Consider the following 288358-nt stretch of genomic DNA (forward strand, 5'->3'; position numbering starts at 1 on the left):
GGAGGGGACCGCGAGGGGGCAACGTCACGCAGAAAATCCACAGCTACTTTTCCGTATTTAAAGGTTAAGCTGTGGAATACACCATAAGTGCCGCTCTGCTTGCTTTGAATTTTTATGAGGTCTCAAACAACGTGACATTAGAATATAACAGTGTGTATCTAATGTAACATGCTTACATCATGGAAGGAGGAGGGTGGAAAGAATCCTAGTGGCCCAATTCACACAAGAGGAGTTAAACAGAGGCTTTAATTGAGAACAATTAGAATGAGAAGATGAAGAGCCAAGAAAAGACTCATTGCAAATAACAGCTGGCAGGCCAGAGCACTTGAGCACAAGATTACACTCTGCGTTTGCACAAGGCCAGCTAACAACAGCAGTCACAAAGGTACAGTGCATAGATCCTTTGTCAAACAGCAGTCAAAAGGAAAATGAGATTCTCGCTCTCACAATGATGCAGCTTGCAAACCAGTCAGCCCTAGCAAGTTAAAGATGTCTATCTGCATTTTTTTTTTTTTTTTTTTTTTTGTATTAAACCATGTTAAGCGAATGCTCTTTTTATTTTTTATATTATTATTATTTAAAAGCCTGTTATTCAGACCAACCATGGCGACAACCCAATGTAAAAACACTCCCTGGTTTCCTTCCCTGGAGAGGCGAGGAGACAGACACAGGCAGAAGGATTGGTAACAGATCCCCCAATTATCTTCCATACCTTCCGGGGGCGGGTATCTTGAAAATGAAAACCTTGTTTAAGCTTTTTCTTTCTTTTGTGATGTGCACTTCCGTTGAGCAATCGCTGGTACCACCCTGGCACAATATCTAGCAGACAGCTGTTCTTTCAGGCTGGCTTGGAAATGTAACAATACTGGAAGAGACTGCCAGGTTAGGTCTTTCACAGGCTCCGATTGCACAGACCAATACTAGGGGTTGACTGAACAGACTTAGAAGAACTGGAGAGGCTGAATGCTGTGACTTCTAAAGCACAGGGATTACTTATCCAAATCAAGAACAGCAGTAATAAATGTAGTGGCTGCAAACTACAATACAATGCAACTGCAATAGCATGGCTTCATCACACAGCAAAGCAGCACACCTGGAGAGCATGCCGAGGGGAGCCCACTAGCACGGCTTCATCACACAGTAAAGCAGCACACCTGGAGAGCATGCCGAGGGGAGCCCACTAGCACCAGAAAAGAGGGATGGGAACCAGAAACATGCGTTTCAAATCTATAAAACAAAAGAGAACATGAAGATGCGCCCCTCAAAACACCACTGAAAAATTAATGTATGCTAATTAAACACTTGCTCCAGGCAAAACTGGGAAACTTTAGCTGGGGAGTAACGAGCACTTAACATATTACCAATGCTATTACGCTGCCAGCACTATACATTTATAAAATGATTGGATCTTTTTCTCTTTAAACAGGGCATTTGATTCACTTCATTCATCCCGCTGGTAACTGTTTAAAATAGGGCACCAATCCATGTGAATTCCTAAAGCACTGCACGGGACAAATCACCCCAAACACCTGAGCGTTTCTGTTCATCTCCTAACGAATACTCTTCTCGTACCCATCTTATGACGACACACGTCACATCTGAAAATACAACCAATATTCAAAAGCAGTTCAGTGCAATACCACATGAATAACCGCTCTGTTCTATTAAAATGAATATGGATTTTGCAGGGTCCATTAAATAATAATTTTCACAACCCATTTATCACAACACACACACCTTTTAATTGATTGTGATTAGGATTTCTTTAACGAACTCCCAGTTTTCAGTTGCTATTGATTAGATGATCAGAAGGATGACGTCAGATATACAAGCTCCATACAATATACTGGGTTTGCAGCTAAAGCAGCCTCTCCACTGATCAATGTTAAACAGGTCAGTAATCTATACGCCTGATTCTTCTGCTCACTGAACAAGAGCCTTGTCTTTGTGGCCTGATCCATACTGATGATTAGAATTGACTAAAGCAGTATAAATAGACGGATAGATGCACTAGTGGGCTGCTCTCCACCAGACATGAGATACGTACTGCGGACAACTTAAACCAAAAAAAAACAACGCTTCTTTGTCACTTATTAACACCTCACAATGGTGTCTGTTCAACTGATCGTTATTTTGTCAGTTCTAAGATCATTTGTAAACCCCCACCAAGGCCATGGAACAACAACTAACAGCTTAATAGTGCAGTGGAGGGCTTAAAAAACAGTCAGTGTTGAGATCTGTGCAACCGAATTGTGTGTTAGTCGCTTACTGCGAAATGATTGCATTTCCACATATTCGTTATTAGGAGGAGGAGAAGGTGACTTTTAAAAACACTGGCCTCATTTTCATCCTGGGTGGCTAGGGAGGAGTGCCCACCTCGGGGATTAATTTGCAATTATGACAATAGCTCTTACACAGACAGAGTCTGTACTAACTGCAGGCTGCTGCTGCTGCTGCTTTTGCTTTTAAAAAAATCGCGCAAAAGGCAAAGGGAGAGATGGCCAGCGAAAAGCTGCATCTGTCGTTTTCAAGACTGCATAGCGGGGGAAGGCGCGGTTAGCGTCCAGGAGCTATGACACAGCGGCACATCCGTCAGTTTCAATGAGACGGACTCTCTTACCAAAACATGATAGTTAAGAGACGAGCCCACAGACAGCTCTGCATGTACTGATGACAAGACCCGAGCTTCTTACCTATGCGTTGTGGCTAATTAAGCTGATACAGCAAATCTGTGAATAGGTGAAACTGCTGTGCTGTGGGCTGAATTCTGTTGCATAATGTATGCTGAGCCTATGGAAGTGCGTGTCATGTTTAAATTTTTTTTTAAAGTCCTGCATTGTTCTGTCACATAGCGCTTCCTACACTGTACAGAGATTCATGCTCCCTGTCCGCGTCTCATGATAAATCTGAAAACTGATTAAATTCCGTCATTTTTGTTTTATGACTTAAGCCGCGCGCTCATTTGCAGCTAGACCATGGCACTTAATTACGCTTCAACCGCCAAGCCGCAGCCCAATAATTACCCTCTGTTCATTTTAAGATGATCAAATTACACCCATTACAAGATCAAATGTAATCAAAAAGAAAGATGAAGCAAAAAAAACCAAAAAAACACAAGCATACATAAAAACAACGGAAAACAAAAGGGCAACAAGTCCAAGGTTGGGTTACGCTATTTCAATGTGTCTCTCCCTCATTCAAATCAAATGATATCTCTCCCTCTCTCTCTTTAGCCTGTTCCCATCTCTCTCTAGGACAGCTTCCTGCCAGGACCTGTAACAACACTGTGAGAGTGCTGCAATCGGCACGGCGATATACTGTTCTAGAACATTCAATACAATGTAAGAGAACACTGAAACACCCCCCCACCCCAGTCTTCTATAGAAGTGAATAAAAGCCGCTGCTCTGCCAAACAGGATCTATCAGATAGAGGTTCTTCTGTTCACTCGCCTTTGAGATTGCACAGTACTTGTGGCTACCAAGACCTCAACCGGGCAAATACAAGAGGAGAGAAAGAAAGAAAGCATGCAAGCAAGCTCTAGGAGTACTTCAGAAGGAGGCATTTCATAGGCATGATTTTAAAAATCAAATAAAAACACATTTTAGTTTTCTAGAAAACGTACCATCCTGTCTCCCTCAGCCAATCAAAACACCATTCCTGCAAACGCAGCTGCAATTCTCAAAATGAGGGACGGCAACAAAAAAATTCAACCCACAGCTTTTCAATTATTAGGCAGCCCATAAATGCTTAGTTGTGGTTCTGCGGTAAAGAATGTTTTGTTCTCAATAAACTGGTCTAAAACCACACAGCCTGTATTTACCGCCCACCAATCCAAAAATGTTTTTAAAAATATTTAAAACGACATTCAACTAGTGACCACGTTTGCCTTGAGGTCCCAGAAGCCAGTGGCCATTCCAGTATTACACAATGCCATCCCCTCAACAAACACAAACACATTTCATGAAGGCTGGTGGTCAAGAGGTTTATTGTGTGTGTGCGCAGGACTTGCTAACACAAACACCCCTCTGTGTCATTGTGTGGGGAGTGCTGTATATATAAAACTCACCCCCCCACCCCCCCCCAAACGTCATTTTGCTGCTCTCAGACCAGCCTTCAACAAACACACATTTCATGACCGCCATCCGAGGTAAACAAGCACTGTGTGTTCAGCCCTTGTTTATTTAATTTTATCCATCTAATTTCATTTCTCATTAAATGGTTTTTGGGAATCCACAAGGGATGCCCTCACAGGCCTCTGAGCTCAGTCTGCCACGGCCCAGACACGGAGTCTGGAGGCTCATAGGGCAGAGACTGAAGCTCTCTGGAAAAAGTGACACACAGAAACGAGGGGGAGAGAGAGAGAGAGAGAGAGAGAGAGGAGAGAGAGAGAGATGCTCTGACATATCACTGGACCAGAGGGCATTTCACCCTATTAAAATCAGCAGGATGATTCCCATCCAATCATGAAGCGCAACGGGGGGCAAGGGGGGGGGCGTCACATTGCCTCTGACAGTCCCAGGGTGGGGGATGCTTCTCCTCATCACGCAACAGCGAACCCTGCTGGCCAGACAGAGAGCACATTCTGAGTGGATAAGAGGCAGGGCTGGTCTCTGTTCTCCGGGATCGGTAGCCCGCCCGCCTCTGCTCTGGGCTGCTCGGTGTAAAAGCGATTCTGGCTTCAAGCTCATGAGATCGGAGGACGCTCACACGCCCTCAGAACGTCCGTGCTGTGTGAGGACTCGCTGCGGTGAGGAGAAAAAAAAAATGATTGGACGTTCCTAACTGGGGGGGAAAACACCAAACAACCCAGGTTCTACATTCTAGTTGATACGGCTTGTCCTATCTGGGGAGGACACCTTTTTTGTTCAGCATAAACACCAATGCCCTTATTCTCTCTAGCGTACGAATCAGGTGAAAGGGAGGGCTCCTGGGATCTAAACCATGTTCCACACAGCACAGTTTCGATGGAGACCAGAAGCCTTTGGGACATTTCCCCTAGCAAGCACACACAAACAAAGGTAGAAATCAGAGGAGTACCTTGTATTGCCTTTAGCCTAAAATACATGCATCATTCCAGACGGGCAAACAGGAACAACAAAAAAACTTCCTGAATCTGCCACGTCTGCAACCCACAGCAGGTTCTGTGCCGATTATTTACAGTGTGGAGCTAATTGTTAGTTACGAGGGTCGCACGAATCACAACAACACCTACAGTGCTACTGCAATATCCAGAATCCAAATATAAAGAGAGAGATAACGTAAACACACACACGGCAGGTGAAAGTGATTGAAAGACTGTGGTGCAGGTCTGCACAGAAACGGTGCTCTCAGAGCAAGATGAAGAGTTCTGCAAGGGGTCGTGTTACAGGTGCAGCCTAACGGGAGAGGAAGCTTGATTAAACCACAACACCGTGCGATGGGTTCATTAACCTACCAAGGAGAGGCCTGCCGGAACCTCTTAGCTTTCTCCAGTTGTTTTTCCATTTAAGAAAAAAAAAAAAAAAGTGGTTTTCTGGCTTTGCAGTAAACCTGTTTTTAAAAGAATCTACCACAAAAGATAAACAAATGTTTTCAAAATGAGCTGACGTTACAGACCAGAAATAAAACTTGCCTTATGTACCGTATATACAGTAGCTACACATTATATATATATATATATATATATATATATATATATATATATATATATATATATATATATATATATATATATCTGGTCAAATTAAAAACAGTAGTGAAAAATGCATGAGGATGCAATGAGCACAGCCTATATTTATTTGCTTCCACCAGCATTCCTGTCTAAACTTGCAGGATACTTCCTTTCGGCAGCTGAAGAATTTCAAGACACTCAGAGTCACCTAAGCCAGCAGGCATCACTTCCAACCATTTTTGACAGTTTGGCTATTTTCATGAGAAGTTATTGGAAAAACACAGACTCTTGCCTGACTTTAATCCTCAGACCCATGCTCCTGCGTATTCAGTGACATTTTCAAACTACTTCTCTAGTAGCAGCTTTTTTTTTTGTTATTAAGGTAACAGTATATTTAGTTTGGAGAACTTTGGAGTGTTGGACAAAGCTGGGATTGGATTGCAGTTCGAGGAATTCCATGGAAAGTTCAGGAGGTGTGCGCACTCAGCCTGCAACAGCTCCAAAACAAACTGCTGTGCAAAACGCAGCAGCACAGCCTGCCCACCCCCGGACAGCTCCCCGCTGCACGCTGTCTTTAGTAATAAAGAAAGGCATTCTATGAATGGCCCCTGATGTCACCAGAGAAACCACTCGGTAATTAAAGAGATGTTTTCCTAGCTGCTAACCCGCCCCCAATTAAAAGACGTCCGTGGGCTCCGGAGTTCACCCTGGCTTCCTGGGCAGCTTTGCAAGTGCAAAGCAATCCGTCAGCTCTGGAGGTGTTGCCTCAGCTTGTTCAAGCAGCGGAGTTGAAGGGGCAGGAGTTGAATGCGCTTCAGTTACACATTGAGAAGTGGGATGCACAGAGTTTGAGATTTATTTCTTAATGTAGCGTTCATGAAAAGGTGATAGACAGTGGCACTCCTACAGTCAGGCTAGCTAGCTAGCTAGCTAGCTAGGGCCACTCAACCCCCCCTGCTATTCCTGCCTGGGTCACTCAAACAGAGATTGACAATCGTGCTGAAACCATGAGATGCCGTTCAGCTTCACACACACAGAAGTGCAACGTATATCTATAACTTCCACCATACCTTTAGATCAGCTATAGAACGTGTGTGTTATGACTTGTCAGCAGTACACACATTTTACACTCTCAATGATCGGTTCCTTTGAAAAATGGTTTGGGCCCATCAGAAAATGTGTCAGTTGATCATTTTTCGGACCCTGAAGGCAAAATCATTTAAAAAAACAGAAACGTCCTTGAAAGAACAGAGAGTTTTGATTGGCTAAGAGGGACAGCATGACTTACAATGATATTAACAAGACTAATACACACACATGCACACACTTATTAGGACGCTGAGTGATCTGAACAGCGGACCTAAGGCAACATGTAAAACACTTTATCATCAAGCATTTCAACAGAATATGTGTCTAACAGCTTCCACTGGCCAGGCTGAAAGGTCATCCCATTGTCATTTAGTACTATTGACGTTATCTTAATTTCTCATCGAGTGACTGCAGCCTGCATTAGCGTTTAAAAGGTTTGCAATGAGCGATCTGATCGAGATTTAAAATGTCAGTGACAAAAACGGCCGCACTGATAAACGTCTTCATGCAAAAAAAATAAAAAATAAAAAAGAAGAATAAGGTGTGAGCAAGCAAGGAAATCTGCTGTGTCAAACCAGCCAATTCATTTCCTTTTCAAACCCAATGATAACAAGATCCCTTCTGCAACGTCAACCTGGCCCAGTTGGCTCGCAACAGCACATCTGCGTCTATATTAGCGATCCGAACAACTGGAGAGCTTATCCCTCCAAAACGTCTAACCCTGAGCTCACGTCGTCGTGTTTGTAGTGTGTGGAGTTAATGTGTGGGTCTACAAAATCACCCCTGGGGAAATCCCAAATGAGTTAATAAGAGTCAAAACAGCAGCGGTACTTCGATCCTCCAGTCATGTGTTCCACCGGGGCAAAAATGATTTTGGATTACTATTTGTTTATTTAGCAGGATTGCTTTGCAAATAATCACATTCAGGATATAGACGTCTGTGGAGTTTCTACAGCGTTTGCTCCAGATCATCAAGGGGTCGAATAAGAAGAGAACCCTAAGTGAGTTAGAACAGGGTGCTTGGCTAATCGGCCTGCGTTCAGGTTAAGAATGCTGCTTCAGTGAGCCGTATCCCTTTCCCTGCCTTGTTTTTAGCAGTCAGGCCAGACTGAGACAGCCTGGTAGGATGCCAAGAGGCTGTGTCAGTCAGAGCAAATGCATCTGTACCACGTGACACTGAACAAACGATTCAGGAAGATCACATGAACGAGGGCCAGAGGGAAGCTGTTCAAAAATCAGGACATGTTAGAAAACATTTCTTCCTGTTACCTGGGATTATCTACTGGGAAGAAAAAAAAGGTTTACTGGAACCAGTTCAGCACAGATCATGCATGGTGTGACTGCTGTTGCTGGGATACTGACTGAGGAATCTATGCCAAACTGATCATTCAACTGGATTTCAACTGTAGCCGCTTTACCCAGTTTAAAGTATCCCAACACAGAAAACAAAGCAATTTGCAAGTCAGGCTCCCATGGGGAAGTATTTATCCCCACTCCAGCTTGAAGCATGCGAGAGACTGGTAGTGTGAGAGTTCTCCAAGCCTCGACAAACCCAGACAGCTCCATTACTGCAGCATGACCCCAGAACTGTGGACCTGTGCCTCCAGGACAGACATTTATCACAACAAACAACAAACCAGTGAGCTCCCACTAGATCCTGCATACTGAGCAACGCGACTGCAGGAGAGGACAGAAAAAAAAACTCACGCTGCTGGCAACTCCAATATAAATGTTAATTGAGTTCAACGAAAAAAAAACAAAAAACACAGTCACACTTTTGGAATCTTGTATGGCGTTGGGTCCAAGACAACATGCTCCTTATAAATACGGAGCAGGAGTTGTGAAGTGAATGAATCCCCAATAGTTTCTCCTATAAAGTAATGCAAACAAAGAGGCTTTGACGGCCTTATTGAGTTTCTATCACATTCAGTTTTGTGCGCCTGGGGGAAGGTGGAGGAAGGGTCAGGCTGCAGCAGCAGCAGCAGCAGCATCCCCCTCCCAGGACTGCACTGCAAAGACAGCCCTGAGCTTGCTAAAGTAAAGAGCCTTTCTTATCAGATAAACACATAAATACATTAGAAAGACCAACAAAAACTGCTTGAATTATAGGGAGGTGCAGTCAATTTAATTTATTTTTTTTTTAATCTTCTGCGTTGACCCTGTCGATGATGACGCTAGTACTAAAGTCCCGTTTTCGTTCTGTTTGTGTTTTTGGTTTTTTTTTTGTAGTCTGTACAATTGTATATAGTCAATAAGAAAGTGCGTATTTCATAGTTCAAAGAGTGAAAAACCACAGAACGCGCTATTGACCGCTATTACCGCACGTCACAGATCAGGTAATACTATGAAAAAGACAGAGGTCTCAAGTTTACATGTTGCACGCAGACTGACTGCAACCACCGCCTCGTCCTTTCAGCTTGCAATAGGTTCCTTCCTGTGGTGCATTGTTTAGGAATTGCCCTGAACTTTGGGACACACCCTAGTGCGGTTCTCCTGCGACAATGCAAGGTATTTTATATCCTTAAACCATCTTTGCAAAGCACAGTGTGAGCGTGCACGATTTCAACTCTCTTTGTACCAACACAGCAGCTGCAGCTCAGTTCTAACTTGTTCAAAAGGAAGTAACAAACCTTTGAACAAATAACACAGCACGGGGCAGCAGATCTGTTCTCTTACTTCGTTTGCTGCTTCCGTTTAAATACTTACAGTACACCCATGCATTTTTAACAAGGCATCATTAAAGGATTTAAATAAACAACTTCTTAAGCAGCTTCCGGAATCCAGCGAGACGGGAGCATTTCTTAAACGCTGTCTGGCTTGCTGTACCGCCATTCAACGAGGCACAGTATCCTCCTCAAATCTAAAGCTGGTGCCCTTTGCTTCAGGTCTCCGATGCTCCAGCCAGATTCCAGGTACAGCACCGAATGCCTCGTGCATGCCTGGTTTAATTCTAGCAAGGCCAGGTGCATTGCCAGCGTGCTTACCTCTGTGTTCAGGTTAGAACAGCTGTCGGCTCTTTACTATCACACCCTGACAACCAGCGCACTCCTTGCCCTACACCCACAGCACCGTGACAATATGAATTAAGAACTGCATTCACCTCCCTTCAACCTTATTCAAGTGTTCTTAATGGTCGGGGGAACAAACCCACAAGCGTTCCCCCAGGACACCCACCCACTCGTTATTAATAGATCTATGAGCACGATGATTTGGGAGCACTTCTGCCTACGGGTATGGAATGGGGGTGGGGGTGCTAACACCATTGGAATGCACAGACCAGATCTACACCGTTCAATCTATAAAACACATGTAGGTTTATATGGTGACAGGCAACAGCATTCAGCCTCAGTAGTTCTTTATATTTCCTCTTTCGGCTGCTGGGCGCTCTTCACAGACGTTTCATTTACAGGCTGGCTGGCAACGTGTCTGTTTGAAGTAAGCACTGTAGTCCACACGGTTTGCCTCATCTTAAAAACTGTCCTTCTCTCAGCCAAAAAAACAAATAAGCAAAAGCTATGTACAAAAAAAAATGAATGAATAGATGAATAAATGAACGATACATATTTTTTTTCAGGTTTTCTTTAGGGTTTAATTTCCTCGTTATGGGATCCACAATTCAGTGCTTGTACAGAAATATTTGTAATGAAATCTTTTACGTCTCTACTGTAACGAGAACTAAATAAACACACAGCGTTGTGTATCCTGCAGTAGACTGAGATTACGATCTGCAGTTGAGTGGCATGGTCCCTCCCAAACCTCTACGCGAGGTCTGCAGTGTTAAGGGGTTCAATAACTCAGATACACCTTGTCAAAAGAGATTGGGGCTGTAGATGCATGCAAAACCTGCAGTGCCAACTTGGATTTCAGGCGTGTCAATGTATGAACACAACTAATGCCGGCACAGACACGCAGTGAGATCTAAATTTAGAACACTTTCCATGCTGTGCAAATGGGGCCGGACAGTGAGCTGGCAGAGGAACTCCGACCTGCTTCACCAGACCTTCCCACGATCCTTGCTTTTCATCGTCCTCCTCCAGCTCTTGTCTCTTTGTTTCCAGACTTGTACAGCATGCAGGAACACCCGGCCCAGTGTAGCAGAGTATTTTAATTGCAAAGGCATTCCTTTATCTATTGTCCTTCATATTATCATCCTGACCTGCAACTCTAATAACATGCAGCCTCACAGGTTAATACAAGTCAGGAACAAATACCAGAGGGGGAAAAATTAATGAAAAAAAAAACACGGAAAATGTGTCAGATTCCAGTTGTGCATGCAATTAGCATTAATATTATTATATTTCGAGCTAAAGGTTCTGGTTAAGGGAGTTTAAATATTGCAAAGATGTACGCTACAGCATTCAGGAGTACGGAATCAATTCTGAGAATTTTTTTTTTTTTGCAATTAAATATCTTTCATTTCCTCATGTTTTTCATCTAAAATGTAAAGGGTACGAAACCAATTATGCACATGGAATAATTCATTAATTACTCTTCCGTTGGAATTTATATTTCTCTTTTTTTTTTTTTTACCTGTGAAATGCAGCAAATGTGAAACACCTGACAAAACTGACAACATTACTAATAATCTGATAGAAGCTACACAGAATCATTACAACCCTTAATTATGCTGGATCAACACACAGCTTTTCCTTTTTATCATTTTTTTTCCCCTCCCTGTTTGCAGTTCTGAACTTTGCATTTTGTTTACACGGTACAGTTTCTGATTCCACTTTTGAAGTTCTGCCCAAAAAAACCACACACACACACACACACACACACACACACACACACACACGAGTCTTGCTTAGAATGTAGGAGTTAAGCTAAAGACATGAACCCACCCTGAGTGGAATTGCATATTAGATAAATCTGTGCACCTGGGAAGCTGCACTCGGGATCCGTCAAGGAGCTTGCCGATCACTGCTAACTACAAGGAAACAGTTAACAGCGGTTAGAGGTGGAAGGTTTTAAAAAAAAAAAACAGAATGAAAAGTGTTTCCTAAAATAGCAAGGATTGCCCTGCCTACATACTGTAGTGTATATAATGATCCCCCTCGCACACCAAAACAGCTCATTATTAACGTCATTACAAAGATTACAGCGAGCACCTTCCCTGCAATCTCTCAGCCTCGCATGGCTTTAAAAACCAGTGGTCTCCTACCTTCTGCATTTCCGTTTGCTTTCTAAATGTTTCGATTACCACATCTCTCGTCTGCGACACACGGATATTGTGACAGCGATAATTTGCATTTGAATATCAAAAGCAGAGGTACGATCGGAATGTTTCTAATCTGTTTATTATCAGACTATGCTATAACAGAGGTGTTTTAGACACACACACACTTTATATATCTCCTTTCGGTCACTGCGGGTAGAATTGTACCATGCTGAGTTTCCTATCTATGTATCCATTTTATAATGCATGTACATATATATATATATATAGATAACAATGTATATTTATACTACAGGTGAGCAGCCTGCACTTCACCACACATCCACTGCTCAAAGGAGGTCGCAGGTCACCAGCTGATCAATGCAAACAATGATAATGCTGCCAGGTCTTGTAAGGACACCTAAAATCTCTGGAATTCTGAAAAAGGGCGCTCAGAAATTTCAAACACAACTAGATTATCGAGACCTGGTTTGTACCACCAGCCAAAAAAAAAAAAAAAAAACACAGTTTGACCAAGCTCCTGGAAGTATTTGTAGGACTTAAACAACCATTTTAAAATGTGCATCTGCAGAAGAGTATTTATGCCGGCTCTGAGACTTGATACGATTTTCACCACGAAAACACAGGACTGCTTCTTGGTTGTCCCCACGGAACCAGGGCTGTGTCCCACTAAAATAAAAAGCAGGAGAGCGAAGGGACAAAGGTCTTTGTAAAAGCTGAACTGAAGACGCACTCCAAGGTCCGCTGAGAGACACACACACACACACACACACACACACACACACACACACACAGAAGAAGAGCAAGGAAAGGTCAACACAAACATCATCCAGCAAGGAAATACCCAGGAGGTTACAGTGCACTTACACAGCACTCTGCATGGTGCTGTGAGGCAGGGGCAGGGGGGTGTCATATCTACTCCTGAACTCATTGCGCATAGTGCCACCTGGTGGAATTGTCTGTCAGTATAAAGGTTACCCTTCCTGCGTTTACAGTAGTACAGTGCAAGGCTAAGAAGATGTTTCATATACAGTACAGATCAATGCTGTGCTCATTTATTCAACATTAAAATCAGGAGGGTTTCCAGATCCATGCCAACAAAACAAATTGGTAAGACATTTTGTAGTAAGAAATTTCACTGAATCTAAAACCCCTGCCTCAACATAATTCAAAAGTTTTAAAAAATAAATAAATAAATAAATACCACCACCACACACACACAGCCCTTGTCAGAAAGCACTAGTCTTTTTTTTTTTTTTTTTTTTTTATTTTCCTTCCCATCAAACACAACAAGCCAGATTGTTGATTTGCCCAGCTGGAGTGGAGAGGACCGCGCTGGGCTAATCAAGACTTATTAAACTCAGCCCCCTTTAATCTCCCTGGTCCTTGTCTGATTAAAGAGAAAGGTACGCCGGGCCTCTCTTTGAAGTGGGCTGCACTGTTGGGTTTTATTGCCGTGAATGAACCAGCAGAAAGGCAAGGCACTCACAGCAAGGTGCAATTTCCACAGACAACAAACACAGCAGTTTATACTGCCCCACACTTCAAGGGAAAAGAACGCACTTTGATACAATACAAATAACAGCTTTTCAAAAGCCAGCACCGAAGCCGAAAAAGTACAACAACTCAAAATCTCTCATCTTTCCAGCTGGCTCTGTACGTCAGACAGGCATCTGTAAGTAAGATGCCATGCTAAAGGGGTCAAATCGCATTGTACCCAATATCACAATCACTCCTTTAAGATTCTGATGCTAGAGCTGACCGAATCCCTAACTTCAGTTTGAATCATGATAAGCACACTGAATGTGCAGGGATGGAAACAAGACTCCAATTGCATAGTAGTGTCACCCATTCCAGGTTTTAATAGGAGCTTGATTAGCCACACTTTATAGGCAACAAGCTCAGGTGTGTCTTATTAAACTCGGAGTAAAACCAGGAATGGATCAAACTGCTATGCAGTGGGAGCCTTATTTCCATTCTTGATATTTATTACAGTAAAAAGAAATGTTACTGAGCTGTAAGAAAATGTTCTGGTTACCACACATTTAATCCAGCCCTTTCTAGAATGTCGTTAGCCAATCAGAGTGCTCCCTCTGCATGACGCTCATTATTCCAAATGCAATTTGAAGTGTTGCCTGGGGCAGGCAGATAAGTGTTTCTCCAGAAACAAGACCTGAGCCCTTTCTCATTACCGGAGCCTCTCTGTGTACAGGCGAGATAAACAGACAAAACAAACAAACAAACAAACAAACAAACAGGAGCCACTTTCCGGGAGTCACTCTCCCATTCCGGAACACGGTTTTCATTTAAATTTTACAGCAGCACATTCGTGGAGGAGACGGCTGAATCAAATCGTCAAGCTGCTGCTGACAAAGCCTGATATGCAAAGATGCATGAAAGAAAGAAAGGCACTTACCTCCCAACATAATAGCCTTTTAGTATCGGCAGCATTTTTTATTTGTTATGATATACAGAAGCACTGGCGCCGACAGGAATCCTGAGATAATGTACCAACCTGGGAGAGAGTAAGAGAGTTTGTTCCTCGCAGGTCGTTTATTATTACTTCATTCTTTGCAGAAGGCTGCAAGGAGTTTTCTTAATGTTCCTTTTTTTAAAGGAATGAGAAAATGGTACGCGGAGAGCTGTTGTTTAATATCGGAGAACGCGGAGAAGCTGAAAGCAAATAAATGCTGGTAATTTGCATTTTTACACCTCGGTACCCTAGGAAGAGATATTTCCCTGCAGCCTGTCCAACTTTCTTTAAATAAAAACTCAATAAGTGAAAGCTGCTCTCAATTCTTTTCATGGCACATTTCCTGCAAAGTGTCCGCAGGAGGTTGACGGTGAAGCAATGTTAAAAGACTCCCAAGTCAAACAGCTTCCGGATTCCTTGGAACGGGTTCCTGTGGGACAGGCCAGTTAATTGATCAGGCAAGTCAGGGTCCGCTGGAATGCTGTCACTTCAAATGAAGAGCAACGAAAACAAACCCACGTCACACGGGCCTGCCTGCTTTGACCAGAAAATGACAAACAAACACAACAAGAGACCCGCGACAAAGAGATGGCAAGTACTGTAAACCTGTGGCACAGGTTCCAGCAGACAGGGCTGCACGCACAGACACAGGGTGCCAGGACTTTTACACAACCTTTAAAAGGAGACATCTATACAGCCGCATGACAGTCCTTTCATATTGTTTGCTGAGGCCTCACAATTAATACATTTAAATTCAGTTCTTCAAGGAGACTTGCTTCACAGCGCAGTAACACTAGCTTAAAAGTAGAAAACACAGTTTCACGGATCCCAAGAAGCACTGATCTAGAATGCAGGGATCTTTAGTTAGTCCAAGGTTAGTGCTACCCAAGGTCTGTGAAGCCACCCGAAACTGTTAACACAAAAAGAAAGAAAGAAAGAAAGAAAGAAAGAAAGAAAGAAAGAAAACCAGCCTGAAAATTCATGGCTGGAGCACTTCAGCGAGTGCAAATTTTAAAAACTATTTAAAAAACATCTGCAAACTGTTTGCAGCTGGTTGCTGTATCACCTCAGATTAAACATTAGCAGAGAGTCTGACCCGGAACGAAGCCCTTCGCTAGTGTACACAGCGCTCTTAAGCTCTGTTAAAACTGCGAGGTGTCTCGCCTCCATCTGCCCTTTACAGAGGCAAGTTTGTTTGCTTGCTCCCTTCTTTCAAAGCCATAACCAGAGAGCAAATCCCTGAGTTCATGCAATTTCAAACTTCAGCGTCAACACCAGTGCCCTGCGAGAGTGAGAGTGTGTGAGTGAGTGTGTGAGTGAGTGAGTGTGTGAGTGTGTGAGTGAGTGGCGGCAGACACCTCTTTGGATAAGTGAGCTCCTAGGAGCTAAGCAAGGCTGTCCATGGAAGACATCCAAGGAACTTCACAAGTACACAAGTATGGGTGTTAGAATCGGTTTAAAAACCTAAACTTCACGGTTTTTGTCGAGCCGAAGACTAAAACTCCTTTACTGAGTATACATGAGTACAGAACACAAATCATTGTATTTATTTATTTATTTTTACAGATATTTCTACATGGCTGGGACCTAGGAGTCCCGTGAGGTTCCAACGGGATTTCAGACGGCACATGTTGACACACAGCGTTAAGGTGAGGGTCCTTGGAGTTCCTGCCAAGACTGAATGGGTTAAACTTTGACATGGGGAATATTTGTGACCAATCACAAAAAAAATGACAATAAAAAAACCATGAAAATTCCTCTGTTGGAGTATTTTGTATGACGCACTACAACATCAATGTGTATGCGTACAGCTTTGGTAGTTTGCAAACCTCCACTCACAGAGGTCTTCACCCTCCCTACCCAGAATGGGACAGTACACAGCAAGCTGCTGAACCTGCTAGAACTGCACAGAGCGGTGACACACCTGGGCTCAAACAACAGGACTCCGCTCTCACGAAGTCAACACAAAGCATTTCCATGAAAAACAGAAGGTTTCCCTGATTCTTTGTATTGTTTTCCAGGACCCCCTTGTAAACAAGGCCTCTGTCTCAATGGGGAAATCTCCTGGTTAAATACACAAAATACATACAATAGTCTAGAAACTAACACACACACACACACACTAATTTAAATGAAGCTTTTTGTCTGTAAACACACATTGGAGATTGCCCTAAAGAGAGTAATTATTGATCTATTTTTGTAATAAAGCCATTTAAATCATCAAAGCCGTGCACTTTAATAACTGTGTCTGGGGGTTCATTTCTGTCACACTAAATAAATACTTCACAATACTGACCTGTAGTGAGAGAGCAATATGGACTAATATTCCACCAAGACGACAATCATTTCGCTGTTTTCCCGTGACCGACACACTGGCCAACTGCAATCACTTTGTATTTAAGGAAATCAATTCACGTTTTTCTGAATGCAAAAAATAAATAAATAAATACGCTGTTTGCTTACAGCCTTTCTATAAAAGCGACATCAAAAACAAAAACACTGTATCTAATTGACTTCTGTAAAATAACAACTTTGTTCCAAAAAAACAGTGCTTTTCTTCCGTTCTGCCTGCCTAACTCGGCACTTTACTTGATCGCCCTCGACGGCTCAATAAATAAACAGGCAAGAATTTACCAACCTGCATGTTTTTTACTCTCTTAATTACTTTGTCGAATTCCTGTTAAAATGTAATATTCGTCAGCTGCCTCCCTTGACAGACGGAACGGCATTGAAGGCTTTGTATTTAATTCCACGGGCTGCACCGGCGTGTAGATTATACCAGCAATAAATCAACTTTCATTTACTGCCTTTGCACGGCTATTAATCTTCCCTGGTTTATTCATTGCTCAGTGCGAGGAGAACAGAAGCTCTCTCTGTCTGTCACAGAGCACACATACATGCAATGGAATGGATTACTTTAGTTTTGGGGTTGAAATTAAAACCACTGCCAGTTACCATGTTTAAAATGATTCTTCCCTGATAAACACATTCCATCCAATGCTAGTACAAGCATCGTGAACTGCACGGTAAGGGGGTTGAACCGTTACTCAGCAAAACTAAGATTGGATTATTTTAAAAATCTATATATCTATATATAGATACAGTCAATGCTGCTTATTAACAACCTCTCGGTTGCCTGCAAAAAGTTGTCATTAACCGAAAGTTATGTGTGTAAGCCCCCCAGCCCTCCCTCCACAGGGTCCAACGATAAACTTTTGGAAAGCTCCCCTCCTACCCTAATTTAGACTCCTTCCCAGCTCATTAAAACACTAACAGCCTTTAAATCAGGCTGTCTGGTCCAAGGTTTAAAATATGACCTTCATTATGATCTTCTGGATCAAGCCAACCTTTACATGCAAGGCCAGCGCTGACAGCATTTACAGGAAGTGTCGGGATACGGCATTCAGAAAACACACACACTCCTCTCCATCTGAACTGAACTTTATAAGCAGCAGCAGCAGTATCTGCATCTTAAAAGGATTTGAAATCACTCAAAATGAGCATGCCAAAAACAAACAGCACGGAACACCACCACAGGATAAAGGTCACGTGAAGGTCACAGCTCAAAATAGACAACAAGAGTGGAGCGGCACGCGCTCCCGCTTCGGTACGTTCGGAGAAGGGGGATGCGGGGTGCACTTTTCAGAATGGAACCCCTTAAGGACTGCTAACACAGCCTTTTAAAAACTCAGCACAACAGCACAGCTCACTGCCGTTCACAGAACAGCCCCTCAATGAGGAAGGAGGACTGTGTTTTAAACAAAAAATGGCCAACTGTTAAATGATCACTTGATCTTACTTTGCATCTTCTAAGGAGCCCAGCAAGAGCATTCGATAGGAAAAAAAAATATTTGTTGTACAACCTCAGGATTTTAATGCCAATAAAGGATTACTTCTTCAAGGTTCATACAGTAGCGTCTGTTCCTCGCTGACACAGGGAAGGGTAAACTGTGTCTGATCTGTGCTGACGTGGCACTGCCGTGCTGGGCCTGATTACCAACAATCAGCGAGTGGATGAGTCCCTGATAGCCTGATTGACAGCAGCAACGCTGTTGGAGGCGAGAGCTCAAGGAAACTGCAAGGACACAGACTGAGGAGAAGAGAACCAGGCCTCACTGAGCAGGGTGCTGGCACAGCGCTGGCTGGACAAGGAATCAGCTGCTTACTGCACAGCTCCTGTCGTGATTAGTCACAGATTGGTGGACTGCCTATATATTGGATTTTATAAAAAAAGTGTGACATCACAATCCCCTCCATAGGACAGCAGTACTGGGTCTGCTTTGCTTTTTTTTTAAGCTTTTTTTGGAACTTAAAATAATATTTCAACTGCCTTTTTCCAAGCATTTTGACACCAGTCCGCCCTCATAATCCTCCAATCCATGAAACTAATAAAAGTGCCCTGGTGTATAAACAGAATACACTGACTGATCCAGCCTTCCCTCCTCTGCTAAATAAGGGGGCCTGTATGCCTGACTCGTGATCTCCATTGTGGGGGAGAAAACCTGATACATCACGAAGGACCAGCATGTCCTCAATTTACACAAATGAGCACCTTTAACCCTTCCAGACACCCGGCTTCACAACACACTCCACCACAAACAACCACTTTCAGTCTCCAGTTTCATTCGCTTACTTATGTTTTTCAGTTGCGGACAGAAATCCTCAAACTGTATTAAAAATGCTTGGAGCTGCATAAACAGGGCTGTGGTCGACGGGTGCAGAATCAAACAACACAAGAACAACACGAATGTCCAAAGCGAGAGGAGGCCAGTCGGCCCGTCTAAGCTCTTCCGTATCCTAGTAGCTGCTTGATCTTGAACTTTGTCAAGCCGGCTCTTAAAAGGCTCCCAGTGATTCTGCCTCAACATCATGACTAGGTAGCCTATTCCATCCCCTCAACGCTCTCTGTGTGAAGAAGTGTCTCCACCCCTCTGTCATAACGACAAATCCCCCTGCAACGACCAGATACCCCCCCCCCCTCGCTCTTTAGAGACACTAGGAATGCATCACCCAGAAGGAAGGAAGGAAGGTGAGCCCGAATGCAGCTGGTATGGAGCGCAATGCCATTCCTCCGACACCCTACGATTCCCTCTCTGTGGTTACACTTTTTAAACCCAGGGAAGTGCCTCTCGCTCTTCTGGAGTGTGTGATCCAGTGCCACACCGCGATGTCTGTCAATTAAACGATCTGTCATTAACATGCGCTCTGTGATTTACTAGCCCGTAAAACTCGTATTGACCGGCTTTATATAAAAAAAATAAATAAATAAAAAAAAAAACGTAATGATGAGTGGTACTTGAATTTTCGATTTAAAAAGAAACCCTCCCAATTTCACTCCAACACAACACAGTGCAGCAATGCATGCTGTATGCTGCAGGCAGCATGGCACAGTAGCTGAAGAATTCAAACTCCAATTCCGGGCTTGCTTTCCGGTGAAACTACCCAAGAGACTCAAGCAAGCCAAGTCTTTGAGTTCCACGAGGGAAACGGAAAGTTGTTAAACTGCCCACTGCCTAGAAAAACTAAACTTGGCCCGCTTTCAAAAGGCACAGCACAATGGAGGGGAGCACAACATTAAATGCCATAAACGGCATCATCCACCCAACACAGAGTCATGTTGTCAACCGTGTTAGACAAACCAGGTTAGCATTTAGCACTTACACAGGGCACTGGGAGCCACAATGCCAGGCTTATATAAAAACCACGTCTGCCCCAAGCAGTTTTTTGCATGGCTTAATACTGGCGTGGTTGGTTTTTCAGTTATGGTTCTGCAATGAGGTGTTATTGTCACTTCAGCTCCATGCCAGTCCCTCAGCATTACTGTAATAGACAGTATTTGTGAAAGGCACATTTGCACCTCCGGCCCCCGTCTCCAAACGTGTTATAATTCATTTCATTGCCTGGGAAATCACCTGAGTCGGCCAATCAGAGTGGGGAAATAGATCAGGGATGGAAATAAGATTCCTATTGCAGAGCAGCTTCATGCATTCCTGGTTTTACTAGGAGTTTAATGAGACACGCCTGAGCTTGCTACCAGCACACTGTGGCTAATGCCAGCTGCACAGCATGGAAGGAATCTACAGTGTTGTGCAGTTTCCTGTTTAAGGTCGCACAGGGGTATGAATATACAGGAGTGCTTGCAGGTGCACCCGAGCAAAAGTGAAACAAATAATCAAATATGGAAATAATGATACAGAAAAAAAAAATTATATATATATATATATAAGATAGATAGATAGATAGATAAATAGAGAGAGATAAGATATATATTTCATTATTTTTTATTTAAAGCCTTGCCGATTATCCCTTTGAAAACAGCAAACGGTTTTAATTGACAAGCAACAAAACCGCAAAGTACTAACCACAGATAATTATTTAAAGCTGGGAAAGATATGAGTGCTGAATGCTGACTACTGTGCAAAATTACCCAGTACATTTGTTTCTCATGTTATATGATGCAATGTTAAACTACATACCCTGTGGTTTTAGCTTGCTGTTTATTAACAGGGAATCTATACTAAAAAATGAGGATCATTTTGTTTGTTTGTTACTTGTTGTTTTTTTCTACACAGCTGAAGAAGGATTTTTAAAATCGTTTAAATCTCTTGTGTACATCACAAACAACGTTCAGTTTCTGTACACTCCTTTCAGACACACACGTCAGTGAATGACCCAGAAAGCTGTTTACTGCTACACAAACACACAGATGACTCTGACCTGGGAAAGTAAAAACAGTTCCTCTCAATACATGGACAATGGCACCTTGTACAACAGAGACACTCTCATATTACATTGCCAGAAACCCGTACGCATTTCAATTGCTTGTCCTAGTTCACAGCTGGCTATGCCGTTACAGAGTTATGTTGCTTATGCTGGTTCAAGACAAAGACGCTGAAGTCTTTATTTAAAAGTAATTTATGTCCGCAGTCTTAAATGAATATAGCTGTTTTGAGTGGGGATACTGTATCTTTCCTATACTACTTGAGCTCTCTGCAGTATCTAGCGTCATCATTTCTGTTGGCAGAATTAAATACCATGGTACCCATTAGGAAACCAGTAAAGGCGTGGCCACGTTTGTTTGTTTTGCTCGTGACTGTGTGCCGGTAGTCTTGCTGGCTCTAATTTTAGCATCAGATTTCTCATGCTGCAGGCAGCGGGAGGGGAGGGGAAGTCGTTTAGGGCTGTCCATCATTAGCCACGTTCAGTCCCAATAAACAGTTCAGCTGGGCTCCCAACAGCACTCCGCTCTCCAGCCTAGCAAACACAAACCTGGCAGAAGTGTGCCCTGGAGCAAAACAAATCTAAATAAATAAACTGACTGGAGGAATGGAAAGCAAAATCGAGTCACTCAGCAAACCAAAAAACAACAAAACAGATATATATTCAAATGTACTTTGCAAAGCAGAGCAAAGCAATCACTTCAAAGGGCAACGAGAAAGCAAGGGTACCAAGCAAGCCTACAGCGCTGTGCAGCACAGCCTGGACAAACTGTGCAACTAGTGTGGAGTTTCGACAGTACTCAACGCCTCAGGGGGAATGAAAAAGGCAAGGCGAGCTTAGGACAGGACTCGAAAAAAACAAAGTGTTCCCTGCTACAGCACGGAGCCGAGAACCAACAGGAGCGACTGACCCGGGAATACAAAGGGGCTGCGTTTCAGAAGCACAAGAACATGCCCAATTCTACTCCATGTGATCAGCTTCATTTGTTACAAAGGTAACTAAATCCACTTGAATTAACAGGGCTCAATTCTAAATGAATGACTTCAGAAGCGAGAGGAAGTGCAGAAGACTTTCAGGTGTTATTCCTGTGGCATTCAGCTGGAATTCATTATGGATTCTTTTTAAAGCGTTACCTATTTAACAAACAGTGTAATTTCCACACAGAGCCCAGGCTTCCAGCCCCCAAAAACACAAACTCTTCTGCTTATGTTTTAAAACAGGTCACCCTTGTTTTACATTTTTTTTTTTAATAAAATAAAAAGCACATTAAGTAATTGTTTACTGGTACTCTGAAAACAGGAAATGGCACCAATTTACCAAACAAATGTACTTTTGAAATAACAGCGACAGAAGCAATCAATTCATTTTGTTTGTTTCATTACAATCCGAGCCCTTCTCGGGAAGGTGTTTTCTAGTTACTACTTTGCTTTGAGCGCACGAAAAAAATAAATAAATAAATAAATAAATAAATAAATAAATAAATAAATAAATAAAGTACTGCCTATCTGAAGAACTTCAATCAATCTTGAAGGTAAGTGTACCAGAACATTGATAATGACTTCCTACACAGCTGCACAGTCTTCAGGTGTGACCAATAATAAATAAGAAAAAAAAACAAACAGATCAACTGACAAGCTGTTCTCAAGAACTTGTGTAACACACCAACACTGTTCTGAGCACCGGGGTTGAATAAAGTACACATTTGGTAACCACAGCCTTCCTACCGCGAAAAAAAACCCTTCAACTAACTAACCAGTATCTGTGTGAACAGCTCTGCAGAGGGCTGTGTGCAGTTAACAGACACCAGACTCTTCCACAGTCCTGCTCTACAGGAATGCCTCGGCTAGCAGCCTGCGGAAGAGGCACAATGGCACCGAGATTTTTAAATTGCTGGCCAAAGTAAAACACTGCGGCTAACAAAAAAAAAAAACAGTGTTTTTTTTCCCCATCCTGGGTGATTTCTAAACCTCTCGATTAAAGCTACTGAAACATACGATAAATAGAGGGGTAGGAAGGAGGTTTAAGAGGTTCAGAGCAGCGGAGCATGCAAGGAAGAAGGCAAATCTAACCCAACAAAGCAATAAACAATTCCTTTATTTAGGCAAGAAATAATATCCATCAAGAACACACACAGGTGCTCTTTTACAGTGGCGACCTGAACAGCATTGGTATATTACAATGCAATCTTACAAGACTAGAAGGGGGTGACTGCAGGCTGCTGATCACTGAGGAGGCTGGGCAGGGACTGCATCCTCTCCATAGGAGTGGCGTGTTAGAGATCTGGTTGTGCCGCGACCTTGCTGGGCAGGGACTGCATCGCCTCCATGGGAGTGGTGTGTTAGAGATCTGGTTGTGCCGAGACCTTGCTTTCCCTCTGCCCGCCTAGTCGCCTCATTAATGTCACTCGACATCAGTTTGTGCTGCGATAGCTGCTGCAGCCGTCTCCCTCTCCCTCTCTATTCCTGAACACGGCCGGTGCCATTGTTAACAGCAAGACCAAGTCGAAGAAAAGATAAGAAAGATCAAACATGATTCCGTATGGAAACACCACACGCACACACACGCACACGCAGACGCACACGCACACACACACACACACACAGTGAAATGCATTAATGATTACTTAATTACCTCAGTTTAACTTTTCTTTAAATAATAACCAGGCTTCCGGAACAAGCTGCAAATCTGTAGAGATCAATAATTAGACCGGCTTTGCAACGGCACAAAGACAACATAGAGGTTATTACAGGACTCTACTTGAATGGTAAAATGAAACTTCATGAATCTGTAATGAGCAAGCAGCTGAAGCAGACCGGTCAAGCAATGCAACTGTGCTTCCCCGGTAATAAAAAAAAAAAAACATTAGCTGCTCATCATCTTTCAATAATGACCCTTTATTCCTGATCGCCGTGCAAAGCGAGGGGGTTGCTGCAGCTAATTAAAAACATGTTAAGACACGATAAGGTTTGCAAAAAAAGAAAGTACAGCTGAGCTCGGAAACATGAAGTGTCAGCAATAAGTGGGTACACTACGGAGAAGAGCAGGACGAGAGACAGCCCACATGTGGATTATATATCAATATATTTATCTGATTAAACCCCTTCAGGTACACAAGGAACCGAGCGCTTCTTGTTCTTGTTTTTAAAATACATCTGAGAGCGACTCGAGCATCACGAGGAGGAAGCTGACCATTTGGATGACCCACCAGATCTGACCTGTCGGTGCATTTGAAACCCTGTTCCGCGCCCCTCATTGTAAAAACAGTTTTTTTTGTTTGTGGGACACGTATATGTCCCTTGTGCCTCAAAAGGGTTAATTTACAGTCAAACCTGCTTCTAAACGAGTCACACGAGAGCATACACAGCGCTCTCTCTTCCAGTCTTTAACCATTTCTAATGAATACAGAAGGGATTCACAGGAGAGGCAGATGTTCGTTTATTTCTATTTCACGCCAGTTGGTTACGAATCACCTCTTAAAAAGAAGGTTGTCCAAAAAAAAGGAAATGTGCAATAAATACACTCAACAGATTTCGAACGCAAGCAGTCTGGGACTGGATGTTAGGAAGTAAAATGAAACGCGCACAAAGCGAAGCCCCTGCAACACTAATCTAGCTGCCATAATCCTATTGCTTGAAGATCCTGTGAAAGCCACATTGTCTGCGTAACACTAAAACAAATAAAAAACCCTTTCTTTGCTAATGAGCTTGAACTTAAGCTTATGGTGCTGCCAAGAGGACTCAAGACATGGCTTAACCTACGTGTCGTGATTCCTTATAATAATAATAATAATAATAATAATAATAATAATAATAATAATAATAGGTACGCTTAAGAAACCAAATGAAAATGCCTCATGATTTCTCCATTTTAAGAAACCCTAAGGAAATAGTTAAAATCACAAAACTAAGAAAGCCAGTTTCACACAAAAGGAGATCTCCTGTGGTTACACAGCCATATGCGGACTCCCCTAATACACCATGTGCTGGAGCTTTGAGAAACTCCACTGCCAATTCCCAGTTTGAAACCTGAACTGGCTCTTAACAATACCTCTCTCTGTGCTGCCACAGAAAAAACACCCTTACCGATCACGTCCACTGGGTTATTTCCAAGGTGTTTAAAAGTCTGCTCCCCGGGATAAACCTGGATCACCTTTTTCCAAGGTGTCCCGGGTGACTGTAGGGAACACCCACCATTATGTAAAAATAAAACACTCTATACATTTATTTATTTATTTTTTACGGCTAAACAGGTGTCCAACGTTGCCGTAATAACTTGCTAAGAGGCCTCCAACATGCACAGAAGAAATGAAACACATTCTGCAGGATGGAAGACTTACCTTGGGTTGGGCTCTTCTGGGAAAGGCAACTTTAGGGTCAATCTGTCAAAGAAGAAGAGAGAGGAGGAGGAGGAGGGAGAAAAGAGAGAGATATTAATAATCACAACACTCAAAATAATAAGGTTCAATCTGGTTTCTCCCCCGTACCACCACCATCCAAGTGTTAAAATAAACACATGATCATCCAGTACTAAATCTGACATGTGCTGAAATAGCTCGTAGTAAAGGATGCGAGGCGTTCTGTAAATGATTCCTGCCAGCACCCAATTAGAATTTCATTCATATCTGTAAGCCTGCCAGCTTACACTTCGTGAGCCCTAATCAATAACACATGAAGAGGAGCGATACGTTTTCATGCACGGTGCGAAGGAGAAAAAAATAAAATAAATAAACCTTTGCGATTACTTCCAAACCATTTCAGCAACGCTGACTGGCTGAATAAATAAGATACAAAAATGACCCTCCTGACAAGGACAGCCGGTAATTCAGATATTAAAAAAAGCACAATCACCTAGTATTTAAACACTTGATCAATGCCTGACTGTTTTACTAGGAGTAGAGTAAGTGAGGGAAGTAAGGGTGCTGTCTGATTTGAAACCATATGAATACATTTTAAGTTGTCTTAGTAACACAGGCCTACATAGTTGTTGCCACAGCAGGGAATAACTATAGAATTAAAAATAACAATAAAATAAAAACAGGTTTCTCCAGGGCGCCAAAGACGTGCACCCCCTGCAGATAATAAAATTCAGACTTGAAAAAAGCAAACCGTGGAAAGAGGGTTGTTTTTAAACAAGGGTTCCCAATGATATTCACACTATGTAAATGTATTCAAACAGCGATACCTTCCAACTCGTGGGAGTTTGCAAGTTCATTACCCTTCTAATCCGACAGGAAATGTTGAATAAAAATAAATATAAATAAATAAACAGCGCATACAGTTTGCAACCAGGTCATTAGCAGGGCTCTCCATCCATTTCAGCATTTAGCCCCGAGGCATAACCTAGAGAAACACAATCGCCGTGGGCAGAGAATGCGCTTAAAAAGCAGCAGACGATATGCCTATAATAGGTGAGGGCAGGTCCCTGGCATTCCCTCTATTCATTTTCCTCTGCAGAACCATCGCAACCCACACACCTGGACCTGAAACAAGCTCCCTTTTGTCCACCAACAAATGAAACAAAATGAAGCTCCCTACATCACACGGTGCTTGTGTTTGCATCACACACACACTCCGTGCGGCGTCATCAAAGCCTGGGCCCACTCCAGCTCTTTGTCTTCCTACATAACCTTCAACAGATTGCATGCAGGTGTTACTGGATTAGAAATGCCAGCAATGCCATTTTTAGGAGTTTGAGTTTCGGGATTTATATCTTTGAGGTGAATTAAAACCATCAGCATATGCTGGACCTCAGTTCACTGCTCAACAGTTCCAGTTCACTTTGCGTGCACCTGGCCTGAATGAAACAAGGTATTGTCTTTAAGCCTGGGTCGCTGTATCTGATCTACCTGCAGGGAATGTGAACAACCCAAAACTAATGAAGAACACAAACACTAATCCTACTACTAATAATAATACCAATACTAATACAAATAAATAACAGCAATGCCTGCTTTCTGATTAAATCAGAATGGACATATAAAAGGAGTAAACAGAAAGCAGAAATACTAATAATAATAATAATAATAATAATAATAATAATAATAATAATATTTCACTTAATTACTGTAAAACAGAACATTCTAGTGAGGCATTTTAATAACATGTGCATTACAGTGGGGTGAATAACTTCTTACAGCATTAGCCAGCAGTGGTTGCCTTTACATACATTGTAAAAGCTGTAGTTCACAATTAAAACATTAAATAACATAAAATAAAACTAGATCCTGGCTGAAACTAAAACCTGGAGTGTGCAGCAGTCCCATGAGGACCGGAGTTGAGAGGCACAGCCTCTGAGGATGGATTTTCTGCTGCGCAGGTGTAACTCCATGTGCAACTACCTGTCAGCTTTAACACAGTCTCAATATTAGCCTTAGATAAGAAATGGCTTTGAATGGAAGAGGTGACACTCTGCAGCAGCTACTCAGGGAGACCCTTTAATCTTATGAGAACACGAGCCATGAGCTCAAGCTATCACCGCACTGGCTACAGGATGCAATTGCCTTGTGAGGTTAACGACACAAACGGGGGGACAGCGAGAGGTCACTGTGTTTTTAAATGTATTCTCCAAAAAAGAGTGCGGGTGACTTACATCAAATATGTTTTAAAAAAAAAATGTATTTATACATTTTAAAAGATATTTATTAGTGCATATATTTTTCTTAAACAATAAATAAATCCGCAGGCAATTTCACATACAGATGTGTGACAAACAAACACTGAGATTTATTTGCAAACCCACAAGGAAGGGGACATCAAACCCCAGAGAAGCACATTCTTTTTTTTTTCTCTCTCCTCTCATGACAGCATGGTTGTGCACAAACAGTGTGGTCTTTCTCCCGTACCGTTTGCGTGATTGTTTGAGGTCAAAATCTCATTTCACCAAACAAAAAAATAAATAAATTAAAAAAATTAAAAAAATTAAAAAAAATATCCCCCCTTAAAAATATTTAAAAACCCACACACCACAAGAGGCGTTTCAGATTCGCAAATTACACTTTAGACTGAACAGTCTAAATAAATGAAGTCCCAACAAAAGCCACAATACGCATTAAGATGGGTGCAGGGGCGCAAGGAGGTAACCCGTCTGAGCGTATAAAGCAGTGCAGTGTCTTTAACATGACAAATCATTAAGTAACGAGTACGTTATGCTGCTATTAGGGAAGTAGATATAGATTGTAAATAAGTCAGTGGGATTGCAAGCCTCACATCAGCAGCGCACTGCACTCCCATTCTATTCACAGACACTCCAGTCTGGAATACGGGACACAGTGCCATTCACAGACGATGGAAAAGGTCCAGAGAAATACTATAGAAAAGGACACTGGGTTAATGGCACTGATTTTTATCGCAGTATTTATAGTCCAATTAAATATCTTCAAACTTTCCACACCCCATGCACAGGTTTGTTTGTTTTTTTTTAAAACTGCTGAATGAGATGTGTCTGGTTTAAGTTTTATTTTATTTTATTAAAAGTAGGGGTTAACTTCACAAACTACAAAATAGCACAGAAAAATAATTATTTGTTTTGCAATTCTTAAATGCGATGATTTCGCTCATAAATACAATTGTATATTTGTAAACACCTATTTTTTATTATTATTTTTTATTTTATTTTTTTGTTATTGAAAACACACTCCATGGTACTGAGCGGTCTGGGCTTGGCTACACCTGTGTGGGGGAACAAGCTGAACCGCAAGGTGTCCAATCGGAACACCGTGTAACACAACCTCTCATCAGCATTCACGCAACGGCGAGCACAGGGAGATCCGTAGATCGCTTTAAAAAAAAACTACTGTATTACATTTCTGTCCTATTTTTGTCAATGTCGCGGTGCAGGTAAACGTTTTACGCATCTAGCAGTGATTCATACATTTTGTAATCTAAATAATAATAATAAAAACAACACGCCATCAAATTATGAAACAAATTAAGTGCAGGATTAAGAGACAAACGCAGATAGACGTTATACACTATTTTAAAGGGGTGTCTTATATTAAGAATGGTAAAATGTCTGTGTGGCTTAAATAGTTCTCACCTAGTGTCAATTTCACGTTGCTGCTGTGCACAGTACAGTATTTTGACCCGTTCGGATATCTTAGTTTAGGATGAACAGTCAAAATGCGGATTTTGATCTGTTCAATTAAAAATAAAAAGGATAACCCGGCAGCGAACGGGTTAAAAAGATTACACGTTTCGGTCTCTGGTAATACACACAGTGTTTCATATTATTACAGGACGGCCATAACGGGTACGCTGGCCCTTTAAATGAGTTAATGACACAGTCACACGCACACAAGTTCACTGCACATCACTGCAAAAGGGGACACGCCAATAACAACGCCGCACCGTCAAAAAAACATGCACACATACCGTCTTGGAGTCCAGTTCGTGATGGGGCTGCGCTAACACTTTATCGACGCCGGCTGCGTCGGCAAACGTGACAAACCCAAAACCTCTGGAATGAAACAAAGAAACAGAAAGTGATGACAAATATAAACACACATTAAGAGACACGTAAACAGTGCTGGACACCAAGGTTTCCAGACAGACGCCCTTTTCCACCTGCCAGACTCGCGTTATTGTTCTGGTCTATCGTGTTGTCATAAGACAATTACCTTCTTTTTTAATATAATAACATACTGAGAACGTTTATAATATATATGCATGTTCAAGTCTTGCCTGTATTTTAAGAAAGAAAAAAATGCGATTTGTTTTATCCGCTGTAGTTTCGAGGAATGGTTATCGAACCTGCCGAGTCAATGTCAAACAGTGCGAGTGCTTGCCCTGGCACATAAATAAACAAGCCATTTTTTAGGTTCTTGTTGTTGTTGTTTTCCTAAACCTAATATTTTGCCATAGCGCTAACTTTAACCTTTAAAAAAAGTACAAAACTAAGCCCATCTTCTTACCTGGAGCGTTTTGTTGTAGGATCTCGCATTACCATGCATTCCCTAATTTCCCCAAATTTGTTAAAATAGTCTCTAAGGCTATCTGCGGGGGAAAAAAACACAGAAGAGAAGCAATATTAAGAAAATTCAGTAAAAGGGTATGTCTTTATTTTTTAAGCAGCCCGCGATGGAAACAGAGGACAAATAGAGGACTTTAATGCTGGCAATCAACATAACCTTGCGCGCAGTCAGGCACACTCTCTGTCTCACACACACACACACACACACACATTGCATTAGGCTAGTAATACTAGACACACACATGCATACACACACACAGATACACAGACATGCATACACGCAAGATCGCTGGAGAGGCGAGAGACAACAAGGTCCGATCGCTTGCAAAATCAAACTCAACAAACAGGTACTCATAATAAGCCAGGGGAAAAAAAAAGTCTCTCACCTGGAGAAGTCTGCCAGCTCAAGCCGCCGATAAACATTTTACTGGAACAAGAAAACACACCAGAAGTGAGCCCAGATGTCAGATCGGCCATTTTGACGTGTAACTACTTACAAAAGCTAGCTAAGGAAAACGAGAGAGGAGCGAGAGAGAGAGAGAAAGAGAGAGAGAGCGCGGTGTATGTGCATTGCCAGTCTGGCAGTACAGTACAGCAAAGGACAGGCCCTTTTTACTAATAAAATCAAACAAAGGGGTAACTTAACTGAATCCGGAAGAAAACAAACCATGCATGATAACACTGGGACTGATTTTTGTCATTTAATTATTGTCAATGTTATTATTATTATTATAAAGTGCCATTGCCTGCTTACCCCGGGTCGTGTTGCGAGTCATTTGGACTTCCAGAGGTTACTTGGCTCCCGTCTCCCTCCATATTCTAACCCAACTATATAGGCAGTAACTAACAAACACACACACAGACAGAGCAGAAGCTAAGCGAAGCCCCGCTAAGAGAATATTACTGAGCCGGGAATGCGATCGTCACACGTGGGATCAGCTCAGCCTCGCTCCCTCCCCCCCGACCCGCTCGGGGCGGAGCTGGGGCTCGTCATGTAACCAATCCCATTGACGTCAACGCTTAAAACCCGCCCCCAAGGGGTTCTGACCACGCCTCCTAACGGCCATAACAGTGCTGGCATTGACGAACACGTACGCAGAGTAGTGGCTGCAGACTCGTGTTGCATGGGCAGTTTAAAGTAGCTACAACAGAGTGGATGTTAACCTTTTTTCCAGTTTAACCTCGCTTTTCTCGTGAAAATAACACTTTGAATGAATTGCGGTGAGGCCAGTTTGTTCTAGGGCGTGCTTTCCCAGATTCATTAAATTCCGAATTCACGATGTTCTACAGAAAGGGGTTTGAAGGTCAAAGCGTTTTAATCATATGATGTAAAAACTGAAAAAAATCCAAAATAAATACATGCATTGAAAAATGTGTATGCTGCATTTGACCCGGGAGAGGATATGTCATTCCCTGTGATATTTTATATGCTGTCCAGTTGAATAAATTGCATAATTCGTTTTTCTTAATTATTTGTTTGTTTTTGATTTTGTTTGTTTGTTTTGTTTTGTTTTGTTTTTAATCTATATATATATATATATATATATATATATATATATATATATATATATATATATATATATATTGATTAAAAAATCATTTTATTTCAGGACGTTTCAGACAAAAGCTGTTCTTAAGCTGTGTAAAAATACATATATATTATAACTGTTTTTATTTTCTGTTAAGTGGAATCTCTCCCATTCAATGTTACTGGGCTTCAGATTCTTGATTAGAATGTCAGACGTCACAAAGGTTCCCATTCGCATTCCGCCCTGTCTATGAATGACGATTCCGCTGCCTCAGTGCAGAAGCAGCACATAACTGACTTGTTTGTCATTATAATGAAATAACTATAACCTGAGGACACATCAAGTGAACTCAGAGACATCCGCCACCTTCGCAGGTGTAAAAACCTAGACTGCATCTCAGAAGAGCTCCCAGTACACCCTCCAGGCATCCCTTAACTACGACAGGATCTACATGTTCCAGTGATACACAATAACACCTAACAGGTATTTAAGAAAGAATCAACTGCATAGATATATAAACTGCACAGGTGAGATTCATTGTTTCGGGATCCAGGGAGACACAAAAGCAAATCTAATGGTTTCATCAGCTTGCTGCCAGGGTAGATATATGGCTTTTAACCAACGCTGTAACTAAATGTCCTCTTTGGTAAAATACCCTTATTAAGCTGTCTAAGGATTCAAGCGCCAAAGCTGTTCCTGCTTCAGTGAGCCCCCCTGACACTGCGCCTGCCCCTCGTTTATTCTACAGAGTGCCACTCATTTAAAGGTCATCTGTGCAGCCACCTGAAACCCCAGCCCTTTGCAGTCTGTTTCGCTCACTTGCACCAGGTTTTCAGAGGCTGGATTTAACTTCCTGCATGCAGAGTTACTTCAGCGAGCTGGGAAGACAGTTAGGCACATGAGCCCATGCACTGCCGAATCTGCTTTCAGCAAACATTTAACTTCGCTCTCTGCTGTTTAAGAATCTTACTGCAGTGTTTTACTATTGTTGTATAATAATAATAATAATAATAATAATAATAATAATAATAATAATAATAATAATAATAATGTCACCTGTAAGTTGGAGTTCTCTTTTTATGACGGGGTTAATAGTGTACTCCAGTAAGCATTTCTACATATTGAATTAATCACATAACTTCCTCCTATCCACATGTTCAATAGCCACCACCTACAGTGACTTTAGTGGCACTTAACTCAATATAAATAGACACAACTTACTAGCAACAAATTACTGTATAATTATCATGCTTTCATTTACTGTGCTCTGTGTGGGAATAGGTCAGTACATCTGCAATGCAAAGCGGCTTCGACTCCTCGATGCAAGGTCAGGGATGAAGATTCACACTAAGTTTTAATGGTATAATAGTTCACATTTTCAGAACTAAAAAAGGCAACAAACTTGTCTGTAATGCTTTACTGCACTGATTTTTTCTAACGTGAAAAAAGAGGCCCCAGAGAGAGTACCGGTAGAAAGACTACGCGTTTGACCGGGTCGGGTGCTTATGAAATAGTTGACTAGGTCACCTGGCCACACCTTAAAAATCTATCTATCTATCAATGAATCCTGTATTTGTTATCGTCTGGAGCTCTATCTGTGCAGGTTCTGTAGGCTGCTGTTCGTAACACCGTTTGTATTTGTTAATGTGACATTTCTATGTTCACGGTTTTGAACCGAAACCAAACGCTTCACAAAGCATTCACAGTCACGTGACGTGCGGTCAGTCCACTAGGAGATCGACGGTCACTAGTCGACTCTTCAGTGCTACCATAGAGGCGGTCAGCTAAGGCATGTAGCTACAGAACTGAATGCATGTTGATACATCTGACTGACCCATAGCACCCGAACCACCAAGGTCATCTGGAGTTCCATCCCCCTAACTAACCACCCACCCGTCCCCATGACCCTGAGCCTCCTACAGCACATCAACATGCCTGCTTAAGTTTTGCACAGATTTTGAATGCAATTTGCATACATTAGCCGCTTCGTTCACTGGACAGCAAGACAGAAGCTTTGCTCGTGATGCAGACCCTGCTACAAACAATCACATTAGCAAATGATTAGCCGGATAGCTCAGAGCTGCATTCCACACAATAACCGTCTATGTGTTGATTAATGCGTATCATACAGCCAGGAGCTATAGTTCCACTGTCTTCAAAAAAACAAACTCTGAAATACCATGACGTGCAATTTAGTGCTATAATCATAGATTGTGGTGTACAGAGTCTCTTATAAAAGTTTATCCTTGTAAAAGCACAGCAACTTGTAAATAAAGGCCAGTTAAAGCATACGTGAAGCACTGTTAAAGCACAGAGAGGTATGGCGACCCATATTAAACAGAAACACGTTATAATAAAGTAAAAAAATAAATAAACATGAAATAAATTCACTGAAAACAAACAAACACATCAGCAAACAAACAAGAGAATATTTTTGTGGGTATTAATAATATACTATAAAATATTGGGTTATTTTACATGTAACACATAAACGCACATAAATAAATACGTGAGGAAGAACGCGCTTGGCTCCTTATATAAAAACCTACAGGGAAACTCCGTTCATAATTAGATAACTACAATAGGCCAACTAGTTCGACAGAAAGGAGTTCTGTTCGTATTTACCGTCTTTTGTATTTTTACTTGGTAAGTTTGCTCGACGGTTTTTCTCCGTTTCTGAGAACTAACCATACCGCAGTCTGTAAATATCGACCCTTGAAAGGCCTACTGTTTGTTTTGTTTTTTTTATTAGGGGAAGGGGGTGTTTTTGGTAAAACCCGAAGCTATATAATTATCTTATTAATTATTTAAAGATGTATACTTTACATAACATACGATTAGTGAGTGTTTAATACAGGAGTGGAAATAAACACTGATATCGCACAGCAGTTTCATCCAGTCCAGGTTTTACTACGAGCTTGATTAGGTCTGCAACAAGCTCAGTCGTGTCTTATTAAACGCGTAGTGAAACCAAGCATGGATCACACTGCTATGCAATGGGAGTCTTATTTCCATCCCTGTAAAATCCACTGGTACTAAACTGTACTACACTCTTATTTTATTTATTTATCCTGAATAAAGATTAACTATCGTAGTATTTCTTTTTAATACAGGAACGAGTGCAGAATTATTAAAAATGCTCACAAACCGGGTCCCTTGCTTTTATTCAAAGCGCTGGGATCTTTCTGCTGGATTTTCAGTTACTACACAACGTATCTTTAAGAATATGTAATGTTTATTTTTATGATAGTTGATGTTTAAATTGGAAGTATTGCCCATCGCACTTCGGTTCGGTATGGTTTTATGGTTTTTAATAACAGTAAAAAATAAGATTTATTGTAAATTCTTCAGTATTGCAAAACAGATATTTCTATTGCAGAGGAAATGTTCTAGAACACGTGCAACACGTCTTCCTTGATGAGACCCGATAATACGGGCAAGTTTAAAGGCTAGGACTTGTATTTGATACAAATGCATGAACACTTGTCTTTCTTTCTTATTTTTTTGTTTGTTTTTTTAATTGGCACTGGAACAACACATCAGTAAATCTGGCAAGAAGGAAAAGTGCTCCAGGGCAGGCTTGCGGCAGACTGACCGGGGAAGACCGGGGCTGCAGAGGACTGTCATTCCTGGACAGGCTATTCATTTAACCCATACAGGACTGGTGATAATGCCCAGGCTAGCAGGGAAATGCTGCTTTAAAGCGGAGGAGAACATGATTGCTTTTGAGATTTCCTTTTACGATCTTACTGATCTCTTTCTTAGTAAATCAAAAGCATATCTAAACAATTGCCTTTGTCGATTGCTTTTTTTTTTTTTTTTACTCAATGCAGAGTTTGCTCTTCCAGGCTGCAAAGAGAGACCTTCAATAGGCTGGTAAATACTTTACACTCAGCGGCAATGGGTTCTCTTTACAGCCTGACTTGAAAAGTACCTGGCTTGAAATGGTACGATACAAACCCGCTAGCACTGCTAAAGCAGCGGGGTGCGCAGTGAGTGAGTGGGCTTCTTCAGAGACCGGACTGCGGTCTCCCTCAACTGCAACAGTATTTATTTAACCCGGATAGAACCCGTGTGATATTCCGTCTCGTTTTCAAAGGGTGGTCCTGGCAAGAGAAAACGGCAAGAAATGACATCATACAAATCAATGACAAAAAAGAGAGACGTCATTAAAACAAGACACAATAAAAGCCTACTTGTGCATGACCCTGCAGTCATAGTCACTATGTATGGGATTTGCAACCCTGGTCAGATTTAAAATAATTTTCATTAAAAAAAAGGTATTGTGAAGAGTCTCCATCAAATTCAGCACAAGGACACAAAGACCACACAGTGCTTTCAGTGCTCAGGAATCACATGTCGGTCCCCGATAAGTTATAATGAGATACCGCGCTTCTACAAGAGAAATAACATCACGATGGATAAATCATCGTAACTGTGACAGCGGCTCTGTTTATTTAAATGAAAACATTCAAAGACATCGGCTTACGGAGTGCTTGTACATTTCGCTTTAATACACTCCGCTATCAGTGTTAAGTGAGTGTCAGAAACGAAGCCTTCATGAGAGAGAGAGAGAGAGAGAGAGGAGAGAGAGAGAGAGAGAGAGAGAGGAGAGAGAGGGAGAGAGAGAGAGAGAGAGAGGGAGGGAGGGAGGGATTCTGTTTAATATAGAAAGAGGGAGGGAGGGAGGGAGGGGGTATTGTATAATTGAGGGAGGGGGGATTCTGTTTAATATAGAGAGAGGGAGGGAGGGAGGGGGTATTGTTTAATTGAGGGAGGGGGGATTCTGTTTAATAGAGGGAGGGAGGGGGATTCTGTTTAATATAGAGGGGGGAAGGGGGTACTGTTTGATATAGAGGGGAAGGGAGGGATTCTGTTCACTGTATTAATATAGAGGGAGGAGGGATACTGTTAGTATTAAGAAAAATTCTTTGTCTGTATATTTGAGTTGGTTATGCCATGTATGTGCTTTGGCAACACAATTATTTTTATTGTCATGCCAATAAAGCCAATTTGAATTTGAATTTGAATTTGAGAGCCGCGCTTAAAGCAAGTGCTGCGGTCCCGTATTAACGGCATTTAAACACACGCATTAATAACAGCGACGTTTATTTGCCAAGATTAAGCGTGATAAGAACACGCGGCGCTTCTTAAAAATGCAGATGAGCCGAATTGAAAAAGCAGCTACAGTAATGCAATACACCGAGCAGGAGCCGAGTCCACGTGACTGCTATGCGTTTGCAAAGGATGCCTGGAGACACCAAGGCATCGGCGCTGATTAATGAAGGGAGTGAGCCATTAAACACAAGGGGTTCGGTTTTTTAATGCCTTGCATCTATTAAATGCTCTAAACTGATCAATAAAAGGTCTATTCACTTAGGCAAATGGATGCGATTAGTGCGCTGCTAATACGGGTACCCATTCGTCTTGCATTCACAAACACTGGGGCAGGCGCTGGAGACAGTTACCCGAGCCCGCGGTCAGCATGGTACAACCGCGACCCTTAGCACACCCTCTACCGCCTTCTGAAATGAATTCGTATCGGAGACTTTGTAGCAAATAGGAATGACGTTACGTTTAGACTGCTACCCTGTTTCATTGATCTTATTTAACTAGACGTTATAATGCTTTTCATAACATGAACAATTAACATCCCTTGTGTTATCACCCTTGTGAAGAGCCTGCGCCCTACTCGTCATATTCACAACAAGCATTTAATTCCAAGCATGTGGAGCAGACATTCCTGAAGCAAAGTCGCATTTCAGTGTGATATGGGTTGTAGGGAGTCTGTCTCTCTCTCTCTCTCTCTCTCTCTCTCTCTCTCTCTCTCTCTCTCTCTCTCTCTCTCTCTCTCTCTCTCTCTCTCATTCTATAGATGTACAAAATTGTTGAGGAGTGAGAAAAAAAAAAAACCAGGAGAAAAACACGAAACGATAGAAATGGTCAATAACCTGGTGAGGTGAAGCATTCAGTATCACTTCACACGAAACACTGCGATCAAAACCAGTTTGAGGAAGAGCCTGACGGGGGACAGAATCGTAATAATACACAAGAAATAAGGGGAAGCCTCGATTCAAGCCCCACAGTTCAAAAACAGCTTAGAAACTCTAATATCACAGTTAACTTACAAGGGAGTCGGCAGAAATAACACTGCAGAGGCGGGGGGGGGGGGGAGAGAGAGAGAGAGAGAGAGAGGAGAGAGAGAGAGAGAGAGAGAGAGAGAGAGAGAGAGAGAGAGAGAGAGAGAGAGAGAGAGATAGGAGGGGGAGAGAGGAGAGGAGAGAGAGAGCGGAGAAAGAGAATGAGAGGGATGGGGGAGATTGAGAGAGGGCTGGGGAGGGAGAGAGGGAGAAGAAGACAGAGAGAGGGAGGGAGTCCACTGGCTAGCACATGTCTGTCTGCGGAGTGCAAATGGATACATAGATTGATCAGCTCGACTCCTGTGCGTTAATGCGTTTGATTGTTTATCCTGGCAGCTCCTGTGCGATTCTTCCCTCTCTATCTCCTTCTCCCTCTGTCTCTCTCCCCTCTGCTCTCCTGTAACCGGGGCTGGTGACTCAGTGGAGCACATTCAAATCCCGAGGTGAGGCAGGCGGATGCAGGTTACGTCCAGTAAAGAAACTCAGCCTGGATCTGTATCACACCCTTAACCAGATCAGAGCAGCGGCCTTGGCCGTATATTGTATCCTGAGAGTCTGCAGAGAAAATGATTCCCTTTATGACTGATCTTACCCTACAGCCAACAGACAATCTTCAGAGAGAGGGAGAGAGATGTGTGTGTGTGTGTGGCAGCAGACATGGCCACACTCTGTTTTGTTCTCGAAAATAATTGCCTCCAAACTCCCCCCCCGGAGATGGCAGGTGTATAAAGAAGAGTTCATGATCGTGGAAGTCCTGGGGAGGCATGGTGTCTGAAGCTAATCAAGTCAGCTGACCTGAAACACCGGCAGGGTCAGTATCTGGAGGGCTGGAATGGTGAAAGAAATAGATCCAGCCTCTCAGAGTGCAGGCAGACTTGCCTTGTTTTGGAAACCGTTAGTTTCATTAGCTTGTGTCTGATTGCAAGTGTCAGGAGCCGAGACATCTCCCCTTAAACGAAAAAAAAACAACAAAAAAAAACAAACTCTAGCCCTTGATATGAGGGGGCGGGACTAACACACATACAGCATCTGTTACGTGTTTATAAACGGCCTGCCCTTCTCCTAGGATGTCTTGTATTATACAATGAAAGCTCCCTATGTTTCCCTGCCAGGACTGGCAAGGACGCGGCTCATTAGGAGTTCAATTGGAAGGTGCTTCCTTGTCCGTAAGACCGAACGAATTACTGAGCTTTTATCTCGAATGCTGAATTGGAAAACTGTCCCCTCCTGGTGATGCTGCTCTTAGGTGTTGATGGTGTCTGTGGCTGACACAGCCTGGTTAGCAGACTCTGTTCTTGCGTCTGAAAATCGATTTTTAACAATCGATCGACGGCTTTGAGAGTCCTCGCAACTACCCCGCGCTGAACTTTTCAGTTGTGCAGTTTATATATATATATATATATATATATATATATATATATATATATATATATATATATATATATATATATATATATATATATATATATTTGTAACAGCGACTTCTTCAAACGCAACACTGCGATGTATGCACGGTGCTGTACCATGAGACCACGGGTTACCTAGCCACGTTGTTGATCCTTTGAGATCTGAACCAGACGACCACTGATGAGCCGAACGGCCTCTTCTCGTTCGTAAATCTTCGTTATGTTCCCAATCCATGTATGGTAAAGCACGGTAAGGAACAGCGAATTAGCATGACTGGTACACATGCAAAGCAGACTGTGCAAATATAGCAATCTATTTTCCGTCAAGAAAACGCTTTGTCGTTTTGGAAACCGAGATGCAAATGCTGACAAAGAAGGAAATGACCCCGTATTACTCTTTCACGAGGGTTCCCTTCGATGTCTCCTGACAGCCGCACTGGAATATGTAAACACTGCTGGAAAAAAGGTTCTATTGCAGCTCCGATGAGACGAACACGCTGCTATTCATGGAGCTCCACGCGTGCACTTAAAAACACAGGCACTTTAAGAGCGCGGGACAAAGACCCAGCCGTTCCTCGGCAGAAACTTTGTCTTTGCAACTTTGTCTCCCTGTAAACTTGTATTGTAATAAACTCCCGGCAAATTCGCGGTGTCACGTTCTGCAGTGATACCGTGGCGTGAATCCCTTTTTAATGCACTCGCGCTCCCCCACGCCTCAGCTAGCTCTCTCCCAAAAGAGCCATCTGCATGAGTTCTTCAATGGAGCAGCTTCATTTGCATTTACCATGCAGTGTGTCGTTTTAATGTTTTGTTTGAATTTATTTGGTCTGTGGCTGCAACGGATGAACCCCTCTCGCTATGCATTATTAAATGCAACAATAAACTGATAAGCATTGTTATGAAACGACAAACTAATATTACTTTATAATTGTAATGCTGATGTTAAGACATTGATGCTGCCTTCAGCGATCAGCTGTTTGCTCACAGAGCTGGAATTGTGCGGGACACACAAAGCAAGCAGGCTAATGCAGCCTTAGCCGTGGGTGACATCTAGCGGCTTCTTACAGTAACTGCGTCAAAGGGGCTGATACAGCGCTGGGACGAATACATTTTCCTGATGTGCGCTTTAGACATATACAGACACTCTGGACTGTTTGAAAGTTAGTAATCTAGCATGGAAATTACACCGTACGTTTAATAGAAGAGTAACAATGACCAAGTAGGCATTGTGTCCTTCTTTATCTATCTTGTATTTCACCATTAGCACAGTATTGTGGCTCAACAAAGCTCACAGAGCCCTCTAGTGGCGTTACGAGGTAACATCATCCAACCTCCTTCGAATCTTTAGTACCCTTGTTTTTAAGAAAAGTTATCAAAGCCATCATTTTTAATAGTTGCTTTTTTTATTATTATTTTATATATCTGTACAACCAGGAAGTTTTATTACAATTCAAACCATACATGAGTTTAAAAAAAAAAAAAAGAAAGCAGCAGCTCTGGGTACATTTTATTATTTAATTTTCATTTAAAATACAGATGAAATTCAGTTATTTTATTTACCTATCAGATGCAAGTGAAACACGTCAAACCGTTCCTACCTACAGAGTACATGGGCTGGATTTTAAAAAACAAAACAAAAAAAAAAAAAGAGTCAGTCCCTTGTTTGTTTACTCCCCCAAAAATGTTTTACAAAAATTAGTTAAATATATTATATTTACACAGATAGATCTGCACAGGGTTGTAGTTGGCAATTAGGCTTGGCAGGGATTAAATGAGAATAATAATTTAAAAAACACACAAATGTACAGTAGATTTGTATATCAAGATGAGTAAAAAGGGACAGCGAGGAGTTTAAATGATTATAATAAGCAGAAAGGCAAGGAAAAAAAAGGGCCAGATATATAAAAACATTTACATTTGTAATACGTGTATTGCAGCATCAGCTTTGTCCTGTGCACTGCTGCAAGTTTAATATATTTATAGAGAAACACACACACACAGAATAAACCTTTGATCTCCTTTAAACGGAACACGTTCCATTGTTACACGCGTGAGTTCTAACGTTTCCTGGCAACCCACTGGCCTGCTCACAGAACCGGAATTCCCTTCTGTAACAGAGCAGGACCTTGCTTGGGCCGACTTGACTTTCAGCCCCAGGTGAGCTTGGTAAACAAATTGATGGGCTTGGAAAGGGTTGGGTGAATTGTAAAGAGCTAGCAAGGAAAAGGGTTACTGTATACACAAGTCAGAGTTTCTCTGTGTAAAAGCATGAAACACACCCCACAGAAACCCAACGTACAGAGAGATAGAGGCCCCGGACAGCTCTAGCACAAAACTGAAGAGATACGAAAGACAAGCTGCAGTGTGTCCACAGTGCACAGGTACAGTATTTATTAATTTACAAACAGTCATAAAAACAAGAAAAAAGGTACATTTCAGAGCAAACCGTTTTTACCACACTGATATTACATGAGAACCCAGAAGACTTCTGCACAGACCCGGGTTATCTTTCAGCCAAGACCTAGTTTTTATTAATTTCGACTGTGGCTTTGTGCATCAAACCACAAGAGCCGCTCTCAAACCCCCAATGCTGTTTGCCGAGACAACCGCTGAGGAGTTTCAAATCTTATTGCAGGACCCCAGCATCTCTATGGGCAGGTATTGCTGCACAATGTGGACAGTTCTGCAGGTGTTACAGTTACTTGAGGGTCGGAAAAAACAAAAACACAAAAAAATAAAAGTACTCTGAAGACACTTCCCTGAAACATACTGTACAGCTATTCAACAGCTGAGTTTGCATCGTAAGTCAGTATTTTATTACTACAATAGTGTAGACTTCGCTTCAGAAACAAACAGCATCACCCTAATAAAACAGGACAGTCAACACAACGGTATGTGTTGATAGTCTCTCTACCCATAGTGTTTTTATTTCCAAATTGCATACTGTAGTGTTGCACAACTGCCTGCTCTGGTGCCTGCTCCAGTTACCAAGCAGAGCACTTGATGGGCTGTGATGCCAACTGTCTGACCCAGAATCAAGACATCAAGCAGCCGTATTAGGAGGGCTCGTTAAACTGATCATGCGCGCACTGAACATATCGGAAACTCTCCCAATCTCTCACACTTGCATTAGCTGCAGTTCAGAAGGACAAGCAATCCCTGATGAAAAGTATACTGGCTGGACTTATCCGAGATAACCGGTCAGAGCTGAAGTGACCGGCTGCTCTAAACGTACCAGAGCAGACGTTTTCTATTTGAAAAGGCCACAGTTTAACAACAAAACAAAAAAAAGAAAAAGAAAAGACAAAACACCCTCGAGACCGGGCCAGGTCAGACAACAAGCTGCCAAAAATACAACATGTTCTCAAACAGCTGCCTTTCTTGCATGATATTGAGCAGAACACACCGGCTAGAGACAAGCTCAGTTTTTGTCGCCTGTGCAGCTATGACTGAATGGATTACTTAAATGCATGTCTCCCAAAACACAGAATGATCCACAAGTTAACCCAAAAAGCAAGACATGTAGATTTTTTTTTTTTTTTTTTTTTTTACAGGTTTGTACATTGTTGTATTATAAAAAGAAAAAAAAAAGAAATCCAAACCCGAGTGAAGTGTCTTTGGGAATGCAGTTCCCAGATCTCCCCCATGCCATGATGCCCCCCTGATGGCAAACTCCTTAACGGACAAGGGCCTGCTCAATCTTGATTTTATTTATTTATTTATTTTACACAAGAGTAATAGAAGTGCTTATCCTGGGCTTGACGCAAAGTGGTGATCTTCACCAAACCCACCCACCCGCTACCCCACATGATGTATTGTGTCTGCAGAGCCTGCATACAAACTATCAAAGGAATCAAATAGGGCTGTATGCAGAATACAATGCAAGAGGAAATAAAACAAAAAAAAAAAACCACTTCAAAAAAAGTACCACATATAAATATTTATATAGAAATGGACATCATCTTATATTCCCAAGGACAGTTTATTTATGACTTTGTTAGATCCGTCTTTACTGCCAAGCCTAACCCCAGTGTGCAGTGCAAAAAGAGAATGGTGTTGGGAGTGGGTGGGGGGGTGGGGAGGGGTCCCAGGACTGGTTAGAAGCTGTCGACCCACGAGCCAAACCCTCTCTCCACAAGAACCCGGTTTACCGACACCAGCTGAAAAAAAAAAAAAAAAAAAAACTTCAGGGTTTTCGAAACAATTTTCATTTATTAAATATATTTAGGATTTCTGCAAATCAGTCAGTCACACACAGACAGAGACACAGACAGACAAACACACACTGTAACAAACTTGACTTGCCTCGTCTCCAGCCATGTTCCACAGCTGTATTAAAGGCAGGCCACTGTTGCTGTCGTAGTTTGTAACCTGCGCAGGAAAACAGAATCAATGCACCTTGCTTTGCAGTCACTGAACGAATGCACTGTGAACGTTGGTCACACAACAGAACTATACTGTGTGTGTGCTGGATCTACAACACCATAAAAAATAAATAAATCCTAGAGTAGAGATGCAAAGCAAAGAGAGTGCATGCATGTAATCATCTTGATGGAAAGAGGGGTATGGATGCATTCAAACCTTAACCATTCAAACCTGGAGATAGGGAGGACCCAACAATCAGGGCAAGACTGTCCAGCAAAGAATCTCAGAGCCAAGCAGCTAAACCCAGAGATCATTCGGGACAGCCGGATCAAACAGGGATTCAAGAAACGCTGCCAAGCAAACCATCAACCTGGAGATGACTGAACTCACAGGCTCATCAAACCCCTTTACACATTACAGAACTTGCTAAAATAAAACGAGGCCATCAAATTGCAACAAAACCATAGTACGTTTTTGGAAGGAGGATCTGCAGCAGTTCAGCGCGGGGAGGAGGAGTCCATGTTAAATATACCAGCTGTGTTTACCTGCGCAAGGAGAGCGGCTCCACGGGTCATCTCTTCAAGAGCGGAGTCACCTTCGCTGGGAAACCGGTCCTCGCCTTAAAACAAAAAAATATAGACTTTACATTTAAGGCATAAAGTGAAAAAATAACATTGTATCCGACTACAGCTATGGACAAAACGTTCTGCATCGCCTATAATTTTAGGATTAAGACAGTATTCTACATATAATGAAGTACATGACGCTCCTGGGAGAGCCTGCCTGCTGTGTGGGATTGCCAGGTGTGGAATCTAAATCAGCAGGTAGGTGTGTTCCAGCGGGGAGTCGGGTATAAAATGATTCCATTTATTTATTTATCCAAAAAACAGCCAATTTGGCTAAAAGCAGCTCAGATTTGCCTGTGTGTGTATAATTGTGTGAATATAGTAATTGTTACAACTTTGTATAATGGTATTTAAAACAGGATTCATTTCTGTGACTTCTTACACATCAGCCCTTACTCTTTGAAATGTCATGAATTACACGTGAAAACTACAAAGCAGTATGTAATTCAGTATGTTAACGTAACATTAATTACAGGGACACGAAACAGCTCCTGTTGAATCACTGCTGAAATGACGGTGGATTAATGTCTCAGATTCGACACTTCTAGCTGTTCATCCTTCAGACAGATTACAGGGTGCAGGCGACTGTAGCCCGAAGCAAGCAGTTACCTGGAAGGGGCACCACGTTATCCAACAGGACTTCGGCTCCTTGGAACGGTAGTGTTACAAAATCAGATCTATTGGGGAGTGGGGAGAATAGAAAATGATAAATGCAAAAATTAAAACAGCAATCGTTTAAAATGAGCAGCTCGTAACGTGCACCAGTGCTGGGATGAAACGATGCACCATAAACACACTCTGGAAGCGACACAGCAAAGAATTCGTCAAGGAGATGATCATTTCATAGAGACCCGGCGACCAAGAGAGGCAATTTCACAAGCAGCCTGCAGGGAATGCCTGATGTTTAAATCGGAGGACACTGCGGCACAGCGTGGGGTCATCACTGGAAGACTGGTTTTGAAAGGGGCTCCAGGTCACAAGTGCAAAGAGTTTGAAGGTTTTTAAGAGATGGCTGGCCAATCAACGTCACGACAAACCCCAGAGGAAGTCGATAAATTCGCTACGTTAACTGCTCTGGATGGATCGTCCTGGAAGATCAGGGTTGTCATTATCGGTCAGCTGAATGCCCGGCTTACCTGATTTGGCGGAGCGCATCGATCTTCACCCTTTCGTAGCCCCCGTAGTCCACGTATCTGATCTCCACCTCGCTGGAGTCTTTGTAAAAGTTAATAACCTGAGCTCGCCACCAGGCTCCTTCGACGGCAGGCGCAGCACAGATCACTCCGACTGGTACCAGGGGGAACAAAACACCGATTGGCTGAGAAGGGGGCTTCAGGATGCATAATAGTCGATAACCTTCCCAGTATGTTATTGAGTATGAAAAGTCATGCAGTGGAGGTGTTGCAAACAGGATATGATTGGATTTGGAGAGCTCAGCCCATCCCCACAGCAACAGAGGTGCTGGAGGAGGGGATGAGGGACAGAGGCAGCCTGTCTGGAGACCCTGGGGGCAGGGGGTGTGGGTGTGGGGTCAGGAGCACGTAGGTCCCGGAGCAGCCGAGGGGAAACCCCACATTCTAGCACCCACCCCCCCAAAGGAGAAACTGCAAGCACAGGGCAGCCGGGGAGAAAAACGACTCATTATTCACACCCTGCAATTCTCTTAAAGCCTCTATTGTAAGAATGCAGACTGCCCCCCCCCCCCCCCCACAGTTTTATAATTTGCCAAACTGATCTCTAATCCGGGCCGTTGGGTCGCCACCATTCTCTAGCATCAGCAGTACTCTAAATAAGAGACGCCATGAATTATAAAAATTCAAACAGAAGCGGTTAGTTTAGTGAAAGGCTTTTGCTTCGTGGGTCACTGCACTGTGCTGGAGAGGCAGGCAGTCTCCGCATTGCTTTACCTTCAGCCGGCGAGGGCAGAGTGGGCACGCCGGGCCGCGAGTAGCACAGTAACATCTGCTGGTCGAGGCTGCGCAGGGCGTGGTACGTGGGGTGCGTGCTCTGCTGCACGAACATGTGACCCGCCGTCACGATATTCACCACGACCACCTCCACGGTGACTCCGTCCGGGAGCAGGAGCTACGAGAGCGAGAGAGAGAGTTCAGAAGAGACACACAGCATGCTACACTGTTACACGAGAAGCAGATCCTCTGTCATTCTCTCTCTGTTACATCAGAACACAGTCCCAATACAGTTTGAATAAGCAAGGTTCTCACTCACAGCACAGGACTGCTTCCATTTGAAGACTTGAAGCAAAATTAGTAGTACATAAAACTAACCTTTTTTTTTTATATAAAAAATAAATTTAAGAAAGAATCCTACGCAGTTAAAAAAAACCAAAAAAAACCCAGGTCTGAGTTTCCGTCGAGACAATTGTCTCCAAAGACCTTTCCAGAAAATTTTTGTTAACACTACATTTCACCTAGAACCAGGAACACAGCGTCCCGCAAGCCGCAGCGCTCCAACATGCATCCGTCCTCTTACCCAGGAAGTCATCGGCAGAGACGGCAGTGCGAGGGGGAGAGGCGGAGGGGCGTAGAGGTTTGCGAGGTCCAGTTCTTTAAACTTCTTCCCTATGAGCCCCAGTGCTTTATCCACCTGCGGCTGTGACCCTGCCCAGCGAAGGGGGAGGGGACAAAAAAAACAAAGACAGGTTTTATTAATATTGTAGATCTCGCACTTAGAACCTCAAATTCCACAAACCCTTTAAACCACAACAGGTTAATATAAACACACACAGCAGCTTTTCAAATTCCGATTCAATGACTTGTGTTTAAATGTTCGGTGGTTCCCTCTACTCAAATGGAGTGTACTTTCTCTTGCACTTTGTATGAGACACGCCAAAGAGTGTGCAAGAAAAACGCACCCTGAATAGAGGGGTAGCCACCGAAACGCATCAGAAACACGCGCGACATGAAGACAAGGCATGACTCACCCTCTATGTGACAGATCTGAAACTCCTGTGTGTAAGGCAGTGTTGAAATGTAGATCTTGGCACCAGAGTTTTGCTTCAGGAAGCTCACGTACCTTCCCTGTTTCCCAATTAATCGCCCGACAAGATGCTGCAAAACATTTTAAAAACGTTAGTCAAGGACAGCTGCTTCTGAAACAAGGCAGGCAGTGTTAAGAATAACGCACTCAGGATTCTGTTCATTCGGCTGTTCTGAGGATTATCTTCTGCACATCAACTCCAAGACGTGTTACCGTTTCCATCACAGTGTGAAAATGGAATCTGATAATCTCTCCTTCCCTGGGTTTAAAGATCGTATCGGGGAATGCTTCTCCTTCAGGCCACATTAACAAAGAGGTGACCGTCTTATTCATTCTGTTCCTTAGTCTCTGCAGGCTGCCGATCAAGTCTGAACCACATGAGTTTTTATTGGGTTGTCTGTACATTGTAATTGTTTTCTATACAGTGCCATTGTGTTTTTTTTATTGTTTTCCAGGACCCCCTCTTGTAAAAGAGACTTAGTCTCAATGGGTAAACCTCCTGGTTAAACAAGCCAAATAAAAATAATGTGCGCTTAAATTCTCATCTCCACCTGTTAGCAAGAGTCACTGGGATGTGATGAACAAAAAGCGATTTACTGACCGTTCTCACACGACTTCTTACAACCTGGGCCTAGAGTTCCACATTTATTTTATGAATTATGGATGGGGCCCAGTGACGCACAAGCACGAAAACTGTCCCGATTAAAATTTCAGCCGTCTGAGACAATGGCAAGGTTTCCTTACACACGTCTCACCCTGCTCCCAGAGTAAGAAAACTGTCCTGATTAACATTTGAGCCGTCTGGGACAATGGCAGGGTTTCCTTACACACGTCTCATCCTGCTCCGAGTCATGTGTCAGCGTTAACCTTGGGGTGGAATCCACACACACAGAGAACCGAACAGCGAGTAGTCGAAGAACAGGAGAAAAAGCCATTCTTACCAATCAGTCACAAAGATGTTTAAGGAACCCGTGTAAGAAAGTGGAGGGTATATTTTTCAAAGAGAACCCTGTGTTCAATGAACCAACCGGACAGTGCTTTAGAGACACGCATTGCATTACTAAGAAGGTGTTGCTCTTTTTAATCTAATCCTTTAAAAGACTGTTAAAACTCAAAAGCAAGATGGAAAGTCCCACCCTGTTTCCAGTTAAACCCGAGGTCTAGGAGAGAGCTCTTTAAAGTCTTCCCATTGTTATATACAGGTTGAGCTACTGAGGAGTAAATTGCTAACTATTAACCCTTTGCGGTCCATCGTCGGACCTGGTCTGACATTGCAATTATTCCTATCAGACCCTGTCCGACATCAAAAAAACACAAAAAAATGGGTTTCTAGTCGTTTTTTCTCCGGAAAAAGCCGAGAAACCCATTCAATGGCCGAGTGGGAGCAACAGGAGCAGAGACAAGCCGATAGGCCCTTTTTCTTATCTCATGAATAGTCGTACATGCCCCTGGCATTACATAGGGGCGGTCATAAGGAAACAAGCTGAATGGTACTGAATCAGCGCACAGAGACTATCACGGACATTTGCAGAGCTTTTTTGAGATGTTATAGTAATAAAATAATGACTTGGATCGCATTATTGAGGAGTTTGGTGATAAAACGAGTGATCAGGAGATGATCGATCGGTATGTACGACTTATTTATTTCTTAGCATATGTGAAAGCGATAGCGAACGAAAGGGTGGGGCGGGGCTGGAGATGCCTAGTGAGTGCTTTGTTGATATGCAGGGCCATTTAAACCCGATTGACTGTGGGAAAAAAATTTTTAGACGCGCTGTTTAAAAGTAACTGCACGTGTGAAAATAAATTGGACCCGACGCGCACTTAATAAATGGACTGCAAAGGGTTAAAACACGCAATAGTGCCAAACATTGAAATACTCGCAGAAACCAGTAATGACAAATGTTGACTAAAAAAGACACCAAGAAAGACTCCCAGTCGAACCGTTACATCACTACTTTGTTAGTTTCTGTGAGTATTTCTAAATCCATCGCATCATCCTATGTATGTAAAGCCATCATAATTTGTATTACTGGCATGTTTCTACTGTAGGGAGGGAAAGACGACTCCCATTGCATAGCAGTCTGATCCGCAGTGAATCCCTGGGGTAGCTGGACTAGCCCGTTCCCTTTACACACTGGGGCTAATGAAGCTCTTAGTAAAACCTGGAATGGAATCCTCTGCACCGGGAGTCTTCTTTTCATCCCTGTGCTGCACGCTGCCTTACCTTTGGCACCTCAATCTCCCAGATGGTGAGCTCGGATTTGAGCAGCTGCAGCGACGGCTGGCTGTTGGTTCGAGGGGTCTCTCCGACCCCCAGCGTACACCCGCTGTCTACAGAGTCCATGCTGTTCACATCAGAACCTGCAGCACAAACACAGCGTCTCAGAAAACACACAGACACGAGATAGTGCTGGCCTGCGTACTGTCAGTGAAGCACAGTACCCCACTTTCCTATCACCACCACTCGCAGGCAGGCTAAGTCAGTAACAATTAGACACACTTATTGAAAGTTCTCTAGAAGCAGGAAGCTATTCAGAGTAGGTGAGTGTTTTAGCAGCCACATCTGTAGCAGTATTACAAGAAACTTGGTAAACTTTTGACAGATTTCTAGTCTTAAAAAAAGCCAAAGCATTAAGCGCTTTAGAGGAGTGTTTGCCTTGTCATGTCATGTCTGAGCAGCATCACACGCTGTTTGGGAAACGGAGCAGCTGAAAGAACTGGCTGAGGTTTGAGCCTGTAAATCATCAACAAGCATTAACCTTCCGAGCTGCACCGAACACGCATGCAATCGGCACCATCGCAACGCTTACACACAGTGCTGCGTGACACCACTGGAGAATGCAGTCTCACTGGACCGGAGGGAGCAAGGCCATTATATATAACTACATAAATCAAATCACACGCAGTACTAGTCAGCATTCTCAGCTGTCAAATAGACGATCATTTTTTTTCTTCTCTCAAATACTGTGAAATTTTGGCACAGATTCTCTCCCCCACCCATCCATTTATTATTTCTCATCTGTAAGTTTTTTGCATACACAATTATTCAGTTCTCTTACGTGTGTGTGTTGGCTGTGAATGCCAACAAGTAATATGTGCAGGCAAAAAAAAAAAAAAAAAGTTAAATCCGAAACGACACCCAAACACGGATCTGTCATTTAACTGTGTGGTAGAACTGACACTCCTGAGAGTCTTTGGCACGCAGTATGAGACTGCACTGCCCATCAGAAGGGCACATTTAAAACAGGAATTGCATTTGTTTTAAACAACCACTTAAACAAGATATCTGTAAAGCCTGCCGTATTACCCATGCATATTACACAGGGCAGTGCATTAACCCTAGGCCCTCTATGTTCTAACAAATACAAGAGGAGTCGTTCACACGAGAGATCCTACAGTAAATTAACAAAACTGGCCCTACGTGGAGCGACAACAGTGCAGACAACGTTCCTGAAGCTTTGAGAACGTGAGTAGTGATGACATCGCAGTACTGTACATTGCATGCACGGACACTCCAATCAACACAATGGTTTTCTACAGTGTTCAGAAATTAGAGTAAAGATATCAACATGGTTTGAATAACCCCATGCAATGCAGGCACCCACACATGCACAGCTGTGTCCACACGTCAGGAGTTATTTATCCTGATAGCTAGCAGTAAACCGAGTCATGGTACAAAAAACGACAATCCTACAGAGTGACCTCGAGCAGCAGGGACAGCTCAATATAGTGACTTGCCTCCAGAATGATCTGCTTCCGGGTCAGTTGCCCAGCGGCTCTCGTTCCTCAAGCTGGCAGCGCTGCCGTTGAGTCCCCCATTCCCACACTCCCTACTCTCCGTTGCCGGAGCCACTTCTGGGGCGGACTCTCCCGACCCAGACACTCCCTCGATCGTCGAGACGCCCAGCACGTCCGCCTTGCGCTCGGGCAGCGTGCAGGACAGCCCCGTGCTCTGCAGCAGGTCCTCGCTGCTGACGCCGTCCTCAGACTGGCAAGTGCTGCACCCAGAATCCTCTGCTCCCGCGACAGCCTCCGCCACGTGACCCACGAGGACCTCTGTGAGGCTGTGCGCCGCCTCCAGCGATACGCTCTGCTCGCTCGCTCTTCTGCGTCCACTCTCCTGCCTCTTCTCCCACGTGGTCGGCAGACATCCGTTCAACACCAGGCAGGTCTGCACTTGGACTTCGGCCGTGTGTTGCTTCTCCGCAGCGTTCGCTTTGGCTTGGCCGTCTCCGGCGCCTTTCGCCTGGGTTGCCGCCATCGTCGCGCTGGTCTGAACCATCGCCTTCTTTGACGTCTCTCTGCTTTCCGTCTTCTCTTGGTCTCGTACCGCACATGCTCTCCCATTTGAGAGGCTGCTGCCATTTCCTCTGTGTTCCGCTGCCACATTTCCTCTCTGCTCCACAGTTACTTTTTCTCCTTCATACTGACTGACGTTAAGCACCTCCTGCTTCGCTGCCATTATGACCTCCGAAATTAAACCGGAGGCCAGACTCTCAATTTCTTCCAAGTTTCCCGCTACGCCTTCCGGCAGGCCGTTCTCCAGCGGTTTCCCTATCCTGTGATTGGAGGGCTCCTCCTGTGGGGGTGGGGGTGTTAGTGCAGGTGTAGCTGTGAGGTGGCGGGAGGAGGAGGGTGTTTCTAAGCAGAGGGGCTCCCGACTGCCTGATTTCGTTGTGCAGTTTTCTGCTGCTGCTGCTGCTTCTGTTGCTGTAGCTGCTGTAGACGTTTCAACTTTGGAGAGACGGCGGCTGTGGCAGCTTTCTTTTGCTTTTCCGGCTGCTTCTTGTTTCTTCTCCGTAAAAGGCACTGAGATTTTGTCCGCCGCTACTTCTCCTTCTGGCTCTGGCCTTACCGCTTCAGTTAGCCGGGCGTCAGAGGAGACTGCCTTGGTTTCTAGAACGTCAAATGTTGTCGCCGCTACCACCAACTGCATCACCTCCTCAATTTCCTTCGGTTTCTTTTCACTGGCCTCCACTGAGAAGATCACGTTAGCCGTGGTGGTGGTGGTGGTGGCGGCAGCGGCGGCAGGCACCACTATAGACTCATCCAACAGCGGAGCGTCAGAACATTGCAGCGCCTCAGTCAAGCTGAACGCTTCTGCAGCTCCCACTGGTCTCAGCGACGCGGCTGCGTCCTCCTCAGTATTCGGTGGATGGAGGACGGAAGGCTCTTCTGCACATGATGTCACAATGCACTCCTCTTTGGAAGTCAGCATCTCCGCCAGCGCTAATTCTGGAGCTGCGGTGTCAAGTTCAGCAAGCGAGCTGCTGCAGGTTGTGGTTGCGTCCGTTCTTCCGAGCGTTTCTATTGGCAAGGTCTGAGCCAGCCTTTCCATGGCGGCCGCAGACCCTGGTATGTGAATTTCTACTACTTCTTGTTCGGCTACTTTTTCTCCTTGTTTTACTTTGTCCTGTTTTAGTTTTTTTCTTTCGAAGTCTGTGTTGGCTTCAGCAGCAGCAGCCGTCGGAGTTAAGTTTCTTTCCTCTAGGATTCTGTTGCTGTCTTCAGCGGAAGCTGTCGCTCCGGTCGCGACGGCGCTCTGCTCCTGCAGCGCAATGCTGACCCCATCCTTCGTGTCGTGACTGCTGATTCGCCCTTTCTTGCGAGAGACGTACCACCACCAGCCAATCAGGGCCAGCACGCCAGGCAACGTGTAGGGGATAAGCGATCGAAATCTCAGTGCCATCTGCGCTGCACCCTTGAAGCTTTACCTGCTGATAAAGAAACCAAAAAGAAAGAAATTAATTCAGGAGCAAAATCACACATCACTAAAGTACCCAGCTCGCTTCCACATAAAAATGACCTAACTCATCCCTACGTATAATACAAAGTGTCTTCGCTGGCAAAGAAACTTGCCCCACACACGCAGTCCTGCTTTTTCAAAATGATCTTTCACATTCGCTATGAAATCCTTCAGTAGCCACCTTTCTGTGAACTCAATCCTGCTCCAGTATGGTTGCAATGTAGTTTGAGGGCATGCAATATTAACAAGGGTTACTGACTAATGCCTGCACTTGGCTTGCATCTTAAAAACACAATCTGAGGAGTTTAGAAAGCATTCGAGGGAGTATTTAACACTATTTACTAAAGTATTTAACAATAGCGTTTCCTGCAAGGAGGCCGAGGTGTTTGAATTAAATTATTTCAACAAGTCAGTGTCCTTTTGTGTCGTGCACAGAATGAAGATAGTGTTTTTTTAATTTTTTTAAACAATTCACTGCTGCTCTACTGTGTAACTGAAACCTCTGTAGCGGCACGACTACAAAAACGCAATAACAGCTGGTCTTGTTCGCGTTTCATTCCAGCAAAGCGTAGGCTTCAATAGAGCGATTGAGAAGAACAGGACGAACAACAACTTGGGAGTCAGGGATTTCCTTTGTAGCAACACCACAGATCACACTGGCAGCCTAAACACTGCATTAAAACAGGTTTGCTGTACAGACACAGAGCCGAGAGACTGCACGGCTCACGGTACAAACCTGCAAGTGTCTCAGAGCACTTTGCAACGGGAGTCTTGTTTTCATTCCTGGTGTACGAGGCACGAGGTTTTGCCTGTGCAATTACAGCTCTTGCACAGCAGCAGTCTACGCTTTTAACACTAGCTGGTTCCAGACTTCCCTGCGCTACACCACTTTATCACCGTCTGTCACAACGTTTCATTAGACTTTTTAGACATTTGAAAAAGTTTGTGGAGTTAGAGAAATTGCCCAACCCAAAAAATAAATAAAAAAACAAAAACATATGCATTTTAAAATGGATACATACAGATAGGAAATTTTTGGTGGTACATGCAGTGACTGAAGGGGTTATACAAATGATCTACAACACAGTTCATTCCAGTTAGATAAGAGAAATGACACCAGTGCTGGCTCATACAGCACAACACACAGAGGCAGGCCAGGAGAGAGGGAATGGAATCCATGCAGTGATCAAACACCCACACGTACAGCACTCACTAAAAACAGCTTTAGTTCATTGTGTGATCTTGCTTCTTATAAAACAATTAAACATATACACACTAAGTGTAATGTTAAATGAGGTCTGTGAACTATCCCGCTAATTATTTGACGTGGGTCATTAACACACTGCAGATTTCAAATAAATTTAAAACAAACCTGCATGTCCTTTTTCCTTATTTGTATTTCTAACGTCTACTGTGGCAGCACCACGTACGGTACAGCAGGGTCACGAAGTTAATGCAGAACTCTAAACAAGCTGCCTGGGACGAATGCCAAACTCTGCTTCGCTTCTCATTGGCCAGGGAACGTGCACAGTCCAAGTTATAAAAGAACGCGACGGCATGCCTTTCCTTAAGCATCAGAACGCACAAACCAGCCACTGGTATGTAAAGACTGGTGACACACAGGACTGTTACAACACAACACCAGCACTAATGCAGAAGACCTGCTTGCTAGCCAGCCTACTTGATTACAGCACTGCGCAGCTTGTACACTTATCACAAAGACCCATTTCAACAAGCAAGCTGCTACAGCACGAACACTATACAGACTTCGACCCAGAGATCACAGAAACAAAGTCAGACCGCTGGTAACTCTCGCTAAAACAGCCTATTTCTCACCGCATGTGTGGTTCATTCGCGTCGGGTTTTACTACAGTACTAACCAGTAGTTTACCCTGGCAAGGACTTTGAAAGCTGGATAGCAAGCATGCCCAGACTGGTGTCCCATTTGCATAACCGTTTCACTTTACTCGAGACGTGGAGACCTGCGTCATGACCACAGCTCTCCTGCCTCTCCTCTCCCAACATAACACTCTCCCCGCTTGCGGCAACAAACTTTCTATACATTGGCACCGTACTGGGGAGAAAAAATGCAGGACCTGGGGGCTTGGATAAAATCAGGCTAGGAAGTGCAGATCATTTCCAGTATCTGGAGAATCTTCTCTTTCAGCTTCTCTCTCGCACCGTTTCTCATTGTCTTTACACAAGGTCTCACTGGAGTAAGAGTCTCTGCGTTGATGACCACGCCTTCTTTATAGTAAAGCATTCTCTACTGTACACACCTCGCAGCACCCACGCAATCTCTCCTGCTTGCACTTTGATCCACGCGGCAACAAACCCAGGCATAAAGCTTTCACCCTGCCTTTCAAGAAGCCCAAACCCAACCTGACTTTTTTTAAACTTCGGGCATATTAATAACCAGAGGGTCCTGCAGAGCTAGATGAAGACTAAGCTTTTCCATTTCGAGTGGCTTTGAGCAACACAACCCAATTAAAAGGTGATCTTCCAAAAACGCATGTAGACCACTTTAGTTCGACACACAGCCACTTCTCATGGACAGACGCTCAACTACTCAGCAGTAGTAAGGCCGGTTTTAGCCGTGGCCCAGTAAACCCGTTTCTCAATAACCGCGCCGAGGGCTACCCTGCACAGCAGACACTGGGCTTTAAAAGAAGGGATCAAAACGTAATCTCCCCACCATATCTATTTATGAATCGGGTGGACATGTGGCCAACGCGCTGCCATCTGCAGGGCTCTCACAGGAAGAATCAGTTACTGGTGTCCACTTTCAGAGCGAGTCCCGGCCCTGGCTATGAAAAGAAACAGCCTGCCCCAATCAGATGCCTCACTGCCAAGGCAGCAATGAGGGAGTTTCAACAGGTAGAGGTTAGCAGAGTTATGCAGATCTACCTCACACTGAAACACCCCCAAAAATAGAACCACCTGCCCGGGTTCCTGCCTCCAGACAGAGGTAGGGTTACCATGTGACTCCACGTACACTAGGACAGGCCGGGCTTTTAAACTCACACCCCAGTGCAGTCTGGTAGGCGTAGACCTGCTGCGACAGGTACCCAGGAGATGTGTAAAACGGTACCAGAATGCACTGCGATGAGAGAGTTGAAAAGAAATAAATAAATCAAAGGGACTTCCTTCTCAATAATTGAAATTGCACAACTGCAAATACGCCGGTTTGCAAGCGAATGGAATGAGCCGTCAGTGGTCAAGTCATGTTTGATTGCTACTGTATCCGGATCTTAAGTAACCACAGTGTGCACAAATCTATTTTCACTATTCGTTTAGGGAATGGTTCCTGTATGAACATTCAATCTTGTTGAATTAGAGACAAAACACAACTAAACTGTTCCTAGAAGTCCCTGGTTTGCACCCTTTATAAAACAGGAAACAATAAAAAATAACACACACCACGCACAGGCAACGTTCTTAATTTAAAAAACACACTGTAAATACTTTAATTACAGAGTAACCAGCATGCATCCTGAGCCTGCCTGCCTGCTTTACACTCTCCCTGAACGAGAGGCTGTCATTTAAACAGTGCAATAAAACAACACCACAGCGACTGTACAGCATGTGGTAGCTGAGGATACAGACGTTTTAGACAGAGATGCAGAACGGATTAAATAACAGACTGCGACTCCAGTAACCCTCCGGCAACAGTTTCTATTACAGTCCGAGATAGTCACTGCGCGAGCAGTGATACCCTACACAGCCCTGAGCACCTGCTGCACGAACCCGCACTGGACAGACGCGTCACCTTTCAGGGTTACACTCTGCATTCCGCTAACACTTGAATACACCTTGCAAGGACATGCATGCGTCTTTCAATTTGGGCAAGGAATAGACTTGGTGCTTTTGCATTGCTTATCTCCAAGACAATTATAAAGGAATATGCCAAGGCTTGGTCTTCAGATCTGTCCGTTGCGAAGCAGCTGGCACCAGTATACCACACACACCTAGGAAAGCAATGCAAAGCATGTCAAGCTACTAAAAAAATAAAAAAAAGGATAAACTTGTTTAACTACAATACAGCCTCTACACCACTCCACCCATAAACTGCAAATAAGATAGAGGTGGAAAGCATGATATCTGTTTACAAAACAGCTCCTCTAACAGGAGCACTGCAGCTCCACGCAGAGAACGAACCTGCTCCAAAGATGCTTCTAACAGACTGCTTACTGGGAAGCCAGGCAGGTCACAGCCAGATACAAATGGTTTACATGGTGTTAACTTTGCCCTAAAGGAATGGTTTCAAAGCATGCTGTACACTAGTAGAAGCAATTAAGAGAATGTTACCTGAAGACATCAACTCTGTCCCTGACTGAAGGACATGTATGCATATTTGAGGTTTTACACAAACTTTTTTTTTTTTTTTTTTAAACTTCAATGTGCACCTAATCATAAAGCCGCGTTCACGCGTCGTGCAGCAGGAAGGAGGGTTTATTTGCACTGAGCCACCGCCCATTTAACAACGAGTCAGGAAGTACAAATAAGCTGTATTGGGACGATACTGGGCAGAATGCATTTAAGGAATTAACCATCATCAAGGTACAAAAGGGTTAATAGTGAAGCTAGACCTCCTGTGGAAGAGACTGCTCAAGAACTTCGTAACACTACGAGTTACTGCATTTCAAACAGATCCAACAGAGTGAATCGCAGGACCTCCGACACACTACATCTGTGCTGCTGCAGTATACACAGCATCAACCTGGATCACGTTTTGCACCTGAAGGTGAATGTTTTATTAAAGTGAGCAAGTTTAAAATCAGTGTCAGAGAGTCAACGCTCTGGACTTCAGTGGGACGTTGGTCACTAAAGACAAACAGTGCAGGTCGAACCACAAGGCATCTCTTTCTAAAGCCTTGTCAGTTCTGTACTGCTGAATAAACCCTACAACACTCATCAGAGCATTCTGCCAGCGACTCAGCTTTAGTGTCTACAGCCAATCTAGGCAACGTTTAGATAAGTCAGCATAGTCCATAATTTAAAAAAAAAAAAAAAAAAAAAAATCACGTGCTTTCAGCATCCACATCAGTCAGGATTACCTGAGCTTGTAATGTTTTGTACGATTTTGCATTTAAACAAATAATTCACCAACCACGGTTTTCATGTTCTGCAACTACAATTTATGGTTTGAAACAACAAAGCAAGGTCACTTTAACTCAAAACCTGGGTGTCGATTATGCAGAGATGCTGTAGCGTTGAACGCAGCACGTTTCAGGTTAAACAAGGTGATCAGAGTCGACATGTTCACCACATCAGAGCCCTTCAGCACTGAAACTGAGCTAGAGCCCAGCTTTAAAACTGTGTTCTGTTTTTTCCCTCTCTCAACAGGTGCTCAAAATACTAGGATCTAAAATTCACCAACATGCCAGCTGTTTGAGTACACCCCCCACAAAGACCAAGCTAAACTTTCACAACGCACTGCAGAGCGCCTCAAATCCAAAAGGAGACTTAATTTAATCATTCTCTCTTGTGCATGACGTGTATTTGACCCATACATTTGCGCAGCTTAACTATTAGAAAGCCTAAACTGGAAAGGACACACACAGCATGCTCTGCCACTACAGAAACACAGCACTCCCAGGACCTTGCGCTAACAAGACTGCAGTGTTGTGCACAGAATCTAACTAGCAGTTACACAGCGAGTTAGCACGCTCGCTATTCCCTTACAGCGACAGCTTCATTCTGCATACAGATCGATAGGGCAGAAACTTATTTTTAAAACTACAGCACAAGCGATCATTTCACTCGTGAAAGCATGTCATATTACTGCAACATGATAACGCACACTCTCTTTAAAACCCTGTATGTTTAAGGTTTGAAGCTGCATTTTGTCTGGTTGGGGTAAGTATACCTGAAACAGCCAGACCAGGCGACACGTGGGTGATACTTCTAAAATTACAACCGGGCAACGAGCAGCGGTGCGAGACTTCAAAATGCACCACGTCTTGTGTGACCTACAACGATTACTAAAGGTCTCCTTCACACGCATAGCTGTAGTCCACCGGGCCTAACTGCTACACCTCACCCAGTCAGCAAACTGGGATTTTCCGTTCCCAGTAAACGCGACATAGCGTTAAGAGTTTTAATAAAGCGAAAACGCTAAATGGTTAACAAAAAAAAAAAATTAAAAAACGTCATTATTCTCGCTGCGCGGGCATACGACCTTGGGTGTTGAATAACGCGAGGGTCAATCCATCCCTCAGTAAAGCTCAAAACACCGGCATATAAACTGCTCGGTACCGTCAAAACCAACATAAAAGCTACAAGCTCAGCTGCTTACGGGACGGCTAATTACAAAAGACGGACAAAACGGCACCACCAAAAGCCTGACTTGTTAAAACGAGACAGCAAACTGCAAAGGCGCTGGTGTTAGGTTTACTCCGGCATGCAAGTACTGCAGATATTAGCATTCGCTTACAGCAAAATAAACGACTTATTACAACAAAGGGCTCGTATAACTACCGTTGATTATTTATACCAGCGCATACTACACGTTTTCGGGAGATGTATATGCGTTTAATATAAAAGATAGCGCCGTTACACACGACACAAGGGATCCAGTCCCGCTACAGACAGTCTACGCAAACTGCAAAAGCACACCGCGAAATCGAGAACATATTTTAAATCTCTCAATTGCATGTCACCAAACATATTTACCAACATCAGATTCAAGTGCAAGTGGTAAAAAGGAAGAAGAAAAAAAAAAAAAGGACAGACAGCTTGGGCAAGGCGCAAGCTAGGCCGCACCAGCGGTGCACGCATCCCTCCATCACTTCACTATTATTACTACCACTAGACCTGTGAAAAACAGCTTGGGTAGCACTACTGGGAAAACACGACCTTTCTAGTTAAATCCACCGATATCGAGAATCCGCTGAGGGCCCAGCGAAACGGCTTCAGACGCCACCAAATGTGCGGTTCCCAATTCGTATCCATAGAGGCATTGTACGCTAGCTGAATCCTCACCTGTGCTTTCCTTTGTGGTGGTGGTGACTCTGTCTCATGCAAGTTTCACACTGTCACTGCACTAACATAAGAACAGCACTCAAAAAGCTGCGTGATATTATTGCCATTTCAGTCTTGCAAATTCTCAAACCCAACCTCCAGCGTGCTCGTGTTTATATAAAACAATGGAAATAACGAATTCGGCTTTCCTGCCACACGCCACAACAGAGAGACGTAATGCGCACGCCAGCAGTCGTAGTGGAGTCTGAGTGCACGTATTTTTGAAAGCCAGTTTCGTTTTCCTTGTTCAGTTCCCTGCATGGCTCTACTAATAATGCCAGGCTTTGCCATGCATGTGGAATTACTCGTCCCGGCGCTGCTATGAACACAGCCCCGCCGCTAAACAACTGCCCCCCGGACTCCAGTACAGCTTGCACGCCTTTCTAGTGCAGCAATTGCAGCTTGACGTTAATGGTACTTACTATATTATTTGCAACTCCACTGTAAAATTGTGCACAATGTTATAATTCAGCTGCACCCCTCACAACCAGAACAGCTCTCACTCCCCACGTGCTGCAGCCCGAACACTGAGACTAAAAACAGATACAACAGCTGATCAAAACTCGCGAGAGCGCCCGGGGCAAGCGGGTGAGTAACGGGGTGACGTCAACGCGCAAGGCTTTCATCGAGCGGAACGGAACGCTGTGAAGCCGCACGCCTTCGCTCACCATGTTGGATCATTACATGCGGTGTAATGCGACGGACGGGGAGCTCTCCGTTTGAGCCACAATGGCGTTAGTTTCCGGCAGAAGAATCCATGCTGTCGCGTTGCTGAGAGCGCTTGAAGTGTTTATCTTCTTTGACACAGAGATAGGGACCGTTCCACCCCAAATCTTTGTTACAGACCCTGACTGTACTAAATTATTAGAGAGAGGGGCAGGGAGGGATCTTTCCAAATATGGGGAACTCAGACCTGAACTGTCAAACTGCACACAATCATATACACATATTTCATTGTGCAGAGGTCAATAAGGACAAATGCCTTACCACCCTGCTCACTAGATGCTATGTCTGTCACATTTGGTGCAGAACAGCAGGCTTTGGATTCTTGACCGGAGGGTCGTAGGTTCAATCCCAGGTGGGGGACACTGCTGCTGTACCCTTGAGCAAGGTACTTTACCTAGATTACTCCAGTAAAAACCCAACTGTATAAATGGGTAACTGTATGTAAAAAAGAATGTGTAAAAAATAATGTGATATCTTGTAACAATTGTAAGTCGCCCTGGATAAGGGCGTCTGCTAAGAAATAAATAAATACACAGCAGAACTGAAATCCACATGTCTGTCCCGTGGTTTGATTAACTTAATGACACTACACTGGGAAGAGTTCCAGTACTGGAGACATTGTTTACTTTCACACACACTACCCAAAAAGTCTTAATCCCACATCCTTATATAACTAAACACACGACGCTTGTTAAAAACTAAAGTCAAAACACTCTTTAGCAAAGTGCTGGCCCTGGTTCTGTTTTCACTCCGGGAAGCCTGGTAGCTACACAAGAACTCTGTTATGATTCAGAGGGGGGATTAGGTAGAGAAACATTTACAGGATATTAATTCAGATTCCTGCAACTCTCCCCCCTCCCCATGTCATCTCAATCTCCAGATTCTCTCCTAACTGGAGATACTGCAGGAGGGCTATGGAGCCCGACAGACACTTCACTGTTGCTGTGGAAAGACTCATTCACAGCAGAGCAACGAAAATCAGCTCTTATTATGGATATCCAGTGGCACACGTGTGCAAATCAGACAAGGGAGTGAGTGTGTGAGTGTGTGTGTGTGTGTGTGTGTGTGTGTGCGTGCTCCCACCTCATGCCACTGTACTGTACTGTGATTTTCAACATGTACAGAACCACACACACGTATCGCTTGATAACGGGTTCAATTTACATTTTACTTCCAAAAAAAGGAATACATCCATAAAAGGGGGGGTGGGGACGATGAGAACACCACATTTCTTGAACAATGATTTCTACAATGGTACCTACGATTAACAATTCAATTGAGATTTAAACAGCAGTTTCCTTTCTCCTGCTCACAGACACCTGTCTTACAGTATTAACAGGATTGGATGGTGGGGGTGTTTTTTTTTTTTTTTGAAGGTAACATTTCTCAAGGTTAGGCCCAAAATGGGAACAGTAAGTTTATCATACACAGTGTGAGTTTATAATACACAGCAATTTTATATTCTACTGTCTGTTCTTTCTTGTTTTAATGACATAGTATAATGCAATGGATGGAAGGGGGAGAGAGAGAGAGAGAGAGAGAGAGAGAGAGAGAGAGAGAGAGAGAGAGAGAGAGAGAACATTACTAACACTAGAATAATTACATTTGTATGTTATACATGTACAGCAAACTAACTGCTTTACAAAAAAAAGCTAAATAATACAATTTATCATCACATGTATTTACAGTGTAGTAAATATACCTGTCAAATTTTACACAAAAAATATTTACAAAAGGTGAACGTACTGCATTAAAAAAAAAGAAAAAAAAAAGTGTGGTCAGCGCTCAAAAGGTGACTGCTTGCGGCAAAGTCTTGTTTTGCATAACCTCAGGCAAGACGTGCCGAATTTGAGTTCATTAAAACCTAGAAACTAAGTCTGTGACTGCAGTTACGAGTAGTGCAATACTAGGCCCTACACCAAGATGCGGGATGGATTTGCCTGTCCTGATACTGAAAGCAGGGGGGGTGGTCTTATTAAACCACATGAAGGGGCGAGCGAGTAAAGCATTCTCCTTCCCAAGATGACATCGAGGTGACAGAACTCACCTCGGAGACAGAACACGACACCGAATAATGGAGAAACGCATTGATCAGGAGTTCTCAAGAAGAAGTGAGAAAAAAGTTTTGTTTTTTTTGTTTTTTAATTGGTTCATTCTAGTTTGGGGTCACATAAAGTTTAAAATAAGTTGTGTCTACAAAACACACCGCTTCAGGTGAATTGCTAATTATTTCCACGCTGAAATTGAACAGGTCTGTTAACAGATCTGCTTCAACGCTTACTCGGAATCAGTCACTCCTCACCTGGGCCCCACATGTTAGACCTGCTTCGGCCTCTTTTAAATACTATACAGACGAGAAGACGCTTACATGAATAACACTAGATTTGCTTAACACTAATATAATACTTTGCCCAATTGTCCTATATTTATTTATTTTACAATTCAAATACAAGGTAAAATCTCTGTAAACAAAACTAACTCTTTTGTTGAACATTATATTAAACACTGGTCCATTCCCATTTTGTTTTACCCTGTGGGCTAATGATTTATTTATTTTAATTAACACCACGGCACCAAATATAGAAATAACACAACCCCTTTTTGTACATTTATGACAGCACTAAGCCGGTCTGCCATTAAACCGGGCACCAGTGTTACACTCTGGCTAACTGCAGTCATAATATCCAAAATCAATTCAGAAAGTTGCGTCTTTTTAATTCATGTGTTATAATAAACCCATCACTTGTGCCCGGTATTGTTTTAAAACAGAACTGTGACTGCCGGATATTTGTTAAGCTGCAGTTCCGTACAGGCAGCCGTGTCTGACGCAGGGTTTCTTTTGCGGCAGAATTCGCCGAGTTTCGCATCGTTTCAGTCACACCATACCGCCTCTGAACAGCCAGGCGGAAACCTCAGCAAAACCAGAATCGGTTCTGGCTGATGCAGTCTGATGTCGAACTACACTTGCAAGTAGATTGCGTTTCAATGAAGTAAGGAGTTTCTATAAACAAACAAACAAACAAAAAACAAAAGTCCACAATACCCTGTTACTCTATTACTCTACACCGGCCATGTTTAAATAGGGTCTCTAATTTCGCTAACCTGAACGCTACCCTTACAATGATCCTCAGGGAAACCTTCATGCTACTCAATACTAATACAGAGGATCCTGAAATCTGTACTTTTTTTGTGTGAAATTCTACATTATTTTGGCAAATTGTTTGCATATTATGATTGTATCCATTGTTTTCGTACTGGACGACTGTAAACAAATTAAACGTTTTTTTTAATGTTTTTTTTTTTTTTTTAATCAATAAAATAAAGGCATTTTAATATTTACAAGTTCACGTTATTATTCCTAGTGTCTTGTCATAAGTCGATCTTTGCGAAATAATGCTAACGAAAAAAAGAAGTTCTTCAACCTGACTATTCTACTATACCGGGAAATTGCAATCTAGCTGTAGAATATTGGTTATTGTATAGTTCTTTATATTTTTTATTTTAATACCATTATAGGATGCATTTCATTCCGTGGAACACAAGTCACTCTACAAACCCTACCTGTCCTGACTATCCAAAGCAAGGCTTACTTATCTACAAATTACACACATTTCAAAATTCGCATTTTGAAAACCCTGATGAAGCCACACAATGGGCAGAAGAACCTATATTTATCTTATTATAATTTTTTTTTAATATATAAAAGGTTTTCTTCTGATTTAACTAGTATAAAGTGAATGCACAAGGGGTCATTTTGCGCTACACTTTGAAACGATTTAAATATGTGATATAACTTCTAACAACCAGAAAAGCCCTCGCATATCTCTTCTCCTGCAACCAGGCTCGGGGTCAACTCCTGCTGTTCAATTCCAATGCCTTTATAAAATCAATTCCCAATTCCTTCACCGTGCGAAGCTCATTTTAACAGAATGCTGCGGATTGCAATTTCCATCAGCGATCTGTTGGAACTGATTAAATGTGACTAGGAATTGGATCTGAAAAAGGAACTGGAAATGGAATTGACCCCGCTTACAACGTGTAGGACCTTAGTGTTCCTAAATCAACAGAGATCTGCCACGCCCACAACTTGTGATATTGTCTTCTGCTTTGTACGGCAGAACCCTTAACTTTGCAGCAAGTTCCACAAAACATACACCACCAGCTATTTTAATTTAATGCTGAAGGCCTGCCATATATATATATATATATATATATATCTTTTTTCTTGATTTTCACTTAAAGTTCAATCTCCAAACCGTACCTGTGGTTAACCTGCTTATCTTACAGTCCAAAACATTAAACAAAACGTGTGTTCATGAGGCTACTTCTTGCCGATCTCTTAGCTCTCCTCCTCCTCATTGTATTTTCACTTCAGCAAGGAGAATGCACACCCCAGGAGGGTCAGGCCTTCTCCTGTTACTCCACTGTGTCCCACCATAAAGAAAGCCACTTTGCCGTTTTAAAAAAAGGGTGCAAATATTTTCAATTTTCTTTTCCTTTTTTTCTTAACACTTTTTTCGTTATTATAAAAAGGCAAAAATGATAGAAGCAACAAAAAAAGAACTAACGAATGGCTTCCTTTTTTTTTTTTTTTTTAAAGACATCTGCTGCAGTGCTAAGAATTTCAGTGTTTTCTTCCAGCTTAAAAAAAAAAGTGACATTTTATTACCTAAATTGATATACTTTAACTAAAACCTTCTTTTTCTTCTAGAATGCTTCGGAAACACTGGCTGTCTTTAAAAAAAAAAAATACAAATAATAATATTAACAACAACAATAATAATAATAATAATAATAATAATAATAATAATAATAATAATAAAAAAACGGCTTTAAATTCAGGCAGTTCTTCAATAATGTTGATCGTCAGGCAACTTGGCTGACTTGACGGGAGAAATAATAAAATAAAAAACAACCCACGAACGAACAAAAACCGAAAGTGCATCTGGAGGTGTAATAACACTTGTTCACACAATCTTCTTAACGCTGGGGCGCTTGAAACTCCCGGCGCTACGTTGCTTCTGGACTTGGCTTGCGGACCCGTGCCTCGTCCGCCCGCTGTTCGTGTGCCCGGTAGATGGAGAAAGCTCCACGTTTTCCTTGTCGATTCCTGTTGACGGGAAACACATGTTACACATACATCTCTATGCAATAGCGCCCCCCTCTTGCACATAGCTGTATTAAGCTGAGTTAAAGAGTAACTGTGAACTGGACTACATGGTTTTGGAATCCCAGCTCCCTTTTTGGAAATCGATAGTTTTCTATGAATGAATCCTTTGCAGTTTTGTTTAATTTGTGCTGTTCCTCAAACGAGGCTGACTCAGCCTGACCTAAACCAGCTTTACCTGGAATTTGAATAAATCCCCTTTAACATCTTCAAAACGGATGGGGTATTAGAAATTGGATTTAAACACAATTCTTAGTATTCTCACAAATCCATTAGCATCTTGAGAAAGTATCGGGGGAAGACCAATTCACTTCCTGTGCATCAGGTATTAGGACCCCCGTCTGAACCTCACACTCAGCCAATGAGGACCCAATGGGGTCTGTTTCACAGGAAGTCACCTTATTGTGTGGAGGCGGGATGAACAGGCTTCACTGCACTCAAAGTGAAATCAAATGTCTGATAAACTAAATCTACAACAATATCACAAAGGCCTTTATGTGAGAAGGGATTGGTTATTCCCCTCTTAATTTACGATGGCTCCTGTGCAGTAAATATGGTTCGAAAAACTACATTAAAAAACACCACCCAGTCACAACAAATCACAATAAAAAGCCATACAAACAAACGCCACCAGATGGCACTGCAGACACATGCGGATGGCTAGCAGAGGCTGACCTCCCAATGCTGCATAATAAACCTGGAACTAGCATCTCCCCTCAGATAAACATCAATAAACAGTGCTGTAAAACATCAAGAATCTCACTGAGCCCCACTCGTCAGCACTGCTCGGATGGAACAGCTAGACACAAACACTTGGTGTGGTTTGCTAGAGGTAAAAAGGTTAAATCAAAGGAGTTTCTCTCAATTTAACACCATTCACTGTTATTTTCTGGAATCAGAAAATAAAGCACGCCTTTTGCTGCATTAATAGTATTGCACTCGTTGCAACGTGGAGAACAATGGAAGCTGCAAACCAATACTACTGGAGTACTGATGGAACGGGAGAGAAACCAGCAATCAACAAACTGACACGGAAAGACAAACACGCTACAGCAGGGTTCAGAAGTGAAAGCGACTCGACCATTGTCTTCTCTGTGCACACGTACGCACCCAACACCTGTTAATACCACGGTTAAGAAAGTGGAATTAGCCACGGGGCTGCAGAGGGGAGCCCCTCCCGGGTGCAAAGATTTTTCTTTTGCATTTGCAAACTGAAGAGGAAACAGACTCACTCAGTGAACCACAAAAGGGAAAAAATACATTATTTTCTTCTGAACTGAACAGGAAGCCATGTCTCTGATTCTATTTGCATGCAGGCTCATCATGAAGCAGCAATATCTAACACAATTACCCCTAAACTAAATGCAGTTTGCATTCATGCTCATCTCCACTCCCCCAATCATAACATTTAATTAACAAGCACCAATCTTGGGACAAGGGAAGCCAAAATTATCTGGCTTTTTAGGGAACAGTACTCCCCATCTAAGCATCCAAGCATACAGGAATGGAAATAACAATAATAATAACTCCTATTGCATTAGCAGTTTCACCCATTCCAGGTTTTACCACCACCTTGGATTAGTGTATATATAGGTAACAAGCTCAGGTGTGTCTTACTAAACTTGTTGTAATAACAGGAATGGATCAAACTGCTGTGCAATGGGAGTCTTATTCCCATCCTCGGCATATGACATTTCTTACACATACATTATATATATATATATAAATTACTGTACCTGTATTTAAAAATGCATTATTCAAATTTCCCAGACATTTATCCCTCAAAAATATTTATGACTATGTTAAGTACAGTGCAGTGATTACAACTAACATAAAAGACCCTCTCTTAGACCCTTTTCATAGAGCACCGAGTGTCTTTCTATTTGCACCCAGCGCCCACAGATGCTGTTCACAGACATGAAAACGGTCAGGTCTGGGCTATTTCTAGGCATCCTGCATTTAGTAAAACCCTTCAAAGTGTCAGCAGCTTGTAGTTTCGGTTCATGCAAAGCACTTTTAAAGACGCAACATGCTTTTTAAAAGTCATGTGCAGGAACGTTATCTACGCCACACACAAAGAAAACAGGTACCAAAAAAAAAAAAAAAAAGAAAAATGATGGATCGCGCTGGACAATGTAACAAACTGTCCAATACTTTACTAGCTCAGTATTCTCTGTATTGTACACTCGTTAATATGTGCATGCAATGCTGCTGGCCCAGGTTTCATAAACTAGCAAAGCCGATTCATTTTATAATTCTCCCTATGTAGAGATTTCTTAAACTTTCACTGCTCTTTTCATGCACGTCAAGGCGTTTTGCAAAGCAAATCCATGTGGAAGCAGCGAGCAGAGACTGTAGAAGGCACACACTTCAGCCAGTATAAGCACAGCCACTGCAGAGTAATGTTTAGTTCCTCAGTTTCAATCAGTGCAAGTCTGGAACCACAGGCCAAACCGAAAAACACTCAGTCCAGAAGCCACAAGGTAAGAGTGCAGGGATGGAAATAAGACTCCTGTTGCATAGCAGTTTCACTCTTTCCAGGTTTTACTACGAGCTTGATTAGCCACAGTGTATCGGTAACACGCCCAGGTGTGTCTTATTAAACTCCTAGCAAAACCAGGAACGGATCAAGCTGCAATGGGAGCCTTATTCCCCCCCTGGAGCGAGTAAAAAACATGCTTTCAACACATCTTAGACAACAGATTTTCAACACATCTTTACATTAATATACATAACACTGTGTGTTTACAGCTTTTACTTCTGAAGTCTTTTTTATTTTTTTTACCAACAGTCAATGCAAACACAAGGAAGTGTTTTAAAATGGGTTGCATAAGATGGTGCTTGTCCAGCCAGGTGTGTGTCAGTACTGTCCCTGGGGGTCCAGACTTCTTAAATCATCAATTACTGTACGGAGAGCTTAACAAGCCATGACCTCGTGCAACTATGAAGAAAATAAAGAGAGTACCTGGATGGGGGGGTGGCTGCATGAAAACGGCAGATTTAGAGCAAGGCAGAGAAGCTTCACAGACAGAGTGAAAGAGGAAACAAAGTGAATGACCATGAGGAACAAAACAGAAAAACAAAGAGATGAGAAAAAGGGCAACATGGTTTAAAAAAAAAAGAAAAGTAACAAAAAACAATGTCATTGTTCATGAAAGCTAGAATCATTTCTTGTTGTGATAACATATATTTTAAATGTGCACGATGTTGTTGTACAAGTGTGTTGAAATAATTTTGCATCGATTTGGAGTATAGTGCGTTTGATTTTTTTGCTCATTCACACTGTTGATGCGGCCAGTGAAATGAAATTAGTACAGTGTTATCATTAACACTGCACTGCCACATGACAATTCATTTAAAAAATATTAATCCTGAACAAGAAATGATGCTAATAAACCAAGCTTGCATGTTCCATTTTTGTTCAACATTAGCAATATTATATATATATATATATATATATATATATATATATATATATATATATATATATATATATTAAACATTTAAAAAACAATATTTGGAAATTGTAGATTTCACTTTGATTTTTTTTTTAAATCCATTTTAAAAGGGAACTGTTTCCTTTTTATTAAATTAAATTAAATTTATTACTGTTATTAAATTTTGAGCTTTCGTAATATACAGTCTAGTTTAAAATAAAAAGAAGTAAAAATAAAAAGCAAATTAGAACAAATATCAAACCTATTACTATGCAACATAAAGAAAACATGAAAAACGTAAAAAAAAGTTACCACTAAAAACAGACTATAGGCTACTCAGGGCTCAATGGCCACTATAGCGCTATAGTTGTCATTTATACCAGGCATTTTCAGGGACACCACATCAGATGACCTCAACTGGGGGAATGTTGGGGATCGTCTATAAACTATACAGCTCAACCACAGCAGCACCAGCCCAGACGAGAGAGAGAGAGACCACAGACAAAAAAAAAACAACACAAAAACAGAAATTAAGAACAAAACGAAATGTTCAGGTCATACACAAACAAAATAAAAGATAAATAAAAGGTAGCAGGAGGACACAAAGAAAGAAATTTAAAAGTAGAAAAAAAACCAAAAAAAAAGCACGTACTGTACTTTTAATCAATCGCATTATCTAGAACACGGGTAGACAAATCCAGTCCTTGTGTGTGGCACACAGTCCGGGTTTAAGTCCCAGCCAGACCCTAAAAAAGTATTCAATGGATACAAATAAAAAAAAAAAACGAAGAGAGATTTACATATGTCAAACTTGACATGCATGCACAGTACAGACCAGTTATGTGCAGTACAACAGAAAAAGATTTATTCAGGATCTGGTTGGAACAAAAACCTGTGCTGTCTACAACACCCGAGGACCGGAGTTTGCTCAAACAGCGACCTGACTGAGATAAATGTTCCTTTAGCAGCCATGCACCGGATCTTTGTTCTTCCAGTTTAACATCATAAGTGTGTTTAGCGCCAAAGGGTAAAGGAAACAAGCCTGTTGGCATTCCCATCAAGTATAGCAGTAACCCTCACTCATGTGCGAGTGTGTGTTAATGACCAGGCACCTGGTGTTTGGTACGGTATGATAATGTGATGGCAAAACTCTCCATACAAAGTCATGTATAATTTTGCACGCTTGATGAATCCTCTGTGCCTGCCGTGAAACAGATGCAAGTCTAACTAATGTGCTTTAATTTTACAGTCTGTTAATGATTAGAGATTAAAGTCTCTCAGGGGGACGAGTGAAACAACAAGAAACAACAAGTTCTGATTGCAGATTTGGGGATGATAAAGAAAACACAGTTACTAGTAATATAGTCCAAGTTTATCCCTCAGCAAAATAAAAATGAAAAGTCATAATAATAATAATAATAATAATAATAATAATAATAATAATAATAATAATAATAATAATAATAATAATAATAATAATAAGCATTTTCCTTAATAGCACTGTCCTTTAAAAGAATGAGAGGCATCCGCAGTAACTGATTCCTGTGCTGTAGGTCACACAGTTTGAGTTACGACTGCTGGAGTGAATCTGGCCTACAGCACAGGAAGTGGATGTATATCAGGAAGCAACTTTTAACCCCTCATAAAAAACTTACAAAAATAGTCTCTGCCTTAATACGCCTCCATCAATGTATCCTGACATTGACACCAGCGCAACCTGCTTGCTTTGACTTTCTTCCCAGCTGTAAGCCGGCTGATTAAAACGAGTTACTAGAAGAACTAGCGCAGAGTGTGTGAACGAGCCCTCGCCCTCCTGACCTGGGGAATGCTGGGAAGTAGCGAGTGAGGTCATGGAATTGGAGAGGTTGAGGTTGGCCGTGATGCTGAGCTGGCTCTGCACAGGGGGGGGGTAGGGGGAGGTGGGCGTCCGCAGAGACTCCTCGCTCGTCTCCTCGTCGATGCCTGGCAGGTAGGTGTCGATCAACGCGTCCAGGAACTTCACGATGAGCTCCGCGTAGTCTGGAATCTGCGTTTGCTGATAAATCACAGAAAAAGAAACGGCTTTGAACAACTAACAGCGTTTGAAAAAAAATGTCATGCTGTAGAGATGTTATCATGAAACAAGACTGCTCAAACTTAACAGTACTATTAAGAAGCTGAATGAAAGGCTTGTTACTGTATATAGGATGTTAAACACGCAAGTCAATATTAAACAAATGTAAGTCATACCTTAGAGAAAGGACCAGCAAACCGCCATAACCCATTGAAACCAAAACCTGAAATTGAAATAAAAAATAACATAAATGGGGCACATTAACAAGCACACCTTCAAAGAGCACACCAGGATGAGCAATGTGAGAAGGCTACAGTGTGCTTGGACTGCACATTCATACCAGAGCATGTGAGCAAAAAAAAAAAATTACAAAACTACATCCAGAATATGATCTTGCGTGTCCACCGCAACAAGAGAAATTTAGGTTATTAATAAACCTTTTCAAAAATCAACAGAAAACAGCACTTAATACCAAACCTTACAAAACGATCTTCAGAACAAACAGGAAAACAGACAGGAAGGACGGCCACTGTGCTCATTCAATTCTATATTTGAACCCAATGCTCAGAGACTCTGGATCCATGAAATACAAAACCCTGCTGCCCGAGCTCTTACTTCATCAGCTTTGCAGCCACAGAATCATGATGGCTGTATGTTTTGCTCAGTAGCGTGCTGCATGCATACATCGTGCATTGAACAGATAGTTACTTTGTAGGTACGATGGCTGGTACTGTGGTGGGGACTCCTCATGGTACACTACGCTTTGCACAATTCCGTGGATGGGATTCAGGAGATTGGGGTCTTGGCACAGTGACAAGAGGGTATTTATCTTCGAGTCCAGCAGGTTGTGGCTGAAAAAACAAAACAAAAGAACACATACATAAAAAATGGTTTTAGAGTGGCTGCATTGAAAACACTGAATTGTACAACAAAAAAAACCCACAGCACTTTTTTTTTGGTTTTGTTTTCAATAGCCACAAGAGGTTCTAGTTTTATAAATAAATATGAATGTGTTGCTCATGTCTCATAGGGTTATTTATAGGATGGCAAACCTGCTTTAAGAGGGTGGCTCACAAATGATCATTACTGCACAGCACACCTACGGTTCATTTACACTTCTCTCTTCTGATCAACGCTGATAAACGCACTGGATTTTACCAGCGATTGACTGCAAATTCTTTTCAAACAGGCAGTTACCTCCCCCCCCCCCCCCCCCCCCCGGAGAGACAAAGCCGTTTCACTCCATCCTTTATGAACCAGATCGAGCTAAATCAGACACTTTAATCTTAAAATGACATCACTGTACGGGTGATGCCACCATCTGCAAACTGCAGATGCATTTTAGCTCCAAACCACTGCAACATATTGAAAGACAACATGAGCTCGTGTATGAGAGTATGGTATGGAACTACTGAGTGGTCCTTATGCCAAACATTTCACAACGGTCTGTTTAATATTCTATCATTTTTTTTTGTCTGACTTGCATGTTGCTTAATTAATCGTCACATGCGGTTCACGTTTATTTCCGTGCGTGTGCACGCAAGTGTATTTATACTCATGCTGAAATTACTTTGGTCGCTTCTCGAACATACACATTTAGAAAGTTCCCCTTCTATCTATGCATGGGTAATGATTACCAGATACATTTCGGTTATCTTGCTGGCCTTTCTGGGTCACGGTGCTCCAATACAACAGGCACTTACACAACTGGAAAGACTTTTGGGAAGACAACACTAGCTTCAGCTAAATATTCATAGAGGATCCTCTGGTCAAACTCGTCTGTAGTGTATTTTACCAATGTGGCCTGAAAGAGACAGAAAGAGAAAATGATTAAAGCCTGGATAGGGGGCACACGATCTCATGATGCACAGAGAAGCACTGCCACATGCTTGAACAATGTAGCTGGGAAGGAACTCAAGCATGTCTTGTAAACTACATGCATTGAGAAAAAGCATCCTATTCTTACAAGGACAGTGAGCAGCAGAGCCTGAGTTTTGGGGTCAGTCAGGACCTCCTCATCCAGAAGCACGTTGGACTCCGACACAGACACCTTCCGCAGGTGAGGATGCTGCTGAGAGGCGGCTATTCTTTGGGTCTCTGTGATGGGGAAAAGAACATGCAAGACAAGCACACTGTCAATGTGGCTCGTATTTAATAATCTGTAACACTGATTCTACTGCACTGCAATTAGGATGCCTGCACAGACAGAACCCTCTTAGCTTGTACATCATCTGCTCTTCACTCCAGAGTGCTCAGTCTCCATACATGCAGCACAGACCACCAGTAAAAAGAACCGCCCGTTTTATTTCTACAAGCCAGCAATATTCCTGAACCACTGCACCTAACCTTTATAGCTTTGGAATCAGAGGCACGACAGGCTGAGGCTGGGGTTTTTGAAACACAAAAAGCAGTTGTTTAATAGACGATGAAACGCTCACCTATTTCATAATCGTTTTCTGCTACTCTCCTCATTTTGGGAGGTGTGGTGATGCCAGATTCGATCTCTGGTCTCTTTGGTGCTTTAGTGTCTGAAATCAAGTGGTCAAAGCTCTTCCTAGTGCCTATAAAAAAAAAAAAAAGATGGGTTGTTTATTTTCAACGGACCACACAAAACATAGTAAAATGAAAACAGCATTTTTTTAAAACTTGAAATCTGCTTGCTTATATAAGTAAATATAACGGTTCTTACCGAGTAGCTTTTTAGTGTTTGCTTGGGACGGCTGGCCCATGTCCAGGCTCATGGACTTGCGGGTTCTGGGGCTGATCTGCCCCACGGTGGGATAGTTTGCAACCAGGTACCGGTCCGAGACTTTGGGAGAAGCCCAGGGCTGGCTCTCCCTTAGTGTCCTGGAAACACAGCACGGGCAAATCAGAAACACTGCATTCTTTATACTGTACCCCATTTCCATTTACACAACTGGAAGAACTTTATAAATACGTATAAACCCTGTGCAGTGTCTCCCAATTAAATCACGTTTTCTAAAGTACTCCCATAAAACATCCCGCAATACTTCCATTATGAAGCCTCTTCAGCCGTCTACTTTACCATGATGAAACCTGTGTGGGACACAGGCATGTTTCTGCCACTGCTAGCAGCAATATCAGGCGCTACTCACAACATTCCCAGGTATTCAGAGATACATTTTTCAGTCTGTTGTTACGTTTTAGACTGTAGTGCTTGGCAGGCCGGAACCATGTTTTCAGGTGCTGGAAAACATACGAACCTACAGCTGGGATCAGTGTGATGCAAAGAGTACGTATCCATGGAAATGTTCTCCATGGAAATGTCCGATAACAACAAGGACTTCCTGTGCTTGAGGCTGCAGCGGCTCCGTACTTCCTCCGACACAGTCAGCAGGGCTAAAAACAAACAAAAAAAAAAACGAGAAGCGGGCATTCGTTATTGGCGAGAGGCGGCATCAGTCAAGCTTAGAGAAACTGCTTTCTATCAACCAGGCACCAAGACACGAGAGACAGTGCATGCACTCGGCAGGACGTCCTGTGTGAGCAGAGCAAAGCGCCGTCACTTAAAATAAGTTTGCACCTGCTTATGGACTTGCATCAGATTATGATTATTATTTGTTTATTTAGCAGACGCCTTTATCCAAGGCGACTTACAGAGACTAGGGTGTGTGAACTATGCATCAGCTGCAGAGTCACTTACAACAGCGTCTCACCCGAAAGACGGAGCACAAGGAGGTTAAGTGACTTGCTCAGGGTCACACACAGTGAGTCAGTGAGTGAGCCGGGATATGAACCGGCGACCTCCTGGTTATAAACCCTTTTCTTTAACCACTGGACCACACCGCCTCCCCATAGATGTCAATTAACGTCAGTTAGTTTCATCCGACAAGGTCACAACATTTAACCAGTTATATCTGAGCTAATCTTTAATGAAGTCCTCTACCCCTGTTCCTGATGTTGCAAAAAAAGTTTTTTTCACAATCAAGAGCAAAAAGAAAAAAACATTAACTGAAGAATTACAGCGCTAAGGCAGACGCGTCCTCCGACATCCACGAGTTTGAACAGAGACTAAAAGAAACTGAATAAATGAACGTTTCCCATTGAGTTTATCAAGTGTATAAAAACAAACCAGACACAACCCTGCTCTGACCTCACTCACCCGCAAGGTAGGCCACGCTCTGCGTGTTCACCTCGAACTTGTCACAGTTCAGGTGCTTTCCCACGAGTGCAAGCAGAGTGTGGAGAATCCTCACCGTCCGGGCTACTGTGGTGGGGGAGGGATGTCGGTACCCTGGGAGCACACACAAGTAACATATGTAAAGCTCCGTCTCTTTATACTGCTCTTTGATTCACACATCAATAAAACAGTGAGATACTAAACACAATGAATTAGTGAAGGGTTCCTGATACAGGAAAGTATACTTGTTACTGTCAACGTAACCTTCCAATTGTGAAACATCAAGAGAGTCCTGTGCTTATATGAGACTGGATTTAAAAACATTAATGAACACATTTCAGGGAGGGGAATAAGACTCCTGTTGCAGAACAATTTCACCCATTCCAGGTTTAAATACAAGCGTTTCTTATTAAACTCATAGTAAAACCAGGAATGGATCAAACCACCATGCGAAATCGGGAGCTGTGATCAGTTGTGCGCTGCCACTCGGGGAATCTTTCCAGCTCTCTCACCTTTCAGCAGGTGTCCCACTAGTGCAAAATTGAAGTTAGAGTTAAAATTGAGGCCGACGAAATGATCCATCTGTTTGCAGTGCCATTCCAAAGGCTTCCTGATTTCCATGAACACCTCCTCTGGACTCTGGAATAAATCGGACAAGAGACAGGTAAACAAATGTGTCTTATAACTCCATAACCTCCTTAAATACCACACAGTGTCAAGCATCAGGCATCAACATACACATAGCATTGGGACTGCAGCCTGCTGTGCATCACTTGCAATGCTTTTTAATATACAGGGACCGGTGTGGGCAGTATTGGAAATGACAGAGGTTTCAGAACCAAGACGATTCCAGCAGTAAAGAGTTAATGACAAAAGTGGGCTTCAGCAGAATCTATATTCATAATGAACATACAACGCTTTCTTCCATTTTGTCATGCATTAGTCAAAACTGTATTAATAAACTACTTTGTATATCTGCACGTGTAGAAATTAACCACATCTTCAATACTTACCAAAAGCACAGGAAGCACACAGGACCAGTGCTCAGTGCACACAGCAGGAGATTAAAACGCACAGGCAGTGAATAGACACAAGAGGACAGGTACCTTGTCGTTGAACACTCGGAGGCTGTCCAATGTGTGCAGGTTCTGTTCCAGCAGGGCTGTCCCGGCAGAGTACAGGTTCACTTCGTCAAGCTGCAGGACTGCAATGGCCACCCAGAACAGGGCTTTGTGCATGGGGGAGTCCTGCAAGCGATAAAGGACAGACATCAGCGATTCAAAAACATGCATCCTGCCACACTGCAGTCAAGCTAATCATGCAACAGACGCTATACAGAAGCACTGGGTCCCCGGGGGTAATAAACTGGGGTTAACGGCAAGGGTTATTAATTCATTTATTAATGACGCATCAAATGACATTCTGGAGCTACAATAGGAAAATCAAGTTGTTTTCTATTCAATTTTACCCACCCACTATCGCTACGCCACACAGCACACTACGCCATACAATTCAAGCAACTGGACAACACACAAGGAGAAGGAATATTAAAATTTGACCTGCAGGGGTTGGGTGCACTTCTGTCTCCGTACCTTGTTGAGAAGTGGCTGCAGTTTAGTCAGTGCGATTACGGTGGCCTCAATTAAAACCTGGCTGTTGTAGTTGTCAGGACCCTTTAAGCAACTCTCCAGCCCCTGAGAGACCGAGAAGAAGACCGAGAAGATTAGCTTCCTTACACAAATCAATACGTACAGTCGTATCTTATGGTAGAAGAGTGTCTTCTCCTGAGCAAGAGATCCCACTAGAGGTTCTGTCATCAACCAGGCATGCTGGGATGCTAGACATGTTTCTGAGCTGGACTCCGGCCACCAGGGGGGTTTCAAACTGCGGAGGTTTTCAAAGTAAGCCAGGTTGTGATGACTGACACAGAAAACGATATAAAGGGAATCTGAACAGCCAGGAGAATACATTAGTTAAGGTAATCTCATTTCCATACCAAGTTGGTCTTTAAGAGCCCATGGGCTGGAGACTTAATGCCCTGTAACATTTTTCAGAATAAAACATGAAGTTTTATCCAATTACAGTCCATGTGTTTCTCATGAATACGCAATGACTGGGAGGCAGTCCATTTATCCAGCCACAATGCTATGGGTTTAAAAACAACTCAGTTACAGGAAGGAGCAGTTCTGAGTAGTTTCTTGCTTGTGGTATACACTTAAAGTGATTTTATTTTCTCTGAACATTTGCCGAAAGCCCACTTCCTATGTAGCAGGTACTAGGAGCCCTCTGTGCAAGATACAGACAGAGTGGGAAGTTCAAGTGGGGTCACCGATAGCAGCACCTGCACTGCAGGAAATGGGCTTGTTCCGCTGGGGCCTGAGTGAAAGTGTAAATGAAAAACAGACTTTTCAGGCCATTCCGCTAGTGAGAAAGTGAGAGAGGTAAGAACTTGTTTAAAATTTAAGGATTTCTCAAAACCGGCCCGTGGCACACCCTTTTCTCCAGCACATCTTGTCCTGCGTACAGATGTCTTTCACTGAGCATAGGGCACAATTCTAAAGCAATGCAAAAACAAGCAACACTTTTTTTTTGATAGTACAGGTATACTATAGTACTGTAAGTTCCATGTTTTTGTGTGATTTCCAATAAGCTGATATGTGGTGTGAAGGGCATCAGTTATTATAAGAGCCAGTATCAGCTCTCATCCAAACTGCCCTTTTACACAATAATAGACATCCTACCCTCAACGCACTGACTTCATTGATTTCATATGTTCAATTGAGTGAGTGCACACTCAGGGGTGGAGTGCGCACTCAGGGGTGGAGTGCCCGCTCACCTTGCTGAGAATGCGGATGATCTGTTTGATCTGCCCATGGGACACCCTCTTGCTGATACAGCCGAAGACCACCAGGGCTCTAGGCTGCAGGGATGGGTTGTACTGGAATGCAAATCTGTTCACAGAGAGAAGCACGTCCACAAGGTTAACAGACTGGAGCATTGCGCTTGACAGAATTAAACGCAGGTGGGTGGAAATCTTTCACTTCATGCTCATAGTCAGATGTTATATGAACATTCAGGCGTGGAGCAAGTTCGTCACAATAAAAGGGATCTGTTTAGATAGAGCTGAAGAAATTATTTATTGTAGTTCCAAAAAGACAAAATACAACTGCAGCATATTAAACCAAACATGGATTTAAAAAGATCACACGACTGATATATATATACAGTATATATATATATATATATATATATATATATATACACACACACACACACGCACACACACATAGGAAATTTATACATACTTTTGTGCTAACTCTGTCCACTGGTCCAACCATTTGCACGTCGGAATGTCCCTCATACAAGCCTGAGCAAAGAAAAAACGACAATGTTAATTCCTTAATGTCGTGCATTGGCTTTGTAGAGATCCCCACCCCCCACCCCCCCCCCGTGGGTTTCCAGTGCCCCCCCCTCACCTCCATGATCTCCAGCAGGGCCTCAGTGACAGTCTCCAGCGAGGTCAGAGCGAAGGTCTCCCTCTCGTAGGACCCCGGAGAGAACGAGCGGTCCCGATAGCTCGAGCGGAAAGCGATGACAGCAGCCGACTTCACTTTACTGATCCCGAAAAGCAGGTAGAACTTGGGAAGAGAAAACTCAGTCAGGCTGAGCCTCAGGACTTGCTTGGTCTCCTCTGGAAGATAAAACACACAAAAAGAAGCGATCAGTTGTTTAAAAGAAGAAAAAAAAAAAAAAACACTTACATTTTAGATGAAACTTTTTTAACCCTGGCACTGTGCTGTCCGGTACGGCTACAATCAGGGCTGGGGTCCTTTTTTTTCAATTCCAATTCCATTTCAAATGCCTTTTTAAAATCAATTTCCATTTTAATCATTGGAATTGAAAAAAAAAAGTTCACCCTATCCCTGATTGTAGCTATACCAACAGCACAGTACCAATCGCTTCAAATAAAGCTCAACTAGCCAGCGGATTCCTCTTGGCGAGCGAGCGAGCGAGGGAGGCTCACCGCTGAAGTTGAGCTGTGAACAGGTGCAGAGGGAGTGGATGATGTTGATGACCAGGCCGTGCGTGGAAGCGCGGAGAGACAGCGGGCCGGTGGCCACGAGCAGGGTGACCACGTGAAAGAGGTAGGGCAGGTGGGCAGCCACGTCCAGGGAGTTGTTGAAGGACAGCATGAGCATGTAGCGGGCGAGGATGGCAATGTCGTCCCACATGAGGTGCTGCTCCAGCGTGGGTGTGGGGGACAGGCAGGTCTTATCGATGATCTTGCACATGCGCCCGATCACCTGTGGGGGGGAAAACAGCAAGAGGACAGATGAACTCCGGGGCAATCCTCTCCTTCCAGTTTCTATATTCATAGATTTTTTTAATGTCCATTCGCTGCATCGGAGTAAAGCCTTTCAGTGCGATTCTCGTTTTGATTTAGCATTCTCTTAGCTTTAATCCCCTTTGTCCTCCGTCGATTATCTGTCTGATCAAGATTTTTACGGCTTGTGTGACAGTACATGTATTTGCTCCAGTGCCTGTGTGCAGCTATATAAATGAAATCATTCTTGCTGTGGTAGCTCAGGTTTCAAGACAACTCTGATGAATCCCATTTTACATAGATGTCCCCACGTTAAGAATCTCCTGGTTTGGCTCACAGTAGTAAAAGACCACTTTTAGAACTGGTTTCACTACTGTATGTATTTCCTAAACTCAATCTCCTGAATACAAACACCAGCACTCTATAAGAGCCCTTTTCATATAGCGGCTTTCGGACCAGTTCCTCCAAAGCGCTGGAGTTATACTAGCAGGTTTGACTGTAAAAAAAGGACAGGAAACAAAGAAACTCTGTCACTAGACACAACCACAGCTGGTATGACCTCAGCAGCTTACACAGACAGCCGGACGCAAACCAAACGATAACCAAGTTGCTACAAGGATGGAACACCAGAATTCAAATAGAACGCTAGGGTAAGAACAGATAAAAGACCTCACGTCTTTAGTGCCTGCTTCAGGGTTAAAAACATCCAGCTCTCACCTTGCTAGAAACCAGCTTTACATTTCCTGAAGCCAAAGCCACAGCTGTGTCAGCCATCACTTCTGCTTTGATGGATCCCAGCCCTCCTGTCGCACTGGTCTTGATGAAGCTGTCCAGCACCACATCCAGCAAGTCTGTGATCTGTGGAAGGAAGGAAGACAGCAATATCCAGACTGTGTAGCACATCAGCCTTTCACATGCATATCTCATTGTTAAAACAGCTTTCCACCCACCCCCAACAAAAAACAAAACATTTTTATACAAAAGAAATTACAAGCTGCAGTCAAAGTCTTTGGTAAGGTGGTTTTGTTCACAGGACACATTTTTGACTTAGAAATGCGGTTTCTTTGGTTCTCACCAACCTGTATATGTCCTCCTATCAGATGTGTGGTTAAAACAGTTTTAAAAAAAAGTTCAGTCAAAGTGCTCTAAAAATGATAAGCGCACCACTATCCTGTAGATAAAAAAAAAAGCACACTATTAACGATGCCAGTAAACGGACAAAGAGTGTCAAGGAACAGCCCCCCCCCCCACTCAAAACAATCTTCAGTCTTAAAATCTGCACTGCAACCCTGGTTCTTGTACCTGTCCAAGGCTGCCCCAGATCTTGGCCTGAATGGAAGGGTACATCTGCTTCTCGTTGATGGTCATTGTGATCAGCTTGTCCAGAATGGCAGTGACTCTCTGACGCTTGGCGTCATCGTTGTGCTTACAGAACCGCACAAGGTTTAAGAGCCAGGGCGTCATGTACTCCAGACAGAGATGCTTCAGTTCAATACCTAAACCAAGACACAACCGATGCATCAAGCCAGCATCCTCAGCTACCCGGGACAAAGCAATAGCCAGGATATTCCTAGAGCCCCTTTGCTTTGAAACAGTCAGGAGACACTAAATCACATTCACAGTGCTTGCTGTTTGCTCTGCTGTGCACTACATACTGTTGCAAATGTATTTTCAAACTGCTGTCTGCTTTTGTGTAAATGCAAGTCCCTCTCAATCCTCGTGATTGTTTAAACAGAGATAACTAATCAAGGCGAACCGATTCATAGTGAGAATGCTTTTACACTGAAGGAGTGTTTTGCTAAACAGGAAGGACCTGAACTTCAATGAGGAACTACCGAAAGAGATTAACAAAAGATAACGGCCTGGTAAACTATGAACAGCACCCAGTGCAGGATGCAATGAAAACAGAGCAATCCTGTTCATTTGAGAGCGGCACCACAGCAATATCCAGGGGACAACTCATGCAAACCGAAACAAATGAACATGGAAAAACAGCATGCAATACATTTAACAAACCACAAATAAACAAAGTCAGACATTTCATTAAGGGCTTGTAAGCTTTCCTGAGCTGTTTTTTATTTTTTACTTTAGAATTGTAATTCCTTGTAATGTGTTAAAAGCAATTTGGAGTGAACAGCTCAGGTAATCTAGCCAACAGAGTTGAATGCTTTCAGTCAGAAACAGCAAAGACTGACCATATTGGAGGATATACCAGGGATAGAAATCAGACTCCTATTGCATAGCAGTTTCACCCATTCCAGATTTTACTACCAGCTGGATTCGTCCCAGTGTATAGGTAACAAGCTCAGGTGCGTCTTACTAAACTCATAGTAAGACCAGGAATGGATCAGACTGCTATGTAATGGGTCTGATCTCCAGCCCTGTACATGACGATGCTGAGTGTGGCCTGGTGGCACACAGCTACTCACTGGACTTGCTGAAGCCCGAGATGCACTCCTCCAGGAACTCCAGGGTCAGGTGGGGCTCGTTGGCAGCCAAGGTCTTGCTGATGGATACGATGAACAGGGTGTTGTTGGCAGGGATACACAGACCTGACGTCTCCAGCAGCTGCCCCTCAATCTTCAGGTTGAAGGTGCAGGTTAAGGCACACAGGAGGTTATAGGCAGCAGACCTGGGGCGTAACAACATCATTTTTAACAGGGTGGATGACACAGCATCAAGGTACTCTGATTTGCACTAATCTACCTGGCTTACAAAGTGAGAAACCAGTCTTCAAATCACAAAAGCAGAACTAGAGAAACATTTGTGGCTGTTTTTCCAGAGCCACATATCTTGGACCACTTGATGTTGTTTGAGGTAAATCCAAGATTAGTTCTAAATCAGGGTCCGTGGTGGTGTCATTTTTTTATTTGCTTTAGCAGGGCCTGCATATGCTGCGTTCAATCAAAGTAGCTGGTGAAAAAGTAACAAGTGCTGCCGGATATTAATTGAGAAACAAACACGTACCGTAAACTTGGGTCTGAACTGCCCAGGTTGAGCAGTGCAATGTTGAGCAGAGTTCCCGGGACGTCCTTGGGCCGGATTTTGGTGTGCTGCGGGATGGAGTCGGGCTGAGACAGCTCCCAGCGCGTGCGGATGTGGATGATGGACTGGACGATGGCCTCACACTCCTGGTGCATGAACGTCAGAGGGGTGCCTTGGTTGGCGATGGTCAGGGTGAACTGGTTCTCGTCCACCAGGCAGATCTCCTCTATCTCTGAGGCGTAGTAGATATCATTCAGGAACACCGACTGCCCCAGGACACGGGTGCGCTCTGCGGAGGTCACCTGCACTGCTGTGGAGCCAACCTGGGAAAAGAAAAATCGAATGAAAATCACAGGGAGGTCAGGAAACGGGGCCTAGATCCAACCAAAGAATCAGGAAACTTCTCTTTTATCAAGAGCACACAGTCAAAGATGCACATGGCTAATTTAAATAGCACACACCACCCCCCCCGAATGGAGCCACGTACCTTGATGGAGACCTTGGTGTCCTTGTGGGCGAGCTTGAGGGCATTGTGGAACACCTTGAGGTCCTCTTCCAGCGCCAGTGTGGCGGCGGGCAGCTTCTGCTGCTCGGGCTCTACGTGCTCCGCCAGCTTGCCTGGGGAGTCGATGAAGTTGAGCTTCTTGCTGCCCTTGAGCCCCGTGAGAAGCCTCTCGTGGTACTTGGTGTACTCCCGCACCCACGAGTTGCAGTTGTAGATGTAGACGGCGGCCACGTTCTCGTAGGCGAAGCCCGGGAACACCACAAACCACTTGGAGAGGAAGTCGGTCTTGAAGCGGTTGCTGGGCCCCGCATGGGTCAGGTCCACCACGATCTCGTACGGCTTGGCGTAGTACGGCTTCAGGGTGAGCAGGACGTGGTAAATGAGCAGGTCCCCGTTGATCTGGCCCGTCTTAAACCTGCAGGAGGGAAGAGAGAGCGTGCACGGGAATGAAACCATCACCATCACCATCATCATCATCATCATCATCATCTCGCCTGATTTTTAAATACAGAAACAAAGACAACTTATATGTATTTATTATTTACTTTACTAATTAAAGAATTGCTTTAATTCCTTTTCATAAAAATCATCATATTCATTTGTACAATACAATACACAATGCAATTCACATTTCTATAGCGAAGATAAAAGCTAGTTCGTAAAAATAAATCAGTAGTCCGAAGCTTTGATCATCTTGAAATCACTTTGTCTTAGATTTAGGCTCACTACTGCAATCCGTTTTTTTTCTTCTGCAAATCATTTTTAATCTAGTTTTTTAGTTAGGAAAAAAAAACAAAAAAAACATTTGAGAGATTGCAATTGGTCTCCTCTCCAGATGAATGGGGAGTGGTAACCCATATAAAAGGGAGTCGTGTGGACAAGAGGGAAGCACAGAGAACAAACTGCCTTGGAAAGGCTTGGGAAAGAAGTCACCAATTCTACGACTTCTCCAATCATTCAGCCAATAGGGTCATTTATCCCGGTGCAAAGCTTAGATCTGTGTCAAGCATCTCAATACAATGGGAAGTGGCAACCCATATAAAATAACCAAACCTGAACAGGTACTGCACATCGGACCAGCAAGCATTGCTCACATGCAGTTATGGGCTACAAAAACAAAACTACTGGAATGCTGACGCCAGAAGTTACATTCCAGATGCTTAAAAAAAAAAAAAAAAGATTTCTTTCTAACTATCTCTTGGTGCTTTCTTCGAGAAAGCACAGACCATCTCGTACGTTAAAAATACCCAAAACACAACAAGCAGAAGCTAGAACGGAAGTGTGTCATCTCTGTGGTTATTAAGGAAGCTAGCATCTGCACATGAATACAGATGTCCTTATAAAAAGAGTCGACCCCTGCAATCACTCTCCATTCTTCTGTCACCCCAGATACACAGCTGCACAGCATTCTCGATCAGATTGACCAGACCAGGCTGCAATCAAGGTAAGTGGCAGGTGGGCAGCTGCCTTGCTTCCTGGGTCATATTCATTTCACACACAGAGGACCACATTGACTAAACTTTTCTTCCACTTCAAAGTTGGCAATATTTTTCTTTCAATGTTGAAAGTGTAGGTGGACACAGAGACTCTTAAAAAACGACCACACCTTTATTTTTGTCTTTTGTTTTATTAAATTGCAATTTATTAGTTCTTGCTAGATCAAAACGTGAATCTGAGGTGCAGTGTGGAAAGTAGAAGAGCATGGATTCACAAATAGAATTAGATAATACAGAACCTAATACAAGGCAAATGATCTGACATGGCTGTGAAACCGGGTCACCACAACTAAACTTTGTTAAATATTTTTGGTTTTATTCACCGTCAATTTCTATACGTCCGTAAGAAACTCAGTTTTTTTTTAGTTGGCAAACCATTTCTATATATATAGGGCTTGACATTTTCGGGTTTTATTTCTGATCACATGACATCCTTATATATATTGTATTTGTAAGCTAACAACCAAAAGCAAATGACCTTTGTCATTTTTTACTATTATTGAATATCGTAAGATATTCAGTAGTAGTAAAGAAAAACACGGTTCGAAAATTAGACCGATGTTTCTGTGAATGTCCCTCGCTTCACACAAAACTGAGCACGTTTTGTTGGTACGTTTCTTGTTAGTATTTTTCTTCAAGAAGTGCTACTGTTATAAACCCCAATCGCTTCCAGTGGTTTGTTATTTGCAGCGTGCATGGTGCGAATCAAACCAGGTCTTTATTGTGGGGTTTGAGTCAAGTCCAGGTGATCTTAGTGTGGTCTGTATTATAAATTACACCAGTCTGTATCCAGCGAGGTCTAAACAGAGTCATTTAAGAACCATTTTAGTGCAGAAGTCCTCAAATGTTTTATTTGGGTGACAACTTTTTAAAAACTATTCTGAATAGGCATTGAAAACTGTTGTAGAAATCCTGTGGTGCCCGCACCCCACTTTGAGAACCCCAGATTTAGGGTTCATTAAACTTTTACAAGGTGCATTCCACGTTCTTTTCACACTAGCTGACAAACAAAACAAACAAACAAACCAAAAAAAAAAATATATATATATATATATAAACGTGCATCTGTAAAATCTTGTGGAGAAACATTAGCCCTCATCTCGAGTCCTGAAATGAGTAACGTCATGATTAAAAATACACACCAGCACCATATGCAGATGGCATACACTGAGATGCTATATACTGCGCTGCACGTCATTGGCTGTTAAACAGGAACCAGGAGAACTTTACCAAGAATTTGCATGAAAATAAAGAAGTGCTTTTAACACTTTTTGAAATGGTTTCCCCCCCCCCCCATTGCTTTATATGGGGGTGGAAATGGCATCTGACTCATGAGGTTATCATGCATTTGCATTTCCCTATATAAAGACTAGAATTTTTTTTTTTTTTTTTTTAATCCATCCCCATATGAGATCGCCATGCATGAAAGAGTTAAAGTTGAAATTATTATAATTTAACATCATCATCATCATCAATATACCTGTCAAAGGAATTATATGATTTATTTTAAAAAGTCAAAAGATCTTAGAAGGATCTTTTCAAATCAACCTAGTAAACCCAGGCGAGATAATGCCATTTCAGTTATGAGCAGAATAAAGCTACTCTCACAGGGTTTCTCAGAACAGCCCTAGGACTAATGCTGGCTATTAAAAAACCTATACAGATAGAGGTATACAAATTGTATAAGAATCAAAACATTATCACTGCCGATCGACTAGCAGTAACATTTCCTGTTTTATCGTTTAACAGGTAAATCAAGCTTCAGCAATGGCAGGATCAAAGGTGCACCAAGTTTTGGTTTTGGCATTGGCTTTTATCCTTGGATCGGTCCTTGGCGAATCAAGCCCTAATCCTTCAACTGCCAATCCTTCCACCACTGGTAAATCATCCACAGTTCAAATTACTGCAGTTTCTTCCAGCATGATAACTTCTACACCTGTCACACCCTCAGCAAGTCCCCCACCCTCGACAGTCTCCACCACCTCCTCGACAGTCTCCACCACCTCCTCGTCCTCCCCATGGCAATTATTTGAACCCAAGATTAGCTTGTTGGTAATGGGTGGGCTGGTTCTGCTGTGCACCATCCTGTTCATTACGACCTGCATCCTGGCAAACGTAGTGTGCTCCCTGAGAAGGAGCTACCGGATGACGCCACGGCCGACCAACAGCAACGCGAACCTGCTGAGCAGCTCCAATTTCGGGGCCTCCGGAGGTGCCAGTCCCAACGGCAAAGAGACGGTGTTGTCAGAGACGAGCATCATGATGGAGGAGGTGAAAACCGAGACGGCCCAGGAAAACAGGGAGCAGGAGAAACAAACAGGAACGGTCGCAAGCGCAGGAGCAAAGGAAGACGAGTCCCTGGAAGCAGCAGTTACTGCAGGAACCCCTCCAGAGGAACGCATGGGAAGCGATGAGGAGGAGGGCGATCTCCCTCCTCCACCAGACAATTCAACAGCAGATTTTATCCTGGTGGTCTAATACAGTGGGTTCTTGAACCCGGTCCTTTTGAGAGCTCCAAATTTTAAAAGCAGCGCTGCTTTCCAGTGTACATAAAACAGCACCCACGACCTTGAAGAAAAACAACATGCCTGGTCTGTTACTGGCCCCAAGGACCCGGATTAGACATTCTAATACCACCGCTTAAACCCTGCAATGTGTAAAACGAATGGCCTGCAATATAAACGAACTCTGTTCAGTATGAATAGACCTACGAAACCAGAAGACTGCCCCACCTTTGAGCCCAGTTTATTAGCAGCCCCCTGCTGTAAATGAACCTGCTTCGATTTGCCATGCTGAAGTTTCATCCCTTATAACTCAAACTCCTCTTGTGGTTGTAGTTCACTTTAATGCTGTTTTTAAAGCTATTGTGTTTTGTGAAGAATGAAGGAAATTTGTAAGAAATTAATTCTTATGCAGAAAAGCCAACTCTTTTTTTGATCATAATTACTAACGCTTTTTAAATGTATGATGTAAACACATTGCAAACAACTTGAACGAACGCAGACAAGCACGTCACTGACTGCTATTTACTTTGGATTCAATGCTTATTACCTTTTCTTGGAATAAATGTATGTACTTGATTTTTTAATTACAAATAAAGTGTTCAGTCATTTTAAAAAAGTGTTCAGTCATTTTAATAACAATATGGTTTAAGGATTTTTCACACTACAGATTATCACATAACTTGACATTCTAAAATGGGCAGACTGTAACGCCAGTCCACTTCAATACATGTCTTTATAGTACGCCAGGTAAGCCCCTGCATAGGTCCTAAAGTACTTCATCTTTTTAAACATACCAATAAACCTGCAACAGTCTTGCACAAAAACAATACGACTCAGAGGCATTAAATACAGACCTAGCTGATCAAGGGTTCCATAGGCTTGCATGAGGAGGCTGAAAAAATCCTGAATTTCAGGAAGAGTTCACAAGGTTGATCAGAACCACCAAAGTGTCATTTCTGGTGCCGAGACAGATTTCCTTCACAGAGGCACAGCCTGTTCTTTCTCCAGCCACACTTTTAAACAACCGGACCTTTCAAACTATAGGTCAGTGCACGAGGCAGTGAACAGCACCAATGGAAAACAACAACTCCCCCTTACTTCCACAGCCAGGTACTGTAATGCTGACTCTGTGTGTGTGTGTTTGTGTGTGTGTGTGTGTGTGGGGGGGGGGGGGGGGGGGGGATGTGAGTGTATATGTGTGTGGGGGGTGTGGGGGGGCGGCAAATTGTGTCAATCCTGAATTTTTACCGGGCTTACAATATTATTATTATTATTATTTATTTCTTAGCAGACGACCTTATCCAGGGCGACTTACAATTGTTACAAGATATCACATTATTTTTACATACAATTACCCATTTATACAGTTGGGTTTTTACTGGAGCAATCTAGGTAAAGTACCTTGCTCAAGGGTACAGCAGCAGTGTCCCCTACCAGGGATTGAACCCACGACCCTCCGGTCAAGAGTCCAGAGCCCTAACCACTACTCCACACTGCTGCCCATGTATTGTATGCTACAGCACCTTTGGAGGGACCATACCCAACTAGAGTCTTGAGGAGATGAGGAAAGCGAGGGGTGGTATTGCATGAATCCACACAGTCTCAGGTGTAGCCGACTAAGCCACTGTTAACCCCTGTGCAATGTGAGACCTCTGAAGGAGGGGTGGGTCTGCATGCACAATGTGTACTCCAGGTGCTGTAGCTGGAGAGATAGAAGGGCAAAGAGCAAAGCAGCAACAGCTCAGAGAGAAATATTTCAACCAGGGCACAAATGTACACAGAAAAACAAACTTTAAAAAAAAAAAAAAAAGAATTTTAAAAAGACTTCTGTCGCCTTCCCAAAACTCCTGAAGCCGTTTCCTCCAACTGCCGCTGTGTACCTAACAGGCCAATCAGCACAGAGTCATAAAAACAAGTGGATGTTTTGTTGAAACACAAATACATGTGTACCAGCTAATGCAAAGGGATGCAGTGTTCACGACCCCCGTTTTCTGAAGAAACTGCTGATTGGAATTAAAGTGAATTTAGCATTTTTTTTTTTTAAACTGCGACTATAGATATATGCTTCCTTTTACCACTTCTCGTCAATATATTACTGTAGCAGCCCCCACAAAAGAAGAAGAGCAAATCACAACCAGCAAATGGAAGGTAACCCCCTGCAGACTAAGCTACAAAATAAGATCAAATTACACAGAACTGCAGTTCTGTCTATTTATTTTCTGAAACCGCAGTGGATGACAAGTGGCAGGATCTCTCAGTTTACTGTTTTCTCAATCTAAAAATCTGTGGATGTTTAAAATCACAAATGTTTTAACGCAACGCTGTACGCAGTCAAAGTAAATGTGAACAATGATTACATTTAATGACTAACTTGTTAAGGTATGCTTCCATTTAAAAAAAAAAAAAATTGTTTATTGGGGAAAATGTTTTAAGAATTTAAGAACTTAAAGCATACTCAATTCCGTGTCGTGTCTTCAATACTATTTTTGCTTCTGTTATATGTACTCACTTCCTGAAGTTGAGTGTCGCAAGTTCTCAGTTTCGTCTCTCTCTCTCACACAAACGATGAAACTACACCTCTGACAGACCACGACAAATAAAACACGGGGAAAGAAACATATTTTGACCAAAAAGAGATTCAACATCAGTGAAAAACTGGATGTAGGCAGAAACAGAGAATTATTAACTTGATGTGGTAAGTAAAGCACACTTGATATCATTGAGTGAGAGGAAGCTCTTTGAGCAACAAACTGCAATACCTACGTACGGTGCAAAAAAAGGAAAAAAAACAACAACTTATTTTAGGCGACTAAGGTTGTTTTCACTCAAGTACAGCCTACACTGTACTTATAGAAGCTACTTTGGTATGGAGTGTGTGTGTGTGTGTGTGTGTGTGTATTTTTATTTTTATACCAGAATCAGTACATTTGAAGGAATGTTTTGCACTTTGGGGAGGTGGTTATGTATACAGTATGTTAGCGGATAACTCTACAAATCAAAAAGTTGTTTGCTAAATTGCTTCAATCACCCTAAAAAAAACGGAAGTTCTTTATTTTATTGGTTAGTAATACATATCCAAGTACAGTGCTTGAAGTCCAAAGAGTTCAATTCAAATAAGCAAGGCAACATTTTTCTCTTCCCTTTGAAAATCAATTCCCAGTGCCATACTAATTGGAGGAAGTTCAGCTTACTAGAACTAAGACACCCTTAACAATGAAATCTACTTGTCCCCTCTCTCCCCTCGATGTGTTGTCTTTAACTTGATTTCAGGAGGTAAATGTTTTTACATGAACAAACACTGCATGCATTTTGTGGTCAAATGTGCTGGTTCACAAATAGCATTTAAAATAATGTGCAGAGTATAAACTTAACTTGAACTGAATGTTTGCTTCATTCAATTCTAGAATATGTAGATTTGTGATTATTTTTACAAACAGTGGCTCTGACCTACCTTCTACAGATCTCAATAGTCAATAATATATGACCTGTATAGTATTTGGCAAATGCTCTTCAGCTCTGTGTCGTTACTATTATGCATTATTCAATGTATCTTGAGATTTGCTTCATGTTGTGTTTCTCTAAAGGCTTTACGAAGAATGGAAAAATCTTTCAAAGCTGCAAAACCTGCAAACAAAATGGAGTATATGTACATAGCTGCTGCCTTCACGTCCCTCTGTGTGCTTCTGGCAGGGTGTGAAGGTAGCGTTACCACACTGTCAAACCCTCTCACTGCAAAGGCTGAAAATGAATCAGGGGTGACTAAGGCCAATGGAAATTCTACTTTACTGAGTCCAGCTCCTAGTGTCAGTGCGTCTGCACAGACAACCCCTTCACTGGACCCTGCAGCAGAACAAGCAGTGCAGACACCTCTCACAGCCGAGGGGCCGAGGGAAAAGCAAGAACTCCAAACCACAATTCATTCCACTCCAGGAAACGCAGCAACGCAAGCTCAAACACCCATCAGTGATGGGAGTGTAATCGGGGCCTCGGAGGAGAAGAAATCATACGAAACCTCCCTGATTCCAAACACAAATACCATTAAACCAGTTTCTCCAAGTCCAAGCCACACTGAAACTGAACAGCAACCTCCAGAGAATGCAAGTTCTCTTTCTACGAATCCACAGCCAAATCCCGGGACAAAGCACGGAGTTACCCCTTCTGCGGAGTCTACTGCCAAAAAACAAGACCCAAAGGATACAACTTTGAAACCAGCAGCCAACACACCGGCAGTGAATAACACACCAACCCCCGATTTAACCAGCCCTGAGCAGGCCTCACAAGAGACAACAAATGCACTTTCTACAAAGCAAAGTGCAAATGGGATTACCACTCACCCCATGACAGCTTCTACTCAACTTGCACCAACAGCTCGAACGTCTAAAACAATTACAACGTTGAGTCTAGTCGAGCCTGAAAAGACCACAACAGCAAGCGACCACACTACCTCTCCAAAACCAACACGGACATCTCAGGGAGCTGCAGTTACCACTTCTTTCATCCAGACAACCCCAAAAATATCAGAACCAAAACCTGCAGCCTCCACTGAAGAGAAAAAGACAACAACAACAAAAGTTCTGCCAAAAAACCCTGCCCTCCAATCAGCCGACAGCACAAAGGCCGGCACGATCGTAGCGGTCATCATCGGGGGAGCCTTGGTCTTGATGATGTTAGCCATCGTAGGCATCATGATACGAAAGCGGCGCCTACAACAGAAAAGAGCAGCGGACTCTAACTGGGCAGGACCAAGCCCGTTTTTGGACGGCCAGATCCTGTCTCCTTCTGTGGAAGATGAAGGGAATTACAGCCACCGACTTTCCAAGCGGATTTCCCTGGGGACCTTCCTCCCTCAGCGGTTATCCAAGAGGTTCTCGTTGCTGGAGGAAACCGAACTGGAGGGATGTGATCCGAGCGGCACTTTCGGTAAAGCCGCTCCTGTGCAAACCAAGAACGGCAAAACTGAAGAGAGCGAAAAGCAAAACAGCAGCAGTGGCGGAAAAGGAGGAGGAGGAGGACCAGAGGACGCCACTCAATCATCATTCTTACCCATGACTTCACTGCAAACTGCAGTCAGCAGCAACACTGGAAACCAACTCCCTTCCCCACTGCCATCCACACAACCACCACTGGAAACAGTCAGTCTTGACCCACCTGCTAAGCCAGCCAACAGCCCTGTTAATGATGATGTTCAAATGCTCCCACCCCCGTTCCTGGCAGCCAATGAGATGCCTCCATCACCCCCAATAGGCAACACGATCCCACCTCCACCTAGTGATCAACTGGTCCTCCCACCTGCACCCTTATTGTATGAGCAGTCGATCCTTCCTCCGCCTTCTCCACCACCGCCAACAGATGCTCAGGCCATCCCCCAAGCAGACTCATCCAGCGATTCAGATGTACCCTTGCCATCTGGAGAGATCACCAGTCCACTGATCAGCTCCAATCACGCTGCACCAGATAGCAGCCGCCAACTGCTGCCCCCTTCTGCTACCTAAGGCTCCTCAAACCCAGCGTCAAGGTGATCGTAACGCAACCCAGATTTGCATCCTTTTGTTTTTCTTCTTTTTATCTTCTTCTGCAGAATATCAGAATCATTCTCAGCTGTGAAGTTTCGTGGCCAGGGTGAGAGAAAAAAAAGGCCCCTTTCACTTATGGGACTATGACACACACTTTCCAGTGAAAGACTTCATTCCTAAAATGTTCCTGATCCTGGCTCCCAATTTTGTGGATGGGAATGAAGTTACTTTTTTTTTTTTTTTTTTTAATTACAGGTCCTGGTTAGAAAGAGACACAAGTGAGTGGTTTCTTTAAGCCGATGGCAAAAACCACTTCCGAAAAATATGAAGATAACTCAGAGGGAAGTAGCAGCCCATCACACTGTACCCAGAACTCCTGGGCTGTTGCACAGAACTGTGATGACTAAGATAAGGCACAACGCCACACTCACGTCAACAATTTCAAATTGTATTCCTTCAACTTTCTATATTCTATACAGAGAATATAGGCTTTGCTTTAGTGTGGGAATCTCTGTAATGTCTTTAGTAAACACCCAGCATGGTAAACTTCACATGAAGGTATAAATGGAAGGTAGGCTACATTATTTTTTTTATTTAATAAACCGTAACTTTTAACACTCTATACATTAAGATATATAGCAGTACTACACAGAAACAAAGTATTTAGAAACACATTTCTGCAAGAAGTCTGTATAAAAGTCTTTGTATTTCATAATGCTTTAAACTTGAGAAACTGGCATTCAAAAACAATGCAATCTAAGTATTAGCAAGACACTGGAGTTCCAGATCTTTGAAATGTTTTGGTTTTTTTTGCTGCCATTATAAAAATGTATTCTGAAATATGATGCTTTTGATGCAACCGTTGCTATTACAATGTATAAATAATAAAAAAGTAAATGTTTCCATTGTATAATTTTTTTGTCAGCTATTTTAAATACACAATATCCATAAAATGTGTGTACATAAAGTAGGAAACACACTACGGAAACACATTAGACTAATGCATTGTTCAGACACAAATGTAACTAGACATCCCCCCTACACATTAAAATTGACTGATATTAATATCTTATTAACTAAAGAAAACTGTGAAGGAAGGTAGTAGGGTATTTTTTAGCACGTGTTCATGAGACATGCAGAAAACTCTACATTTCGATTAAGCAGGTTAATAAAGTATTTGGAAATGAATGGTGTTGGGCTGGTGGTGGAGTTGTGTGGGTATTTGATCGAGCTTCATCACTCAATGTCAGGCATTTAGCCACACACCAAGCTGGTTTGTCTTCCAAAACCCATACATGCAATCTCACAAGAGATGCGTCGACTCTGCAAAAAATGTCCCCACTATGCATAGAATCGATGCACCTGAATTGCAAATATGTTGACTCAAGCAATTTGAAGTAAAAAAAAAAAAAAACACTTCTCTATTGAATTTCCAAAGGCCACTGGCTCCCTTTCCAACCCCATAAGTGAAAGCATGTGAATGGAGTGTGCTTGCTGGAAGCGAGCCAGCGTTTGAATGCAGTGTGTGGTACGAGCTGCAGCTGAAAAGACTGCAGCTGAGACAGAGAGACGGTACTATCAGGTCAGACCTCTATTAATAGGCAGAGGGTGTCACATCACTAGGGATCCAGCTGGGGGAGAGCAAGAATGTCTTCCTTTGGGACTTGAAAGAAGTCTCCCAGCAGCAAAGTCAGTCCAAAAAGGGGCCATTTTAATCCATAATTCTATTTGTTGGCAATTGTTTTATATACTTAATTTTTAAAGCACAGCAGCCTATGATTAATGACAATACCACTTCCAAAGCAGGGGACAGCAACAACCAAACTTCACGGGGCCCCCCAGGGCCCGATCCCAGTAACCTTTACCTGGGGAAACTTGTTTTAACAATAATTCATGTGTTAAACGGAATGCTTTAATAAACAGTATATTCCTATGTGACTCCTTTTCCAGCCCGGCTCAAGGTTAATTGAATTGGGATGCTTGTCCTCAAGGTATATGAAGTGTTCTGTTTTATGCAGCCAGGATGTTTGGATTGTGACGGGACAGGGAAACGACTCAGCAGGGACAGGGGTGACCTGATTCACATTGCATTCCATTTCATACTGCTGCTGGAGGAAACGTTATGTATTACTGTATGTAGGACAGCTCAGAACAAGGTTTCAAAAGACAAGTGCCATAAAAATCTAGACCAGGTGAAAGGAAAAATCAGCTGTGATCACGAGGAAAGATCTAGCACAGCTGCAGATTTACCAGAATTGCGTGGGTTTTTTTTGTGGTTTTTTCATGATCTGATGGTTAATACTTATTTTTTGTTTTGTTTGGCTAGCAGTTTTAGTTTTGCAATTTAGTAAAAAAAAAAGTTTTTAAAAATCACTAAGTTAAAACTATGGAACGTTCAGAAATATGGAAGCAATTCAATCAAAGCTCTAGAACACCTGAGATTCAAATGATTGAATGACGACATGGAGGTACAGTCATCTCCGGCTAAGAGAACACCCCTCAGGAAGCAAGCAAAGTGTTCTCTAAGACAGAGTCCACCACCAGACACAATATGAATCAATAAATAAATATATATGTGTTGCTTGTCATGATGCACGTGCATCAGCATATGAAATGAACAAAATAAAGTAAGAGAAAATAGGCAAGTGATGTTAATAAACTATAATAATAATAATAATAATAATAATAATAATAATAATAATAATAATAATAAAGTAAGAGACAAACTAACGTTAATAAACTAACTCAAACTAAAATTAACACAGCACCCCTACGCACGTTAAATGCAGCAGCAGCTCTAGATTAATTATGAATACACGTACAGGAGTAATATTCAAGACATGCACAAAATCATTTAACAGTATGGAGAAGCAACTTACCAGAAAGAGAAACACCAAATTGCTCGCTGACTTGCGGCTGATTCAGGTGTTTTTCAGGAGCTCGAACAATTTCCAACTTTTTGTAGCAAGAGAAACAGCATCGCGTTTCACTGTTTGTTTGCCTGCCATTGTGTAGCGATGAGGTGCAGTCATCAGAATACACAACGAGGCAATGATAAATAACGACGGCTCTGTTATGACTGAATAAACCAATCACTGCTCCTCAAGACACTCTCGCGATGACAAGTCAGTTATGAAAAGATTGAATCAACCATTTGAATTTAAGTTTGACCTTGATGAGTTGTCAGGTTATAAAACAGTACTGTATCAGTTGTGAACAAATCGCTAACCGTGCCAAAGAGGTGTTCTTTTAAGAGAAGTTCCTGTTCCTTTAGGCGGAGCATTTACAATGGGAACAATCAGTTTCACCACAAGGGTGTTCCCTTAGGAGGTGTTCCTATACGCAGAGACTACTGTGCCCCAATGTCACAGCAGTGGATTTCCTTTATCCTGCTCTAAATTAAGCAACACTTTGGAGGAGGTAACATCCCAGCTAAGGGTAGGATGCAAACTATTCTGATTAACGACAGAAGAAAGAAAAGGGCCATTGAGCAGCGCTAAGGTCACTTACAGAAAAAGGTTTTAAGAAAGCAATTTTCTGCAATGCATAAGAAAGTGCATTTAGTTTGTTTATTTATCTGGATGAAAAAAGGAAATAAATGTAACAGATGCATTCTAATTTTCACCAGATCAATAAAAGTTAAGAGCTTACACATAGTATTGATGAAATGTATTCAGATAATGGTATGGGGGGAGGGAGGGGGGGTGTTTCGTCGAGTGCAATCCTGATTTGATAAAAGGCTGGAGTCAGCAGCACAGCAGCAGTAGCGTTGCTGGAACTCACTGCTGCAGTGATCCCGCTCCACAGACAAGTGCTGGAAATGCAGATCAGGAGTCTGCAGCAGCAACAGCAGCAAGAGCAGAAGCAGCCCCTCCATTAACACACACACACACACACACACCGCCATGCAGCTGGAAAAGCACAGAGACACAGCCAGGAACACCAACACCGAATGCTAACAAGCAGGAGAGAAGGGAAAAACGACAGAGGATTCAAGACGGAGGATTCTTAACAGATTGAGAAGAGAATAATACACTATCCCTGTTGCTGCAGAGAGAGAGAGAGAGAGAGGATTGTGAACTGATGGAGAAGCGAAGGTAAGTGATTGACCACAGGAAAACACACATCAGGAAATAGAAACACACGCACGGTCTTGTCTGCTGCTCTGCAGTCACCTTTGCTGATTTTTTTTTTTTTTCTTTTTATGCAGCTCTGCCACATTTCAGAAGTGGTCTTTCTCTAGAAGTTTGCAGTGTTACAGTTTCACTTCACCTCTGCAGTGCTGTATGCAGCACAGTCGCCTTTTTAGAACTAGAATATTTCTGCGCTACAGAAATATAGATTTGAAAACTTTCACAAACATTAACAAATATTTCTCATATTTAACTAGTGGAAGAAGGGGCTCACGGTAAAATGAAAACTGTCTAACATCAAATACATGAATACAAATACAGAACTGAAGTGATTCTTACCAGGCTCGTATAGGCAGCACTGCCACTGCAGCACAAGCAGACATAAGATCTGGCATAACTTCAAGTTACATTCCAGCCGGTATAAGAGAATAAACACCTTGTCTGGAAGAAAAGAGCTGCCAGCTGGATCTTATAATAGTAATTTAAATTTGGGGATTGCTGTAAGATCAAACAACAGAGACATTCAAGAAAATGTTCAACTGCATATATATATATATATATATATATATATATATATATATATATATATATATATATATATATATATATATATACATATACATATACATACATACATACATACATACATACATACACACACACACACACACCAGTATTCGGTGTGCATATATTTATATATAGACAGCTATAGATGCTTGAATGTTTAAAATTGATGTTGCATGCTTTGAACACTGGTTAGTTCACTTTTTTCTTCTTGTTTTACAGTACAATGCTGAGGTCCCCTGTGCTGGAGCTCGCCTGCTTGCTGGTCCTGCTGCTCATGGGGGAGGTCCTGTCCATCTGCCCCCAGACCTGCTTGTGCAGCAGAAGCCACCGGGAGGTGGACTGCTCCGGGAGGAACCTGAGTGAACTCCCCGATGGGCTCCAACACAACATCCACACCTTGAACCTCTCCTACAACAGCCTGGTGGAGCTGCACTACCTGCTGACCCGCTTCGCCCACCTGCGCACCCTGGACATCTCCTACAACCTGCTCACAGACTTCCCAGCCAGCCTGCCCAGAGCCCTCTGGGAGATCTACGCCTCGGGCAACGGCATAAGGCTCTTGGACAAGAACGACACGGCTTACCACTGGAACCTCAAAGCCCTGGACCTGTCCGGGAACCAGCTGGAGAGGGTGGTGTTCATCAACAACACCCTGCCCAACCTGAGATCGCTCAACCTGAGTGGCAACAAGTTCTGGACGGTGCCCACCAACATGCCGTCCAACCTGCAAACCGTGGATTTATCCAACAACTACCTGGTGCAAATCCTTCCGGCTACACTGGACAGGCTGCCAGACCTCGCCTATTTCTACTTGCATAACAACAGGTTCAGCTCTGTGAGCGATCGGGCTTTCAGCAAACTGAGCGGCCTGAAGCTGATCACTCTGAACGACAACCCCTGGGTGTGCGAGGAGGAGCAGAACATCTCGTACCTGCTGAGCTGGGTGAAGCAGACTCCCGCCCGCGTCATCGGCTGCCCGTGCTATACCAGGCACGTGTGCGGCCGAGCACAGGGCGACAAGCCGCCGGCCCGGCTGACCACAAACGGAGGCTGGCACTTCGCTTCGTACACGCAGTCCAGCGTGACTGCCGGCAGCGGCAGGGTTTACGGGAGGCCAATGCCAGCTGTGACAGAGAGTTACGCTTCCAAGTCTGCGGCGGTGCTGCTGAACCCACCGTCCAACAGGACCTCCTGGCACGGCTCGGCCGCCGATCCTCCCGTATTTAAAATCCGCTTCCCCTTGACTTCCACCGCGCTCTCGACCGTTAAAACATCAGATCTACCAACGAGCACAACTCCCAGCTCCACCACAAGCACTGTCAGGAAAACGGCGAGCGTTATCCGAAGCACAAGCACCAGCACGGGCTCCACAGCCAACGCCCTCAGGGCTGCTGCCGTTAACCTTTTACTTTCAACGCTGGCGATGATGACAGGCATCTGAAAACAACTCCTTTTAAAATAACACACAACATAAGAGAAAACATTTTGTTACGTTTCCAACGTTTTTAAATACTGATTGCATTCTCGTGTTCTCTAGTGAATGTGTACTCGCAAACCAGATCAAAATGCTTAAAAAAAAGTGCTTTCCTGCCTTCTGCAATATACAGTACTACTATTGTATGGCTATATTGTGCACACATTTTAACATGCGCACTAAAATGCTATTTTCTCTCGCTCTGTACTTTGCTTGTTCCTTAATGGATACTGCATTTTATGACTTCTTAAATGTGAAACGAATGAAGAAATATGTTTGCAATGTTTTTGGCTTACAGGCGTCATCAGGATGTATATTGAGCATTTTTTTTTTAAAACTTTAGCATTTTAAACAATTTCAATTTAATCAACTGTTTACTACTGGTTGGCAATACAAGAAGTTGAAAAATGGCTTTTTTTTTGGTTTGGAAGTTTCTAGCAAAGACATTAATAAAGAAATGACAGCTCAAGTTTAAAGTAATGTTATTAAAAGGTTTTAAATCTGTCTGCATGCAGCACCCACATAACCTTGCTCTCCTCTGAAATGTTGACTCCCTGAATTTAAAAAAAAAAAAGTTATTTTATTCCACACAATATCTTGAGATTCTTCTTTAAACACAATTACTTACAAAACATGATTTATAATAATAAGTCATTATGGCTCTAGATTTAATAAAAATAAAACAGTAACCTAAAAAAAAGTTAAGAAACACAAACTTTTACAGTATTGATGTTCTGTGACCAAAGTTAGAAATTCCAATCGTATTTGTCGCAATATTAATAAGGGCTGCAGTTATGGCAGTAGTTGTTATACACGCCTCCACAAGGGGGCGCAAAGCCTGACTGCATCATGCTTTCAAAAGCAACACCTTTCTGTCCAATTTAGCTGCAAACCACAGTGATTAAAAATACATTTTAAACCAATACGATATAACATTTTGTTTGAAAACAAACACTATGATAAATCTACGGTATATACCACATACTACCTTACAATACATTCTTAAACAGTGTTTTTCAATCCATTCCAAACCATGATCTGCTCCCAACCATGTCTTTAACAAGTGAATGGAGCTGCGTTCCAAACACGTCTACTTGTTTAATCAGGTAATCGAGGACCGGGTTGGAACAAAATCCTGGACTGGAATGGATTGAAAGAGCCACAAGTGAGGGACTCTAAAAATCGAGGAATACCCCAGACACCGAAAACAAAGATTACAAGACTGAGTTACTGACACCGTGCATATTCGAGGGCCTGAGTGCGATCACAAGATTCTCACAACACAGCCCTGGGCTTTTCTTCTGAAGCATAGACAAAAGCACTAACTTATTTCCTCATGTACTCTCAGCTTTACTCAGCTTCTCTGAACCAGCACACAGCGTCCATTCTTGTGATCTCGAACAGCGCTGGACTGTACTCATGTGCCTTTGCCTGCTGTCATTTGGAAAACGAGATTTCCAACCAATAAATAACATTTTCCAAGACAGCTCTCCTATATTAGCCTACTAGCGCTCAGCGCAACCTGCTCCCCACATGCCCAGCTTAGTCAAATCCGTGGTTTCAGGTATCCCATGTCAGCTGTGAGGTCACCAGCTCAGACAGCAATAAAGAAGAGAACTTCTGCATTGGCCCCAGCACTTCCAACCAGACACCTGTACAGGTAGCGCAACTCACCACCCACCTGCATCAGGTATGTGCACAGCTTTTAACAGAGATCACTGTTCTATCAATGTTATAATATGGGCATCAGAACACACAAACTCAGATTTGTTTTCTTTGCATTATTATTATTATTATTATTATTATTATTATTATTATTATTATTATTATTATTATTATTATTATTATTCCAGAGGATTGATGCTCAACATATTTGTTAAAAGATGAAGGGCCATACTTACAAAAAAGTGTTTACTCCAGTCTTTAAATTAACTCTTATTTATTTGAATGAAGAGAATTCAACAGTACCAAGAAGCAGATAATTTGAGAGTACTTGACGTAAATGTTTGATACTAGTTTTGTAAGAAGTCAGGTGTTTTCCTCCTTTCTAAAAGTTTCGAATACAACTGGACCGCGCTGATTTTGATTCTCTTTTTTAGTGCTAAAGTTGGTCGAGAACATATCTCTATATATAGCCTCTGGTATATGCCGTTTCAGAGCACCAACAGGAAGTACCAGGCACTGTTCTGATGACGACTGAAATCTGTCTGAATCTGTACTCGTAACAAAAAGATCTGTGTGCTGTGCAGTTTACCCCCATGTTGCAGTCCATGATGAGACTGCACCACGCAGGGAAGAACAAAACACCACCGTTCACTTGTTCTACCAGAAAATAATTCCCTTGCCTACGTGACCCGGTGTAGCCAAGCTCCAGTCACACACCTCAGCAAGGTTAATACGTAATAAAAAAACCAGCACACGTGCCTTCCTCTTAGGTGGACCATTAAGAGATCCTTCACACTTTACCACTTGGGCGTGGAGCCCACATCACCCAGTCATACAAGTATGCGTTTCAAATCTCATTTGAAGATACTGAAAAAAAGACTTTAAAATTGAAGTCTGTAAATTGAATTTTTAAAGGGTTGTTGTCTTTCTTAACCCGGAAGCCAGCAAAAGCAAGACAGTGCCACTCATCACAGGAATAAAATATTTTCTTATTTCAGCTGCATTTCTGTTCTTTCACATTAAAGGCTTACAAACATCCCCCGCGAGGAACGGCTTTGCTTTTGCTGCATCCCATGAGCAGGTAAATGAAAGCCGACGTGTATAAACACAGAACCGCGACACACAGAGGAATAAGAAACGGGCGTACCTCCGAGCAACGTAATAAAACACGGGATTCCCAGATCTGGAGGTCCCGGCTTGATAGAAAATGTTGAGTGTTTTCAGAGCCTTGAACTCGTCTTTTTCATGCACTTGGTGCCTATTAAAAAAAAAAACAGAACACAGATATTAAACAAGAACATCAGAAACATTGACAAACTTGGAGGTCATTCGGCCCATCAGTGCTCGCCTGGTTCCTAGCAGCTGACTGATCTCAAAACGCTGTGACGTCGAGTCTTAAAGGATCCCAGTGATTCAGCATCAACAGCACGGCCAGGCAGTCAATTCCTTCACCACTCTCTGTCTTAAGAACCGTCTCCTATCCACTGTCCTAACACTTCGTTTACAACTGTGTCCTCTGGTCCTGGTTTCAGTGCTGCGCTTAAAGTATTGGCTAACTCTTTAAAAGATACAAGGGACATACGTGTCCCGCAAATAAAAATGATGCTATTTTTGCAAGGAGGTGCACGAAACAGGGTTTAAACTGACAGGCTGGATCTGGTCATGTTGTAGAGAAAGTTGTGCATGTAAATAACACCGGACTGCAGGAACGTTGACATCAGGAGGGACTGTGCTTTGGTCAGAGGAAACGCAGCGTGCAGTGGAGTTACCTCGTCATGAACTCCTCAAATTTGGAGCTGGTGAGGTTGAGGCTGGACCAGTGCGTGTCGGCCACGGGCTTGTGCTCGGGGGGGCCCAGGTATGCCAGCAGAGTCGCCATCTTGTCAAAGGGCCTCCTTCCCACGGCCTTGTGATCCCTATGAACAGCAGCAGCACACTGGTGAGCCAATGCAGTGCCCCTTAGAAAAGTGTACTCTAGCAAAAGCATGATAACCACAGTAAAGCATAGGCAAGCACTGTACAACCCAGAGAGGTATGGTAAAGCATAGGCAAGCACTGTACAACCCAGAGAGGTATGGTAAAGCATAGGCAAGCACTGTACAACCCAGAGAGGTATGGTAAAGAGTATAAAAACAAAAACCCCATGACACACTGTTGTAAACTGTAGTAAAAGCACATTATAAGCATGGGAAAACTGCATAATTACAGGGCAAATTTACTGTGGTAAACGTTTGCAAGGGAAACAATACAGCAACACAGCTTTAAGTAATGCTATGCAAAAACAAAGGAGGTCTGGAAACTGTGTCAACTCTATGCATTTGCTTTTATTGACACGCAAACTGCGTGCTTTCATTCTAGCTATGTGAATGCTTTGTTTCATAGTTGTTTAAATAGTTTTCAAGGAGGTTTGCCTCGTTTCTATGAATGCTTGTGACTCTAATAACTTGTAGACAGACATATCTGATTCATTTGAAATTGGTATTTGTCATCATAATAAGGTACAGGGATGAAAATAAGACTCCTATTGCACAGCAGTTTCGCCCATTCCAGGTTTTAATACAAGCTTGATTAGCCACAGTTTTTACTGCAGGTGTTAAAGCACACTCCTACCTGTTACTGGAGAGATACTGCCCGATCTTCTCCTGATTGTTCCACAGCAGACGGTGCAGAGCCAGCACGTTGCCATCGCTGATGAAGGACAGGCTGTGATTGACAGCGTCGCTGGCTGGGCAGTCGGACGCGATGTCCAGAAAGAATCTAAGGGGTACAGGAGGGATACAGGGGCTCAGGAGGGGCAAATACTACAGTGGCCTGTGTTAGGTTAGCAGGACGGTTTTAAAACGTCCCTTAATACCATGAATGACACAATTTGATGTTAGATTTGCTAGTACAGCAAAGAAGGGTTTTTTTCTATCTTTGTGGGGGGTTTTTTTCCCCACTGATTTCCCTGAAATTTTAACAAAAAAAAACCCGTCTGGCTTTACTGCCTGAAAACGGCCACCTTTATATTTGCATTCGCAGAATCAGAGCGTCACTGAAATTCACGGCAGGGGCAAGAATCACATCAGCTGTTACTTGTGGGGGTTAGAAAGTCACCGTACACGTACCTTCTTGCTGCATCAAAATTGCTTTTGACAAAATCATTGAACGGCCTCATGTGCTCTTCCTTTGTAAACAAAACGTGGTTGGCAATACTCTGAAGTATCTGAAAAAGACAAATACAACACGACTGGAGTAAAACTGTTAAAAATAAAAAAAGTACACAGGTTGTCAGGAGAAGGCTGGGCTTTCATTATTAATATTATTATTGTTGTTGTTATTCTGCTGCTATTTGGGTACCTTGGACATTAGCTTCAGCCCGCGTTCGATCCTGGGTGGAGGCTTCTTGTCCAGGATCCCTGCTTCGTAGGGGGAGACGATGGCAGGGTTGATGAACCTTAAGAACATGGCACTCCCGACAGCGCCCATGCTGTTCTGGGGGAAGCGCTGGCTGACCACCTGGAGGAAACAAAGAACGAAACAGGACAGAGGGGAAGAGTTAAGCACATGGAGGGGCACGCATCAAAACAGAGGCATGGAGGATGCAGGCCATTGCAACCTCCTCTAGCAGCCTGCAGAGCAAATGCAGAATGAATTACACAGAGAGAGAGAGAGAGGCACACCGGCAGGGTACGCCTTCACCTCCACACCATGCCAGCGATCAGGAAGAGAAGAGCAACGCTACATCACCGCGGCTTACAAACGCTGCACTGGAAAAGACGATTAATAGCAGAAGAAGGGAGCATGATCCGGACCGCAGGGGGGCTTGGGGGGGATAACATCCAAAGTCATCCCTAAAACATTTTTTAAAAAATCACCTCATCTTGAATGTACTGTAGTGTACTGTTTGAAGAGCGCACAGACTAGAGTCACAATTCACTCGCCTTGCTTTGGGCAGACTGGGGTTCTGCATCGAAACATCAGGAAACTTTTGAACTGTGCATTGCGATACTTAATGCAATAACGGGAGAAGATATAGGAAAGATAATGGATGTTAAAAGATCTTCAGCTTCAAATGCAAGCCACACCTATTCTCTCTATGTAATAAACAATACCATGTCAAATAAGGAAGGGCCTAGGGTGCTTTATGCTCAACCTGACTGCGGCTAACTACAAAGAAAGGTCACTGTGGTCTGCAAGCCACCCACGCTCCGTACATTCAGACTGGAATAATAACCTGAAGCTACTGCACCGAGTAGAGCTCTCAATGACGTTTCAGTGTGTGGCAGAGTGGAGCCATACAGAGCTCTGTGCGCCCCCTCAAAACCACACAGCGAAAATCAAAGAGCCCTGCGCATGCCGCAGTGTCAGTGACTCCAGGGTCCTTCAGGACAGAAAGGCAGGAAAATAAAAAAATCAAGGAGATTCCCAACCAAGGTTTGAAACAAAAAGTGTAAAGCAGGGATATGCTGTACAGGAGCTGGACAAACACTCAGAAACACCTGCAATACGTAACACACCCTCGTGCGAGGGACTCCTTCACCACATGCATTCTTGTGTACTTCTGGAGCTGTACCGTTCCAAAAACTGCCATTTCCTCCCATATGCAAATGTATAACAATAACACCCGTTTCTTTAAATCTCCCCTTGCACTTAAAGACTTTTGAGGTCCTAAAAAGCTAGAGTATGTATATCAAAGTTACTCGAATAATTAAAATCGCAGTAACGGTCTCGTATCCCCTCCCTGGAGGTCCAGTTGACAGTAGTATGGCAGGTAAGGGAGTCTATTTTTTTGTCCAACCCCTGTAACAGTATTTTGAAACCTTAAGGGGAAAAAAAACCTGTTAACTGAACCAAACGCTCATGTTTTAAAAACACAAAATCAGAACACATAAAAAAATAAAAATAAATTTAAAAAAAAAACAACGAGGACCAAATACCAAGCAGCACAAGTCTGAGAAACCCCTTCAATTAAAACCCTTGAAAAAATTACTGGAAAGAAGTGGTTTTTAAATAGAAAATGCCACTGGTTTAAAAATATTTAGCGTTAATTGAAATGAAGGCTACATTGTGCCAGAATTAGTAGAATGATTTCAGAGGTGAAATTCGAATGCAGGCTGAAGTGGGAAGATGTTTTGGACAAATAAAAAAGCAAAAAAAAAAAAAAAAAAGGCTTTTGCTTCGGAAAAAAGAATAATTGCCAATAAAAAGTTCTCCGAACTTACTGATTTTTTGTTTTCCTTTTTTTCTTTAACGGTAGCTTTATTCAGTAGAGAGTGGCAAGTTGCCTATAGAACAGAGATGAGTACACACAAGTCACAGCACCAGCTACACACAGAGAATACAAACCAACGCTGACTTGCACAACAAACAAAAAAACACTACACAGTAATGTGACACAAACACAATGAAGCACTTTTTAGATTTAAAAAAAAAAAAAAAAAATCATAATTTTGTTACATTTTTATATTTCGGAGATTAACTTGGGAGAACATTTACAAAAGCAATGTTGATCTCTTTTGAAGGATCCCACAGCACAAAGTTTCAATTGCTTAGCACTGCGCACTGCTACACCAGTAAGTGAGAGAGAGGAGTGACTGAATGAAACTCATTCACTGGAGACATGAATATCAAAAAAAATCTATCAAAAATATACATATACACCTTTCTTAATCCATGTACTTTGGACAATAAAGAAAGTGTAAGTAGATATTATTATAATGTTATTAAATTAGATATCATGTGTACAGTGCTGAATTAAAAAACGATATCTATATAAAAACATATTTATTTATTCATGGAGATTAACAGCTTAATTAAACATGGTTATAAAATAAAACAAAATAAGAACCAGACAACCAAACAACTCTGAAGTTTTATTTAAGAGTGCAATTAATAACTTGTTTGTTTTTTCTGGTCCACACAATAAATGCTGAGACTTGCCACAGTAAAAAAAATAAAATAAATAAAAACCTAGTAGAACCCCCTTTATCCAAACTGGATGCACGAGCCTGCAGTGTTTATTAGCAGCGTCTCCTTTCAGCCACACACTCACACACTCTGCACGGGGATGAAAGAACTCTGAGCGATCCATGACCGCACACCACTCCCACATCCCCGGAGCAGTTCAGATAAAAGGGACTCCACTGTAAAACTGAAACACGTCTCAGGGTTCGCAACATGCGCTAACGCTACTGCTGCTGCTTCTGCTTATTGGTTTCGTAGCATGAACAGCTTTACGTGGTGCAAACAGAGAAGCGATAGAACGGTCAATGCCATGAAACTGGCAGCAAATGACTCTGGCACGCTTGCGTGTCCTTCGGTTGCCCTTCTGCCTGGTTGCACTTCATAGCGAGCTCTTGGGCATACCTGGTACAAGCAGTGGCACACGCTGCGCAGCTGGGGAGGGAAGTCGCAGGAGGAGCTGAGGATTGCGTGGAAGAATTGCTCCGTCATCTGCAGCAAGTTGCGCTGGTTCTCCTCCAGACTCTCCGTGGGTTCAAGCCTGAACAACGCGAGGAGAGGAGACACACACACACACCTTGCGTTATTATGATTCCCTATGCAATGATTCCGCTCATGCATGCTCATTTACCAGGCTTAACAAGTGATTTATAGCAGCAAAACAAACAGCACGGACAAGTCTACGGTACAGTCGAAATACAACAAAATCTAGGTGTTTAAACATGCAACAATTTTACTGACTGCAAAACTGTTTCCTTTTTTATTTCTTTGCTTATGTATTTATTTATTCAGAGCTAGTATACTGCACATGAAGGAGTACAAAGGGATTTGTTCTGTTTTGAAAATACAACCTGGTGGGGTCGACCTCGAAGCTGACATGCTGCCACTCCGGAGTGGTGATCACTGCTCTTAGCAAAGGCTCCAGCAGCTTCTGCAGGTAGGTAGCACCATAAACCTGGAGACAAGAGTCACAGCGAGCCTCGTCACTGTACAGGGCCGAGTAGCGTTCTCTCCAAAGCATTGCAGAGGAGCACGCAAGCAAGCAAGAGCTCACTTCGATTCCCTATTCAGAGAACTTGCAAATGTAAAGTGACACCTGTTCCTTTTAATGTCTTTAAATTCACAATTATGCATGATTCAAATATTTTCTCTAATTTCCCCACCACATCATACCACCAGCAGAGAGGGATAAACCATGAGGCATGATTTTAGACAGATCATTTAGTTTATGTCACATTCACCTCCAGTCTCACAATTTAACGCAATATTCAAAAAGGGTATTTCAATAACAGTGCCGCCTCCTGACGACACCTTTCCTTACCTTAAAACAAAAGGTCATTATTTTACTTGCTAGGCTGTTTCCTCTGAACAGCGTCTGCATAGAGTCTGCCAGCTCCACCTCTTTGGAAAACATGTTCCACAGCAGCTGATACAGGAGGTGCCGGGAATCGAAGAGAGTCACCAGCACCCGGGCCAGTTCATCCTGATTGGGAACAAGAACAGCAGCACACAGCAGTATTTACTATGGAATTCGCTTCACCTGTAACAGAACTACTGAAACTTGAATCTTTGCAGAAATGCACAGTCTACCTACCCACTGTGAACAAGGCACCACATTGGCCAAAGCCATGGCAATGGGCAGCTCCCCCTGATCTCCCATCATGGTGACCAGCTCGACCAGCCTCTCGAAGCGGTCAGCCAGCACCGTCTCTGCCAGTGTGTCGAACTCCGTGCCCTGCTGCAGGATCTTGGTCAGCACCTCCATGAAGGTGGCTCGAGTCTGCAGGTCTTTATGGTAGCCCAACCCTGGCAACAAAGAAGAGAGTCCTGGTAAGCAGTCTGTTTACCTCTACAGGGCTGGAATGTTGAATCCAATCCTGGTTTAATAAGGCACACCTGAGCGTGTTACTTATACACTGGGGCTAATGAAGCTCGTAATAAAACCTGGAATGGGTGAAACTGCTACGCAATAGGAGTCTTATTACTGTCCCTGCTCTACAGTGGCAAAGAGGCTTAATGCCAAGAAAATAGTACTTTATAAAACTACTGTTAGGTCCTACAAAAAAATCCCAAATCGGCTTAATTCTGCATGGTTTTGCTGCTATTGCTAGAGTTAGGAAACAGTGCCGACGTGACTGCTGCAGTGGCTGCTTCCCCACGCTCACCTATGGAGTGCATCAGGCCGCTGTCCACGTTGGCGTTGAGGAGGTTGGACATGGCCAGGACAGTGCAGTGCCGCAGCGAGGCCAGCCTCCGGGACATCCCACGCTTCCGCCCCCCTGTCTGCTGCCCGTCATCCTCCACCTCGCTGCAGTCATTCAGCAGATTCATGAACAGAGTGAAGTACCTGAGAGAGACACAGAGCCCATCAACACACTCAAGAGCAGGGGTGCAACGATACACTAACCTCCCCGCATCGCGAGACATGAGAATGACCTGACTGGAGACTTGCAGGATGCACTATAAGATCAAATGATCATTTCATGATGGGACCATTGACAAAAATGAAATGGGACAGGGAGAGTATGTATCCGTACCAACTATAAAACACACTTCCTCTTCATTCAAGAACCATCGAGATCTGCAGTGAGCGCTGGCTGTGCTTGTTTTCTTGTGTTATCACGATACACACTTCCACTACGATACGTTACGACATGTAAAGAAAGGGTCCATCGATACACAATGAATCACTACTCTTACTTTAGGAAGAGCTGCGACTTGGCCTCCATCAGTTCCACACCGTCGCCCTCTTCTGGCTGGAGGGGTAATCCTGCAAGAAGAGACACGACCGCCTCCATGCTGGCCTGATCCAGGTCTCTGTGGGCGAAACAGGAAACACACAGACACACAAACACGGAGAGACACACAGACACACACAGGTGTTTTACTGAAATATTTCACCACAAAAACAAACAATTAAATGGGGCTATTAAATGTACAATACCATCGGGGCAGTTTATTACGGATTAAGAAACACAACAGACAATGAGGCACGATACAGTGATTAGTTAAAATGGGAACTACACTGTGACACACGTGGGAGTCTGCTCCAGTGGATTACAAGATAAAAAACAAATAATCCGGACAAACAGAAATTCATCAAGCAACACCGAGTTTGCACAACAAATGACTGGACGGAGAACAGGAGTCTTGTCTTGCGTACCTTGTCAAACACTTCACGTCGTCATCCGCTGCCTGGTTGGAGATTCCCATAACCCAATCCGTCAGGTACTCCACCATTTTGTTCCTAAAAGCGACACACTGTTTAAAAGCAAAGCAATATCACTTGACCTCACTCCACGTCACGTGACATCCCCGAGACTCCATCTGAAATCTGAAAGCCCCCCCTCCTCGGACCGAGACACCCCTGGGCAGCCCTGAAACGAAGCGCTTACCTGAATTTCATCTCCTGACAAAACGAAAGGTCGTCCCGTCTCTCCATCATCACTTCAACCAGTTGGCACAGCCTGGTTTTGATCTGGATTGCGTGCACCATGTTTCCCAAAATGCGGACATACCTGAGAGCACCGAGAAATCTGTTACACTTTCAGCACAGGGAGGTCCCTTGCTCAGTATAGAGGTGCTGAAATGGGTTTTTTCTTTTGTAGAAATGTTTTCATAACAACGTTTGTACTTGCAACATTAATTTTAAAATTCAATTAACGCCTATGGTGAATACGTTTTTAAGACTAATTAGCTATTAACATTTAAAATATTCAGTACTTTGATGTATGTTTCAATATTAACTAAATCAAGTTATTAATCAAATTGATAAATCTTGCTACATACCGGTAATTGATTTATTAAAATGTTTGGAAATACTGCTATTTTATTGATTACTGGCTCGTTCACAGTCGTCTTAAAATAACGCAAGAATATGCTTTGTTGGAAAATAATAAGAATAAAAAAAAACATTTTTTGACTGATTTATTTTCAGAAGTTTTCTTTTGGTTAAGTGGTGCAGCTGCGCTCCGATTTTATTAACTTTATTTTGGGGGGGGTGTTGCAAGATAACTGAGTGTGATTTTGCAAGTTGTATTTGGTTGTACAGAGTAGTTGCGAAAAAAGTAACTTTTGCAAGGCTCTCGTTTCCTTCTGTATTGTGAGCATGGCAGTTCAGTGTGAGAGGTAACGGCTGCACGATTTAGTCACACAGTGTTCACAAATTAGGATTTAAGAGTTATGTTTTTGTGCTCGTTGCACTGGTTTTACTCAAGTGATTCCTGTGCAGGTGTTTATGAATGGGAATAATAAGAGACATGCACTTCTTTCTTGTATGATGACCAAGAAAAATAAACTGCATTTCTAAAATGTTCAGTTATCCAGAAGTACTTCAATTTACTAAAAACGTCTGTTTAGTTTTTGAAATTTATTTTATTTACTAAAATTAAAGTGTTAAAAAAAAAAAATAATTCACTCAGTGCATATTCTATGTGATTTCCATCGTTCACAATATTTATTCAAATGAATAAAGGACAGTTTAGATTTAGGTTTATTTATAATGTTACAGTTTTAAACATATAAAATGTTTTAATTTGACAATTTTCCCAAGGAGTGCTAATAGTGGGCCGCAGTGCCTCATGCAGCTGAACAGGTGGGCCTCAGGTAGAAAGGTTTGGGAAGCCCTGCCTTACATCATCCAACATCAAACAAGGTGTACTAGAAAGACACATCCACAACACTCCTGCATGCACTGGGACAGCCTTGGAAGGCAGTGGATCCCTACCAAGAATTTCCGACTGTCCACCTGCTCTTGCAAGTTTAGTTTTAGCCCATCAGCATGGGCGTTACCTATCCAGTGAGAGACAGCGTGTGCTATTAAACTCACCTGACTAGGTTGAGCATCATGGTCTCAATACTGGCCTGGCCCAAGTGCTCGGAGCTTCCTTCAGTGTGGTTATCCAGCAGGTTCTTCATTATAGCAATCGTCTGCTCCACAAACTGCGTATTAGTGTCATTGATGGGAACCTGACGAGAAAACAGGGAGTGACGGCATGTTTATCTTTGCAAAAGAAACGTGCATGGATATCTTATTTAGAAAACTGGAGCGTAAACCTTGAGAAAACGCATTGCAAACTGCCAACCTAGAACTACTATACTCTGAGTTCATCTTTACATATGACGTGTTTCCTTCAGCCTGAAAAAAGCCCATTAAAATCAGACATGCTTTCGTTACAGTTTCATTGAGGGGTTGTCTTGCGCATTACAGCAGTTCCCCGTTAAAGATTTTTTTAAATAAATTTCAAATGATATAAAAAGCGACAGGGTTTAATACTGGCCCCCTACCGATATAATACATCAAATAATTTATCGAGGGCTGTAAAACAGTGGCGCACACACACACACACAAAGAGAGAGAGACAGGAGTCACACCTACCGGCCCTTGCGCATCAAAGAAGCGGCTGATGCTGTTCTTCAGCTTGTTGAACAGCATGGGGTAGAGCGCTGGGCTCAGCTCCAGCCCCACTAGGTCTTTGATACTGGTCCTGATCTGCAGGCCCACTTTCTCCAGGTTGCACACCATGAGGGAGAGCAGGCGGTCCAGAAACTTGCTGAGGGGCGTCTCCGTGCTGCCCTCAGTGGAGATCATGGAGATCATGGAGCCTTTGCGTTCATTGACAGGGCCCATAGGAGGGCTGTAAGTGGCTGGCCCGGGGTTGCTGCGGTGCTGAAGGCACACGCCCCCGAGGGCGCACAGGAATCCCGTCATGTTGAGCCATTCCTGCAAGGAGTCCGTGTCAGACAAGTCTATAGAGCCACCCCCACTTACATGTGACATTCGCCGCTTAACAATTGTCTTATGGAGACTTTCTGTAACCTAAACGTGGACATAATTTGTTTTTACTTGACCTTCATAAAGATAATAATAGTTAATAACAATAATAATGATGATTTTTTTTTTTTTTTTGGAAATGCAGAATACACTACTACAGATTGTACAGGGTGTATATTAAGTCACAGGACAGACGGCACTGTTAGCTGCTATTTGTCAAGCTGGGGAGGGAGTACTGTGTGTTCAGGTGGTACTGCAGCAGAATTATATTCGTAGATTCTGTGCAATGAGTTGCCGGTGCCCTGTGATTTCACATACACCCGCTATGCACAGAAACAAACGCACAAATGGATTGATGGATGTATCACAGACTGGTGATTTACAGTAAATACAGTTCAAAATACAACGGAGGCTAGTTATTTAACACAGGAGAGATTTACTTTAACATCAGTCTTGGTAAATATAAAAAACAAAACACCAGTCTTCTAAATAAGTAACAAAACTCTGGAATAAGTCTGTTAAGAAGGACAGGTACAAAACTATTGGTTCAGGATTTTTCACAATAAAACACTGAACTATGACATTTATTTCAGTTTAACTGAGGGTACACCTTGCCAAAAACAAAAAGTAAATGGTATTTTAAAAGTAGAAGGGCCTTATAAATGTAAATACTAGTGCATGTGTGATTATTAAAACTACTGGATTTAAAAACATATATCTTCTTTAACTGTTCACAAAGCAAGACGACAAAACTGAGAAATAAACAAGGAAGTGTTCTTACCTGTCCGTCCTCAATTCTAGTTTTTGGATAGTTAAGAATTAATTTGGTGGCCTGGTCCCATTTTGCATATGTATCTTCCCAAGCCTGAAAGATTAATAACAAACAGATAACAATCTCAGTGTAAGGTTTATGAATTAAGATATACACGGAATTAACTACTTTGTTACGCTAGAAGGATGAGACCAGACCATGTCTGCCATTTATTAGTTCCAAATACCTACGTTTCATTCTACATGGAACGTTATTGTTCTGATCCAATACATGCCACTAGTATTAACAGAGAGAGGCAATGGATCAGATTCCCTGAACCTCTGGAGAGCCAGCCTCAGATGCCACACCGACGTTGCACAATGACTCTGGAGGTACTGGGAGCTTCTCTATGTGTGTATGTCTCTGTGCCTGGTATTTCTGTTCTTCTTTTCCCATACACTCTAGCAAAGGCTTTGTCACTTCAATCATTCTAAACCCAAGTCAACCTAGCAGCTCAGTTTATGCCAGTCACCTCCAGCAAACTGGTATAACATTAGGAAGCCCGTTTTCTTCCACATGATTACCGACATATTCTTACACTCTACATCAGGACTCATTCTGCATGGTTTCATTTAAGATTGTAAATGTCCAGACCTCAGTATTTCCTGCAGTGGGGTGCTCTATTCTCCTGAGCAGTGCCATGACTCTCTTCTGCAAAGCTGCCCGACCTGCAGGCAAAACAAACTGTGTGAGACTGAGAGAGAGAGAGACTCCTCTCAAGAGTACCGCTTTTCCATTCAGGTAAGGTGTTTGAATCCAAGCAAAGGAGACAAAATACCAGTGATCTGCAAAAGCTTGTACAGAATAACAGTTGTGGGAAGAGCATGTGTGTGTGTGTGATTATTGCACGACATCTTTTTGATACGGTCCTTTATAAATTCTGTCTCATGGTCATTTCAGTCAGCGAATGCAGTGTATACTGAATATTCGATTACAGCGCTACGGAGTCCTGATTGCATGCACTACTTACAAGCGCGCAGGATAAGCAACACAGGGCTCCTGATGCAAAGGGAATCCAAACTTATTCCAAAGGCAATGCATAATGCACACTTGCTTATTCTGAATGATACCGTTATTTCACATTACAGTAGTGAAGAACATCATCACCACCACAGCAGACTGTCCCATTGTTACGACTTGCCTGTTGACATCATGTTGCTGACTGATGCAAACTCTATGAAGGTGTTGTAATTGGGGAGGATGTTTTGGACGGACACTTCATCCACCCCACACCTGATATCCGCCTCTTCACAGAGGTGCCTGAAACAGGACATGGCCACCAGGACGGCCTCAATGTCCGGGCTCCACAGGAACGCGTAGAGAGACACCTCCAGCTTGGTCTGAGCCTGGCGACAGATAGGGATCCCACTGCCCAGGGTAGCGTTTTCCTGGGAAACACAGCCGGGGAAATGCATCAGTCCTCTAGCACTCAGCAAACAAAAAAAATGAAGTTTGGGGGATTGTTTTAAAATAAATAAAAACTTGAATTGTCTGTGACGTTTCCTGTACTGTTATTTCCGATTCGTCATTGTATGCGTCAAAATCGCTGCTGACATCATCAGATTCTTAGGAAGTTGTTTCTTTCCAATATAATTACTGCTTTCACATCCTCAAAAGAGGAATTATAGTCAAATCCCATTTGATTATTTTTTACATTTTTTTTTATTTGTAATTTGTTACATTACAATAACACATTGACAACAAGCAAAGACTTGCAAGCCCGGGACTTTATTAAAACTCAATGCCTAGCGAGTGAGACACTCTCCTACCTTGTTCTTGAGCAGAAACGCATTCCTACAGATCAGTATCTCTCTCAGCCACTTCAGAATCTCTGTGCTGTTCAACATCTGGTGACCGATTAGTTTCTTGCAGATAAAAAAGAGAACCTGGGAGCTGTGGAGAGGAAGATCACAACAGGTAAAACAGGGTGTTTTATACCAGGCAGGGATGGAAATAAGACTCCTAAGATTCAAATGCAAAGTTTTAATTAGGAAAACAAAAAATCAGATTCATACCTTATATCCCAAAAGGTTTCTATTGGTGCATCTGGATTCCACAGTTCAATGTTTTCTGGTTGATGCAGAACCAATAAAGCCTAAAACACAAGGAGAATTTTAAAAGAAGCTACTGTACTGTAGCAAACACACTTGGGTGTGGGCTGTTCTTTGCAAATTCACCTTCCAAGCAGAGATGGGAATAAGACTCCCATTGCACAGCACTTTCACCCGTTCCAATGTTTAGGTAACAAGCTCAGGTGTGTCTTATTAAACTCATAGTGAAACCAGGAATGGATCACACTCCTTTGCAATTCCGACCCTGTAGTGCAGTGGTTTTCAACCCCGGTCCTCGGGGACCCCCTGTGTCTTCTGGTTTTCATTCCAACTGAGTTCTCAATTACTCATCTAAACAATTAAATGAACTAATACTTAGCTTAATTGGGCCTTTTTTAATTGCTTAAACAGTTGAAGATGTCAACTTAACTATCAAATGTTATAAATAACCTGAAATATGCAGCTTTTTTGGAGCCGAGAACAATTAGTTCAATGAAGGGTTCAGAGAAGTAATTGAGAGCTCAGCTGGAATGAAAACCAGCACACAGGGGTTCCCCGAGGAACGGGGTTGAAAACCACTGCTGTAGTGGAATGACGCTGTAAACAGACACAAAGGGATTAGATTGGAGTGTAAACAAGGAGCTCGATTGTGTCACACTGCCCTAGACGCTGCTGAACCCTGATCACAGCCCTGTATATAAAGCTCACTTGCCTCCATTGCTTCCTGGGCAACCTCAGACATGTTGGGCAAGGGGACCAGCTGTACCAGCCCTGTGATTAACTCTGCAGTGCTGCTCTGGATTTCATGGCCTGGCTTTCCGGGATTCTGCAGAGAAGACGAGACACGTGGACGTGGTTCACCTTCCAGTATATTCAATTTCAATGTATTTCATTTATATTAGCACCTTTCAGAGCACGGTATCTCAAAGCGCTTTTCATGTCGGTTTTAAACAGAAAGAAGTATGCAATATTCCTCGCTGTAGCATGACATAGGATTACTGACAAACCCCAGCAAAATCATTGTTTACATGGTGTGTCCACTACACGTGACACAAACGTGGATCAATAATGTAGTGAAAAACAAACTGGATATTCAAATCCCTTTTTCTGTTGTAAGAGCTGTAACCATGCCCATCATACAGGATGCAAAGCAACGAGGGATGGATCTATTCTCAGACTATACTGTGTATGTTCACAGCTCTCCCGATATTAAACAGCTTTTCATCTTTGCGTGACACAGGCATCCCCCTGGTGGCGAGAATCTGCACTACACTGTATCTGCCTCTGAAAGCGAGTAACTTCTGGTGAAGAAACACAGATGTTTTCACATGTTTTGCACATGTTGAAGTTTAGAGATAAAATGAACAATACATCTTTGCATACAATACTTACGTGCAGCAGCAGTTTTGGGTCTGCATGGATTAATTTCACAACGGCCAACAGCAAATACTTATAACTCTTGGTATCCAAATCTGTCGTTTTTTCTTTAAATTTAAGGCTGGTAATTTTAAATGTGAGACTCTGGGTGAAGGAAACAAACAAAGACAATAGAAAATGATTAAGAAAAGCAGGCATGTAAAATGAATTGCTACTGTCGACTAATCATTGTGCTCTCCTAGGGCTAAATACATTTAAAAATAAGACAGCAGACAACACAATACCGATCTTCTAAAGATACACCGTTATAAAGCCACAGGGTATACTCCAAACACATTGCTGTTTCATGATGAAATCAGGGGGTATCATGAAACAGACAAGCCAGGGAAACCAAGTGCTTCTTCGCCCCGATGGGAGGTAAAACGCCCCAGTTTGGTTCCTTACGGAGCACACATTGAAACAACTATTAAGGCGACCTCACCACGGAATTAAAAGGCTGTTAAGATGACTATGGTTTTGTTCTTACAAGGAAAGGGATTTGACAACAGAAACACACAGCGTTACTAAGGACCGAGGGGGGCACCTACAAAGACAGGCCTGACTGACATCACACCATCAATCCCCAGCCTTCTGATTCAGAGACAGCGACTAAAATAACCCAACCACATTCACACTGCCCGCGTGTTTTAAATAAAACGTTATACTAAAAGGTTTTGTACCATTTTAAAAGGCGGAAGCAAGCGAGCTACAGATTCAAGAAGTAATCGAATGACACAAAGGGGCGTGACGACTGTAACTAGGCACAGAAAAGCCAAGTGTCCGGTCTCTCTTTTCTGCGGTAGTTACGATGGATCATACTTACAGCGACAGAAGCCCACTGCCATGCAAAACAGTGACTGCTTGGCATCTGATCATGTGAGCGGCAGCAGCCAATAACAGAAAACAAAAAAAATAAAGCAAAGAAAAGACAAGAGCACCAGCGATCAATGTGAGAGTAGCCAGGCACAGACCCTGCTCCTATCCACACGGGGGACTTTACAGAAACACACTACACAGCCACGAATGAGACACAGAGAGAGAGAGGATAGGGAACAGACGACTGAACTAGAATCCTGCCTTCTTTATTGCTGCAGTGTAGTTTGTACTGTGTCTGGCTTTCTACTTGGTGGAAGGTTGTCTTGTTTTAATGTTGCGTTGTTTGTTGGGATATTAGGAAGTTTAAAGTTAAGGTCAGGATTTATATTTAAAAATCCAAAAGGGGAACTCTATATTTATCTGTAGTGGATCCGAACTTTAGCTTTCTTCTTAGAACGATTTTTTACTGCAGATTATGTATTCGCTGATGACAAAAAAAAAACACACTGACAGTCCTGCAAAATACTGTGCTGCAGCTACTGTACCAGAACACTGTTTCATACACTCAAGACAGTGATACAAATTGTACTTTTTACAAATTGTACATCTGCTTGCAACACTTCTATTAAAATAACCAGTCATAACTACTGTATGAGCTGGTTGGGCTTAAAATAATCTTCTACCTGGAATATTACATGGGAAACTGCCCACCCCTCAAGTAGTAACTAAGACCTGTGATTAAAGCTTGTTATTCTTCTAACAAGATCAAGGAATCCTTATGCATTCAGAATGCATAAATGGGAAGCCTATTTCATTCCCAGGAAGGATGCGCTGACCAGTGTGTAACTAACCTCCAGAAGGGGGCTCCACCAACACTAATCACACAGAAACGCACCTGCGGTGGTGGTCCGCTCGGATGAGGACGCAACGCTGCAAAGCTCCCGTTTCTTCAAAAGCAGAAAGGTTGTGACGTGGTGTGAGAGAGCAGAGAGCGGCAGGAGCACACCGATACGAAGCAGGGGAATGAAGGGGGGCTTGCAGACACACTTACCGGCGTCATGCGTAAGGGAGCGTGCGCACTGAAGCCTTGCATCACTCGGCTCAGAGTCTCCGAGAACATGCCCCGCAGCTCCCCCGAGTAGCAGTACACCGCGTCAATCTTGGGCCACCAATCCAGAGCCGACTGAGCCATGGAAAACAGAAAAAAAAAGAGAGAGCACTTATATATTCAGCGTGCAGGAACTGGAAGCCTTTTTCATACTCCTAACCACTTTTTATATTACCTGCATGTGTCTTACTGCTCTGAAATGACTTGATGAACAAAACACTGCAAATGCATGCATTAAGTCAGCTTCTGATTGCGCACATAATGCAAGAATGAGGCTCTGTACTTAACCTTGCTGTGGTACCAAATCAAAGTTACAGTACTTCACTTCAAAAGGATTGTAGCTTCGATGTGCACTTACATTGGTAATGATTCTGTGGAGAGAGTTCACCAGCACAAAATGGAAGGTGGGCGGGGAGGATGGTGCCAAACAGACCTGGGAAAAGAAAGAGAGGCAATGACAATGCAAACAGGCAAGGCACTTACAGCTGTATTCATAAAGCATTAGTATGCCAGGTATAGCACTGCAGTTTCACACATTTACTGGCACGATAATGCTTTCTCAATTTTCATCTTTATGTATGCAGAAATTGGAGAGATACAAACAAACAAACAAACAATCAAACAAAAAAAAGACATCCTTGATCTTGAATTGCTTTGTGGTGGTTTGCTGCTTGAATTGATACTTCTCCAGCTAAAAATAAAAACAAATTGGGCCACATGTCTTCTTTGAAACTACAGTGCATTTGAAAGACTAATTAAATGACATGCAAACTAGGAACAGTTAACGGAGGTTTAGCTGTTTATTTACCAAGCTTACACAGAAAAAACACAATCCATCCTTTATACTCTTACAGCCCTGGAACAAAAGCTAAGAGTCCCCCAGCCCTGTCCTGTGTTAACTGGCAGCTCACCTTGAAATGCTGGTTGTTGTGCGGGTTTATTCGGAAGCAGGACACGAAGCAGTCAATCATGAGGTCCATGTCCGCACTCTGACTGCCGGTTCCTCTGGAGAACGTCTTGGCGGGGTTGAAGAGTAAAGCCTGAATCAAATCCCACAGAGAGACAGCATGAAGAAACCAGGCAAACACCCCCTTCCCCGAACACACTCAAAACACATGCTGCAGTGACAAGTGCAGCTCACTGTAGTCTGCACAGAATGCAAGGCAAGCATTTCAAACTGGAGTTCTTTCCTATAGGGCAGGGGTGTCCAATCACAGTCCTGGGGGGCCATTCCACTCCAGGTTTAGCAGGTAAATTGATATAATTACAGTAACTACTTCAGGCTCTGGATGGAGTTTTAAGTGGTTCCATTAAAGAATTTAGAACAGGGGTGGAACAAAGCCCAGGAGCCAGCTTTGGCCGCCCCCGATGTTGGCGAGCCCAGTCCCTTACCTTGAGGTCTACGACCATGGACTGCACCAGGAGGAAGATGACGGAGTTGTCCTCCCAGTTGATGTAGGTGGAGGCCTTGCAGAGTTTCACGCAGGCGATGGCAGCGCTCTCCGTCAGCTGCTTACTGACACCATGCCCCGCCAGGGCTTTCCGCAAGTTGTCCAAAAACAGTTTCTGCAGTAAAAAAAAAAAAAAACCCTTCAAATGGAAGCAGGTCTGGTCCCGTTGCCAGAGGGAGAGTGTGAGTGTGCCTGGGGCGTTAGAGGGATCCATGCAGCCTGCCTGTGCTTACCTTGTTCACCTTGCTGTCCTCCACCACCTCCTTGGAGATCTCCTGGATGATCACGGGGCAGAGGATGAGCAGGATGATCTGCAGGGGCCACACGGCCGCTTTCCGCTTCGCACTCTCCGCAAAACTGTCCACCAGGTCGAAGAGCTTCTCCGCGCAGTCTGGAGAGGGGCGTGTCAACAGAGCGTTTCAAACAAGACTGAACTGCAGCATTTACACACTACTCACTCAATTACTACTGGAAATGAAACCGGACTGCAACATTTACACATAGTCAATTACTATTTAAGCTTTACTTATTTATTGATGTTGCTGGGTACTAACATCTATTGTGCAATTTTCTGACCACTTTGAAAGTACTTTGCCTTGGTATTGGAGCATGAATATAACAATAAATCAGCTCACAGTAAAAACTTCAATGGAAGTCTCATTTCCTTCCATGCATCGCCTAGATTCCCACCTGTGCCAAGGAACCCCCAAACCAATCTACATCACAAGTGGATAAGCAGATCTCAACACACAGCTGACAGTGCAAGGGTGGCGTCCGGGCAGGCGGCACCACTACCCTCCTGTTTTATTAAGCAGTGTTCTAGGTTGGGCTAGGAGGCTGTGATCTGAAGTCTGCACTTCATTCTTTTACCTGCCATGTCAGTCTGAGGTCGCTGATACAGCATCGTAAACTCATCCGGATAGTTTTCCACCCAGTTCCAAAACGCCTGAAATGAATTGATGAAGAATTGAATAGAGTAACAGAAACAAATAAAACGTACCCCCTTCCATAGTCAATGCCATTATCTGGACAAAACTGGATACCAAACAGACCTCACCAAACCTGACCCACAATAACATTAGAACATAATCTGTACTAGTCTCTTACCATAAACCTCTCTCTGATTTTAATCAAAAAAAAAAAAAAAAGCTTGTTGAAACGCTTGTTACTGAATTTCTTTTGGCATTTCTAAAAGACCTCAAAACTGTATAAGAAACTAACAGAGGGCTGAGCAGAGCGCCACTCTCGTGAGGAACGAGGAGACGACGCACAAACCTTTTCGAGGCTGTTGATTACACCCAGCTGGGCCGGCTTCTTCAGGGCTTTAAATTTAAACACGGTCTCTGGAGAAAAGAAAGAAAGAAAGAAAGAAAGATGACACACACGTCAGGCTGTTTCGAAGGAGTGCATTTCCTTCCCCTCGTCTGTCTGGTTTGAGAGATTCGGGAGGTCACATAGGTCTTTTAAGCCTTACTGTAAAACACCCAGCAAGCGACAAACTGCAAGGATGGGGTGCGGCTGTCCTTTCATTATGTCTGGAATCAAAATTACAAAATGTACTGCTCCAGTACAGAGTACCATCTGAAAGATCTCCCCCTCCAGCTAAAAAACAGCAAGACTTTCAAGAGCAATGATTTACCCCAAACATCCCACTGCTCAGACTAGTCTTTTAGTTTACATCTGTCTGTAAAAACATATAAGGTTTATATTTTTATTAATAAAATAACTGTTGTATTTAAATCCACTAGATCATCTGAACAGACCCCAATATGCTTTAGTCACGTGCCAAGAACTGGATTTAACAACTTTGTACAATTAACACTATAGAGCAGATTGCTGTTTTTTGCAAGTTGTTTGCTGTTGAAAAAAAAATTGTATTAATGATAATTTGTTAAAGTTACACAGCCCAATGTTGCGAAAATGAGGATCCTGGTATCCAGGTGCAAACGGAGTTCAGCCAAAAAAAACTATCAAGAGCAGAGCAGTGAAACATCCTGTCCTGCCAGAGACAGGCATCCTTCATTGACACCGTTAACATGCAAATCGTACATTCATACGAACGCAGATCAGAGGGGGGAGGGAGGGTGGGGGTACCTTGCAGAAGCCTTTTGAGTTTGGCACAGTCCACGTTGATGTACTGCATGAGCTCAATATCGTGGATGTCCACATTGTCTTCCAGGCACACCGTAAGCTCCTGCAACCTAAAAAACAAAGAGGAAAGAAGTGACTCTGGTCTGCAGTCAAAGAAACGAACTGCAGCACCCAAGAGAACAGGATACAGGCGTGGAAGCCAGACTCCCATTGCACAGCAGTTAAATCTGCCTGCAGAGTATCCAGAAATCAGTCAGAAGTGTACCTTGCAGAGGACAGACGACCACAGGGAACATGGTTAAATTCTGTATGTCCTCAGTTATATTTCATTAGTTCCCACCCTAATTTAATTACAAGTTACCACTTTAGTTTTTTGCATCCAGACGCGTATGTGTACAAAAAAAGTTCCTAAGACCCATAAAACCATACAGTGTTCACTATATATATATATATATATATATATATATATATATATGGTTTCGCATCACCCTATAGAATTAACTAATTTTGCTTCATAAAGTCAAAAAAACATGCTGAATTCTAAAATTCTAGGTGATGCTAAACTTTTTGCCATAGCTCTATATTTAAAACAAAAAAAAAACACATTTCCCATGAGCAGACATTTCTGCTCATAATTCATAAACCTGAACGGCTAATGACTATATCAGATGTACCCCCCCCCCCACACACACACACACACACACACACACACATCTAAAACATGGCCTCTTCCCTTTTCCAAATGTACAAACTTGATGCGTGCTCAACATGAACAGTATTGGGAGCCTGACACACAAAGCAGCCCTTGATTCAGCTACAACAGGGAGCCAGCCGGTCCTGTGTGAGGGGAGTGAGCGAGTCCCCACTGCCGGCTCCGATACGCCAACAATCTCCTGGCTGCATCGGAGGAGCGGCAGTGCGCTCCAAAAGGAAACGGGGGGGGGGGGGTCAAACAGCCAGCAATGCAAGCTGCCGGCATTCTGACTCCCCCTTAGGAGTTAAAGTGACACAGTGAGAATCATTAACCCCTTCCCTGCCCTGGCACTGCACTTTCCTACTATAGAAGAAAGACAAACTTAATCCACAGGTTTTGCAAACAGTCCAAAGCCCACTACCTCTTCCTGTCTAGACATTTTGATTACATTTTTGCAAACCTTGCAACAAGTCACTTGGGTGCAGGACAGATAGGAGCAATCAGATTCTGATCCTGTGACTCGTTTTACAACCCTGCCACCCCTCATTCTTAAAGAGGCTTGAATAAGCTTACAGATTAATAAGCATGCAAGTTACTAAACAATATACTTCAGGTAGAATGGGATCGAAGCGGACTGGAGCAGTTATTATAATTATATTTTTTTCAGATACAGTAAAAGTTGTCAAGAGAAAAGCGAACCTTGTGATGTCACAATGCAAACCTCTTCCCATGGATTCCCTTCCCACACACACACACACACACACACACACACACACTCAGATACATGCTGCAGTTAGGGTTAGGGTGAACGCTCATGAAATGAAAAGGCACACAGAGAGGGGAGTGCTTTCTCACCGGGTGGAGATCCTGCTGAAGACAGCATTGAAGTTATTACAGCTGAGAGAGAAGAGGACCCCAGAGGCTGAGTTCCGGAGCTCCGCGGCGTGCTGGTTCCCTTCCCGGTACGTGTGGATGAAGTGGCAGATCTCTGGCAGCAGCTGCTTCACCAGCATGGTCTCGTCCAGCCTCATGCAGTCCTTGGGTTGCTGGAATCCACGAGCAAAGGAAAAGTTACTCCGAGAATAAAATAACACACAACAAAATCATCATGCTTAGCATTACTGTATGCCGTAATACCGAAAGAAACATTTTAAAACGTTTTGTCTTTCGGAAAGTCTTGTATGACGATTTATAAACAACAGACCATAGGAAATAAACAGCATAACAGAACATCTTGTTTGTTTTCAGTTAACAAGGAGGCAGTCATGAGGGACAGGAACACACACTGTTGGGCTAACAAGGCAAGTTTATAAAAGCGAGACTGACAGGATGTGGTTACAGCGCTGGCTTGGCCCAGACTTGACCACAGAGGCTTCAAGCACTCTCTTGCATGCTGTTCATGGCACTAGATATTGAAACACTATTGCTTTTAACCTTTTCTTAGATGCATGTATTTTAACAGTACTTTTGTAATCAAGCGCGCTATGCATCATTAACCAACAACTGAAAAAAAAAAAAAAAACTACCTAGGGTCAATGGTTTACAAGCTTAACCAATGTGCACCACAAATGAGAGCGATCCAAGCTACCCCTCTGAGCTGCGAGTCACTCCTGCAGTTTGTGATTGTGGAGACAAAGGCTGTCACTTTCACTGAGACAATGGTGACTCTTCCGCAAAAAATTATAGACAACTACATGACGACAGAATGTAAACCGTGTGCAGTTCAGCAATGCTGCACAAGGGCTTCAAGGTCAGTATTACTGCGTGCGGCATGTGAGCGCCTTACTGCTGAAGTGCAGCAGCAGCTGTAAACTATCTGAAAGTCTGCATTAATGGAAAATCTGTTGAGGAAGTTTAGAGGAATCCCATTGGAGGCTCTGAAAAGGCAAACTGGAGGCAAGGAAATGCCTGCAAAAGTAATCCTCTGTAACTGGTAGCATCGCTTTACTCTTTGCACTATAAAACAGAAGTGATTTACTGTGCTTGTTAACTGGGATACAGGCAGCAAGATACCACCAGCAGAGGGCAAGTGCACTGTAACTGATGAGATCACAGTTTCAATGCCATGCAACTGCACTCATATCCACAAGACCTACTCCTCGTAACCAATCGCATTTCATTTAATAAAAAAAAAAAACTTGTGTGGTTTTATATTAATGCGCTTAGCCAGTGATACAGTCTTTCCTTTTCAACGCAGATAAGGCTCCTGTTGCATAGCAGTTTCATCCATTCCAGGTTTTACTATGAGCTTTATTACCCACAGCATACAGGTAACAAGCTCAGGTGTCTTATTAAACTCATAGCGAAACCATGAGTGCATTAAAACTGCTATGCAACAGGAGTCTTAGTTCCATTCCTGTACTAGTCTCTCTGATAAAAGTACTGCATCTACATGATCTGTTACTGCAGTAGAGTTTATGAGGGTCCTCATAAAGAAAGTCAGCAAGCACTCACCCCTGCCAGACATTTCTCCAGTGTGTCCAGTATAATGAGCTGGGACAGGTACAAGTTCTTCTCTGCTGCTTCCCCAAATATCCGCTGAAACAAAACAACACAACATTGGAATACGTACTCTTCTATCACTACAGCAAGTGCAGTCTGAGCCTTCGTGTGTGCGACACATTCCCCTGTCGTGAACTCTATCCGCACCAGGTAACGTAACCCAGGGATGACTAATGAACAGTTTCAGTGTCTTACACTGGAACAGGAATAACAGGCATCGTCATGCAGGAACCCCAATGGGGGGGGGGGACTTAAAACGGGAACTATCTAAAAGGGCAGTGCTGGTTTCTGTCTCCACCAGGACCTTCAGACTTTTAAAAAAATCTCCACTGCACACAGCATTCACTGCACCCCAGACAGGTACTCTACAGAAATGACTCTGTGTAAATCAGACTGCAATTCCAACCAAAAACAAAACCTGGTTACAACAAAACTCTGAACCCAGATAGGGAATCATTATCATCGCTATCCTTATTTCCATTCTCATTTTCTCAAAACAGCAGCGTCTTCAAGAAGCGGGTGTAACCCTGCAGCCTCAGTAACTGCACCTCCACCTCCTGTCTGTCTGCTCCTGATCAAGCCTGCTTCTGATTCAGCACAGAGCAGCGCTGACTAAAACCACGTGGGAGGACCGGTCCCCCCCACCACCGCCAATGTAGACTCATACATCTATTCTCATGACCAGTCTCAAACAAATGACAGCTTTCAGAATGTGCTTTCGGTATGACAAAGCTCTGACAAAGGGCAGAGAACTCCTGTACTGGAATGCAGCGAACAATCCTGGGACTGAACAGGCAGGGCCAGCTGAGAGCTGAGTACAGGGATCCTTACATCGAGGAACACAGAGAACAGCAGCAACGTGTTGCGTGCAGGGCGCTCTTAAGCATGTACTTACCATGTTGTTCACATTTTTCAAGATGTTAGTGAGGCCGCTTATGACGAGGGAAAACTTATACTTGGAGATGTTGATGAGGCATTCCTTGTTGTGTTCTGTGCTGACTCTGGTGTGGGTAGTCTGCTGTCCTGCTTTGATTGGAAGCTAGGAAACAAAAAAACACAACTGTTAGGGTGTGAAATGTACAGCTAGTTTCACAAACCGTTTGGTCCAAGATCAGTGCTAATCGAGGTCTGTGAAGCTCTACAGGTATAACGCCCCATACCATTCTACAAATAGTTTTTGCCTAAGGAAGTGGAAGAAACCGCCAGGTTTTTCTTTTGTTTTAACTTGAAGATATGATTTATTGCTCTCATATGGTCTGTCCTTCCCTTCCCTGGGCAAACAACTGAACACCTGGAAAAAGTGTGATAAACAAGACTATGACACAGGCGGGCAGAATGGTATCAGGAAGCAAACAAAGAGAAGCATTTCATTTAAAACTAAAGCCATGCAGGTAACTGCAGACTCGCTACAAGCCTGTACTGATAGCAATCTGTACCTCAAGAAAAAGGGCCTGGGCTCGTCTCTACTTATATGTTTAGGACCCAACCTTTTAACAAACTTTGTTTTATGCCCTTAGACGCTTTCATTCAGTTTCCACAATGCACTTCATGTTGGGAAACCATCCATAAATCAGACTTCTAAACTTTTACACAAGCCAAAACGTTGGTCTGCTGGACTCGAGTTTCTTGTGATTTCATTACGATCGCGTGCTTGATTTCGGGTCAGTCCGGATTAGCGAGAGTCTCCTGTATAAGGCATGTTTAGTGCGGTTCTAAAACCCGTCTCACTGCTGCGATGGCCGCAAACACTGAGGCGGTAAGAGAGGAAGCTGGGGGTTCCACTTCCACAGCTCTTCAATATTAATATGAAATGGAAATTGAAGTCTCAAGACCGGTCCACAGTGAGGCGTGCGAGCCGAGGGGACCCTAGTGCACACTGGGAAGCCTGCTGATGTCCATTTTAATGCCCAGCAGATCAACAGTGGGCGCATTGTCTCGAGTCACGCTCATGAATTCCAGAAAGGTCACGGACCAATCTTTTCCCTGATGTGCACTCTGACAGATCCAGTGGTCCTATATTTGCACATCACCAAATTACTTAAAATGTTTGTTTTTATTACGAAAAAATAAAATGTTACAAGGCAACTGCACATTACTTTTCTAGCAGTATTGTAATGCAGAAGGGTATGGAAGTTTTAATACAATATATACCAATGCATGCACAAGGTATGGAAATAAGCCTCCTATTGCATAGCAGTCTCACTTTGAGCTTGATTAGCCATACTGTACAGGTAACAAGCTCAGGTGTGTCTTATTAAACTCATAGTAAGAACAGGAATGGATCAAACTGCTATGCAATGGGAGTCTTATTTCCATCCCTGAACCAGGAGAACCTGTCTGCATGGGTTGCAATATGTCTAACAGTAATGGCAAACTTTTAAACGTCACCTTTACAAGCTGGCTGACAGTCAGTCTAGAGCTACAGTAAAGTGTGTTTAACAAAAGTTTTAGAGAAATAAACAATTAATCCCTAGTGTAACCCATTCCAGCAGTGTGCAGAGCTTGGCTTGCCAGCACGGCCAATCCTCTTTTGTGACCTCTGCAGCCACCCAAGCAGGCTCAATAATAAGCAGAATTGAATCTCTATTACATTTTCATCAAAGTATAATGAGCTGCACCCTCCCGCTAATCCTGTGTACAATCACTGCTCTGCACAGCGTGAAACTGCACACTGCTCCGCGAAAGTAACTCAAGAAAGCAGCGGCACGTCCTCTCGGGAGCCAGAACTACAGCCGTGCCCTGGACTTCAATACGACAGCACGACTTGGAAGGAAACGGGGTTAGAGTAATGCAGCAAAGCAACGATTCACAATCCTAGGTCAATAAAAAAAATACTGTTGATGCGAATCAGTCAATTTCATCATTTAAATAGAAGATTTTTTTATTTATTTTTTTAAAACCCCGTTTCAGCAAGTTTGCCAGTGCGGTAAGCGGGAGATCATTTCAATCACATTCATTTAATGCTGAATATGAACACACTGATAGACCACAGAACCCCCCCCCCCAAAAGAACAGAAGGTCAATGGAGGTGTGTTGTGTTGTATTGCAGTGCTGCATTTGGTTTTCAAAATGCTTCTCGCTTTTTTTTGCTTTTCTGAGCTGCAACAGATCTTGAAGACATTATCCATAACCTCCCTGGGCTGCAAGCACTGCAGCTGCAGGAGCGTGACACAGTACACAGAGAAAATGTTTAACGTGACCATTCCCCCGACCCACAGTCTCAGTAACAACACGTAGCACTTCCAAAAGAAAAAGGGGCTCTCTGTCCAGAAGAATGAAAGAGCAGGGGGTTGTGTAAGCGTGGCCCAACATGCTGGAGGAACTCAACAGCACTGGATGGAAGGCAGGTGGATTCTCCCCCATGACAGAGCTGTCACAGGTCATTCTTCTGTTTTCTCTGAACTCCTCAGCACAGTGCAGCCTTCCCCAAGTCATACCCAGTACAAGCTATCGCTCCTACCAGGCAGTGCACACCCACAATCTGCTGTGTCTTCCAGTGCACGTGCAGTAACAGTCAATACTGCGTGGTGAGCGTTCGGTGCAAGACTAAAGATACGACATGCATCACTAATTGACATGCCAGTTTGTTTGTCTTATCTAAAACTAGAGGGCCGCGGAATCAGCCAAACTGCTGATGTTATTCGGAGGGGTTTATAGGATCTTGCATGGGTGTCTGGTTTCACAGACCCTGTATAGCATTAATCTTAGTTTCATCTTCAGGTAAATAAAAAGGTTAGGGCTAATGGATGTCTGTGAAAACACACAGTAGTCTTGTAAATAAAATACCTAGGCTACTTTGTTCCTTCCTGTGCAAGTCAAGTCACAGTCTAAAAATACAATCTTCTAGTGGCAAGAACCCCCCACGCTGCAATGCCCAACTCTGACCTGCGCTTTACAGCAGGGTCTGGAACATTGAGCCAAATCTGATTCTTGATTTGTAAAAACAAACAAACAGCACAATAGTATGAAATCTTATTTATTTTACTATATTTAATTCAATTACATCAATATGACACTTCCTATTCACCAAACAACAAATGAGAAGCATACACTTTGTATTCCTCAAGAGGGTTGGAAATAAGATTCCTGTTGCATAGCAGTCTGATCCATGCCTGGTTTTACTAGGAGCTGGCTAAGACACATCTGAGCTACCTACACACTGTGGCTAACCAAGCTTGCAGTAAAGCATAGAATTGGTGGAGCTGCTATTTCCATCCCTGATCAAGTTAAACTATTTAAGGCAATATAAAGACTTCAAACTGTATGTGCATACTGTGGCACGCCTCTGTAAGCAGCGCATACTAGTGCAAAAAAGATAGGAGAAGAAATCAAACAGACTCCCTCGGAATGACTACACAGGACGTACGTGGAAGGTCAGTTCCCAATTCAGGAGACGCGATTCACAATAATTAAATAAAACTGGTACTGACCGATTTCAACGGGTAAGTGCGCTGCACCGCGGTGTTACTGTAAAGGTCCTCTACGCATGAAGCAGGCAACAACACCAATGCACACATCAACGTGTTTGTATGCAAACATCAACGCAGAAAACTACTTACAGATATATCGGGAACTACTGTATGTCAAAGCAAAGATCCGTGCAGTGTTGTATGCACGTGTGCATTAGATTGTAAACTACATTGCTCGTTCATATATACCACTGTAACGTTACTGGTACAAAAACATATACATACACACATAAAGAAAGAAAGGCATCGCCTCGCCTATATGTTGCATTGGTTGTGTGCAGTCTGTGTGACATGCATGACGTTAGTAAAGCTCTTTCCTCTTCCCCTGTACTGAAACCCCCTCGTTTTCTTTTCTCTGATCCATTTGCTAAACGGAATCCCGGTTTCAACGCGATGTATGTATACCGGCGTCGTGTCGTTTTATTTCTCCTCCAATGCAATCATAATATAATGCAACGGCTTGCAGCATCCAAATGGTCGCCTGACTGACTGCTGTACTATATCCGTACACCACAAAACAGAGGAACCCTTCAAACAGAATTAAACAATACGTTACATTAAAACCGGCGTCCGATCATTAACCAAACACTCGCACCATTTATTACACTGCATTCTACAGAAGGGTGGGGGGTCGAGAGAGAGAGAGAGAGAGAGAGAGAGAGAGTCGGGTACTTAGTACATTAGAAAATGGATGCGATTACATTATTAAAACCCCAAATCCCACCTCGTAAAATAACCCAACCTAGTGCTAATATGTAGCGGCAGTGTTTATCACAGGCGCGTTGGCACAACGGGGACTGTTCGCAGCAAGAAAATAACAACCCATGCGGATCAGATGGTTATTATATTTGATAAAGCCTGAGGCGAGCCATCCACTGTTGTTTGTGTTTGTTTTTGTTATCCCTCGAACAAGACAGCAAATGCCAATCTGTTTTGCAATGTGTGTGTGTGTGTGTTTATATTATATTACATACTGGAAGAAAAACAGATGCACACAATGACATTGTATTGGTATTATTTTTTATTTTTCTCAAATCGGATGCATAACACAAGCGTTTTTTCTCCCTTGCTCTGTCTGTTTTTATGATATTGAATTCCTAGTGTGGTGCTGCGTACGATCTCCCTTTCTCTCAGTCTTTTTCGATCGCTCTATCAATGCATGTTCTATATAATAATAATAATAATAATAATAATAATAATAATAATATGCAATACGAAGCTGATGTTTTCATCGTCCCCACAGCCCCTTTCCTAACCCCCTCCTGCACCCCGACTCCCGGCCACTCCAGCCCTGCCCCCCCGGTCCCCTAACGCTCCCCTCATCCGAGTCCGCTTTGCTTACCTGCTCGTCGAATCGGCTGATCACGGCCTGAACCCATTCCACGGGTTTATGCGCCGCCATGGCCGGCCGAAGAGAGCCGGGGTGGGTTTACTGCGACTCCCAAACAGAAGAGGTTCTTTTTTATTATTATTTATTTTTTTCCCTACAGTTTATTCTTCACTCTTTAATCCTTATCGGAAACCGCTGTTGGAAACTAGACGGGGGTGGGGGTAGGGGAGGGCTGGTTCTTATTATGATGGTTATTATTATGATTAGTATTTTTTTTTTTTCAGACCCCACAATGCCGCCATGATACCAACCGGAAGTTTGATTCCTCCTTTCCAGTGAAGCTCGAATGAGAGCGAGCGGCAGAGCAGCAGAGAGCGAGCGCCGAGGGGCCGCCAGTGCGCCTGCGCGGCTCGGGGGTTCGAGACAGAGAAGCGAGGCTTGTTCCATTAATGAAACCAGCGCGGGCGAAAGAAGTCCTTCACAGACTAGCAGTGATGTCATTCTTTTTACAGAGCTATGACATTTTCAATGGGTGGGGTTCACGGATAGGGTTTAGAACTGCACAAGCGGCAGCTAGTACGTTCTTTTTGGCTGTTTAGATATTGCAATGATGTCATTACAAATCGAGGCAGCATTTTTCTATGTGGAGCATATATATAATAATAATATATATATATAATAATAATAATAATGCATGTAATGCAAAAATCAAAGAATATATATATATATGCTTTGTTTTTTGCATTACATCATTACATGCATTATTATTATTATTATTATTATTATTATTATTATTATTATTATTATTATTATTATTATTGATGGTACTGTCGATGTCATTGCAGAGGCAGGCTTTTTCAATGGCGTTGTATGTACTCTGTGTGTGCGAGAGAGCGTGTGGTGGGGGCTGGGTATTTTTTATTTTTCCTAATGTTGTGTACGAGACAAGATGAGTCTTTTCGCTGTCCTATCGCGGCCCCTCCCCCTTAGCTGGGATAAGAACAGACAAACAAACTGGGAAGGGTTTTTTTGGGGGGGGGGGGGGGGGGGGGGCGGTGATGTCATTTATGAATGAAACCGAGCCACTGAGAAGTGGCTGAAAAAAAAAATACTGTAAAGTAGATTCTAATTTCCTGCAGCCTAAATAATATAGGCTACGGATAACACAATGCCGTTAAAGATGAAAACAGGATACCGAGTGCGACGAGAGGAGCCTACACACCAATACACACCAACAGACTGCCTCTGAGAATCTGCAGCACGGGCAGTGCGAATCTGCGTGTATTTATTTGACGGCTTATGAAACAATTGTCCGTTCTGCACGTCGTGTCTATGCATAAAGACTCACTGTAGGTCCCCATGCATTTCTTATTACGCACCCTCCCATCACATTATTCAATAAACACATCAGAACAATTCTATAGGGACCTCTGGATGAAACACTGTAGTCCAGAAACCAGACATACAACCAATACTTCCTGGATCTCTTTTTTTACTGTCTCTAGCGAAGCCCCTTTATCTGGCACCAACACTGAGAATGAAATGCATTTCCTGTGCAGCAGGTATGAGTCCACTGCTCTGACACCACCGAAAGGAAGTTTCGTGTATCAGGTGGGGCTCTATACCTGTTGCACACGTGTGGCAGTAATGTAACCCGGACTGGACCAAAGTGAAAGGGCAGAGGCTAGTTTCCGTCAGAGGAAAGGTGTCATTGAAAGCCCCTAGGTGGACCAGAGCGTTGGTTTGATTACGTTTTAGGGGGCATGTTTTATAGAACGTAACTCGCCGTTGTCACAGCTGGCCCTCGGTTGAAACCACACCCTCGTCCCGCCATAAGTCCCTTCGTCTTATGGTAATTAGACTAACCAAACTGAAAATTAACGACCGAAAAATTAGGGGCTTGAGAGAGAAAACAGTTAAGGGGATGAAAGCACACCAAATGACTCTTGGAAACAGGAGTCAAATTGACTGTTAGGTGCACAGAATCACAATTTTGATAGTTCCGCACACCGTGACGGGTGAAAAGCCGGTGTATTGATTACTGAAACACGCACATACCGTATATTAACCGACTTATCAATTATAATGAACAGGGGAAGTGCATCCGTGCTTAATGCACAGACCCATAACTTAACCATTCATATATACATCTGGTTTGCAATTGTGCTAGTTATTGATCATTACATCCAATACAGGCACCACTCTGACTTGGTTCACCCACTCCCTGTGCAATTTCTACCAGCACAGGCTTTTACAATTCCCATACACTAAACCTCATTGCAACGGACAGCTGCAGCTGCCTCGCTTTGCTGGTGCAAGGGTGCCCCTAGCGGTGAACGGTGAAAGGTGCTCCTCATTGAGAAGGTGGGCTTGTGTATTTGTGCTGTCATCACAAGACCGTTCATGGCAAAGCACTGATTCCAGCCTTTCCCTTTGGGGAGCCTGAAGAAAAACGTGAATGGAGGAAATCCATGGAATTTAATGTGGGAGAGAACAGGCGGTGAAGCACGCGGCAGAACCGCCATTGAAAAAAAATATATAAGTGGAACATCTATTAACGGAGCTGTGAAAATGCTTATGCCGTCATGAAAAAGCAAAGAATGATTCTTTTTGTATTTATTTGTCGTTATTATATCTATATTTCTTAAATATCATTTTGGCAGAACACGAAAGGGATGGTGCATATTTTGTTTATACTTCGTTTTATTTTCTATAATAACGTTATTTAATTTATTGAAGTATGTTTTTTTAAATTAATAAATAATGCAATAAACGGCCAACACACACAGAAAAAAAACGATTAAAGGCAAGAAAGACAATAAAACAAGACCAAACCATAACCGTATATGTACTTAACCATGAGAAATGTATATGTGTGTTAAACACAATTAAAAATGTAGATATACATGGGCTTAATCCAGTTCAATTTAATGAACTTGAATTGGTACAGCTTTATTTAAAGGAACATTATACTGTGCATAGTTTACCTTGGTTTGCCATGTTTATTAACGCACTTTACTGTACCTCACTGGTTTTTACAGTCCCTGCCTGTGCTTTACAGTGCTTTCAGCATGCTCTTATACACGTTGCTGTGATTTTACCGTGATAAACTTTCACAAGGGAACCACTCTATCCAGAATTGTAAGATTCGGTTGCCTCAACCTAGCTCTCGTTCTTCTCAGTCCTTATCTTCTTTGATGTACACTGTGAAAGGCAGCAGTTAGATGTGAGGCCACCAGATGTCGCCACAAACCACAACAACCGATTGGACAAAACCCACAGGACGCGTAACCCCTTTACGCATGAATTATTGAAAAACAGCTGACAAAATAGTTTTGGACACATAATTCTCATTGCAAATGCGTTCCATAGTTTTCCCATTGCTTGATGTGGTCTACCACTAGCATCCATATAAAGAACATACGTGTTTTATTTCCGTCCCCATATGAGGTCTCCATGTATGAAAAGGGTTAGTGACAGCAATTGCATTTAGCCAGTGGTTCCGTGGTATTTAGGTTACACGATCAACTGCAAACACACACTAGTAAACGTATGCAACAGTATAGCAAAGTGCGACACACACACACACACACACACACACACACACACACACACACACGTGTATACTGTATTTTGTAATGTAGATGCTGTAGCATCTGAATAATGTCAAGGTAGTGCTTCGCTGTTCTTGTCCGGGGGGCATTGACCTTTCGTGTCCGTGGGTTCATCTGGAGGAAAATAACTCTCTGTGCCACGCCCACCTGCTTGCAAGATGTAAGGTGGAGCGTGGTGTGTTCCCCTAACTGCCTGCTCACTGCAGTCGAATCAGCTTCAGACTGGAACTGCAAGGATGACTGACAGCCTCGGGGAGTGACAGGTCGCGGCTCAGTGTACAGGCATTGGGTATGACATTGAGTACATGTACAGCTATAGCTGAAAGTTCACTGGGGGTCAGCATTCACATCAAAGCTCAAAGCAGTATAAATGCGCAGTCTACAGTATTTCAGGTTTAACCAAAGCGGCAAAAAGTAAACACGAAACGAAGCAAGGGAGGCTGTGTGGTCCAGTGGTTAAAGAAATGGGCTTGTAACCAGGAGGTCCCCGGTTCAAATCCACCTCAACCACTGACTCATTGTGTGATCCTGAGCAAGTCACTTAACCTCCTTGTGCTCCGTCTTTCAGGTGAGACATAGTTAAGTGACTCTGCAGCTGATGCATAGTTCACACACCCTAGTCGTCGCCTTGGATAAAGGCGTCTGCTAAATAAACAAATAATAATAATAATAAGCAAAGTGGACGCTTATTGGACGGCTTAATAAACAAAACACAGAGCATGTGACGCTTCATCCATTCAACCTCTTCTCCACAGATAAGGTCATTACCGTACCATCGCAAAAAATAGGCGCACTCACTAGTGACTCATAGGCGAGTAAGTTGAACTGATTTGAGATTTAAATTATCAAACGACACCAGAATACATTTTTCCAGTTATAGCTAAAATACCATACCAAAGTCTCCAAGGTCAGTTTTACACACCTTCAATTTATTTTATCTATTTTACTCCAGTGAAACAATCGACCGCGTATAAGAATGGGCCTATGTGTGTGGTTATACGGTAGTCGGTCTCTATGGAAGCAGTAGTGACGTATTTTTCTACCACGCCCATCTCGACGTCTGGTTAAAGCATCCAGTCAGCGGCCATATTAACTCAGTATAGAGTAGCACTGTGTATGGAAGCGTAGTCGGTGTATTACTAGGTGTGCTTTTGTAATTCGTTTATTGTATTTTGCTGGTGCTTCCAATAAACTGACATCTTTTTTTGGGACCTGTATCGGTTTAAGGAACACACGGAATAGCCAGTTTGTTTTGTAGTCTGGTTTTGTTTTCTCTCTCAACAGGACTCTAACGGTCGCTGCGCGAGAGGGATTTCTTGTGGTTTTTGGACAGTAGCAAACACAGGACACGGGTTCCTTTCCCGGCTCGTTTTTACAGACGTGGACTTCAATAAAAATATATATATATTTTTTTTTTACTTGTAGTTTTTTTTTTCAAAGCACCCAGTCCCAATTTAGATGGCAAGCTTCCCAGATTTTGTAAACGAAAATGAAATAGGTACGTTTATTATTATTATTATTATTATTATTATTATTATTTTAACCTTTGCTTTTGGACCTTTGGTTGACCAATACTATTGTTAAATACTTTTTGTCGAATGGATCTTTGATGAAAAAACGAACTAGTATTTGTCATACAGTGATTTGACTTTAAATGTATTTTCGCAGTAGCGGCTGATGGTAAGTGATCATTGATCTTTGCTAACTGCTTGGTTTTGCTTCACCGTATTGTGTTGTACTGGTTACGAATTCAGCACCGACTGCCATTGACGACGCTAATTTCACCACACGAACACACCGGGCTAACCCCCCTCTCCTCCCACAGTCGTGACACGAGTCTGGCAAGTTTTAAATTAGATTTTCACAGCCTGTCCCGAGCCACTGAGTCATAATCGGGTGTAGGTTTAGTCCTTTGTCTCCGTGCAAAACACCTCGTTACAAAATACTGCACATACAATGTTATTCAATGACAGTAATTTAATTTGTTTTGTATAAAGCTTTATTTTAGGTGTTTTAACTTTGTTGCCGACTCGTGAAGACCCCGTTGAAACGCGATATGTAGAAAATTAACTCGGGACTAAAGAGTGACACTTACACGAGAACACTGATTCAATGATAGCGTGTTTATTATTATTATTATTATTATTATTATTATTATTATTATTATTATTATTGTTATTATTACTTGCGAAAAGCATGTTGTGTGTAATTTTAAAATAAATAGTACAATGTTTTATTCTTTCAAATCTCGCTTCTTAAAAGTATTTTAAGCCACATGTGCACAAGGAAGGTAGGAATTTCCTATCTGAGTGGACTTGGAACTTTGCCCGTCTCCCATCCAACGCGACTCAAAAATAAACAAAGAATGGAATACAACAGGTCTAAAAATGATTCTGGAAATAGTCATGTCGGATAAGGCGAGCATTTATCAATAATAGTAATTTATGCAATTTCTGTTTTTTTCTTTCGGGAGGGGTGTATCTCTTCCCTCCCCGCCCCCTCGTGCATTGGACATTCACAAGAAAAGCACAGACATGAAGCATTAGGTTTTGATATCCATTACCACATATAGAAACATTGGCAATGTATAAAGAAACACTAAGTAAATACCAAGGTATGAAACCGAATCCTGCTTTTAATACCAGACACGCCCTTAAAACATAATGACTGGACTAATGTGTTACAATTTTATTTTTATATAACTAATCAATTTCTAAACATAAACTGGTATACAACAGTCTGCATCTAAACACTTATCACTACGTTTTTAAAATAACTAAAAAAATGGCTCATTTTGAAGAACACACCTCTGGGAATAACTCATGGGTCATTGTTGTGAAAGTTTTGAAGACTGATTATTGTTTTGCCTGAGTTTATAAAACTGAACAGTAATGACGTGCTCAGTCCCTATATTAAATTACACATTCAGAACAAATTGACCTGACCTTATCTGTTTGTTGAAGACTCTGCTTCCTGCCCCTTCCACCCAGAAATATCTTAACATTTGTATTTATTTTATTTGTCCCCAGCTAAGTCCTGGTTCGTCGGAGAGCTTTTGACACCGTCCGCCCCCTTTGACCAGAAGTCTGGCCGGGAAACCTGGACTGTCTCTTTCGCTCCGGACGGTTCTTATTTTGCTTGGTCTCAGGGTCACCGCATTGTCAGGCTCATTCCCTGGTCCCAATGCCTGAACAATTTGTAAGCATGTCTATTATCTCCAGGAACTAGGTCTAGCTTGTCTAAATACCACTAGATTTCAGTTTTCTGTCTAAGGTGTTGTAATGTTTTATGCAAGTTTCGGGGCCCAGTGAACAGCCCAGCATTCTGTTTGTTACCTCATATGACTAAAAAGAGTGCTGTGTTCTACCATACTACCCCAGAAACATCGCTTAGGGTTAGTGTACAAATTAGTAGCAATTAATTAAAACACTGTATTATACTGTATATAAGGTGGGCGAGTTGAAATTTGGCAGGCATTCAGTTCATCGCATGTTGATGTTATAAAGGCAAGTGCTGGATTGGTCAAGTTTCCAGCCACACTTTGCTGTGTACTCAATAGAGCTATTCATTCTTTTTTGCACTTGGCAACAAATGCTGCTGTTTTCAGCTTGTAATCCAAAAGCTGAAAGTCCACGAATCTTGAAATAATGTGTCACTATTTGTAAGGTGACAGGTCACTTATCCAATGTCCCTTTTGAACAGTGCAACGCTTCACACACAGTAAGAGCACGTGGCTGCTTGTATCTGGGATAGCAACCTTAGTCGGCTTCATTGAGCCCTTTTCAATCCTATCAGCAGTCTTGTGGCTGCTGAAGCGACCTTTCATTGCTTTTGTTAACTTTTTTTTTTTTACATAGTTTCTTTATCATTATATAGTGTACTGTATTGTGTGGTTATAGTAACTGTTGTACATTTTTTTGTGGAGTCTTTAAATTAGTTTTAATGTATCTCAATAATACTGAATTGGAGTTTGTTAGGCACGATGTGTAGTAATGTAAACTTCTGTGTGTGTCTGCCCCATTGCAGTACGCTTGATGGCACTGTCATTAACAATGTGGGTGACAGAAGGCTGTCCACACAGAACAGCGATGGGCAGCAGAAGAATATTCCCCGGGAGCACACTATTGACTGTGGAGACGTTGTCTGGGGCCTGGCGTTTGGCTCATCTGTGCCAGAGAAACAAAGCCGCTGTGCCAATATAGAATGGCATCGCTTCAAGTTTGGACAGGACCAGCTGCTGCTAGCAACAGGGCTCAACAATGGGCGCATCAAGATCTGGGATGTATATACAGGTATATCATTTCTTTCTGTCTCCAATATAATTGAAGTGCGAAAGCTGTAACCATTTTTTGCTGTTGTCCCATATTGAATTTTCTTTTTGAGAGGAAGAGAAAGTTTTAATGTTACGACCAGTGCTTCACAAAAGCTGTACATTTCCATGATGTGGTGTTATGAATCACTTGCTGACAATGCAAAAAATGTAAATGTTAAAATAGTATGAGGAAATGACATTTCTGTAGAAGGTAAAGAGACTGCATTGCTTACCATGTTTAAACTGCGCTCCCTGGTTGGTTTCCTGTTTTTGTCAGTTATATGGATTTTATAATTCTAGTGATTTCCTAATGAGTTGAAACGGCCCATGCTGACGTCCAGAGTGTTTGTTTAAATGTGAATGCGAGGCTGTTTTGTTAATGGCTCTGAAAGGTGGGCTCTGTGTATTGAAGTGAGTAGTCTCCCGCTGTACAAGCTGCACCGGAGTTAATGTTTACCCTGCCCTTCCATTTCGTGAAGCAGACTTCAATAAATCCCCTAATGGAGTTGTTTAATATTTCAGTAGTGGATTCTTTGTATGTGCTTTATTTTATCTATAAAAAACAGAGCAATCTGAGGTTTGGGATAAATAGGCAACCTGTAAAATCTAACAGTCATAAGAATAAAGGTACAAAGTAGAGCCAGTTGGAGGTCTCTTTTGACATCTGACTATGATCCAAGCAAACATGCATCACTTGGCCTCCATGTTGGCAGGTATCCAGTATTACTGTTTAATAGCTGTTGAGTAACTTTACTGGTTTGTGTTGTGCACGAAGGGGCAGGTCCCAGAAGTTTTCCATGATTGGCTGTAAAAGTTGCGTTTGTCGGAGGCGGTTTTTGGGTTTGGTTAATTTTGGTTGAAACCTAAGGAACGATAATTGACTTCAATAGAATTTAGTTTCAACGCTTCATGAAAACATGTGAGGAAATTGGCCAGTCCCATTTCTTATTTTCAAAATGCATATACAGAAAATATGTAACTGGCTTTTTTTTCTTATTTTTCTCTTTGACACTTCTCATTTAAATACTTTCTGACTATTTGTTAATTTCCCTAATCACTGTGCCAATAGGGGTAAAACAAAACAAAAAAAAACTGGCTAAGACTAGACTTTGGGTCTTTGATATCAAACTCCTATCTTGGTGTTTCTTGGCTCGACTAGCTATATAACCTTTTGTTAGGGTAGGAGTTGAAAAATATAATTTTAAATGGTGGTTTATGAAGATTAGATGCCCTTGGATTATCCCATATCCAGTAGAGTGTAAAGCTGTAAACCTACTGTTAGCCAACCAAACTGCTGATAACCTCTCATTACTAAACAATTACTTTTTGAGTTCAGTGCACATAAAAAATGCACATACCTTGCTGTACAGGTAACAAACCCAGAGGCCTACTTTGCAATAGATATGCTTGTTAGTGGTAGGATTATCTGAAATGTATGTTGAGGGAAATCCTGTTGCAACATATAGTTTAACAAAAGGATTAGTGTCATCCCAAGACACCTATGCATATTTTTCATAAAACTACTCCCCAAAACTTGGCACGGTACAGCAATCGCACATGAATTCCGTGTGAAAGGTTTATCCCATGTTTCAACAAGCAGTTTTCTTTGAGGGATGTTTGAACTGTGTATACAATGTGTATTTTTTTTTTTTTTTGTGTGTAATTCTGTTTAGGTAAACTGTTGCTAAATTTGATGGATCACACTGAAGTGGTGCGTGACCTGACTTTTGCCCCGGATGGAAGCCTTATTTTAGTATCTGCCTCCCGAGATAAAACCCTGAGGGTTTGGGACCTTAAAGACGATGGTAAGTTGCACAATTTGAGTTGCATGGATTTCAAGCATGACTGGTTATTCAACTACTGTAGAACTGGATACTGAAAATGTGTGCATACTGAAAATATGATCTATATGACACACCACTTTCTGATTTTTTTATTTATTTTTTTAAATCAAGATTAATCTACCATACCCCCTTTGATAACACATTCCAAAACATACCTATTCAATGCGTTTCCATGTCTTCATTTTTCTTTAATGGTTCGGTGTTGCTGTTCAGACAAGTATAACGTCTCTAGGTTCAGTTGGAATAAAGTGCATTATTCCACTATCTAGTCTTTTGCAGGTTTTTGTTTAGAGATGCCATGTAAAGCTATGTCTAGCTAGCAACCCCATGACATGCGCAGCTCTGTATGAATGCTGTTCAAGCATGAATGTATTTTCTTGTTTTACAGGAAACATGATAAAAGTGCTGAGAGGACACCAGAGTTGGGTGTATTGCTCTGCTTTCTCTCCCGATTCCTCTGTTCTGTGCTCTGTAGGCGCTAGTAAAGCGGTAAGCATTTAAGTTCCCTTTTCCTTTCTACGAGTTCAGTGCTATGTTTGCATAATATTCTTCTAATGAAATCCAAATATAGTGCTTAATGTTGCTCCGTGTCCTGTTCACAATCCTGCTTGCAGGTTGTTGTTGTTTGTTTGCCTTTGTATTACAATATGCATGCAAACTGTAGTAATATTAAAGTTTGATGGTTACTGTATCCCATCTATTAAAATAGATTGCCCGTTTTAAATTGGAGAGCCTGCACCATCTGACTAGATTTGAAAAAAAAAAAAAAAAAAAGAAATTGTAAAAGTGGAACTGTGTACCATCAAAAAATAATTGTTTGGAATGAGTTATAATACTGTCTGGAATACAACATCTGTATAAAACATGTACTGCTTTTTTTTTGTGTGTGAATATTAGTAACTTATTACTATGAGAAATAAGTTGTCAACTATACAAATTTACCTTGAGGTCATAGCAATAATTCTTCAAATAAAGATACTTTCAGTTTCATAGCTGTATTTTGTTATGATGCTTTCGATCAGATGTTGGCATTAGAAATTATGAGCAGATTTGTGTATTATAGCTGAAGTATTATATTCTCCTATTGCCCTGTTATTGTGGCCAGAAACACACAGATTTGCTATAATTTGGTGGACAATTGAGTTCAGTTGATGTTGGACTTCTACCCACAGTCCTGAAACACGAAGCAGCTGTAGACCCCACCACCACGGAATTTGACCCAAGGTCATTTAAAAGATTTTTCACATTAGAAAATAACCTGCCGTCTTTATCGCCTCTCCTTATGGCCCGGAGGAGTTGAGTGACTGTGGTATTCTGTTTCTGCACTGTGCTGTGTAGTGCACACACACTGTGGAGGTGCAGCATGGGGAAGCCTTGCTCTGCACCTCCCTGTTCTAGTAGATCTAGCCTGTGTGGTTGAATAATTGATCACCCCAAACAACATTGCTGAACAAGTGCAGTGCAGTAGGGTAGACGGATCTTTGAGTGTTACAAGCAGCCCAGGTTTCTGCTCCAATCGGCTCCTAAAAGTACTCTCTCTTTTTAAATAGAGCTGCATTGTTTTCCAGTGCACATAAAAGGCAGTTCTCAAGACAACGAGTCTGAGCTTTACTATTCCTTGGATATCCACTTGGACCAGTGCTTCCATGGTCGCACAGGTCAAGTTTGTCTTTTTTAGAACATGTGTAGAACAAAAAAACAGCTGTAGATGCCACACAGCAGCTGTGATGATGCAACACCAGGCAACTGTTGCAGTTAGTTTCAGGCAACAGTTATTGTCAGTTTGATTTAAGCCACTGTTAATTGCTTAAGAATATCACCCATAACTTCAACAGCTGCCAGAAAAAGTTGCTCGTAAAGTTAATCTCCCCAATTCAGCACAGTTAAATAGATTTATAATTAAGACAGTCTGTAAACTTATTTTTTCATTGTGTTTTACACAATGATTTTTTTTTATTTATTTTGTTATGTTTTTCCATAAGTGTCTTGCTTTCCCTGTCACAGGTGGTGGCAGCAATATGTGGTGTGATTGAGGTTTTGATGGGAGCGCCACGCTCACGTAGAGTAGCGGGTGCAGAAAGAGTGGCATTTCCGGCTACCAGGCTTGGGACGAGCTTGCCCATACAAGGAGGTAGCCTTGCTTCTGACAGTAAGGCTTACTGTACGTAGGTGCTGGTTGATGTCCACTTCTTTTTTTTTTTTTTTCCTAAACACATTCTGCCCTCCCCTTAAAACTACTACTGGCTTGCACATACAGATCTGTCTGCTGTCAGGCAAACTAGATTAGATTACTCAATGAATGATTTATTCGTATCTTTTAATAGTTTGAAAGTATGTCAAATCTAGAATTTCTTGACCTCCCACCCCTCCCCATGCTCTGTTTCATTTAATGTCTAAGAGCTTGAATGAGAAATCTTAACAGTGTAGTTCACACTTGTTAGAATAGAGAGGAACTCCCTAGTACGGTCTGATCTGAGACATTTTGGTTTTAAACACTGATGGCCACATGTTCTTGCAAAGCTTTTTTTTTTTTTTTAATCTAATAATGTAACTTGGTTATGAATGGCTCAGGTCTTTCTAAACGCAATACAAACACAAAAGGGTTCTTTGTCCTTCAGTAAACTGTTTCAATTTTTATCATCTCTGCAGTTGATCTGCTTCATAAAAACTGTGTAATTAGGCCACCGTTTTGTTCCAGTGATGTTGACCAAAGTGCTCCAAGTTGAACTGGCCAAAATCACTTTAGCTTCCATGTTTTGATCACCAAGGACAGACGTTTTGATACAATTTACAACTTATTTTGGTATAGATTGCATGGTATAATATTAAAGGTGCCAGGTCCTTTTTTGTTTTTTAAACATAAAAATCCCATTTTAAGGCTTGAAAAGCTAATTCTTTTTACCAGCATGTGGCTGTCCTCTACATTAACATTGGGAGGTGGCTGACACACTTCGCTGCTGCATGGACAGTAACTGCCATTTGTGTGGCAATGTTTATTTTGTAGAAAAATTAACAGCTGCAGTAATGCAAGCAGTCAACTGAGAAAGGGCCCTATTCATTACTTATTATTCATTATTCTAATATAGGAGGAGGATGAGGAGTCTCCTCAGTAAAGGCATGAGTACCTAAGCAAGTTCAGACAGAAGTTACATTGGTGTTGACATGTATATAATGTGGCAGGTGTAGGAATTGTAGTTAAACATTTTGGGCTAGATTTGCTTAACTTTTGCTCAGTTTTAACAATCACTGTAGATGATAAAATTAACAGGTGCTGATTTCGCAATGAAAGTTGCATGCTTGAATTGTGTGTTTGCCAGAGGCTTGTTCCTTTTGGCCATCAAATGTTTTTTTCTCTTGCAGTATCTGTTTCTCTTCGTAGGCTCCCGCTGCCTGGGCGAGCTTACTGTAATCACAAGTGATCTAACACTTTGACAGGGGATACCACTGGAGTAACAATAGGTTACCTTAAGTTACTTGTTTGTATATATATTTTTTTCTAAACTTTCTGTAGTTTGAGGGGGGGGGTTAGTAACTGTATTCATTCCTTTTTAAAAATAAAGAAATACTTTATATATAGTTTGGTTTAACAACTGATCTTTTAAACAATTTATAAACCCAACTGTTAAGAGAAAAAAGATACGCTTTTGTGCATTTAAAAAAAAAAAAAAAAAAGTTTCTTGGCATGTTTGTTTAACACTTAACTGTTGTGGCACTGAGCATATTTTAGTCCCATCTTTAAATTCAGATGAAGTTTTTTTAAATTTGTAAATGACTGGTTTAGATTTTACATTAATTAATTATTTCATTGAAAATGTTATGTTGTCAGCTTGGAGGCAGTAGGTTATAACAGCCCTGTGTTCATTGCAGGTGTTCCTGTGGGACATGGATACATACACCATGATCCGCAAGCTGGAAGGTCATCATAATGATGTAGTGTCTTGTGAATTTTCTCCCGATGGGGCCTTATTGGCAACGGCTTCTTATGACACACGTGTTCTAGTCTGGGATCCTTGTACTGGCAGCGTGTTGTTTGAGTTTGGGTAAGATGACTTGCAGAGAGTTGACCCCTTAATAATGTTTTGCAAAAAATAAAAACCCGGTTTATGCATCTAGAATAGTCTTTAGTACCTGGACCCCTGTAACAGATTATACTGGGTTCACTGTTAAATTGCAATCTAATACTGTGGTTTTAATCGTGGCTTAATTTTGTTTTTGTTTTTTCTTCAGACACCTGTTCCCTCCTCCAACTCTTATATTTGCTGGAGGGGAGAATGACCGCTGGGTGAGGTCTGTCTCATTCTGTCACGACGGACAGAGCATTGCCAGTATTGCTGATGATAGGTAAGAAGTGACAATCCAGTTTATTCACTGATTTTTTTAAACCTTTTTAACATAAAATCCATTTGACATGATGATTGATAAATGGACTGTGTCTTTAACCTTTAACACACAAATAAGCATCCTTTGCTACCCCCCAACCCTTATTAAAAAGCAAAACTGGAATCTTTTGTGGATATGCAGAAAGCAGTAATGTACCATTTCTGAAGTACAGATCATGCATCCGCTTGTATTAGGCGAAGTATAAGTATTTAATCCACTCTCTTAATGAGATTTCCTTGAATGGGGGCCGTGGCAGGGCAAAGCCCTGCCGTAATGAAATGTGTGGGAAGTACTAGGTTGGCAGGGAGGAGGTTAAATTCCTCCCTGTCAAAACATGTGGGAATGTGGCTGGAGCTGTAAATTGAATTAATAATTAATTGGGCTCCAGTCACAGGTGTATAAAAAGGGTGATCACGGGTGTTAAGTTTGAATTAATGTTGGTGTTAGAGGTGGAGGTTTGGGTTTTGTGTGCAGCATGTTGAGTTAAATAGAGAAGTGTTGTTGGTGTTCAGGGGAGTTTTATGAAGCTCTGTTTCATTGCAAGCAGCGGCCCAGCCTGAAACCCCGGTATTTCCAGTATATGCACTGTTTTGTTTAAATGTTTGTCTTGTCCACCGCGTCACTGTTTGGTTTTGTCTCTGTCTTTTTGTTTGTTTTATTATTTGTGATTAAACTGGCGCATTAGCGCATCGCTGCAGCTTTCCTTGTCTGAGTCTCTATACCTGCCGGTAACAACTTGGCCCTGTCACAGGGGCTTATAAAGCAATTTTTAAATTGTACAAACTGGTGGCAGGTTGTTTTTATTGTTAAACAGTAGTGGGTACTGTAATGTTTAATAATGAATACTCACAGCATTACTATTTTGAATGCATTTGTCTGGAAGTTACTGCTGAGATTCTAATTATACATAAAAAAAAGAAAAAAAAAACTTGCTGTTAATCGGTAGATATGTTAAATGACAATTATAAACTAATAAAATAAAAGGTTAAGGGTTAATGATCTGTGTAAGGTTCTGTACAGTTTCTCTAGAAAGTAAAACTACAGCTTCTCTCTGGCTTCATTTCCTTTGTTTAAAAATGAAGGATTCTTGCATGTTGGTGCTTGTCCAAATGTGAGTTAGCTGTTTCTGGGGCCCTGTGGGGATTTATCACATGCTGTTCACATGATGGCAATAAATCACTTTTAGTCCTCCAGATTCTGTCTCGTTTGGATTAGAACACTGCAGATCATAAACTGAGCCAGTTTTTTGTTTTTTGTGAAATGGCTGACATGAAAATCTGTTAATAATCAACCCCCCCCACCCACCCCAATGAAATGTGTATAGCTTGCAATTACTTTTTTTTTTAATGTAGGCAATCCAATCAATTGAAAGTTTTGTAATGTAAAGTTTTACTTTAACTGAAGTCAAATGTAACCGTTATCTGTAATGGAAATAGTGTCCTGAGAAAAAGCTTGTGAACTTGAAACCAGTATGTTGTGTCTGTAACCGGAAGGACGGTGCATATACAGACTCCTCCTTTATGTATGTAACTTGTTTGTGATTCAGATAGCAATAACTTGTTTTTTTCTATTTTCAGATTAATAAGGTTCTGGAATATTGAACAGAAGTCTCCACAAGCCATTGCCCCTCTGAGTAATGGGCTGTGTTGTGCCTTTTCAATTGATGGCAGCGTTTTAGCTGCTGGGTGAGTTTAAGAGAACTTTAATAAAACCAACAAAAAACTACCAGTTGCTCCTATTTGTAAAACGGGATTATGGAAAATTGTACTCTGGGGGAGGGGACTGGGAGAGACGGACCTGTCTCAGGAATATGATATTATAATAAGATTGTATATGTAAATACATTTATACTATAATATTGCTTAGTAATTGTGTAATGTAATATGTATATAATGTTAAAGCCTTGCTTTTGTTTGTTCTGTTCCCTTTTAGGACTCGTGACGGCAGCGTTTACTTCTGGGCCACGCCTCGGATCATCTCCAGTCTCCAGCACTTGTGCCGCATGGCAATCCGGAGAGTGATGTCCACGGACGAGGTCAAGAAGCTGCCTGTCCCAGACAGAGTGATGGACTTTCTGTCTTACAGGATTATGTGAAAGAAATAAGCTGAATTGCACGCTGTTTACCAATGAAATTCCTTAAACTGAAAATGTGCTGTTTCTAAACCCTATGCTGTGAGTTTGATACATTGTATTGTCCTTGTTTGAAGTCCTCCAGGATAATATGTGTAGATCTGAACCTTGCAAAGCACTGGAGGGCCTCATTTTCACTTTTCTTTTTGCTATTTATCAGTCAGTGCACTTATTTCTTTGTTCTTTAGAGATGAATAAACACCTCCTAAGCAGACCCAATTTGTTTCTGTGTTAGAAAATCTGTGAAGACAATAGTGTGTGTATAAAAAGCCAATATTTTTCAATTTCTTTTGTGGTTCAAGCTGATTTACAAACTGGTGTTTGTGTATATATAGCTTTTGTGTTCTGCTTTGTAGTATGAGGGAACTCGCTGTGCTGTAAAGACAGTGAGATTGGTGTAACACTCACAAGAAGCAAGACTTCAGCACTTATTCTGTGCACTGGGATTTCAATGTATTTGAGCAGGTCAAAAAAGCACATTTATTTTTGTAAATGTATTTTTTTCCCTCATACAGTTGAAAAGCTGTAAAGTGAGATTTGTATTGAATTCAGTTTACAGCATCGGCAATGCTAGTTGGACAAATAGTTTTGACCATTGTGGCTGATGCCAATGGCCTTCTATGATCAGTGGTTTTTTTTGTTATTAAAGGTTTGATCTGCTTTAAAACTTGACAAACTATTGATGGTAAATAAGGTGCTGCAGGTGTTGTGGTTTTTTTGTATTTTTTATAATGTATTTCTTTCACTTTTTGAATATTTATGTATCCAAGCCTGTTTGTACATGTACTGTGAATGATAACATGTTCCTGCACAAATGCATGGAGTAGACACATCTTGCAGCTTGTTTATTTGTAAATGGGTTAGAACTGCAGTATATAACCCCACCAGTTGCTCCAGTCATGTTGGGATTGTTATGAATGATTTATCATATTTGGTGGGATTTTATGGTCCGGTAACTGCCAAAGTTAAAGCAAGATGCTTTAACCATTGTGTATCTGTACTTGCAGGTATAAAAATGAATGTATCATTGTGGGGGTTATTTTCCATTTTTTCTTCAGTATTTTCTTCAAAGACCTTGTTAAATTCTTAAGCTTGTTTATTTGTGACTTTCATTCTCATATTTTTTTTGTGAGGTGTGTTTTTTTTTTTTTTTTTTTTTTTGATGAACCTGTTTGGCTGCACAAAGTATTTCTCATTTTTATTTTTCTTCTACATACTGTTAGTTCTGTCGTAATTTTAATGTTATAGGTTTAAATATTGGGGGAAGGTTAAATATACATGGCTTTATCATGAACACTTCTAGAAGCTTCCATTTCAAGAGATATACAAAGATGTTTGCAGCATAGTTTGATTGACCAGTAATGTTAATATAGCCAGTAAAAGTTTTAGAATCTGTCACCCATTCAAGATTATTGAAGAAAGTCAAGATGTAAAATCTTACAATCTTGGTTATTGCAAAGGAGTTGTTGCAAAATAACTGTAGTATTTATATCCTTGGCAGGAGTTGTGTATGCAACCAACATCTTGAACTGTCCCACAATCTGCTCTGTTTCTACATAAAATCTCTTGCCACACTTCATCTGACACATCAGGTTGGAGTTGGTTTTGAGAGCTAACTGTCAAATATGGGTTTGTTAAATGTTTTTCAAGGATAGTGTTAGTTGAAGGCGTCTGTCTATTCCTGTCCTAAACTGCAAATAGAAACAATGTGACTTTTGAGGAGCTTAATCTTCGGATAAACGGTGTTCACACTAAAGCTGTTGCTGGCAGCAAAATCTAGTTTTCTAAAAGTTTATTTTGTCATTGGAGTCAAATGAAGATTTACCAGTTTTTTTTTTATTTTACTTTCATTTTAAAAACCAAGACAATGGCTCTGCGTTAACTGCTCATTCTTGTCTCATTTAGCCTTGAAGAAAGCTACACATCCAAAGCTCTGCCCTATAACCCATTTTTCTTCCAGTATCTCCTCCTGCCTGTTGCACCCATGACGTTCCATAACATTGTAACATTGTCAACACAGCATGCAAGCTTGCAGCATTTCATAAAGGTTATGTTTAGGTCAGCTGTGTATATATTTAGTAGTTTTTGCAGATGTTAGGGTATCCACTTTTTTTTGTTGTTGTCAAGCAGCTGTATTCTCAAAGTGGGTGGCGATGTTGAATGTTTAGAAGACAAACTGTAATGTATGCATTTCCATATAATGTAAATGACTAACTAATTCAGCAATAAGGAACTTTACATTATAAAGTCTTGTTGAAATTAAACTTGTTAGTTTTTCTAATATTGCTACCACCGTTGTTGTGTTTTCTAGTCATGGTTGAAAGACTACCCTTTGACAGCTGATAAAATATTTTCAGTGCAGTCTACTAAAACGAAATGTGCATAGAGCTACATCTATTTGCATTGAGCTCAGGTAAGCTGATCCCACTGGTGTTTGGTGATGAAGGACAGCGTGCAATGTGTGTGCCCAAGCCTTGGCATAATGCAGGATCATACTGACACAAATCGCAGAGCAAAACGGTCAAACCCTGGTACGGAGGATGTCATGAATGTAACCCCAGGCTGTGAGATTGCCTTACTGCTCCCTCACTCACTCGTAACATGATGCTGTAAATGAACCAATATATTTAGCACTGAAAAGGGCAGGTGTTGCCAGTGTCTATGAAGTGTTCCTAGAAGAGAGACAGCTGACATCAGTAACTTGACTGATTCGGGGGGGGGGGGGTATCAAGGCTCCCCTAGAGCACTGTTTGACATATACATATATCTGTTTTACATTGTGTAAATATTAATAAACATAAATATTATTTATATACCTGAAACAGTAATCTGTATACATCTCTTATATCAAATATGCCCAGAACCTGTACACATGGCATTTCTTTACCCAATCATCAACCACACATTAAAAGCTGTTTACATTAGATAGCAAGGCAATATTGAAACACGATTTTTAGTTGTTTGTGTAATGTTAAGTAAGAGCCTGATTAAAATCGCATGCACTTATGTAGCATATCATTCACTCAGGAACTGGACTGGCTGATATTTCAGGTCTGGAGTTTAACCAGTGGAGCAAACTGCCAGTTTAATAACAATTAGAGACACTTGCCATAACACTGTCAACAGGGTTCAACCCAGGACAGCGCTGGTAATCCCAGAATGTTTCAGACAGGCGTCAACTGAGTCAGGTGGACATGGTGGAAAGAACTGCTTTCACTAGCTCTGGGGGGTCAGAAGGTTAAAGTATGAAGTTAATTTTCTATCTTCTCGCTGATGCACCTATTGTGCAGTGCCAATAGGCTGTTCTCAAAACTGCCTCTTCATGGTCTACAGCAGGGCTTCCCAACCCTGCTCCCAGGGACCCCCTGTGTGCTGCTTTTCATTCCAACTCAGCTCTCAATTACTTAACTAGACCCTTAATTGAACTGATCATTTGCTTAATTAGACCTTTTGTTTTCAGCTCTTAAACAGTTGCACAGTTCAAGTTGCTTATAAAATGTTACAGCGAACTAGAAATCTGCAACTGTTTAAGAGCTGGAAACAAGTAAAAAGGTCTAAACACATTATTAGTTCAATTAAGGGTTCAGATAATTAAGTGAGAGCTCAGTTGGAATTAAAAACAGAATACACAGGGGGTCCCCAGGACCAGGGTTGGGAGCCACGGTATTAAGAGCACAGTAAATGATTCATCCCAAAAAGTACAATTAAGTAGTGATGTCTTCTGTCGAAGCACATACAAGGAGCCATTTCAGATGTCTGATTAAAATACAGAGGCGTGCTTTTCTGCAATTCAGACGCTACTTTTTGCACTTCCAAACAGCTGCATGGGAATGTCGCTTCAGGGTATAACTATGGATGAAGAACAGGCCTCTTTATAATTGCAGCAGATTGTCTGCACGGCAGTCAGTGATTGATTTCACAGGCGTGTCTGTTTACCCAAGTCCTTTATTTAACCAAGTAAAAAGCAGGGGAGAACAAGTTAACATTCCTACGCTGACCTGGCTAAGAAGGCCATGAATAATGGAGCACCCCATTCCCATTCAGAGCACAGTTAGCAACAGCGCATATTAGCAAATCCAAGTGACTGCAATGATTTACTAATTATTAGTAACATTTCAAGGTGCCTTCGCCTACCATTTAAACCACTTAACAGAGGGCTTTAATAATTCCAGATGACATGCAATGATTTCTTCAGTTCATGCACAATGTGGGACACATGATCACAACGCAGCTTGCTTTTGTTTGATCAACCTGGACATGTGCGCCCCCTGGCAGGACTGAAAGCGTACTGCATATTATTTTGTACAAAAGCCCTTTCAGCTGTGTAGAAAGAAAAGTAAACACAGTGCATATTTCTGAGAATGCCTGTTTTTTTTTTTTAGTGCCGTGGATAATCATTAGCACCGCAGTGTTGTTGGATAATACAGGACTGTACAGATACTTCATGTGGTAGTCTGCAATCGTCCACCAGATGGCAGTAGAAACAAGCAGAACGGGCAGCAGGGGTTTGGCGAGAGGAGTCATACAGAGACTGTTAACGCGGCATTGGTGATGAGCAGCTACGGTTTCATCAACAACAGAAAGTCTCAGCAGGACGTGTTTTTTTAATACTGTACCAGAATATCACACTGCAGAAATACGTTTTTTTTTTTGTTTTTTTTTACATTTCTGCATATTTCATACATGCCCCCCTGCTGCTGCAGGTAGTAGCAGCCTCTTTGCCTGCCTGTCTGTCTGTCTGTCTGTCTGTCATTAGAGTGACAGAAAGAATGGCCAGAAAGCTTCAAGAATGGAGAAATCTCGGCGTCCACCTGCAGTGTAAAATCTACATGGGATACTGTAAACAAACTGGCAAGCCAACAATGGTCTCTGATGACTCAGAGTGCACAGAAGATTACTGAAGAATCTAATAAACACTGACCCAGGGATCACATTTTACTGTGCATATGACTGTGGGACAACGCAGCTTCAATCAGTCCACTGCTCCTCCCCAAACACAGTTCCTACAGCTCTGCTGAGTGACAGGGTGCGCTGCCGGGGCTGTGTGGAGAATGTGCCAGGATGATTGTTTGTGTTTTCATGCAGAGATAAACACCAGCAGCAGCGTTGAGGCGGAGCTCTGCTTTAGGATCAATGAAATCGTGCAGGCCCCAGCGTTACTCACTCCAGAATCACATTCCTGGTCTTCCTGCAATTGTCTCTGATTCCTGTTTCTCAACACCGGGGCTCCCAGCCACTGACTCACATCCTGTGGCTGCGTTATATCATGGAAGAGGCAGCCTGTCTGCAGACGCTGGGTATTATTACCTTGAGTGCTGTTTAAAAGCTCCTTAAAGGGTTTACAGTGCCGTGGTCAGTTCACATGGTTTCACCGTGCTTCCAACAGGGCATTGTCCATCTTTTACCTTGCATCTTTCACAACACGTTACCAGGCTTCACTGTGCTTTACCACGCTTTCCTGTGATTTCACTTGTTTAGTCTTAATATAGTATGGTAATACAGAACTGCCAGTCTGCCTGCCAGCCAGTCTGCCTGCCTGCCTGCCTGCCAGTCTGCCTGCCTGCCCCTCACCTTCCAGGAACACTAAATATAAAAACACAACAAGAGACGTTTTAGTAACAGGAAAAGCCTGCTGCTGTGTTTCTGCCTGCTTCCTTCCGCCTCTCTTTCTCTCGTCTCATATGTATCCCTGTCTCACCTTAACTCTCAATGTAAACGCTGTCCTAAAATAATCTGGCTGCAAATAACTAAGATATTAACAGGCCTAAGCCACATCGCTATACGTTGCTGCCTAAGGCTAGATATTTGTTATGATCTTATGCTTTTAAATTCTTGATGTTAGACGATCAGTGCACTGTGTAAGGAGTAGATTGAATTGCACATCAAAACTGTCCCCGCTGTGTTTGGAGAAAGTTTGCTACCGCCCCTGTAGAGGGCACCAAAACCCCAGAAAGAATTCTGTTGGGCTGCTTGAGAAGGTTCAGTAATCATTGCTATTGTCACGAAGAATGGAAATCGTGCTTTTCTTTAAGATCACAAACGTTTACACGGTGCTGTGCTTGAAAAAGTCTCACAAGCGAACTGAGCCGTGTGTTAACTGAGTTACAATAGAAAGCATGGGGGACTCACAATCAGTGCGGTGCAACATGGACAGTAGTAAAGCATTATGAAAAGGTCTGTAAATGCAAACTGCACAGCGCCATTGCAGAGTTTTATACGGGACAGCGCAATACTCTCCTGTGTGCCTGGGCAATGCAGACTCATGGTTACCATGTCAGGGTTCACGCAGAGAGGTCGAGTCAACTGATGCAAAGTGATGGTGAAAGTCACTGCTCTCATGAACGATCACTGCGCTCTGTATACCGTGGGAAGTCATAATGCAGAGTGTGGTCAATCATGGTAAACTAAATAACAAATTGTATCTAGAAGCATGGGAAACTGGTGGGTCATTAACATGGAAATGAATACAGGATAACTACATGAATACAGACACCCTTATCCAGGGCAACTTACAATTGTTACAAGATATCACATTATTTTTACATACAATTACCCTTTTATACAGTTGGGTTTTTACTGGAGCAATCTAGGTAAAGTAGTTTGCTCAAGGGTACAGCAGCAGTGTCCCCCACCTGGGATTGAACCCACCACCATCCGGTCAAGAGTCCAGAGCCCTGACCACTACTCCACACTGCTGCCGTAGAATACAGGATAACTAAATGAATGTAATGTAATTCAATATGTTAACGTAACGCTATTCAGCAGGTTTCGTTCAACTTTATGAAGCAACATTAGTTAATTCTGTAGGGTGATGCAAAACTTGTGGCCATAGCTGTATATAATATTTTTTGTTTGTATGAAACGGTGTGTTTGCTGCTGTGTGTTTGTATTGTCAGCAATGCAGGGCAGAGCGTGCTTGTGCTGCTGTGTGTTTGTATTGTCAGCAATGCAGGGCAGAGGTGCTTGTGCTGCTGTGTGTTTGTATTGTCAGCAATGCAGGGCAGAGCGTGCTTGTGCTGCTGTGTGTTTGTATTGTCAGCAATGCAGGGCAGAGCGTGCTTGTGCTGCTGTGTGTTTGTATTGTCAGCAATGCAGGGCAGAGCGTGCTTGTGCTGCTGTGTGTTTGTATTGTCAGCAATGCAGGGCAGAGCGTGCTTGTGCTGCTGTGTGTTTGTATTGTCAGCAATGCAGGGCAGAGCGTGCTTGTGCTGCTGTGTGTTTGTATTGTCAGCAATGCAGGGCAGAGCGTGCTTGTGCTGCTGTGTGTTTGTATTGTCAGCAATGCAGGGCAGAGGGTGCTTGTGCTGCTGTGTGTTTGTATTGTCAGCAATGCAGGGCAGAGGTGCTTGTGCTGCTGTGTGTTTGTATTGTCAGCAATGCAGGGCAGAGGGTGCTTGTGCTGCTGTGTGTTTGTATTGTCAGCAATGCAGGGCAGAGGGTGCTTGTGCTGCTGTGTGTTTGTATTGTCAGCAATGCAGGGCAGAGGGTGCTTGTGCTGCTGTGTGTTTGTATTGTCAGCAATGCAGGGCAGAGCGTGCTTGTGCTGCTGTGTGTTTGTATTGTCAGCAATGCAGGGCAGAGCGTGCTTGTGCTGCTGTGTGTTTGTATTGTCAGCAATGCAGGGCAGAGCGTGCTTGTGCTGCTGTGTGTTTGTATTGTCAGCAATGCAGGGCAGAGCGTGCTTGTGCTGCTGTGTGTTTGTATTGTCAGCAATGCAGGGCAGAGGGTGCTTGTGGGCTGCAGGCCGCTCAAGCAGACAAACCAGTCATGTGTCTGGGCTCTGCGATGAGTCCGACGTGTTTAATGTAACTTTCCCATGGGAAAGAAAGGCAGCGAGCAGCAGCCTTGAGAATAGAAGACCAAGTCTGTGTATGCAGCTGACTGCGCGTGTCTATCAGTGTTCTTCAATCTCAACTCACAGCAGGACCGCCCTGGGAATGGATTGAGGCTGAAAGAAGTGCAATGGAAAAATACTGAGTCTGCCTTTCATGATTGTAAAGGGGAACTCTCCTCAGGGTCAGGAGGGGCGCAGGAAGGCTTCACGCGAGTTCAGACACAACCACAAACTAGAGACCTGCTATAGGGAATGGCTTCAGTTCCTTTATGAAAGTTCACCACAGTATGCTTGCACGGTATTTGTACAGTTTTACCACACTTTCCCTATGGTTATACTATGCATTTACCATAGCTTACCATGTTCATTAATAGGGTTTACCATGCCTAGCTATTCTCTACCATGCTTTATCACACTTTGCTGTACTATGGTAAACTACAAAGGCATACTACAGCATGCAGTATGTTTAGTAACCCTGTCCCCCATGTTCCATCTCAGCACCGCACTGCAGTTTTGACCTCGTCTCTTTTAATTCCCTGAAGAGGTTTGATTTTTTCCAAAACAAGAGATTAGAAATCCCATGGGAACATGTGCTGCTGTTTGCATCAACAAACTGCAAGGTTTCTCAGGGAGACGAGGCAAGAGAGAGAAACTGTGCTGGAGTGCGGTGCTGTGGACGGGTTGGGGTGTGTGTGTGTGGTGGGACAGGCTGCCCCCTGCTGGCGGGGCGAGGGAATCGGTTAGAAGTTCTAGAACTCCTTATTCTGCAGGATCTGACTCTCGGACGCATTAAACCTGCAATAAACTAAAACCTTGCAGACAGGCGAGAGCGTGCAACGGAAATCTTGAAACGGACTGTTTCTGATTCTTCTTCTCCGCTCTCATCTGACTCCCTATCTCTTTTAACCATCAAATGACCGTTTCCTGACCCTCTCCAGTCCAGCTTCCTTCCTCTTTGTGTACATGTCTGTGCAATCAGTCCCAGATAGTGACGGTCTTCGGGCACTTCCTCCAAACAGTTCTTAAAGAACCCTGATAAGCGCCCGGGTCCTGACGCGTGCCCCGGCTCCCGTACATACTCCTGACTCAGCAGCTCCTTCAAGTGAGGGTGGGCTTGTTATTTTCAATTGCAAGACCAGCGTGAAATTGCATCAATAGTCAAGAGCATCTTTTAAATACTCTACAGAATTTAACGCTTCAAATTCCCATTTCTGGGAAGGTTGCGTTTGTGCCCAGCATTTGACTAACTCCTATTCCGTTTTAATATTACAAAATTGGACAGTTCAAGAGAGCTCGAAATACCTTGAATGATATTGTTTTGTAAAGTTAACAGGTGTTGTTGTTTTTTTCCTTCTCCTTTGAATAATTAAGAAGTGGTTTTGATATGTTTCAGCGTGTCCGTTCATGCAGAATGACACCTACATGCTGGCCTCTTTAAAGCATTACAGCCAGGGGGTTCAGTCTCAGTGGAAGACGTGGAACTAAGCCTTGTGTTTTCAGCTGTACATAAAACACACTGCTGATGTTTCCCAGGCTGGTTTAGGACGATGAGTCTTTTATAGGCGTTCAGAATTCAGATTGTCCCAGGAGAAAACAAAGGTCAAGCAAAACTAAGGAGTGCCTGGAAACATATTTTGGATACAAAAAAAATAAATAGTAATAATACTGTAAACACATTCTTGTAGAGAATGTTTCGTTTATTTTTACGGTACTTGTGAAACAATTGTCTGTTTTCAGGTGTACCTTGAAAACAATCAGTTATTGTCTCTGCTGTTCTTATCAGATGATTGAACTCTGAGCTGGAGATTTTGCAGGAGCGCTCTTGAACAGTACAGCAGAAGGGTTAAACTTACACCATGCCTCGTGTTTTTTTTCCCCTTTGTATTACTACTGCCTGACTGTACTACAACTGTTTTTGACCTATTGGCTCACCGCAAATGCTTAGCACAGCCGTCTCTCCAAATACCGGGGCAGGTGTTACGTCACTGACAAGCCGGTGTCATTAAGAGTTCTGAGAAAGTTGTCGAACCAGTCTGACAGGCTACGTCATTGATAGGGTCAGATTTCAATGCATCATGGTCGTTGTAGTTTTTGTGTTTTATTTTCAGTCGGGTAAATTTCCAAAAATCTTTTTTTTTATTTAATTTATTTAATTTTTTTTTTTTTAATTGACTTGAATTGCAACGTATTCCTTTTAAATTACATTTTCGCTAGCATGCAACGATTTAAAAAAAATAAAATAAAAATAAAAAAGAAATTTGTGGAATTAAATAAAAACTCCATAATGAACAACAGGCTATCAACTTTAAATACCAACCTTAGAAAAATGCTATCAACATTTTCATTTTAACAATACTAATCATTGCGATGGATGATCAACATAACACTGTATCCTCTTTACGCGATTCGCTTCAGTTTCTTAAATGAAAATGTCCAGATTTAGTTTAATTTGTTTTCATTTTTGATCAAGAAAATGAAACCCTAAAACAAATAAATAAATGAACTAAAAAAAAAAAGCCGTCCCAGAATGCATTTCGTTTTCAACAGCTGACAGGCAGTAAAGACGATCTGAAAAAAAAAAAGGCTGCTAGCACTACCGAACAAGAGCGGAGTCTGTCTCTTTCAAAGCAGCTAATATAAACTGCTGTCAAGTCAGCAGCAGCACAGTACGCCGTATGCACTTGTTAGGGCGCTCGGTTTGAGTAACCATTTCTTTTTTCGTTATCATACTACCTGGACGGTCATTATTCATCGTTCTTTGCCTTTGTGGTTTCTAAAGAACCCCGCAACCCGGTCCCGATGCCGAGGGATGGATAACGTGTCTGGCAAAGGTGGACAGATGGTCGAGAATGGTGCAGCTTTGGAACAGGGCAGTACTGCCAGGGCTGGTGTCGCCGGCTGTGGAGGGGGAGCCGCGATGGCCGCTTTGCGGCAGTGTGAACTCATCCAAAATATGATCGACATCTCTCTCTTGAACCTGCAAGGGCTCCGGACCAAATGCGCAGCTTCCAACGACCTGACTCGACACGAGATCCGCACTTTAGAGGTAAAAAACATAAATACATTTAATAATAATAATAATAATAATAATAATAATAATAATAATGCAATTACTAGATTTTTAAAAAATAACAAAACCCAACAGCGTCTAACAATGTTGCTTTTGCATTGCGCTACCGTGTTGTGTGTTTATGTGTGGATCAGTGCGGTGTGCAATAAAGTATCCAGCAAGGAGGAAGACGAGAGAGAGAGAGAGAGAGAGAGGGTGAGGGACGGCGACGACATGAGAAGAGTGATCTGGGGGTGCAGGTGATGCTGTCACGCCTGAGTAATTGCGGTGCTTCATTTTAAACATGCACGCATCATACCTGGCTTGCTTTTCCGCACCAGTCAGTCAATACTGTTCCTTTATGACCTGTTCAGACCCCGCAGGAACCAGGGCAATCAAACTCTGCACGGCCTCCTCTTTCATCCAGGGGATGGCCCAGGGCTGGGTTTGGATTCAGAATTCTGATCCCTGGGGTACTTTATTAAGTAACCCCATTGCTGGAGCACTACAGAAGCCGTGTATCTCAAATTAAAGAAACCCACAAAACCAAAAAATAAATAAAATGAACAAAAATTAAAAGCAATGTAAAAATAGCAAAAAAACAATAAATAAATAAATAAAGTAGTGTTTATTGTTAGCACTGTACAAGCGTGTATCATAAATCATGCGAGGAGAGAGGGATAGTCATTCTAATGCTCGAGTCGTATTTCACCAGCCAAACAGTAACGGACTTGACGGACGCTATGCATATATGTGTGAGGTTTGTGTGGGTTTAGAGAGGGTGTGGCTATAGTAGCCTTATAGTAGCCTACAGTATATTAATTATTATTAGCTGCTCAAGCGTGACTATTAAAGTAAACTACTTAACAGAGATTAGCCGCACATCGGCGTGATGTGTAAATCATTGCACAATTGTCTGTTGTTGCAGAACGTGATGACAGCGGTGGTTATGAATTCCGTGACGTACACACGCTGGACCAAAAATACATGAAAAAGCAGCGCCACCGACTCTCTGTGACGGGAGAGAAGGACTGCTCGATTCAGCATGCTCCTAAAAAATGTTCTTGCTACTAAACGAATCAGGGTTCAATGCATTTCCTTTTTGAATATGCTTCATCATTTTAAGTGTCTGCTAATTTATAAGGAACTGTGCAGGCTATATATAAACAGAAGCACACTTTGTTCACTGTCCAGTCTGTTCACATTCCCCCTCCATGTAGTTTTGGGTGTAACAGGGATGGAAGCACGACTCCCGATTGCATAGCAGTTTGATCCATTCCTGGTTTTGCTGTGAGTTTAATAACACTCCTGAGCTTGTTATACACTGTGGCTGATCAAGCTCACAGTAAAACCTGGAATGGTTGAAACTGCAAGGAGTCTTACTTCCATCCCCGTGTAGGCACTTGCTGTGACTCGTAATTCATAAATAACATTTTTGGGGGAAATTAAAAAGGGGGATTCATTGACTCCTGATAGGAAAAGAATATCATTTTTTTTTTTTTTCAAACGGGTGAGAAAGCCATTGATAGTGAAGTGAAAGACAGGATGTAGGAAGTGATCTAATGAAAAAAAAAAAAACTGCAGTACTGCTTCAGTACATGAAGGTTGTGTTTCGTGAGCTGAGGTCTGCCGCCCTCCTTTGCAGGACCCCTTGCTGAAGAGATTCTCAAGCACGATGGGGCTTCCTGCACAAGTAAAAGTGACCCTGTGCCCTGTGGGGCTCTGTCCTGCATAACCCTGGCTGGTACTGTACATGGCTGTGCTTGAAACAGCATGGCCTGGCTCGCTTGAGTGCGACAGACCCAGGACCGCGGAGCAGAGGTGAAATGCAGTGCACTTACCCTGTACCAGGCACTAACAATACAGTAGCCCCCAGGGCAGGGCAGGGCAGGGCAGGGCAGGGCAGGGCTGTGTTAGTTAACTGTAGTTCTATGCCTTACCTGCTGTGCTCTGCTGCCCTCTCTGTAATACGTTGTGTGCTCCTGCGCATGACTGCATGTAGAGCGCTGTGTGTGCTCTCTGGATCGTAACGCTGCAGGCCCTCGAAGAGAGATCGAAACCCTACCAGCACTCCACACAGCAGACCAGCCAGCCAGGCAGTGAGTCCCTGAGTGTAGAGCAGCACGGTGCTGCAGGAAAGAGACGGGGAGGGGGGGGGGAGCAGAGCGCTCTTAATGTCATCTCTAATCCTGATTAATCTCAGAACAAATGAGAGAACTGGTTTTATAGCAGGAGACATGCGAGCTAATGAAGACGAAACTGAACCATTTTGAATACTCTACAGCTTTATTAAAAATGGGCGACCACAGTGTGACATATTTTTAGATCTACAACTTCCTGTGCCAGTATGGTAAAATATTTAACGTTGGAGTGTCTCTTTAAGACTTTGATTGCTAGTAATAATAATACAAATGTAAAACTGTGACATTTAGCAGCTGACGACATTGAGAAAGACTTCAGTCGAAGCGTTTTAATAAGTTTCTTTAGATATACAACCACTCTCTTTATAGATGCACTGTCTGCTGCTACCCTAGATACTGAGGTTTTAATTAAATATGTTGCTTAATAGAAGCAGACCTCAGCAAGATTCGAGTACGAGACTTGCACAGTAACAGCCATGCCTCTGGTGCTCCTGCTGGTGTTCGGATGCTGTGCATCGCCTCAGTGAATTTATCACATGTACTGTAGCGGTCCCGAACCCACAATGACAGCGCTGCCTTTGCAAACTGATCGGCCTCTGTGCATCTAATAATATTCAGGGCAAGACAAATATTAAAAAGCATAAATCCTGCGTTGTAAATGTATTGTATTGGTTAGGTCTAATACGTTGTGTGTAGGGTGTCTATATTATTATTATTATTATTAATATTATTATTATTATTATTATTATTATAAGGAGATCATGTCCTCTAGTTTGTGCTGGAATTTTGACCAACCCTTAAAGATTATTGGTATATTTCTCGTTATATAATATAATTTATTACAAAATTATAGAGTGCTAAAAAGGGGCACTTTGATCATGGCCCTGGCGTTTTTGAATCGCTTGCAATTGTTCGCTTGTCCTGCAGAGCAGCAGGTTAAACAAAGGTTTTGCAAAGCACCTGTGAGTATTGTACCGTATGCCGGTCTGCGTTTTTGATTTTCTGTTTTATTTAATTTCGACGCTTTGTGCTCCTGAAGACTCTTCAACACATTAAGTGGGCTTCAGCCTGCATTACAAACTGACACACCTGGCTTCATTACAGCCCTGGAGTGGATTGCTGGTGGGTGCGTCTCTGCAGATGAAGGGGCTCCTTGTAATTTGCACTTTCATTTGTACTCTGACTTCTCCAGGACTCGCATGCACTGCAGATGTGCTGCTTCAGAGATTCAAGTTGAAGTGCCGACGCGGTTTACGTTTCTAAAAGCCTGTGTTGAAATGATTGCAGTATTTCTGCAAAATGTTATCGCAGGGATGGAAATAAGATTCACCCATTCCAGGTTTTAATACGAACCCCAGTGTATAGGTAGCAAGCTCAGGGGTGTCTTATTAAACTCATAATAAAACCAGGAATGGATCAAACTGCTATGCAGTGGGAGTCTTATTTTCATCCCTGTATAAAATAATAAAATAAAATATTATTAGAAGTCAGGGAATGTTCACAAAGTGGGTTGTCAACAAGGCCTGGCTGTAGAATGTAACAGGTGCACAGAAGGCTGTAGTGAACAGACTAATACTGCATTGTGAAGCGGGGAGCTGCAACGTTGTGGTGGGAGAGGCTTTTTATAACTGCGATGCAGTGAAAGCGTAATGAAATCCACACCGCCGTACACGCAGGTATGTCAGCGCTGTACAGTATGTCAGCGTGGTAAAATGAAGAAGGCTTCTACATGGTGTGTAAGCCTCTAGAAACTCGCCGTCACGCTGTGTGCCGGGTCTGCATGGTGTGTAAGCCTCTAGAAACTCGCCGTCACGCTGTGTGCCGGGTCTGCATGGTGTGTAAGCCTCTAGAAACTCGCCGTCGCGCTGTGTGCCGGGTCTGCATGGTGTGTAAGCCTCTAGAAACTCGCCGTCACGCTGTGTGCCGGGTCTGCATGGTGTGTAAGCCTCTAGAAACTCGCCGTCATGCTATGTGTCGGGTCTGCATGGTGTGTAAGCCTCTAGAAACTCGCCGTCACGCTGTGTGCCGGGTCTGCATGGTGTGTAAGCCTCTAGAAACTCGCCGTCACGCTGTGTGCCGGGTCTGCATGGTGTGTAAGCCTCTAGAAACTCGCCGTCACGCTGTGTGCCGGGTCTGCATGGTGTGTAAGCCTCTAGAAACTCGCCGTCACGCTGTGTGCCGGGTCTGCATGGTGTGTAAGCCTCTAGAAACTCGCCGTCACGCTGTGTGCCGGGTCTGCATGGTGTGTAAGCCTCTAGAAACTCGCCGTCACGCTGTGTGCCGGGTCTGCATGGTGTGTAAGCCTCTAGAAACTCGCCGTCGTGCTGTGTGCCGGGTCTGCATGGTGTGTAAGCCTCTAGAAACTCGCCGTCGCGCTGTGTGCCGGGTCTGCATGGTGTGTAAGCCTCTAGAAACTCGCCGTCATGCTATGTGTCGGGTCTGCATGGGGTGTAAGCCTCTAGAAACTCGCCGTCACGCTGTGTGCCGGGTCTGCATGGTGTGTAAGCCTCTAGAAACTCGCCGTCACGCTGTGTGCCGGGTCTGCATGGTGTGTAAGCCTCTAGAAACTCGCCGTCACGCTGTGTGCCGGGTCTGCATGGTGTGTAAGCCTCTAGAAACTCGCCGTCATGCTGTGTGCCGGGTCTGCATGGTGTGTAAGCCTCTAGAAACTCGCCGTCGCGCTGTGTGCCGGGTCTGCATGGTGTGTAAGCCTCTAGAAACTCGCCGTCACGCTGTGTGCCGGGTCTGCATGGTGTGTAAGCCTCTAGAAACTCGCCGTCACGCTGTGTGCCGGGTCTGCATGGTGTGTAAGCCTCTAGAAACTCGCCGTCACGCTGTGTGCCAGGTCTGTTAAGAAATCCAGGCACACAGTGATGAGCTTGAAGTGCATGATCAGCGAACTTGCTCTCACCCTGTGGGTTTGTGGCCGCTTCTATATTTAGACTTTTTTTCCTCCTACGCATTCGCAGGGTTGGTGAATAAGAAAGTCAAGTCTGTACTGCAGATAAAAACATGGTGTAGTGCAATTGTCAAGCAGGATTCAAATACAGTCTGAATACTCAAATTCTATACATAGTTGTAGTGGTAATAGTGTATAGTGGTGATTATAGTAGAATAATTAATAATAATACTAGTGATAGTATTAACTGTAATACCAATAGTAATAGTATTGATTTGTAATAGTGATAGTGTGAGTTATAATGTAAAGTGTTTAACTTGTGTGTCTCTCAATCCATTCCAGTCCTGAATCATGCTGTATATGTTAATCCAGATTTGCATGTGTAATGCAATGGATTCTGAACTCTAGTACTGTCGCTACTGTTACATGCACCGGCAATGTTTGGTATGTGGGCAGCTGTTCCATTCTCTTGGTTGAAAATGTCTTCTCTGAGGTCTTCATTTTCAGTAACTCATGTCGTTCTAGTAGAGTTGTCCCACTAGGCTGCGGTTTTAAACTGCTTACCACAAGTTCCAATGAATCCTATACAGTGATACTGCTTCTTGTTGTTGCATTCCTTTCGTGCCTCAGGTTCTTTACTTCCTTGTAACTTTTGAATTTGACTATTTATTCTTAGTAGCAGCAGTAGTAGTGCTCGGCTGGAATGCAGTTACCACCAGTTTGACTGTGGACAAAAAAAACACCTGCCATAGCATTCTCAGCAGGGTGCAGCGCTGACATAACTCCACATGACAAGTCTGCAAGGGGTTTAAATTGATCCGGAGGGGTGCGGGATCATTCTTCAATGACTGCCCATTGTGAGCCTTCTATCAGCCTACCAATCCAATCTGCTGTCTTACCTGTCTTGACTGAAACCAGGTTACAACAGAGACCTGCAGCTTTAACATACTACAGAATACATGTCTGGAATGCAAGCAAATGAATTAATCATACAAGGCCCTGTCTTTTCTCTTTTGAGTCTCATAACAGATTATTTATTGTTGTGGTGCTGACACAATGACGAGTGATCCTTATTTCTGTCATCCTGTGTGTTCAGTGCAGACAGAGACAGAGAGCTTTGGTCAAATATGTTGAAGTTAAGTGGTTTTAAAAAAAAAAAAAAAATTCCCCTGAATCTCTTGGATCCTTCAAGGATGTCTTCCTGTTCTTGTAAATACTCACAGAGGAATTTACTTTTTTAGCATTGGACAAAACTTTCAACTGGAGCGAGCCAGCGAATACAAAGAGCTTTGACGCAAAACCTTTACCACTCGACTCCACTGCGGCTGTGGGGAAGTGCAGCCAATGCTTTTAGTTTTAGATTTTTTAACAGATGTATTTTCTCTCTCTCTCTCTCCCTCTGTCTTGGTGAGCTCTTTTTTTATTTTATTTTTTAAAGCTATGTGTTTCCTTTTCCAGCGCTTGCACAGGATGTGAGATTTCATAATGCTTCAGTTTAATAAACTGATCTTCTGTGAGTTGGGTTTCTTCATGCCTCGGTGTCTGTTGGTCACATTCTTGTATAGTTTAGCTTTCAGTGGGCACTGCTGCATGGAGAAGCAGATTTCCACAGTGCAGGACTGCTGGAAACCAGAGCGGGGGTGAATTCCACTTGTAATAGTGCAGTTCCATTGGGACAGTCATCGTCTGAGCCTCGTTTCTAACCCTTAACACCAAGGGATTATTAAAGAACAGTGTCTGCTGCTCGAGCCATTCCTGCTTTTACTGTCATTTTAATAATGTAACCCCGAGCTTAGTAAATTAATAATAATAATAATAATAATAATAATAATAATAAAAATAATAATAATAATAATAATCAAATAATAATAAAAAAATAAATAAATAAATAATGATAAATTATATATATATCTATCTATATATATCTATATATATCTATCTATATATATCTATAATCTGTCTCTCGCTCTCTCTCTGTCTCTCGCTCTCTCCTCTCGCTCTCTGTCTGTCTCTCTCGCTCTTGCTCTCTCTCCTCTCTGTCGCTCACTCTCTCTGACTCTCTCTCGCTCACTCTCTGACTCTCTCTTGCTCTCTCTCTCCCTCTCTCTCTTGCTCTCTCTCGCTCTCTCTCTGTCTGTGTCTCTCTCTGCCTCCTTGTTTGTGTGACAGTAGTTGTCATGGTGACTCAGTAGGAGTGGCAGTCAGCTCTGTGGCTCTGCCGCCCTGCTTGTGTTCAAGAACTGCAGTTTACTGGATGGTATCCACGGCTGTGTTGTTGTTGTTGTTTCTCTCTCTCTCTCTCTCTCTCTCTCTCTCTCTCTCTCTCTCTCTCGGGATGTGCATTTTTCTCACACTCCACTCAGGTGCTTTGCTTGCCAGTTTCTTCCGTTTCCATCCTGTCCGAGTTATTTCCATCCCTGGATGTTCCTGAGAGTGTTCCTGAGTGATGATGACCGGGGCTTTAAAGCCGCTGTCCTGCCTTTTCCTGGGAATGTTCTCTGCAGTCGCTTTGGGGTCTGGGTTGCGGGATGGTTTCGGGGAGCAGTAACTACATGCTCACTTGTTCCTATGATCACACACAGTGCATAACATACAAAATACACCAGAGCGTAAAATAAACAAACATTACCCCAGGAGACGTACAGAAACACACACACACTCGTCACCTAATCACTTTTCACCCTGTAGCGCACAAGCATTTTATTAAATGAAAAAAAATGGTGGTTTGTGAGGCTGAAATTAAAAAAAATAAGTGTAGGGGATTACAAACCCTGTTAACCTGGAATAACAGGACATGGTACAGTTTTGATCAGTAAACGTCACAAAGGCTCCCATTCACAACACGGCACAGTTGCCTTGTTGACGTTGAAGTCATACTCCGAGCAGAAGTTCTTTTAAAGCCCAGGACCTTTATGACTGTGTATTGTCTTGTGTTCTAGTGACCCTTTTGCAGCAGTTTAACTGGTTGTCTCTAGCCCTAACCTCTGCTGTAACCAATGGTTGTTTTTGTAAACTCCTGAATTTGCAGGAGAATGCGTTGGGTAAACTTCTCTGGGTTATTGAGCTGAGGAATAAACCACGGACAAAAGATGTTCTAACGAAACCTTCCTCCGTCAGGGTTAATCCGTCTTCATGCAACCTCAAGGGAGTTTTTTTTAATTTTATTGCATCTCAGTTTCGCTGTGCAAAGTGTGACACTTAACCCTTTTAAGCCCTCTCCAGGTTTTTATTATTTGTATTTTTTTTATGTAAGATAATTCTTTCTGATCACATGCTTATTACAGCTGAGCTTGCTCTGGCCGTGCGCCACTATTTAGTTTGAATGGACTTTGCTTTAGTAGGTTTCGGTGCAATCCTGCGCTCTCAGTGTTTGCTTTGTGTACCCTGACTGCGACGTGAAGCACCCTTTGGACAGATACTCTGCATGTCTGCCGAAGTGTAAAGCGTCTGGGTAAGGCTTTTTGGAAAGTTTCATCCCTATTTAAGGTGTAGAATAGTTTCCTGTTCTGTACGTGAGCTGCAACAGGAGTGCCTGATTGAACCACATAAATTCTTACCGCAGCAGGACAAAGTTTTACTTTCATGTCGGTTCAAGTTGTGAAATAGCTTGCAGCGCTTTACATTGCTGGATAATGCTCCTCATTCTCTGTCTGTGTGATCTTTCACTTTGTTTGTTTTTTTTAGGAGAATGCACTAAAGGTTTTTCTAAGCGTGGTGAATGTTTATTGAGTTGCGATACTCAGATCAGAGCAATAGAAAAGACTACGCAGGGTTTACAGTAAGTGGTGTCCTAGCTACAAAGCTAGGAATGTCTGCTATTGAATGGATTAGAAAAGGTACATAAATCATTAACTGGGAGCTATATTTTAATTGCACAGTGCTGTGCTAGTGCTAAGCAGCTGTTGACTGGATGTAAGCTGGTACACATCTTCCATCGAAAGGGATGGGGGGGTTCATGTCAGGCGGTGCATCTGAAGTGTAGCTCTGAGGTTCTGCTCTGTTCTCCTCTCCTCTCCTCTCCTGTTCCTCGTCTCAGATGGGCTGGTTGCAGGATATGCAGTAATACTATCTGCACTTTTTTTTTTTTTTTTTTTTTGCTTCACAGCAGCAGAACTTTGGCCAAAGACCAAAAACGTAGCAGAAAAACAGGATGTTGTAACTTTTGTTTCCTAGGAGCCTTGTGAAAAAATGTGAATGCAGTAGACTGATAGTTTTGGGCCCACTTGAATGCATTTACTGTGCAGTGTGTGTGTGTGATCCTGAGAACTGAAGTCTTAGCACGGGGGACTTGGAAAGGACTTTCTCTGCTTTTACATACATTATTTCTTCTCTAGGATAAAAATTAATGTTATGAGAACTTTGGAGATGTGGGGGGTGGGGGGAGAAAATATAAGCAGCATGCTGTACTGTAATTCTGAGTAATTAGCGAGGGGGGAGGGGCACCCGGGGCACCCACGTCTTTAGATGTCCGGCAGAAGCTTGGCTCCCAGGAATGGCAGACGGCCGCCCTGTTTGGTGGTGTGTGGTTTTTTTTTTTTTGAGCATCATGAATGACCTTATATTTCGAAAGTAGAAATGCTGTGTCACTAATGGGTGTAAAGGGTGACTCATGTAGAGCCTCTGGGCTGTGTCTTTGTGTGTGTGTATGGGAGTGTTTGTAATAGTTTGCTTATGACAGTTTTACACTACAGTACAAGAAATCAACAAGGAGGGAAGGAGACCAGAGTTTCAGCTGAAGGTTTGTCGATAAGCTGCTTCTTGTTGTTTTTTTCTTCATGAAATAATCTAGTTAATAAATAATATACACCAGAATGAGCATGTGCTGACTAACCGGTACACAAGAAAAAGAGGACTCGGTCAGAGGCTAGTGACCCTGGCAGTGCCCGGGTGGCATTGCTAGACGTACAGCCATGTTCGGACAGTGTCCGGGGTGATTCTTGGGACGGTTGCTGAAATGGCAATTTCTTTGTGGGAATAGCAACATCTTAGTACTGCAGTAAGAACAACACAAACGTTTGTTCTTTTGTGATGTCTTTTCTTGCTCTTGCAATCCGGAATCCCTGGCTGCTGCTTCTTCTTCTTCATGTGGAAAATCCTGTCGGGAGTAACACCATGGGGCTTTCAAGTTTGAATATTCAAAGCAATATTTGAATATCTTTTTCATTTTGAATCTGCTGAAAAAGTAATTGGTAGCGTATAAGGTAAACGAATCTCGCAGGGTTACAATGAATGAACTCGGTGGCACCCATTCAGATGAGCTTCCAGGCAAGGGAGAGAAACACTCTTTGTGTGGCGGAGTCGGTGTGTGTAAAAGGTGAATCATTTATAAACTGTGCGTTTTGTAACCTTCAGTATTGCATCCCTTACTGTGGATACATTTCCACGTGTTATTTTTGTTATGTCCTCCTCTGTGATATATATATATATATATATATATATATATATATATATATATACTGCATCGCAAATATACATTCTGTTGCGAAGCACTCTGCAAACTGGTTGAAAACCAACACTGTTTACAAAACACCGATATTCACAAAAGTACAAAGTAAACTTTGTGTCTAAATTTTGACTTGGGTGAAGATATTTTAATAGAGGAATTTCAATACCGTAGGTAATGTTTTTCTTAACAGACCCTGTACAGATGTGGATTATCACAGCTGGTTCTGTATCCCAGCGTTCATGGCATTTTGTTTTCCCTGAGGGCATTTGGCAGTGAGGAGACAGCCTGATTTGTGTATAGCGGTATTAAGTGTACTGCAAGGACAATTGCAGCTCGCTTATCTGCCTGGGGAGATATGGGTTAAGATACAGGCAACTATTTAGATACTTGCTTACTGTGTATAGAAACCAAGCTACATTCCGGGCATCTGTAAATGACTTAAGCTGACCTTGATGTCATTGTTTTTTTCTCTGTGGTGTTGAACACTGCAGCTGTTTTCAGCAGGGAGGCAAGAGATGGAAATTCAAGTACGAAGTGGAAAATGTCGTCTGTAGGTTATGGAAAATGTACGGTTGGGCAGCGCATTGTAAAATGATGTGGGGCAGAGGGAGAAGCGCTGCGTTTCCATTAGGTGCACTTTACAAGACAGACACAGTCTTTGCCTTGAAAGAGGCTAGCTTCCTGTTTCCGCCAGACGGGTCACCGTGTGAAGTTCCGCTGCTAGACAGGGTTGAAAGTCGCTTTCGTGGGGGCCGCACGGAAACCTTTTATATATGCTGCTCAGACAGTCAGTCCTGGGTAGCTTTGGTGTCCTGCTGGACAGCGCTGCCACACATCTGAGCACCTTGGGCTGGATGGTTTTTAAACTGTGCAATAATTGTACTGGTTTGTTCAAGACATGATGCAGAATCAACAGGAACACTATAATGCGAGCGCGCGCACACACACACACAGGGAGTGTACATGCTCTAGTGGAAAGGTTAGTTTTAGAAGCGCCACATCATGATCGGATGGATAATGCCTCTAGCATTCACAGGCAGCTCTGCGTTCTAACTTGGGCGGGGATGGAGAGCGCAAGACTGCAGTGGGAATCTTGAGCTGCCAGTCGGCCCGTCCACGCTATTTCGTGTGAGGGCTTATGAACACCTCGGGGTCCCTCAGAAACAAAGCTCATTTTATTTCACAGGCCAGTGTGCTTGCAGGAGGCTAGGTGACAGATGCTGATGTTCATGAAACGAGTGAATAATGGCTCCCGGGGGAATATTTGTGCTCCAGTCAGCCTTTTCAGACACCTATCTCAACATAGCTGACTTACTGAAATGAACCAATGCAATGTGACTGTGCATGGAGCTCAGCAGTGTCAGTGCTGTCCTGGGCTTTCCCCAGCTTGCAGGCACATCCCGGGTGCAGCCGAGGGCAGTAATACAGGAGGCGCGTTCGCTTGTTCTCGTGAGTATGATTAGCTTGTCAGTCACACCTGCTTAATAAAACAAACACCAGGTGTGAAACGAGAACTCGCTCGCTCGCTCGCTCGCTTGCTCTCTCTCGCTCTCTCTCTCTCTCTCAAACCAAGTGTGTCTGAAACTATCATGTTGCATGTGAAACTCAAGATAATGATGATAAATCATTATAAAATGTCATAAATGACTAGTTAACAGGTCTCTAGCTAGGGTAAGCCCCTGTATCATTTTTGCATAACCAACTTACAAAAATAGAAATACTGAAACTATAGAATTAGTTACAGTGAGGTTGTCATTTTATTATATATATATATATATATATATATATATATATATATATATATATATATATATATATATATATATATATATATATATATAATTTTTTTTTACTTCAGTCTTGGTGTAAGCAAATGTGTGTTTGAATGTGTCCTTTCCCCTTTAGATTCAGTTTGAGTCAAGGTCGTGTCAAACTCTGGTACTGTACTGCATGAAGGGATAAAACTCGATCGAGGAGTCCGGCTTTTTTGTAACTGATTTACAGAGATGGAAATAAGACTTGGTCACCCATTCCAAGTTTTACTGAGAGCTTCATTAGCCACAGTGTATAAGTAACAAGCTTAGATGTGCCTTATTAAACTATATTACCAGATCATATAGGACTAATGATGATTTAGATTATTATGATTTTGTGTGTGTGTATATATGTTCTGACAAAACCATTTTAGGGATTGCTTGAACTGGGACCCTGACACAGCGGTTTGAAATGCATCTAGAGACCCTTTTTGTCGTTACGATTGTTTAACTGTACTTGGTTTTCTAGGTTGCTGGTGTGGTTTTTAGAAACTTGGTCCTGGTGTAAAATAACACAGGGGTGTCAATATTGTCTGTGACCTCCGTGTGAACCTGTGAACTTGCAGGTGCGAGCTGCCTCTGGCTGGCCTGACACAGAGCTCATTGCAAAGTGCAGTTCAAATACTGAGTCTGCTGCTGCATTGTTGCAGCGATGATGATGATTTTAAATTGAAAGCTGGCAAATTTAAGTTATAGTCGGCACCCATATCTCAGAACTGAGCGTTCTAGGTAAGTTCAGAGGTGGGACACATGCAGTATCGCATGCCCAGCTTCCTGTAATGAGTCACATATTGTAGATGAAAGTTCCTGTCTAGTAAGCAGGGTCTTTTATCACTTCTGCAACTCGGAGCAGCTGCAGAAGTCGCTTGAACTGAAAAAGTACCCCAATTAGCTGTGAAGTTGACAGTGTCTCTGCTGGACCTTGTAGAGTTTACAGTTGTGGAAACCTCCTCCCTTAGTGTTGAAACAAGACATGTTTAAAATAGAAGATAAGAGTGTCTTTCACACTCTTATGAACTGGCAACCTTGTTTTTAATTTTTAATGTATTATTTATTTCTTAGCAGACACCTTTATCCAGGGCGACTTAGTTACAAGATATCACATTATTTGTTACATACAATTACTCATTTATACAGTTGGGTTTTTACTGGAGCAATCTAGGTAAAGTACCTTGCTCAAGGGTACAGCAGCAGTGTCCCCCACCGAGGATTAAACCCACGACCCTCCAGGCAAGAGTCCAAAGCCCTAACCACTACTCCACACTGCTGCCCTACTTGCCAAGAAATCCTTTATTAATGGTCGTGTTTCTAGATGAAAAAAATGAAAAAATCAATCCCTTCCCTTGCTGTAAAAGCTTGTGTCTGTGCACACTCCCCTCCCTTCAGAACTAAACGCCACCTCTCTCGTGGGACAGTAAGCATGTGTGCGTGACTTTGCAACACTTGTAGGACGTACCGTTAGCGTGCCCTGCAGAGTGGTAGAAACCCGGAACAACAGCGTCGTTTACAAGCCTGGAATGAGGTCAGGGGGAGAGGTCTAGGAAAGTGTGAGTCAGCCCCCTGCTGTGAGAACACAGCTGACGTCTTTACCTTGAGCAAGAGTAAAACCACAACGATGCCCCCTGCTCTTGGGATTTCTGCAGTAATGCAATGAGTAATCCCTCGAGAGATGGATTCTGTGCTTCTGTGCAGCACTGATCTCCACATCTCTTTGCTGTACTCAGGCTTTTTCTATTCCTCCAGATAGACAGAAACTGAAAAAACACATTACAGTACCGAGTAATGAAAAGGGCAGTTTTGGATTTTAATAACGTTCCTCTTCCTCATTATAAAACTACTGACGGTGGTTGATTTATTTCTTTCACTTTTCACTTGCGGGAGAGAGAGATTGACTGACTTGATTGATTGATTGATTGACTGATTGATTGATTGACTGGCTGATGGATCTCCCTTACCTCTGCTGTGTTAAATCTATATTGTGTTCCACCAGTGCATGTCAACACTGCTGGTCTAATCCACTACACCGCGGCCCGGTCCTCCGCTGTGCTGTGTGCTTGTGTTAATCCGTTACTTCAGCAGAGGATCTGAAATCCAGGCTCTGTTCTCCTCTAACACAAAGAGGAGGCAGCCTCCTGGGGAGTGACAGCGGGTTAGCTGCTGCCCTTTGCTTGCAGGCTGCTCAGATTTAGTTGTTTTTATTTATTTGCTTTTTTCCCAGACCAGCGTCGTCTGACTTGAGTCAAATACCGGACGCATGAAGTCACTACCCTTTTGTTTTCCCATACTATTTTTTCGAATCCCAGGTGACAAGCAGTCTAGTGCAGTGCAGCGCACCCAGATCAGCAATGCATATCCCTGCTGTATGTACAGGACAGTAGGTCACAATTAGGCAAACGTTTTCTAACAGAAGAGCTTGCTTTTAAAAATTGGAGGCGTCTGAATCTAGGTCAGCCTGCAAGCTGCCAAAGATCAAGGTTTAGCTGTGCTGTGTGTGCTCAAGATATGGAAAGGGATGCAGTTGACATTTCACCTAGAATTCTGCACAGTGACAGACGTCTTCAAGAAATAGCTGGGAGGCAAGAGCGAGCTTGATTAGCCGATTCCTGCACAGAGTGAACCGCTTGCTTTAGATTTGCATACATGGCTGAGTTGTTTTTGAACCTTGGAGTCTGTTCCAAGGTTCATATTAAATATCATTGCTATGAGGCAATGCTGATACAAGACAGATCCGCCAGTGTGGACACAGCTTCCTTTGGGCCTATCCCTTTGATTGTCAGGTGGTTAGTTGCAGTTATTTCCCCATGGCAGTGTAGGATGGTCTGAGTGAACAGCAGTGTACATTGCATTGGTGCAATATTATGAGAACACATTCTAATGAATCCTGTCGTGTTTTCACTGGAGGTGGCTGTAAATGTAATGGTTATTTTTATAATGCTCGGAGCAGAGCTATGTTTTGTGCATCACGCTGTAAGAAGCTTCATTGCAGTTGGGAGCCCTCGGCGGTGTTTTGTAATACGTTTCTGTGTAAATATGCCTGGACTCAAATGTCAAGATTGTGACTTACTGTAAAGCGCGATCCTAATCTGATTTAGCCTCTGGACATGCATTGGAGGGTTCGCAATTTCCAGTTTGCTTTTCACAGAATTGTTTTGTCTTTTGGGTGGTGGCTCAGAGCCTCCCTCCAATAATTCTGAGCTTCTGTCCTTGGAGGAAAGGCTGGCAGTTGTGCAGCCCAGTCGTCCTGTATCTGTGTTAGATCTGCATGGTGGCTGTGTCTAGTGAAGCTAAATCAGATTAACGCTTTACAGTAAACCTTGTGCTGTGTTCATTAGTCCACGGCGAGCGTGAACAGGAGGCACACAAACCTGGATTATAACCCCAGCACCACTGCCCTTTAGGGCTGCTGACGTCGCTTCACAGAGTGGCACCCTGGGGCTGTGTTCCAGGATACCACACTGACTGAGCCCTCCTACGCTTTTTAAATCCGGCGGTTTTTATTTCAGAAAGCAGTTCAATGCCTCGCTTCATGGCTTTGATGCTTAAAACAGAGCCTTTTAATAGACGTTCTAAATGATGTTCTGAGCTTCCTGTGGCACGTTCAGCACTGCCTGTTCCTTCATTCCTTCTGGGTCCCAGTGTCTCTCAGCACGTTGCAGAACAGACCAGTGAGACGCAGTGATGGCGTGGGCTCCAAGGATCTCAAAGATATTTGGCCAGGTTTTTCAACTCTGGGCTAATTGCCCATGTAATACATTTGCCCCTGGTTTGCCAGTAGGAAATATGTCCTTTCTGCATGCAATTCTTAGTTATGAAGTTTGTACGAGCAATGAAAAATTTTTTTTTAAGCAATTCTTAACCGGATTTTGCTAAATTTAAAGTCAAGAAAACCAAAACACCAGGTTGATGCAGTTCGTACTGTAGTAATTTTCATGACATCATTTTATTTAGCATGAGTTGTGATTTCCTAGAGTAAATGTGGTGTTTTAATTAGCAATCTAAACTATAGACACTCACTACTGCGCTGTAAGCTTGTCTGCGTCTTTTTTTCAAACCTTGTTTATGAACCTGTGTCTGGCACTGTATTAAAAAGTCTTTGGGGCTTGTATATATTAAAATGATACACTGTTTCCACTAACTTACGGAAGCCAGCTGATGCCTTAATTTAAGTGGAATGAAATCTGGTGCTGCAGGCATTCAACTACATTCTGAACCGCAACTGTGGAGAGAGAGAGAGAGAGGGAGAGATGTGAGCCGGAGCAGCCCGACTTCCTGATGTGCAAACTCAAAACTTTTGTCATTGACTCCGAGCCTTTCAGATTACCTTTTAAAATTGTTTCACATCTTTACAAACAAGTTTAAGTTTTGTGACTAGGGCAGAAATACACCAAACTCCTGCTCTTTTAAACAAATACCAGTACTGCCCTTACGCGGTGACAATTATAAAAATAATACAAAGTAGCATAGAAAAGTTACAGGGGGGTTTCCTTAACAGACAAAAATCAGATAAAAATAATATGGGGAATTTATGATCAGTTTTCTCTAGAGTGCATTTGCATTCATGAGGAAGATCTGAAGAGCTGTCAAGAGAATCGGGCACATCCGCCGTGCTTGACATTTCAACTGCAGCGCATCTGTTCTCTGTGCTCTACGCAGCATAGCTTGATCCATTCCTGGTTTTACTAGGAGTTTAATAAGACACACCTCACCTTGTTACCTCTATACAAGGGTAATCAAGCTCGTAGTAAAACCTGGAATGGGTGAAACTGGCATGAAGTAGGAATCTTAGCTCCATCTCTGTCACTGCATTTCCAATGGAATCACGCGCACACTGAACCACTGTTTTCTATTGAATTTCAGTGTCGTACAGTAATGATCAGTTCAAGAAGCATTTATTCATGACCTTCTTCAATATAAAGGTCGCACTAAAGTAGTATGCAAGCTAGAGGCTACTCTGTGAATGTGTTTGTGTTCAATGTTCAGACACCCGATTCAAACCACCAAACTAGGAGGGAAGCTATAGTTTCTAAAAGGTGTTTAACTAGCTTTCGGTAGCGTGAACTGACTTTTTTTTTCTTTTTTTCATTCTGCTAACTGAACTTTCACAGAATTGCTGCTTAATAACTGTACTACTAATAGTAATGAGGATAGCAATACTGATACTAGACTTACGAACATTGTGGGGCTGTAGATGCTCTTTAAGACTGAAATGCCTTGTGTTATTTTCAATGATTTAATGCATACTGTATTATACATATATATTTAACATGAGGAGGAATAATAATACAGCATGCTAATTTATATTCATGTGATTTTGCAGCACAAAGTCTGAAGGATCATCATCGGGGGGGGCAGATGACTGATACGCGGTGTTCGTTGCAACTGAGAACGACTTAAAACCTGACCTGCAGACCATATAGTACAGTCCTCCGTACGAACCACAGGGTCGGCCCCAGTTAGGACGCTGCTTTCAGTTCCTTGCACCTGACCGGTTGTGTCTCCCCCTACAGGTGAAGCTGGTGAAGTACATCGGCAAGCAGCTGCAGTGTAAACACAAAGTGCCCACGAGCGAGTGGTCAGTGGCCCTGGACAGCTTCCCGCGACTGAGCGACTGGCTGAAGACTGTTAACCTGAGGAGACAGGTCACCCAGGTATGCATCACTGCCAGGCAGACCCGGGGGCTGTTCCTGTGCTGTGGAATTGGAGATGGAATTGCTGCTAGATTCACTGCTGTTCTGCTGTGTGAAGGAGCCCTGCTGAGAGCAATCTGAACACGCTGCTGCTATTTATATCGGCATGCTGAGCTGGTTGCTACAATGAGTCAGTCACACTTGCTATATTAAGATTGAATTAATGCAAAATAGCACGCTCAAGAAAATGATTTAAAAAAACATGCTTTCTAAAAATGCCTTTCATAAAATTTCAACTCGTAATCATTCAGGGATGGGTGTGGTAAACAAGCCACTGTATATCACTTTGCAACTAGCAAATCATGAAATTTGTTTCTATGTTAAGCTAGTGGTTAACAATTTATAAGCAAAAAAAAAAAAAGGATTGTTCACAAAGCATTTGCTTAAAAACATATTGTGATGTTGACTTCTCTAATAAACTACAATGCATTAAAAAATCTATATATAATTTTTTTTTAAGTGAAAATTATGCTGTAACCCGTGCATGCTTCTTGACTTTGGTAACAGTCCTGAAAGCCGCAGTGAGCTGTATGGACAGTCATGATATTGTGAGCCTCCTCTTTGAAGCAGGGCTCCTCAGACAGGCCTGCCCGTGGCCTGCAGGACAGCCTTCTCTGGGACACGTGACTCTGGGGTGGCTGCTGCCTTAACCCATAAATGATCTCTCAAATAATCTTAAATCATTTTAAATAATCTCAGTGCATTTGAAGAGCAGCCAGTTATCTGTTTTAGGCCAGGGTGTGTAGCCATGTCTTTTAAAAGGGGATACGAGCAGTGATTGTGACGTGGTGCTTGAGATGCCACTGGTGCCCCTCTGCTGTGGTTCTCTGGATTCGCTGGAACAGGCTGTGTTTGTTCCTGTGCGTGTGGGCTCTCAGTGATCGAGGGGCAGGAAGTGGCCACTCGCATTTACTGGTCTAGGTAAACCAAGCGCTTTAGTCTGTAAAGACACCAAACTCCTTTTTGCACTTCATTTAACTACCAGTTTCAGATATATATATTTTTTAATGCCAGTGGATGTCTAATTCCTGGTCTGTGGCGAGGTTCAGGAGACCAATCGCTTCTCATTTACAGTGTCCCTTTTTAATAGGGTTAAAATAAATACGTTTCCCTTCCCTTTAAATCAAGGTCATTTTGACTCCGTGTGCAGCAGAGCTTTCAAACTGTGTGTCCATGTGCCGCACACGCCTTCTTGAGAGTGATAACACTTTGAAGAGGGCGGGAGAGTGTTTGACAAACCAACTCAAACTGTTCAGGACCTTGAATCGCATCACCCATGCAAGTTACAATACTGTTCCCTTAATCCTGGCTTTGCAATGATCCTTTTTACCAGAAAGCTTGCAGCGGACTGACTGATTCAGCGAATTCACATTAACCTGTTGCCTTTGTAGTCGGTTCCGGCCCAGGGTTCCAGTCCAGGGTTCCTCAGAAACACAAAGACAATGCAGAGCTGCCCTCCAGTGATCCTCACTTGGTTTTCTTATGATCTTGTTACTTATGCACTGTGGCTAATCAGGCTTGCAGTGAAACCTGGATTGGGTGAAAGTGCTCTGTAATAGGAGTCTTATTTCCATCCCTGTATGTCTTTCCAGTACTCTCACAGTTATGTCTGTGTTGTATTATCCTGTGTGAAATAGCCAGTATGTTACTAGTGTCGGGTTGCAGTAGAAATGGCGAGTCAGTGGATTAAGAGCCATAGAGATGCGAGTTGTCCAGTAGTTGGCATGCAGGCTCATACTTGCTGGAGTCAGAAATAGGGAGCCGCGTGTCATTTTAAGCATGTGTTGACTGGTCTTCTGCAGAGCACAGAGTCCTCTGTTTTTACTCGCTGATTTGCACTGACTGGTGATACAAACGGAAAGCTGCTTTTTTTTTTCTTCCCTTTTGATCGTTCTTGTTAATCAACGTATTTAACATGTGGAAGAATCCCCCTGAAAAACCGTGGAAGTGTATGAGCAGATTGAATGGATCATCAGTCCTCTGTAAAGATCTCCAGACCTACACCCTGCAACCAATAAAAACAATGTGGATTGATTTCTGATTACTGTGTTAATAGTGATCGGATTTAATGTGACTCTTCACCACAGCTAAATAAAGAATACGTTGTACCAGAATATCTATTAGTTATCATCATTTACAGGAAGCACCCCCCCCCCGCCCCGCCCCCCCCCCCCCCCCCCCCTGCTGGGTTCTCGTTTCAAATTCTTTTGCAGGTTACACAGCCCTCACCCTGGAGCTGGGAGCACCTGGTTTGGCAGGTAGCTTATTTATTTGGTACACTGTGGGACGCGTTGCTGGTAGTGCGTGTTTTACAGGTTTCGACACCTGACATGTCATGACGTGAATTGTGTCATGCAGCTGTTAAAGCTCTGTGCTGGATGGGTACTGCTGCATTAGCTGAAAATCAAGCTAACCCTCCCATGCCTGTTCAACGAGTCGCCACAGCAGTAGAGTTTCAGTGGAACATTTCCAGAGGGTGCTGGAAGCAGCAGGGCTAGCACTCCGTACACAGTGATATTTATCAGAGTCAGGACTGGAATTGACTTTGAAACAGCCCAGCATTACAGAAGGTAGGTCGATATCTTAATAACTCCAATCAATAGCTTCAAACACTCCCATCAGGAAATATACAGGACATGAGACTACCTGTACGCTGGGGTAAACAAATGCCTTAACTGTATAGCTCTGTCTCCGTCTGTGATTATTCACTGTTTAGACTATTAAGGAGTGAGAATGTTGCTTTTATTTGAATGCTGGTCTTTGTATGAAGTATGGGTTCAAATTGATTTTATTTAAAGATTTCGCGATTTATTCACACAAATCTACCAGTCATTTTTATTGTTGGTGGTGTTCTAATTCATATTTAATAAATCCAATTTCTTTGTCACCAGTAACATGGCAGTAACTTCTGCTGTTTATAGAATTAATTAATTAGCACAAAAAAAACTATATTGTTAAATATATATTGAACACCTGCTATTATAATCTATATTTCTATTCAGATTAAGATATTGTCATGGCTGGGAACCGCTGATCTGAAAACAGGCGTGTTCTGTGTAGTTGAGGACTACAGGGAAGATATATTTAATAACATGGTGTTGTTGTGTTTTAATATTTTTTGTGTATAAAATTCTGTATGAAATGTAAGTATTGTAAGCAGCTAAGCATGACACATTCCCCCCCATGCATTGGAGGTGCAGTGAACCCTGAATCTACATTCTTAAAAGTGGAATTGTTTGTTAAGATAGGAATCCATTGTCATCAGTTGGACAAGTCCAGACAGCAGCTTATTGGTCCACTCCCCCTCCCCTCCCCTTCCAGTCAAGCTGTGAAGGAGAGACAGCTGCAGTATACAGCAAACTGAGCTAGATTCACTGAGCTTTCACACGTGTGTAAAACTGGAACTTCTAAGTATGGTTAACGCTCTGATAAAGAGAGTGCAGAGGCTGCTGGAATAGCATTTCGCTGCACTGTGTATTTCTGCATTTGAACCCTCGACCTGACCACTTCTCCTCCAGGCGTGTTGTCCTGTGGCATTCTCGCCTGCGTTGTGACATCATTCAGGTGGTTCTGGAGTCTCGGGTGTCGTCCAGCTCCCAGCGGTTCAAAGTGTTTTCCCGTGCCGTGCGTTTGCTGATGACATCAATAGGAGTGTTTATAAACTCAGACAGAATGTCACACTGAGGAGTGACGACAGCACAAGTTCTATTTTTAGCATCCGAGCAAAAAAACAAACAATAACACAAAGGAAGGTCGTTTTGCAGATTTTAAAAAATATAATCTTTTTTTTTTTTTTAAGCTGGGGTGGTACAAAGTTTTTGCACGTCCAGAACATGTTTGTATTCATCCCTTTAACTCCCATGCAGTGAAAGAATTTTTAAACAGCCACAGGGAGCCCCTTTTAATGGAGTATTATTTTCTGATTCCTTTTAAATGGTCGTTCAGTATCAGCTCTTCAGTATCTTCCATATCCAAACCAGCGACACCTGGATTAACCTGGCATCAGAGGGGCCGGTCGTTTTCAGAGTTTGCTTCTGCAGGGCATCTTTCTCATTCACTTGTTCTGGGTTTTCACGGCTGAAAGCTGTAGAGGCGTCCTCTTATCAAGTTTACCGGTATTGCACAAACGCGTTGGAGCTGTTTGTTGTGTTTGTTTGTTTTTTTGTTTGCATGTTTTGCTGTTTTGAAAAGTGCACATTGAATTGCGGTCACACGCTGTAGTTCAGGCTCACAGTCATGCGGTTATACTCTAGAGCAATCGCTGTACTTCCACTCTGTTTAAAGCCCCTGTGGCTGTGTCTCTGTCTCATGTGCACGGGATAGCAGTGCGTGTTGAAAACCGTAAGCCTAGACCAGGGCCCTAGAGGACCAAGGTGTTCCATGCTTTACAGTCCATGCAGATTGTGTCTGTCGGATTTGTGTTTGACATAGTAAAGCCTAGCTAGGCACGTGGTAACAGCGTGGTGTGCTGTGTGTGCTGATCTCAATGCGTATTGACAGGTACAGCAAACAGAGTAGCTGTCTGCTCTGCCAGGCTGGGTAACTGGGTCACATTTCTTTGTTCGCAGCGCTCTCTCTGTCATACATTATGAAAACAATGTAATGAAAGACAATGGCCTTCCAGCTAAAGCTATCCCACCAGAGACGGTGGCAGACACCAGCGCTGTCTGACCGCTTGTGATTCCGGTGTGCCGTGCCCAGGGAGATGAACGAAAGCAGCATGGGATTGCTGTTGCCCTGTCCCTTTTTTGCCTAGAGCCTTGTTGAGCTCTGTAGTTTTATATAGATGAGCTGAGCTGTCACATTCAATAGTGTGTGCACGTGCGTGCGTGCGTGTGTGTGTGTGTGTGTGTGTGTTTCACACGCTACTCCCATCAGCTCTATGGCTTTGTACTGTAAATCAGGCAGATTTCTGTACCATGTACCATGACAGAAATGCCCACTGCTGTCCACCAGCAGACACGCATTCGGAAGCCTGTGTTTACACTGGGAGCTCTTGTGTTTACACCAGCTGTGGGATCTCTGCAGGCTGCCTTCCTTTTCGAGGCAGGGGACTGTACACAGCTACTGGGCAGCAGGCTGTTAATTTTGGTACGGTGAACAGGCTGCTGTAACAATGTTTTTTTTTTTAGTCTTTTGCTGGTCAGTTGCAAAGGCATTGCTTCTGATTTGCTGTGGCTTCTCCAGACTGACCAGGGTAACTAGATCAGTATCATTCCTGTAGTGTGTTCCTTGTTTTTGCTTATTGTAATAATTGTAACCTGTGGATTTACAAGGTCGTGCTTGTATACTAAGCAGGATTACTGTTGGAAGGAATCCCTCCACGATCATTTGCATTGCCCGGTGGTGTACTTTTTTTTTTTTTTTTTGCTAATTGACCCATTCAGTGTGGGGACAGGTTTTACAACATCTGTGCAGCAGCAGCAGCAGAGAGATCTGCCGTGCATATCTGGGTGCAGATGTTGGCAAAGGTGAGGAGCTTGCACAGCAATGGAAAGCGATGCAGTGCAGGAAAGGGACACTGCATTAAATCATGCCCTTTTACTTCACTACTCAGGGCACGCTGTCGTAAAGGAGACGGTTCATCCTTTTTATCTGGCTGATGAATTGAAGTAAGACGGGCAGCTTTTCCTGCTGTGTTTCCCTGTGTGTGTGTGTGACTCAGCCCTCCTTTCTGCTCTCTGTTTTGAAGGCAGTTTCAGGGGAGCTCTCCCTCGATGCTCTGCTGCAGATGTCCAGCCTGCAGGTCAGTGACGCCATGAGGCGATTCGGCTCCAGCTCTGAGGAGTGCTCCCGGCTCAACGCTGCCCTCTCCTGTCTGAAGAACGCCTGTAAATCAGGTGAGCTGGGACAGACCGCCTTCTCCAAAACAGGGCAGGTTAAACTTCAGGGATAAGCGCACTTTTGTTTTTAAACTGTTCAGTTTTAACAAGCTCAGAATGTTTGCAACCTGTCTCAGAATGTTTGCAACGAGCCCTCCAGTAAGAGTGCTACTTACTGAAAGACAGTGACTGCAGCGTGCGTGCGTTCGTGTGTGAGACCAAGTCTTTGAATTGATATTGAAGACATAAAAAGAGTCTTACTGGGTGCGCTTGCTTCTGCTTAAACAGGCTGGCGTGCTTGTTTTTCTGGACAGTGGTTAATACAGTTTAGAGGAGGTTGGAGGTGGATCTCAAAGTGACCAGAACATCACTGCCTGCCTGTGATGCAGAGAGTCCAGTCAACAATACCGTCAGTCTACTCCTAAACTTGAGTCTCACGAACAATAATACTGTTGCATCAGATTTCCTTTTTGCGTGTATGTCTGTGTATGTCTGCGTATCTGTCTGTGTGTCTGTCTGCGTATCTGTCTGTGTGTCTGTGTGTCTGTCTGTACACCTCCCCTCACCGTTCTGATTGAATAACGCACTTCTCCCTCACCTTACAGGAGGAGAGCTCAGAGAAGACTCCTGCCAGTGGAGCTCTTCAGAAACGCAGAGACGAGAGAGCAGCAGGGCCCCGTCGGAGCAGCTGTCCTGTCCGGGGGGGTCTGTCTGGCCGCACAGCCCCTCCCCTCTCGCTCGCGTCCCGTGCAACCAGCCCCGTTCCATCTCGGTGTCTGCCATCCCCACCTCGGACTGCCCTGCGCCCTCGCACCCGGGGGTGTACCTCTATATGGACCCCTTCTCCCCCTGCACGCCCCCCCTCACGCCCCCCTCCAAGAGGAAGAGCAAGCTGAAGCCCCCCCGCACGCCGCCGCCCCCCTCTCGCAAGGTGCTGCACCTGCTGCCCGGCTTCTCCACCCTGACCCGGAGCAAGTCCCACGAGTCCCAGCTGGGGAACCGCATCGAGGAGGTGCCCCAGAACAAGTACGCCACCTACTGCTTTCATCCCCTGTCTCCCCGCCGTGCCCGCTGCACGTAGAGAGAGACGGTGTCCGGTGGTAGGGTTTGACCTTTTCAATTGTGTTCTGCAATACAATACAATGCAATGCAAATGTATCTGTATATAGCGCCCTTCACACTATGGCATCCCAGAGAGCTGTACAAAATTTAAATACAGAACGAGAGCTCGTATGTGCAATGCACTCCAGACTGGACCAATTATAGGAAAGCTGTTTTCAATAATTATCAATAATAAATAAACACAACATAATGTTCTGTTGTACTTTAACTCCTAACCACTTTTGACTTGGAGCCAGAACCTCACAGGAGCTACAACATGCTATCGGGCAGGCTGAATCTAGTTTTGTTCGAAGAAATGATGACATGCATTAGATACGGTGGTTTTTAAGCGTAATTCAGTGCAATATCCTGCAATATTCAGGGAACAGGGAGGGGGTGGAGAGAAGATTCCCAGATTTAAGGACCTTATTTAGGAGTGGCTTTTGCAGACAGTTTTCTTCCCTTGGTGTCTGGAGTCTGGCACACTGCAGTTTATCATCCCTAATTGCTGTTACAGTGGCCAGAAGCAATTAGTTTTATCAGTGGGTTGCATGCTTGTTTCTGCACCAGGAGGTCAGCGATTTCTCCTGTTTGTGGAGGCTCTTCTTTAGTTAGCTGTTTGTTCTTGAGAGCCAGACTGAGACGCAGTGTTATTATCAGTAAGGACTTCTGATTCTGTGCGGTTCTACAGCTGGGAGTGGTCCGGATGTTTTGCTTGTTTTGTTTCTGACCGTTTTGTACTTCATTTCAGTGTCTCCCCTAACACAGAACTGTCAAAAAGAAGAGCCGAACAGTGCAATACCCAATAGTTCTTACCAGCAGTTTGACTTTTTAACCCGTTTCAGTTCCGTTATTTCTCACAGCTTTTTAGAAAAGGCTTTGATAAATAAATAAAGTGTAAGATTTTGTCTGGCTGACTCATTTTTGCTTCAGTGCAGTCTGTCCGTACGGAAGCTGTCAGAATAGATTTGCACAGCAGCTGCCCCTGCATGCATGCCTAATCCAGCCTCTCTTTCTCTTGCAGGAGTGGTAAGAACAAGCTGCTCCTCAGCGTGCAGATCAACGGGGGCGGTGGCTGTGAGGACGCTCCTGCCCGCTCTCCTCTGGTCTCCTTGAGATCGCAGTGCCACCCCGCCCCCTCTCCCGCTCCCGCGGCCGGCTCGCACCCTCTCCCTGGCACCCCCACACTCCTCGACGAGTACAGCACCCAGAAGAGTGGGTATTCACACCGAAACAGCTGAAATATATGCAACACACACACTCGCAGACACACGCACACTCACAGACACTCTCACACACACACACACACTCATTGATAGAAAGGACATGGGGCAGGTATGCATTAGCAGTGTCTGTTTTGAAGAAAGGTAAAACTTACAAGAAGCTTAAGCGGACAAACCTTTGGGCTTGTGCCGTCGTAATGCAAGAGTTTTAATCAGTGCACTGTTGAAGGCACCAGCCGACACGTCCGCTTCCTTCGTTTACCTGATATTTCTGATTAACAGCTGCTTTCACAGACCCTGATTGGCTCGAATCTTGCACAACCTGCTGTAATGTTAACTGAGGTGAGGTAGTCTGTGACTAGATCTGATCAGGGTCTGTAAAAGCAGAAGTGAGTTGTGGATGAACAGTTTTGACTGTTCTGATGTCTTCTCGTGTATCTAAACGTATGCCAGTTTAATGGGTATGGGCAGGAATGGCTGGGTTTGTTGTTGAATCTCTTGCCTTACTTCTCGCTCTTATTTCCTAGATAACATCCAGCGTGGGTCCCCGCAAACAGCAAGAAGGGATATCGGGTTAGCAGTCACACACAGGTGAGCAAAGAGGACAGTTACCCTGTTTGCATGTTTCCACGCTGAAAACTGTGTAATAGAATCAGTGGTTAACGGAATCGGAGAATACACGCCCTCTGCTGTTCAAGCGCTTTATTGAAACGAAGGTGTACAAGCATGATCGCGTGAAGAGGTTTTCACGCTAAACCCCAGCTGTTGAAGACAGTGGGGTCCTGGAACTCTGCAGTGAATTACCAGTCTGTTGTTTCTCTTGAAGGTTCTCTACCAAGTCCTGGTTATCTCAGACGTGCCAGGTGTGTCAGAAGAACATGATGTTCGGGGTGAAATGTAAACACTGCAGGTGAGGCTCGGAAGCACACCCTGGGGTACTGGAGCAGGACATGCCAGAGTGGGGAGTGGAGGAACCGGAAATCAAACCGCTAGGTTAAACGAATATGCATACAAAATGAATTGGTGGAAATGTCCCTCTTTCACACAAAGACAAAAGTAACCATCTCCTGTCTGCATGCCTACTGCAAGCTTGTAGCTTTTTAAGTGTTGTTTTTACACATTGCAAAAATAAACTCTCGACTGTTCTGTTTTAATAGTTTGCATGTTGTTTTTTTTTTTTTGCTTCTTCTAGATTAAAGTGTCATAACAAATGTACAAAAGAAGCTCCTTCCTGCAGAATATCGTTTCTTCCTAGTAAGTTTTATTAAAGTCACTTTGTATTTGCAATAGATATTTAAGTGGATTTCTAGATGTGAGAGTCCGTTCCGATGAACACGGGCTCTGAGGACGGTACTAACCGCTCTGCTCCCTTATGTCTTTCAGTCGAAAAAATCAGAAGAACGGAATCGGTACCTTCGGATATCAATAACCCGGTAGACAGGCCCGCGGAGGCACCTCAGTTTGGGACGCTTCCGAAGGCGCTGACCAAGAAGGTAAGATCAGCAGTGAGGCTCCGAACGGCAGCCTGTCCACTTCCGAACTGAACCAGGGGAATAAACATTGGGAACAGAGTGATCTCGCCAACGAGACTCTGGACCAGGAAGGGAACACAACAGGGACCATTTTCTTTTCATTTCCTGTAATGTTACAAAAACAAGAAACCAACTTGCTTGAGGGGGGGAAAAATAAAAAAAAGATTTAAAGAAAGACTGGCTTTATGAGCTGCTCGTTCTGCACCTCCGGACAACAGGAGGGTGTTCAATGCATTGAAGCACAGAGCACATGACAAAGTATATGAATGGAAATGCTGGCTCGGAGGTGAGTCGTCGGAGCTCCCAGGTGCTCCAGTGGAATACCTGTTGTATGTCCTTTTATCTTTCCCTTTCCAGGATCATCCTCCAGCAGTGTGTCAGCTGGACTCCAGCAGTAACCCGTCATCGACCACTTCCTCCACCCCCTCCTCTCCAGCCCCCTTCCAGCAGTCCAACCCCAACAGCGCCACCCCGCCCCCCAACCCCTCGCCCAAGGGTCACCGCGACAGCCGCTTCAACTTCCCCGGTAAGTGGAGAGGCTTCTGCGCAACACAATACAGCCCGTACACACAATACACACCACACAGTTCAACACACATTGCACACCACACAATACAACCATGACAGCCTCTTCAACTCCCCCGGTAAGTAGAGAGGCTTCTGCGCAACACAATACAGCCCGTACACACAATACACACCACACAGTTCAACACACATTGCACACCACACAATACAACCATGACAGCCTCTTCAACTCCCCCAGTAAGTGGGTTTGCTTCTGCACAACACAACTGCACACAACTTGCACAAACACAATACACACACTTGCCACCGCGACCGAACGGATTTGAGATCCCCTGCACGGGGGGCAGCTGCCGTGCACTAGGAGTCTAATTTCCGTCCCTGAAACGGCAGGAATCTGCAGCACAGCGCCATGACAGCGCAGCGTCTGTGCCCCGTTTCAGTTCTGTACTGGACGCGCAGGCTGCAGTAACTGTGCAGAACGCTGTGCATTGATTGTAATGGTGTGCCCTTCTTGTGTGCATGCTGCATGCTCTAATACAAGCGGGGAAGGGGCTGGTTTTCCTGTCTAATCATCATACGCATTTGTTTATTTTTTAATGAGATGTATTCTTGCATTTTATTTCTTACCAAGCCCCCTGTGTTGGCTAAGAGGACAGCTGACCTCCAGGTTTAGTTTGTAGAGGCTGGCCAAGGCTGGTAAAAAGTACATTAATGCATTGATACATTTTAGTGATATTTTTATTTCTCCAATGTAACAGCTAACCCATTGCTAATTATTTGGTGGATAGTGATTGCTTACTACTACTTCTCTAACCTAATATCTCTCTCTTCTCTGTGCCTGTGGTTTATTCTTTTAAAGCTGCCTGCTACTTTCATCATAGACAACAGTTTATTTTCCCAGGTGAGTCATTCTTCCTTTATGATCAGCTGGATTAGCACACCTGTCCATCTCCTTTCCTTGTTCGTTTTGCACAGAAATCGTCTCTGGTTACTAGATTTATTTCACCAATAATTTTTTTTTATTATTATTAATTTTTTTAACCACCCAATCATAACATACAGAGCTGGAATAAAGTTGCTACAATGTAGAGTGCTCAGTGTACTGGCACAGAACAAGACATTGGGAGTAGATGATGCAAAAAGGAAAAAAAGCCCATATCATTAACTATGAGTGTTGGGAAGTGAATAGTGTAATGCTGAAGCATGTACAAGGAACCGCAGTGACCTCTGGTGGCCAGACAGCCTCACCACAGGTGATTATTTTAGTCTGACCAGTAGGTGTCACTGCGGTACAGAGCAAGATGATTTCTTAGCAGCAGAAATTAGGGATCTTAGACTAGAGGGAAGGTCTGAATTGTATAATTACTAGGAATTGCAGGACATCCCTGGTTGTTTATACTGATGTACCGTCTATAGTTCAATATCTCTTATCAAATCTTAATCACAGTTCAATTTATTATTATTATTTTTTAGATGTGCCCGGTTCACCACTGCCCGTGATCATGCATACTGAAAATCCAGAAGACTCTGTGTAAGATTGTTAATATTCAATATCTTAATATGTAACTCGAGTGAATTGTATCTCAACAGAAATTGCCTTTATTACAAAAGGCACTGCTGTTGAAACGCTTGCTTTTGAAATGCGGAACATGCTTTATCAGTACCTGCTAGCAAACATCCTGTCAAACCCCTCTCTCCCCCGCAGTGCGGTTCAGCCATCAGAGACTGAAACGGAAGAGCAGGAAGTGGAGGTAAGTTACATCAGGGGGTTGAGCCATGTTGGGTAGAACCAAAAAAATAAAATCATCACACTGGATGTGCGTTATGTTGTCAAATCCTGACCATCATGTGTAAAATATCCTGCTGGGTGCATTAAACTGAAGAGTCACGTTTTAGACACTTGCTGATTGTGCTAAATTCACGCAAACTAGGGGCTGACTTGGGGGTAACGGTAGCGCTCGCCATGTAGTCAGCCATACAGCATGATCGAGTAACAGGTCAGTAACGCTCTGAAGTTAAAGGGTTAGTGAAGTGTGCATTCTAGCCCAGTTGCTGGATTTGTTACAACCATGCCCTGAATTACCTAATCGAACAACAATTACAATCTGCAATTAATGTAATTGATAAAACCTGATGTGGAATGGCACTGAAGGACCGGAGTTCTGCGTCTCTGGTTCAGTGAACGGTCACGTTTTAATCTGGACCCTCCTCCTCCTCCCCCTGCAGAATGAGTCGGAGGAGCTGGAGGAGGGCGAGTCAGAGGAGGCGAAAGGGGAGTCGGAGGGGGAGTACGAAGCAGACGAGCTTGACGACCTCCCCAGCTCCCGGTGCCACTGGAAGGGGCCGATCTCGCGCAAGGCCAGCCAGACCAGTGTCTACCTCCAGGAGTGGGACATCCCCTTCGAGCAGCTGGAGCTGGGGGAGCTGATCGGCAAAGGCCGCTGGGGCAAGGTGCACAAAGGCCGCTGGCACGGGGAGGTGGCCATCCGGCTGCTGGAGATCGACGGCAACAACCAGGACCATCTGAAGCTCTTCAAGAAGGAGGTGATGAACTACCGACAGACGCGCCACGAGAATGTGGTGCTGTTCATGGGAGCCTGCATGCACCCGCCCCATCTCGCCATCATCACCAGGTAGGTACGCACCAGGGAGGGAGAGAACACTCCCGCTGCAGAGCAGCGACATCTTGAATTGGTTATTATAGTGCACTTTTTTCTGGTGTCCTGAAACATGTGGTATCCCGCTTGCAGCTTGTTCAGAATACCGCCGCTAGAATTCTGACTAAAACCAGGAAAAGTGAACCTACTACCCCTGTTCCCTGTGCAGGATAGAATTGATTTTAAGATTTTGCTGTTAACTTACAAGGCACTGAATGGATTAGCACCTAGTTATTTGCAGGAGTTACTGCCCCCGTATCTTCCAAACCGCACTCTGAGATCACAGGATGCGGGGCTGCTGGTTATTCCTAGGGCCAACAAAAGCAACACGGGAGGTAGGGCTTGTAGAGCTCTGAAATTATGGAATGCCGTGCCTTTGTTTGTCAGGGAAGTTGGGACCGTTACAGTTTTCAAGTTTAAAAACACACTTTTATAAAATGGCTTTCTTATCTTAGTGCGTTTTGATGTAACTTTTTAAAATTGCTGCTTTTGTATAGTGTGTACTGTTATTGAAATGGTCTGACTGTGGCAGTTGTATGTGTGACATGCTATACAAATGCATTGTGGTTTGTTCTTTTTTTCTGCTATGTACTGTACAGTGCTTTGCGATATTTTTGTATAAAAAGCGCTATATAAATGCAAAAAATAAACAACTTCCACAAGTTCTCATTTAATCCATCTTGTTGTTCTAAAAAGTCTTTCTTTTTTTTTTTTCTTTCTTTCCCTTTCAGCTTCTGTAAAGGACGGACGCTCTACTCTGTTGTGAGAGATGCCAAAAACACCCTAGATATCAACAAGACCCGCCAGATCGCTCAGGAGATCGTGCAGGTATCCCGTTCTGTCTTTAACATTGCGAGCACCGTGTGCTGCGGCTGAGGAGCTCTTCCAGTGCTTCCCTCACACTGTGTTTGGTTTCCTTAGGGAATGGGCTACCTGCATGCGAAGGGCATCGTCCACAAGGATCTCAAGTCCAAGAATGTGTTCTACGACACAAACAAAGTGATCATCACGGATTTCGGACTCTTTGGAATATCTGGAGTTGTACAAGAAGGAAGGTAAGAGTACGTCAGGAGCAGGGTTGGAAACAAGACTCCAATTGCATAACAGTTACAGGTTTTAATCCGCTCCAGTGTATAGGTAAAGGGTGCCTTGTTAAATAGTGAAACCAGGAATGGGTCAGGCTGCTATGCAATGGGAGTCTTTATTTCCATCCCTGCTGAGACTTCGGTTTGAGGGATTAAGCATTAACCTCCTGTGCTGCATGACGCTCGAAGTGGTGAGTCCTAAAGCACTGCCCCTTGCCGCCCTGCTGCAGGAGGGAGAACGAGCTGAAGCTGCCTCACGGCTGGATCTGCTACCTGGCCCCGGAGATCGTGCGTCAGATGGCTCCAGCGAAGGATGAGGACAGGCTGCCCTTTTCCAAAGCCGCCGACGTTTACGCGTTCGGGTAGGACCCTTCTTCCAACGCGTCGAGACCGCTTACATGCAAAATATTACGTTTTTTGCAAAAATGCGGAAATTCACCTATGTGGAAAGTCAGCCGCTATCAGCACTTACTTCATTCTTGCTCCCCCCTCCTTTAGGACGATTTGGTACGAGCTGCAGGCCCGTGATTGGCCCATCAAGAACCAGCCGGCCGAGTCCACGATATGGCAGGTGGGCAGCGGAGAGGGCATCAGGCAAGTCCTGGCACAGGTCAGCCTGGGCAAGGAGGTGACGGTAAGAGAGCCGGGAGCGGCACCAGCCTGGCGATTTTCATTGCCTCTTCCTGCTTTTGTTCTGCTACTGGATTGCTAATAAGGGAAACAAGCCCTGTGGGGCAGACTGTGTAACAGGAAGGAAAAAATAAAAAAGGATTGCATGTTGGTTAAACCCCAGAGTGGATTGCTGAGTGAACGGAAAATGTGAATCACATCTCTGTGACCTTTTTAATCGTGTGTGTGTGTGTGTGTGTGTGTGTGTGTGGTGCTGGGCAGATAACTATATCATTGGATAACCTTCCTTAGTCTACTTAAGGTGGAGCTAATATTAGAGAGTACCAGGAAATCAGTTTGAGTCTCAGATTTAAAGTTTTTTGTAAAGTAGGTGTAATGCACAGATGTTTTTGGTTCCTCGTTTCCGTTTAGGAAATCTTATCAGCGTGCTGGTCCTACGAGCCTCCTGAACGTCCCACCTTCACTCAGCTCACAGATCTGCTGGAGAAACTGCCAAAACTCAACAGGAGGCTGTCCCACCCCGGCCACTTCTGGAAGTCTGCAGAGTACGTATCCTAGAGCGAAGGTTCAGGGCTGTTAACACACACGAGATCGGTGATCTGCACCAAGCGTCGGAGCTCCCCCGCAGTGCCCACTGTCCGGTCCCGTTGCTGTAAACCCTAAACACTAACGCTGTGAGCCCGTGCATGAAGCTGCTATCCCGCAGGAAAAAAAAAACAAACTAAAAACCAAAGAGGAAACAGAAAAAAAACAAAAGCAGGCGAGTGTTGTTCCTCTTGTGTTGAACAGAGTGCTTGTTATGTCAAGTTGAAATGATGACGTACATGCATTCTTGAGTACAGATTATATTACTTCGGGGGTCACAATGAGCTTTTGCAATATACTGGTGTACAAAAAAAAAAAAAAACTTTCCTAGGTATCCAATTGAACCTGCATCTATTTTTTTTATTTATTTTTTTTATCGATTTTTAAATCGATGTATGGATTATTTCTTTTCATGAAATGTGAGAGATGGGTTCATGAATGGAATCACAGTGGTGTTGCATCCTCACGTCTCCCCGTCGTCCACGTGACGCACGCTCTCCTGTGTGTCTCGTATGCTCAGTTCAGTGTGGAGTGCTGAACGGCTCCTCCAGTGCCCTGTGATGCTCTGTTCACCGCTATTGCGTCAGGAACCCTCCTTCTCCAGTGCTGTGCACCTGCCCCCCCCCCTTTTTAATACCACTGGACCTAAAACAGACTGCCGTCCATCTGTATTGATGCAGGAGGCTTTACTGTACTGTAAACTGAGGCTGAGGTCAGCTAGCCAGACAGCCACTGAAATCTATTTTATCTTTTTTATCATTTATTTTTTATTTAAAAAAAAAAAAAAAAAAAAAAAGGTTTTCATTTGCATGTGTTTTTGCCTGCATGTGTGAAACCTAACCCTGATATGATGTAATGAAATGGAATCTTCAGATGTGTCAGTTTGAGAAATGCGTGGGGGGGGGGGGGGGCGTTCTGTCTTTACATTATCAGGCTAACTCCAGTAGAACTGGCCTCGTGCATCATCATGTTCTTGTGCATTTGCTTTTCCGTAGGGATTTACAATTAGCCGTGCCAAAAATCCATATTTTTTCAAGCGGGCTGCAATCTGGGTTTTGCTAGGTGAGCCACCATCCTGTTTTAAAATCCTTGAATTGCTTTTATAATGCTGAGTTCAAGCAGGGAGAAAACTCATAACAGCCCCTTCATCTGATTGCACAGCTTCCTAATAAGCTCGCCTACAGCTGTCGCCAAAAGTGTAACGGAGGTCACAGGAAAACAAATGTGAAAGTTCGCTGTGTGTGACCGGGTCTGAAACCTGTGTCAGTTCCTTGTTTTTCAGAAGTACAAGCAGAAGGTTTCAGGCTTCAATATTAGTTTGAAAAAGAGAATCACTTCAGTAATTCTCAAACGGGGTGGGGCAGGTACACTTTTTACATATTATATTTGTTCCGTACTCTGCAAAGTTATATAGTTTTACATGTATGAAGAAAACTGTACTGATTGCTTTCTTTGATTGGAATAAAAAAATAATAATATGAAACAGCAGATATATTCTGGTGCATGATAACATATTACAGCAAGCCATCTCGTTGTGTTGCATCTTGTGAAAACTCCCTAGTGCTTCTGAAGCCTCTGTTCTTCATCATCATCGTCATCATCATCCATTCGCAGAATCATTTTCTGAAAGTGATCCCAGCAGATTTACTCACTTGCCTGTCCTTAGCTTTTGGCCACAGCTGTACCCTGTATACCCATGTGTGCAAACAGTTGTGATGTCTGTTTTTTCTTTTTTATCCTTTTCCAATGCCTGTTCTTGTGGTTCTCTGATGAGCCTGTGATGTGTGATTCCCTACCAACCCCCCTCTGGATATCTAGACATGCCTACCTGACTGGTTAACCTCTCTGGACATTCTCCTCTCCTCTCGCCTCCTGACTTGCCCCCGCCCCCCTCCTGCTCTGCCTGTCTGTGTGTCTACCATGCTGATAAACGCTGGCACCATTACTGTCCGAGCGGGCAGTGCTCTCACCAGGGCCTGCATTCTTACTGCGCGGTCATTTACAAATGCAATCCCCCTTCTCTGTCCCTGATCATTGTAATACAAGTTCTGCAAAACTAGCATGCCACCATTTTCCTTCTGTGCCTCTCTGTCGCTCGTTTTGATCTGCTGTTCTTTCGACTAACCTGCCTTCCTGTGCCTCTTTTTTTTCTTTTCTTCTCCTTTTAATAGGTTGTAGCTGTCGGAGGAATAACTGCGGCTGCCTTGCATTGCTTCCAAACAAAGCACTTTCCTCCTAAACTACAACAACAAATCAACCGCTGCTGCTGCTTCCATTAACAAAACAAAAAACTAATCCATCTTCCAGCTGGAACGGTCGGACGTGACGACGAATCGGCCAGCTTGATTAACCCCTTCCTGACCTCCTTCCCTACACGCCTTGTGTTTTTGAAGTCCTTGTCCTGGGTCTGATCTGTATGCAGAAAGCGTTCCTTCTGTAAACCAGTGTAATAGGAGTATTGGTAGCAGAAGCTGGAGCGGTAACAGGGGACTGGTTTCTTTTGTTACAGCAGCACTGCTTCTTTTCTATAAACCGCTGCAAAGTAATCGGTTCATGTGAAGCAAGTTTCGCAATACTACTGATGGAACGAACGCCACGGAGAGCTTTCATGACCGCTGAACGATTGGAAGATGAATGAAGGGAGATTTGATGCTCTATCTAGTGGAGAATCAGACTTCCACTGACGCTTCTCAGACACTCTTGAGCACATACGAGACGGGACCCCTTGTATGATCTGTAAAGATCACATGCACAGGCTCCTGTGGGTGAAGCCCTCGTGGCTTGAAGCGATTGTGCACTGCTGGGCCCAGTTTCATTTCGGAGGGCACCGTTTATCTAAAAATCCATATTCATTTTTAATACAGGCTGTCTGGGCTGTCCTTAACCCTTTCAGTGTGAAATCCCGTTGGAATCTCACGGGACTCCTAGGGCCCAGTCTGAGGTTGTGTAGGAATATATTACTTGACTCTCGTATGCTCAATAAAGGAGTTCCTTCAGAATTCAGGACTGAAAGGGTTAACGCGTCTGCTCCCTGTTTTTTTTTTTCATTTCCTCCCTCCCTGTTTAATTGCCCCACCCCAGCACAAACTGTAGCAAAGCTGTCTTCCGGTGTGAAAGGCTTGGCTTGGTAGTCCTGGCTGTGGATTGATTTACATTTGGAAAGCTCAACAAGGGAGTCTGAAGTTTGTGAGTGTGTTTTTAGAGGGTGAGGCAGTATGTGCCACATTGTTTAAAAAGATTGCATTGATTAGAATAACTAGCTCCTGCTTAAATAGCCTGTGACTGCGCTTCATTGAATTAGGGCTCTTCCTCCTGTCAAGTGCATGTTAGAATACGCTCTAGCACAAACCACTCTGTCTCAGCAATACCCTCCCGTGATCTCCTTACAACGACTGGTGGGGCAGATTAATAACAAGTGCAGGAGCACATACGACTTTGGAGCTCCCCTGGCATGGAGGATTCTCCAGCCGTTCCTTCTAGCTGTGTGTTTGAATGTAACATTACGGTAGTTGCTGTTGCAACAGAAAACGACAAGAGCATATGTTTGTTTGTTTTGTTTTGTTTTTAAACGTTTGGTTAAAGTCTTAAAACATGCATCATGAATGTAAAGTTCTGTATATGATATTTTGTTTTCTACTTTTTACACAGCTAGGTTGTAGCATTTTTTAAAACATTTTTTTTTTCTGGTACTGATAAAAGTTGTGAACAGTTTTGAAAGACGACTGAACTCAGCTTGCTGTGTTTAATTTTTTTATTATTATTTTTTTTAACAGAATTTTTTCAAAGTTTTAAATTATTAACCAAGCTAAATAAAAACAAATAACATATTTAAAGAGAAGTTTGCCGCTAGAGGGGCAGTCTTAAATTGGTAGAACATAATTAATAATAATAATAATAATAATAATAATAATAATAATAATAATAATAATAATAACCTTTCAAAACTGTGATGAGTTTATTTGACCGGAATGTGACTGGATAAGGGCATCTGCGAAGAAATAAATAAATAAATAATAATCAGACCAGGAGGTTATGTTTTAATCTGTAAAAAAATCAAGAAAGAAACCCGTTTTGGATTTTAAAAGGTGCCGTTTTTAACACAGTAGCGTGTGCTTGGATGTGGAGCAGTTCTTCATGTCCTCCTTCCTAGCGTTATGTGGATCTTCTCAAAGCGTGCAGATTCACCTGTGTACCTGCTGCACACGACACAGCTAATGTTTTAAGCAATGTTACAGTAATGGTAATTCAAGGGAAGATAACAACAGTGTGTTCAGTATTGCCCCTCTTTTTAGATGTAAAAATATTTTAGTATTTTTTTTGGTTTTGTTTTTGGAATGTGATGTAAAAATGTGTACAGTATATAAAAAAATAATAATAATAATTATTTTTTCTATAAACTGGGGTTTGCCTTCCTGGAGTCTCTATGAATGAATGTATATAAGACTTCGTATTAACAGGTTCGTTGTTAGTTTGTGCAACCTTTTATGAGTGCACTGTATGCTGATGAGGAACTCTCCCACACTCTCCCCAATAAAGAAAATTGCCACTTCACATTTAACATTTGTGTCCGCTGTCTGTTTCTGCTGATCATTTAGAGGTGTCAGGAATCCTTTTTAATTGTCATCGCTGCTCTTTGTTAATCGTACACCGCTATTCACTATACCACAGTACAGAGATGGAAATAAGACTCCTATTGCATAGCACTTTGATCCAGTACAGGTTTTGCCCCAGTGTGTCTGATTAAACTCGCAGCAAAACCAGGAATGGAACAAACTGCTATGCAATCGGGAATCGTATTTCCATCCCTGTTACACCCAGAACCACATGTGGGGGAATGTGAACAGACTTGACAGAAAACAAAGTGTGCTTCTGTTTGTATAGCATGCACAGTTCCTTTATAAATTAGCAGACACTTAAAATGATGAGACCATATTCAAAAAGGATCCACACACCAGGACATGCATAGGACCCCGAGTGCATGGTTTTGCTTTGAGTTTAATAAGACACACCTGAGCTTGTTACCTGTACACTGTGGCTAATCAAGCTCATAGTAAAACCTGGAATGAGTGAAACTGCTATGCAACAGGAGTCTGATTTCCAACCCTATGTACTATTCATTACATGTAAAAATGTCATGTTAAATTGGTTTATAATAGTTGCAGGGGTAAAAACTGGTTTTGCATGCAATTAATGTGTGATGATTTATTGTGTAATAATTTTGCATTTAATTGTAATGGAACTGCCCTGATCCAGCCCTGTCACTTGCTCCAGGGACCATCTATTGCGTTTGGGTCCAAATTATGACATGACTGCTATTTAATAGTGTGACGGAGACTGCAGTGGAACTGGAAAGCATCGGCAGATAAGCAGGGGAAGCTGTTTGTGAAGGTTTGCTCTGTATCTCGGCAGAAAGCAGAAGTTGTCTTTGTCGTTCACATGTATTTGCAACTCGTATGTGGAAGACATTTGGTCTCAAATGGGAACAATGTCAAACAAAGTTCAAAGCATTCGATAACACACATCCCAGCTGTTATCTTCAATCGGTTCAATTTACAAGGTTAAACAAATAGGTGTATAGAGGGTTTCACAGGCTTCTCCCAAGCTGTAAAGTATTTCCTGAGAAATGAAACTCAAACCTTTCAACTGGGGAGTTCTGGAGCTTTTACAAGCTATTGCCTCTGCATCGGCAGAATATGCCACCCGTAGCAATTTCTGACAATTATAGATGTATAAATTTGCCACCCTGTCAGAAATTGCCATCCTTGTTTATGCAATTTACTACCTGCTTTTTACACCAGGGTGGCATTTTCTGACACCACAATACGACCTGTCAGAATGTACTACCTGCTTTTTAAACCAGGGTGGCATTTTCTGACACCACAATACGACCTGTCAGAATGTACTACCTGCTTTTTACACCAGGGTGGCATTTTCTGACACCACAATACGACCTGTCAGAATGTACTATCTGCTTTTTACACAAGGGTGGCATTTTCTGACACCACAATACGCCTGTCAGAATGTACTACCTGCTTTTTCCTACAGTATAAACCAGTCTTATTGTGGTGGCAGAAAATGCCACCCTTGTTTCCTCTCCTCCACTCCACTGCAAGGAAGGCTTGAAGTTTGCACAGTATGTTGGTGCCCGAGATGCTGTGTTCTCAGTTTTCAGGCTGTTTTCAACACTGTTTCTTCTACTGTGTGTGTGTGTGTATTTATTGTTTATTTTTGACAAATATAAACTGTCAACTTTTTAAAACCAGTCAGAAACAAGTTGCTACTTTCTACAGGAGGCAGTTTTTTGCTCTGGTGCAAACAAATAAAAAAATAAATAAAGCAAGACACTAAAAGAGGTGTTTGCAGGATTAAAAAAAATAATGAAATGGCTGACCTATACACGAATGAATTGTTACATCTCCACACAACCACACGCTACCCTGATGCTGTTCCAGTGATGACACCCCTCCCTCTGCAAATCGGTTCATTCTAGAGAAAACCGTGCTGTAAATGTCTAATTTATTGTTCTCTTAAATAAAATATTCCCTTCAACGTTGCAACAGTATCTAGCATGAATATGCTACATGCTGCAAAAGTTGGATAATGTTACTTCGTATGATTTAACACATGTGGTCCTGGGTTGCCGGTACATTAAAAATCAGCTAATCTGTTGAGAAACGAAACTAAAATGTTTCCTGTACCAATAAAAGCGAGTGAGCAAATCTCAGCGTATCCTGTTTTTACAGCGTCTCGTTCAAGGCGCTTCAGCGGTATATCTGTCTTCAGCTGCACAGTTACCGAAGGGACGGACAAATGATGGCATTCTGTAACCAGCAACCGTTTTACAATCCGGTATGTAACACTTTAAAGGAAAAGAAAATAAAAGATATATATATATATATAGTAGAATTGTGATTTTTAAAAACTGGACAGCGTCTATACCAAAACCATAATCCAGTGGTGCGTGCTCTTATCGTAATCATTTAAGCTTTATTGTATTGCCTTTTCAAATCCTAATGGCTACACTTTTCATGTAGTTAAAACAAAACAAAACGAAAAACTTGCTATTAAACTCTGCTGTCTGTGGACTTTAATCAAATCGGCTGCATATGGCACCATAGTAGTGGTGATCTAAATTTTTACTAAATCACTTCGGTCTTGTTGCAATTATTATTATTATTATTATTATTATTATTATTATTATTATTCATCTTACATATTTCTATTTGTCGTGACCGCCTCAGTGAAACGTTACTGGCCCCCCCCCCCCCCCCCCGCCCCCCCCCCGCGCAGACAGCCTCGCAATCTCCAGTCTGAACGCAGCAAACACAACGCCCCTGTGTCCCGTGGTGTCCTCCGCTGTCGTGAGGCATACCGCAGCACAAAGGCGTACACACTAGAACGCGTCCTGAGGGCGTCCGGTGATTTTTAATGGATATGGTTGAGGCACCTCTCAGATTTTACTTTTTTTGTCCCGGCACCTAATTTGTCCGGATCCGGTACCTCTCGCGGCATGATTTATTATTTTTTCCAATGTTTGCACTGTAAACATTCTAATAAAAGCGATCAGAGTTAAAGTTGCTTCTGCCTCCTCGTTATTTCTCTCGTCCCCCAGTAAAAGCGCATCCTGTCCTGCCACACCGATTCCAGACCTGCTCTCTTATTTGTACATAGCGGTTATGGGGCGGGCCGGCGAGTCTGATCTTGAAACCGTGGTGGTCAGCTAGTGAGAGGTCCCCTACGTGATCGCGTCACGTAGCCTAGGCTAGTCGTCGCTACTGAATTTGAAACGTGTCGAGTGGAAAGGAAAGCCAAATCAAAAATGAGGGGGAAACTGCTCCTGATGGCGATGCCTTAGCTAGCAGCGGTGTCTGCGCTTAATCCCGCCAGTTCAGCATCACCTCCGGCACGTCTTCCACTAGCTAGCTAGCTTTTTAGTGTCTCGATTCATTTTGATTCAGTTCAGTTTGGTGAATCGATTCATTTCGTTCATTTGATTCACTGATTCAATGACACAAAACCAGTCAATGTAGATCGCATTAACGTAGGTTTATTTGAACCGGAAAGAACGAGTCGTTCACAAACTGCACATCACAAAAGCTAGAGATAATCTATATTTGGTTGACTTGGTTCGTAAACATTAAATTAAATATAGTTTAACAAAAAATAATAATATATATTTAGAATACTGGAGATAACATAACAGTTTGAACCATTAGCATTGTTTAGCCAGTATCAATCTAATCTAATCTAATTTAATCTTTAAAAAAAAATAGTCATTTGCATTCTTATGTGGTTTTTTTCTATACATTTGGAGTCACCCATTGTTTTTTACAACAACAAAAAAGAGAGGCTCGAACGAGTGATATTTGTGGAACTAGTCCGTGTTTGCCCAATTCATCTTCTATCCAGTAAACCTTTGGGATTAGTCATGTGATCAATCACACGTTGACACCCATAACCGCAACATGTATATTTTATATAAACAAAGTTTAAACGTGTATATATTTAGTATTTTTTAGTGTTTAACACAGTAAAATAACATTTAGAAAATGTATATTTAATGTGCGTGTAAAATATAATAGACGTTTAAGAACGTCATCCGTTAGAATGTGCAATATCCTCCTAAAAGGTCGTTGTATCGCAGCTGATACTAACGTGTCACCTTGTGGACTGAGGTGAACCGCCGTCATTATTAAATTATAAAATATTTAACCGTGGTTGTAAATCGTCATGTATAAAATACATTCATTCCTCAAGGTCAAATATGTAATCACAAGTTATATAATTATGCCTTGAGTACAATAACGTTACAATACCAGTAGATGTTTGTATTTATTTATTTTGGAAATGAGGTGTATATCTCAATTATTATTATTATTATTATTATTATTATTATTATTATTATTATTATTATTATTATTATTATTATTATTATTTAGTCATTTGGCTGACTTTACTCAAGATGACTTAGAAGTATTAATCATAGGGAGGGATGAAACTAACAAAAGAGTGGGTGGAATGTACAGTAACGTCCTCTGCCTCCGACGTGAAAAAAAAACCTCAAAGAGCCCTCAGAAAAAAGGTTTTTGAACATGCCCGAACCAAGGCCCATTTAGCGGCAGCAAGCATTGTAGCCAAGGCTAAAGATGACACCTTAACACGGGTTATAGTTACATTGTCTGGCTACATTGTGTTTGTCACTTAACACGGGTTATAGTTACATTGTCTGGATACATTGTGTTTGTCACTTAACACGGGTTATAGTTACATTGTCTGGATACATTGTGTTTGTCACTTAACACGGGTTATAGTTACATTGTCTGGATACATTGTGTTTGTCACTTTTTTTCTCATGTGTTCCGGTACCTCAGAGCCCCCCCGGAACACCCCCCCTCTCGCGCTCACTATGTGTTCCGGGACCTCCCGATTTACAAATTAACCACTGCAAGGGAGCATTGGCGGACTGTCAATCAAAGCAGAAATTCACAAATCAGAGCGAACAGATTCCTGCCTGAAGGCGGGCTGTAAAGCAAGAAGGTGTTAAGGTCACGTGATTGCTCTGCTGGCAGGTGTAAACAGTGTTCAGTATTAATAAAATTACAATATGTTGAATCCGCCACCAAGTAATACGTTTTGCAAAGTATAAAGAATAAAACAGGCTGCTACAGGAGTTTGAATGCATTTGTACCGCGGGCTCAGCTTTGAGGAGCTGGAATTTATTTTTTTTTTCTTTTGTAGAAACGTTTTCATAATAACTTTTGTACTTGCGACATTAATTTAAAAATTCAGCTGACGCCTATGGTGAATACGTTTTTTTTTTTTTTTGACTAATTAGCTATTAACATTTAAAATATTCAGTACTTTGATGTATGTTTCAATATTAGCCAACTGAGTGTGATTTTGCAAGTTGTATTTGGTTGTACAGAGTAGTTGCGAAAAAAGTAACTTCTGCAAGGCTCTCGTTTCCTTCTGTATTGTGTTCAGTGTGAGAGGTAACGGCTGCACGATTTAGTCACACAGTGTTCACAAATTAGGATTTAAGAGTTATGTTTTTGTGCTCGTTGTACTGGTTTTACTCAAGTGATTCCTGTGCATGTGTTTATGAATGGGAATAATAAGAGACATGCACTTCTTTCTTGTATGATGACCAAGAAAAATAACTGCATTTCTAAAATGTTCAGTTATCAAAAAGTATTTCAATTTAAAGGTGCCTCATGCAGCTGAACAGGTGGGCCTCAGGTAGAAAGGTTTGGAAAGCCCTGCAGGACAGTGAGATGTGTGGCATGGTGCAGCGTCCTAGCTGTTGCACAATGGCTTGCCAGTTTTAAATAGTATTGCAAGCACACTTGTCTTTTATCTCATTATTTAGCAGTACAGCTATGGCCAAAAGTTTTGCATCACCCCAGAATTAACTAACTTTGCTGTATAAAGTCGAATGAAACCTGCTGAATAATGTTATGTTAACATATTGTTTTCCACATACTGAAAAGTGAAAAATGTGACATTTCGAAATCGAAAATGAAATACTGTACTGCTACTATGGCATCCGGTAGACTTCTGCGAGATCATTCTGCAGTTTCTTTGATCACATGATGTTAAATAAAATATATACAGCATTGCCACACACGGCCCAATTGCCACATTTAGGGTTATGTTGGAACCTGGCAGTTCTCATACTCCGATAAGGTAACTACTGACTTGCGAATCTGTCATTGAATCCTGGCTTTTTCTAATTGTAATGTGCTGCCTGCCTCGGGACACACACTGCTTCAACCCCGACTGTTTGCCTGTTCAGCTAACCCAGTCCCTGGTCGTTTTTCACAGAGCATCCCCTTCACTGGCTTCATCCAGGGAGGTCTTCAGGTAGGGAAGATGATCACTATCTCTGGGAGGGTCCTGCCTGGGTCAGAGAGGTACTGGACTGTGTTTCTTCCGTCTTCTTTTTTTTTATTTCAATTTAGATTGCCCAATTTAGAATGTCCAGTTATTATTCCCGCACCCCTAATTCACAGCGCTCTGATCTGTGCACAGATTTGTTGTGAATTTGCAGTGTGGCTCCCATCAGAGCCCTAGACCTGACATCGCTCTCCACTTCAACCCACGCTACGAGGGGAGCCAGCAGTACGTGGTGTGCAACACCTTGCAGAACCAGAACTGGGGCTCGGAGGAGAGGAAACACAAGATGCCCCTGCAGAGAGGATCCAGCTTCACTCTCATGATCCTGGTCAACCACAATGCCTACAAGGTGAGATGGTCACTGCAGCTGTGTGGGCAGCGCTGTAGTGGAGGTTAATCGAAATGTTTTAATAAATGACTTGGATCTGCCGTGCTCTTCCCCATCATATTATTATTATTATTATTATTATTATTATTATTATTATTATTATTATTATTATTATTATTATTATTAGTAGTAGTAGTAGTAGTAGTAGTAGCAGCAGTAGTATTCCTTATCTTACATACTTGTATTTGTCCTGACCCCGACCTCAAACCCTTTCTGTTATAAAAGTGGTATCCAATCTGAAGTAATAACTAATCTCTATTACAAACTGCGGTGGCTGTGTTAAATTGCTCATTGTAATTATCACTTGGCTCCCATTTGAGATAATAGCCCCAGGAGTTGGGACTTTGGAACCACTGGCATAGTAACTATAGCAACTCCCCCTGCTGCGTCAGTTTCAGTGCCATGTAAACCATGGCACTCCAAACGCAGCTGTAGCAATCCTGGCAACGTTGCCCGATACCCTGAACTGACAGCAATGCACAATAAGCCCTTGGGGTGTACGGTTTTATTTCTGTCTTTAATGTGCCTTTTCTAGCAAGCGTTGCATTGGTTTAAATGCCGTGGTGCAGGCTGTCAAAAGGACCCGGATTGCATGGGCATGGAGACTGAACTGCTCTCTCCCTCACCCCCTTAAAGGGAGCTCCGTCCAGTCCAGGACCGGCTTGAGGCACGGAGACTGAACTGCTCCCTCACCCCCTAAGAGACAGGGTGCTCCCTCCAGTCCAGGGCAGGCTTGAGGCACAGAGACTGAACTGCTCCCTCACCCCCTAAGAGAAAGGGTGCTCCCTCCAGTCCAGGGCAGGCTTGAGGCATGGAGACTGAACTGTTCCTTCACCCCCTAAGAGACAGGGTGCTCCCTCAAGTCCAGGGCAGGCTTAAATCATATAAAAGGGGCTTTGACAATCTTTGATGGATCCTGTATTTGAAATATTGTGGTATTTTCTCTCGTTTTCAGGTGGCAGTGAATGGGAATCACTTCCTGGAGTTCAATCACAGGCTCTCCATATCCAGCGTGAACACCATTGCAGTGGAGGGAGGTGTGGAGGTGGCATCCATCATCTTCCAAAACCCCACAGTGAGTTCAGGCAGGGCAGCACGGAGCTCACTGCCCACATTGGACACCAGTAACGTCTGAACTGTTTTGGGAATGCAAGCCGCTTGACAATAGCTTTTTGTTTCTCCCGTTTCAGCCTCAGTTTGCAGCTGCACAGGCTTTTCAGGTGAGTATTTTGTTCATTTACAGAAGCTGCAAAAAAAAAAAAAAAAAGTCGCTTTGTCAACCAATGATTTTAGTTTTAACATCCAGCCAATCAAGCGATACGTTCATCCCAGCGCAACAAAATCAGACACACAGGGAGTGGCATAGAGGAGTCCGGCAAGGGGGGCTCGTCAGTCCACTGCCAACACAGCCCCCTGCTGGCTGGCTTCAATAGGATTAGTTTCTATAACCTCGATGCTTGAGTTTCTTAACAACATTGCACCCAAGGTAGTTTTTTTTAGCTGTGGGGGGACACCAGCTTCTTCACCCAAACAGAAATAAATCGATGTGCTTCTGCTGCTACTGCTGCACGCAGAAAGAAGGAAGGTGACACATTGAAGGATTCAGTTCACAAGTCAGGGTTTGCATGGTCCTGAATTGAGGATTATAATTTAAGGACTTGCTCATAGCCCACATTGGACACCAGTAACGTCTGAACCGTTTGCGCTACTGTTTTGGGAATGCAATCCGCTTGACAATAACTTTTGTTTTTCCCCTTTCAGCCTCAGTTAGCAGCTGCACAGGCTTTTTCGGTGAGTATTTTCATTTACAGAAACTGCAAAAAAAAAATAAAATAAAATAAAATAAATCTGTCAATTTTAGTTTCACATCCAGCCAATCAAGTGATGCCTTGATCCAAGAGCCCATCAGTAATCAGCCAATGGGTTTATTGAAATTAAAAGGGCGGGTTCAATGAGCTGCTCCATCTTGTTCGCAGGCCCGTGGTCGTGGGGGCAGCAGAAGCCGTAACCAAGCCAAGGCTAAACAATTAAGTACAATTACATTACTTCATGCTCCTTCACCAACCCTCCTGAGCAACGGTTTCTAATGCCTGTGATTAACAGGGATGGGGGTGGATGTGCAAGTACAGTACAAGAGTTTTAACCCTTTCCTGCATGGCTACGCTGGAGGTTAGCAGCGGTATAGTGGTGTTAATCGTGGTTGTGGTGGTACTGTTGTCACGTGTGCATTGTGCCGTGGCCAGATACTCTAATCCTTTCTGTGATTCTCGGGTGAACAGAGATGCTTCTTCCAAAGGGAAAGTCTAATGCGAGTTGTGTTGCATGGACTAGCAGCTGTCTTGAAACCATGTTTTGTGTACGTGTGGCACTGATCCGAGCTGTGAAGTGAAGTACACAGCAGCTCTTGGTAACAATGCTGGGCTGCAGTGATGAATTGAAACAAACACGCTCTTAACAAACCACTCACAAGTATTCTTATTCATTGTTTTTTGTTTTGTTTTTGTTTAGGCTTTTGGAGTGGTAAGTGTTTTTTTTTTAATTTCTTGATCGTTTTGTGATTTAAAGTCCATATTGTTTGAAACTCCCTGAGAACTCCCGGAGAACACTGCTGTTTTACTGCGGTGTTGAGCTGGAGCTTTGCAGCTCCTCGGATGCGTTTTGAGATGCTGTCACTGGCTGTGGTTCAGTTGCTATCTTGCTTGGATGTTAACATTTCCATATGTCCATATTAATAAAGCCAATGTTTCACAAAGTTCCTCTTTGTGTTTTACAGCCAGCACCTGCTTATTCAGTGCCACCGTCCTATGTAAGCAAATCATTAACTCATTTTAATACAAGTAGCAATGAGGCCGTCACCATGGCGATGCCTTTACCCTTGAGCTCAGTCACAGTTATGGTTGTTTGTTGCTGTTGCTGTCTTGCAGACTGTGCCCTACAAAAGCTTCATCAACGGGGGCCTCTACCCATCAAGAATGATTACCATCCAGGGATACGTTCTTCCCACTGCAACAAGGTCAGACACACAGGGAGTGGCAGAGAGGAGTCCGGCAAGGGGGGCTCATCAGTCCACTGCCAACACAGCCCCCTGCTGGCTGGCTTCAATAGGATTAGTTTCTATAACCTCGATGCTTGAGTTTCTTAACAACATTGTACCCAAGGTAGTTTTTTTTTTTAGCTGTGGGGGGACACCAGCTTCTTCACCCAAACAGAACTAAATCGATGTGCTTCTGCTGCTACCGCTGCACGCAGAAAGAAGGAAGGTGATACATTGAAGGATTCAGTTCACAAGTCAGGGTTGTGCACGGTCCCGAATTGAGGATTATAATTTAAGGACTCGCTCTTTCCAAAGCAGGATGATAAGAGTGGGTTTAAATACAGAAGCGGTGTATGATTTATTATTGTATATATTTCATTAAGCAATGATATTGAAAGCCCTGTTTTATTTTTCCCTCTCAAGGTTCCATGTTAATTTTAAGTACAACTCTCTGATTGCATTCCACTTGAACCCGCGTCTGGATGAGAACGCTGTGGTGCGGAACAGCTTGCTGGGGGAGAAGTGGGGTCCGGAGGAGAGGAATCTGTCTGCTGGGATGCCCTTCGCCCGAGGCCAGGCCTTTATGGTACTGTCTGCTTTGTATTTGTACCAGGGGGGTGTCCAGTGATGGGTGGGCAGAAGCCTGGAAGAACTAGAACCAAGCGACAGAATCCATGGAGTCCATGGGGGGGGTCTGTTCTATTGATCTCAACAGCGTGGATCGAATTATTACCATTTTATAAAACAGGGTGTTTAGTGCGGCAGCGTTTTGAAAATGCAGCATCTTGCAGGGCACGTTTTAATTCAGTTGACTGTCGCACTGTGTAAATAGCCAGGGTGGACCTTCCTGTATTAATAATGTAAATAACTAAGGTACTTGGGTCCACCGCTGTTCAAGATCAGTTGATCAGAGCGCTCAGATTGTTTCAAACTTGTATCATTAACAGACATTTTCTTTTCAAGTACGGATTATCTGTACTTGAAAATCTTAGCACGGTGCTAAAAGCCATGGTGTCTTTAATGAGCGACACTAAAGCAGTTCACGTGACTATATTTGTCTTCCCTCCTCCTCAGTTGGCGATTGCGTGCGAGTCTCATCGGTACAGCGTTTCCGTGAACGGGAAGCACTGTTTTGACTTCAGTCACCGCGTGTCTCAGCTGCAGCAGATCAACGTCCTGGAAATAGAAGGGGACGTGACCCTCACTGCAGTGCAGGTGTGACACACGCAGCCCAGGGAGAACAACAAGAAGTGGAACACAAGAAGAAAAAAAAATTTAATTCTAGTCCTTCATCCTTCATAATCTTTAGACAGTCGTTTTGCTTTTTAATATCTGCACTGCGTTCTCTCTGATTTGATAGGGGGCTGGTACAAATTTGATACAAATTTGTTAAATTAAAATGCATTTCCCAAGAAGCTCAGAGCTCACTCTGCAAACAGCAAGCACATTCAGAGCTTCTTGTAAATAGATCCCCTTCAGTCCCTGTGTGTAGCATTGTACCGTGTTAAGTTTCTTATCTCTATGTATCTGTTTTATAATGCAATATGTTTTTTTCAAAGTTATGGCAGGGCAACTTTTCAAAGTCCACAGAGTTCACACAAACTGTTGACAAAAAATGCAAGACATTGCGAGCGAAGGAGATAAAGTACAAATCTGGTTTTGTTTGAGTTCATTGAAATAGTGGGGATGAACGCCCCAATCATAATACCTGTCCATTCTGTGTGGGCGTTACTTGATTGTGCCTTGAACTCGTTTGGATTTTGTTTATATCATTTTGTAACGTGAAGCTTTAATTTCTGCATTGTCTTGCATGAAGAAAGTAAGGTGCTTAATCTTGATGAATGCAAGGAGCAGATCATCCTAACAGAAAGAAGCCTGGTAATGTGAACGAATGTGAATAAATCCACTTCTACCTTCATGACGTGTTAGGTTTTGTATTTTCATTCTCTGTATCTGGGTTGGGTTCAAAGAAGACGCATTATAAACTGCACATATACATCTTTATTTATGTAGTTCAGTTCATACAGTCGTCATAAGCCACATTTCTGTGTACAACAGCAATACAATAGCATTAAACAAGAGATACTACAGGCTGGACTTCACTCATGTTAAGGGCAGTGTAAGGCAGGTGTTTTACAGCCATCTTGTGGTGTAATATTGTATTTGTCTCTAAAGAAGCTTTAAAGCATGAAGTAATATTTTAATATATAACAAAAAAAAAAAATAACAGTATTATTTAAGCCTTACTCGTATAACACACACACACATATAATATTAACAGTTTGAATAAATATACAGAGCAAATATTTAACATTCAAATAAAATAAATATTTTATAGTACAATTATTAATTAATATAGGTCTGCCTTGCCTGATTTGAGTTGAAATCCCAAACCATTTACTAAATGTGTACCTAACTGTCCGGATCACCACTACCTCAATCAAAATAATGATGTCTGGAAAGGAATCTTCATAATAATTCGGAATTCTTATTGCACATAACCTAAAACCACAGCCAAACACACAGACAGTTTGAAGCCACCTTCCACTCGATCCATATTCAGCCAGCTGAATTTCTATATAGATCCACGCATGGGGATGTGATTTATTGATGCCTGTAATGGTGTTCTCATTTCTGGAAAACGGCCCCGAAGATGTCCTCGTGGTATCTCTTCTCATTCTGTTGAAACAAAGTTACACTTAAACTTCAGCTGGCACGCGTGAGCACGCTTCTTCAGTGTAGGACAGAACAGTTCAGTGTGGAACCCTTTCATGCATGGTGACCTCATAAAGGGAACGGAGGAAATAAACTTTTTTATATAAAGGGTATGGAAGCAGCAGTGTGCAGTAGTGGTTAGGGCTCTGGACTCTTGACCGGAGGGTCGTGGGTTCAATCCCCGGTGAGGGCACTGCTGTTGTACCCTTGAGCAAGGTACTTTACCTAGATTGCTCCAGTAAAAAACCAACTGTATAAATGGGTAATTGTATGTAAAATAATGTGATATTTGTATAATGTGTTATCTTGTAACAATTGTTAGTCGCCCTGGATAAGGGCGTCTGCTAAGAAATAAATAATAATGATAATGATAGCCTCATATGAGGATGCTGTTTTCCTCCCATATAAAGCAATGGGGAAAAAAAAGTCAAGTAGTCCAAAACTACTTTTTTCCAGTTATTTTCAATGTTTCATGCATGAAAGGGTTACTGTTAAGTCTCCACTATTAACCAGGTTATATATTTATTCAATATCCTTTTCATCAGTAAACACACAATGGTAGAATATGCAGGGATTCTGAAAGGCTGAAAAGCTTGTCGCTTAATTCACAAAGCATATGAAAACGTGCCCTGTTTTGTTCTCGTGTGTTTCAATTAAACCTTTGAGCACTGAAGCGCTAGGTAATGATGCGACCGGACATTCGGAAGTACAGTACAGTAATGCGCATTGCCAGCAAAGAAGGAGTCTACTCCTCGATGCGGTTTGCAGCAGCCCGATGCTCTGGGGTTTCTCTCCACTTACCTTAAGCTGTGTCAGGTAGTCTCCTGCCTGCTCCAGATTCAAACCCAACCTGTCTGCAAACAGCTCCTTAAGAGTGTGAGAGACGTCCCGGGCCATGCGCACGTCCCCGCAGATATAGATGTGTCCCCCGTCCTTGTGCAGGACCCTGTACACCTCCCCTGCCAGCCTGTCCCTCAGAACATCCTGGACATAGACCTGCATGAGACAGACAGCACAGTGAACACCAGGGCTGCTGGAGTACATTTTTTGTATTTCATACATTGTACCACTAGGTGGCATAGGTCATCCAAGCAACAGAAAGGCATGCGCTGAACAGAAAGTGTACTTTGTCTCCTCTGGTTTCAAGTCTGTATTTAAATTGGGAAGCGCTGTGAAGCAGCAGTGCCTCTGCTCTAATAAAGCACTGTGCATGTTTTTCTCGCACCTTGGGCTGGCCGGGTTCCCTGGAGTAAGCGGTGTAGACGTCCTTCAGCACTCCTTTGCGTTTCAGCTGCAGGGTCTCTGCTTGGTAGAGATGGTCCGTGTCAGACTGTCGACAGCCGAACACCAGGGTCATGCCAGCGCCGGCCACACCTGGAGAACAGAGGCAGCGTGTTTATAGCAATCTGCTTCAGTCGTAAATAACTGCTTTATACATGTGATCTGTGTGCGTGTAAACCAAGCCAAGCACCTCCTGTAAACTACTATACAGCTCAGGGCAAAAGCTTTGCGTCTCCTAGAATTTCAGGCTTGAGACATTATTTAAAATGTAAAATCTTTTGAATTGGTGTGCCTGCAGTACTTGTCAGTCCTGCAGCATGGCAGTTGTGTATTCCCATAGGCTGGCTCACCGTTCTGTTCCAGGTCATGCAGTCTCTGCTGCCAGAAGCTCCTGAAGGGAGCGATGCCTGTGCCGGGCCCCACGAGGATGGAGGGGAGGCTGGGGTCCTTGGGGAGGTGGAAGCCGTTGGCCCTGAAAATACCATGCAAACCGTGAGTCAATACTGTGAGCCTCGCTCTCAGTCTGCCTCCTCTCTGAGTCTCGCTCTCAATCTGTCTCCTCTCCTCTCCTGCCAAATTTGGCAAGCTATTCAATTATTTCAATAAGGATAACCGTAAGGTGTTAATATACTCCAGACATCCTAGGAATACTCTGTTGCAAGGGGGTAACCTGATCAACAACAGAACTGCACTCCTGTTCTATTGCAGATCCCCTGCATTGCACACGGGTTCATCAGACCAGCCCCCCTGCCTCTGCCTGGCAATGCCAACCCCAGCAGTACCTGCGGATGAAGCACGGCACCACATCGCCCTCCTTGATGGTGTTCAGCCAGGTGCTGCAGACCCCGTGGTGCACCGGACCCAGCCCGTCTGTGGAACAAGAGAAGAGGAGGCGTTAGTGTCCCTGCGGCTCTCTCCCTGTGTGGAGGCTGCTCTCTGCGGCCGGGCCGGTCCGTACCTCGGGTGGTGTAGTTGACCACAGCGACGGTGAGGTGGATCTGCCGGGGGCTGTGGTCCAGGGAGGAGCTGATGGAGTAGAATCGGGGTTTCAGGGGGGGCAGCTGGCTCAGGAGGAAGGTGGCCGAGGCCTCGATCGAGGGGAACTCCTCCAGCACCTCCAGAAGCGTGGGGCTGTTGAAAGACTTCCACGTGTTGTACTCCCCAGGGTCCTGGCAAGAAATCCAATAAATACAAAAATCAAGACCGTTTTCCCCACTTGTAATGGCATCTAAGCCCTGTGAACTGAGTGGAGAGGCGAGAGCTGGCTGGAGCCTCATCAAAGGTAACTCTGATGTATTCTGTGCAAAACGACGCCTGCGGTTTGGCATTATGAGTTCATTTAAGCACTACTTTGGTCCCTCCTTATCCCTCCCTGTCCCCAGGTTTACCTGAGCGAGTGTCTCCAACCTCGTCCTCTCGCTGTCCTGGGTGGAGAGCTGCGCTAGTTTCCTGAGCAGGCTCTGGGAGGGCGGGGTGGTGATGTCGAGGAAGTAGGTCAGGGTCTGTGAGAGGGTGCAGGCGGGGAGGCGGGTGTCAGGGCTCCAGGACTTCATCGAGTCTGCAAGGAGGGAGACACAGGGCTGAGTCATCCTGTCTTTTCATGTGATTTTCATGTCAGTCGTAATCTGACAATAACATCAAACAGTATAATATATGCATGAACCTGGAAGACAGTGCATGCTTTCAGGATTGGAGCTCCATCTCAGAACTGTCTGTGTCTCAGTGATCTTAGAACATTCATCTGTAAGTCACTGCGCAGCTTTTAAACTGAAACAGCAACATCAGTTTACCCGGCTATTTCTATCATGCCATCTGAAACGTTGTAGCTGGCTGGGCGCAGTCTGTGTGTTTCCTCACCTTGCCCGCTGTCTCTGCACACCTCCAGCTGCAGGTTCTGGTTGCTGGGTGGAGCGTCCTTCAGCAGTTTGATGATCCCGCTGACCAGCGAGGCCTGGTTCCCAGGGAAGACTCCCACGTGCTCTCCGGGTAGGTACTGCAGCTCGCGGTCCTCCTCACAGCTCAGCTCCACCAGGATGGTCTGTCGGCTGCAACGAGCACAACCACGTCACTGACTCAACCCCTTATTAATGCACCCCTTCATTAACATTCAGACGAGATCGCCCAGTTTAAGGGATGTGCAATAGGGAAGCACAATCGAATTCACAGTGAGTAAGGTGAAGATGCTAAACTAATGGAACAGCGGAAAGTGGGATCATAGGATGATTTTCTGAAATGACTCACTTAAACAGGGCATGCCTGATCATTACCGCACAGAGGAAAACCAGGCCCGCCCATTATTACATCATCTTTAGAACACCCGTGTTATCTTGCTGCACAACGGAACAGCATTCCAATGCATTCTGATTGTTCTGTTGGCCACTGCTACATATTATGATTTTGAATAAGGATGGCTAAACATTAGCTCGTGACGTTACATTGAATAGACTGGGATCAAATGGAGGAGCGTAAACGCAGCTCAAAGACATATAATGGCTGGTTTCACTTGGACTGTCTAATGTTATTGTATGTAAAGTAGTCCAAGACTAGTGCTGACTGGGGTCTGTGAAACCAGCCTTTGGTCTTATACAATTGAAGAGCTTGCATACGTTGAGAGTGGTACTCTTTCAATACCCTGAATTCCCCACCAGAGGGAGACTGTCGCAATGCTACAGCATGATCAGTGTGGAGAAGTTCAGTACCTTGACTTGGAACTCTGCAGGTTCTTCCTGGATTTTAATTTCATGGCAAAAACATCTTTTGAGTGGACAGCGGAAAGTGCTAAAAAGAAAATGCAATAAAAACAACATTAGAATTGAAATTGTACATTTTAAAGATAAAAAAACAGCATTTTCTTGAGCTATGTTCTATGCAGATGTTCTGGAGCTCTGTTCTATGCAGATGTTCTGGAGCTCTGTTCTATGCAGATGTTCTGGAGCTCTGTTCTATACAGATGTTCTGGAGCTCTGTTCTATGCAGATGTACTTGGGTTACGTTACGCCATACAGCACGTTTCACTGTTGAAAGAGGAAGAAGGAGCAGCGTGTTCACACCTTTCACGAAGTCTGTGCTCGCAAGCTCGTGGGCCAGTCTGTATCTCTCGGGCTGCCAGACATCGCTGAAACTCCCCGAGTCTGGGAGCTGGATGTTGAGCTGCCCCCGGATATCAAACGTGTTGCAGGCAGTCTAAAAACAACACACGAAACATCAGAAATACAGCCGTGTGATCACACGAAACAAACAGCATTTTTAGGGTTAAATTTCTTTTAGTATTTCTAAATTTGCCGGTGGGGCAAAGACCTGTAAACAACCTAAGAATACATATAAATCCCCAAGTTGTTTATTTAATGTTTCGTATCTTCAATTATTATTCAGGGATGGGAATAAGCCTCCCATTGCATAGCACTTTGATCCATTCCTGGATTTAATAGGAGAATGGGAGCCTTATTTCCATCCCTATTATTATTATTATTATTATTATTAATTTATTTATTTAAGGCGGTTCTCTGTAATGCAGATCATCAATAAAACCCTATAAGGGCAGGTGTGTTGATACCTTGAAGACGGTCCCTGCCCAGGTGTGGAAGGCCTCCTCCTGTCCGCACAGCTCGTCCCCCTCCCCAGTGGCACAGATCTGCCTGGCACCCAGCTGCTCCAGCTTGTGGTCCAGTGTGTGGGCGAAGGCACAGAACTGCGGGTACATGCGGGAGCCCAGGCCAAACACACAGTACCTGCCAGGGAGACACGGCTGTCAGCTCGGGGTCTGCTTATTGCAAAGTTCAGTTAGACAGTACAGCTGTGACTGCAAAACCTTGCAGTTTGTTCATGTCCACTCTGGAGCAAGTCATGTCATTAATTGAATTGTTCATTCACACAAATCATTTCTGATGCGGTCTCTGCATAGCGAACAGTGACACCGAGTGGCCGCGCGTATGCTTGTATCAGCCTACCTGAATTTGTTGTTCAAGTGCTTCATCGTGAATAAGGATTTCCTGAAGCTCTGTTAAAAAATAAAAAATAAAAAGATGTCAGACGGTATTGCTTTGGTCCTGTGCTGTTTGCACTAATGAATAAGCAGCCGGTTGTTTTCCTCACCTCTCCATTCCCGGGGGAGTCTCCGTTCCCGAAGGTGCTGGTGACGATCACCAGGAAGGTTTCCTTCTCCAGGTCGCTCGGGTCATAGTCGTCCATGCACAGCACCTGGGAGGCAGGGAGGCAGAACAGTGAATACAGCGCAGTGAATACAGCGCAGTGAATACAGCGCAGTGAATACAGAGCAGTGAATACAGAGCAGTGAATACAATGCAGTGCCGAAGATTAAAATAATATTAATAATAATAATCTATTGCAATACAGTCTTATTCAAACTTTTATATATTCGAAATATATAAAATACTTCTGTATGGTAGCTTGACGCATGCAAAAAGCGCTTTAAAAGTTTACATTTGTTGTTGTATTGGGAAAAAAAACTTTTAAATTCTTACAAAACCACGCACAAGATGGTTAAACTAAAGTGTGGCTCCGTGGCTCACCCTGGAGTTGAAGGCGCAGCTCAGCATGGAGTCCAGCTTCCTGGCGAAGGTCTCGGATTTCCCCGTCTCGGTGGCGTAGAGGACTGTGGACTTCACCCTCGCTGCCATCACCTTGCCCATCAGAGAGGAGGCGAAGAACACCGCCCTGCGCAAACCAGGATCACCGATCGGTTAATACCATCTCACTGCTTATCTCCAGCCGTTCTTGATTTGACAGGTCGCACGGTGAACGATCACCTACCTTGCCAGGTCTCTGAATCGAACCTGCCTCTTCTGGGGTCGTTTCTGTTCATCCTTCCACTCGTGTGTTCTCCAGGGATCCGTCTGTTAAACAGAGAGGTGTATAAATAAGTACAGGGATTGCGCAAAGAGATAGACGGGGGGGTGGAGGTGGGGGGGGGGGGGTCTTGAATTAACTAAGAATTCAAATTCGTTTTGGATGAGTCAAGTATATGGAAGTCTATGAACCAGATTGGCAGTTAACGTGAACATGCACTTTCTTTCTTTGGTGGGATTGCTGGAGGGCTGTGCCACTGTGTACCTGGTAGTAGTAGAAGGGGGTGAGGATGTAGTTGAGCAGCTCCTGGTGGTAGACAGGCGTGATGCTGCCAGACATGGGCGGGACCAGCCACACCCAATCTGCAGGGCAGCCCCCGCGCAGACGGAACTCGTTCTGAAGGTGCTTCATGAACGACTCTGATGCAGAGTGGTGATCCATCACCGTCACGTTCTGTTTCTAGGAAATTCAAACAAGAAACCGGATTCAGTCACACTGAAACCCCTGCTGGTTTGCATTGACGCTGGAGTCTCCCCCGCGTGCACATTGCAGGGTTAATAACACTCGCGAGGGAAGAATGAAGGTACCTGGAAACTGTGAAGCACAGCGATGTTGATCTCCACTAGCGCTTGGTCCTTCCACAGGGAAGCCAGCTTGTTAGTTTCCAGACCCATTCTCCTGCCAACTTCCTAATAACAAAAACACAAAAAAAACAGTTATATTTCTTCTCTTAACAGCATCTTTGTGTATGAGGACCCAATAGTAATTGTGTTTCTATTTTTGTTTCTTATGCACGCTAGTCAATGCAGACATGCAGAGTAAGAGACTGGGATGTGTTCAGGGCTGCTCCGTACCTCCAGGATGTTGTATCGCTGGACGTCACAGAAGTCCCGCACTCCTATCTCTGTCCCCATGTACCAGCCGTTGAAGGGACAAGCTGTGAACTCCAGCCCCCCCACTTCCAGAAGCATGCTGGACACCGCAGGCAGAGCGTACCACTTGAGATCCAGCTCCTTGAACCAGTCGAACCTGCGCAACAGAACAGAGAAACCATTAACAACTCGATGCAGGGCTGCAATGCGAAATATACTGGGAACATTAGAGGCATGGGGGGGGGGGGGAAACGGCATGATTACAGACAGTCCCATCGGAACCAGTGTATAATTCCTTCAAGTAGTTTTAGCCACACTGTACTACAAGTACGAAGGACAAGCGATTTCCTTTTCTTTTGCAAATGCATTGCAAGGCATGATGGAACAGTAATGCTTTAGAATCATTATCTGAATCATCAGAACCCCCCCCCCCCCCTGATAATACATTCCAAGCACTGCCATGTGCTGCTTTGATTGCACTTGACATTGCAGAACAGTGTGATCCCTTCCTGGTTTTACTATGAATTCAATGGGACACACCTGAGCTTGTTACCTGTACCTGCACACTTGGGCTAATCAAGCTTAAAGTAAAACCTGGAATGGGTGAAACTGCTATGCAATAGGAGTGTTATTTCAATCCCTGCTTCACCCAATTTCCTATAGCTTTACCAAGATCTTAAGAATTGAGTGTTGAAACTCCTACAATAGGCATCGCTGTGTGGAGGGCGAATCTACCTGGGGTGCTCCATGGACACCTCGAGAATCAGTTCCGGGGGGATCTCAAACAATTCGGGGTCCTCTCCGTGGGCCTGGAGGATGAGGGGGAGCACCTCGAATCGGCCATACTTGGGCTCCCATCCCAGCTGGATACAGAGCTGGGGAGACAAGAGAAGCAGAGTGATGAGTCCTTGAAGGGCGTACCTGCCTGCCTGCCTGCCTGCCTGCCAGCAGTGATACACAGTGGGAGCGGTATGTGGTGACAGCGCCTTACCTCTGTGAACTCCACACTCGAGGGATCTCCCAAGAAGGACCCGTCTGGCCTCTGGTAGCCGGCGTACTTGATCAGCTGACTGTTCCAGACTCGGAAGTCGTGTTTCCCGTCAGTCCTCTGTGGGAAGACGGTGATAGCGGACCTGCAGCGAGACAGAGACACAAGACTTTGTTGCAATGCTCTGCTCAATCTGCACCACATCTTGAGTCCAGGCCAAGTGCACAGCTGGCAAGGATACTTGGCTCTTACTGAAAGTGCTGAAGGCGTTGTGTTTGTGTTTTTGCAATGTTATTCTTTCACCGAGGTGTGGAAATGAAGACCAGATTACTAGTTATTTAAAAAAAAAAAAAAAAAAACGTAATCAATGTTGATGTTTAATAAACCTACCTTAGGTTTCCATTGTTTGATGCGTACTTGAGATGCTCACAGATGTACTCGAACATCTCCTTTGCTGTGTTGCATTGACGAGCATCAAACACCTGGAAAACCAGCATTATTATTATTAATGCGCATACAGACTAATTATATGGAAACTCCTGCCGCCATCCCTGACAATGCACAGTGACATACCTGCAGGTTTGACCACTGGATTCGTCCAATGCACCTGGGTGCATTTCTCCAGGCCTGCTTCGTAGCAAACACTAGCTCCTCCCCCGTCAGCTGATAGGTTCCTGTCTTCTCAATCTCCATGGTAACCGCCTCTACGCGGGCCAAATGCTCCTCAGTTTTTGGTCTGCAAGGTAAGTACGTGTTAAGACTGTCTGCTTTAAAGTTGGGTAGACTAATGATAAAATCAAATAGCAGAGCTGCTGTACAACGCAATACAATAACGTAGAAGACATCTGCAAAGGCCATTTTTATTTAATAAGAAATACATGTATTTATTAATAATAATAATAATAATAATAATAATAACAATAATAATAATAACAGTCAACATTATTAATTTTGCAGAAACAAAACTATGCATAATTTGTTCCAAAGGGTTATATAATAATGTGGTGAATTGAAAAGCGGACGCTTACTGTTTGAAAGACTGATAATACTGATTTATAAACTCAATGGCTTGCACCAGCACTTCCTCCGGTGGGACCGGCTCGCTCCGGACACCTCTGGTCAGAGCGGGGGGCATCATCACAGACCCGTGGCACATTCTCGACTTGCACGGGAGATTCTGAAGAAAGAAAAAAACAGAATAAGGAGTGAAGTTTTCAGAACCACGATATCGAGAAAGCTGCAAAAAAATAATATTCAGCGAGGAGGAAGAGAAAGAGGTACCTTGACTGCTTTGCGGTGCAGAGTGTCTTGGAGTACGGATCCGTTTTCCATGTTTTTCATCCTCATGAACGGGCACCTTTGTGTATTGGATTTGGGTACGCATTTCTTAGGTGGAGTCTATATTAAAACAATAATAATAATAATAATAATAATAACGTGAGATTGATGAATAAGTAATATAAACATACATTCATATAAATTACATTTAGTTTTTTTGAGGATCTGTAACTGTAAAACAAGTGTTGAAGAATCCTAAAATGTCTTAGATTATAACCCCATTTTTAAAATAATACTTTACGTAGTGTTTATAACTAAAATCCCTAAACATTTATAACAGCAGCGAAAACAATAACGAATATTCGAATAAAACAATTTAACAGACCCCATTATTAGCCCAGTTAATCATTCTTCTTAATTTACCTCCGGTGTCGGTGTCTTGGTGATAATTTCGATTTTTGTCTCCTCTTCCAGCTTCACCGGTTCAGACTCATCTCTGATTCAAATAAAATAAAACGACATTAAAACTCGAGGGTGCAGGCTGTGGGGTTTAAGTATCGCTGAGAGAGGTAGCTACTGTTTATAGGCAATAGTTTCGTACGTTGCCATAATTAAACAGAAATATTCACTTCATTAAAACGATTAAATACTGATATTGACAAAACATTAAAAAAAAAACAAAAAAAAAAACACCTCATTGTACGTATTTAATTGTCAATCGGCCTCAGGGTGAATAGTAATCCATTAAATCCCAACCCTGTAACGAACTAGGAACAAACGAATCACCTCCACGCACTGCCCCTGCCCAAGTAAGTGTCTCGCCTATATTTTAACAAGACCCACTTCCAGACAGAAAGCTGTATTGATTATTCGGCTATTCGTTTCCAAATATCAGCGTGTAGAGATAGCGCTCGTTTTGTGTTGGTTTCTTACCCGTATTGGTTCACAGTCGATGCGAAGTTATCGTTCTCGTCCTTGATGTCGTGGGAGTTCTTGATGTCGTGGGAGTTCTTGATGTCGTGGAAGTTCTTGATGTCGTGGAAGTTCTTGATGTCGTGGGAGTTCTTGATCTCGTTCTCGTCCTTGATGTCGTAGGAGTTGCTTTTCCTTTGCAGGTATTTCCAAGGGCACAGCATTGTTGTTCCTTCTTTATTACAGTTACTCTGAAACTATATTGATGTTATCATATGAGAAACACTGATCAGCACAACCCCAACCCCACATATAAAATCAAACCTCTCTTTAACCCTTTCACACACGGAGACGGATACAAAACTCTCCTCTAGTCTTGGGTATGGAGGCACACGGAAGACGTGAAAACATTGATTTTTAGCTTACATACTGCTTTTTCATATTATTTTTCAAAAGGTATAAAAAGTTACAAAATGAAAAAAACTAGCTTAATTATGCTGCCTTAAATTAACTACTCGTTTTAGTTTTGTAAATTAAAAGTTTGTAGCTTTTAAACTAAATAAATCAGCTCAATTATTATTAATAAATAAATAGATTGAAATATTTAACAGTAAAACAGGACTAATAATAAGCCCGATTTTCCCAGTTAAATTTATATATATATATATATATATATATATATATATATATATATATATATATATATATATATATATATTAGCTCAAAGAGCCAGCTCAACGTTTTGATATGTTGTACATATCTTTCTCAAGGGAGCATGTGTTTGAATCAAAACATATATATATATATATATATATATATATATATATATATATATATATACACACACACACACACACACACACACACACAAAGATACTATTTAACATGGAAGTGTATAAAAATGGCTATATAATATTGTGCAAACAAACTTTTCATCGCAATTCATTATAAAAATAATGTAATTGTATGTAAAAATAATGTGATATCTTGTAACAATTGTAAGTCGCCCTGGATAAGGGCGTCTGCTAAGAAATAAATAATAATAATAATAATAATAATAATAATAATAATAATAATAATAATAATAATAATAATAATAAGACATAAATAAATACATAAATAACACAATTACATTTTTTTTTTGTTAAAACAAACAAACAAAAGAAAAACACTTGTTACAATTAATATGAAATGTCTCTGGGCTGGTTCCTTACCGAATGTGTTGCAGTTGTTGAATTTTCCTGTCTGTTGCAGATGTGTGTTTTTTTTTCCTCTTGACTAGTGTTTGTCTGTACTGGACGCTTCTTCGCACCTCTCTCTTATACTGTCACTGAACCAGTGCACAAGTGGGAGTGTAGAAGCGAGGGGAATCCCTGGAGCGAAACACTTCCTGACTGGAGAACAGCCATGATGTAATCACACGGCTCAGCACATACTGGACACGTTTGTTCAACAGGTTTTTTTGGTTTGATCAACGATACCCGTCTGTAGCTATAATTTAGCAAATAGGTTAATCAGTACAGTGCTGTATTGTGATACTGCTGCGGAAACACTTTGTAACTATCGCAGAATCAGATTGCAATGTGAACACATGAAACAGTTAAGCTTTTGGATTTATTTATGAATGAAGTTTTTGCACTTGCTGAAGTGTGGTAGGACGTTTAGTTTGAGGGGCTCACTGTAAATAAGAATTAAACATACCTCTCTTGGTTTTAGATGACATCATTGTTAGTGTAGATATATAGGAGGCTGTGTGGTCCAGTGGTTAAAGGAACGGGCTTGTAAGCAGGAGGTTCCCGGCTCAGCCACTGACTCACTGAGCAAGTCACTTAACCTCCTTGTGCTCCGTCTTTCGGGTGAGACGCTGTTGTAAGTGACTCTGCAGCTGATGCATAGTTCACACACCTTAGTCTCTGTAAGTCGCCTTGGATAAAGGCGTCTGCTAAATAAACAAGTAATAAACATATTTTCCTTGACCTATTCCAAACACATTGTCCTGTACACTGCGCGCACTGTTAGATTGGTTTTGCTTTCAAATTAAGTATGTCCTCAAACAATTAAAAAGGGATTTTAAAAGGTGGTGGCTAGGACTTGGTTTTAGGTGACAGAATTGCTATTATTTTTTTAAATAAATGGACGTGTCGTCGATGTCTCATCATACACGAGAAGGCGTGTAGTTTTTTAATTTATTTATTTATTTATTTATAATGTACTTGACTGTACTTCAGAGTTTTCTTTTGTTGGTTTTTTCAAACTATTTTTGCTGCTATTTCAGCTTTGCTTCAGTGCTGTAGATGTAGACACTGTTTCATTCCAGCGGCTCCCGTGTAGACGCACAGCTACGCCGTTTCTTACCATCGGTAGGCAGTATTGTAAAAGCACAGCGTTTATGTTGCTATGGTTCTTCTGCCGATTCGCTCTGTATTCTATTGCGTATTATGCGACAGTGCTACACTGATCAACAAAGACGATATGATCAATAAGCAAATCTGACATAAATAGATTCCCAACATTTCAGGGCAGAAATAACACTATTACGAAAGTATAAAATTAGCAAGTTGGTGATAGTTACACCAAGGACCTGTTACAGTACTGCTGGGGGTGGGTTCTTTCCAGATTTGCACAATAACTTCGCAGTTTTCCAAGCTTTCCCCATGTTTGTACTATTTACTGTGGTTTTTCATGTTGTTTTAACATACTTTACCAAACCCCTCAGGGCGTTACAATGCTTAACTTTGCTCTACCATGCTCTCACTGTGTTTTATTTCCACTTTGCCTTGCTTTTACTCTGGGGAAACTTTTAAAAGGGTTGAGGCGATTAGAAGATTTACCTCTAAATGTATCATTGAGCGTTGGAAGTTTTGATGAAGCTCATTGTCGACATTTAGCCTTCAAAGGAGATGAACCCCAAACAAAAAGCTGTTTCTCATAGCAATGGCAGCACAGGACAGGATTGAATATTCCAGGGTCTGTTATACTTTTACAGCTCCTAAGTTAAAAAACCTTTGCCCGAAACAGGAAACTTTGGCCTATAGCTTCCTGCTGACACCCCTCGGTTCAGACCACAACCCTGTGAGCTGGCATTAGTGCTAACTGTCCCAGCTCAGGGCTCCGAGAAACCATGTGACAATGTGGTCACGCTAAATTGGCCACTTGCCTGTAAGCACAGAACTGAGTGCTATATTCAGCTGAGCTCAGGACGCACTGGTCAGTGTGTGCGCTCTGTCCTGGTCATGTGATACCTGGCTCCTTGGGCAGTGCGACACCGGACCCCGTTTTAAAGGGCCAGTGCCTTTTGTGTTTTAGTTTATTTTTTTGTGTCAATTTCCACCTGCTGCTGGTATTGACTGACAAGCTGCACCCCAACACACCCTCTCATTATACTGGGAAATGCATACCTCTATTTGGAAACTGACATGCTGAGCAGCTTTATAATACACATATAATTGCTGTATAATTAGCCACATTGATGGCCTTTTTTCTGCTACCATTATACAGCAATTATCCGATTAGTAATGTCAGATTTATAACCTGACACCACACTAAGCTACTGCTGGGTGTTTAGAATTTGCTGCTGATTCATCACAGCTCCATGACTGCCGACAGTTTAAAAACTCATGCCAGGGGAATGTGTGACATGGATATGGTGTTATTACATAACATTATTCTAGCCTGCTGTAAATAGTTATTAAATAATCAAAGTGTTTAGAGTGTACAAGGAGAATGGAAACTTACCAAGACAGTTATCAATTGCGTTGTAGTCCCACATAAACACAAACCCTGTACAAACTGAACACTTGAACAAAAATTATTGTATTTCTTGCTCTTATTGTATGACTTGTATTGTAACACTTGAATGTATTTGTATTTGCTTGCGATTGTAAGTCGCCCTGGATAAGGGCGTCTGCTAAGAAATAAATAATAATAATAATAATAATAATATAACAAATAACATTCAGCAATGGTGAGATTAAACTACATAAACAGTGCTCTCTATTGAGTAAGAAACACAGAACGTGAGGAGACTTCACTTTTCCTTTTCTTTCCTTTTGTTTACCAGTATTTTAAATCCAGGAAATCCAATTGATAATCTACACAAACCAACTAGATCTAAACTCTAAATGTAACCCGCATAAGAACCAGGACAACCTTTGAGCCAATACGCTGAGTCACACTTTCCATTAGTTTGAAAATCTAGAGGAAATAGCTTGAAAAGCATGACTTGCAGGGAGTGTGAGTCAGAACGAAACCCAAAATGTGTGTTTAAATCAACAGTAAAAGCTTATTCAACCCAACGCAGTCATAAAGCAAACAAAAAAATGACTTCTGTGCAACCGGGTGACTGTACAGCAAACAGTGGTGGACTTCATGGCTTTGCCCATGCAGAGTTGACTTTTTAACTGGTCATTTCTTACCCTGTGCATTACGGACACATTTAAACCAAATTAAAACCATGTGAAAGATTGCACAGAAGCTCCTGGCACCATTCTCACACAGGGAGAAATCATATGCACAGTCCGAGCAGCTGCTGTGTTTGTTCCAGTTCGGTTTCATTTCTTTTGAAAGCACTTGGTGTGTATTTTCTTTTTTTTTTTGCCTCTATGATTCCTCGTATTTCTTTCAATGCCTACCAAATTCTCTGTATTCTTTTTTTTCTGGTGAACATTTAACTGCCAGTACAAAAAACTGTATGTCTTAAAGTTAAAGTGACACAGTACAACATTCATTGGTGAGGTTATTGTTGAACCCTGGCCATACTGGTAATGTTGTTCCGTGACTGGACTCATCTAGGGGGAAATGGTCTGATGCAGTTTTCCATAGTGTTGGATTTTGGATGGCTGTAGGGACTTTGCCTGGGATTTCTGATTAAAGTCCCACATTGTTGTGCTGGATTCCTGTTTTGAAATAGTTTTTGAAATAGTTTCGCTATTATACCCAGTGTGATGCTATTGTGGTTTGCATAATATCTTCCGTCCCACATCTCCTCACATGGCATTCATAGTCATTGCACGCCATCAGCTGCTTAGGTTTGCTCAAAATGATCCTGTTTATATCAATAAGGACCAGATTGCCAAAGCTATTTGTTCCAAATCGTCATTAGCGCAGTTATAAAACGAATAAGAGATCGATCCCCATGAAGTTGTTGTTGTTTTAGATTTTTAATTTGCGATTGCAAGATTAGAGAAATGTCAGTTAAAAAAAAAAACACACACATTGCAAAACGATTGAAAAATGTGTTTGTGTCAGCTCCTTCCTGCTTTGTTAATAGTGTCCTATTGTTTCTGTAGTACATAGCTGATGATCTATTCTTTTGAGGCATTGCCTGTCTCTTTGTTCTTGGGTAAAGAAGAATTTTAAAACGCTATTGAGTTACTGGTCTAAGAGAGCTACGTGCAGACAGAGCGGGCTCTCGTTTCTGAGCGAGCGGCTCTCACAAACACTGTCACCTTTCACTCTGACGGTGAATTCGAGGGCACAGTGTGGACAGCGATTTAAAAATCAAAACTGTTTTTAAATATCTCCCCTGTGAACGAAGGCATTGCTGTTTCATTTGCTTTATTTCAGCACCATGGCATATCAGTCTCATACCTTACTGTTTATGGTACCCTTTGGAAGATCAATTGAGATTCATCTTGCCCACACAGCTATGGGACTCTAGTGAAAGCTTATTATAAAAAGAAATAAATACTGGAGTAAGAATGGTGGCACACATCACACACATGTAAAGGGACAGGAAGCATAATAAAGACAGGGTCATTTTTATTCTCTTTAACTTGCTTAGTGACATTAAGAAAACCTGGAGAAAAAGAAAGTGTTTCTACCTGAAAGGATTGTGGGCTACACCAAGGTACTTTTTCATGTAAACGCAGATTGCAAAAAGAGACCTTTGTGTCTGGCAAGATGTTTATGGCCCTTTTGTTTGAAGACATTCCTGTTGGACTGATAACTGGGTTTTCCCTCGGCTATAATTTAGTTGTTGACTTGTGGGTGTTTCTTAGACAAAACTGCATTATTGTGATTCAGACAAAGGGTTCACCTGTAGAATAAGAAATCAGATGACGAGTCAAACTAATCAGTAATGTAACTCTTGGGAATAGACAGGGTAACTACACATTACGTAACACTGAAAACGGGTGTAGCGGCACGCGAGCGGAATTGTCGTTACGCCAAAAAATTACCCACAGGACAAGGGGCTAACATTAAATGAGTGTTTTAGTTGTGTTGGTGCCACCCATGAAGAAATAAAGCTGGGGGTTTCAATCCGTTTGAATGGCTCTTGAGCTCTGTAACGTCTCACTGAGCTCCCCAATACAGTTCTTTTGATTTAGAAGCAGAGTCTGCCATTCAAGTCTATTAATGGGATTTGAAGGGACTGCAATGCTAATAAACGAAAGCTGTGTTCATTGAGCACGCACATGCTGAGGCGGAGTCTCTGGCAGTGTCTTTTCCCAGCTCTCGTGAAAACACAACAAACCAAATCAGAGTTGACGGCGAGGGGATAGTTAGTGATGTAACAGCGTAACTATGCCAGACAGAATGACATCATTGCTGGAATCAACACAAACCCAAATCCATGTGCGCGCCGGGGAACACATGGGCTTGGGATCAAAGATGTGAGGGGCCCTTTGCCAGCTTGTAGTGGGGGGTGGGGTTCATTTCTTTCCAAAATAAAGTAATACGGGAAAAGGCTAGGAATTTCCCATGGAAAAATAAACAGAAAGGGAGAGACAAGGGGAGTGCTGAATCCAAATTTAGAACTGCTGTTTCCTAAGATGAATGGAATGGGGTGGGGTGGGGTGGGGTGGGGTGGGGTGGGGTGGGGTAGGGGGAGAATCTTCAGCCTTATTCATTGTGACCGTAATCAACTTGCAACAGGGAGATGCAGCACTGATATATTGCACACATCTGTGTCACAGAACACACGTTCACCAAGGAACCCATCGATTCCCCTTCCAAACATTTCTACCCTTGTATTTGTGTCACAAAGAAATCTTTCTTTGCATATAAGTCTACATCCAGTCACTTTCAACTAAAACCTTCGATTTAAGACCACTTTCCCTGACCCTAAATGTGTACCCTGCAGTCCCTTCTGACAGGTCCTGTCTCACCTACAATAATGAGAACAGCCTGCAAACATTGCTCACGTTGATAGCATTATACATGCATCATTTACATTGACAAATAACAAACAGGCATGTAGGGGGGAACACATATTAGGTCGGCCAGGGTGTCCTCGGCTCACTGCGCACCAGCGACCCCTGTAGTCTGGCCGGGCGCCTGCGGGCTTGCCTGTAAGCTGCCCGAGAACTGCATTGTCCTCCGACGCTGTAGCTCTGAGGTGGCTGCATGGTGAGCCTGCAGTGTGTAAAGAAGCGGGCGGCTGACAGCACAAGCTTCGGAGGACAGCGTGTGTTCATCTTCACCCCTCCCGAGTCAGCGCAGGGGTGGTGAGCGGACCTAAAAATAATTGGACATTCTAAATTGGGAGAAAATAATAAAGATAATTGGCGACGACTAAATTTATAAAACAAAAAAAAGCAAAGAATGTTAATCACAACACCACCTCCGGCTGATGAGAAAAATAAGGAACATAATCAAATATCAGAAAGTATTAGCTTTCCATGAATTGCAGTTTCCTTACCGGCTTTACCCATTCCCCTCCAAAAATATTCTCAGCAAACTGGTTTCTGAAATGCATTGTTCACTGTTGACTCATTTTCTCTTCCTCCTATCTATACTTATTTATAGACGCAGCCCCTCAGTGATGGAGATTTGATCATTTGATCCTAATTACACTGGTTTAAATAAATCTACAATAAGAAGAGATTTGGGACTCACATTACTATATACCCTGTGTTAAAGTATTTCAACATATTGTTCCCAGTGATCAAATACATTTTTTTTTGGTAGAATACAATGTAGCTACCTTGCATGGTGATTCCAGGATTGACCAGGTGTTCCTTTGTAAAAGCATTGCTAAGTGTTAGCAGATCAGATCAAATGCAATGCAAACATTGCAAAGCATCATATCAAAAGAGAAAGGTTATGCATAGTTAAGCAAACGCACAGCATTATAGGAAACATCAAGTTTACTGCGTACTGTAAATATACCATGCTAAACATCTATAAGGCAAGATAAAGATGAAATAGGTACCTAATTATTATTATTTATTTCTTAGCAGACGCCCTTATCGAGGGCGACTTACAATTGTTACAAGATATCACATTATTTTTACATACAATTACCCATTTATACAGTTGGGTTTTTACTGGAGCAATCTAGGTAAAGTACCTTGCTCAAGGGTACAGCAGCAGTGCCCCCCACCTGGGATTGAACCCACGACCCTCCAGTCAAGAGTGCAGAGCCCTAACCACTACTCCACCTGCTACCTAAAACAAGATATTTCTCAAATCCATATGCAGGAGCATATTTAACACAAATGTATTTAAGTGTAAAACTTGTGTGTGTTAACCGTCCTTGGATGCAAAGTGCAATGAGCAGGAAGCAGCCATTCTGAATATGCATCCTTGTTATCTTTGGGACTGCACCCAAAGCAGGAACTTTCTTTTGTTTAAATGCAAGTCATGCCCCTTTACTGGAAGACTTCATTTAGACTTCGCCTGCCAGTTTGCAGGAAAATGTTATTAAAATATAACTCTAAAAACCACAACAGACTTGGGGGTCAATTACAAGTGTGACAGTGCAATTCAGAATTAATTACAATTACAATGCAATCTTAACGAACCTGGGCATTCCTGCGTAATTGTAATTATTTCATTGATTTTCAATTACGCATTTGTTTGTCATTCGACTATTATTGTATTTTCAACCACTTTTAGTGACCCCGTTTGTTTGGGGGGGGAAAGGTTCTGTAGTGTGTTTGTGGCTTGTTATTTATAATACACAGAGTAAACATGTTCATATGTGCAGTTGTTTGTGTTACCTTTTAGTGTCATTGCAGTGACCAGTAAGGAAGTGTTTACAGGAAGAGGATAGAGTTAGCAGAAGCACTTTGCTTCCACTCCAGGTTCACATTTACTCAAGGCAATTCAACCACAGGATATTACGCAAAATCAGAAACGCCTGGACGCACAGAATGACAGCTTGGGTCAATGGAAAAGAACTGAACTGGGAAACTGGTGCTTGAAATCCAACGGATTAAGAAACTTACAAAAATAACAGACTTGTGAGCAAAAAGATATTGCGTGCGGTACATGATTTACATGACATCTGACAAGCAGACAATGCTGATGAAGGCACTGAGGGCATATTCTTCATTTTCATTCTGTGTCAACCAACTGACTTCTTAAGCCACAGCGTTCGCCACCTGTTATTGATGTGAAGTATAATTGAGTTCAGTATTTGAATTCTACTGCACACAGTTCTGGTTCTTAAACAATATTAGAAGAAACAGAGTATGGGTGTTTACTGAGCCACAGAACAACATTGTTCTTCAATAGGATCCACTGTACAGAATGCCCTTTATTAACATGCTAGCAAGCATCAAAAGCTCTAGGCGGAGCTGTCAGCAATCCAAACTAGTGTACCTTGCTCTGTGGTATGCTGTGTGTTACAGTAAACAGTGTCATCTTTTTGAGAAAACCGTTTGTCAGGGTTTGAGAAGCAGCCAATAAACCAGTTTTGGCTCCTGTTTGAAAACTATAACCAAGGCTTCAGTCATCGGCTGATTGATTAACTGCAGCTGTAATGTAACACTGAGTCAGATAGCAATCCAACAGCAAGGCAGAGTTTATTCCATACATATTACCCAAACAAAAACAAGAGACTCAAACACTGATAATGCCAGTCAGTTGTGTAAGCCACACCAAAGAGCTGGGTGTTGGAATGAGTGTAATATAACCACAAACCTTGTGTCTTCAGTACACCGGATAAGCGGGTGCACAGCTTGGATTGGGGTGTCATTGCGCTTAAATCAGGATTGTGAGAGATTTTATTTATGTGAGTGAATCAGAGCACTTTTAAAAGCATACATCAGCCAAACACAATACATACAATAACCCATGGATCGGCACAGTTTTGTACAGATTATAAACAGATCACATTAGTTACAGCGATGTCAAATGAACCAGTGCTCTGTATTGACAACAGATGATCCCGTGATGGAGGGCTGGAGGGATCGTAGACAGGCAAGTCCAATGAGACACAACATCTCTGAGTGTGCAGTAACAGGACAGGGCATGTCCAGCTGCTTTCCACAGAGAAACCCTGTTTGGACAGCCAGAGCCTCGCTGCTCCCTCTCTGCAGAGGTATAGTTCCCCATGCTGACAGTTTGACAGATTCCTCATCTCTTTTCAGAGCGCAGTCTTCGGTTGGCTATTTTTTCTTATACTGCAAAAGACAAAACGATGAAAAAGTGACGCTGCGTTGGCTTAAGAAAGCGTGCCACTCTGATCTCTCTCTCTGTGGCAACAGCAGGCAGTGCCTAACAAAGAAATGCAATGCAGGGCATCCACTCTGTACATGCTGCCAATCAGTGCACGTGACTGTATTTGGAAGTGGGGGGGTGGGGGGTGGGGGGCGATTTTAGAAAAGAAATCCACCTACAAGGCTTTAATATGCTCTTCTATGAGTTTCACAAATTGCAACTTAGCACGCTGTTGTACAGCAATGCAGACTTACAAACGGCCCCCATTAGCACTCCCCAGCAGCCATGAGGGAGCATGGGTGTATATATGAAACAAAAAGGAGTGCCTTCATTTTCACAGAAAACAGAGTACTCTCAAGTACAAGCGTGACCGCCTAGCTGCAGGATTATAAAAGTCTTAAAACTTTCGGAGTACTCCTTTCGAACAGTCGTGAGTCAAGTATTAGGCGATTCGTCTGATGCACCGAAACCATGAAATAATTAGGCTAAAAGCAAGTATGATTAAAAAAACACAAACATGCCTTTCCTCTAAATGTGCCACAATTTTGCAACGGCTTGCCTGGTGAGTCAAAGCATTCATGTGCGGTTTATTACATCATTTAGAACGATGTGTATTTTAAGATCAAGCTACCCCTGCCTTGTCCAACAGCCTGCCTGGTGAGTCAAAGCATTCAACGTAAGGTTCATTACATTATTTAAAACGATGTGCATTTTAAGATCAAACTGCCCTTACCTTATCCATTATCCAGTCCGCATCCTCAATGGCTCTTTTAATGATTTGCTGTATTCTCTGAGGATCGTCTTCATCTCCATGAGCTTTGTAACTCTGTGGAATTAAAGGATACTTTACACACTCAATCGTACATGGGCAGCAGTGTGGAGTAGTGGTTAGGGCTCTGGACTCTTGACCAGAGGGTTGTGGGTTCAATCCCCAGTGGGGGACACTGCTGTTGTACCCTTGAGCAAGGTACTTTACCTAGATTGCTCCAGTAAAAACCCAACTGTATAAATGGGTAATTGTATGTAAAAATAATGTGATATCTGTAAAATAATGTATAATGTGATATCTTGTAACAATTGTAAGTCGCCCTGGATAAGGGTGTCTGCTAAGAAATAAATAATAATACAGTCAACATATAGATATGAAAAAGACAAGCAGATCAACGTTTCAGCCAACATTTTTTTTTTTTTTTTGCCGCAGCAATTTCTAGCATTCAAAAATGGTGGAGATACCCTTTATAAAAACACACCCCTGAAGAGGTCTGGCTGGTCAGCCCTCACCTGTCTCGCTGCATGCTTGTAATGCTGCTGCATGCTTGCTGATGGAAGCCGTCTGCAGCAGCGCAGCAGGTAGCGGTAGAGCTGCAGAGGGGTCCGCACCATCTCAGCCCCAGGCAAGGGAGGCATCCCCCTAAACCAGACGGACCAGGGAACCAGCACACCCGTTCAGCTGTTCAAACACACACCCACACCCACACATACTGTTTAAAGAGCAGGCAGTTTCCAATGGCATCATGTTTTTATTTTTACATGTTACTACTGCGCTTGCAATCCTTCTGAATCCAATTAGTGCCTAATCAATAAATCCATTGTTGAAAGAAGAGATTACAAACATGTGCAGCGGGTCCAGCAGCCTGCAGTTTGAAATATTCCAGTCCAGTATGTTGATTTTGAACATTATGCCAAGGACAGTATAAAGAAGGACAGGACAAGCCATCGCGCTAGCCCATCATTCAGTGCGTGTTATCACTACAGGTGCTGTTGGAGCCCACTCAAGAGTTGGAGGGTGTGAATGTGATGAAACTTATGTTTTTGGCTTTTTTTTAAGTATGTAAAATAAAATTATAACTGAACTTTCATTCACGTGGAGTTGCCGATTTTTCTGTATGTTATTATTATTGCACTGGCTGTCTGTTAGGAGGAGGGCTGGTTTTAAAATCTTCTTGTTGACCTATAAAGCCTTGAATGGTCTGGCTCCAAGTTACATTTCAGCGCTCTGCAGCTCCTGGACTGTTAAGAGTCTCTATAACCAGACTCTGCTCTGTGGGTGAGCGGGCATTTTGCAGTTACGCACCCAGGCTCATTCACTGAAGCATCTTTCGTAAAAGACACACATATGCGTGATATTGTGTTCAACAATAGACATAACTGTTTAAAATCACAAGTATTAAACTTCACCGAAATTGTTTAATTTCTGCTGCACTCATTTTCCTTATGCGGAAGTCTGTGCTGGCAGAGCAAACAAGGGTAGAGGTCAACATCCATTTTATTATGAAACTGTTTAAGAATTGAAACATACTGTATGTATCTGATTACTGGTGCCATGGCAGCTTATTTTTTTTTTTTTATAATAACAGGTTAATACAACATACCTTTTAGTCATTTGTAATGATAGTTTTAGTAACTGTAATTTCAATGACATTTGTAAGCAATGACTGTTGGGAGTTTCAGTATGTATGTCATTAAAAAAAAAAACAGTAACAGGAGTAGGCGGCGATTTTGTGTTATTCACACGCGTCTTCGGAAGAAAAGCGTCACGTGTAGTCGGCACGCATGCCTAGTTTGTCTTATGATTTTGCTCTGAACACACAGTTTACAGTACATCCTTCATTACTGTTCAATAACTGAACTGCAGGTCTATTATACAAAATGTTTATCAGTGTCAGCGAGAACTATTTTTACAATCCTCAGCACAGTCTTCTGCTCCGCTGCAGTACAGACTACAGTAGTAAATGCACCAATTTAGCAGCACAACGTTCTCCGAGTTTCAAAAACACAGTGTCAAACAATTTAAAATACCAAATCAATACGGTTAGACAATATATTGCACGTTATTACAGTACTTCCGTTGCAATTGTGCTGGAGACGGTATTTGTCACCTATTGTTGTTCCAAATACTGCCAGGAAACCATATGTATTTGGCACAAACAAACCGCTCATACTCGTGCGCGCATGTTGCTTTGGTGTGTACTTTAAATATATCGTTGACGCTAAAATATTAACGTTGTTGTGTGCGACTCCATAATACCGACTGCACTGCGAAATCATCGGAGCAGTCGCCATTTTAGATGAAATTCTATATTAATAACTAAGCTTATTATTATTATTTTTTTTTTTGCATGAAACAAATTTGTTGCAGGGCTGCACCGACTTCGGGGGTGTCGTTTGTTTGTAGCTTATTGAGAACACACCCGAGTTTGTCTATCATGGCTGGCTATAGTCAGTCTGCACGCATCACTGGCTGCTGTTGCCCGAGCGCCGATAATATATCCCTGCACATTCTAAATATGATTTAGCATTGCCTCAATAGCTGTTAACATCAAAAACTGCACTGCAATGTTTTGTGAAACGTACTTATCTATCTCACCCACTTGAGTCTCCCAGCACCACTTTGTCAAGGACGAGTTACACCGGCCCGGTTTTTGGGATGGAACCGCATAACAGTCTCGCGTTGTGATTGGTCCTTGTCTGGCGGTGGAAAATGACGTCACACGAGTGGGCAGGTATCTTACATTGTGATCGGTTAGAGGGAGAGAGATCTGTTTTCTATATTTCAATTCAAATATAATATGGTATTTTTGTACTTGCATAACAAACAATGGGTGGCTATTACTTTATATAAATTACTGTATCATGTTTTTTTCTTTCAAATCGCATACACAGTATCTATAATCGTTTTTGTGGTTACACTATTACAGTTTTGTTACAGGATACATCCGAAATGGCAAATGCAGACCAGCTCTAAGACTTTCCAAAAACTCAGACTGGAAACATTATTTCCCTGTTTGTGATAAAAGTATATTTATTTATGAGTATAGAGGTCACAAAAAACAAGAAATATCACACAAGATGTTGAGTAATTCAGTTTCGTTATTAAAAAAAAGAATCAATTTCCAAGTATTGGACTTCGACAAAACTTTGATAGCAAGATTTTTATTTTCTAAACTAGAATAAATAAATCACACACAGAAACAAAGAAAACTCAACTAATAATAATAATAATAATAATAATAATAATAATAATAATAATAATAATAATAATAATAATAATAACTACAGCTAAATAATGACTGTATCAACTTGCGATCATAGTCATTTTGAAACAATGCTGCCACGCCTGTTGCTCAATCTAACTCTGCTTTGGTTTCGCTATTTTATCATTATCATTTTTGTATTTATTTTTTGCTTCCTGGTCTTGAGAAATAATGTGATTTTTTTTTTTTTTTTTTTTATCTTTTACCTTTTACCTATCTGCTTTATAACAAAACAGGCCATTCACAATGTTTCAACAGGAGTCGCTAACTTAACAAACCTCTCTAGATAACTGCTGAGATAAAGCTGTGTGAGAAGAGGACCACAAAGTCCCTCTTCCCTGTTCCTCTCCAAACACATCAGGCCCACACCCAAGCATTACTCCTACAGGTTTTACGCATTTTCTGAAGCAATTACTTATCACTCTGTTTTATTTTGCATGAACTGTGAATGCACACAGCTGTAATATACACTCCAGTCATGATTCATTCTTTATTTTATAACAGTGATTTGTCTTTGTAACAAATGATGCTGATCACATGTATAAGGCATGCATTCATGCATGCATGAACACGTCTCACAGTCCTGTGGAGAGAACATGAATGCATGTCTTATACATGTTATCAACATCATTGGTTACAAGGGAACATGGCATGAACAAGGGTAATTCAATCCATGAATTAACAGGGCTGAATTCAAAATGAATGCCTTGAGAACTCAGAGGAAGTGCAGAAGATATCCAGGTGTTATTCCTGTGGCATTGAGTCGGTCAAGCGCCCTGTATAGTTCACTTAAATAAATCCAGCTGTAGTGGGTTAATACCTGTACATTAGAAAGTGGATGATACTAAACACACTCAATGGACATCTTGAAATAATGAAGGCCCTGCTCAGAGAAAGGAAGAAGGAAACCTTTTCTTTTATACCCTGGGTCTCTATAAAGAGCCCTGTCAGTATGAGTCTCTATAAAGAGCCCTGCCAGTATGAGTCTCTATAAATAGCCCTGGCAGTATAATAAGAATCAGTAACTCATCTACACAATGGAGCCTCATAATTATGCAGAGTCATGGCCGATAGTGACTTTGAACTGACTTCCTTGTGGAGCGCCGCAGAGTTCTTCTTAGAAAGCTTGTGGAGAGGCAGTTCAGGAACTGTGCCAGCTCTCTGTAGGACAGCCCAAAAGCCTCCCCCCCTGGGGGGGGCGGGGGGTCTCGGAGCACTGCGGATTGATCCTGCCTTGGAGGAGGAGGGCAAGAAGCCATCCCTGATCCCCCCGGGTCATGAACAGGTGCGGGGGTAGAAACTAAGGGCTAGATTTTCTTCTGCCCCTTAATAAGTCATGTTGAGAAATTTCAGCAGGTGCAGTTACAAGTGCGTTTCATTTTGTTTGTCTTTTAGGAATAGTTAAGTCATTCATTACCATAAAAGCACTGTGGAAAACTGGGCTGAAAAGTACTGTGGTGTCTGCCCAGTTTATTCTGACAAGAAAACAATACTGTTACAAAGCTAGTTACAGGAAATCAACTCATTGCTTCATATTCCTGTAATTCAGCTTGTGGGCTGTCTCTCGTTTGTTTTACAGCAACCATGCTTGTATTTCCTTGACATTTCATTACATAGGAAGAGAAGGAGAAAGAAAAGGCATGGTCCTTGTCTGACCTACACATTACAATTATGTATTGAAACCAGTGAAGTAGTCAAAGGCTCTTATGCAGTGTATTTACTGTCTAATCATGAAACAAACTCAATTCGTGATTTACAGAAGTGTGCAAAACAGAACTTGTACATTTATTCTCCATACAGGTTTACTTTGAGTAAACTGTCTTTTATGTCTTCCTAGTCCAGTGTGCTTGACCAGAGTAATGAATGGGCCCTGCAGTGGTTCTGTTAGCAAGTGAATGACCCAGAGACGGTACACTTCCCCCTCAGCTGCAGCCTGTAATACTCCTCCTCCACAGTGGTGTTGAAGGGCAGGATGATGTGAACCGAAGCTTCAGTCACGGGCCAACACTCTGCCCTTGATCCCTTGAAACACGGAGCTCGCTTGTTGCACAATTTAAACATGTCTACAAACCCACACACGCGTTGTAGAGTTGCAACGAGGCTTCAACATGAAACTGAATGAATTTAATCTTGTTACTTGGACAGAGACGTATGTAGGGAGTGAAGGGATGGACGGACAGACAGACAGACAGACAGGCAGACAGACAGACAGGCAGACAGACAGACAGACGGACAGACGGAAGCACTCCACTCAGGGCAGTGTTGGCTGCATGCATGGGGCTTGTTGAGGATCACCGGTTTCATGCACACAGTGTGCCTACAAGTGCCTGTCTGTCTGTATCTACAAACAATGTACGTGTATATGTATCTATCCATCTATCTGTCCGTTTATAGACGTATTGCTTGGATTTGGAGTTTCGCTTTTAAATTCTGCTTTTCTGTGTTTGAACAAGAAATCCATTTCTACTGGAGCAACAGTGGCACCTGGTGACTGAGAGTTGTAATTACAGCTCAACAGGTAAGCAAACTATGGGTAATGCAAAAAAAAAATACTGTGGTAAAGTTAATGGTGTTTATGGTGGTGACATTGCTGCAGCAATAAAACAACTGTTACTGCTTAGGAACTAAATAAGCAACGTATGAAAAAACTGCACACAGACAAACACTCTGCCTGGCCTATATGCATGCATATAGTTCTAGTGCATGTGTGCTTATGTTAGTTTCCATTTTCGTGCGTGTTCAGAATGGAGTGTGTGCTGATGCGGGACACAGAATGCTTTATTCTAGGTGTGAGTTCAGTACCGGGGTGCTGTCGGCTGCTCTAGCAATGGAAGTGATGGATTACTGCAGCTGGAATAAAGAGGGATGCGCTTCACATGTCAGCCTATAGGTGGCAGTAATAAACAAGATGTGCAAAAAAAAAAAAGTCGTGCACAGCAGTACTTTATAGGCCTGTTAGATACACACCGACATTAAAAATTATTTTCTTTTTTTCCTTTAATAATAATTTATCAAATAATGTTAACGACTAATTTCTGATTCATCCCCGAAGCTAAGACGATGACTGATATAAGTAGATAGATAGACACTAACCTGGCTGCCCGGAGTATTTGCGTCGTATCTCACTACAGCAATGCTTTGATAAAGCTTTCTATCGCAAGTATATTAAATGCTACAAAATGGATCAGATCACAGCAAGACCCCTTTCACCATGAGTTCAGACGATAGCCTATTCCCAACACAGGAGCAGCAGAATCCTCAGGTGTAAAGGCTTGCTTCTTACAGATATGGGCAGTGTTATGCAGATAGTGACAGTCTGCTTTGATTTGTGATCAGAGGACCTCTGGTCTTCTCAAGCCCTGTTTAGCATTGATTAGAGTCGAGTTCAGAGGAAAACAAAGACATCAGTCATTTGAATTGTGTATTCAAACCCTTTCATGTGCTCCACACAGAGAGGAGGAGGAGACATTTCTAATGAAAAGATTTCATTTATTTAGAATTGTAGCTGAACATCCAATCGGCTGTCAATCTTTAGAAACTCATTGCTTTGCCAAACCTCTCTGTGCTTTACAATGCTTCTCTATGCTTTACCATGCTCTCTGTGCTTTACAATGCTTACCTATGCTTTACCATGCTCTCTGCTTTACAATGCTTACCCATGCTTTACCATGCTCTCTGTGCTTTACAATGCTTTACCAGACCTCTCTGTGCTTTACAATGCTTCCCTATGCTTTACCATGCTCTCTGTGCTTTACAATGCTTTACCAGACCTCTCTGTGCTTTACAATGCTTCCCTATGCTTTACCAGACCTCTCTGTGCTTTACAATGCTTCCCTATGCTTTACCAGACCTCTCTGTGCTTTACAATGCTTCCCTATGCTTTACCACACCTCTCTGTTCTTTACAATGCTTCCCTATGCTTTACCAGACCTCTCTGTGCTTTACAATGCTTCCCCATGCTTTACCACACCTCTCTGTGCTTTACAATGCTTCCCTATGCTTTACCAGACCTCTCTGTGCTTTACAATGCTTCCCCATGCTTTACCATGCTCTCACTATACTTACCCTTGCTCTGCTACACTATGGGAAGCCTTTAGTAGGGCTACACCATGTTTTGCACAGCTAACCGACGGTATGCATTAGTGCAGAGGTCGAAAAAGGAAACAGACACCTTGTACTTACTAATACTGCCCTGTGCATAAAAACATATTTTAATTGAAATATGATATGAAGATAATACAGATCATATGGTTTTTAAATCTCCACCTCTAACCCCACCCCCTAGAAGATTGGCAGGTCTGATTATTCTTGTTAACTTCTGTGTGAAATGTTGCTATGGGGTGTCATGGTGTGTATGAGCACAGTGCTGGCAGGGTGCTGCTGGGTGGATGGGCACCCTGGTAATTCCCTGTGCGGTGTAGGGTGTGCTGTGCTGAGCAGTGCAGTGAGGGGAGTGAGGGACGCCCTGCTGAGCTATGCTGTGCTGTGCTGAGCAGTGCAGTGAGGGGAGTGAGGGACGCCCTGCTGAGCTATGCTGTGCTGTGCTGAGCAGTGCAGTGAGGGGAGTGAGGGACGCCCTGCTGAGCTATGCTGTGCTGTGCTGAGCAGTGCAGTGAGGGGAGTGAGGGACTCCCTGCTGAGCTATGCTGTGCTGTGCTGAGCAGTGCAGTGAGGGGAGTGAGGGACGCCCTGCTGAGCTATGCTGTGCTGTGCTGAGCAGTGCAGTGAGGGGAGTGAGGGACGCCCTGCTGAGCTATGCTGTGCTGTGCTGAGCAGTGCAGTGAGGGGAGTGAGGGACGCCCTGCTGAGCTATGCTGTGCTGTGCTGAGCAGTGCAGTGAGGGGAGTGAGGGACGCCCTGCTGAGCTATGCTGTGCTGTGCTGAGCAGTGCAGTGAGGGGAGTGAGGGACACCCTGCTGAGCTATGCTGTGGCTGCATCCTTCCTTAATCAAATATTTATTCCCTGACCTTTCCCCCCAGTCCAGCTACCTGCTGACTGCGGAAGATTATCTTGCACTCCAGCTCACATTTCCAGCGCGTTTTAATACCACAATTAACCCTTTACTGGCAGAGTGCTGGAACAGAGACAGCGAATCACACTCTATAGGCTGAACCAGCACTACTGGAACGTGTACGTGCACCATTTATTTAGCATAATGTAATCCGATTCTAATATGCATGTTCCTAATGCGTATTAATGCTAAACAGGCATGCACGTGCGCCAGCAATTCTGGGTCCATTTTAAATGCAGCCGAGAACCAGGAAAAGTGAAAGTGAAATAAATAAAAAACAACAACCCGGGACCCTTCTGTGCTGCTCGTATCAGCGCGTCTGTCTGCCCGTTAAACTCTTCATTGTATTCATGTGCACGCACCGTTTCATTTGCAGGGGGTGTTGCAAACCCTGTTAATCTCCCTCGCTGTTTTTTTACGTTCACCCACAACACAGCCGAGAGATAAGCAAATAACGAAGTCTGGTGCTGCAGGAACTCCCCCAGTTTTTTTTATTTTTGCTGTCATGCAACATTCTGAATTGCTGGTGTGTGTTTTGGTTTTACTTTGTCCCATATGGTGCTGGCACTAATATTAATACACTTTGTCTGAACTTGGTTGCATATGCCTACAACTAAAACAAACAAACACACTCACAAAGAACAAACCACAGCTCCTGTGATTCACTGCAGTAAGAGCCACTCTGGATCATTGTAAACACCGTGAAACTGTTTCCATTCTGGAGGTCTGTTCAGCATACACTGCGCTGGCAATATTAACTCACAAGCCCGGAGTACTGCACCGCCAGACTGTTCTATATTTGTATTTGATTAATTATGCTCTAACCGCCTCTGCAGGCAAAGTAAAGGCTATTATTATGCAAAACTATTCAAAGCTATAATCTGCATTTTGCATTTTGATCCTTTTGAAGTTCAGTTTTCATGAAGGCATCCAGCTCGGTCACCTCTCACAGGTGTCTCTCTCAATAACGTATGAATGCACTTTTCCATTTACACGCAGCACGCAGGGAAAAAGAGAGAGGCTCCCGATTTTAAAAACGGCTTTTTATTTGAAGTCTCAGACTTCGTAAAGGACACGCCTGGTTTGAATCGGAATCTGATACACCAAACAAAGGAAAGAAAAGCCATGGACTTGTACACACCAGGCGGAGCTGACAGAGCTCTTCAGAGCACAGGGAGGAGTGGGGCCAGTGCCGTTTGGTTGCTTCGGTGCTTTGATGTGTAAACTGTCGTCTGTCATTGTTCAGCAATAGATTTCTCCAAGAGATCCCGAATGCATTCTGATTCAAAGGGAAACAGCACTCTGCAGCAAACCAGCTCGAAGAAGGACGAAAAAACAACAAAAAAAACTGCTGAATGCACAACCCGACCAGGACCTGAAATAAATCAAACCTGTTTTTTTTTTGTTTTTTTTTCTAAGCATATACACAATTTTAGGCATTACTGATTTGGATTACATGAGCGCTCTTCAAAAAACAATTTGTTCCCAGCTAAAATTAATCATGTTAATTTAAACAGGCTAGTCGTCATATTTTTTAAATAGATTTGTCCCTGTATTAAAATTTAAAAAAAAAAAAAAAAAAAAAAAAAAGCGAATTGGAGGAGAATGTTTCTCTGCATTGAACAGGTACCAGACGCAGGATCTTGCTGTTAATGAGTAATTCAGACAGTCCTGTGATGCTTCGACTGGCCTCGCTGTTGCCTGCAGGCATTGTTTCTGCACGAATCTAATGAGATTTGTCACACAAAGGCGAAAGCTAACGGCTGATGTTACCACAAATAGTGAAGGGGGTCTCTCCTCCAGCTGCTTTCGTTTGCTCCCACAGTAGATGCGTCATGTGCTTTGAGAGTGATTGCGTTCTGGATTAAAATGCAGTGCTGTTTGTTCTATCAATAAATCAACCAATCTTTATTTATTATATAGAGCCTTTTGCTATGAATCGCCTCAAACCGCTTTACAGGTAAAAACAAACAAACAAAAAATTATTTACATGATAAATAGCAATGCCTTCAGCAGCAACATCCAGAGGCTAATCAAAAGAAAAATCGAGGCAGCCTTTTTCTCTCTCTCTCTCTTTACTCTTCTTGTTAAACTCCAGTTCCAAAAAAAATGGATTGCAGTGATTGATCGCTTAGCCTGCGCTGTGGTATAAGATAGGGCAACACTACGGAATGTAGGTCACTCCCAATCTCCAGCCACCCCCCTTTATTTGCCCAATGCATTTAATGAGTGCATGCTCACGACCATCTGCTTTATGCCCTACATACAAGCCGAGGTGGCAAGCTGGGTCCTGTGCAGTTCGGATCACTAGTCGCTGCAGTTTATTACATGAAGATAGACTGTTTCAATGCATCTTTGCAGGGAGAGCCCCTGTACACATGCATGTGTTTCAGAGCTACAGAATTCTGTTGCAATACTCTGCTATTATGCACATCATGTTTATTGCTGTCTGCTCTTTGCTCCTAAACTAAAACGGTGACAATCTTTTGCTTATTTAAAGTTACAAATATATAGTGACAGGGCATGCATTAAAAAGGGTAAACACCCTTAGCAACTCTGAACTGGCAGCCAGGTCTGTATTACAATTTCACCCCAGCAGTCAGAACAGACGACGGATCCCTCCTCCAGCTGAGAGAAAAAAGAAAACTGTGCAACCTGTCCAATCTCCAGACAGCGACCGGAAATAAACCTAGACCGCTCTGTCACCCTCGCCATCCCTCCCTACCCCAACCCTCAAACCTCACTCAAAGCCCTTCCCCCTGAGCTCAGAGCCAAGCCATGGCAGGCAATTGCTCTTGTACATATAGTGTACAGTTTCCAACTGACCCTGTGTGATATTTTATCTAATATTTTCACCAGATATATAGACAGATGGACAGAAAAATATTAAACCTGTCAATTCTGATTTAGAAGCATGGCACTCTGCAGGCATGTGGAATGCACAGTTGCTGTCACTGTGTTAAAATGACCTCAAACCTCTGACACCAGTGGAGGTGTAGCCTATTATCTGTATTGCCCACAGCTGGCAACAGGGATATGCAGCGTGTGTGTATCACGCATGAGAAAACAGGCGTCAGGAATTCCATCTGAACAACACTAATCAGCTCTGTCAGTGAGAAGCAGGCCTGCTTGTGCGCACAGCCGGTGTCCCGGTGTTTTTAATTGTTTTCTCAGCAGCTGCATGCTTGCCTCGGTATCATTAGCCGTTCCAGTGCTGTGTATTTGTCGTTATTTTCACGCAGACGCGTTAAACAGCATGGGTTCTATTCTGCAGTGTAGCGAGTAGCCAAAACAGAACGCGTCACACTGATCACGTGTCTAGTGCTTGCCGATAGCTTTATTCTTTCAACCTAACATGGCCCACTATGAAACTCCCATCTCTATATAAAAAAGGGGCAAACTGGCATTATTACACTGTACCCCCCCCCCCCTTCTAAAAGCACACAGCACAGAAAGACTGCTGTTTTGAGTGAAGGTGTCGGGCTTCATGCCAAATGCCGCGCAACCGTTCACCCGCATAGGTTTACAGTCATTGGTTATGGCTGATGTAAATCATTGAATAAAAACAACCCCGCCCTAGTTCGATTTGATTGGCTTGATTAGGCTGGGGGTTGTGAAACTAAATCTGCGTGTCAGCCATTTTGGCTCAAATTTCTTAGGGTTCCCTATGGAAGAGTTGCTCCTGTTTAGAGCCAAAATGGCGTCAGTTTCTTACTCTGCACCTCGTTGGAAACGTTGGCCTGTCACTCAGTCCCCGCTGGCCGTGTTTGGAACACGCCTATTGGCTTTCTGTTTCGCGTCTCTAAAACAATTGGTTCAAACGCTCGCCGGAGAGGCGGTACCGTTGAGGCTTCGGCTGCGCGTGTGCCCTGCTCTGTAACGTAGCAGCAGCAGTCTCGAGCGGGGCTGCGAAGAGGTCGGGTAGAGAGTGAGAGAGTGAGAGAGTGAGAGAGTGAGAGAGTGAGAGAGGGTGAAGGGGGTGTTTGGTTTTTTTTGACAGGTGAATTATCGCCGGGCTGGTGGTATTTATTTATTTATTTATTTATTTTTAATTTTTAATTTTTTTTTGGAAAGCAAAACAAACAAAACCAAAACTGCATCAGATGGAAAAAAATAAGTTGACTCCAACACACAGTTTGTTTTGCTATTTTCTTCGCTCCCCGGGAAAGGAAATGAAAACATGTTTTGGATTCCCAGTGCGATGGGAACGGGGGTTGCGGAAATTGCTGTGTTTTTAGAGAAAACTGCCTGAGTTTATATTATTATTATTAAACGACAGTCTCTACAACAACACAGGAGCTCGCCGGCTTTTTTTTTTTTTTGCTAGTGGATCTACTGCTGGTTTACTTGTGGGCCTTTCCGCTGTCATCTTTATCAGTTTTTTTTTGAGCGAAAAAAAAACACCACAACAACCCCCCACCCAAAAAAAACATTGACTCCTGTCGTGGAGTGGAGTGGAGCGGAGCTGTTCATGTAGAGACGGTAGTGTTGGGAGAGGAAGAAGCAGTGAATTTAAACCTGATATGCGCCGCTTTCCGTGTGAAATATACTATTACACACCTATTAGTTTTATTTGTATTTGCTGAGGAGGTTGTGGTGGGACAGATCCGAAGTGAAGTTTAAATGTGGAGAGGGTATGACAGATCCCAAAATGCGGGAGCTTTAGTAGGGTTGTTGATCAAACGCTTCTTGTGTGGGGGGAGAGGGTCATTTCTGTGTCGTCAAAATTATTGGTTCGCTTTTTTATTTTGACGAAAGTACATTTTAATCGTGTATCTGTAGCCCCCCCCCCAAATAAATAAATAAATAAATAAAAATAGAAAGCAAAAAAATAAAATCAAGTAGGTCAGGTGTCTTAGTTAAAGATGAAATGCTACTACTAAGTACTGAGTGCTGTTTTAAATGTGTCGTGTTAATAGGACAGGCTTCATGGTTTAATTATTTTTTTTTTTTCTTTTTGTAATTCTCTGCTGTCCGATGTGTGGTAGCCAGATGGCCGTTTGACAACCCCACTCTCCCACCCTTTCGTTTTTGGGTTCTTCGTTCAATACAATCAGAAAGGGTGCATTCTTGTTGTGTGTGTGTGTCTGTGAATGTCACTTTGCGGATCAAATATGATGGCTGCATACAACGGCGGCGCCTCGGCGGTGGCCACGCATCACCCGCACCATCACCACCTTCCACACCTCCCTCCACCCCACCTCCACCATCACCACCCCGGTCAGCACCACCTGCACCCCGGCTCGGCCGCCGCTGTCCACCCGGTGCAGCAACACGCTTCTACTGCGGCTGCAGCAGCGGCCGCCGCAGCTGCTGCAGCTGTCATGCTAAATCCAGGCCAACAGCAACCGTACTTCCCATCGCCGGCCCCGGGTCAGGCTCCCGGTCCCGCAGCGGCAGTCGCCCCGGCTCAGCTGCAGGCTGCAGCGGCCGCGGCTGTGAAGGTGCACCACCATCACCCACACGCACACCACCTCCAGCAGCAACACCTGGACATCGAGCCCGACAGACCCATCGGATACGGAGCCTTCGGAGTGGTCTGGTAGGTAGAAATCAAGGCGCCGTGTAGTTGGGTAGATTGCTGTTTTACTCGCTGTGGTTGTTTCTGTTTTGTAAATGCGAAGCTGCTCAGTTGTTTGAGTGACACTTGTTGTAGTACAGCAGTGAAGTGCAGAAAATACAGCAAAACTGCTACTGGCTAACAAAGCTGTCCATTTATTATTATTATTATTATTATTATTATTATTATTATTATTATTATTATTACAGTATTGTAGTGCATTGGAATTTTGAGAGGTCATGATAAATGGACTTGATAAGACCAATCTGTTGTCAAATTTTTTTTTTTTTCAATTAATTGACAATAATAATAATAATAATAATAATAATAATAATAATAATAATAATAATAATAATGCTGGAATGCCTTCAAATGACTTCTTTTCTCATTAATGACTTGGGCAGAGAAGAAATTGGCCCAGCACCTGGGCTTCAACAGTGTTAAGTTGTCCTGTACTGTTTCTTTTTTTTTCTGAGCAAGACTGTTTATTTTTTGTTTTGTTTTGTTTATTCAGGGACTCTCTCTCTCCCTCCCCCCTTTTATAATTTGCAAACCTCTGCTTTTCCTTTATTTATTTCATATTTTTTTAAGCAGCTTTAGCTGTTGCTGCATTATGATGTCAGTTTGGCAGCGCTAGCAAGGCAGTTATTTATAGGTAGGTAGGAAGGGAGCAGAGCTGAGAGGAGAGTCGCTCTGGAGAAAGCTTTGGCAGGGGCCCTGCTGCACACATTTGAGAAGCTGCAGCTTTCACAAAAAAAAAAAAAAACTCTTACCAACGCTTATACCTGAACTACAAAGAGACAGAGTTCAAATGAACTGTACTCTTTCCATCAAGTTTGATATGATGCTGCAGCTGAGTTTCTTTAACATCCTTTGTTTTGGTTTGAATGGGGTTGGGTTTCATGATGCCACGCTGGTTTTGAAAGTTAAGGAATATTTTACCCCAGTCTAGTTTAAACCCACCTGAACAAAAAAGAAAGAAAGAAAAAGAGAAAGCGTGCACACTTATTAGGCAGAACAGCAGTTCTGTTTGAAAGGTGTTGTGTTAAGCAGTTAAGGACCTGGTTGGATACAAGCGCCTTGGATTTGAATGTACTGACATGGAGATACAGTATTGAGTGTGCCTGTTGAAAGCTGGTGCAATAATGTGGGCCATTAGTTATCAGGACTGTCAGTGGAGGAGACCTCATTATCAGTGTCAAGCAGGAGTGCTGTGCTGTGTTCTTAGCCAGACCTTTCTTCAAATCACTTCCTGTTGCTCATTGTTTAGGAGATCTGTTTTTAGTCATAACTGTTGTGTAGGTTTTGTGCTATTTATAGACCCTTTATAAGTGGAGACCTAGATAGACATTGTTTCCTTTTCTTTCTGAGGCAGCAAGTCATCTTTTCAACCTGATTTAATTCACCATCCAAGCCCCCTCTAAATTTGGTTTCCAGAACATACAGATCTCTAAAGGGCGTTGTGTTAAAGTTAAAAAACATAAACTTGTAGGTTGCTTTTCTCCTGTTCACTTGAGCAGACTGGGTTAAACTGCAGTGTAAAGCTGTGAAATGCTTCCAACATTTCTTTCAAATATTTTAGCTCTGTGCAGTGTTACTAGAAAACCGTCAAGCATAAAGGCCTCTGGTTTTATTCATACCAGGACAAATAATTGACTCAAAGTCAGTGCTACTACTGACCTTGGAAAGATGTGTGTTTTTATGTGTAACAGCTGGTGTAAGTTATGAGAGAGCTGTAAAACATAAGCCTGTGTACTGGCATTTATATCTAATTTAGTTTGAAGCAGTGCTTCCAAAGTTTTTAGTAAGAGGTTGTGAGTTGAACTGGGAAATCTTCCATAGAAATGACTTTGAAATGGGCACAGAACATCTTCTGGCAACTCATGACAGTGCAGCAGTAACTTCTAAGTGTGTGTTACTCATTACTGCGTCGTGTCACCGTAGATCAGTCTGTTTTTTAATTGCAGCCAGGGTGGCTGTAAACATGGAGCCATGTGTTTCCTGAGTATTTTTTGTCGCAGAATGATTGCAGTAGCACTTCAGAAATGAACATTTGAACCCCTTCGTCTCTGTTGCCTGAAGACTGTCCCTCTGCATTACAAATTCCTACTGTACAGCAGGGATGAAAAGAAGACTCCTGTTGCTTAGCAGTGTCACCCATTCCAGGTTTTACTACGAGCTTGATTAACCCTAGTATAGAGGTAACAGCTCAGGTGTGTCTGATTAAACTCCTAGGAAAACCAGGAATGGATGAAAGTGCTATGCAATGGGAGTTGTATTTCCATTCCTGTAACTGACATGCTAGGATTAATTGGTACAAAAGGCAGGTAGATGCATGGGGTTTGTTGTCTGAGGCTATTGAATTGTTGCTGCTAAACAGCTGGTCTGGAAGGACAGCATTGTGAAATGTCTGGAGGCTAATTGGTTAAAGCTGTCTGGAAGTAATGACTGTGATAAATTACAAAAATGTATAAACAATTTGAGCTTTGACGGTTAAAGTATTGCTGGAAAACATTTTTATAGTGGATATGGAAGTAAGGGTACATTTGAACCTGCTGTTGTCCAGGCAGTTCAGTTTAATTAAATGTGTGCATTTTATACTGTAATAGATCTGTGCATAACCAAGGAATAAAGATAAGATGATTGCAGATTTAATATATTCCCCCATTTAGTTACAGTTTGTTTTCAATGCAGAAGGAAATAAGCAATCCAATGGGGTTGATTTTCACAGGTTTCAGCACAGGATGGAAAAAACAACTTTCCTGGAAATAAATTTCTGAATGGAGGGCATTTTAGAGTTGCCAGATAGGACAGTTTGATAAATGAGGAACTGTAAACAAGTCCTTGACAACTATTGGTGACGAAATGCTGTGGAAGGGACAACGATGAAAGTGGAGCATTGATAGAGGGAGAGCGGGTAACAAGACCTGCAACCGGGGGGGAAAAAGGTTTTCTTTCGAATTTACAAACGTGAATATCAGTGTCCCATGTTGTATCTATCAGGTCCGGTAAAAGAAAAAAAAAAAAAAAAATCATTAGTAATCAAATACAACTTTACCATAATATGTGCGTCTTTCTTATAGGGGGAAAAATAAAATAAAAAAACAGAGCTACCGTACAAGGAGATTTCATCATCTGTAAAACTGAACGATCTGTGTTGTTTGTGTGATTTTAATGCAGTGGAATCCCTGTTTGCAATGCAGGACTTGCATCTACACGTGATCCTGTACTTCTCATGAGCTGAGATGGAAACAGACAAGGTTAAAGGTGGAAACAGTCTGGGAGATCAGCTGTTGGTGACATTTCTCAGCATCTTCAGAAACAGATGTTCTAGTAAGGCAAAGAAAGCACTGAAGCCAGACTGCGGGACTTGCATGGCACTGGTAGAGTCACTGGAGACTATTGCAGAGTAGTGTTTTTAGCAGATAACATGTACTGCGAGACTTAGTATAGAAATTAAAATAAAGCAGTTATAATAGGTGGCTCTATTACCATAGGTCAAAACTCATTTAGCATGCATTTTAGTACAGGAGAGCAGATTAAGATGCACATTTAGATTGGATTGTGACTAATCTACTGCATGACAGGTATTCAGGGCTTCACCGCTGCCCCACTGATTTTAGAGAGAGCTTTTATGTATATTTCACACTTATTTATTTATTTATTTTTGTATGATGCTTAACTCCCTGGTTTGCCTTTCAGGAAGTTTAGGCTCTTTCTTTACTGTAGGAGCAGAGTAGCCAGTTCTTGTGATGATTCATTCCACACTGTCTTGTCAGTCAGCACATTGGCAGTGCCAGTTCATTTGCCCTTTGATAATTACAGGATCAGCAGCACTGATGAATGGGCTGCTGCACTGCCTACAAAGGCATTAGTTTAGACAAGAAACATCAAAGATTTATTTTTATTTTTTCCTGATCAAGCAAACGTGAACCAAACAAGATCTCACTACATGGTAATTTAGCATCCCCAGCACTGTGGCAACCGCTGTTTGAGCTGCTTCACACTAATAAAGAAAATGTTCTGCTGTAAATCAGACTCTGGTTATTTTCCTCAATGCTCTTGTTATTTAGAAGATGGCTTTCGGTAGGTGGACATATATAAAATATCAGAGAGTTTAAAGGTTTTTTTTTTTTTTTTGCAGGTTATGAAAAATTAGGCTTTACATATTAAAAGGAAAATGCATTTATTTAATAGATGCTTTCTAGTCTAGATTAAACAAAAAGCGTGATGCTCTACAAGGGAAAACTACTGGACTACTTAATGTTTGGCACCAGACTGGCCTTACAGCAAATACTGTATAGTCATTGGAATCCGCTGTATACCGCAACATAGTAACCCAGAATCATTTTCTACGTCATGTATAATCAAGCTCCTTGAGACTGCAATGCATCTAAAACAAGCTTTCCCTAGGATTTCTAAGATAAATCATCTCATCTTTTTCCTTATTTTATTTTTTTTCTGTTCACATCGTCAGGGCCACTGCAACATTAATGCTCAATTCCAGCGATTTGTCTGGCTTTTATCTCTGTTTTTAGAACATTACTGATAATAGTACAAATGCTGAAGGGCTTTTAGAACCTCCTGCATAAAAGGCTGGTAGAGAGGGTCAAAATCAGCTCTTACGAGGTCTGTGTTTAGCAGCTAGCTGCACACGAATCGGCTAGAGGAGGCAGCTAGCTTACCCTTGATGTTGAAGGATGTACAAGGTGCTGTGGCTGTGATGGAAACAAAAAAAGAAAAAAGCTGCATGTGGAACAGACAGATCCGGATAGTTTGCATATTGTTTGAGGAGCCCTTAAACTGCTGATGTGTTTTTTTTTTTACTTTCTCATTTTCAGACACGTACACACACAACCAAGATAATGCAAGAGTATTATTTAGAAAGTACATTCAATGAAAAACCTTTCAAGGCATTGAGAAAGACTTTTAGCTGAAAACGTTGGTCACTGAATTTACTGTTTCTTTTACTAGTTCTTATTTTCCCACAATTGAGTGTTTTAACTTTTTGAATGACAGATCCCTACGTTAGCTGTATAATTAAAAGCACCTTGAGGAAAACGGGACTGAACTAATTTCGACATCAAATATTTATTTCCTGCATAACGCTCTGTCATAAGATCTTCATGCAGATCACAGGCAGACAGGGATTATCTAATGCATTATCTGCCTTTACTCCGTATTTTTGTTCCTACAGGAATAGTTGTATGGTGAATCTGATTAATTCAAGCAACCAAACCTCCTCACGTGGTGTACTTTCTCATTTTGACTTTCATAGCTGTTTCATAACGCAATTAACTGTGCAGTCACATTTGCACAACATGTGTTCGATGTCTGAGGAAGATCTCAGGGTCACAGATAGTCAAGCTTTTGACTGCCATGGTGCGATTGAGAAACTTCTGGTTAAAAGTCCCATCGTGAAAAACAGCAAGGTGACTAATCTCCATATTTACAGTGATCCAAGTCAGTCCAGGCTGCTAATTTGGAAGGATGCCTGAAGCCCATTGCATTGTGGAAGCTGTAGTTTCCTGAGACAGACTTGCAGAGCAAAGTATGTGTAAAAAAACAAAACTAAACTACAGACCTGATGTTAAAACTAGTCTGCTTAATGATGGACCTGAATGACATTGACTCAGGAACGCAATACAAAAACAACCAGAGATTAAGACTTTTAGTTTATATTTTAGGAATTTAATGAGTCTAAGTAATAAGCGTAGATGTTCTAAACGTTTGAAGACGCCAGTGTTTGTGATGTTTTGGTACTGTAGTGTGTAAACATGCAAATACGATACTGATCGTCCTCCCAAAGCGCAGTGGAAAGTCTCTTTTGATCTCTCTCTCTCTCTCTCTCTCGCTCGCTCGCTCGCTCGCTCTCTCTCTCTCTCTCAAACCCACACTGCCTGGCGTTTGAAAGCCCATGGGGTCACCTGAGTTTTTTGGAGTTGATATTTTCTCCTGGGGTATTCTGCTACTCATTAGCCTTTTGAAAGCCGCTTTCTATAAATGAGAATGTACTCAATTGAAAATCTTTAAATATCGGCTACATAAATAGATTAGGGTGTATGTGATGGAGGCTGCTGCCGAACCTCCCAGCCACACCTCATGACGTTGACCTACATATTGTACTGGGGCTAAATCCCCTGACTGGAACCTGGCAGGGGGATTTGTTCATGAAGAAACACTGCTGCGGGACTCTTTATATGCACTCTGTTCCAAGGATGGAAATAAGACTCCTATTGCATAGCAGTTTCACCCGTTACAGGTTTTAATATGTGCTTGATTAGCTCCACTGTGCAGGTAACGATCTTGTGTTGTGTCTTAATAAACCCATAGTAAAACCAGGAATGGATCAAACTGCTATACAATGGGAGTCTTCTTTACATCCCTGCCTGGCATGCATGTTGCAGTAGCTTTAAATACAGTCTTAGTGCAGATTCCAAGAAAGCAATGTCCATTTAAAAAAAAAAGCTCTAATTAATGTTTCTTTTATTGTTTAATAAATATCCTTGCCTTTCTGACGGTTCTGTGTGTTTGTGAAATGTTTTGACAGGAGTGCAGTATAAAGGGCTATTGAGTTGTCAGAGACAGCTGTACAGAGTGCAGAAACAGCTCACCTATTTAAAAATCTGAAGGCTTGTTGCATGCTTCTAATTGCCTGTACATTGTTTGGAGGCCGGATTAGAAGTTGGTGCCTAAAATAATTTAACATCAGCTATAATTAATTAATTTAATCCACACAGTTGTCTAACGATTTAGCAAGGTAAATTAAATCTGTACTTTCGTGTCTCTTAATAAAGGGCTTCAGAGGAACGATGGACTCATTAGGGTAAAAAAAATGAAATAAATAAAGCCAGGTCACATATACATTCAGACAAGAAGGTGCTGTACTGAATAAACCTCAGCTTTCGCTGAATGTCTGTACAGTCTGTACAGTGTCTCCAACCTACATGCATTCAGCCATCATGCTTGCATTTGCATCTGTAATGTAAACTTGTATGAATTTCTGTGTGCTTGGGCTTTGGGAACTTGAAAAACACTTTAAACTGTATGCCGCTTGTGTGCATTCGCCTCTTAACCGGAATTGCTCTCAGAATCAGCTAGGCCATATATGCCTAATTAAAAAAAAAAAAAAAAAAAATCAGTATTCGTTATCTGTACCAAAGTGCAAAACTCACCTCCACTATGAAAGCACTTCAGACCTCTTTACTGTGTATGGTTAAAGAACCCTGGATAAAACAAGGCTTAATGTGTGAGTGTACAAATGTTCAGTCTACGGTTAAATGACTTTCCTGTTGAATTGCTGCCATGCAGCACTAAAGGTAAAGGAAATGCCTTAAAGTGACCACGGGTATGACACTGGCACTGTGACATTAGCCTCTATCAGCTTCCTAGTAAGCAAGATCCACTCCTAGCTGACTTGACTTGAAAAACTGAAGTACAGGAGTTCTAACATTCAACTCTCCCATTACTGGCCACTGTTGAAAAGGCTCTTGTGTGTCTTAAGCATATGTCCTAGCAGAAAATCTGTTTCCATAGTTCTTAATAGTGTTAGGCTGCCATATGGTTGCCTTCTTGATCCGGTTTACCTCCAGTGCTGACAAGGATTTTTCTTCTAATGGCACACACACACCCACCCACCCACACATCACACACCCACCCACCCACACATTAAAATACACTCACTCACACACGTACACTCACACAAACCTTAACAATGCCATACAGTATACAGCCTACAATATACGCTCCTTGCAAAGGGAGGCTCGGGGTGAAAGATAACAGTAGGTTTTCGGATGCAGCCTGAGGGTTCAGTGCATTACATTGAAGCAGTTTTAGCTTTGCAGCAGGGTCTGAGCTGTAGTGTAAGCGAGCCTGAGACAGAACCCTGAGCCTTCAGCGCAGCAGCAGTGTCAGAGTTCATAATGCACCTTAGTCCCTGATGGACAGGAGAGCCCTCTACGGTTTCTGAAAAGCCAGGTTAACTGCTTCATTGCTGTTGCTACTGTAGTTCATCGACTCTTAATCCACAAGCCCGGAGAGGGACGCAGTTAAAGGGTGGAACTAATCCATTTAATAATTAGTTTCAGACAGTTATCCATCTATAGCTTCAAAAAAAAAAAGTAGATTCATTCATAGATAAGTCAAGCAGACCAACGTTTCTTAAATGTTAATTAACTCATAGAACTTTCGTTATCCCCAAGGTTCTGTATGCTATCAGTAACAACTCTCTTCATTGCCCCCTCCCCAAGTTTTGTCCGGATCCCGAGTAATAGCCCCTGTGAGTGGATGGGGGTATTTTGAATGTGAAATCCATTTCCAGTGTTTGCTCCTGAAGGATTTTGTATTTCTGCATGCAGAGTAGCAGAAGAAATAATGACTATGAAGTGTCTCGAAGGACGTCTTCTCTGATGTACTGTAACACGGCTCTGGAAGTCCTCCGATGAGCAAATTCTTAATTTCACTGTAAACACTTCAAACTCTACAGACCTGTCACAGGCTCCCTACATAAATAGACTTTATGAATTAGTCTCTCGGAAGATTACAGCAAGAATATTTCATTGCTTTTGTTTGTCGGAGGCAATTTGTCTGTTAGTTTGTGTGGGGGAAACATTAACTGCGGTTTGTGTTCAGTTTTACAGTACTGTGCGGTGTGTAGTTCAGCTTTTTAAAATATTTAATATTCTGTGATTTCCTTCTTCATCTCAGTGTTCATGAATCTGGGCAAAAATACAATAAAGTAATGCTGGGTGTACTGTATAGTAATCAGGTGTTATAAAGGAAAGAGGCTGAGGCTGAGGCTGAAAGCCGGCAGCTCCTGGCTCTGATGTAATTCACAGCATTATGCAGGCCTTGCCCAGGCTCTCCATCTCCTTTGTAGTCAGTTGCGGAGCTGCCTTTGATGTCTGTATTGTCGGTCGTCTTTTTGTGCTTTACAGTGAGACCCTTCAAATTGAGCTCTAGGGGCTTTGCTTTTCAGACAGACGAACCTTACCATTGTTGTATCTTCATAGGCTGCACGGGAATGGAAATAAGACTCCCGTTGCATAGCAGTGTCACCTATTCCAGGTTTTACTACAAGCTTGAGTAGCCACAGTGTATAGGTAACAAGCTCAGGTGTCTCTTTTTCAGCTCATAGTAAAACCAGGAATAGGTCAAACAGATATGCAATGGGAGTCTTATTTCCATCCCTGTTGTATCACCCTTGGATTAACATGGGGAATGTTACTTTTTTTCTTTCTTTTTTTTTCAGAATTGAAGTACATTTGTCAGCAGTTATTTGTACAGAATCATTTTATTTTGTTACAGTCTCTAGCTGTCAGTCAGTTTGTGGTCTACTCTGCAGCCCTTTGCCAGGTCCAGATTGTAGGGTATTCACAGTGACATGGTTCAGCTAAGTAATTTCTTTAATGCTTTAAGTAGATGTACAGCAGTGTGTCACAGGTTGTATTTAAATTAAACTCCACGCATTAATAATAATACAAAAATGATTGGCTTTGAATTGTAACATGCTTTTCAAATTTCTGAAATTCCTAATTAATTTGAAGCGATTAAGTCAATTAATCTAAATCATGGAAAAGGCTGTATAATAATTTGCTAATCCTTCTTCAGTTCACAGAGGGGCTCTCTGTCTCATACAGTACTGAAGATCAGTCCGTGTCTAAGAACGAAACACGATTGTTGTTCTACACTAAATAATAACATGTTGTTTTGGGGGGGAGAAGCATGAGCCAGTCATCGTAATGACTTCAGAGTCTCTTGGTAAAGAGTGATATTTACAGCATGGCAGAGGGTAGCATTGTAGTCACGTTTCCTGCCTTGCAGCTATGTGGTCAAGATCATATGGAAAAATAAATTAGCTAAAATATATAATAACCATTTCAAGTGTTGCATGCTCCTACATGCCCCAGAGCCCCTTTCCCCTAGTCTAACAGAATTTAACAGGGCTGAAAAGCAGTGCTAGCTGATAACCTGAAATACACAGAAATCTCAAAGGGTGAGGACAGTGAGCCTTCATCAACAGTAGGCTTTGTGCTTATACTGGAAGGCAGACGGATACAAACGGCAAAATATCTGTCCTCGTTTCTATTTTTTAATCCTAATATTTCCAATATGCATAATAGTGCATGAATGCAAAAACGAATGACATTGCATTTTATCTAACTGTTGCAATTTAATTTGAAGTATTTACACAGGATGAAGCCACTCCAATTGAACATATCGATGCAGGAATTACCTGCTCCTGTTTTTTAAAAGGGAACATTGGTCATTCTTCTCTGCTTACAATTTTCAAGGCAGTACAGCTTACTGCAATTTATTGTAGCTGTGTTTCATAGAGAAAAGTAAAAGAGTTCTCAAAGCAGAAAGAAATCTCAAAGCACGGTAGTGTACTGTACCGTGCAATACACTACCTGATCCAGAAATGCAATGCTTCGTGCTTTAGCAGACGGGATGTTAAATAGGGAGTAGTCGAATGTGTAGACTAATTAGCAAAATGATGAACGATGCCTGGGGAGCTGCTATCAAAACAGTTCTGTTCTGTGCTGCTTGCTGCTGCTACTTTGATATCAAAGGTAAAAAATGACCCATTTTTTGTTTTACTCTTCAAACAGTTTCATAATTGTCTGGGGTTTCAGCCACAAAGTATTTGTTCGCTTCAGAACAGTGTTTTTCCTTTTGCTTTTTGGTAATTGCAGTTCCACTGTAATATTCAAGGAATACAGCCTGTCTACATTTTCATGGGGATGCGGCAGATAGTGTAGGATTATAAATTGAACCTATATATATATATATATATATATATATATATATATATATATATATATATATATATATATATATATATATATTAGCTGCAAGCAAGGTAGGTGTCTTGTAACAGGTTTGCCCATGAATCATATTCTGGGGTTTTATTCTGCTGTGAAAGAATAAACAAAGTCCTGGTCTGTTAGGGTTGAGAAACGAATGAAGTGGCTTTATTTGCTGCTCCACAGAGATTCCCACTTTTTTTATCAGAAAGAAGGAAAACACCCGAGACTGCACTTCAGCTTCCGACTGATTTCAGTAGGCTATATGTTTTTGAGAGGCATCTACTCATTTACAGAACTGCATCTGGCGTGCCTACAAGGATGAGAAACACACGTGAATGGAGAGGGCTGAGCTGCAGTGTCTCACGGCACGGTATGTTTAAACCACGGTAGTGAAGCAGGACTGTGTTTGCTTCCGTGTCTGTGTGCCCCCTGGAGCGTGGTGTTCTCCTGTGAATGGACAGGCAGTGGGAGTGATGGACAGAGAATTAAACTTGCTCTGAGAATCCCAATGGCTCTGGTTCAGAGCTCCTCTTCAAAAACCACCATACCTGCTGAGCTGTCACCCTCGTGGACTTGTGAGAAAAAAACAACCCGGTGATGTCTGCCCAAAAAAATAAATAAAAATAAATGAAAGATATTGTTAATACAATCCTGTAAAAACTCACTTTGAATGTAGAGCTCCTACTGCACGGAAACAGAACTTTCTTGCTGGCCAAAACCTTGCACTGTGTATAAATCGAATCAGACTTTTGTGTTTTTGTACTGTTGTACGTTTTTCAGATGTTCGTGTTGCTCAGCTACCTACAGTTGCTAATAGAAGGGAATCTGCAGCTCCATCCTTTTATTGGAAGCGATTTGTGTAAATGACAGCGCGTACTTGGATTTCAAGCAGCATTCATTTTGTATAAAGAGGGCAGTTTCTCGTGACAGACCTCTCTGTAATGTGCATTATCCATTTTCCCCTGCGACACGTGGTGTCTGGATATTCTGGATTAACTGCACTGCAGCTGCTGCTTGATAGATAAGACGGATCGTGGCATCAGTCTTTTCAGGCACACCGGCAGGGTCATGTTGTTGCTTTTATTCTTCCAGAGAGCTCAGAGCCCTGGAGTGATGTGAGGAGGTGCGGGCAGGGCAGGGAAACCGGCCTGTGAGACTACAGGCCTGCATGCACGCCCAGTGTGGTGCTATATTTTTCAGTCGTGTATCTTCTCATTTGCTGTAACACCCCACATTTTAAGTAATTAATTTTGCAGTGACGTATACCGCTGGCCTACAGTTTGATATTGCTAGTTAGGCTCAGCAGGAGACCTGGCTTCAATATCATTTTAGTAATATCTATGTGCTGCAGCATATTTGTGCAGGGGAGCATCTGTTACTGTTCTGAAAAATATTTTGCCCTCCCTTTTAATTACTGCACTGTCAATTTTTTTTATATAAACCAATGCATTGTGAACTGGTTCACAAAGCCGCCTACCCCTTTTTTTTTTTTTTTATTCCTGGAATAAGCGGCGTGTTATCTGAGATGACTTATCTGAGATATGACTTATTCTGAAGCTTTCTCTTTTGTTTTTACATTATGTAAGTTTCACACTAACAAAAGACAAGGTTATTTTGGGTATCCGGGATAGAGCAGAGTTCTACTTAAGACATAAAACTATTTTCAAATTATCCAGGATAAAAAAAAAAAAAAACCTAAAAAAACCCTTTTAATACCAATGCAGTGACTATTGTATCTTCTTGCTTCCAGTAACGACTAATTGTCGAAATACAGCAGCTGTGTAATTTAAATCTAGAACTAATTATTGACCCAGACCTGGCAGCTCGTAGTGCACACTAGAGAACAGGATGAGTAAGAGATGGGAACATCAGAAATAATTTGAATGCATCAAACGATCAGTTAATAACCACCTACTCTAGACAGATAAACGTTTTAATGAGCATGCTGTGATACTGGTTTGTTAAGTGGGAAGAGATCCACAAGGCATATGTCTTTAATATTATACCAAACAGTAGCTATTTTATTGTTAACATATTTAAATACGGGAAGTATAAAATTCTCTCTACAGGAGAATAAAATCTATTTTTACAAGAGAGATTGGCCGTGAGGGCAGCGATCCAAAACAAAATTGTTAAAACCTACAAACGTTATGATGCAGCTAAACTTTTTATAATGCTAAAAACTACTACGAAATCCAAATAATAAGTTGACAGGGTGCTTTTACAGTGCTTTGAGTTTGCTGCATCCGGTACAGACTGTACAGTGCAGTGCACTTGAAGGAACATTGTGCTATTAATGGAGCGAGTCATTTCCACTTTTCGTTGCAGTTAAACCCAGCTGCTTTTATCACAAAACTTGTGTTCTCTCTTGGCGTCTTGGACTCGTTAGCTAAAGCAGATCGGATGAGATAACTTAACTTGTCATGGCAAAAGTCAAACTTGTGCACACTGTACCTTTTTAAGAACAAAGACAACAAAAGCATTCCTGTGTTTATCATTGCACGCTGGCATTGTTTAAGACGCTGCTACTGGTATGTCAAGGGAGGCGGGATCAGAATCAACAATGAGCGAAATTACTCTCAACCACCACTACTGTTCATTTGCATTTCATTACAAGGTAAATATATATTAACCCAAGAGGAGCCTGCATTCCTTGTGATTATTTATTATTATTATTATTATTATTATTATTATTATTATTATTATTATGATGAGTATTTAACTGTTGAGAGAATATATTAAACCGGGGTCTCCAAACTTTTCCCCCTAATTGAGAGGCTCAGCTGAGACTTAGGGGCCCACAGGCATGGATTTGGACAGGTTTGGTTAAAAACAATAAAAAATAAATGGAAAAAAATCCTAGTAGAAAGGCTACCCACAACAGGCCAGTCTTTCACGCTTCTTGTTAGTGTTGTGTGGTGGAAAAAAAAAAAAAAAAAGTCAGCTCTCGCTTTAAATGTGAGAGTGCTTTGCTCTCTCTGTGGTTTCTGTTAATCTCGAAGCCTGATCCCAGAGAGAATGCTATTTCACACTCTGGTCTGAGCAAATGCAGGTCTGATGAAAGAGAAACTCGCATGGGTAGCAGTACATTGCTGTGTTTCACACTTCTACGAGTAGTCCCCACAGAAGTTCGCTTGTGTCTGTGATTCTGATGAGTTTTGCAGCGCCCGGTCCTCAGAGGGTAAGCCTGCCGCTGTGCCAGTGCTGGGCTTGTGTTGAGTAAGGGCCTTTGGTATTTGTTTGTCTTTTCACTGCCTGCAGTGTTCAATGTTGTGTTTTTTTTGTTATCCTGCATACCAGACCACAACCCCTTTGTATCCCAGATATTTAACACCAGTATTTAACACCATGCTTATCGGATATGAGCGGACATCTGCTACTACTGCAGTGATATCCAGAAGGGTAAGGGTTTAATTTAACATGAGTGGTGACACCCAACTTCCCAACTGAAAAGGAGGCAAATGTTAGTGTGCAGGTTCTGAGTACTCGCGTACCGTACTCCTGAAGCAAACATTGTTTGATTAAAGAAGGGGACGACCTGTTTTGGGGAATAAACACAAGGCTGTAACAAAAAGTAAAGCATGTCACTGTAGCACCTTTGCATTCTTTTGAAACTAAACGCCGGTAAGGTGCCGTGGTGTGCAGTAACGCACATGGCTTGAATGTGTACTTTAAAGCAGTCTGCCTGGACTTATACTGTCAGAGCAAGTGGTTGTTACAGCAGAGAGAACCTGAGCATGAAATTGATAATGTGTGATCGCCTCATTCAGAATGGTCTTAACTGTGTTTTAAATTCTTAAAAATGAACAGGATGTGGCCCCATGGCCACTGATAACATCTCGTATTAGAATGTGTGTGAGAGTGTAGTGTAGAGGAGGGACATTGTCACAGCTTGTCCTCTGTAAACCATTTTTCCCCTCTCGCGGGCCTCCGTGTGAAAGCACATTATTTTGTTTGGATCGCAGACCGTCAGAAATTAACCCTGCTAACAACTTCTAATTCACCCTTATATGACCTGTTCTCTATTTCAGGGTGTCGTTCAATCGGAGAGCGAACGTGAATATATGACATTGGAACAGATATTCAAATATGCCTGGAGAATAAATAGCATCGTAATATTCAAATATGAAACGATTACTGTATAATCCACTATTATTCTACTCTTTGTGTTCTGCCTTATAATGGGTATAAAAGTGCTGCTGTAGTGGCATTACGAGGCAAATTAGAGCCTGGAGATAACCGACTCTGCGGTATAAAGGTCACCCTTGTACAGGAGGAGCACTGTATTGCTTCGGTTAATATTAAATATTAACGTGGGAGTGGGGAGATCTAAACTGATTTGTGAATCTCATTAACCTCTTTATAACCAGTTTTCAAACTCTTTGTCTTGCAGGTCCGTGACGGATCCCAGGGATGGAAAGAGGGTTGCCCTTAAAAAGATGCCCAACGTCTTCCAGAATCTGGTCTCCTGCAAGAGGGTCTTCCGTGAGCTGAAGATGCTTTGTTTTTTTAAGCATGACAATGTAAGTTTAGGAAGACAGATAAGTGATTATGAAATATTGTTTGGTGATTATTTACTGTTCTGATTGGGTGGCTTTCCCTTTGGGAAGTCCACATGACGGTTATAGAAAAAGCTTTTCACTCTGCAGGTCCAGGTTTGGGGTGAAGGTACCTCTAGTTAAGATTGGAATAAAACCTGGAATTCTTTTAGACTGCCATGCAATGGGAGCCTTACTTACATATCAGAAACAGGACAGTTTTATGTTATATTGCAGCAGATTGCTGCCAGTAGGCTTTTCAGAAAATGAGGGTTATTATCAAAGTTTAGGCTTTTTGAAATCCATGTTTATTTTACCTTCAGCTAGAGAGGTGATTGGGAGAGGGTATTTTTGTATTTCTCTATCGCCACCCTCTCCTGCCTAATAAATGTTTCAGGTTATGCAGCCGTTTTCCTAATAACAAACAACCTACCTTTGTTCTGCTCATGCTTTGAGATTGTATATCCCCTTTTCATTGCTTACAGAGGTCTTCAGACTCCCTCTATAAAAAAAAAAAAAAGGTTTTATTGCTAATTGGTTTGTCTGTCCACGTTAAATAAGTTTTTTTTTTTAATCGTAAAAGATCGTCTGACCTTTTCAGTAAACGAGAAAAGTCATGCCCATTAGAAATGACACGAAGAGCACAAACGTAAATCAGTCTACGGTACTGTTCTGTGATTTTCAGAGAGAGATGCTTTTTTTTTTTTTTATCCCAATAAAACTCAGATTTGATACCTCAAAATTAATAACGGTGCCGTTTATTGTCGCGGGATCTGAATATGATGGACCAGAAACTACATTGTGTCTGTTTTGAGAGAGGGGTTTGAGACGCCTGGGCGCACTGATCCGTTCATACAGTACACAATAGCAAAGCGTTTCATGTTACGCATCTCGGAATCGACTGAACCCTTGAGCAGCTACTGAGGCACAGTCATGCAAGGGTCTGCATTTGCTCCAGTTTTTGATGTGAAAGTCACTTTGATCGTTTTTTATGTTGTTGCTCTTTTTTGATATTTGCTCGCCATAGTTTATTTGTTTTTGCCTTTACAGGATTCTAAAACTTTTTTTTTTTCTTTTGTTTGTTTCACCAGGTACTCTCTGCACTCGATATACTCCAGCCGCCACACGTTGACTACTTTGAAGAAATGTATCCTGTTTGTATAATGAACAAATACAGTACATCAGTACATAGATCATGAAGTGAGCCCCGCGCGGGGCATTGCGCAGTGGATGATAATACTCGGGTCTCCCGATCGAGATTAGTACAGTATTTAATAGGATTTCGCTACTGCCATGTGGTCTTGAGATTTATACAAAAACAAAATGTTCTGAAAATTGTCCATGACAACCACAGCAGGTGAGAAACCACAATAAAAAAAAAAGAAACTGCCAAATGCATTGTTAGAGAATAATTAACTTTAAGGAGTTGATGTGCCTCCTGTAGAGTCTCCGTGCCCCCCAGGGAAAGGGCTGCAGTGCACTCAAACTGTGGAATTTCATGGCGTGCTGCTTCTACCCGTGGCTTACATTGCTTACTTACATTTTTTTTTCCGAGAAGGAGGAAGTGCTGTAATTGCTGATTCAGGGCGTTGATAGCCTGTGGCTGTTAGAGTCTGCAGGCTCTGATTTTTTCCACAGATATATTGTCTCTCTTGTTTTTATTCTTTGTGAGATACAGTAACAAGAACAGAGGGCCGGAGATCTCTGAAAGCTCCTCTTTGTGCTGGTTCCTTGTTTTTTTGTGTGTGCTTATGGTATTTAGGGTTTAAAAACTAAAGATCTTGCATATAGATACTATAAAGCCAGGCTGATCTGTGTTAAAAATGCTACTTTTTTTCTGTTTTCCTTCCATATGTTCATTTTAAACTGTTACCTTCATATATCTTTAGCCATGGTCATACCTTGCTGCAACAACTTACAAATTATTACATAAGTAGGCTACAGATTTTGTTTTTTAAAGGGCACAAAAGCACAAGGTGGTAGATTTTAAATGAGTTGACATAATTGCTGTCAAAGCTTGTTCCCTCTTCAGAAAAAATAAAATTACTGTCTGCTAGTACAGTCGCCACTGCTTAGAAAGGGCATGTTTGTGTTAACGTGATTCACCTGCAGTAAGCGATGGACGGTATAAACACCCACACAATAACCTGACATGCAGAATGACCCCCAATCACCAGTACAGTAATCAAAACAAACAAGCGTCTGTGCGGTTAAAAATCTTTATTAAGACACTACACTAATCAAAAAGATGATAAAAGTTTGCTAGGGCTCTGTTGAACAATATTAGTCACGTAAGTGCTGTGTTATTTTTAGAACCAGATCATGTTTTATTGTGCAATTTAGCCTGTGATTAATGTATGTGACGCATTGGACATCCTTGGATGTTTTCAGTCATTTATGATTTATATAGAAGATCATACATGTATTGCTGCAAAGCACGGGGATTAGGATTGTGTTGAGCAACAAGGAACTGCAAGTGTCAGTTCTGATAACTGAAGAAACAATGTTCTTCTCTAGAAATTTCAATGCATGAATTTTTCCTCAGGCACAAGACACTGTGTGTGTTCATTAAAAGACAAACGGAGCTTGTGAGGGGAAGAGCAGGGTGTCAGTGGAGCATTTAGAGTAAAAGAAAGCGCTGATAGAGGGGGAATTACAGAACACCAGTCAGGGGCGTATTTATTTAAAGGAATAAATACAGTATAATGCATTTCAAGTGTGGGAGACTTTATTTCTTTTCCGTAGGAATAGTTTACACAGCAGTAACGATCCATGATCCAGGAACAGAAAAGCCAGAGCACTTGTGATGTTTTTTTTTTTTTTTAATCTCTCTTCCTGCAGTGATTTAGAGGTGATCTCAAACCCCAGAGTGGACATTTTGAAAAGAGCTTTGAAACGGAAAAGTTATAAGTGTAAAACTTTGTCAGGATGTTAACAATGAAAACTGACAGGTACGTTATTTAAATAGTTGTAACAACACGGGGGGGACATTTAAGCTTGCCATAAATGTAGCCTGTTTTCAATACGTTATATCCTCATTTCTATTATTTTTTTATTTCAATTTTTTAGTTCCTCATCAACAATTACATTACTGTAATATTAAATATGCTTGCAACAAGTGCTTTATGTATGGCGGTATGCTTGGGTAAACGATCACAGCTGTGTTTGCTTAATATACAGATTGCTTTGTTGTGCTAGCTAGGGTATTGTTTCATTAAACAAGAATCCACCTGCATGCTAAGTGGTACTTGTGGCAATGTAAAAGTTAAAGGAAGTAATTGTAGGGTTTCAGAAGCCTACTGTACCATAATGGATGATGAAAACAGAATATTGCTGCAGTAACATTATTAGAACCCTGTTGGGATAGTGTTGTAAAAGGCCATTACCATTTTTCTGCTTTAAATAAAAAAAAATGTAAATTTATTTATGCTTCAAGCAAATAAATAGAGTTTTTTAATGTGCCAGTGTACATGCCTTTGGGGTACACATGTACTGTAGGTTTTGCAAAGCAAAGTCAGCCACATGGAACTAACTCAGAATTCCAGTCTGTGGCTTCTGGGATTCCGTTCACACAAACGAAGGTACAGCAGTAGCATGCCAGAACAAATGTTGAGGTCGAAATCATACGTTTTAACACAACTGTCAACGCTGTGTTCCATAACGTTGTAACACAGTGAAGATTTAGATTGGTGATTGTATATTTTTATCCTTTAAAGGGATCTCTCGTTTTCTTTTGGGCTACATGACTTGATAAGCCTTGCTAACTGTTCCAGAAGAGAGAGTGAGTAGCATGCATGGTTTGCAGTCGTCTAACTTTGCAGTGTCAGATATTACTTTCAGACAGTGGGGCTCCCTTTAATGGTGCAAGGTTCAGCATACTCCCTGAAGCTCAGAAAACAGGTCCTTGGCTTTTTGTCCTGTTTACTGTACGATCAGTCTACCAGGCAGGGAGTTTTGCACTTTGTTCCAATAGTTGTTTTTTTTTGGTTGCAGCTGTGTAGTCCTAATACTTTCCACAAGTCCTGATTTGAACCAAAAAGAACAGACACTCTACTAATTTGTAAACATGAGCAATTGTAAACCGAGAGTACTGCTAAATGTTAAATGTAATGCTCACAGTCCGTGCTCTGAAGTATCTGCTGCACTCTATCTATTACTAATAATTAATTACTTTTGTCCAAAAAATAAATATATATCAATTTGAAAGCAGACCTTGTGCATTTTGCTCCTGGTTTGCAAGCCTTGCCTAGCCATTAGTAAAGCAAATGCAGCAGATTAGGTTGCTGGAGACACAGAGACCTGTGCTGAAATATACGATGCAGCAAACAATCTGTAATTAGACAAGTGCATGCATATTGCGTAATGCCGTCAGAGTGCTGGCAGGGGAGCAAGCTGCCTGCTCTGTTTATTGAGTCTGCAGTGCTGGCCTCAGACCAGGCTCCCACCATTAGTTTAGCTCAGTGTGTGACCCTGACCCACAGTCTTTTGTGGAAAGCCTTATCTAAATGGATGGGGTGGAGGGTATCACAGATGCTCATGTGGTCGACTCTGCTGGCCTTTTAATATTGCAGGCTATCTGGAAATGTATACTTTTTATACTGTACTGAAGCCTGGAATAAAATTCAAAGTTTTACCGATGCTGTTATTATTTTACATATAGAAGAAAGTGTTAACTGGCAAGTTTTGGAATAGACATATTTTAATTTGTGTTTAAAATGTAGCTATCAAATGTCTGATATTCATAGCGCAAGGTGTTTTAATTAGAAAAAAAAAAAAAAAAAAGCGAATGTCAGATTAAGCAGCCTGTGTGTAGAAACGATGCTTGTAAGTCATAATTGTACAAGATTGCATATCATTACTGACTAAACTTGAACGAAAGAACATAGGAAATATGAACACCCGTCGCTCACTCTGTATTTAGGTATTTATAATTAGGTCAATTAACGCTGTGGGAGGCTGTGAACTAGATTTTACTCCTAAACTCTTTTTTTTGTTGAACATATGGTAGATATAGTTCATGGTGATCTACTGTGCCTGTTCATGATACTGGTAGCTCTTATTCTGAATTTACAGTGATGCCGAGGGAAGTATGTTACTAATTAATTTAACATGAGGTGTTACCTGAGGAAAGATGACTCCACTCAAAACGGCAGACCACTCTGAAAGTATAGCAAAGATAACTCCACTCAAAATACTGCAGCCGTACTGTACTGTAATCTAATATGCTATATATATCTATGGCCATTTATTATTTCTTTTTCAGTATAAAACATTAAAATATTTATTTAATTAATAGTTACCCTGGGGTAGACTTTCTCTGAAGATACTTGGTGCTGAAATCACACTGTAGGGCCAGCAATTCTCCGACCATGTGCATTGGCAGCAGCAATATAAAACCACAGTAAGTTATGTATCAAAACCGGTGTGTAAGCCTTTTAGATCAAAGGATGCTTGTGGGAGTCACAAGTTATTCAACCCTTTTGTATGTCTGTAGTGATTTATTAAAGTGGGAACAGACACAGTACAGTATTGCTATCGTAATAACGTCAGCTTTTTGTAAGATGTTCAGCAATGGATGAAACAAATTGCAAATCTGTTTTTAGACGTTATTACCAGTGGTGATAATACTAGTCTCTGCACACTAGTAGGCCTGAGAGGTTGAAATGACATACTTAGGCACCCCCATCTGTTGGAGAGGTTGTTACAGATTTGTGTGTGCACATAGACACACAAGCAGTGAAAAAGCACACTGGCCTGGGAACACTCATTAAATTATCCCTACAATAATCAGAAGGCTTCTGTTGAAGTTAATGGCACCTCTGAGCCTTTCTGTCAAGTGAGAGAGAGAGAGAGAGAGAAAGTGCAGGTGCTTTTCAGCCAGTCATTTAATTTAAGCTGCTTTAGTTGGCATGGCAACTACTAGTTCAGACATCTGGGATATGTTGTGCCAGTGATTCAAATTTAGGAGGACTTATAACAAGACAAGAACTGCTCGGGGCAAATGAAGGTCCCTCCACATGGGTCATGCTTAATATGTTGCGATACATGTGTCGTCAGTATTTTAATTATTATTAACGTTGCGACCTCTCACGTTAGTTGCGCAAAGCTGCACAGCAATAGTGTTTGTGAAATGTATTGAGAAGGTTCTGCATATACTGGTAATAAAGGAAGTATTACACTGCATTACTGTGTAATGCGAGCATTCATTTGTGAAAAATATTAGTTTAATGCTGTATTATTTGTTTATTTAGCAGATGCCTTTATCCAAGGTGACTTACAGAGACTAGGGTATGTGAACTATGCATCAGCTGCAGAGTCACTTACAATTACGTCTCACCCGAAAGACGGAGCACAAGGAGGTTAAGTGACTTGCTCAGGGTCACACAAGGAGTCAGTGGCTGAGGTGGGATTTGAACCGGGGACCTCCTGGTTACAAGCCCTTTTCTTTAACCACTGGACCACACAGCCTCCTATATTTCTCATTGGCGGTATTTTTTCCTTCTGTTTCTTGTTGGGTATTTATTTATTTATTTTATTTATATATATATATAAGTTTCTGGTGTTGGTGGCAGACAATTGCATCATAACTGTAACTGTAAAATAACTTCACAAAGATTTTATTGACATAAGTAGCTTGTGTGTTTCAACAGCAGTTGTGTAACTTTAGGGCACTGAACTACAGCATGAAGCCACTGGAGACTCTTGAAACAGTAACCTCAGTTACTCTTCCCTGTTTTCTGTCGCCTGGTTTGTGAGAACACACCTATTGGTAATTTGCCTTTAGGTAAATAACAACATGTACCCTGATTATTGCTCAGAAGATTCAAATGTTCCTGACGCATGCTTTGTCCTCGTTTGACCTCGGAGATCATCCGTTCCCATTCAGGAAATGTTCAGACACACATTTATTTTTCCTCCTGCCAAACCAACTCCCTCTTCCTATTTGAGTACTGCAGATGGCTCTCAACTTCTGCTATCTCCTAAAATTGATAAATTGATGTGCAGTGTTTTGTGTCACTCGGTTACTCTGCCAGGTTGATGTTGGGAATGTAGAGATTTGAGCAGCATGAAGCCCTCGTGGGATGTTTTGATTTAATTGTGGTGCTACTTTTGTTAGTGCTTCGTTTCTGTAACTGATTGAACCTTCTCAGCTTGTATCGCGTCTTCTAAACAATGCATCTGTTCGTGTCTGTCTTGACTCCTCTCATCACTTAGCTCTTGTGCAAAGTTCATGCCGTTTTAAATCAGTTTAGTATTGTATTTCAGCGTGGAGCTGCGCTGGGGAAGCGGGTGATTGGTATTGAATAACTCTGTAACAGAAGCAGAGAGCTTGGTATTTTTATAAGGGGGTGGACACCAGGTTATTAAGATTTGATCATTAAATCATTTATTAGATGCTCAGATTTGTTATTGCTGTGGTGCAGGGTGTCTCTTGTAACACATACACAGAAGAATTCAGCTGCGCTACGAATCTAGTCCGTTTTAGGTGTATTATAGCCAGATCGTACAATGATGTGATATCAGTGTCGATCAATCTTGCAGGCCAAGATTTGTTTACATTTTAATCTTGCTCTCAAGAGCTTGTAGCCAAGGGGAATACAAGTATTCGCTGACAGTGCAGAAGTGCTGGATAGATGGAGTCAGATTAACTAGAGAACTGCAGATGCACTTAGGTATACCACAGGCTGACATACAGTAATTATGAGATCATATTCTCAGGATTTCCGGATCCATTTCCAGATCGATTTTTAGGTAGTTAAACCTGACCCTTTGGAATAACGCCAGCCTGGGGGACACTGACCCGCTCTGCTGGTGTGTCCTTCCCACATCACTCGGGCAACGGTAGAAGGTGGCAGGGTCAGATTTTTCAAAAGCCAATTACTCCAAATCAAGCAGACAAACGTACCCAATTAAGTTACAAAACCAACAACTCAGATATTTAATTTAGGGGCCCTTTAATAGCCTTAGGTTGTTTTTTTATTGCTATAATTTGTTTATGTATTTATTTTTGTATTTGTTTCCTAATGACTTTGATTGAGAGTAAATAGCTTTAAGAATCTAGCCCATGGTGGCAGTGGATAGAACATATACGACTTGGACAGACATTTACTGTGTGTGCTCTTTTGTAAGATCTTAATGTGGGGATTTCCCTATGTACAGTAAAGCAAGGCTTGCTTTTGTAAACATGTGAGTAGAATTGAATATACAATTTATCGGGCTTTAATACTGTGCTATTTCAGGAACTCCCCTTGCTGTTGATGTGGCAGCACAGTTTGTCATCTGTGTACCGTGCCATTTGTCCTAATTGGCACCCTTTGTCAAGGCAGGAACTGTAGCCGGTTGACTGAAACATAATTGCAGTTTAATAGCGTCTTCACTGATGTCTGCTTCTTGTAATATTGATGACACTAGACTAGGCAGATTCGATTTTTTCATTGTTGGCAAAGGATAGCTTCTATACAGTGTTTTTTTTTTTTTTTTTAATTCATGGAAATCTTGTTCTGTATTTTTTTGTAAGTTAAGCTTGGATTAAAAAAAAAAAAGTTCTATAAAATTAATATTGTATATTAATACAATAAAAAGAAATCCCAGAATTATCAAAGGAAAATGAACGTCGTCCTCAGTGGTGCACTCTGTTGTGCTATACTTGGCCGGACACAAATAGCTGCAATTCACCCTGTTAAGCGTTCAGCTTTAATAACAGAAGAGGAGTGCTCTTCTTTCTCCTGGGCTCACAGCCATGGTTTCAGTACAGAGGGTGCTGATTCTGTGTGTGTGTGTGCCTGTTCTTTTTCCTTGACTTACTTCCCTCCTCAGCTATGTCGTCACAGAGCTGATGCAGAGCGACCTTCATAAGATCATTGTGTCCCCTCAGCCTCTTAGTTCTGACCATGTCAAAGTTTTTCTGTATCAGATTTTAAGAGGTAAGTGTTTTAAAAATATATATATATATATATCTCTATATATTCTATTGTTTTTTACATGTGATCTTAACCTTTTACTTCCCGCAGCATCATATTTTAAAAAAAAATCTAATTTGTATATGAATGTTTTATCCTCATTACTCATTAATGAAATAGACGTTGGGATTTTCATTTATAAATCATACACTGTAGTTTTATTTTAATCCGTGCTGGCACTTGGTGTGTGTTCTTCCACAAGTGAATTCTAGGTTCCAGCACCTGCAAGACATACCGTGTACTGTGTGAATAAAAACACATTCAGATGGGCACTGCTGGGACAAGTTTTCATATCTGTTTGTGTTTCCCTTTCTGTATGTTAAACATACTGAAACGTTTGTGAAGTTGGCTCTTTTGAGCAAAGACGTATTTGTTTGGAATAAATATTTGTTTCCACTCTTAATCTATGCTCAATCCTGCTGGGTTAAGGAGAGAAACGATAGGAGCAAGACCCGAAGCAGAGATCTAGATCCCTTCTATCTGTTTCATAAAGAAGTAAAGCTACGCCCTCCTGATTCTCAGCACCCTTTTTATTCTATAAAGTAAATCCTTTCGCTTGTCCATTTTGAACCCATATCAAGTTCTTTACCTATATTCTGTTCCACCAATCCTTTGGCATTTTTCAGAACCTGACACTATTTTAGGATTGTCATACTGCACTATATTGATAGTTCATTCAAAACATTTTCAGAAGAGTTTTATGAGTGCCCTTTCAGGACCCACTCTGACAGAATGGCTCTGGGTTGTCAGTGGTGTTGGACAGTAATGCACAAGGATAGTCCTTAATGCTTGAGTTAACATGGCGACTGTGTTTGTGCCCCCAAGCTATGAGCCATTCCACCACACTGTCCCCTGCGGCGACCAGTAATTAGTAAGTGTTTAAACTGGAGATTCTGCCATAATGTGCAGACCTGTCGCACGAATACTAAAATATTGGTCTGTAGAACATTTTTGTTTGTTTTGTTTTGCCATAAGACAAGGCAGTCTGTACTTGCAGTTCTGACAGATAAAAAAAAACCATAAAAAAAAGAATAATTAGCTTGTCTTTCAGGGATCACTTTGTACTGTACAGCCTGCTTCAAGGTTTATTTGTGTTGGGAGGGAGGGGCTCGTTCAGGTCACCTTACCTACAGGTTGTACTGTATTTTACGTCCAAGTCCTGACATGAACCAGGTTGATCTTAATGTTTTGTGTTTGGATCTTTAGGACTGAAGTATCTTCACTCGGCTGGCATTTTGCATAGAGACATAAAACCAGGAAACCTCCTTGTTAACAGCAACTGTGTCCTCAAGGTTGGTTATTCGGCATTTACTTGTACTGTTCTCAACAACTATCAAGTAGTGTTGTGTATAGTATGAATAAGATAGAAATGCTGGTAAATCTTGGGCTTATTATTGCTTTTGTTTATTTTTTTTGAAAGGAGCTTTACCAAAAGAAAGTGTCACAAAAAAACCTATGCAATGTGCAGAACAGTTTCAATAAACCATTTGCATCAGTTCTGCCTAAACAGAGTTTTTTTACTTTGCTGTTTTATTTTACTTTGCTGTCAACATACAGTAAACATCTAGCTTCTCTTAAGCTTGTGTTGCAACCACACCGTTAATTCTCACCCATTATTGCATGATTTATTTAATAATACACAGCATGCTGAAAGACAGTGGGTACTGGGCCAGCTTTCAGTCCACCTAAATCTGAATTTATATTTTGCTTCAAAGCTGTAGCACAAGCCAACCTGTTGTCTTTTAATCCAGTAGCTCATTTGGCTGAGCACCTGGATTACCGCCAGGCTGGGGGGGGAGGGTCTGTGTTCAATCTCATTGTCATATATTTCTGTCTTGCATTAAAATAAATCTGAATTTGGATGCCTAGCAAACGGGGCTTGCACTGTGATGAGTACAGTTTGTTTTTGTGATCTTGTGCAGCTGCATGGTGAGCTGTAAGATACATAGTGATCAATTGCAACTTCAAATAGCTAGTGTTGCTATTCAGAACGTGCTGGGAAACGTTATGACTTTGGGCTGATGGATAACATGACCAGCACCTAATTTAATTTAGTTTACTTCAAAAGTTTTGGAGTATAAACAGGTAAATGTACTAATATTTGTCATTTCATCTCACAGTGTCTTAAAGCATCTACAATTAAACTAGATGTAGTTCACTTAATCTTGTATTGAAAATTATGTATTTTTTTTTGCCTTTCAATAAAACAAAATCTAACAGCATTTAAACAAGCCGTGGTTTTGCCTTGTGACATTTAAATAAACCATCTTCTTTAATGAAATGGCTATAGCAGTGCTATAAATTAAATTTAATCCAAGCCCATGTTAGTCACTTGCATACACAGGAGTGTAGCCCAATAGTATTGTCTTCCACAGAGTAATATGTCCTTGTAGCAAGAGGGAGCAGGTTGGTTAATTAAAACCTTGATTTCATCAGTGACTGTCATTAGTAATACAAAATGTACCTGCTAATGTCTCTCCATCTCTGCCATTACAATTTAGAAGGGATTAAGCAGAGCCTTGAGTCACTGATTTGGTTCTAGCTGACAGGCCTCTGACATGCATACTCTGTCAGGACAAATCTCCTAGGAAGCTGACAAAAAGCATTCCTCCGAGATGAAATGCATTAAAACAAAACAAAAAAACCAAGCTCTGTAATCTAGTGACTAGCATTATCACTTATGTGTAATTAGTTTGTTTGGTTAAGTATGTTACTGCCTGGGCATCACAGTCTGACATTCTGTCATGCACCACAAGTTTTTCTCAAAGGCATACATTTGGGGGCAGGCTTGTATCACTTGTTCTCCATTGCTTCCTGTCTTCCACTGGGATGGAAATAGTAAGACTCTTACTACACAGCAGTTTCACCCATTCCAGGTTATATTACGAGCTTAATTAGCCACAGTGTATAAGTAAAAAGCTCAGGTGTGTCTTATTAAACTCATAGTAAAACCATCAAACTGCTATGTAATGGGAATCGTATTTCCATTCCTGTTCCAGTTTGTAGGCTACCAGAATGTGTCACTTGCTCTTTGCACAATACAGGCTTTAGAACGTGCTGTTCTGCTGTCCCCATATGTAGATAAGGAAATAAGACCCCTAATGCATAACAGTTTAATCCATTCCAGGTTTTACTGTGCTAAGCTTGCCTCCACACCCAGGTGTGTTTTGTTAAGCTCACAGTAAAAACTGAAATGCATTAAACTGCTTCACAGTGGGAGCTTTGTTTTCTGCAAAAATCTCACAGCTGTTAAATTATTTCTCCAAGATGACGCAGTGGATTGCTGTCTTAATAAATGCATGTATTCGATTGCTTTTGCTGCTTATTCTTGAAATATGCATAAGCCCGCGGGTCTCGCTGATAGTTGCTTTGCAGATGAATCTGTAATTGAGATGCAATCAGTGAATGATGGCTGCTTGTGCAGACTGCAGCTGAACAACTTGTTTGGGAATTCATAATTGTATTTAATTAACTTTGTTCTCTCTCTCTCTCTCTCTGCCCCTCTCTCCCTCTCTCTCTGCCTCTCTCTCATTATTATTTTTTTAATTCCGGGCTCAGATTTGTGACTTTGGCCTGGCCAGAGTAGAAGAGCTTGATGAGTCACGTCACATGACTCAGGAAGTCGTCACTCAGTATTACAGGGCTCCGGAGATCCTCATGGGAAGCCGGCATTACTCCAACGCCATTGATATCTGGTCTGTTGGCTGCATCTTCGCAGAGCTGCTGGGGAGGAGAATACTCTTCCAGGCCCAAAGCCCTATTCAACAGGTAGTGGGTTCAGTATCTTATACATCAAGCATTACATAATAATAATAATAATAACATTTGAGTAATTGCAATAAGAACTACTTAAATACAATATCATTTGAATCACTTACTCATCAATAGTGATCTCCCCATCTTACTTAGGGTCGTAAAACTGGTTCTAGCAAATATTTTCGTTGCGGTAAACCTGTTCTTCCTCTGTTTCAGCCTTGTTTCAAAGGAATCAGTCAGGCTTTTTGGGTAAAAAAAAAAAAAAAGGTTTACTATTTATATTGCTGCCTAAAATGGATCTGTCTAAAATGGCACATTGCAATAAGGAAACAAATAGTAATATTGAGTAAATAATATATTTGATATTTTTTTCACTCACACTTCATTCAAATCCTAAATCATGCACTCTTATCTATTATTTGTTTATTTAGCAGACGCCTTTATCCAAGGCGACTTACAAAGACTAGGGTGTGTGAACTATGCATCAGCTGCAGAGTCACTTACAATTACGTCTCACCCGAAAGACGGAGCACAAGGAGGTTAAATGATTTGCTCAGGGTCACACAATGAGTCAGTGGCTGAGGTGTGTTTTGAACCAGGGACCTCCTGGTTACAAGCCCTTTTCTTTAACCACTGGACCACACAGCCTCCAATTGCCACCAAATCCTTTTCCAGTCGCGTGTGCAAAGCGAAATGTAACAAAACATCATGCCTGTTGAGGAGGCATTAGTTAAAATGAAAAATGCAATCTGTCAGGCTATTTCTAAATGGTGAGAAAGAACTTGACAGATTTGCAACAGCTTCATATATACAGTGTGTGAATGCATTGTGATGCATTAGTATTGCTGAGTCCCTGTGTCTTTGTGTTTTTGAAGCTGGATCTGATCACAGACCTCCTGGGATCACCGTCTCTAGAAGCCATGAGAACAGCATGTGAAGGGGCCAAGGCTCACATACTCAGGGGTCCCCACAAACAGGTGAATGTTCCTCTACAGATTGCACTATAGACAGTCTCCTGCAAAACAGTAGCTGAGTAATGCTGTTATTCACAAGCACGGATTTGATGGGAGGGCTGGAACTTAATCCTGATTTGATTATACAAGGTGTTACCCAAGCTTACCCGAGGTCTGTAGAAATTTACATTGCAGGTAGAATATTAACACTTCCTTTTTTTCTGATAGTTGAAGTATATTATGGTGTTGTTTGGGTAGAGGGAGGGAAGCAGTTTTCAATAATTTGTCTTAAATATGAACCAGTTCTTTGTGCTGGTGGCTGTACTGTACCTTACCGCGCTGTACTGTACTGTGCTGTGCTGTACCTTACCGTGCTGTACTGAACTGTGCTGTACCTTACCGTGCTGTACTGTGCTGTGCTCCGTCGTTGACTTCGAAGGTCGTCTTAAATCAACTGGAGCCAGAGCATTTTGCTGTCATGCACTTCGTTCGTGGAACTCTATTCCAGCTTTTTAACATGCTTTTATATAATTGGTTGTAACGGGAGTGTATTGTACATCTCTCTTGTTTTTGCTCTTAACTTTGTACAGATGCCGTGGCGTGAAGGGCGCAGTATAAAAATGCATTTGCATTGTAGTGCATTCTTCCTGCGCTCAGTTTTGTGCTGTGCCAGCACTGTGGTCTTGAAGTTCCTGACTCGCATCGATTCTGCTCGAGCTCTGCCTCTTAGCATATTGAAGCAGCTCCAGCTTCTGTCAAGTTTGAAGAGCAGGATCTTCAGCTGCTCACCAAGCAGCTACTTTGCTAATTAATTCTGCCAGCTGAGTTCCCAGCCCTGGCTCCTAAATCCACTCTGCCTTTCCCTTCTCTTGACATTTGGCTGACCTTGCAGCTAGCCGATGGAACCAATAGAACGTGGAATGTATTAGTAATGGCTATTGATTGGCAGATCACATGGAAATAAATGAGGGCTGGGGTGTGTTTACAGTGCAAGTCAAACAAACGGCAGATGTACTGGTTTTGTTAGAAAAAAAGCAACCCCCCTTTCCGCCAGCGGTTTCGTTTTGAAATTGTTATCGACAGGTTTGACTGCAAGAGTTTGCCAGGCACTTGGTTTGCTTTTAAGATATTAACATGGAAAGCGAACTGTTTATTCATTCTTTCTTGTTTGGGTGTTCAGTGCCTCTGTACCGTTTTGGCAATGTTATCGGCGATCAGTGGAAAGTAATAAAATATCTGTTTTTAAAATGTTATTTTTGGTTTCTATTTTAACTGTTTTGTCTTAGAAACGTGCAGATTTTCAGACTTTGTTTTTTTAGATAAAATAAACGTGTTTCCGTTAAACGCAGACGGAATTTCCACGCTGCTCTGGCTTATATATATAATGTGTGTGTGTGTATATATAATGTGTGTGTGTGTGTGTATATATAATGTGTATATATGTAGATACAGTGGTTGAACTGTCACTATAAAGTGTTAAAGTTCTGAAGCAGTAATTCTCTGCTTTGGGTTCTGACTCTGGTCTCTAGTATATAATATGTTCAAAACTTGATGCAAAAATGTAGTTGGCTTTGAATATTGGTGGTGGTGGTGCTAGTTTCCTTGGTTCATAGCTGTCTGAAGGATGTTTGTTTTGTACAGAAGATGCACGGAACAGGTAGCAATTTGACTAAATGCTGCAGCGAGTGGGGCTTGTGTAAACACTGGGACCTGGGATCTCTCCTCTCAAAGCAGCGAGTGGGTCTTGTGTAAACACTGGGACCTGGGATCTCTCCTCTCAGAGCAGCGAGTGGGGCTTGTGTAAACACTGGGCACTGGGATGGAAAGTTCAAAGCAGTGAAGGGGATATCACTCTCGGCTCTGCTCCTTCCACATGGAAAGGGTTGTTTTCATCCAACGATACTGTCTGCTCTCCACATTGGGGACCTCATTACCTCTTCTAATTCTGAGACATGCTTCACATAAAGGACAGGGCTTTTAGTTCCTGTAATACCCTCCATGTGTCTCTGTCTCTCGCATCCCTGGGCCCTGAAAACAGCTTTGTGCGTGATTGAAGTCTGTGTTATGAGATTCCAGTGTCGATATGCAGAGGGAAGGCAAAGAAACACAACTGGCATCTAAAACTCATCTCCAGTCCTTGTCCTGTTTAGACTGGTGGATTTAATCAGCTCTGCCCCGGAAGGGAGGGAATTAGGGTTTTTTTTTTTTGTTGTTTGTTTTTTTCATTTTGTGTATGAAAAGATTTTATAGAAGCAACTGGGGGGGGGGTGTGGGGGGATTTACATGTTTTTTTTCCTTTCAATTGCCTTCCTGAGAATTTAATTTAACCCACATCTATTTGCTCTCTGTGGCAGATGGATGTTGCATGGCTGTTTTAGTGAAGTTGCACATGAAATCGAGAATGAACAACAGAATAATATTTTTAACCCAGCCTGAAGCAACAAAAAAAAAAGTCACATTCTTGACCTACTGAAGTTGGTTATTATAATAGCTGCAGTAATAATAAAAATGAAATATGTATCATTTAAACTTGAGATGCTGTGCGTGCCAGACTGCAGCTTTCGTGACGTGTTTACATTTGAATCTTATCTGACACGTTGTTATGTAAAATTTTAAAAGGATTTCCTGTGGGAGTTTGTTCCCCCAAGTTATTTCTGTTCCTTAATATGACACCAAGCCTGAGTGAAGGACACCAACTGAGTCCGACAGTCCCTGCCGCTGGACTGTGCAATCTAGCTCCTGGGGACTTTTGCTCCACTTTTTCCTGTTCTGCTGGTCTGCTGCAGTGCTGGAACAGTTTGCAGCTGGTTCTGTTCTATTATGGAGTTCGGTTCTCATGGTTTTAATTATTTTGCTCATGACCACAGGCACTGTTCAAGAGACATTTTAAAAAAGGTGGCAAATCCTATATATCTGCATGCAACGTCCCATCATCCTGTCCGTCCATGCGAAGGGAATAGACTGCCCTCTTTCAATTATTTAAACGGTGCCACTGTTTTACTGCAGAGCAATCAGTCGTACTAGGCAAGCGAACCAAGTGAAACCTGAATGAAGTGAACGTTTGAGGCAGCTTTAGGTGGATAGAGGTTTCACAATGTCTGTGGCTCTGGGAGTGGGGTTTTTATGATTTACTGCCTGGAACAAGCTGGTCAATACAACACTGCTTATTTTCTTTTTGTTTTTTTTTAATCTCCCCAAAATTGACATTTTGCTATTTATCTGTGAACTGTTGCAGAGATGAATTCTGTCAGAACCAGCTTCGTCAGTGTCAGTTATCATTTAAGCCTGTCAACTCTCTGAAAGGAATCTGGACTTGAATCCACCCTTATTGCCCTTCAGATATGAAAACTGCAAGTATTTTTAAATTAACCCAAACACTTCATAGTGACAATTATAGGAATGCATCATTGTCAGCATTGTTTCCAGGGGAATCCGGGAGAAATCACACAGGAAATTACAACAATTCACACAGTACAGAGAACACAACCATTATTACAGTGTGAGCGTTAACCTTTTGTCCGACACTGCACAGTGTACAGGTGTTAGACCCAGGAGTTGATGACGTTGCATTGCTGCTCGGTTCTCAAAGGAGTCGAGGAACCTTTAGAATCCCCCAGTTTTCTCTCCCGGTGTCTTTAGCCCGTGGTTGAAGCTCGCCGGAAAGAGGTTACTTAGTAACAGCCACACAAGCAGTTCGGCTTGCAAGTGATGCTGTTCCTCTTTTGTTTGTGAGCTCTCGGGGTTGGATTTGAATGCTGTGTGCCTGGCCCTGATTCAGCTTGCTTGTAAGCAGGTCTTGTGTAAAAACAAAACACAGGTGGGAGTGAGCTGCTGGGAGCCAGGGAAGCTGACGTCTGATATTTGTTTGGGAAGTGGGAAAGAAGGGGGCAGGGTCTAAAAACGAACCTGTTCATACCTATCCGTTCCGATTTGTATTGTTGTTTATCCAAAACACAAGCAATAGCAATGTGTCGTCAATCTGCAAAGCATCCAGTTTCTAAATTAAACGCTTTCTTTAAAAAATAAAAACTTACTTTCATTCCCCTATTCCATTAGGTAGATTTGTCTTTATTTCAAATCTGTGCATTTTCGTACAGATATTTTTACGCTGAATTTTAAAGGTTTCCAATTGGAGACAACTCTATAATGTTTTGCCTCCTCGGAGGTCAAGGATTAGATCGGCATGTAGATTTAACTACTCTTACCCCTAAAGAGATGCTGAGGCAGGACTGCAATGAGGAGGAGAAGCATTGCATTGTATTGATCTATGGATGAATACCCTTACAAGCACCCACACCTATTAAAATACAGCATGGTCCAGTCGAGAAGGAGCAGGGCGTTCCTTGCTGTCCTCGCTCAGTCCTGCAGGGCTGTATAATCAGGAGATGGATGGAATACAGTGGCGCCATCGAAGGCTGCGTCTGAGCGGATCATTTAGTGCCACCGTTATTTTCTATTGAAACAAAATGCCTGTGCACAAATTTCACTTAAGCTGTCTGTCTGTGCCTGAAAATAATGTAGCTGCTAGAGTAATGATCCTCTGACTTGCAGACTGGCTCTGCCTGCCCCGGCAGTGTTAACTAGGGCTGCATCAGCTGCTGCTTCTGCGTTTTAAGAGAACAGTTGTTTCAAACCGCAAACTATTATTTGTTTCTGTTCTGAGCTTGACCCCCTGATGGAATCATGCACTATGTTTAGTTTTTAATCGCACAAGGATTAAATATGATCTCGCCACCTCTGACTGAGCTCATGTGAATGCGTGAATAAAAATAATTATGACTAATAATCTGGTTTCAAAGACCCTGATTAGCACTGAACTTGGACTATCTGTAGTCCAAGGTTTGTGCTAATTGGGGTCTGTCAACCAGTCAGGTAAGGTAACTTGCATATGAAGGCAACCAGGCAGCGAGGGCAGGTTAAAATAATTGCACCCCTTTCGTCTAGAGAAAATAAAGGGCTGGGGGTATTTTTAATTTAAATTTATAAAACTGTGAATTCCATAGATAAGGATTTCAAAAAGTTATACATTCGAAGATTCAAGTTTTGTTTGCTGCAAGTAACTGACCCGTTGACCATCAGAGGGTACGGACAGTGGGAAATGCAATGATTATTAGATGGGGCACATTTGCAGTGTATTATAATTATATAATCGGTGTGATCCATATTAAGAACCAGCATACTTGTACAGATTGCTCAATCAAACCAAAAAAAAAATGCTGAGACCAATGATAGCTTGAGAGTGCGACTGATCTAGCCCCTGTGGTATTTCTTGTTTGATCATTTTGTGGCTAAATAAAGTACGTGTGACTCACTGTGTTTGAGAAGGAACCTGGCAGCAGGTTTGACAGAAACTTGCTGTGTGGTTAAGTACTCGTTAGGCTGATGTTTCTTTTGTAAAACCAATAAAATTAAAAAATAAATAAAATAGATGACTTGTTTACCACTCCCCTAAAATAAAAAAGTTATGTCTTAAACAGAAAAAAAAAAATGAAACCGTTTCAAACCTATCTTGTTCTGAACTGGTCTCCATGAAAGTGTTTTTCTTTGCAACGACCTTTCCTCATTTGGATAGATGTGACGTAAGCACTTTGCTGCTGTAAGTCATTTTCAGCCAAAGCATGGCAGAGAAACTGTCAAAACAAAAGCGGTTGCTCCTGGTTTCTTATCTAGGTCATATTGTTGTGCATAGCACAGTAAATTCAGCTTGGTCCAAAAATGAGTAATACATGCTTGCACTAACCGTTACAAACTCCCCCCCCCAGTCTGACTTCTTTTATATATTCTCGCTTCAAAGATCCTGTGTGTGTGTGTGTGTGTGTGTGTGTGTGTGTGTGCGCGTGCGCGTGCGTGTGTGTTTTTTTGCATCTTCTGATACCTTGAATTTATTTTAATGTATTTTTATCCTGTGCCTTTTAAAAAAAAAAAAAAAAGGAACAGCAAAGTGTTATTAATGTTCAGATGTTTAGGCTATGTGTGTAGGAAGGCATGGCTGACGAATCAATATCTTCCATGCTTTGAAAAGCCAGAGTGAAGGTCTCATCTTACCCGCGGTCTGAAAAAAAAAATCATTACTTTAAAGGAAGATATTGTATTAGCAGCAACCGGCGATCTCAGGCTAGCACAGAATATTTCCAGCAGCTGGAACGGAAACTTCATAAACATCCCCTCCATGGCTTCTGCTCTTAGCCATACGACATGACACACAATTGCCTAAGATACTGAATCCTTTAAAATTAGTTATTCGATTGCTTGTCCTTTAATTCTGGTCTTCTATCTATAAGCTTCAGTACACATGAACAGGACAAGCTCAACTGTCCCAAGATTATATATAAAAATATATATATTTTCACCTTTTTCTTTTCTGTTTAATCATTTATAATTCTTACATTTCCCCACCGGATTAAAAAAAAAAAAACTAGTAAGCTTAAAATGATTTCCCTGGGGTATAATAAAAGTAGGCGAAGCATTAGGACTCTTGTAATTCCAGGCATAGTGAATGAAACATCTATACTGTTACTCTACTGCGCTTTTAAAGTGTGAGTTGAGTGTGTTTTACAACATTATTATTATTATTATTATTATTATTATTATTATTATTATTTATTTCTTAGCAGACGCCCTTATCCAGGGCGACTTACAGTTGTTACAAAGTATCACATTACAAAATATCACATTGCCGATAAGAGCAGTTATAAAATACAATTAAATCAGTAGAAAATTAGAGCAAATTCAAATAAGAGCAAAATAGAGTACAGTAAGTAATCCCTCCTGCTGAAGCCTTTCTTTACAAAAGCATGTCAAACAACAAGTAGAAGTGCTTCTTACTGTGCACGCTCCGCTCCCTGCAGATAAAGCATTGAAGAAGACAGTGTTTGCTGATGGATCATAGCACTGGTTACTGGACTGCCTTTGTTTTCTGCACTACATGTCCATAATGATTTACTAACTGGATTTTTTTATTTTTATTTTTTTTAATTGTGGCTTTACAAAGTGCATTTTGTGTCCCCAATTTAAAAAATAAATAAATAAATAGATTCTCTGCACCAGGTTGAAACGTGCAAGTCCCGGCTCAGCAAGTCCTTGCAGAAAGGATTGCAAACACACTTGATTCATGTGTAAGAGCGCGAATCCAGAACCAAAGCAGAGACTCTCAAGCAGTACGAGTCAGTGGGAACACAGTGTTTTACTTTAAATGGGCTGCTGTGATGAAACTGGATTAAACTCCTTAATGAAAATCTAGATTCCATAAACATGAGAACGTTTCTTGGGTTCATTGTAATGGGCACTCCTGTTTGCTTATTAATAACTGTTGTTAACGATAACTCACCAATCCCAGCGGGTAGGGCATGTTAACAGCTTCAGCTCTGAAAGGAAAAGGATGGTATCTGTCAGAAGGGTATTAGTTAGCAAGAGCTGACAGACCAATCAAATGGAAAATGTGGTGCAGAACTAAAAATAACATGCATTCTTTCCCCAACACTCTGAGATTCCAGGCCTGCCTGTCTCGGCGTTTAGTCATGGCTTTAGACAATAAAGAAAACACATCCCAGGAGGCTGCCATCAGTAACTTGGAGGCCACTGTTTTTTAGCAAACATGTTCCAGAAAGGTAGAGTACATTGTAGACCTCTCGCGAAGCCACCTCACAAACAGAGGAGAACGACAGGACTGAACATGCTTGTTGGCAGTGACAAGCAAAACGTATTGTTCTTGTACAGTTAATGCATGTGTGGTCTCTTCCTGTATTTAGAGGTTTTACAGCAGTTTATCAGTTTTCTGTGTTAGTTACTGCACTAGAGGGATCTGTGTGTTGTGATCAAACCTGGGCATTAATGAGCGTACGTTGGCAGTGTCTGAAATACAAAAGGATTTAGTGGATTTTATTTTGGACTTTGCATGTCTTTGTCCATGACATAGTGCACGCATGCTGAGTCTATATACCATGTGCAACATGAGAACACCTTGTGAAAGCCGGAGTGCTTTTCTAAAAGCAATAATTGATTTGTTAGCCCAGGACTATAGCAACACTCAGTATTTTAACTAAAATACCTACACTGCCTAAGTGAGCAAATGCCCAATTACAGGGACAGAAAAACAAATACAACATTGAGATGTGACTTTGTAATAGCTGAGAATGGCTCTAGGTAGAAATAAAAAATTGCAGAGCTGATGGTAATTGGCTAAATAACAACATGTTCAGTGAGAAAGTCAGTGTTTGTTTTAAAGAATAATAATGACAGGTGTAAGAGATTTACTACAGCAGCTGTGTTCTGTAAATGCATCCCTGTGTCTCTTTTGAAATGCCATTAGTGGAAAGCTGTAAAAAGGTAATACTGTTAGCGGGGGTTGGGTTATTCAATAAGCAGCTGGGATAAGGTGTGCCAGCCTGGGGCAAGCCTTGCTGGACAGAGCAGGCTCTGCTCCTTCCTCACATCTCTAATGCCTTCTTAATCCCTTTTACTGTAAAACACTGGCAATGCAGCCCAGGCTACAGGGGATGTACCGTTTCTCTTAATACCGTGCTTGAGTCATCGCTGGTATTAATCTGATCTGCCTCAACAAGGCGGATGATGCTTTTCTTCCTAATCAGGCTGCTGCTAAAGCCTGTTGCTAATCCAGGTTTAAGACGTGTGTTGGAGTCCGTGTGCATCTTGAGCAGTATTGCAACACTTACTGAATGAGAGTCACCACGTTCTGAAATGCCACAGCACATGCAGTAAGGCGCACACGCAGTAATCAGATTTAATTCATGTGCATTATTATATGTTTTGGTATTCAGAGGCTACTACAGGGTTGGTATAGATTTGTGTGTGTTTGATGGGGCAGAGTTCAGGCTTTCCAAAAATAAACATGAATAAATAAGTCCACCCTGCAGTTTACTGTTAAAGAAGGATTTCTTTTACTACAAGGACAGAATGTTGAGGAGGGGTCAAAAACCCCATGGTCAGTCAAGGGTAAAGGTCTTCAGTCCTGAGAGATGAACAAGTCAGTACTTTGGTCCCGACACACATTTCTTATATTATAGATCATCAAAGTGTGACATTTGTCTTTTTTTGGGGGTAAAACTCTAAAGACTTAAACAATCATGAATTGGAAGGATTCCTGTGAGTTCTACCAATATTAACCTCCTTTGCTACTGTGTAATGTAGCAATTTCAATCTTGATTGTATTTATTATTATTATTAGTATTATTATTCTTATTGTAATGTCATATCTCTTGGATTCACAGCCATCCCTTCCTGTCCTGTACACTCTGTCGAGCCAGGCGACTCATGAAGCGGTTCACCTCCTGTGCAGGATGCTGGTCTTCGATCCGGTGAGTCCTGGTATTCTTCTGTTGCTAGGGGCGAGTATTCTTCAGTCTCTAGGGGTGAGTGCTGCCTGCTGCCAGTTCACAGTTTGGCAAGCTTTAGAGGATTACGAGTTCACACAGGGCTGTACTCCCGCAGTCTGCTCAGTGTAGCACCGTGAGGTCCCCTGTGAATTCAAACCAGGAGGAGTTAACCAGGGAGCGGACACTTGAATGCAGGGGCTTATGAAGAAAGCAGGCCACTTCCACAGGTCAGCAATGTTCCTTCAAACTGAAGAGCATCAATGTAAAGCCAGTTCTGTGATCTTATATTAACACGCATTGAAATATTTAGGTATCGAGCTCTTTAAGTTTCATTATTATTATTATTATTATTATTATTATTATTATTATTATTATTATTATTATTATTATTATTATTATTGTCTTTTTTTTTATTTTTTTATTTATTGCTTTGATAAACTATACTGCTGAAGACTTTTCATGAAGACTTCAGGTCGAAACGTTTGTCATTGAATTGATGATTATTATTATTATTATTTATTTCTTAGCAGACGCCCTTATCCAGGGCGACTTACAATCGTAAGCAGATCGTTAGATGTTTCTTTGAGTGTTTCTGTACTGCTGCAAGGCAGAACTCAGTCTGTTTACTGTGTGCAGTGTGTCGGAAAGGGGTTCCCTTTATAAATGAGCTTGACTGGAAACACTGCTGCATGAAGGAGGATCACTTTACTTCGTAAAACCCCACGAAAACATTTCCTATAATGATGTTTGAACACTCTGACATTAACTATATATATATATATATATATATATATATATATATATATATATAAACACAATACACTTAAAAAGTGCATGTGGATGCAGAAACAGAGGCTAAATGCATCCCCTAAGTGCCAGGGTCTCTCTCTCTACATTGTCAAGTCAAGAGCTGAAAGAAAATCAATAAATAATTAGTACATGACTGTGCTGCTGATCCCCCTCTTGTGGCAAAAAATACAGCCTTTTGTCTGTGGAGTTTGAACAGTATTGATGTCGTCATCCCCCAGATAAGTTCCACTGTTTAAGCTAGCGAACCTCTAACCATGCATGCTACAATGAAACTGCGGCTCTGCAGTAAAGGGTGGTGCACACAAGTATAACACAGCTTGAATGAAATGAAACTAAAGGACTATTGCTGGGTGGGGCAGCACGCCAAATGGGCCCCTAATTGTGGTTAAACAGACCTTCTTTTCCGCAGTCGAAGAGGATCTCTGCGAAGGACGCCCTGGCTCACCCGTACCTGGACGAGGGCAGGCTGCGCTATCACACCTGCATGTGCAAGTGCTGCTACACCACCTCCTCCGGACGCGTCTACACCAGCGACTTCGAGCCCGTCACCAACCCCAAATTCGACGACGGCTTTGAGAAGAACCTCGCCTCCGTTCGGCAGGTTAAAGGTGCGTTTCAGTATGAATGGAACGTGTGCAGAACTCGTGCTTTCTGAATGGATGGATGTACGTGTGCAGACAACCGCTGCTTGGTATGAATGAGAAATGCTGTCTCTGCCATTCAAGGACAACAGCGTGGTGTATATTTGTATTAGCATTATCATCGGCACAAATTTTATTTATTTTTTTTTTTTTGCATTCTTGCATATATGAGACGCTGGTATTATAAATAAGAAAAACACCAGAAAGACAAAGCTAAATCAAAATCGCATTTAAAAAAAAACCAAAAAAAACAGTTCCTTTCCAGGTTTGTTTCTTCACCCTTCTATAATAGACCGGCTTTGTTGTCAGTGTGCTCTCAGTAATAGAAATGCAGTGGAATTGATAAAGGCTCCAAAAATAGCCTTGTCTTTCGCAGTTATTTCCACAGTAGGATTAGCCCAGTTTGTTTTTAGTGAACTGCTTGCACCTTTAAGCATCTTGTATAACACTGAAGGCTTGCAGGAAGTTGCTTATCGAAGGGGGATATCCCCACTTGCTGGTTTCACAGACCCAGATTAGCACTAACATTAGGTAGCCCAATATTTGTGCCAATCAGGGTCTGTGAAACCAGCCATACGAGTGTTAGATGCTGAATCAATGAGCTGAACACACACATTTATAGTTAATTAACAATGCAATATGCACAAGTGCATAACTAAAATTATACAGGCAGAAAAATATATATACTGATACTGTACATTTTATAGATAAGTAGGTGTGTAGATTGCACAAGCTGTTAACCGTGATATGATTTTTTTTTCTCCTCCTCCTGTGCAGAGATCATTCACCAGTTCGTCCTGGAGCAGCAGAAAGGAAATCGAGTGCCCCTTTGTATCAACCCACAATCCGCTGCTTTTAAAAGCTTTATAAGGTACACCTCCACTAGCCTGACTGTCCAACGATCTCAGAGAAAGAACACATACCAACAGTAATACAACAGTGCAGCTATCTCCTGAATCTCTGATTTCGCTATAGCCCCTCCCAGAACACTCGGGTATCTGTCTGTTAAATAGTGACCCCCTGCATGTGACATGCTCAAACCTCATCCAGTATACTGACTGTTCCACACATGTCCTACTCTGTGAGGGTTTCCTGTCTTCTGGTTACCAAACTGGCTTTTCTTCATCCCAAGAATAATCCTGTGCATCGAACACCCACCTCTTATCTTATTTTCATGTAGAAATGATTTGAATGTGTTCTTGATAAAGCTGAATAATTATAGATTATTGAAATATATCTGTTGTTGTTTTTTCTTCATCTCTGCAGTTCCACAGTGGCTCAGCCCTCTGAGATGCCCCCATCCCCTCTGGTTTGGGAATAACTGTGGACAGACACCTAACTACTGAAGACAAAAACGTAGCATTTCACTGGAGTCTAGGACTAGCAATTTTGGAGTTTTTAACATGTGTGTACTGTAATTTTACTAATGAAGTTTTAAATTATCAACCACTGCTGAGAAAAAGGAGTATATATTATTGGTCAGTAATAATACTAAAAGAATTTACGTTTAGGTAGACAACAGTAAAAACACTGATAGTCAAAAAAAAAAGTCTACTTGGAACTTTTATTTAATTTTTGTTGTATTACTGAATAGCTCTTGATTGAGTTTTTATATATATATATATATATATATATATATATATATATATATATATATATATATATAAAAATAAATTGCACCCCCCTCGGCGCCAGACTGCCACTCAGACACACAGATATATGTATACATTGTCAGTTTAACTCCGAGGGTTGCTAGATAAGATGGGTGTATTACTGTGTGGATTTTTACTGATGAAGATGTAGTGCTGGTTTGTGCGAAAGAGAGAAATTAACAGCTTTTATTGTCATGGCTTATATACTGCAGAAAAGAACCAAACCGAATGAACTTCTAACTACAGAGTAAGAGGTTTCCCTGAGCCATGCCTTGATATGATATACCTGACTCAAGATAAGGAAACAAGCACACGACCAGTCGTGTTCTGCTTGCTGGCTGTGGCAGATAGTGGAGTGGGCGGGTCAGCTGGTAAGGAAATCCAAGTGGTGGCTTCTCCATAGACGCGTGCAGGTTTTTTTAATTTTTTTTTCGGGGAGTGGTTTAGTACAAATCGAGAGGCTGATTTGTAGTTAGAAAATGCTAAATGTCTGTTATCTCCCCAACACACGCGCTGCACCTCCTCGCAAAACATAACCAATATTTTATTTCAGAAGACTTTGTTTGGTTCCTCCCCCAGTTTTATTTCTTATCATTCTTTGGCATGTGGCATCGTGATCCACAGAATATAATATGTAAATAGTTTCAATGGGTAGATTTTAAATAAAATGAAAGGACAAAAATCCTTAAACTTTGCTGTATAGAGGTGATATAACCTGCACTTTTTTTTTTTTTTTTAGGGCTGTGAATTTTTTTGTGATTTTTATTATACTGGAGAAGTGTAAAAAAAAATGAACGAAACAAAAAACACACACATGTAAGCAATTATGTTAATTGTGTTTTGTGTCTTTAACAGAGAGCTGTGGAAGTGTTGAAATGTCACAGTAGTACCAAGGTTTTTGTTTGTCTTTTGTTTTGAATATTCTTTTTTTTTAGACGATTCCTCCTGTTTTAGAAGAACACTGAACTGTATCTTCTGTGTATATGTATATAATGAACTCGTTTGGAAGGCCTCTACCTCCTGGAGTATATCACTTGGTTTGTTTACCTCCACTGGTTTTTATTTTAGTGTGGAGATTTAAAACTTGAATGTCCCAACTTTTATATTTAAGACAAACAAGATGTTTTTTTTGTTTCACCTCTATGAAGAAATCTATTGGATGATTCATTCAACCAACCACCACCACCACCCTGCTGTATTTAAAACATAATAACCCAGTCTTGCTCGTGGATTCATGACTGCTAAACTCGTAGCTGTATTGAGCAATTATGATTGTTCATCCCTGGTGACCTGAAGCAAAAGTTGGAGAATTTAAGAACTTTCTTGCAGAGACTTTCAACTTTAATGAAGTAAAAAAAAAAGAAAGAAAAACAGCGAGACATCGTGCTTGCCGAGCACTGCAGACTGCGAGTAAACTTGAACGGGTGATTAAATGTGATACTGAAGGCTTTTATATAAGCGAAGCTTTTTAAAGTTTGCATTCATCAGAAGAAAGACGAAGAAAAAGGGTTAAAGAAGGGAGATAGCAGCTCCAGAGGTTTGTTATTTTAGGTAGCACGTTCTCCGGTCGCTTTCTAAAAATGTAGATTTGAAGTACAGTGGTGAAAACTCATTAAATGTGACATTTGAAAAAAAAAAAAAAAAAAAAAGTGTCTCTTGTGATTTGTGTTAAATTTAAATTGTGTTGAATAATGATATTACTCTCACCTTGAGCACTGTTCAACCCTGACTTGAGGGGTGAGTCCGGGGCCTCTCTCAAGCAGGGGATTACAGGGGGGTTGGGGGTTGGGGGGGTGGTGGTGCACTGTGCGCAGTCACACCCACAGCAAACAATGTAGTTTAACTGCCTGCTTTATGAAAATGGCATGGTATCAAAAGGACTGTTAGGAATGAAGCAGAGTCATGCAGGGGAGAGGGAACGACAACATTAATACAGCCAGGCCAAAGCTGTTCCACACTTCAGCAGCGTCACACTATACCAGCTTCACACTATAGCAGGACGCAGTGCTGAGGCAGCTGTGCCAAGTAAAGCTTCACTGTCATGCAGCACTGTCAATAACCAGGCTGTGCTGGAATTGAACTGGAAGGAGTTCATGAAAGGTTATCGAGAGTGGAAATCTCGCATCAAAGTCAGTTCCCAAACATAGTTTTTTTTTTCTTTCTGTATTCCATCTTTTATAAATATATAAAATCGACAACTATTAATAATGTATCATTAATTTTTAGCTTGCATCGGGATGAAAGTATTTAAACTCTCTTAAATGAGGTTAAAGGAAACTGCTTTTTTTATTTTATCATGCTCTTGTTTAAGCGCTGGCACACGATATAATACAGAATGAGTGGCACAGAAATAAGTTTACAATGCAACAGCGCCCTCTTGTGACCGCGTACTGTACAGAGATGCACATGCTACTTAATCTCAAGTGCAAACAGATGGGGAAGGGATTCTTGTTCAGGAACCTGTCCTGTTTCAGAAGGGTAACTAAAACGAACGACAAAAAAATGTTAAAAGCAAATCATCGTTTTATTTTTTACCAGCTTACCCTTGCAGACCATCTCCCTGAGAAATAAAGGAATCCACTTAAAAAACTTTTTTTTTTTTTTTAATAGCCTACGAAAAGAAACCTATAAGTATATCTGCAGCGAGTAGAGTAAGGATTTGCATTTGGGGTTGGGAGCGTTTGTATTTCAAACATTCCTAAACAGGGACATACACACAGCAGGGAAATAGGAATAAAACAAAAACAGAAGGACAACAGTTAATTTTTTTATTTGAGACACTGGTTGCAGACATTGTAAGCCTTTTATTTTCATTTTTTAAGCAAGGTGCTAATTATTTTTACAAATTAAAAAAAAAAAAAATACAATTGAAAAACCTAAATACTGTGCCAGTAAAGATTAGACATTGGCCTATACAAAACACATTGTGAAACCAAAAAAACAAAAGTAGTTTTGTATCTTTTATGCACAGTAATAATAATAATCATCACCATAATAACTATGTCTGCATAACTAACAAGAACCCTGCCCTTCACTAAGTGTTAATTAAAAACTCTGCAAACGTTTCAGTTGTGTTTGTATTTTATTACTGAAGATTTGCAGATGAGTGACCAGGTTTAAATTCTCATCCCTTCTCTAACACATGTGGTTGACATGGGTCTTAATTTAATTTGGTTATTTCTACACACAAGTACCAATTTGTCTTAAGCCAAAAGAACCACATCCTCAAAGTGCTTTCTTCCATTACTTAATTCACTCTTATTTCTTTATAAGTTATTTATCTAGTTATTGAGAAGGAGAAAAGAAAAAAACAATGATATCAAATGTTACAAAATGAGAGAGTGCTGAAGAGAAGCCGGATTACATTATCTAGAT

The 288358-nt window shown here is 42.3% G+C and overlaps 11 protein-coding genes across 40 annotated transcripts in view; 6 read left to right on the plus strand and 5 right to left on the minus strand.

Annotated features, from left to right (window-relative positions):
• Window positions 1-31052, minus strand: part of LOC117964284 (RNA-binding protein Musashi homolog 2) — a 159462-nt gene extending 128410 nt beyond the window's left edge. For 5 of the 10 annotated variants that reach the window (XM_058997878.1, XM_058997876.1, XM_058997872.1 and 2 more), the window contains exons 1-5: window positions 30831-31052; window positions 30463-30503; window positions 30018-30099; window positions 29479-29563; window positions 25446-25487 (exon numbers count right to left, since the gene is read on the minus strand). In XM_058997878.1, the coding sequence (XP_058853861.1) occupies window positions 25446-25487; window positions 29479-29563; window positions 30018-30099; window positions 30463-30503; window positions 30831-30892 (312 nt within the window). In that variant the 5' untranslated portion in view covers window positions 30893-31052. The remainder of the gene's footprint in view (window positions 1-25445; window positions 25488-29478; window positions 29564-30017; window positions 30100-30462; window positions 30504-30830) is intronic. The other 5 variants (XM_058997879.1, XM_058997877.1, XM_058997873.1 and 2 more) reach the window with 1 other exon arrangement.
• A 9480-nt stretch (window positions 31053-40532) lies between these two features.
• LOC117430779 (A-kinase anchor protein 1, mitochondrial-like) lies at window positions 40533-60550 on the minus strand. 2 transcript variants are annotated; one of them, XM_034051243.3, is made up of 11 exons: window positions 60334-60550; window positions 50881-52859; window positions 49367-49503; window positions 47084-47210; window positions 46633-46760; window positions 46050-46227; window positions 45279-45429; window positions 44752-44819; window positions 44062-44135; window positions 43457-43522; window positions 40533-43311 (listed from the first exon to the last, which is right to left on the minus strand). In XM_034051243.3, the coding sequence occupies exons 2-11, from the start codon at window positions 52829-52831 to the stop codon at window positions 43249-43251; spliced, it is 2943 nt and encodes a 980-aa protein (XP_033907134.3). In that variant the 5' UTR covers window positions 52832-52859; window positions 60334-60550; the 3' UTR covers window positions 40533-43248. The 2 variants fall into 2 exon arrangements, with proteins under 2 accessions (XP_033907134.3, XP_033907135.3); XM_034051244.3 differs by lacking the exon at window positions 60334-60550 and adding an exon at window positions 59873-60056.
• A 1234-nt stretch (window positions 60551-61784) lies between these two features.
• LOC117429835 (neurofibromin) lies at window positions 61785-131246 on the minus strand. Of its 13 annotated transcripts, none has more exons than XM_058997881.1 (59): window positions 131069-131246; window positions 126153-126296; window positions 125210-125293; window positions 123611-123801; window positions 122065-122171; window positions 121246-121313; window positions 120841-120916; window positions 120204-120361; window positions 119912-120085; window positions 119431-119559; window positions 118878-118952; window positions 118463-118594; window positions 116572-116700; window positions 115892-116005; window positions 115144-115223; window positions 114898-115021; window positions 114270-114516; window positions 113723-113796; window positions 113099-113182; window positions 111922-112362; window positions 111373-111512; window positions 109940-110062; window positions 109708-109791; window positions 109245-109361; window positions 108710-108891; window positions 108139-108350; window positions 107866-108027; window positions 107396-107499; window positions 106950-107085; window positions 105806-105868; window positions 103941-104099; window positions 103709-103806; window positions 103212-103358; window positions 102371-102517; window positions 101749-101859; window positions 83232-83664; window positions 82727-83067; window positions 82189-82391; window positions 81062-81255; window positions 80477-80617; window positions 79460-79739; window positions 78912-79126; window positions 78741-78802; window positions 78272-78386; window positions 77028-77129; window positions 76542-76682; window positions 75948-76074; window positions 75418-75549; window positions 74519-74654; window positions 73984-74141; window positions 73733-73855; window positions 73261-73391; window positions 72998-73098; window positions 72003-72145; window positions 71471-71517; window positions 71060-71276; window positions 69622-69687; window positions 68770-68823; window positions 61785-65747 (listed from the first exon to the last, which is right to left on the minus strand). In XM_058997881.1, exons 1-59 carry the CDS (start codon window positions 131126-131128, stop codon window positions 65605-65607), a joined length of 8481 nt encoding a protein of 2826 aa, XP_058853864.1. In that variant the 5' UTR covers window positions 131129-131246; the 3' UTR covers window positions 61785-65604. The 13 variants fall into 13 exon arrangements, with proteins under 13 accessions (XP_058853864.1, XP_058853863.1, XP_033905598.2 ...); XM_058997880.1 differs by having other exon boundaries at window positions 76995-77129; XM_034049707.3 differs by having other exon boundaries at window positions 111922-112266; window positions 131069-131245.
• LOC117429839 (uncharacterized) lies at window positions 84583-87757 on the plus strand. The gene is made up of 2 exons (XM_034049711.3): window positions 84583-84693; window positions 86495-87757. The coding sequence occupies exon 2, from the start codon at window positions 86513-86515 to the stop codon at window positions 87221-87223; it is 711 nt and encodes a 236-aa protein (XP_033905602.2). The 5' UTR covers window positions 84583-84693; window positions 86495-86512; the 3' UTR covers window positions 87224-87757.
• On the plus strand, window positions 96543-99512 carry LOC117429838 (oligodendrocyte-myelin glycoprotein-like). Its single transcript, XM_034049710.3, has 2 exons — window positions 96543-96859; window positions 97682-99512. Exons 1-2 carry the CDS (start codon window positions 96846-96848, stop codon window positions 98901-98903), a joined length of 1236 nt encoding a protein of 411 aa, XP_033905601.3. The 5' UTR covers window positions 96543-96845; the 3' UTR covers window positions 98904-99512.
• Window positions 131247-135756: 4510 nt separating the features above from the next.
• LOC117430551 (WD repeat and SOCS box-containing protein 1-like) lies at window positions 135757-149618 on the plus strand. Its single transcript, XM_034050671.3, has 9 exons — window positions 135757-136168; window positions 137700-137868; window positions 138697-138962; window positions 140656-140787; window positions 141215-141315; window positions 144694-144866; window positions 145054-145167; window positions 146784-146891; window positions 147139-149618. The coding sequence occupies exons 1-9, from the start codon at window positions 136129-136131 to the stop codon at window positions 147299-147301; spliced, it is 1266 nt and encodes a 421-aa protein (XP_033906562.3). The 5' UTR covers window positions 135757-136128; the 3' UTR covers window positions 147302-149618.
• Window positions 149619-157710: 8092 nt separating this feature from the next.
• LOC117429544 (kinase suppressor of Ras 1-like) lies at window positions 157711-195925 on the plus strand. 6 transcript variants are annotated; one of them, XM_058997885.1, is made up of 21 exons: window positions 157711-158217; window positions 176028-176168; window positions 181900-182047; window positions 182635-183055; window positions 184155-184345; window positions 184881-184944; window positions 185180-185263; window positions 185546-185607; window positions 185737-185846; window positions 186243-186411; window positions 187270-187311; window positions 187884-187941; window positions 188116-188161; window positions 188637-189043; window positions 189799-189895; window positions 189989-190122; window positions 190383-190514; window positions 190651-190786; window positions 191194-191327; window positions 192363-192429; window positions 193539-195925. In XM_058997885.1, the coding sequence occupies exons 1-20, from the start codon at window positions 157981-157983 to the stop codon at window positions 192427-192429; spliced, it is 2880 nt and encodes a 959-aa protein (XP_058853868.1). In that variant the 5' UTR covers window positions 157711-157980; the 3' UTR covers window positions 193539-195925. The 6 variants fall into 6 exon arrangements, with proteins under 6 accessions (XP_058853868.1, XP_058853867.1, XP_058853870.1 ...); XM_058997884.1 differs by having other exon boundaries at window positions 192363-195925; XM_058997887.1 differs by lacking the exon at window positions 192363-192429.
• Window positions 195926-198068: 2143 nt separating this feature from the next.
• LOC117429558 (galectin-9-like) lies at window positions 198069-207603 on the plus strand. The gene is made up of 11 exons (XM_058997890.1): window positions 198069-198216; window positions 202192-202280; window positions 202399-202612; window positions 203607-203726; window positions 203842-203871; window positions 204413-204442; window positions 205160-205171; window positions 205425-205457; window positions 205576-205664; window positions 206109-206271; window positions 206760-207603. Exons 1-11 carry the CDS (start codon window positions 198178-198180, stop codon window positions 206904-206906), a joined length of 966 nt encoding a protein of 321 aa, XP_058853873.1. The 5' UTR covers window positions 198069-198177; the 3' UTR covers window positions 206907-207603.
• A 44-nt stretch (window positions 207604-207647) lies between these two features.
• LOC117429557 (nitric oxide synthase, inducible-like) lies at window positions 207648-219865 on the minus strand. The gene is made up of 27 exons (XM_034049190.3): window positions 219753-219865; window positions 218559-218794; window positions 218049-218121; window positions 217629-217745; window positions 217376-217524; window positions 216921-217083; window positions 216738-216829; window positions 216351-216492; window positions 216095-216234; window positions 215342-215516; window positions 215075-215176; window positions 214752-214946; window positions 214452-214534; window positions 214211-214355; window positions 213774-213878; window positions 213629-213678; window positions 213235-213409; window positions 212732-212864; window positions 212381-212459; window positions 211539-211726; window positions 211070-211239; window positions 210640-210850; window positions 210464-210551; window positions 210032-210153; window positions 209626-209774; window positions 209202-209396; window positions 207648-208364 (listed from the first exon to the last, which is right to left on the minus strand). The coding sequence occupies exons 2-27, from the start codon at window positions 218759-218761 to the stop codon at window positions 208314-208316; spliced, it is 3495 nt and encodes a 1164-aa protein (XP_033905081.3). The 5' UTR covers window positions 218762-218794; window positions 219753-219865; the 3' UTR covers window positions 207648-208313.
• Window positions 219866-228264: 8399 nt separating this feature from the next.
• LOC131696463 (LYR motif-containing protein 9-like) lies at window positions 228265-232396 on the minus strand. 3 transcript variants are annotated; one of them, XM_058998455.1, is made up of 4 exons: window positions 232299-232396; window positions 230209-230377; window positions 229661-229753; window positions 228265-228890 (listed from the first exon to the last, which is right to left on the minus strand). In XM_058998455.1, the coding sequence occupies exons 2-4, from the start codon at window positions 230332-230334 to the stop codon at window positions 228876-228878; spliced, it is 234 nt and encodes a 77-aa protein (XP_058854438.1). In that variant the 5' UTR covers window positions 230335-230377; window positions 232299-232396; the 3' UTR covers window positions 228265-228875. The 3 variants fall into 3 exon arrangements, with proteins under 3 accessions (XP_058854438.1, XP_058854437.1, XP_033904698.1); XM_058998454.1 differs by having other exon boundaries at window positions 232282-232396; XM_034048807.3 differs by having other exon boundaries at window positions 232295-232378.
• Window positions 232397-241805: 9409 nt separating this feature from the next.
• LOC131700485 (serine/threonine-protein kinase NLK) lies at window positions 241806-286357 on the plus strand. Its single transcript, XM_058997891.1, has 11 exons — window positions 241806-243515; window positions 258735-258864; window positions 259971-260026; window positions 267697-267803; window positions 269046-269131; window positions 271398-271607; window positions 272471-272572; window positions 281776-281862; window positions 283100-283298; window positions 284109-284202; window positions 284598-286357. Exons 1-11 carry the CDS (start codon window positions 243067-243069, stop codon window positions 284650-284652), a joined length of 1575 nt encoding a protein of 524 aa, XP_058853874.1. The 5' UTR covers window positions 241806-243066; the 3' UTR covers window positions 284653-286357.
• Window positions 286358-288358: the final 2001 nt, after the last annotated feature.

The sequence above is a fragment of the Acipenser ruthenus genome, chromosome 24 (genome assembly GCF_902713425.1).
Source record: "Acipenser ruthenus chromosome 24, fAciRut3.2 maternal haplotype, whole genome shotgun sequence".
Classification (NCBI taxonomy): Eukaryota; Metazoa; Chordata; class Actinopteri; order Acipenseriformes; family Acipenseridae; genus Acipenser; species Acipenser ruthenus.

Excerpts from the sequence above, each read along its gene's own strand:
- LOC117430779 (XM_034051243.3), bottom strand. The coding sequence starts at position 52,831 with ATGGCACTGAGATTTCGATCGCTTATCCCCTACACGTTGCCTGGCGTG. Across the intron at positions 46,228-46,632 it reads CTCTGCCGATGACTTCCTGG|CTCCTGCTCCCGGACGGAGT; the intron begins GTAAGAGGACGG and ends TCGCTCTCGTAG. Across the intron at positions 44,136-44,751 it reads TAACGTGGTGCCCCTTCCAG|GCGAGGACCGGTTTCCCAGC; the intron begins GTAACTGCTTGC and ends TTTTGTTTTAAG.
- LOC117429839 (XM_034049711.3), top strand. The coding sequence starts at position 86,513 with ATGGCAGGATCAAAGGTGCACCAAGTTTTGGTTTTGGCATTGGCTTTT.
- LOC117429835 (XM_058997880.1), bottom strand. The coding sequence starts at position 131,128 with ATGGCGGCGCATAAACCCGTGGAATGGGTTCAGGCCGTGATCAGCCGA. Across the intron at positions 78,803-78,911 it reads CCCTGCTGGAGATCATGGAG|GCTTGTATGAGGGACATTCC; the intron begins GTGAGGGGGGGG and ends TTCTTTGCTCAG. Across the intron at positions 73,856-73,983 it reads AAACACTAAAAAGCTACTCG|GCACTAGGAAGAGCTTTGAC; the intron begins GTAAGAACCGTT and ends TTTTTTTTATAG.
- LOC117430551 (XM_034050671.3), top strand. The coding sequence starts at position 136,129 with ATGGCAAGCTTCCCAGATTTTGTAAACGAAAATGAAATAG. Across the intron at positions 137,869-138,696 it reads TCCCAATGCCTGAACAATTT|TACGCTTGATGGCACTGTCA; the intron begins GTAAGCATGTCT and ends GCCCCATTGCAG. Across the intron at positions 138,963-140,655 it reads GATCTGGGATGTATATACAG|GTAAACTGTTGCTAAATTTG; the intron begins GTATATCATTTC and ends AATTCTGTTTAG.
- LOC117429544 (XM_058997884.1), top strand. The coding sequence starts at position 157,981 with ATGGATAACGTGTCTGGCAAAGGTGGACAGATGGTCGAGAATGGTGCA. Across the intron at positions 187,312-187,883 it reads ACAACAGTTTATTTTCCCAG|ATGTGCCCGGTTCACCACTG; the intron begins GTGAGTCATTCT and ends ATTATTTTTTAG. Across the intron at positions 190,787-191,193 it reads GCCTGGGCAAGGAGGTGACG|GAAATCTTATCAGCGTGCTG; the intron begins GTAAGAGAGCCG and ends GTTTCCGTTTAG.
- LOC117429558 (XM_058997890.1), top strand. The coding sequence starts at position 198,178 with ATGATGGCATTCTGTAACCAGCAACCGTTTTACAATCCG. Across the intron at positions 203,727-203,841 it reads TCATCTTCCAAAACCCCACA|CCTCAGTTTGCAGCTGCACA; the intron begins GTGAGTTCAGGC and ends CTCCCGTTTCAG. Across the intron at positions 205,665-206,108 it reads GTTCTTCCCACTGCAACAAG|GTTCCATGTTAATTTTAAGT; the intron begins GTCAGACACACA and ends TTCCCTCTCAAG.
- LOC117429557 (XM_034049190.3), bottom strand. The coding sequence starts at position 218,761 with ATGCTGTGCCCTTGGAAATACCTGCAAAGGAAAAGCAACTCCTACGAC. Across the intron at positions 216,830-216,920 it reads TCCAGTGGTCAAACCTGCAG|GTGTTTGATGCTCGTCAATG; the intron begins GTATGTCACTGT and ends CTGGTTTTCCAG. Across the intron at positions 209,397-209,625 it reads GGGAACCCGGCCAGCCCAAG|GTCTATGTCCAGGATGTTCT; the intron begins GTGCGAGAAAAA and ends TGTCTCATGCAG.
- LOC131696463 (XM_058998455.1), bottom strand. The coding sequence starts at position 230,334 with ATGCCTCCCTTGCCTGGGGCTGAGATGGTGCGGACCCCTCTGCAGCTC. Across the intron at positions 229,754-230,208 it reads ACAAGCATGCAGCGAGACAG|AGTTACAAAGCTCATGGAGA; the intron begins GTGAGGGCTGAC and ends TTAATTCCACAG.
- LOC131700485 (XM_058997891.1), top strand. The coding sequence starts at position 243,067 with ATGTCACTTTGCGGATCAAATATGATGGCTGCATACAACGGCGGCGCC. Across the intron at positions 258,865-259,970 it reads GTTTTTTTAAGCATGACAAT|GTACTCTCTGCACTCGATAT; the intron begins GTAAGTTTAGGA and ends TTGTTTCACCAG. Across the intron at positions 260,027-267,696 it reads GTTGACTACTTTGAAGAAAT|CTATGTCGTCACAGAGCTGA; the intron begins GTATCCTGTTTG and ends TTCCCTCCTCAG.